At 41.4% G+C, this 234,937-nt stretch overlaps 13 protein-coding genes across 21 annotated transcripts; 5 read left to right on the forward strand and 8 right to left on the reverse strand.

The window, feature by feature from the left end:
- Positions 1-486: 486 nt before the first annotated feature.
- Positions 487-49,429, reverse strand: rnf152 (ring finger protein 152). Of its 2 annotated transcripts, none has more exons than XM_061064060.1 (3): positions 48,924-49,429; positions 16,799-16,870; positions 487-5,147 (listed from the first exon to the last, which is right to left on the reverse strand). In XM_061064060.1, exon 3 carries the CDS (start codon positions 4,929-4,931, stop codon positions 4,287-4,289), a length of 645 nt encoding a protein of 214 aa, XP_060920043.1. In that variant the 5' UTR covers positions 4,932-5,147; positions 16,799-16,870; positions 48,924-49,429; the 3' UTR covers positions 487-4,286. The 2 variants fall into 2 exon arrangements, with proteins under 2 accessions (XP_060920043.1, XP_060920044.1); XM_061064061.1 differs by lacking the exon at positions 48,924-49,429 and adding an exon at positions 22,638-22,761.
- A 28,231-nt stretch (positions 49,430-77,660) lies between these two features.
- On the reverse strand, positions 77,661-82,113 carry LOC132994418 (uncharacterized). The gene is made up of 4 exons (XM_061064756.1): positions 81,646-82,113; positions 79,073-81,193; positions 78,880-78,981; positions 77,661-77,839 (listed from the first exon to the last, which is right to left on the reverse strand). Exons 1-4 carry the CDS (start codon positions 81,908-81,910, stop codon positions 77,811-77,813), a joined length of 2,517 nt encoding a protein of 838 aa, XP_060920739.1. The 5' UTR covers positions 81,911-82,113; the 3' UTR covers positions 77,661-77,810.
- A 2,104-nt stretch (positions 82,114-84,217) lies between these two features.
- buc (bucky ball) lies at positions 84,218-87,798 on the reverse strand. Its single transcript, XM_061064704.1, has 7 exons — positions 87,560-87,798; positions 87,262-87,414; positions 85,716-87,173; positions 85,516-85,617; positions 84,723-84,812; positions 84,562-84,629; positions 84,218-84,478 (listed from the first exon to the last, which is right to left on the reverse strand). Exons 1-6 carry the CDS (start codon positions 87,564-87,566, stop codon positions 84,598-84,600), a joined length of 1,842 nt encoding a protein of 613 aa, XP_060920687.1. The 5' UTR covers positions 87,567-87,798; the 3' UTR covers positions 84,218-84,478; positions 84,562-84,597.
- A 1,412-nt stretch (positions 87,799-89,210) lies between these two features.
- kbtbd2 (kelch repeat and BTB (POZ) domain containing 2) lies at positions 89,211-99,497 on the forward strand. The gene is made up of 4 exons (XM_061064873.1): positions 89,211-89,366; positions 93,567-94,100; positions 96,205-96,370; positions 96,786-99,497. The coding sequence occupies exons 2-4, from the start codon at positions 93,928-93,930 to the stop codon at positions 98,343-98,345; spliced, it is 1,899 nt and encodes a 632-aa protein (XP_060920856.1). The 5' UTR covers positions 89,211-89,366; positions 93,567-93,927; the 3' UTR covers positions 98,346-99,497.
- A 2,499-nt stretch (positions 99,498-101,996) lies between these two features.
- avl9 (AVL9 homolog (S. cerevisiase)) lies at positions 101,997-126,387 on the reverse strand. The gene is made up of 16 exons (XM_061064874.1): positions 126,143-126,387; positions 121,423-121,543; positions 117,724-117,809; positions 116,494-116,565; positions 115,812-115,901; positions 115,665-115,731; positions 115,226-115,266; positions 115,073-115,111; positions 114,900-114,969; positions 114,260-114,735; positions 113,620-113,754; positions 113,305-113,524; positions 112,566-112,683; positions 112,035-112,088; positions 104,781-104,869; positions 101,997-104,394 (listed from the first exon to the last, which is right to left on the reverse strand). The coding sequence occupies exons 1-16, from the start codon at positions 126,224-126,226 to the stop codon at positions 104,267-104,269; spliced, it is 1,890 nt and encodes a 629-aa protein (XP_060920857.1). The 5' UTR covers positions 126,227-126,387; the 3' UTR covers positions 101,997-104,266.
- A 2,108-nt stretch (positions 126,388-128,495) lies between these two features.
- On the forward strand, positions 128,496-130,960 carry lsm5 (LSM5 homolog, U6 small nuclear RNA and mRNA degradation associated). The gene is made up of 5 exons (XM_061064375.1): positions 128,496-128,646; positions 129,898-129,993; positions 130,106-130,133; positions 130,231-130,303; positions 130,745-130,960. Exons 1-5 carry the CDS (start codon positions 128,595-128,597, stop codon positions 130,775-130,777), a joined length of 282 nt encoding a protein of 93 aa, XP_060920358.1. The 5' UTR covers positions 128,496-128,594; the 3' UTR covers positions 130,778-130,960.
- Positions 130,961-131,004: 44 nt separating this feature from the next.
- psme2 (proteasome activator subunit 2) lies at positions 131,005-133,759 on the reverse strand. The gene is made up of 11 exons (XM_061064374.1): positions 133,545-133,759; positions 133,236-133,268; positions 133,056-133,118; positions 132,763-132,849; positions 132,549-132,597; positions 132,351-132,448; positions 132,134-132,202; positions 131,983-132,050; positions 131,708-131,762; positions 131,405-131,491; positions 131,005-131,317 (listed from the first exon to the last, which is right to left on the reverse strand). The coding sequence occupies exons 1-11, from the start codon at positions 133,590-133,592 to the stop codon at positions 131,237-131,239; spliced, it is 738 nt and encodes a 245-aa protein (XP_060920357.1). The 5' UTR covers positions 133,593-133,759; the 3' UTR covers positions 131,005-131,236.
- A 2,684-nt stretch (positions 133,760-136,443) lies between these two features.
- Positions 136,444-140,123, reverse strand: chmp4c (charged multivesicular body protein 4C). Its single transcript, XM_061064485.1, has 5 exons — positions 139,723-140,123; positions 138,725-138,902; positions 137,810-137,918; positions 137,537-137,663; positions 136,444-136,951 (listed from the first exon to the last, which is right to left on the reverse strand). The coding sequence occupies exons 1-5, from the start codon at positions 139,949-139,951 to the stop codon at positions 136,890-136,892; spliced, it is 705 nt and encodes a 234-aa protein (XP_060920468.1). The 5' UTR covers positions 139,952-140,123; the 3' UTR covers positions 136,444-136,889.
- Positions 140,124-140,862: 739 nt separating this feature from the next.
- zfand1 (zinc finger, AN1-type domain 1) lies at positions 140,863-144,656 on the forward strand. The gene is made up of 8 exons (XM_061064671.1): positions 140,863-141,015; positions 141,807-141,849; positions 142,236-142,275; positions 142,373-142,500; positions 142,828-142,919; positions 143,046-143,164; positions 143,273-143,428; positions 144,407-144,656. The coding sequence occupies exons 1-8, from the start codon at positions 140,961-140,963 to the stop codon at positions 144,581-144,583; spliced, it is 810 nt and encodes a 269-aa protein (XP_060920654.1). The 5' UTR covers positions 140,863-140,960; the 3' UTR covers positions 144,584-144,656.
- A 772-nt stretch (positions 144,657-145,428) lies between these two features.
- maf1b (MAF1 homolog, negative regulator of RNA polymerase III b) lies at positions 145,429-151,571 on the forward strand. The gene is made up of 8 exons (XM_061064878.1): positions 145,429-145,999; positions 146,620-146,708; positions 149,104-149,235; positions 149,377-149,539; positions 149,645-149,766; positions 149,862-149,981; positions 150,184-150,276; positions 150,393-151,571. Exons 2-8 carry the CDS (start codon positions 146,626-146,628, stop codon positions 150,415-150,417), a joined length of 738 nt encoding a protein of 245 aa, XP_060920861.1. The 5' UTR covers positions 145,429-145,999; positions 146,620-146,625; the 3' UTR covers positions 150,418-151,571.
- Positions 151,572-152,155: 584 nt separating this feature from the next.
- Positions 152,156-159,568, reverse strand: arl8 (ADP-ribosylation factor-like 8). The gene is made up of 6 exons (XM_061064880.1): positions 159,181-159,568; positions 157,189-157,249; positions 156,941-157,088; positions 155,621-155,704; positions 155,318-155,469; positions 152,156-154,628 (listed from the first exon to the last, which is right to left on the reverse strand). Exons 1-6 carry the CDS (start codon positions 159,224-159,226, stop codon positions 154,580-154,582), a joined length of 540 nt encoding a protein of 179 aa, XP_060920863.1. The 5' UTR covers positions 159,227-159,568; the 3' UTR covers positions 152,156-154,579.
- Positions 159,569-160,381: 813 nt separating this feature from the next.
- On the forward strand, positions 160,382-166,288 carry nsun6 (NOP2/Sun RNA methyltransferase 6). Its single transcript, XM_061064669.1, has 12 exons — positions 160,382-160,444; positions 161,325-161,408; positions 161,561-161,716; positions 161,821-161,915; positions 162,923-163,029; positions 163,214-163,367; positions 163,491-163,572; positions 163,722-163,841; positions 164,521-164,665; positions 164,753-164,898; positions 165,651-165,776; positions 165,878-166,288. The coding sequence occupies exons 1-12, from the start codon at positions 160,406-160,408 to the stop codon at positions 166,055-166,057; spliced, it is 1,434 nt and encodes a 477-aa protein (XP_060920652.1). The 5' UTR covers positions 160,382-160,405; the 3' UTR covers positions 166,058-166,288.
- Positions 166,289-167,308: 1,020 nt separating this feature from the next.
- On the reverse strand, positions 167,309-230,365 carry cacnb2a (calcium channel, voltage-dependent, beta 2a). Of its 8 annotated transcripts, none has more exons than XM_061064148.1 (14): positions 229,886-230,365; positions 226,990-227,082; positions 188,618-188,737; positions 181,809-181,931; positions 181,561-181,697; positions 181,395-181,471; positions 180,424-180,557; positions 177,619-177,699; positions 177,478-177,536; positions 176,249-176,358; positions 174,572-174,723; positions 173,256-173,351; positions 172,586-172,774; positions 167,309-171,371 (listed from the first exon to the last, which is right to left on the reverse strand). In XM_061064148.1, the coding sequence occupies exons 1-14, from the start codon at positions 229,913-229,915 to the stop codon at positions 170,619-170,621; spliced, it is 2,154 nt and encodes a 717-aa protein (XP_060920131.1). In that variant the 5' UTR covers positions 229,916-230,365; the 3' UTR covers positions 167,309-170,618. The 8 variants fall into 8 exon arrangements, with proteins under 8 accessions (XP_060920131.1, XP_060920138.1, XP_060920133.1 ...); XM_061064155.1 differs by lacking the exon at positions 180,424-180,557 and adding an exon at positions 180,210-180,229 and having other exon boundaries at positions 229,886-230,364; XM_061064150.1 differs by lacking the exons at positions 226,990-227,082; positions 229,886-230,365 and adding an exon at positions 219,173-219,665.
- Between the last annotated feature and the right edge of the window lie 4,572 nt (positions 230,366-234,937).

The raw sequence follows: 234,937 nt of genomic DNA on the forward strand, positions 1-234,937 counted from the left end.
CCATACTGCACTCGAGTTCTGCGGTCGTTAAAGTAAAGGAGCCATCATTAAGAGCAGATAGAGCCGGCTGGTTGAGGCTGTGCAGTCCATGATGAGTGTGCTGGTCATCATTAGCAGCTGCCTGGAAGAAATAGAGGTGTTTTGCTGCAGAGAGGCCCAGCTGCAACCATTCCCCCGGGGAGCGTTAATTACATCCTGCACACTTTATCAATAAATATTTGAGGCGAAAAGAAGTTCCTGAGGGTAAACAGAGAGAGCCTGCTCTTCACCAAGTTCACTCACCCATGCAATATGTGACTTTGATGAATAGGGCTACAGGAAATACGCTTTTTTTTACGCTTCTCTTTGGTGAGGACTTTTTCTAATACCACCAGTGGAAGTGGAGGCTTATTTCTCCACAAGACAACATTAATATTTAAGCTGAAAAGCATTCATTAACAACCCAATGAAACGATTGTAATTCTAAAATAAAGGCTTCATGAGTCCTTGTTTGAATAAAGAAGGTTTGCTTTATTTTTTGCACCAAAAAGAACAGCTGCTGCTTGTGTCGTCAGCTGCCGTCGACCAGACACAAACAGGAAACTACAACAGGAACTTCACGGTATTTTTTTTTTTTACAAACACACAGGCACAGAAATGACAAGCCTCCTCTCTAAACTTCTACAGTCATCGCTGTGTGAAAAATGTTTAACAGGGCAGTTTTTGATTCGAAATTAAAAAAAAGAAAAAAATCTTTACAAAGGACAAGAAGGAGATTCAGATGTATGTAATTCTCTTGAGTCACAGGAAAATGTAATGTAGCTGAAAAGATGAACAGGAACAGACCTTTACACTGAAGACCAGGTGTTAGGAATATCTAATCCTTTTTGACCTTTTAGTGGAGAATATTTCATTTTGCAGGGAAACATATGAAAAGCAAAGAAAAACCAATAAGGCTGGTACACCTTTGAACATCCTTGGTTTTAGGCATGACAGTGTTTGTGCCTCCAAATAATGATGGGAATTCACCACCAGATCAATAATCCAATAGATCAACATTCAACAGACACTATACGGGTGGGTAAACGACTAAAAACCCTTAATTACATCATGTGTGGGTAATCACACTAAGAGCATGTTAGAACTGTTAAAGCTGTTTTTTTTTCTGCAAAACATCTCCAATTTTAAATATATCAGCTAGGATTTCCTCGTACTGTCCTATTTGATTTCTACAAAATCCCTGAAACAAAAGAAAGTTCACTTTTCTTACAACATGGCTTTCGCAGTGTTTGGGTTACATCCTTGCCATACACATGAGAGGTGAGTCGGTGGTGTGGACTGGAGAAGAAGGACTTAGGAGACACATTGGTGACGCTTCCTATTGGGGAGATCCACAGCTCATTGGACGCTTGTGTCAGAAATACTGCAACCAAATCTGTCGGTGTCTATTTATGGTTAAAAAAAAAAAACGGGTTAAAACAAGCTTGTTGAGTCACCAGTTTGATTCCACTGTCTACTGCTGAGTTTAAGCGTTTCATGGTGAGGGAGATACATCCACAAAACACATTTTAGACAACAAAGAAAGTTCCACTACATTCTTGATTTCTGATTTTTATAGTTTAGTTCTTTTAAACCAAGTGTAAAGTATATTCATGTTATAAGATTGTTGTCATCATAATGTACAAAGATGAAGTTTCATGTCCTTTTAAAGAAATATTTTTATCTTAATGTCAAAGTGTTCTTGTCGGTTTGACCTCCCAAGAAACATTTTCAAATTCAAGTTCTGAGAAAATTTGCAAGTTTGATTTCTTTTAGAGCCCAAAGACCTTAGAGTATTCTGAGCTAAATATATTTGAGTGAAGGAGCATCTCACTTTGAAAGGGCTTTCTACACAGTCTCATAGCAACTGAAGGAGCAGCAGCGTGTCCCTCGTGGGCCATGTCTTCTCAACGTAACCCTCCTCTTTCACTGCATTTGCAAAACAAATGTTTGCCCTATTGTAGCCTGAACACTTTTACCACAGAATATTTGTCTTCAGGAAGCTTTTCGCTGCAAAAAGCCTCAATTTATTCCATTTAGCTGTCAAAAAATGTTCCTGTTTTCGGTACAGGAAGTGGTAAAATGATGCTAATACGGGATGCCAAATAAGACTTGTTTTTTGAAAAAGATTCAGTCAAAAAAAAAAAAAAACTGAAACAGACTTTTGTTTAAATGCAGCAAAATGATGCTAAATGAGGAATCAAACTAGATTGAAAAAGCATAAATTTAAACAAAATCAAAAGACAAAAGGTCACCTTTTGAACTGCCAATGGCTAATTTATCTATCACGTAGATGTATTTCATGAATTGAGGATTATTTGAAGAAATCCAATGTATTTAGAGATATTGTAAAACATTTTGGCACAGCATATTTCTCTAATAATTATTATTTGACTTTCCTTATTTTGTGTGACTGGTGTGTCATGTCCACTCTGAGTGCCCTGAAGTGTCCTGTCCTGGATAACATATTTATATATTTTAATCTCAACCAGAATGTATATATCAACAAAGCAAAACATATAAAAAAAAAAGTTATAAACAAAAGAAAAAGAAATTACAATCATTCTGTACATGACAAGACTGCTGTACAAAAGAGTTCACCCTGTTTGTGTGTCCTGTACACTCCATTGCTTTAACCACACAGTAAACAGACACATTGCTTGCCTCGACGTATAAAAAGTGGAAAAGAAAGAGCAACATCCATCTCTTAGGATCGTAGGAGATATTCAAAAAGCAGATTAATCGATATGGTCTTCATTAACTGGAACCCTGCAGCACCCGCCTGCTCCTGACCTCTTACTCACACACGTAAAACACACACCGTCGAACTGTCCAAAGCCACCCGGTTTTCTAAATGAATGACGTTATTAAGGTTAGGGGGGGGTTCATGGGTGGGCTGGTGAGGGCCTGATTAAAGCTGGAGGTGTGTTATGAGAGGATGACGATGGTGGTCAGCAGGGCAGGGTGAACACAAGACAGTTAACAAACTTTGCAACTGTGTGACAACAAAACTGCACATATTTTCCAAAATGACTACCATTTCTTTTCAATTTCAATTTGTCATCCAGTTCTTAATACTAAATAGTATCTTTTAGCAAATTTCCTGTCCTTAAGTTAGCTTTTAGACAGTTAGCATCGTACAAGAAGGCTCAGCAAAAACTCTTTCCATCTTCAAAGATAGCAACGGTGATAACTTTCAGATAGCAGTCGAGCTCGGTTTGTTTTTTATACTTTTAGTGATAAATCATTTAATAAAGAAATTGTCATTCCAAGTGACTTTAGCAAGTTCTAAGAACACAAAAATATTTTGAATATAAAATAATATACAACAGAAGAAAAAAAAAAAAAACAAATGCTCAAATTTGGCGAGGTTGAAAACAAAAAGTTCTGTCATGCTGGATTTATGACACATTTCTCTAACTTTTTCAGGTCTCATTCTGAAGTTTCAATTGTCATTTAGCTCTAATGTATCTATTTTTGGCTTGTAGCCTACACTGCTGGCATGAAAGAACAATACAATCCACAGTTAAACCTTTTTTTTTTTTTTTTTTTCAAACTATCTCTTCATCACACGAATCCATTATAATAAAAATGTATTCTGAAAAAGAACAGGTTGTGTGCAGGAGAAAAAAAAAATCAACAAAAAGCTGTGCTGATTTTAAGTTTCCCAGATGATTCAAACAGAGCCAGACGTGGATCCTGCACACTTAATTCCTGCAGCATCAGAGAACAGAGAGCAGCCAAGTCCAAACTCTTTGTACTGCTGCACCAGCTGGAGACGCTGCACTCGGAACAGACACTCAGCTAAACAACACTATGATAACAGATGTACTTCTACCAATCACAGACGAAACAGGCAATCCAAAAGGCTGTGAGTGTGACTGAGTGTCACGTCGGACCTTTGCCAAAAACACATCAGCTGGCTAAAAAAAACTTTTTCAGGAGTCACTTCCAAAGTGTTCTTTAAAGAAAATGGAAGGACACAAAGAGGAAGGGAGTTTCAGGGAAAGTGACGGTTCAAATTGTTATTTCCATTTTTACTTCAGCCTTCAAAATGTAAAAAAAATGGGGGCACAACGGCAGACCATTTGAGGATCTCCACCCTGCCCTCTTCTTTATCCGTTTCTCACTATGATGCTCTGTTGTTTCCTTGGATGCCCGTCATGTGTCCCCTCTCCTCAGCAGAGTCCAGCTCTGAGAAGAGGCAGGGCTATTCATGGGGGGTCCAGGGGAGTCCGCGGGAGTCTGTTTAGCCTCCTCCCTAACCCTCAGCCGCAGGAAATGACGGTGAAGCGTTTGGAGATGCAGGACATGTTATGCAGCACGATGCCCAGGAGGAAGAGCAGCACGCACGCCACAAGTATAACCGTGCACACACCGGACCACGTGGAGCCTTTCCCTCCTGCTCCCACCGGGTGACTAACTCGCCGCTCGCTCTCACCTCCCTCAAGCCCCATCCCCATGCTCTCCAGACTGATACCCAAGCCCAGAGGCTGCTGCTCGGGGACCGTCACCACTGTCACCCCCTTCTGCTGGCTGCCAGGCAGGAATCGACATCCCAGCTCCCCGGGGAGGCCCAGCGCCCGCTCTTTGGCGATGGGCAGCGGCAGCATGTAGCAGCCGTTACTGGGGAGTCGGATGAAGACGGGTGTGTGCTCGGACGCGTGAGGGATGGCGATGACAGTGATGATGTCCGGGTCATCGGGGAGCTGGGAGACGGACAGGCCAGGCGGCAGCTTAGTGACGCCACGGCACCAGGGACAACGGATCTCTTTCTGGCTGCTGCGCATCTGGGTCAAACACACCGAGCAGCACGTGTGTCTGCAATCCAAGAGCTTTGGCCGCCGACGGGGACTGTAGTAGTTAAAGCAGATCTGGCACTCCAGGATTGAATCTTGGGAAAGAGTCTCCATTTTTATTTAATTTTTTTTAAAGATCGGTAGGTGGTCCTTTATTAGACCTAATTATAAGCAAACAGCGATTTTTATCTGAAGGGACCAAGTCAAACAGACTTTTTAGAAAGGTTGCGCGACTCCAGATGAAGCTACAAATGGGCCAATTCATCGGCAACCTTTGTCCACGACATTTCAGTGACGTCACAGCAATTTGGTGGAAACGTGGACAATCACCTGAAAGACAAGAGAAAGTACAACACTGATGAGGAAATGAAGGCAACATTAAAAAAAAAAATCACAGTTAGTAGCACATGTTGGTATTTAGTTCAAGAAATTAGGTTTGAAATGAACTCTGAAATAAGAAAGACCAACCCGAATTTTACTCTTGACTTGAAGTAAGTTTTTTTGTACTGAAACTGCAACGAAATTCTGGCACCAAATATTACCAATGGATTGTTAACAAGTGGTCTCATATTGCCTTCCAACAGCATTAACAAAACCAACTAACTATAGACACAAATATTGACCTTATTTGTCTTCAACCCCACACTGATATCCATCCGCCATTACTGTACTTCAATAGCTTTAATATCGTTTCCCCATTTAATTAAAAAATTGATCACAAATAAGCAATGTATTCAATTAATAATTAATTAATTAATTCAATTATGTATTCAATTAAAATGTAATTCCTTGTCACTTTCCTTTTCAGCAATACTTCATCATTTAACACAGTTTGTCTTTATCAATTTCAAACTGTTATGATTTCAGCAGCACAAGCTAGCAGGTGTCTAAACAAGGAACTAAGAAACGTATCATTGTAAACTGGTCCGGACGATAAGCACAACCACATGTTATCACAACAACAGAAAAAGGAATACTACATTGACACGATAAGAAAACTACCAGCAGTCTGTTGAACATGGCCCGAATTGTTGAATTTAACTTAGGTCCCGCCTCTAATTAGACAAATAACTAAACATAAATCAAGAGTTTGGGGTGGCACCTTAGGTGGCCAATCAGATTTCAAAGGGGGTTCATGCCACTTCTCAATTGACAATCATTTTCAATTTAAAATAGTCCCAACAGAAAGCTACGAATTGTTTTACAGATATGTAGCCTTTTCCTACAATAAATGGTAATCACTTTTAGGAACCAATAAGAAGAATTAAACTTATTATTTTTTTCTTTATGGGTTTCCAACTTGTTATTTGGGATACCGCTGTAATATGGAACCAAGTTGAAGTCATTGTTTTCAAGTCAACCCAATGGAATGATCCTCAGTCTTAAGGTGAAAACTCACAAAAACAAGCACACACACACAAAAAAAGAAACAGATGCTGTGTTCCTTTTTGAATAAGGATTATGATTATGGAAATGCAACACGAAATATTTACATATATTGACACAAACATTCACTTTTCAGGTCTTGGTCCCCTCCAGTGTTTCAAAAATATTCTGCAAAAATAGAAGTATACCGTACATGATTTGCATCACAGACAACTGTTTTCACCTCTGTAAGCTAAGGTTCAGGCCTGATTGAGGGCAAAAAATTAATAACTGACAACCTAATGAGAGTCATTGTTATGTATAGCTCATCGTACATTTCTGCTGCCTGAAGTCAGGGTGAGTTCATAAGACCCTTGGCCTCTGTGTCTTTGATAAGTACCTTTAACCGTCTCCTTCGGGCCACAGGCTCCATAATAAACAATTTCTTCTTGCATAATCACTTCTACCGTGTTAATCCATGCGGAAGCGGTGATGGTTGGCTTTTACAGATGATTAAACCCTGTCGAAATAGCACCATGGAAACAATGAATACCAAACAGGGCCCTGTTGATTTTATATTGTATTTTTTTTTAACCCAAATTGTCAAGTGTGAAAACTGCTGAGGACGAAAGACGACTAGATTTCTGCCTCTCTCTTTCTGCAATCTCGACAGAGCCAATGTCCCTCCAGGCGAGAACGTGGGAAGACAGCAAGAGTGAAGAGTGAGACAAACGGAGGAGAGAGAGAGATGCAGAGAAAAAGAGGTGATAAAAACAGGGAAAGGTGACCACTGATTGCCCTGCGACACCATACATCTCTGTCCTATATCAAAAACAAGATCTCAGGCAATTAAACTGCTCATGGTACCCTGTGGGGAAACAGATGTGGCAATGAGAGATAAGACTGTTTTCACACCAGGCAGGCTCAGAGCACTTTATTCAGTCTGAAGTCCCTTTTTCTTTGGTCCATTTGGAGGAGAGAGTAGGATCACATTCTACTCGAGGTGGTGGTAAATAACATCAACAAGACGAGGTTTAGATTTTGATAGGGCTTATCGAATTGAAATCCCACAAAGATACTTCATATGAAACCAGAATCCTCTCCTGAAAGCTTTCTATCGATTGAGCCAAAAAATATCTAAAAAGTCATTGCAGCTAAGCAAGGAAGCCAAAATGTCCTTGGCAATAGTTGCGTCCTCCAGCTCTTAATGCATTCACTGGACACTTGGAATAGTCATATTTATTCTCATATTCTCCCTCTGTCAAGTTATGGGTCTGCCCAGAGGTTTCCTAAATTAATACCTGCTTCGGCGGCTTCCAGGAGGCGTCCTGATTGGCAGTCCACGCGATTTCAAGTATTTCTTATCAGGGTTAAGAAGATCAGTTCAACACCAAACTCTCAAGCTACTCTCAAGGAGTGAATGCTCATGTCCTGGGACAACACCCTTAACCAATGTAATTTGGGATAGTCTGTAAGTAATCAACTGCCTCCCACCGATGTACATTCGGTCCATTTGAACAGAATTCATGTACAGGCTCTTATTTGCATAATGGCAAGTGAGTTTTGATCAAGTTGTCACTGGAAACACTTTGTTAACGCCAAGTGTTACCGCAGGTTGTACTTGAAGATCCCATATTATACTCATTTTCACCTTTCATGTTGTCATTCTGTGAAACCAATGGTGTAGTTTTGCATGATTTAAAGCTATAAAAACTCCTTATTTCTCTTTTACTGGCGTCAGTAAAAACCCTCATGTCCGCCTCTGCCTGAAACAGCTCGTTTCAGCTTCTGCCTCTTTAAGGCCCACCTTCCCATGTGCCCGCTTTGTTCTGATTGGTCAGCTGACTGGAAGCCTTCCGTAGGGCAGAATGCAACAGGGCTGCGGGGCAGGACTGCTCTCCAGTGCTAGGAGAAGAGAGCCTATGTAAGAGATGTCCAAAACAATTAGCCTCATGATCTGAAACTTATGTTACCTTAATGTCAGCCTGCAGGTGACTTGGGGTGTATGTAGGCTAATCCTAAAACTATTGTCCATGAACTGCCTTCACTATTTGATATAATCCTTAACATCATTTTGTCCTTTCAAATGACAATTTCCTCTCTTTTTGGGAACTCAGATATGAAATTAGTAGAATGTCTAAATAATTTTCCAGGACAGCAAAATATTTTCCAGGACGCGTGGGAACCCTGCTCCTCGCTCTGCTCCTCGCTCTGCTCCTCGCTCTGCTCCTCGCTCTGCTCCTCGCTCTGCACTCTCCTCTGCACAAGCTGACCTAGTTTCTCCATACCGTTGCCGTGTCAAAGAGTAAGAGAGCAGAGACATCCAGGCAGTTTTATGAAGAAGGGAGAAGAGAGGGATGCAAGCACAGGGAGACGAGAGCAGAGAAAGAAACCTGCCCTTGAGGGGGCGAGACAGCCCTGAGAATTACTGAATCCTTTTCCCTAAGATAAGGATTAGCTTTGATCTGACATAAATGCTTTGTGGCTCAATATTTCCATACACAGTCTCTCTCTCTCTTTCCTTCTACCTTCTTCTCTTCTGACTCAGAAGCCTTTCCTCTTTTACTTTACATCAATTCCTCGCATCTTTAAACAGCTTATTCCTTTACTCTTTCCCCCTTCGTCTTTCCTCTTAATTTCTTTGTTGTTTTCTACATGCAAAATACCAGAAAAAAAGCGACATTACAAATACAAACCACAGCAATTACCAATTCACAAGAGGCAACATTTTGTACTGCAGGGAACGTCAATCCAAACTTTTAAACAAGTTAATGCTATGTTAATTCAAAATCCCTGGTGTTAAGTTGTCTATTGAACAAATTGCTGTTATTACTCAAAATGGGCAAAGCACCCTTATATTTGAGGAAAACACTTCATCATGCCGGATACACGTGCAATGGATCTCCTTTTTTTACAGTACACCACTAATGAGATATAATGGTATGTTGTATTATGGCTCTAAATTGTAATTATCTGTTAATATTGAAGTATGTATTGATTAGTTCTTATGATTAAGTGAAAGATTAGTCCAAAATATATCAAACACTTTCAGTGCTGCTTTCCACGTTTTCTCTTCACCTCCTTGAAGACAAAGTAGTCACTCAGATTGAAGGTGATTGTTTGAGGTAAAAAAAACGGAAGCCTCGTCAAGTAGTTTCATTTTTTCTCAGAAGGTGAAAAAAAACAGCACTCGTGATTTTGAGGAACATTCTGAGATCATGAAACAACAACACGAGGAGCAACCTCTGCTGCGTCTTAACAATATGATTAATCGGTTCAACTGAGCAACAACCAGGGCAACCTGAATAAAAGCTCAGATTGTGACCCATTTTCTATCACAGCTACAGAGGAACACAACAACATTCAGCCATGAGAAGATGCAGGAGCAGATCGGAACAGTTTGACTAGAGTTGGTTGGTTTTTAAAGATTTTTCTTTTTAAGTATCAAAAACAAGAGAATCATTTGCGGTGAAGTTAAAGTTTCTATTGAGCTCTTTTTTTGTCTGTTTCAGTGAAAGCGTGCCTCTTAATAATTCTACCAGTCTTTTTGTGGAGTCATCAGGGGTTCAGGGAAGGACGTATGATTAAGTAATGATGCAGAGTGACCGAGCGGCGTCCTCCAACACACCAACATGCCCCTGGTCCACTGAGAGTTCCCAAACTGAAAACACACACATTCATTCATTCCCTCGGGAGCGCCACACACAATCGGCTGAGGAGTGAGTTCACTTGTCCTCGCAGACAGAAGTTAAAAATAACCACAGACAGAAGCACACCCATGGAGGTTTTCTGTTTTGCGCTCGGGACGCCGAGTGCTGAAAACGCTGAACTGCACTGCACTGGTTTTGTATTAAAAATGTGTGCAACAGCATAATAGGCATTATTCTATGATAACTGTTAAAGCTGAAATGCAGCTATTATTTTTGCACACGTGACAAAAAAATGGTAAGTCAGTGGATTATTAATAAGGCAGTAAAAAGCCAATATCCTGTTAACTCAACTGAATTTGATAGACATAAAGTTCACTGTCTGTCGCTGTGTGAAACCCGACATGTGCCTGTTTTTTCCCCCTTTTAAGTAATTGCTCTTCCACTACATAAGGTCACAAGGACACTCTTGTACTTGCAAAACTATAAACTTCATGCACTCTAATTTAAAGCAAAAAAAAAAAAACTACCACTAATAAACGTGAACATGTAGAGGACATTTAATTTGTGAAGTATACATCAGTTGGAGGCTTGACACTGAACACAAGCAGCCTACATGAAATCTGTGCAGAACCATTTAGAAAACCTGCCTGATTACTGGTCTCTGCATTGGTTAAACCTGCAATAATCACTGAGGTTTTATGTTGATTTTTACTGCACATTTTATCCCCTTGCATCACAAAAGTACGAGTATGTAGGACTTTTTGGATGCAGTCTTTCTCTGGAGATGACGATAAATTCTCTCATACAATTATTGGAGTGGCACTAAGTGGTCCTTGGTCCAAAGCCAATCATTCAAGTAAATTGCATTGACATTTGTTGCCAAGAATAGATATTTCTTTACAAACCACAACATATAGAAAATTAAAAAAAAAAAAAGGACAAAGAAATCAGAGGCAGGGACAAATAATGTCTGGACTTTGTGAAAATATCTACCTGTTTGTGGATGAGATGTTAAAGCGATATCAGAATATTTGTTCTCACACTGATTAATATAACTTGATAATTTTGCCAGTTTAAAAAGTATACTGATAATGGTGTCAGCCTGAAGAACCAGACAATTCATTTGTGAGCATTCAATTCTAACTTTAAAAGATGCACGAGCACATAAAGTGTTTTTCATGCTGGGGCTTTTTTAACAGCGTGTCCTTATTGCATGACGTGAGCGAGCATCAGTGAAAAATCATTTTGATTAATTGTTTCCTATTTGAGTGTCCTAACAGCACCAGAGCGACACAGCGCGAAACAGGATAACACACCGCACAATTTTTTCCCCCGACAGCCCATTTCTGTTTCCATTCCTGTCGCTTCATTAGTATTTTCTGCAAGCTTTCTGTCATCAGATGATAAAACACCAGAAACACTGAAAAGGTATACACTTATTTCCTTTATCTCACTTTTAATATAGCGAACAACTGAATCAAACAGCACACTTTAAAGTCTATCCGAGCAATTTATGGCATCATGTATGTATAAAGTCCATTATAATCCAACATTCATTCATTTCAGATGGCAGTTAAATGCCTTGTGATGTGATGAAGGGGTTGCATGTGTTGGTATTATGCTAATTTAATGTATTTTTAAAATATACAATAGATCTTATTATCCTCCCTTTATACTTGGGATGACAACATTTCATCAGTAAATGAAATTGATTTTTTATTGTGATGCATGTTTCAGACGTCAGATATTTGTAGCACCATAAATGTTCCTGCAAAAACAAACATGTCAAATCAACTGGGCTCTCCTTTAAGTCCTGCTGAGCCAGCATCTGCATATTAGACTGTGTCCTTATTTCCTCACCCACACATCAAAAATTTGGACTGCAATCAACATCTCTAGAAGTAAATCTAGCAGCTACATTTAGCATTTCTGCTGCCTGAGACTAAAGAAGAGCAGCAGCTTCTTCAGCGAGAGCCAGGCTGCTTTTTACGCACCACAGTCCTCCATCAATTAACTTAAAACCGCAGCTCATTTTTCATATTCGTTTAATGATAACTGCTCAGGCGAGAAGGGCAGAGAACGTCTGTCCTTGACTGAGGTTACAGTGCCAAGTCTGGAAACGTGTACCCATGTGCTGATCATCACTTCTTCAAACACACTATTTGGACACAGATCACAGAAAAGTGACTCGGCAAAAAGGTGAATTAGAATCAGAGGAAAGCAAAGGACTGTAACTACCTTCTATCAGTCAGAATGTAGTCGTCACAGAAAAAGAGATATCTCCAAATCTTGTGTCTTGACATGGCAGACTTTTGAGGAAACAAGAGTTAAAAAAGGTCCAAATTGGAGGAAGCTAACATATTAGCATTGTTGCACCGTTTACTTTCATCACATCTCCTCTTTGGAGTATAAACTGAGAGTTAGCCCGTCAGCTTGGCAGCTCCAGCAATACTTCAACTATTCCAACAGGTTTTTATTATAGAAGCAAGCTAGCAAAAAATTTAGGATTCATGTCTTTAATAACTGGATTGAGGGCTGCCAACTCTCACAGACATGGAGTGTGAGAATCACACAAATGACACAAATCTAAAGCCACACATGCCTTTTTGTCACGCTAACTTTTTATTTTTTTTCAAGTCAGTCTATTGCAGGGGAGCCGTCATCATCATCATCATCATCATCATCTGTTTGAACCATAAAATCCATGGATTGAACTTCCGACCGGACATGCGCATTAGAAAATCATCACGGTGCACGTGATGGTAAGTGATTGTTTATGACTAAACTTTCTGACTTAAAGATCCCATATTCTGCCCTTTTTGAGGTTCGTATATTTAATCTATGTACCTACTTTTGTACGTTCACAATAGATAAAGTCTGAAAAAAGTGTCTGTTTTCATGTACTGCTCCTCCTTGCTCCCTCTACGCTCTGAGTCCGTCAGCTACACTCTGTTGAGCCCACACTGTTAGACCCCACGTGGGCCAAGTCTGATCTGATTGGTCTGCCGATCCGCTCTGTCGTTATTGGTCAGTTGCTCAGCACGCCTCTTGGAAATTTCAACATGAGCTGCAGGGCTTGCCACAACGAGCCAATGGACTTAGATCAGTGATCTCACACTGACAATGACGTCGGACTGACAAATTTTATCGAGGGGGGCTAGAACCGAGCGTTACATGCAGCTAATGCTACAGCTAACAGGAGGAGGTAGGAGAAGCCGCGTTTCCACGGACTTTGAATTTTGAAAACACACTAAAGAGCATATAAAACCAGAAAAAGCAGAATATGGGACCTTTAAAGCTTGTGGACTCTGTTAGACTTCTACTTTTGTGTTTGATCTGAGATTTGTTTTATATTAAAGGAAATAGAAGTTCGAGGGAACAGAAAGTCTACAGTAAAATTATATTTAAGAGAATAATGTTCATTAAGGGAGGTACATTAGAATGTTATTGTGTCCACTTACATTTTTCACTGCTGGTGTATTTGTGTGTTTTTAGCTTCTGTGGATGTTTTTATAAACTAAGTGCTCTTTTGTTTCTGGTCCTAATTGAGTTTGCTTGTGTATTCACCACCACAGTGTATGACAAATGATGCATTGTGTTAGTGTGCGTGTGTGTGTGTGTGTGTGTGTGTGTGTGTGTGTGTGTGTGTGTGTGTGTGGTCTCAGCACAGATGGAGCCCCTGATAGAGGGCCTGTGCAGCCGACCACTGCAGGACACATTATGGCAATTTCCAGCCTGAAGAGCCAGCGAGCGTCAGAGCTGGCGAGGCTGTTCGATGAACTCGACCCCACAAATCCAGCCGAGCGTGACGCCAACGCCTGCACCGCTGGGACGACGCCCAAACCCGTTGAAGGAAAGGTAGGCAGAGGACAGTTGGGTTCATCCAGTACAACTCTCCAGGTAATCGGTTTCATTCTCTAAAGCCAATATTTGACTAAAGAAGACCGTTTCCTGACTTAACAATGAATTCACGAGAGGAAATGGAAAGAGAGAGAGGGGCAGCGCTGATTGAATTTCCTCTCTGGTCAGACTGTCCTCAAACACACACAAATCACACTTCACCAAAAGACCTTATTTAGCCTACACAATTGAAAAAGTTTAAGGTACTATTAGGAGTCTGCCCTGTTTTCTCAAGAGCCCAAAATTGTTTAAACCTCAGAGCTCTGTGATGGAAACGGTTCACAAGTGCCTTTATGTTCAAGTTCTCCATACCTACAGTATAGTCTGTACGACCTAAACTAAGTCGTTTTCTAAATCAATAAAAGGTGAAAACTTCTAAAAGTATTGATATTTTGTCATAAAAAATGACTTGTGTTATCATTAGTGTTAAAAAACTAGAAATTATTCTTTATTTTGATTTTATATATCCATATTTTAACAAGCAGTATGCTAAGGTGTTTTGATAATTTCATCTGCAACAGATAGCAGTTGTGATGCGTGCACTGTACACAGAGGTAATAGTCCTCAGCGCAGCGGGCGTGGGTTTGAATCCGACCTCGGCCCTTTGCGCTGCATGTCCTCCCCCACACTCTACTCCCAACATATCCTGTCTCTGTTCAGCTGTCCTCTCTAATAAAAGCAAAAAGGTCCAAAAAATAAAAGAGATACATGAAGAAAAAAACACCATAAGTCCTGTGTGCAAACGTCAAGATTAGCATCAGAGAACTATGTCTTATTATACGATTTCTTGAGATGTTGTTCTTTTTTCCAATTTTTAATGTTTCTCTATTACTGTAGGAGATTTAAATTCATAATTTGTTTGTAATTCTGGGCTCACAAAACCTGCATGCATGTGTGTGAATTATTGCACATTAGACCATAAATCCTGCACGAGGTCACACAGAGTGCAAAAACTCCCATCAGCTAAGCAAATCACCGTCCCTCCCCCCGCTCTCTGATGAAAGGCGTCTCTACACGGAGAAAATGTGCGATTTTTCAGAGCAGATGAAAGAGGTGAGCGCTGTGAGTTCTGCCGCCGGAGGAGCGATCTGCAGCCACAGATTCAAATGAAGATCCCGGAGACCTGAGATAAAGGAGGAGCATCGCGGCCCTGCTCCGAAACTTCAAACAACACTGACACTTTTAATTAAGCCAATCTGTAAAACTATGGAAATGTGGAGTATTTATAAACTACTGTAAGAGAGAACGGTGTCAACATTCTGTGTCCATTTTCAGCTCAACACATTTCAAAACAAAGATGAGAAGTGAAAGTGGTCTTTAGATGACTCACAACTTTCACTGGAGGCTGTAATGTGCTTTTTTTCCCTCTCATGCCAGAAATCATTTTGAAAGAGCGGCTCTCGCTCCTTCAAATGGAGTAAATCTGAAGACTGAAACACTTTGATTCACTTATTAAATAAGAGAGTTCACCACAGAGAGGGTGATAAAAATGTACTGCTAAGGACAGGCCTCGGGGCTCTGTTTCTGCAGAAGAGACGGCTCTGAAGAGACGTCTGAGTTTAGATGTGTTTTCTCCGATTTTCATCTGCTTTGCTGAATCTGTGCGGCTGTCTGAGTTTGTGCTTTTTTGTAGGCGGTAAATAAGACTCACTCCCAGCGAGGAGGCACCTGAGAAGACAGGTTTTAATATTGTGCGTCTTTTTTTTTGCAGCCGCTGAAGTCTATCAGCGAGCGGAGCGACGCAGCAGGTAGCAAACGCAACCCGACCCGAGTTCCCCCGACTGAAGATGAGATCATTTGCACTTCAACGAGCAGCACAGCAGGAGAGTGTGTGCGTGGATGTACATGTGCATGAGTTTGTGCGAGGGGAACACTAAGACGAGTCACAAAACAGACCCAGCTTGAGTTTTAAGAAGCTCAGCAGGTAAACATTCGGGGAAAAAAAGCAGTGAAAACCCGTCCGCTGGATGCTCAAAAACAGACGATTACACATTCATCACAATGCACTGTCCTCTGTTCAACCTTCACCTCGTCTCACGGCAACGCTTCCAGCCAACGCTTTCAAGAGTCTCTCGCTCAATTTGAAACACCGGCGAGAGATCTTGAACACTGCTAGGGGACAGACGGCGTCATATAGCGAGTGCTCGGTCACAACCTCGCTCCCAGGTTCTCCGAGGAAAAAAAGGCCGGAGGTGGAGAGAGAGAGAGAGAGAGAGAGAGTGACGAGATGAGCGGCAAGGTTCACTTTTAGAGTTGCCCTCAAACTGTTTCATGTCAGCCTGTCACCGTTAACACCTCGATGTCTTCAGCTGGCACTTTGACATCTTAATTACAGGCAATCCCAGAGAAATGACAACATCTACTTCACAAAGCAGTCTCTCCCACACACACACACACACAAACACACACCAATATGTGTGTTATTTAACAAGGAAAAGTAAGTTGTCAGGCGAAGAAAATCAGAAACAAGCCTGAGGACACAACAGATACGCCTCCCTGAAGCAATATTTGTTTGATGAAATGCCTATTTTTGAGTCTTTTCTCACTTTCTGACAACTCAATTTCTCACAAAGTCTTCATTTGTAGCAGATATTTAAATGTGAGCTTTTCTGTACGGTTTTAAAATGGTAAATGTGAGCACTCATCACAGCACTCGAGAGCCGTATACCCTGGGATAGTGCTGTTGAGAATTGCTGCTCATATACAAAATAGATCTATTTTTGTATGTATTGGGGGCACTGGTTGGCCTAGCAGTTGGTTTGTGCGCCCAATGTACAGAGGCTGTTGTTGTCATGTTGATCTAATTGTGAGAAAGCCGAAGGTAAGAAGCTGGTCCCCATTTTAGTTTGGTAGAACAGTTAGCCTTGATGGTCGGAGCGCATCAATGAGGATAGTTTATTATAGTCAGGAAAAAATTTAAATGCTAGCTAACTCAAGGAGGACCAAAACAGAAAGAAACAGTCGGCCTATCAACTAACTTATACAACAGTTAATGCAGACAATTAAAAAAAAAACAGTTTTTAAAGTTCTCTTAATTAAGAGGATTTTACACACAAAGGAACTCACCCAGACTGGAACAAACTCAGCTCAACTTGGTCTGATCGTCTTTCCAACAACGATGGGACGGCAGTATCCAGCCTGTGGAAAAGGAAACAAAGAGGCAACATGTTAACACCCACCGTAAAGTGTTCTTTACTCGCCAACAACATTTTATAGAGGCCTGGGGCAGACCAGAGGCGCTTGAACACGTTTCTCTGGAGTAACCGGAGATGTTGGGTCTGACACTTTGATGTCTTTAGGTGCACAATGTTCTCACTATTGCCCACTAAATGTGTCCAAAACAGTGACTAAAGAAAATAGCATGAACTCTTTGTCTGCAGAAATGAGTTGTTTTGCATTTAAATGAAGATGCCCTTTCCTGTCTAAAAAACGAATAAACAATCCATTGAATCCGCTTCATTCAAACCCAGAGATTACTGTTTTTATTCACATGTTTAAAATCTCCAAGGCCGCCATTTAAATAGTGTAAAGCATTACCAGAAAAGAAAACAGTTTGAAAGATGTCCCACGATGTCATGGGCTGCTTTAAAAGTTTAAACTAGGGTTAAGGCCACAAATCTACTCAGCGATTTTCTCTGATTAAAGGATGTTATATTATCACCATGGCATAGCTTAGTGGAAGCATAAAAATGGAATAAAGCAGCTTGACATTAAGAAATAATGTCTCTTGTTCACTCTTCTGTGGGCTCAAGAGAGACTGCCTCAAAAACCTGCCTATTTGCAAATCTGGAATCAGAATCGGTATTAGGAAGGAAAATTGGTAACAAAACCTCTTTAGATTGTTTAGTATAAATTAGGGCTGTCAAATCATACATTTTTAAAATCATGATTAAATTCCTGCATTTCCATAGTTAATCAAAATTAATCACATTTGTAATTTTATTTATGTGTTTGTTTATATGTTTGTACTGTCCTAAGCACTAAGAGCACTTAACGTCCTGTTTGGATACCAACATGCTTTTATTTTGAAAGAAAATAATGAACTTCAGGTATAGGGAAGAGTGAAAAAAAGGGAAATGTTTGATGTCATAAGGAGGATATGACGTTGGACTCGACGTCTGAGCTGTCTGAGAGTTTTAAAGTGAAATGAGCCATGTAGAGGTGCCGCAGTGTCGTTCTTTACATTACTTTGACTACAGTGAGATATTTACCTACAGGCTTCTGAGGGGACAAAACAGCACATGGTTAATGCAACTTAAAAAGAAATATGCATTTCTGACCTTACAGACGATCGATTAACGGGTTAACGCAGACAGACCCAGTAAAGATATCCTTGACCTTTGATTTAGCAGCACTACTGTGTTTTATACACTTGTTTAACCTTTGTATGTACATTGTACATTTATATGTATTTACTTCCTCCCTGGTGAAAGTCTTATTTCAGTGATGGGTTGTTTTCATTTTGGACTGACACACTCTCTCCTATTAGCTCTGATTGTCTCAAACCCCTCTAAACCTGATTCCAAACAGCCACTTTCCTTTTAATGCAATTAAGTTTAAGGGACGCTAATTAAACACATGATTATCAAAGGACTCGTGAAGGATTCAAGTACCGCCACCAAGCTGTTGGGTGACGAAGTGTTTCGATGCTTTTGCCAGACAATAAGAGGCTGAAAATCCTGTTCACACAACTGAGCCGTATACTGCCAAACAATAATCACATTTAAAACAAAACCTGAGAAACTTGGAGCAACAACAAGAACAAGCAGCACACTGCATCGATGACAGTAATCCACACGGTGTGTAAACACTAAACAGTCCGCCTGCAGTCATTACAGAGACACACGTAGTCAACATTTATCCTGCTTACTATCAGATCTGAGATCAGCCGCATTAGGACGATGTAAGCTCTTTTTATCTCCGCACACTGGACGAACACAAAGGATGATTAATATGATCAGCAGGAACAGTAAAAAGTCCATCTCAAGATATAAAGGATGTTTTATAGGGCTGTTAATACCAGATAGCCTCATAATTCAATTTAGTTTATTGTGCAAAAATTGGATCCAAAACGGAGTCTAAATCACCGCCCTGTGATTTTCAATCAATAGTGCTCTTAAGCAGCGAGTGTACACTCTTTCTGCTCGTCTCAGTCCAAGTTTAGTGTCCTTGGAGACTTTCTAATCATGCCGACATTAAAGCAAATTTTCATTACATTCCTAAATCCTTTAAAGAACAAACCAATTAAGACTATTTAATCCCTCTGTTTCAAGTGCAATTTAAATCCTAAAAACAAGGACGACTTTGGGAAACAGCAGCATAGATAGCAGAAATCATTAAGTAACAGCTGTAGTGTCCTTGGAAGGACAAAAAGGAGCTGGTAGGGTTGTTAAATATTCATTAAAAAGGAACGCTAAATGGAGCAAATGAAGGACTAACTTGCAGTTTTCATTATAAAGGCTGTAAAGTAGAGTAAAGTAAGCAGGAGGATTTACTGTATGTGCTGTAGACTGCAGAGCCAAGTGAGGTTCCCTGCTGCCAGGCCACCTGCTAGTACACTCCTGATTTGAGAAATGACCGTGATGTCTTCCATCGGCTATTTTCACACCCGTCCTCCTCCTCCTCCTTCTCCCCCCCCCCCCCTCCTGCTCATCTCCTTTAGTGAGACAGACAGCTCTGAGGGTGAGGACACATTTGACGCCCAGCCAAGGAGAGGAATATTTCACCCAGACGGATGTCGGTGTGGACGCCTCAGGCAGAAGAAAAAAACACAAGTGGGTCGATACTCTGATTGGCAAGTCGCTGGTAAGTCGCAGGTCAGGTCCTCTTCCTCCGATGGACCGAGACAAATCCATCAGGACTGTCCACATACTGATACCACGGCTGCTGGCGGCCTCACCTAAATTTACATTCCTACTGAGGTAACCTCACAGTCACTGTACTGACACTTGTTCAGTGGAAGCGGGGAATCCTTAAATAACATTAAGATTGAAACACATTTCAACCAAATCAGATGCATCAGTCATTCTCCAATCAGCACGAGATGGAAAACAAAAGTTAATTCTTAAATGAAACTGTTGACGTTTTGATTTAAAACGTATAACTCCATGGATTAAAGTTAGCTGGTCCAATTTATTTGTCAAACAATATAGTGTCAGAGTGACAGAGACTACAAACATAGTGAGCTATTATTGATTAATATATCGCAATACATATTATCACAATATATTATACTGTACTATGTTCTCGCAAATCGCATATTTTTCTTATATTGGGCAGAAACCCCATCAGTCATCTGTAAATTTCTTCTTTTACTAAAATTGATAAATAAGTTGATCCTTGATTTTTAAGAGAAAGGCTCCTACAGTTAGATAACAAACTTTAAATTGCTCCTATGTTTTAAGGAGAAATATAATTCTAATTGGAATGATCGTTGTAGTATACAGGAAAAAAAATCAATCCTGTTATTAATCCAACAATAAAGAACTTAAGCTTCAGACTGAGGGACTACAATCTGTTTTGATCCCATCAGAAGTCTAAGCCATCCTAATCTAATTATGTTTTCCTCGATGGTTTCCGACCAAAGACAATAAGACAAGGAGCTGTAGGTGTGAACATGTGATTATTCTCGCCATATGTTTCTGATGTTTATTAAAGAATCTGATGATTCTTCAAAGAAAAAGTAGGAACAGAATCCTTTGTGATGTTTGAAGCTGTAAATCAGCTCCGAACTTTTAATAAATACTTTGAAAAAAAAGGATCAATTCTCTTTGGATGTACCTTGGCTTGATTATTCTCACTTTTAGGACATGCTTTAATAATCTTTTCCCCCCTATCGTCCTCCACAAAATGTCTCCACGTGTTGCCAAATAAACAGGCTTTGATATTCCTACAAGCTCATCCCCAGCTGGCATGCTCACACTCTTTAAAGGCAGCGTGGCGTTGGTGCGTCTGACAGCTGAGTGGGACCCTGTGATGCTGTAACAACATGAGGGACGACAACAGAAGCGCCGACATCAAAGCCCTGCACCACTGACACACACACTAACACACACATTGACACACATGAAAAGGGACATTAGCAGCAGATTACCAAGGCCAGTTATTCATCAGTATTTACGAGAGCGAGGTTACGAGTCATATGCATACATAGTGCTGCTCTGAAATGACTCCCACTGCTCATTTGTACATGAGGAAGGGAACGAGAGCGACTCTGAGCATCCTATCGACACTCACTTAAGATAATGGGCCTGCAGGGAGGATAAAGATTGGAGGATGAATCTAGGAGCTTCTCTGAGCAGCTGAATGGGCAGACATGGCAGATAAAGGGCTTTAGAAAGGGACACTACAGTACCCGCGGTGGCAATTTGTCAGGATTAAAGCTGGATACTGTCTGTCAATGTGTGTGTGTGTGGTCACAGTGTCAGGTGTTGTTCATTACCCCAAGGTTGTCAGGGGAGCAGAGTGTTGCTCTGCGCACACCATGGGGTCATCTGAGGCTTCGCTTCATGCACAAGTTCATGGGTCAATCTGACTACACGTTTTCTTCACTTTTAGACATTTGAGGTTTGAGATTTTTGCAAAAACATTTTCCCAATTTTGCTATTTGTCTGTTTGTGACAGTCAGGGTGCATTTATAAAAAACAGAAAAAGAACTTGAATGTGGATTTCAAATGTTATGTGTCGTCTGTCTCGTAGAAAAATGGCAACCCAGGCAAGTTATACAACTGATGCAGTTCTAATAGTTGTTGTGTGTTAAATCTATGGAATACCAACTTAATACTCAGCATCTTTCTTTGACTGGCATGAGAGAAACATGAACTTAACACTCCAACAACGCAGCTCCTGTGTTGAAATGAAAGAGTAACGTGAACTGATCAAAACTTTCCCTGAGAGTTAAACTTGATTCTTTGAATTTCCAAAGCAGGAAAAATTATCTTAATTAAGTTAAGGGAATATTATGTCACTGCTCCAGTACTACTTTCAAAATTAAAGTAACTTTGGGGTTGTACTTGCAGCAGCTGAACATTCCTGATTGGCTTAGAACTTGCAGCTTTATTCTGCCATCATGTTTAAAAACTCTGAAGTTGGAAAAACTGTTCAGAATTGGTTGATTTGCTCACGATTCCCAACAAAATAACACATCATACACTTTTTCTCAAAACACTTAAACACTGCCCATGAACAAACAAGAGCAGAGAAGAAGAAAACTTAAAATACCTGCGCCTGTCTTAAGTAATTTAAGTGTTTTTCTTATTATGCAAGAAGAATATAAAAGCACTGTATTTTATGTCTGCAGCTGCATGTTGGCCATCTAGATAAGAGTAGCAATGATAGTACGTTATTTCCAATACAGAAGAGTGTAGATGTAGTCTGCAATAAGTTGGAAAAACTACCTTTATGAATCTATATCAGCACGGGAACTGGACAAAAAACAGATGGAGAATATGAACATATGGGACGTACAAAAATCCAAAACAGTGCATCCCCTGTGTTCAGTATGAAGAGGATTGAGAGGAGCTGTGGGCGGAGAAAATAGAGAAAGAAAACACCAAACAGACTCAGAGAGGTTTGCGTTATTGTCTCTGTAGCCACATGAACTGAAGGATGCCCTTCAGCCTGCACGGACTTCAATCAGACACCATCACTGACGGACCTGTGATTACCTCCCTCTCCGTCTCCAACACCTCGCTCTCCTGCAGCATCATCTGCCTCTTTGAACCTCCACACACACACACACACTCAAACACATGCTGCCTCATACAAGAGCCCTGCAGCAGAAACCCCCCCCCCCCCCCAAAAAAAAGACAAATGTCAAACATAAAACACACACACTGTACACACACACTGCGCACATGCCTGACCTTCAGCAGCATCTCCTGAGGCCAAACATGTGAAAGGCTACCTGTGTTCAAGCAGAGATCCCTGACGGCCTTCAGCACACGCTTTCAACCTCCCTCTCATGAAATTGGTTCGGCTTCACAATGCTCTCTTTCTGCGCGGATTCGGCTGGTTGAAAAAAAAGAAAGAAAAAGAAAGCAATTGGTTTCCACGAAGCCGTCAGACCTGCAGCTGACAGTGAGGGCTTTTATTGAGATGGTGGACAACATTAAAGAAACATCAGCACACACACACACACACACACACAAACACACCCATGAGATCCTCCGCCTGCAGAGGTTACAAAACAATGCCGATATTATGCAAAGAGATTGAGCTTGGTTTTAATCCAGCACTTCCACCTACACACTGTGACACAGAGCTATTGTGTCGGATGAATTCATTACAGGAGCTGTCAGAGCAAATCTCATTACAGGCCGAGCGGCAATCAACACATCGGAGTCTAACGACGGCGAGGAGGAGCCGTAAGATTCTTTTCATCTTGAGAGATTTATCGTCCTTGTATGTCTGAGCGTAACATTTAATCACTCTTGTTTCCAGCTTCTATGTAAATAAACGACGGAGTAATGACTTCCTGAGAGCGAAGTCAAACTCCCTCTGGGTTTGTTGATCTCAGCTCTGTGTTCACACTGGAGTGACGGCGCTTCCGTCGGCTTGTTTGCGTTTCCCCATATGAGGCTCAAACATGTTCCTTACATGTTTTTTTTACACATTAACTGCTTCCTCTATAATTGTAGCACTGCCACAACATTGTCATGATTTGTTTTTGTGTTTGAGTTTCCCGGTTTTATCCCAGTGTTGCTTGTTTCCCTTGTGTGTTAATGTTTCCTGGTGTTCATGGTTTCCTAGTTTTGTCTTCAGTGTTTTCATTTCTTACCCTCATGTATCTCTGTGTTCCAGTGTGTTTTGTTTGACTCTTGAGTTCTGTGTGTCTTTAGTGTTTCATGATCTTTCTGATTGTCTTCACCTGTGTCTTGTTAGTCTCACCTGTGTTTGATTACCCTTGTGTCTATTTAGTCTCTGTGTTCCTTCCCTCCTGTGTCAGTTCATTGTTGTTTCTATGTCGTTCGTTGGTATGTCTGTTTTTGCTCGTGCTCCTCTGTGGCGCCCTGTTTTTGATCCCTGTGTTTTTTTGTTGTACTTTCTGAAGTGAGTTTTCGTTTGCCTTTTTGTTAAAATAAATAGTTCGTTAATTCTGCACTTGGGTCCACACTCCCTTGTTTTCCCAAACGTGACAAACATGAGGAAAGAGAGACGGCCCCGCCCACTCAGAGACGCCGTGTCTAGGATCACAACAACTGACGGAGTCATCGTAACTGAAGGAGAACTAGCAGACATTTTCTATTATTTCCGTTTTAATAGATGTCTATTGTGATTTGCAAACCACACTTCCCATAAGACGATAAGTGGGTTATGGTTGGTGCTGTGCTGGTTTGATTGACAGCTGTCTCTGTCCATCACCTTCAACCATGATGGTTAACAGTAATCCAGCCTGGTTCAGTTGTTTGCAGGCTTTTGTTTGAGTTTCATTCGGCTGGACCTGACAAAGTTTTCTTGAATTAAAACACACTTCATCAGTATTTAGCTGCAGCCGATGCTACAGAGCTGCAGAGATCAGGATGCAATTTGAAATAGAGAGACTGACTATGAAGTAGTTCGGCTTTAAGTTAGCTAAAGAAAATCTCTTGCAGTCTTGAGTTTTTTTTTGTGTTCCCTGCTTCTTTCCATCGTATTTAAACATCACACTCTGTTCTCTGACAGCGGCACAGGTGCGCATCGTCTCCGCTGAGCTGAAATGAGCTACAGGAACACCTGGTGGAACATTTTGCACAGTAACCCTACATGTTAATGACTCGAGCAGTTGGTGAGCAAATTGACAGGATAACAAGCTCTGATGAGGCCCGAGGAGTTAATCAATGGCAGTGACATCCGAGGAGATGGCGATAAAGGACCCAGAAAAACAAAACAAAGATGCAGTCAATGGGAGGCAAAGAGCACCCGGAGCTCAGTCAATGAAGTGCACACTGCAAACTCAGCAAGAGAGCGGAACAGCCTCCAGCATTAGAGGGGTGGTGGGGGGGGGAATCCACTTTTACAGGGTCAATGTCGAGTGAAATACACCGACTCCCCTGTGGGAAAATATCTAGTACTCCTCAAATGGAAGAGGAGTTTCACAGGGAGGGAGTGAGTGTGCTACAGAGGTCATAAATCAGACGTTTGTGTCTGCATTCAGGCAGCAGAGTCAGACTCGACATGTTTCAGTCACCAGGAAAACAGACAAACTGACAGCAGGAGAGGCAAGAAAAACCTTCCAAGTGCTAAAAGACTACTACCAGCCCAGGTGAGATATGAGACACCTGAAAGAATGACATATGTCAACCTTTTAAAAAAAAAAAAGACAGACATCTTTTTACGATGCATTCCTCGACAGAACTCGTCAAAAATGGTAGCTTGTTCTTCGGCATTAAACTTCAAAATGTGACGACCTAGGTGCCGCTCCAGTGTCAGTTTGGCTCCTGGAGGGCTTACAGCCTGTCCTAACAGCATGCAACGCAAGCGTGTATTAGTGACAACACCAGCTTGACTATTGTTTCCTATTGGAGTATCCTTACTGCCCGCAAACAACTGCTTTTCTCACTCAACTCAACGTGTTAGCTTGTTTTAAAAAGTGGAGATAAACCTTACTCGGCTCACCAAGAACCGCTTATTGACGAACCTTTGAGTGTTGTGATTTGAGTCATTAGCTCGTCAATACAGCGCAGCACATCCGTTTGTCCACGTTCAATTCAAAAGCAGCGCAGGTCTCACTGTTTGGAAGGGGGAAAACTCAAATTCACAGAGCAAAGAATCAATTACGTAACGGATGCGGTGTGGACAGCGATGGTGGGTGAAATGAGAAGTGTGGCGCGAGCTGTTATCACAACACTCAAAGGCGCGTCAATAGAAAAGCTTGCGGTATGCCAAAAAAAAAAAGAAAGTTTCTCTTGGTGTTGACATAAGTCAAATCATCACATTTCAGTCATGGATATGGATAATATTAGCTCTGGGTGGAAGAAGTAAATCAAATTCAAATCAATTTAAAAAAGTGAGAAAAGCAAGGCCAGTCCCTTGTACAGCCACCTTCTTCCTTGTTCCTAAATCATGTCTACAGGAGCGACAAAGAGGAAAATAGAAACAGGATGTCAGGTTTAAAACACGCTGTGTTGCTCGAGGGACATTTCAATAGTTAACAATAGAGTCAGGCTGCTTTTGTCCCTGACGCTCACTTGTGCTGCATGCTGTTAGGACAGGCTGTCAAGCTTCCTTGAAACAATGTAGAGAGCAGCTTCAAGACGTGATGTTCGAGGAGTACCTATACCTACAGGACAACGAGGTGAAGTTACCTTTTCAAAACTGAAAAAACGTGCAAAATGACAAGTATGAGCCCGGTCTGTTGGTCGTCTATACTTTGAACAGAGACTTGTGGTGACATATTCAGTAAAGTACAGGCTTATAGTCTCGTAAATAAGCTTTCACACTGACCCTTATGTCCATCTCTCTTTTGATCAATGTTCCCCTCAAGGAGAACACTCGCTTCCGCCTGAACTCTGGCCACAACAAGGCAACTTTAATCATGCGGTCACAAATGATCAAAGGATGAGAAAAAAGGAGATTTTGACTGAAAGAATTGTTGGATATTTAAAAAATAAAATTCAGCAGGAAAGAGATAAATCATTGCTGAAGATGAAAGCTCCTATTTGACCTTGGATCAGCTGAACAAAACAAATGTCTCCATTGTGAAGCACTTTTGCAGCTTTAATTGGCTCCATATCGGCTTTGAAAATCCATTTTTTGAACATTATTTTTCCGTACAGGTCAGAAGCCAATTATGTGCTTAGAAAAAAAAAAAAAACATTGAGCTTTAATAATTCAGACAACAAAGACGGCTTCGTTCAGTGTAGAGGGTAGTTTGTAGTAGTAAATGATAATGTTCAGCAGGCTGGTAGTTAAGGAAGGGACAACACTCCATATGAGGTATAAATGATCAGAAAGTTGTGGATGATGAGGAGTGTGATGCTACTTTTTGTCTCTTTTACCTTCGATAAACCTTCAGGAAATAATTAAAGATACTGCTATTTGGATTTCTGAAAAAGTGTTCAGATAAAAATATCAATTCATACATTTATATCTTCATAAAAAAGGAGTAAACATGGTCTGTTTTTGGAGATAATATGTCAGAGATAATGTTTGGTGAGCTGGTTGTTATCGCAGAATGGAACGCTGACAGGATGAGAAAAGCAGACGTGAAGTGGAAGGTGGTCTCCATAATAATAACCAGCTCACCAAACATCATCCTGCTTATTACACGACTGCTTTGTAAGGAAATCAACTATTTGAAACAAAATGTTGACTTGCATACTATTTAACAATGATTTACTTCCTTTGCCAAAGAAATAGTCTGTTGGAATCTACAGTTAGAGCTGTGTCTGTATTAACAGTCTGTAACCTTCATATAATGAGCCAAACAAGCAGTTCTTCCTCACATTAAACTGAACATTTCCACTGATGGGGAAGTGAGAAAAGGTGAACTGGTCGTCATGAATCAGCAAGACTGAATGAGGTTTTCTGCCTCGTCACGTTGGGGACATTTTCTGCCCTTTTGCCGTCTTTCAAACACTTCCTTATCTCGTATACCATGAAACGTTCTGTGTTTCCTTGATGTGTTATCTTCACCTTTGTAGATTCCTACGTCATAGCATGCAGCTTTTTTCGGCTTATTTTATCTGCATATTTTCAGGGGTGCATATGTGGAAACGGCAAAAGACGCCAATGCGGCAGCACGCTGCAGCTGTGCATCATGACAGTTCCGGCATGAGCCGCTCTGCATACCAATATTCTCTGAATCTCATAGCGTTGCCTTTTTGAACTTGCCATTACACAAATCGAACTGTGCGGCCGGGTGCTTAGCCAAATCCTGCTGCTGCTGCACTCCCGCAGTCGCGACACACCCCGACATGCACCGGGGTGCGAGGGCCCTTCATCACCGCTTGCTTAATTAAGTTTAATTACTACTGTTTATTGTATTTTATGTCTTTGTAAAGCACTTTGTAGCTAATGTCTGTGAAAAGTGCTATATAAATAAAACTGACTTACTTACAGCTTAAGTAGAAATCATTCAGAGGAATCTTCAATACTGGAATGGTAAAACCTCCAAATGTCAAAATGTTTAAACTACAAATAGTAAACTTGGTTTTTAACTGACGGTGAGTCAGAAATTCCTTGAAACAAGCAGGACTGATCCATTAACAATTGTGACCTAACTTTCTGAGGATGGAGTGAACACTGGGTGAACAGGTCCACACGTCAGAAATTACATCCAAAAAACAGCAAATGCATCCCCCATTAATAATAACCCACATCCATCCCCTCCGTCTGCGGTCCTAGTTTGGAATTTAGTTTGATCAAATGTGCATAATAATACATGAAAAGCCTGTCTAGTCTGGAATTAAGTAAACACAGCCACAGGAGACATGAAGCACTAATTTCAAGGCTAACTGCAGACATCAGAAGATGCAATCCCATAAAAATCCTGCCTTTAAGATATTTAATAAGGCAAGTGCAGCCAAGAGGAAGTAGTCCATTCCTCTAAGAAATCAAGAAAAAGCTCTCCATGTCACTTAGAGACCTGCAGCTCGCTAAAAGAAAACGCCACCTGCTCACCGCTAACTGCTGTTCTCCACCTGTGTGTTTTTGGCCACAAAGCCAGAAATATTATTTATTTCTCAGGAAAAGTGGGGAGGGAGGGAACAGGGACGGTTTGTTTGATCCGACAGCCAGCTCGTGCTTTCACCCAGACCACCTGAGGAGTGGACAGATTATCATCGGCTGTGTGTGCTGCAGGATCGGTCCGCAACCCGCAGAGGTCAGGCCTCTGGATGCAGATAAAGCGCTTGCTTTTTTTTTTTTTTTTAATCAAACACCGTGTGGAGAAAAGCGGTCCCAAATGCTGCAGAGTGTTGCGCCAGAAATGTCGACCTAATGCTGCACACTCCGGGTTGAATTTAAACAGATAACAGCAGCTTTTTCAAAAGGGCACCTTGGAAAAAATTCGTTTTTTTAAGTGATAGTCAAACTGCTCCAAGACTTGAGAAATAGTCTGGTTATAATCCGAGACTTTATTAACACCTTTAAAAGAAATCATCTTCCAAAAAGACATCCAGTTTTTGAAACAGGTTGTCACACATTTAAATACAGAGAATTTAGGATTTAAAATACCGTTTCATCTCGCCTTCTTTAACCTGAAATAGTTGGACTCCAGAGAGAGTTAATTTTTAAGAGACACCAACGCGGAGAAATCCTGCAAGGTGACATCAGGTAAAGGCAAACACTGCACGCTGGTGTTTGCCGCCTTGAGTCTTCAAAGCAAAAGACAAAACGTTCCGGGAAGCACAAGGGGTAACACATCTGACGCTGGCAAATCCAGCTTTCTCTGGAAGGACATCTTTCTCACAGCTCTGTTAATCCAATTCATCCTTTTCCTGCGAGCGAGGATGTGTTAACAACACACGCCAGAATTTGATTTGGAGGCGATCCATGTTGACTCAGTTAGTGGAAATGAATGAGACCACCGCTGTGCTGTAATGCTGATAAACCAGCTTCATTTTTTCATTTTAAACTCACTCTGCAGCTCATGAAGTGAATACAGCGGGGGCTAATGGGGATCCAGATAAACTAAGCTAATATGAGTTTGTGCCAACATGTATTTTCTAGTATTAGCATTTTATTTACATTTTAATGTGCATTTCTTCATTATCTGTACTGTTGCACTTGTTTTCATTTCAGTTATTTCAGTATTTTTAACTGTCAATTCAACAATTTGTGCTTACAACAGCTTATCTGAACAGCAAAGCTAACATATAGTTGTCTTGATCTTTCTTTTTTTTTTTTTTTTTTACAAATTACAGTGTCTTTGAGTTCCTGAAAAGCACTTTATAAATAAAATGTAATATTATTATTTCATAACCAAGACAAAACCACATATTCTTTAGAGGTTTTAAAGTAAACTTGCATTTTATACAAACTTGAGAAAACTCTTGAGAAAACAAAAGTTAACCAATTTGTATTTCTGTTGTGTAAGCCGAATGGTTCCTGTATTAAAATGTGTAAAAACTATGTACCCAAAGCTGGTGAAAATGAAAAAAAAAATTACCGTTGAATCTAGGAATGCGTGTGTTCAGTCAACTTAACAGTAAACCGTTGTCGTCATCGCCAGTCGGCTCCTCAAATCTTGACAAATGAATATGAAAATGAAGCCATTGGGAAGTGCTAAAAACTGCAGTTCCTCAAGTGTCCACTAGAGGCTGTTTCCAAAAGCCTTGGAATCCCCATTAGGTCCCATATTAAAAAGTCAACATTTACATCAGAAATAAACGTGTTTACAGTCGGGTTCAGTCAGCTAAAAACAATGGGTGTGATTGATTTGACAGTTGTGTATGTTGTTGTTATAGTTTCAAAGCTACAGGCTTAACATAACCTCATATTTGTTTTTTTTAAATGTGTACCGCTAAGCTAACTGCCTCCTGTGGCTTCAAAGCTAACGATCAGACATAAAGCAGGATCAATAAATCTGCTAATAAAGGTAGGACATACTTTCCAAACAATCAAGTTTTACTTTGACCTTGCAGACACATTTTGGTGATATCACGTGTAACGGGAAATAAATGCGTATTCATTTCAGCAAAATGTCGTTTTGTTGTTGTTAGAGGATTAAGAAGCCATCCCAGGCGAACTTCCCCTTCGGGGTGGATTCACAGCAGCTGGTGCAGAGCGCTCAATGAAATCCAGCCTGCCGAGGGAGCTTGACAAAGATACCAATATGTGCACCTGTGGGCCCCCTGTTGCCATGACCACCAGCAGCAGCATCAGCAGCAGGCTCACTGTAGCGCCATCGTCACCAGCAGCCGGCGGGGACTCAGCGCTTCCTAAACAAATTAGCCCCGAGAAAACTGCTGAGGCCCGAACCCTTTAATTACATCAACCTGAAAACCAAATTATCGGCTGACTCTGCTGCGTGTAATAACTAATGCACATCAAACAAGCCTCCCTCTCCTCGTCATCCTCCTACTCCTGTCCCACTCTGTCACCAGTTTGGAACATTTATATCGGGGTTTTCATTCCCAGGAGAGACAGGGAGAAATGTCAAGACAAGAGAGACGTGGCTTATCCTCTCTCTCTCTGGCCTTTTTCGCTTCTCGTTCTATCGCTCCCTCCATTCTTCTCGCTCCCCGCTCCGCTCCCCACATTCATTCTCCTCCACTCTGTCTCTTTCTCTTTTTATCCTGTCATCTACATTGTGGGGAGCGTCTGCCGGCTCCTCTGAGCCTCCGCTGTGTAAGCAGAGCAGGCGAGAAGAGGAGCAGAGGTGCTGCGCGCTGAATAGAAATGCACAAATGCTGGATGGGATTTAAAATTCTGCTAACAGTGGAGCAAAATGAGATATCTCTGGCTTTGAAAAGGATTGTCTACTTTAAAACAGAATGACGGCACTTAAATGGGGATAAATCAGGGTTTTTTTAAATTAAAGATGTCTTGTTTAAATGAAAGTTCTGAAATGAGTCGCCCCTGTACAGTCAGTTAAATGAGTCACAGGCCAACAGTTTGGTGACAAAACACTGATTGACTGACGGGAAATCAACAACAGTTAAGTCATAAGTTAGACTTACTTTGGGCCAGTTGAGCCTCTGAATGAGACAGAAGTTTCAGCCCACTTGTTTTTCTTTTTTGATGTAACGTTTTAAGGGGTTTGGACTGCTGGCGAAAAGTAGACATTTAAAGATGGCACATTGGACTGAATGGAACTTGGGATGAGCATTAAAATTTTACAGCCTCAATTGTAAATTAATTACTTTAACAAAGTTCTTTGATTATGAAAATAATTATTGGTGGCAGACCTAGAATTGTCCCCCTTCTTAAAGCCACATTCAGGGAACATCTGAATCCAAAGCCAATACATGATAAACAGTTTTTTTGGAATCCAAAAGCTTTTATCATTCATTATAAAAAACATTCCTGGTTGTCCTCCTGCTTACCTTTCTGCACTAAAACATGAGGACAGCAGCCTTGTGAAGTCATATTGGTTATCTTCAAACCATTACAGCGCCGTCCAGGCACTAAGGCAATTAATTACTGAATTATACCACGCTGCTGCACAATGAATGCAATGGGCCCTCGGGGCTTTTTTCTCATTACCAGGTACACAGTGTCCTACACAGGCGAGGCAGGGGAGGCTTTTAATAACATTTAGTATTCAGATTAAACTGGTGTATGCAGCCAACGCTTCGGCTTCCAGGGTTTCGGCTCCAAAGTGGGATCAATTTACAATCCAATTAATTCAAATTGTGTGGAAACATGCTCACAAGGAGGAAAACAATCGGCTGTCCCATTAAGGCCAAGACAAACGGGGTTGGAAGCAGAACATGGGAGGAGGGGAGGGGGGGCTTGATGTGTTTGACATGCTGTTTTTGCTGATTCACTACTGATGCAACAATAAAGGGGATCTTTAAAGAAATGAAAATTGTCCCCTTTTTAAAAATATTGTGAAGACATTTTGTGTTGAAAGTGCTGCGCCATACAAATCAAAAATTTCAATTAACATTTGAAAAGACCCCAATACCACTTACATTTTGTCAGTCTATTCACGTTTGTTATTTTAGCTGCATTACTTTACACGATGCAGGATGCATGCAATGCAGGAGCAACAGAATGGCAGGCTTTATACTTATTATCCTCCAATTTCCATCAGACATGACGTGTTTTACCCAATCAGAATTTTCCACCTCTCTAGAACAAACAGACCTGTTGATTCTAATGAATAAAAACACTTTATTAAGCAGTTTCTGTGAAACACGTGCGTTCTTCAAAGCTTTTCTTTAGCAGCAAATGGTTGTCAGGAGGGGGCTGCATGCTGAGCTGAGTTCTTGACCTCTCAAAAACAAAAAGACAATGTCATTTTACTAGCAGCCAAATCATCTACAAAATTAAGTGTTCTTAATTTTGGGTGGGCTAAGGGGGCTGTGAGCTGAGCTGCTGCTAACCTTACCTCGATGCATCATTAAAATCATAAAACTAGTGGAAATTAACAGGCAATGATGTGACTTGAAACGCCAACAAAATAGTCTATTTGAAAAAATATGTTTAGCTGACAGCCGGCGCCTCTATATACCTCTGATAGATGTACAAAAAAATGAGAATCTTGTCAGCTGATCTCAGGGGTTTGTTGTTGTGCTGAACTGATAAAAATGCTGCCCTGGAGTCTTTCAGACAGAGACTTCTAATGCAGCACAAGAGGAAGCTGGCTGGCCCAGTTTGTCTTCATGTTTTGTGAGCAGATTCAGACTTAAAAACAGGTAAAGTCAAAAGCAAAAGCAGGTTGGGGGGAGGTAAAGTCAGTGAAGCGTTCCCGCACAGCAGTGAAGACACATTAGAGTCCCAGCAGAGGATTTGTGATGGATGAAGGAAATGGGATGCTGCTGCAGACTCCCTGGTGACCAGGAGGATATGAGGACGAATTTTATGTTAGTTATCTTCTGAAGAGCAGACAGAATATCATAGAAAACCTTTTTAAAGCGTGAGCATGGCATTTAAAATAACTGGCATGTTTTGAAGACGGATTCTATCGGTGTCGAAACCTGAAGCGTAGAAGAATTGAAAATCATTCCTTTCATCTTCATCCCCGTAACCCGTGGCTTGTTTTTCACACCCAGCAATGATCTGCACAACAGCTGCCAAACAGATACTTTTGGCTACGACGTCAGGCTCATTGGCAGAGCTGAACAGAGTGAGCTGTGGTGAATTCAAAGACAATATGCCTTTATATACTGTGTGGATGTACAGAGCGACAAGGAGGACTGGTTTGATCTCTGAGGTGAAGGATGTAGCAAAAAAAAAAAAGAATAATTTTAAGATAATAAGAATAATATGATTGTATTTATATGGTGCTTTTAAAAACACTCAAAGGTACTTCACAGAGTTACATTCAAATTTGAAGTTTTTCATCTGACATTGAAGATATGTCATGTCACACAGGTCACTCGGTTATACAAGATTCAAAAAAGTTGCTCAAAACTATACAGGTGGGAGAAATGCAGTTTGAAATGTTTGCATTGAAGTACTTTTAACTTGGACTGTATCCACATGAACGATGCAATATATGCAGGATTTTACTGCTAAATATTTTTTGAGTGATTCCATCAATCCTGTTCCGAAATTCAGGCCCTGTAAGTAGTTGCTCAATTTGTTGTGACATATTGGAAGTTTTCACCTGTATCTACATCTAAATACAATCCAGATGTTCACTTAAGCTGTTCAGATGTTTCCTTAGGGATTCATCAAAGTTTCATTTCAAACATAGCATAGTTTTTGCGATATTTAACTCGGGACCAAAGTGTTGCTCTGACGGACTCCGTGCTGAGCCTCCAGCATGGTTAGAAAAAAATCTAATAAATTCCCCTGTTGCTCTCCTGCCTCTCTGTAATCTGCCGTCCGCCTCTTCCTCTCCTTCTTCTCTTCCTCCTCATTGCCAAGACTCCATCAGCACACTTCCCTTTAGGGGTCGTGTCCTCGTGCAACAAGAAAATAAAAACCTCAATCACGGCATGCGTGTGTTGTGACTCCTTTACCCTACAGACACAACACAGCGTGTGGCCTCTTCCACAGTGTCCCCAAACAGACTGGTTCAAAAGGGGAGGTCACCCTGAAAAAAATAAAATAAAACTCACACAGACCTTCGCCTCTCGGGATAACAAACACACATTAACAACCCACCTCGCGGGTCCAAAATGCCTGCCAGACCCTGACAGGAAAAAAAAGAAATAGACCCCATGAACTCCTTCAACCGAGCCACCTACGCACGCCCATTTTTTTTTTTTACAAGCTTTCAAATTCAATCCCCAAGTCAAATCTGCAAGTTTAATTAGACACCGGTGGCGAGGAAGTGTTGGCATAGCCAAGAAAATATTTGCTAAACTGTCCAGCGAGGAGGAAAGGACAAAGGCTGGAAATAGATTTTTAAAAAACAATGACAAGAGATTTATGTTTTATAGCCTCTGAACAATCATTAAGTCACCTTATGCTGCTGTAATTCTTCACCTCATGATGCTTTCATAAGGAGGGTGTGTCTCAGATCGTGTCGTGTCCCTGTAATAAATAATAAACGCAGACAGAGCCAGATGTTTGAGTTGAAGAAAAGTGGGTCACTTGTGTGGCTGAAGCTCAGAGTATACGGCACGAGGAGCGGGCAGGCGGAGGATTCAGACCCGGTCAGGAAAGGGTAACAATTTGTCATGATTTAACCTTTAAACCTTCTCTGCACTTACACAAGTCTGCAAGTGTTAACATTTGGATTTTAGCTTGTTTAAGTGTCCTCAAAAACTAAGAAGCTAAGTCAATAAGCAGAAGGATCAGGTCAGAGCAGATCATAAAGATCGATTTAAAAAAAAAAAACATCTGCGTGGCTATCTAGTCCCCACAGCTGTCAGTTCCACCTGAACATGATGACTCTCGCTGGATGTCGTCTATCGTCTGTGTGGTTGAAAGGTGAAGGGGTCAGGTGCAGAGTTGGTTGTAAAATGACTCCCAGGGGTCTCATCCATCTCTGTCTATACATCAGTCACTTTGCTAAGAGGGGGGTTGTACAGTACACCTTCACAGCTCAATGACGTCACACAAGCTCATTCATCTGAAACACCACACATCCATCACCCTCCATGTCTCGCCCACATGTGTAACAACCTCCATGACCACCACCACCACACCCACCAACCGAACAAACAACCACTCCTCCAGCGTCACACTGGCAGCTGATCAGAAGTGACAGACAAACGTCAACAAACGCTGGGAAGAGAAGAAAAAAAATCCTCCTCCTCGAGCTGACATGCGATCACCATGCATGTCCAACGTGTTTACGACGGGAGGCCGTAAATCGACCATAAAACAATCCAGCTCGTCAATCATAGCTGGGTCATTTGCAGCAGGGCGCCCTCGTCACATCACTCCACCTTATCCTGAATATTAACTGTTCATAAAAAACAAAAAAAAGTTAAAGAGCCTTCTCTGATCCTTGATAAGTCAAGACAGCAAATTAGAAAGTTCATACAACATCATCGTGACCCATATTGTCCTACCTTCTTGGTTCTAATCTATGATTCATCTGCACTCTTAGCTTTCTTACACTACCCTGGTTCTCTGCATGTTTCATAAACACTACAGTTAATTATTTGCTTGCATGGGGAAAATCCTTTTATAACTAAATATTCATGCAAAGTTTGCTCCGAGGTTGTTGTTTTTTTTGCATAAATTTCCTGCAGGAGGTCAAACACAAAAACACGTCTGCATATCAGTTAATAATTACAATGATGTTAAACTTTACAACACTGGGTAATGTCATGTATTGCATGATGGCTTTTTATTAAATTTTGCAGAGTTCAACAGTGACCGAAAGCATCAACACTGAAGAAACTGAACATCAAAAGCACAGTGAAGGTACTTCGACTGGAGAGTTTCCACATTTCACCCAATCGTCAAATAGCCTTAAAAACCTCTGCAAGCTTCTTCAGAACTGAACAATGCATAATGGTCGGCAAAATGATTTTCAAAATCCTCTTCTTCAACGCAATTTTCAATTAAAAAACTGAAAGCAACACTTCAAAAAGCTGATTCGAAAATGGTACCAATTCATAGCCCAACATCTGTTTATTACTTGCAACTATCAGCCTTAGCGCAAAGTCAGACTCAACAAAACAGTGTGCGAATGTAACATCACATACAAAAAAGTTCCCCATAATTTCTGTCTGAGTGGTTTATCCATATGTTTGCAAAACAATGTTTGCATTGAAACATTTTTTTTACTCCAACAGGCAAGGTGTGTTTCAAGCCATTTTCCAAGTGTCTTCTAATATATTATATATGAACTTTTACGACATGAAGGTCAGAATCAGGGTGCACCTTTTGTTTCTACTAATGAAAATTAAAAGTTGTCAGATGAAAATCTCATTTGAACAGTCAATCGTATGACTCAGCGTGAATCTTTGCTGTGAAAAATATCAACAAAGGCTGTTTTTTTGCAGCGACACCTCCCCGTCGCAACAGCTTCAGGAATGAATAATACCTATAGATAAATGATCAGTCTTGTAGCCGATGGTCTTGTTTGCTTTTGCAGCTTATAAAGCAACTCATTTTGGTTTGTTTCATAACGAGCATAAAGCACCTCACAGGAGCTTTAATCTAAAATCTTTAAAAAAAAAAAAAAAAATCCACATCTTGAATTCTGGGCTCTCTCTTCTGTGTTTTGAGATCAACCCTGACTCCATCTGCTTTTCTCCACATGTGACCTTTTGAAGTCACTGTGACAGAGTCAGATGGATTTTCAGGTGTTGGAGTGAAATACTAAAAAACACTATAAAACCAGGAGTAGTGAGGTGTGATGGCACCTTGCAGCAGCGTTCAATGGCGCGTGTCTGACACCAGACTGCAGGTGTCTCAGAGGAGCAGAGACCTTCATCCTGAAGGCTGAAACACTTGTGGGCACAAAAAAACATCCACACCCACTGAGGTACACATTTACTACACATCAATCTTTGTCTTTTAAAATGGAGAAAGCTTCAGTTGTCTTTGTTTTCTGAGTTTACATAAAGGAAGTGCTCTAAAACCTTCCCTGCCTTGCTGATCTGAACAGTCATGTTAAAAAAATATTAAAAATGAGTCTCTTCCGTCTGTGGTGGTGTTATTCCTGCAGCTGTGTTTCCAACGGCACACAATGATGTAATCAGCGGCGCTTCATGCAGCTGGCACGTCCACAGACCACACTGATTTCAAGAGGCCTGCAGCAAGGTCTTTTTACGTAATTGCTCACTCATGCAGTGAATGCTGGAGCCTTTACTCTGTTTGTTTCACATAATTGCACATCAAGCTTTTTCCATTCATTCAAGTGTTTTTATGTACTGAAGAAACCAAATGGACTAGAAGGGAGAAGAGGAGAGAAGGAAATGCACAGGTGAGATATCTTACATGAGTTTTAATTTAAGATATATCTCAAGGCTGGGTGTTGCACATGCAAACTGAGACTATTTACAAAAACATAAAACCCAGTCATTGCTCATGTTAAGAGGTTACATCTTGCCAAACAAGAACTACTAAAGAAGCCGTTTTTAAGTGAAACATTTTCTAGTTTCAGTTTTTTAAACTTGCTTCCCTTATTGTTACATAATGAATCTACTATTCAGGTGTCACAGGGCGTCTGTCCAATGACGGTGCTTATTGCGCAGGCAGCGCCCACGACCTCCGATTGTGCGCTTCTCACCAGCACTTTCTGTTACAGGTTATAGACATTTAACTTCTCCTTCCCTCAGTAGTGACAGTACTTAATGTGCTTAATATTTTCCTTTATTCAAGGAAATATCGCCAAGAGAACATGTAAACAATACAAAATAATTCCGTCCTACATCGTCATGCAGCAGCTTTAGACTTGGAAATTGTTGCCTTGAAAAGACGAGTCATATGAGTTTCTTCTCCACCATTGTTTTTGACAAAGCTCATATCAAGTCCCGCCCCTTCTTGGTTTTGATTGGTCGGTGAGGGGGAAGTGGCACTGTTCAGCATGGCTTTCCAAAAATTAAACTGCTTTCAACTGAGACAACTATGAGCCCAGCGATAAAAAAGAGAGACTGTTGCTGTTTTGTTAGGACTTTGCATCTGAACTCTGAAGCCAATACAGAAGTAACCTAACCTGCATTCTTACCCATGGCCAGCAGGGGGCGACTGGCCTTAACAGACAAACCAGAAAACTCTTAAAACAAATCAATAAATGTATCAATGACTCAAATAATCGTTGGTTGCTAAATGTATTACGACAAAGTTGAAGAGTTTACTTTAGTCTTTAACAAACCAAGAAACCTAATCAAAAAGTGAATTCAACATTATTATGATGATTATTTTCTAACTGTTTCTCCAGCTATGATTTATCTGCACTCTTTGCTTTCTAACACTACACTTGTTCTCTGGCTGTTTTATAAATGCTTCAGTTAATTATTTGTGGTTGTTCCAGAAAGTTTCTGCATTAAAAGACTCCTTTCCCCCAAAATAACAAAAGATCCATGCAAAGTTCACGGCAAGATTGTTGTTTTTCGTGACCTTCATCCAAAATGTCTGCCGGATGGGATGGTGTTTAACAGCCTAAAGATTAGTCTTAATCTGACCTGAGAATGACGGCGGGTAAAGCTGCCAACATGGCTACTAAACTAGACCAATTGTAACAGACGCGGCTTGTTAAACTTTTCTAGACTGAAGCGGAAAATAATGGTTCAAATGACACGACATGCAGAATTCACTGATTTAATCTAGCCTATATTCTGTCAGTGTCGTGTGCAGCATCTGCAGATTCAAGTTTTCTTCTTTTAGTCGACTTAATGGATGTTGAAAGCGAGGTAAATGATTTTCCACTGACAACATCCGATGCATTAGCTGTCACCATTCGTCACCGTTTACAATTCATCCTGCGAAAAGGAAAATAACCGCATCTATCATCAGAGGAGACAACCACAAAACAACGGAACACCGCAGAGACGATGATTGATTCAAATTGGATCCTTTTCAGGAATACTGGAGCCAGAAGCCACAGGTTCATGGCTTGCCAGCCAACGAAGAGCATTAAATAATGTCGTTAAGGATGGATGGACGGTCAGGTGGGGTATAAATACGCCTGTTTGCATGCCCACAGTCCTCATTTTAGATAGAGCAGCTAAACAAATGGAGTGTCAGGCAGCAGGAAGGAAAAACACGGCGGTATCAGCTCCAAAGCCTCCTGCAGACAATCAAAATGTTGATATCAGGAAACTAAAAGCACAACTGCATTAAAAACACGTCTACTCATGTGTGCAATCCTCACCAAAGAGGCTCAATTTACTGGATAACCTTGGAGGTCCAACACTGCCAGATACTTATGTCATCTTCCGTCGATTGCCACTTTAAACCTCAATCTCTTCTCACCTCCACGGTTTCCTTTTTTTTATTTTATTATTGCAGCAAATTAAATTTAGCAGAGCAACGCCGGCGTGTGTTTCAGTCAGCCCGTACTTCAGCCTTCATCTGAGGAGGAACCCCCGCCCGACCTAAACTCATTACAGAAGGTCAACAGCGGCCCAACCCATCAGTTGTCAGGAAGATCACGTGACAAACATTATGAAGAAAAAAAGGCACAGATACAACGTGAGGAAACACAGGAAGCATGGGATAAACTATACCTAGATATGATATTTTACAATGATGTTGAAATGTATGTTGATCTGAGACTGAAATTCCGTATTTTCTTTCTGCAGCTCAATGGCGTCCAATCACTGAATTCTATCGACTCCCAAACTTACCTACACGCTGTCATTGGCGGAGGAAACACACCCACTCTCCGGCCAGAAATATCACGAGTCATCAAAACATCAAAATCTAGCCAATAAGAGTTCAGTTCTCTTTCACCAGCAGAGTGTACATGCACAGTCTTGCCTTTATTATATATCTTTTCCACAAGTGTGTTTGATAACTGCATTTGAGGGAACAATGCAATCAATATACGTATATCTTGATATTTGTCTCTACAGATCTTAAAAAGATCGACGAAAGATATCGGCCTATATATCAGTACCATTTTTTTCTCTCTCCCTAATATCGATATCGGTCCCAAGAATCCAATATCGGTCGAGCCCACATAATGAACATGTCTAACACTAACAACAGCTGTTCTTTGTTGTCGAGAATAACAGCAAATACATCGATTTTAAGGATCCTACAACTTCAGGTCCCCCGAATGAATTTGTATTTCTTGTTTATGATCACAAATACAAAACATTCAATATTCTGGTTTTACTTAACTATTAACTACTATACACTTGTATCTAAAGGACGTCTTTTTGCTTTACATCTGCACACAATTTAGGCACAGCTGTTTCTGTAGTGAATGAGTTGGGATTGAATAGCCTGGCTCACAATAATGAAGCAGTTGCCTGAAGCCTTCGTTTTCCCAATACGCTATACAGTGACAGAATCGTACCTGATTTTACCTGACGTACCTGACCAGAGATATCCAGTTTTTATGGTATAAAACAGTGAAAAACAGCAAATCCTCACATTGAAGAATCTGGAATCAGATAACTTTTGATATTTCTTTTTGAAAAATGGCCTAAAAGAAAAACTGGTATTTAAAGTTGAACATAAATGCAAATGAAGAGTCCAAGTATTTTTTTTAATCAAATGTATTACACCAGTAATTATCAACAGTTTTTTTTTTTTTTTTTATCTTGCTTCCACATAAAGGAGCCTAGTCTTCCCATAAATGTCCCTCAGAGAACAAATAGTCTTCTCTCTGTGTTGAGACTGCGTGTTAAATACTTGCAGTAAAAATGCTGTGTGGATAAGAGCCAGCGGTCTCATGGGCCGACACTGGCACGGCGCTCTGCTGACTGTTTACCTCAGGTTGAAAATAAGTAAACAGATTGTGCTTCTCATGTTTCGAGCTACTTGTCACTTCCTGTTTGGATTTGCTCAGCGCTTGCTAAACCGTGCCACTTCCTCCTTCCAGAGCTTATCTTCACACACAACAAATGCTGCAGTTCAAACCTCAGGTCTTTTAAGTAGAAACGACACACTTCCTGTTTCGTAGAATGGGATCCAAACAGCAGCAGAGAGATGTCGAGGAGACGCTAGAAGATGTTTAAAATAAAGTGTTGCTGCTTCAGGGAACAAATGACTTAATTGCATCATTGTCCTTCTTCTTACCTTCACACCTGACAGAGAAACCAGACTCCAAACTCTTTGTGTTGAACATTAACCAAAAAGATGTTTAAAGTCTTATTTTTGTGAAGGAAAAGCTGAGAAACACCCACTGCAACCATAACTGTGGAGAGAAAATACTGTGTAACAGTAAAAAACTAAATCAATACGGTAAAACTGGTGACACAAATTACCCAAGATCCCGTAAAGGCCGCTTTGTCCCAACAGATGGGAACCAATTAGCCACCTGACTCCCAGAAAACACTTGGGCAGCCGCGTGGAGCCGAGATGCAAATGAAGCAGAGGGAAAGGTGGATGCGGACCTGCCGACGTCCTGGGAGAGCAGAAATTAATGAAGGAGACAGCGGAGGTGCAGATTTGGAAAATGGAAGAGGGAATAAAGTGGGAAATGATGTATTGAGGGCGCGCAGAGCCGGACTGAAGGTCCCCGAAGAGGTAACGGAAACGACGAGCGGAGGGCGAAAGTATCTGTTGATGGAGAGCGTCGTCTAATCCTGTAGGCGGAGAATGCTCCATCAGCCAACATCGACATCAGCTCGACATATTCAATTTGAGGCTAACACAGAATCATTGATCTAGTTAATGAACATCTTGTCATGTTTGTTTAACTGATTCACTGAGGAGACCGCACTGCAGAACATCACAACTCTCATTCACAAATCTGGGAGAAAATGGCTGCTAACCTTGCTGCACTCTCGTGTACGCTAATGCTCAAGATAGTAAAGCTGTTAACAGGGCAAAACATTTTACCAAAACTTTAAATAAAGCTCTGAGGACTCAAGTGTTTTTGACCCTCGAACAAAAGAGTTTCAAGAAGTATTTCTTACACTGACTGCACAAACTCAAATCTTAGAAAGTATTCCTGTTATTTCTAAAATATCTTATTAAGACCCACATTCACCTGACAAGTCGAGATAAACAGATTTCTTGAAATAAGATATCGATTCATTTCAAGTACTTTTTGCTAGCAGCATTGGCAGCCAGTTTTACTCATTACAATCAATTCAGGCCTTCTTTTTTCTTCTTGAAATATGTTGAAATAAGATGGCTGGTCTTATGAGATGAATATGGCTTTAATAATTAAATGTAAGAAGATTTTTCTGACAACAAATAAGACATATATACTTTGTTTTTTTGCAGTGTAGAATATTGGTTTGTGATCATTTTTGCTAGTCTGAGTTAATTGCTTAATCGTTGTCTTGAATTTGAATCCATCAAAAACAATGTATTTATCAAATCCAATGAACAACCATTAGATCAAAAGGTCCATTTATTTATAAAACTTTGGTTAGACACCTTTAAAGCCGATGTAATGTGCCTATGAGTTAGCCGATAAACATATAACATAACGGTTATTTTCCTATCGCAAGCAGCTGTGAGGTGAACCCAGATGGTGAGCACTTTGACCAGCCAAACATCAGCGTGTTAGCATCTTTATTTCACTCATGTAAATATATTTAAGTTAGCATACCGTAGCTTAAAGTACCATGCGCGGCAGCTAGTATTTCTGTAGAGTCTCGTTGGACATTTGGATATATCAGTCTCGGTATTCGAAGAGTAAAAGTATAGTTGTGAATCGTCCCTGTAATGGAAAAAGATTTCAATCAGAAGAGCTTGACAACAAATCTTTGAACTTATCTGACACCATTAAACTCACCAAATTTGGAGAACCAAGGTTTTCACTGCCACAGAATCCAAAGGATAATCCAAAAACCTGCAAGGGACTTACAAAAATAAGCTGCCTTTTTCAATTTGACACAGAATAAAGCTGTAACCTTTTTGAGAACACACTCTTGGCATCACAATTCAAATCTCTCACATCCCTTCAACGTTAGAGAGAGAGAAAAATGGGGGCTGGAATAAGATGCCAGGACAAGTTACGCTCCTGAGGACAAATTCAAAGCTTTGAACGCGTCTAAAGCTCCGTGCCTCAGCAAACTCAAAGGCAATGTTTACCTTCATTCGCTCCGACTGCTCCCACAAGGCATGAGGCAGCTGTTAGATAAAGCCGAATAAATATTGGTAAGTGTAGGTGATATAAGGCGACATAGTCCCCCGGAGATTGAGCCGCACAGGCTGCAACAGCTGAATTCAAGGCATCTGCATAACGGGGTGTTCTTAATAAGACTGCATGAAAATGAAAGCAAGGCAGGGATATTACTGTTGCTTAAAATATGCAATATTAACTTCAAAGCTCAGGTAGATTTCTATGCTCAAGGAGAGGACAAAATTAATAGCAATTTAAGATATTTTGACTCTCTCCTGGAGAAAAGTACTTTCAGTGTTGATAGTGCATCTTGGAACGGCCTTATCTATCACTGACTATCATTTCCAAACAATATGGACAAAAGTCATAAATCTTATTCCCAGAAAACGCTTATTAATGTGCTGTAAATGGCCTCTTGTTTCGGGCTTTCAAACAGATTACACGCTGTAAAAGCATTTAGAGGTCAATCACTGATGTTTGGTGATAAGGTCTGGCTGAGAGTTGGTTTTCCAGTTCATCCCAAAGTATTGGGCTGGAGGTCAGGGCTGAGTGCCAGTCAGTCAACTTCTTCCACATCAAATTGGGAATTGGGAAATCCATTTGTTTTGAGGGAGTGGAACCTTTTGAGTGTAATTTGGCTCACATGCTGAATGATCAACACTGAGGAATCCTAAACTGACAACATATAGATTGCATTGTGAGCAGTTGCTCGGCTCAAAGCACTACTGACATCCTTTCTACAAAATGGCATTGGATAGTTGTTTAAACATGAAACTTTTGTATATTTTGACCAGTTTCAATTACCAGGTTCAGGGGAACCTCCATCAATAATTCTCAAAACAGTTAAACCTTATTAAAGAACCCTTACCAAAAACTGAGCTCAAGTCATTTGCTGCAGCTCAGCTCGCAGCCCCTACTGACAGCAATGTGTTGCAGATTTGGCATTTGATTGTATAACTTTCCATGAAGTAATGACTACCTCTGCCTATTTCCCACATAAAAATGAAAGAGGTTCACAATCTGTGCAGGTCCAGCTTGTAATCACGATCCAACAAATTGAGAAATCTGGGTAAAATCCAGCTTCTCAGTGCAATCAGATATGTTTGATTACATGTCTTACAGCCAAATGATCCACCCTGGCACATTGACAGGTTTACACAATTCTGTCCAATAAATAAGCAATGTGTGAATTCATGTGGTTGCTGTTTGGAGGACTCAAACAAAAATGGAGCGGTTCAAGGCCCCTGGAGGAGACATGTGTACTTTGTTTGGAGATTTAGTTTTATGTCTTATTAATGGAGGAACAACATGTTGCCAGAGCAACTGCTCCTACTAAACCCGTATGTGCATGTGAACTATTTGTCCTCCTTCATCCTTGGTGTTGTTGCTGTTGTTCCCGCACCATGTGGAGCTGTTTGTTTCTGTTTCTACATCCAGCCAAAGACACCAACTACCCAACATGGTAAGTTGATGTCAGCCAAGGAAAATCTAGTGCTGTAAAGGCTCCAGGTGTACTTTGTGTCCCCTACTTTACCTTAAAGAGCCCATATTATGCCCTTTTTGGGGTTCGTATATTTCATCTATGTACCTACTTTTGTACGTTCACAATAGCTAAAGTCCGAAAAAAGTGTCTGTTTTCATGTACTGCTCCTCCTTGCTCCCTCTCCGCTCTGAGTCCGTCAGCTACGCTCTGCTGAGCCCCCACTGTTAGACCCCACGTGGGCCAAGTCTGCTCTGATTGGTCTGCCGATCTGCTCTATTGTTATTGGTCAGTTGCTCAGCACGCTTCTCGGAAATATATATATATATCCCGCCTCTTTTACCATATTTGGAATGCAGCCACTGGCTCCGTCCGAGGGGAGCATAAACATTAGCACCTTAGCACTACTGTGCTACCGCAGGCTACGGCATATCGTGGGCGTGCTACAGAAGTTAACGGGCGTGCATCATGAGCTGCAGGGCTTGCCACAACGAGCCAACGGACTTAGATCAGTGATCTCACACTGACAATGACGTCGGACTGACAAATTTTTATCAAGGGGGGTTAGAACCGAGCGTTACATGCGGCTAATGCTACAGCTAACAGGAGGAGGTAGGAGAAGCCGCGTTTCCGCGGACTTTGAATTTTTGCACATAGATGTGCCTAAACATGCACAGGACACTTGGAAAACACACTAAAGAGCATATAAAACCAGAAAAAGAAGAATATGGGACCTTTAATTTAAGTAAATACAAGTATGAGAGACACAACCCTGAAGCACAAAATGAATCAACATGATAAAAGTGTAAAAGAGTTTGAGTATATATTTTCTACCAGTTAGGTTGGAGGACAAAGATTGTGGAAAGTAATTGTGCTTCTAATGCTGGGAAATCCAGACTAAGGGTGCGGTCACACTGGCCATCCATACCGTGCCCAAGCACGCTTCAACCCTAAAGTCCAGGTCGTTTGGCCAGTGTGACGGCTCCGTGCCGCTCTCAGGCACGGTACACTTCCTTGGCTTTGGCACACTTCGGAGAGGTGTGCTTCGGCGCCAGCGTGGGAATGGCGCAGCGGGGGGGCCAATAGTGCTTGAGTACGGCACGGTACAGATGGCCAGTGTGACCGCGCCCTAAGTCAGCATACAACTATCTTGAGCCTACATTTCCCATGATTCAACAGACCATTATTTCTGGTTAGATCCTCCATTTATAGCTCCGAGTATAATTCCCCAAAATGTAATCATCAGAAGATGAATGTGACCTGTGCAAAGCAAATCCACCAACTGCAAAGAATTCATCAACAATAAAAACAACAGATAACTGTTCTTCCTTCATATCACCGAACGTAACCCCAGCGTGGTGCAAACATGCGCAGAGAGAGAATACATTTATTCCACCCAGAGAGAAACAATCAGATTAAGCATTTATGTGGTTATTAGGCACTAGTACTTTACTGTTGGATGGATTATCAGAGGTTTACTTCAACCCTCCCTAAACCTTGTTATTAATCCCTTCCTATCGAGCCAGTCTCTGCTGTAAGGTGGTGACATGATTGCATGTTATTCTCATTAGTTTATTAGGTGGATGTTTAGTGAGATATTAGGGCCCTTGTAAACGCACTCAGGTCTCTTAAACGTGCTTATCTTACAGACTCCATGTTGTTGTGATACATTGAGGGTGCACAATAAGATGACGGGGAAGCTCTCCTCAACGATGAGTGGATTTTACTTAGATGTAGAAAACTGATGGAGAGCCCCTTTTACAATCCCCTTTATGTGTTTTTTTTATGCTTCATTTATGTGACCCCCTCCCTGCCCAACCCTTAACCCTGCTACCAGGTGTGGTAACAGACATTGCCCCTTCCACTCAGGGAAGCTGTCTGTATAGAGATTCATTGCAAGAGTACAATTCGAGGACAACCAACAGACTTTCCAAACCGAAGAAAATAATTTTTTTGGTCTCAAATACTTAAAAGAAAAAAGAACTGAATCAACTTTGGACTCTATATCTGAAAGGAGATCAGTCATAGAAAGAGTTGCACTCAGTTTGAAAGACTTCAGCGCTGTGACAAAGCTGCACTATGAATTCAAGTTGCTTTTCATTTGCGGAAGCTTGAGAGCACAGCACAGCGGCAGCTCCAAATACAAACACGCCCAGAAATGCACATACACACAGAGCTGTGCTCCACTCACTCCGCCGATCCTGTCTCGCCACTTTAACGCCTCTGCTACCTCAGAAGACGGTACAGATCACTCGTCCCCTCCACCACATTCATATTAAAAGGTGAAACGTCACAGGTAGGTTAATATCACACCTTGAACCAGCAGTCTGAATAGGGCTCAAGGGAGGGGAAGCAGTGTGTTGAAGGTACAGCTTTGTCTTGGTTTGAGAGACTGGTGCTAAAGAGAGACATCTACTGGACATCTTCTCTGAAAGTCATAAATTATAACTTTAATTGGAACAAATCTGGAGTCAAGAATTGTTCCAGCAATGACAGAACACAGAACACATTGCATAAGAACAGAAGAACTAGAGATATATACAGATCCTGTAGCTAATTGTTTGCCCCCAGGCCTCCTGAGCCGGTTTGTCCAGCCGTGAATACAATCTTTAAATTCCTTGTTTGGTCCAAAAAACACAGAAACACCCAAAGCCATTCAGTCAACAACTACACAAAACAGAAAGAAAGATTTGTTTCTAAATGATCAAAGACTAATGGCCATGATTGCCTTGCCGTGTTGCTGTATACAAATCACAAGTCCACAGTAGATATGATGCTTTAATCTGCTGCAGTGACACTGAACAGGAAACAAAGCGGACAATGGGTGATGATAAGTTGCAATGCACACGGCACGCACAGAAATAACCAGCCAATCATCTCCTTTAAGTCATCATCAAGAAAGACTGCAGGAAGTGATTTTATAGACCGGAGAAAACCGCTCACAAAGCCATAAAAAGGTTTACCGCTCACAGAAGAAGAAATCAAGCTGATCCGAACACAGTAATCCTGCAGGCATTTAAATTAGCCAAGAATAAAAGAAGAGTTGACACATTCTGCCTGTAGGATGAAGTCCAGCAGCAAATAAAAAAAAGATGGACTACAAGGTTTGTCAAATTCATGAACGGTGGAGAAGACATTCATAAAAACCAGTGAAAGAACAAACCTTAAATGTCTAGTTCTGTGACAAATCACTGATATCCTTTTTTTTTTTTTTCAATTTTTTGCATTTCACAGCCGGCTTACAACTTTGCATATGAAAGAACACCAGCCAGAGAGTAAACAAGCCACTTTGCATAGTATTAACGCCCTTCATGTTCACTCCAAAAGGTGGTTTGAGGTAAAAGAAATCAGCTTTTGGAAGAAAAAAAAAACACATGTTAATGGAAGGAGGTGGCTGGAAATGCCCTCTGAGTGCCTCTCAAGCACAAAAAGGCACTTATTTCTGATGATGAGAATGTAGAGGCGGGCTTTTCCTGCTTTTTAACCACACTTTTATTTTACTGTAACAATGGGTGACAATGATATTAGAGCAGCAAGCAGGAACTCCCAACTGTAAGCTGTCTGGCGAGGGAGCAGGACTTAAGATAACAACACAAAGGGCGTATGATAGAGAACCAGCAAAAGGAATCGATCAGATGGATCAATTTGAAGATGTGCAGCATTGAAGAGAAATAGAAAAGACAAAGTACCGATAGGGAAGAAATAAATATAAGTTCGTTAAATCATTAAAAACGCAGATGTACATAATAAAACGCTCAAAATGTATTCTAATTCAGTTCAAAAGACCTGATTAAAGAGGTAAAAACACACCTGGACACGATGCACATGTAAAAGTGTGCAGACAATAGTCCCGTGAGAAGGGATGCTGTCCTCACCTTTCACGACAAAAACAAAGCAATCCTGCCCTCGGAAATAACTTTGTTGTGTTTCCTGCGCGCTCTGCAGATCTCCAAACCAGACTCCGTTCAATAAATCACTCGTTTTTAAGACACTGTGAGACATCCGGAGCTTACCTTTTGTTAGTTCCAGTGCAGCAGCAGCAGCAGTCCTGTCTGTGTCTGTGTCTGTGTGCTCTCCTCCGGCTCCTCCACACATTTAATCGGGTCACAGCAGAAGTGATTGCGAAATTGTTGATGCGCGCTTCGCCTTGTTTGGTGGGCGGCGTGCTCGCTGTTTTCTTCCTGCGTTTCAAACCAGCGAAAACACACAAACACACACACACACACACACAATCCTCCTCCCACTGCTCGCTCCGTCCTGACCCAGCCTCTTTCTCTCTCTATCTCCTCTCTCAAAGCGGATACGCCCTCTCACTGTAAAGAAAAATGTCATTCACACATAACAGGCTTCAGCGTGAGAATCAAACCGTGTCCCCACCACAGGCTGGGCTGGCTGATGTGATGTGATGTCTGGCCGGCTGTGAGCAGCTCGAGCAGGCAGTCGGGAGTCCTGCTGCACCGCTGCGCTCCGCTGGATTTGGTGGCTCCGGCTGCACTGTAAAAAATGTCTAACCTGAGCTGACTTTGTGGACTGTGACACAGTTTTACAGCCTGGATAGAGGCGTGTGCAGAGGGGGCACAGTCTGACCTGTTTCTCCATGCACCTATTTGTGCAACTGTGATTAGCCTCATTAGACACTTGCAGGCTTTGTGTTCTCATTCAGCCCAGCAGATTGCCTCCTGTTTTCACATGTTTTCCCTCTGGTTGACCCAATTTCTCTTGTTTCTCTCTTTCTAATTACCCACATGTCCTCCTGTGATCTAACTGTCCATCTGATTCATCTGCAAGTCACTCATTTAACCAAAATACCCCTCTTGTGACCTCTTTAGCGTCACTGAAATGCTTGTGGTTTGTAGCAATGTCCTTCTGATCAGCCTTGATCTTTTATTTAAAAAAAGGGAATTTTGGTATTTGTATGTTTGGTTTCTGGCTGAAGTACAAAGAGTCATTTAGGGGCCTTGGCTGCATGCGGTGGCAGAGGGAAAAGATGCGTAAAGAAATCTGCCTTGATGCAATCTTGGAACCATTCAGCTGTACAGAAGCCCTAAGCGGACATGCATCAGTACATTTTCTTTCTTCCTATAGAGCTCGACTCGTTTATCTCGTTATAACAGGAAAATAATTATATTTTCTCTGTGATAACGAGTTTATTTCAGCCCTTTTCTCAAGATCTCAAGAAAGTAAGTCATCACAAAAAAGGATATCAACAACTCTTTAGTTAACAAATGCATTTTTTTCTAACAGGAAATCTTCTAGCTAAAGGGAGTCTTGTCCAAAAGTGCATTATGGCTGGTCACTGGCTACACTGGAAGCCCTGAAAAGTTTGCAGTCACTCCCAGAGGCTATACGGTCAGATAATAGTGTTCCCATCTTGGGCCAGCACAAACTTTGCCCTCATCATTTTCGTTTTGACAAACTTCCTTCCTCGGTTCATTTGCCCTTAAAGTCACCTAACAAGTGCCTTTACAGTCAACAAGTTGCCCCTCTGGTCTAGTTCATCCAAGTTCCTGTCCATTAATAATAATATAAGCAGGTGAAACAGATACATCAAAGGAATGTAAACATTAGGAAATTACAAGATTACTCATAAGGTACTCATGATTTTAAGTCAAGGAACCAACATTTTTGATCAGATTATTTGGCACAAAGCATTCTCTGATGTGTTGCCACGATATGTTTTGGACCCTTTACTGATATAATATTCTATCTGGTAAGAAAAAGCAAATGCACTTATTTCCAGTGCCCAAGGTGATTTTGTGGCTTAAATGCATTTCCAATGAAGCAGAAATCTATAATCTATAAAAGAATATCAAAGAAAACATGTATCCCAGCTTCATCTTGGTAGCAAAGCATGCAGATCTAAAAGGAGCTAAATACTGACCTTTACAGATTGATATTTTGCAGTGTGTCACTGCTCAGACTGCTCTCTGAAATGTTAAAGTGTTTCCTTAGTGAGAAGTCAATTTACGACAGATTTGCCATATTTGGGCTGATTATCGCTCAACCATAATACTCTTCTTTTTTCTGTCCCGTGGTGTATAAACTCCTCCCTTTGAGACATAAAGCTCAAGGATGCAATTTAATATAACAGACTAGACCAGAGTAGATTATTGCCATGTCCTTAAATCCTCAAATGAATAAAAAAATAGCATATTTTATGACAAAGTCTGTATCACTTCTCTCCTGAGCTCTACAGAAACATACTCACGGCTCCCCTGAGAGTATTTCAGGAGCATCATAACGATCTCCTGCCAGTGAAGGAGCTCCGATTCTCTCTAAAAATGATTTCACCGCCACCAGAGCGAACATTATAATTAAATGTGGTGACCAGAGTATAATTAAAAGTAGTGGCAATTAAATTTTGCAGGAATACGGCTGCAAAGTCTCACAGTTTTGGGTTAAATTATTAATGGGAACCCTGAGGAATGCGTTTAACAAGATACTATATTTATCTATGTGTGTGTTAGTGTGTTTGAATATCTTAGAAGTTATGGAGTCCACTGACAGTATCGCTGCAGTGTTAGTGCTCTTTGATATATTTGCTTTAATTATTGAGGATAATGAATTTAAATTTGTGATGCATCAAGGCGCTGAAATGGCAACTCGCCCCTGGAGGCCGCAAATGCCTGATACCACTCCAGGCTTCTTCGGGAGAGTTTGGGAAATCTTACGAGATTGAGACGATGGAAATAGATTAGCCTCTGAAATGCTAATGTTGACTTTTGGCGTCTGAATCTTGCTTCAGTAACAGTATGTTGTATTTACAGCACTTTTTCGACGGAGAATAATACTAACCCTTGGCTAATGCTATAAATGTTGCTCCTCAATCACAAAATGATCAAGTGATCAAGATTAAGTCAGACAAGGGTACACGGAGCATCTGGTCAATTTCATAAACAAACACAATGTACAGACTCCTTATCCTCAACTTAAAGACAGGGGTGTCTCAAGGGTCAGTGCTCTGCCCCCTTCTGTTCTCCATATACAGCACTTCACTTGGTGCAATAATCAGCTCTCAGGGCTTCTCATACCACTGCTATGCTGACAATACCCAGCTCTTCCTGTCAGACAACGTTACAGTCTCAGCATGGCTTGCAGATATTTCTAAATGAATGAACTAAAGCCACCTTCAACTCAACCTTTCAGAGACTGAGCTCCTTGTCATCCCAGCTCATACCAGTCCCTCTACCACAGATCAATGTCCAGCTTGGCACAACCAAACTCATACCAACAAAGTCTGCCCGGAAACCTGAGTCTCATGATTGATGACCATTGATACGTTTTGGCTTAAATTTGGTCTTTTTCTTTGAATATTATTTGCGGAGAGTAACGCTAATCTTAAAACTATCATTTAGTTAAATATTTTCGATTTTATATTCATTACATAACACAAACAACAGATTGTGCTGTGTGTGGAAACAAATAAATGTAGAAGAAAATCACACAAAATGAGATCCATAACTCTAGTGTGTTTGTTTGAATATTGTCTGGCGGTGTGACGCCAAATTTAAGCGAATGTTCTTATTGTTTATTCTGTTCGTAGCTCACAAAAACAAATTGTGCTTCTCAGAACATTTTCTCCTCAAACAAATAAGACAGTCAGCAACTTTAATCTGCCTCAATTTCTCACCTTTTGTCTTACAAATACAATAATCCGAAGGCACAAGTTCTGCTCTCCGTCAACATCCATATCCGCGTCGTTCGCCCACATGCAGCTGAGCCGACGGCAATTAATTAAAGCAACGACATGCACGGCCTGTCAGAGCTGCCAGTCATCAGAACGCCGTGACAATGATCTGACCATCACCCGCTTAATTGGCATTCGGAGGACACTCTCTCCTCCTCACTGTAGGCTAAATAAACACACAGCCGGGCAGGATGCAACCTTCACTCCTCATTTCTCTTGATCAATAAACCTCAGACGCCACCTCTGACAGCGAGACACAGCTGCAGGAGAGTTTTTAAATTCAGCAGAAGGTATGTATTTTTAGACACAAACACGGAAATAATTAAAAACCTCTTCTAGTTTAAAAGTTTGAATTCAAAGAGTTTGAACCCCGTTTCCAGTTTGAAGGTGATTTTAACATTTTGCTTGAATATGTGGGAGAACTGGGTCCTTCTTGGATGCTACTCTTACAGCTAATGCTTTGAGCGCCCGTGACTGTGTGTGCATATGGGTGACCAAATGAAATAAGTTGGAAAAAATGGATTCGAGGACAAACAGAGTTCTCTCTGTTGCTTTACTCCAAGACGAGGAGGGGGAAAGCCTCCTTCTGTCATTGATTTGATTGGCTGCTTTGGCCAAAAATGACACCGACATGCACTTTAACATGTGCATCATTTAACTTTTATGCTCGCCCAAAAACTGCTTGAAAAATGTGTCCTGCTGCAGCAGAGAAAAGCGCACTGTGCCATAGGAAAACAACTGTTTTGCTGGCGATGCTTTCCTAGCAACGCGTCTTGGTGATCGGTTCCTTAGTGGTGTGGCTACGTTGACAGGTTGGATGTTGTAGCTGTTTGCCAGGAGGCTTAAGTCCCACCTCCGCTCCAACTGTCCGTTTCTAGACTGGTAGTTAGTGGGAGTCAGCATTTCCAATATGGCAACCGCCATCACTGGGCTTCAAAACCCCTGTCCAGAAACCAATGGGTATGACATTACTGAGACTACATCCTTGTCCTATGAAGGCTATGGGGGTCATTAAGGCCTTAACGTTAGCTAGGTCAAACTGTGTGCCAACAGTGGAGATTTATTATTAAACACAACACTTTACACTAAGCTCCTACAGAAGCGCCTTTTTTTGACGATGATGATAGTTGTAGAGGGGGGGCCATTTTTTCTGGTCACAGAAAGAGAGGAAGTGAGTAAGCATGAGTCAGCATAATGCAAAGCCCTCCTGGATGTTGATTGAATTCATTTTGGGAAATGACAAAACCAAATGTCTTTATAAGCAGACATTTTTTCAGTGGATATCCGCTTTCAGAATCTGCCCATTGACTGCTGAGCTGATCAGACTGGACAGTAAAAGGAGTCAGACACCTGTTGTGCAAATTGTATTATAAAGTTGTAGAGTTGCAGAGTTTGAAAGCTGAGTGTGTGACTGATGTGTAATGTTCTCCATTAAGCAACCTGTTGAAAAACAGGAATACCATCACCAACAGAGGCTCTGATAGTTATGAATAAAATAAAACTGATTGTACGTGTTTTGATTCTGAATCAAAGAATCCCTAAACCTTGGCTGCTCTTTCTTCATCAGCCAAAAACTTTTACTTTCCTTTTTTTTTTTTTTACATAAAATCAGGAAAGCTGACATCCAAATGATCGTCCCGAAGCCGCATAATTCTGACCAACTTTTTAATAAGTTCAGCTCTAAATCCATTCTCGCAATGAACTCGTCAAATATGGCACCTTGTTAAGAGATCCAACTTTTCTATATATATGTCATTACATTATATTACACGTGGGCACAGAAGATTACAGCCACGTGTAAATGATCTTCCAATGAACCAGGAACAGAGACGAAACACTTAAAAGACTTCTGCGTTGACTTTTTCCCCCCCTCGTACAACCCTCTTCCCTTTCCTGTTCTGAATATGAATGAATGTTGAAAACACGCTGCACTTCAATTCCTGGAAAAATTGGGTCAGCTATTGAACAGAGACTCCATGTGGGAAATAAGAGCAGGAACACTTCTGTGGAAATGTTCACGGCTCCTGTCGACTTCTTTTTGCATCACAAAGCACCCAGCACCTGGTACCACTCCAGGCTGAAAAAAACAGCATTCGGGGGGGGGGAGAGATTATGGAGAACGGGTGACGTTTTCCTCTGCAGAATTGCAAGCATCATCTCAGAGTGTGTGACTCTTCTGTAATTGTGTTCATGAGCACAAACGGCGCAAAGTGAAATTCCTCAAGTGTGCATTTTTTTTTTTTTTTTAAACAGCATTTTTTATTCTTCACCTGCAGGGATGCAACAATCTAGCCCCCGTTCCTCCCCCTCTCTCCCCATCACACAGACATTGTTTCCTGTGCTTCCATGGGAGCTTCTAATTGCCTGTTGTGCTCGCTGCTCAGCTGTCTGGGTGATGTGCCGAGACAAGCAGCATCCTCACAAAAAAAAAAAGAAAATGAACCGTCCTCCTGAGGATCTCTGAGAAAAGCTTTATCCGACTCTCACATGATTTCTCTCCCACACACGTCTGTCACCCTTCTCCTCCTCCTCCCACTCACCCAGTTGTCTCTCATAATGTAAAAGTGTATGTCAAGTGGAAGTGTAATGTATGTCGAGTGGAAAGTGAGCATGCGAAGCCTCGTTCCCAGGGCAACGGTGTGAAAAGAAAAGTTGAGCAATTTGTCGGTTGTTCTCGCTGCAGAAGTTTGTTCAAAGTTGATCTCAGAACAGAAGCTGTGAGACGTTTTTCTGTTTCCACTCAGATGAGTCGGGAAGTCAGGGAAGGAAAGACAAAAGAGAGAGTGGGAGAAGAAGCGTGTTATCATCTGTGCAGAAGGATGTCAGTGATACACTCGGAGTGGAAAAAGAAAAAGTCGGTTTTAAAAAAGAGTTTCTCACAAATCCAAGTAATTTACTACGAGCGAAAAAGAGAAATGGTTTTCATTTTTCACCCTCAAAAATGAAAACAGAGGAACTTTTACATTTTGCTGGCGATGTTTATGATTCAAGTGTGCAAAGAATGTTTTTGCTGGTGAAATAAAATCATGCAGCAGTGTAGACTATAATTTACTATATGAAAGAAGGAGGGAGGCGGTATAAGAAGTATATGTGGAGGGGTTATAATGTTGCCCAAAAAAAGGGTTAGGGTTGCAGGGGCAGGTGGCAACTCATCTTGTTTCAAAAAGTAGTGTGATTAGATGGAGGACTATGAGGAAATGACCCTTCTTCTATGTTGATTTGTTACCTTCATTAAAAAATTTTTAGTTTTTTGAACGAAGAATCATGTTGTTATTTTTGATACTTTAAGGTCGGTTTGAGGGTGAAGAAAAAATGTAAGGGCATGCACACCCATCATCCCCTCACCACTCCTCCTGGTCATACACACACATCGCTCATCCACCTGCATTATTGTATTATAGTATGTTCATATCACCTCAGTAAGTTATCAACCTGTAAAATATGTCCATATTCTGTATATTATCTGTAATCTAGTATAGCATGCTCACTGCACCTTAAGCTGTATATTATAATCTGAAGAATATACTTATATTTATAGCATTTATTTATATTTATAGCACCCCATTAATCCATCCATATATACCCAATAATTCACTTTTTTTTTTAGTCTACATCTGTAAATTTTGTAATTACTTGTACATAGCACAGATTCTTGCACTTTCTGCTTATTTGCACTTCTGGTGAGATGCCAAACCTCATTTCGTTACTCTGTACTTGTATATGTGTAATGACAATAAAGTTGAATCTCATCTCATCTCATCTCATTAGGACTTTGTTGCATAAAAGTTGATATGTCGTAAAATGGCCACCTGAAAAATCTGTATATTTAAGTTAGGTAGAGCTACGTTTGTTTGGTGGCGAAAACATAAATAGCTTAACATGGTAGGATTCTGCAGGGAACTATTTCTAAAATCCTTGCTACAGCCCGGATGTCCAGTTTTGGGAATATCTGGAAGCAGCAGAACAGAGAACACAGAAAATGCCAGGAAAATCATTTGAACAAAAAGAGATGCAGAGAGGATACAGAGGTAAAGTCAGGCAGCGTCCAGAACTCGTCCTGGTTGGTTCTCGTATTCAGCAGACTGAAATTTAGATCATCCGTTAAACGAGTGCAATCAGTGAAGCTCTCTCAGTGGCTCATCAGAGGATCTGCCCGTCCCCCCATCTGCTCCCTGCCAACTCCACTCTGCGCTGCCTCGTCCTGCAGACTGATCGGACCCCGCAGGCCTGGCACCAGGTTCACCCTCCATGATGAGGACATTTACATTTTAAGCATTTGGCTGATGCTCATATGGAGAGTGATTTACAGTCAGCAGGACCTGAGGGCAGAGGCTGACCTTGAGTGAATCACAGGCCCTCTTTGTTTTATGAGCCGAGCTGCTGCAGTGTGTTCACATTCATGTTGTGTTATTGGACATAAAGAGAGACAACATCATACGTTTTATAGGCTTTGTATCTCTGGGATGAAGTAATCAACCAGATAGTGATGCAATGAAATGTGTAATTGATGCCTGACTAATGAATAAGCATATTAGATTAGTGTATAACTGTTATTCACAAGGTTCATTGTGTGTAAAGGATAAAAGCTGCTGTCAAATGTGTTTACAGTTTCGTAAACTGGAGCAACAGTTTTCAAATTTTACTTTCACAAGTATCTAAAGCCCTTTTTACCCTGTATGCACAGTATTTACAACTACATCAACAGAACAATGTATCATCCACAAACTAACATTTTACTAACATAGAAACTGACCAAACTAGTGGCCAGAAGAGTGTAAACTGGAATTTACATGATGATGCTACAGAAAGTATCATTCTAAGCTGGAGGGGCGGCAAACAAAAACACAAATTATTCCCGTTCTGCGTAAGGTTTTTTCTACCGACATTGGCCTAGTCCCTACACTTAAAAGCCCTTCACATATTGCCTTACAGCAACGGTGCCAACAGGCCACGGACAAATCGTATCCATAATCCGCACAAGTTGCTACGCAACCTCAATGGTAGTCAGGAAAGTTCTGGATGCACAATGCATCTGTCCACTATTCAGAAGAAAGCCCTAGTCTTTCTTCTTCTGCTGAGGAGTAGAAGACGAGCAGCAAAGTGTGGGTTCATGAAATCCTCAGGGCACAGCAGGATTTGGGGGAGTTTAGGCTGGTCTGGGGGCGAAGCTGATCTCTAACGACTGCTTTCAGGTGTACTTCAGGCTAAGTAGTGTGCAATCTGACAGCCTGTTTGGGAGAGTTAAACCAAGACTTACGAGAATGAGGTGTCGTCGCTGTAATGGTAAATGGACTTGAGCTTGTATAGCACTTTTCTAGTTGTCCGACTACTCAAAGTGCTTTTACACCGCGTGTCACACCTACACATTCACACATTGATGGCAGTAGTCACTATGTAGTATCATCCATCAGAAGTAACTAATCCCATTCATACACCACGCCTTAGCAGCGGGAGCAATTCGGGGTTAAGGACACGTCGGACATGTTGCCCAGCGGGGGATCAAACCCTTGACCTTCCAGTTGAGAGACGACAACTCTACCAACTGAGCCACAGCCACCACTGTGCCCAAGTTGAAATATTCTATCTTCTGCACAGCGTGCACGGATGGTATGCAAGAGCTTGCACTCAGCTTGGCGCAACTCTGATACACTCTTGCATCTTACAACACAAACACAATGTATGGGTTCTACAGTAGCGCTGTGCCTCCCTCATCCTATCTAAAAGCCACCTTAAAGGCCCGCCTCAGGTCCACCTCTCTGCCTGTTGCTATGTATGTTGTGCAAATGTTACTTTGACACAGCATTTCCAAAATGGCAACTTTCACTGTTGGACTTCCTTTGCTTCCAGAACAGATGAGTGATGCCACTGTCCATATTTTATACATGTTTATATACATTTATATACATTTTATATATGTTGTTCACACACTGCATGCCTGACATCGTTTAGTCCGCACAGGTTCAGACTTCAGGGTGGAGATTGGGATTGGGCCATTTATTTCACTGAAAGTCTTTTGGATTACTTGAAGAGAGTCGGAACACTTTTTCTGGCATTGTTTCAGACACACAAACCTACAAGCAACCCCTCACACATGAGCCAAAAAAAAAGGAGCTCGGAAGTGATAAGAAACCTGTCGACTCATTCTTCAGCTCACCATCCGACTGCTGCTACAAATAGCTCTATTACCCAGGCATTTTTTGCCACAATGGACAAAAGGGGAAAGGGGGACTGATAGACATTTAACTGTTATACCCCCCCCTCCACCTTCAGCCTAAACCAATATCACCCAATCAAACCCCTCTTTCAATCTTCACTCAATGAGAAAGAGATAGACGTAGAGGTGACCCCCTTCTGAATGAGGCCGGCCAGGCAGTATAATTGGATACACCCTGACGTTAGATTAAGTTTTATCCCAGGTGAAATAAAAAAATGACCCCGACTGACCCTCTTCCTGGGATTTGTGCTCTGAGATGGATGTTTGTGAATGAGAGTAATCAGTTTACGGAGACTCAGAAGGGGCTCAGAAACAATCCGTTTAAACTGCAGCTCCTGTGGTTAGCTTACCACAAGAAACACAGACGCCTTCCTCTGGTTTCAGTTTTGACTCCTGTAAAGGATATTCACGGAGGAGGACAAAGCTGTTCAGTCATTTGTATGTTACCAAACTAACAGCAGGTTCAAAGGACAGTTAGACAACAGTTCAACAATTCAGTCACTTAACCTTTGATATTTAAACATAATGTTCCAGTGGGGATCTAGCAGTTACCGTTAAATATTTTAATATCCAACTCTGAACGTTCAATAAAGTATCTCAAGTGGATTTGACAGAAACCACGGGAAGCACGCAAACTGAAGTTAGACATATGACATTTTCTGTACTAACCAATAATACCATTAGCTGGGAAAAAGCTAAGCTGAGGTAATATCACAATTTTTCCAGGGGGTTGAACGCTAATGTTAGCGGATATCCAATAGAAAGTAATGGGTTCCCAAATTTTGTTGATGTTGAAAGATTGCCCGACATTGTATCCATCCATTGTATTTTAGTTGCTCAAGCAGTGAAAAGGTAAACTGTGGTCTGTTTCTTTAAATGGACTTACTTCATGCAACACAGCAGTACGCCTCAATAGCTTCATTTTTGCCTTCCTTGATCAGACAACCGAGGAAAATGTGAACCAATCTGGTTATTAAGAAATGTCCATCAATTTGTCACAAAATGAAATGTCTGACACTCAAAGCAATTGATGACTCATAAAACATTTTTCAGACATGAGTTTTCTCCTTCTGTCTTTAATAATCCCCTGAATGTTCCCTGTGTTTTTAAAATATCTCAGTAACCATGTGATAGAATAGTCCAGTTTAATATCCACGTAAGATAGTGTTTGCCGTCTCCTCTCTCGAAAAGTGCTGTATTACTTAAGTGTGCTGACTTTTAAGTAGGTAGGATGTGGCTAAAGAGAATACATGTGTGCTCTGAATTTTTTTTGATTACAGGGAATTACAGAAAAAACAACCTCACCTTTTATGGTCGTCCCTTAGCATATAAAGTCCTCCCTATAACTAGGTCCTGGTGGATTAAGTTGTTGAATTTGCACTGTAAAATTCTCTCTGATGTAGTTTAAATTGCCATGGTGGCCCAAATTTTCTTTATCTTTGAAGCCAAATTTAAATAAATGTAGGAAAAAGAGGTCAGATCAAACACGGGCGGCTGCCTCCTTAAAGCAGGCAAGGTGCGAATTACTAACTGAATCTCTTCTAAGTTGGAATATTTTCAAGATTAAAATAAAAGATGAATAAAATATTTCTCATACATTAAGAATCTGTGTCAGTCTGCAGAGTTTCCCTTAACTTGAAGTTTTGAGTTTGCCATGAGGCAGCGGGGGACCAAAGAAACAATACTTTCATGAACATTTTGGTCACTTTTTACTTTTGGCTTGGGACACATTCTGAATTTTGTTTTCACTGTATAAAAAGATTTCAAGAGCAAGAATATAAAAGACTCTAAATGTATTTGAATGATTGTAATGGAACCAAAGGAATTAGTGTTACTTACAGTACCTTAAGGTTGGAAATAACATCTTCCAATAGTCTGTGGAAAACACTTTCACATATGAAACTATTTCAACCATCCTTTAAGCGGTAACCATAGTTGTCTCTTAATCGACTTTTTAAATAATCATTTTGTGGATTTTATGCCTTTTTTCAGAGAGACAGGGAGCCACAGGTCAGCCCGCTTTGAGGACTACAGCCAATGCACATGGGGCACACAAACTAACCACTAGGCCACAGGTGCCCCTTAGTTGACTTTTTAGCATAAATGTGCAATGAGTTAGCATCTAACTTACAGTAACCTAGACTGTTAAAGAACAGAGGAAACACTATGATTGTTGTCTCTCATGTCACACCTCCTTTGATTCTTGGTTTTTAGTAAAATCACACTGGGGGGGTTTCTCCATGATTTTAAAAGATAAAATACGCGAGACAATTGGACAGTGCCTGTGTTTCTGAATTGTAATCTGTGATCAAGATTCTGCACTTTATCTGTAAATCAATTTGCACATTGTAAATTGTTGTTCTCTCTTAACTTATTGCTTGGAAACTGTCTCTTTATCACGTAATGCTGCCGCCCTCTTGGCCAGGTCACCCTTCAGATCCTGATCTCAATGGGTTATTTACCTGGTTAAATAAAGGTTAAATAAATAAAAAAATACCTGATTTCACAACATCACAGCTTTTTGAAAAGAAGCAACTGAAGTTCCAAAGATATTAGAGACACTGAACCATACCCTCTGATGCTTGCGTACATGCTGACACCAAAATGGAAAAAGGTTGAATTTATGGAAAAGTTGAAGAAATTGGCAAGGTGTGACAATTGGTTCAATTTGAATAAATGTGTTTAACTGCAACTTTGCAACTGCCTGCTTTTGGCTTCACTGTAAAAAAAAAAAAAAAAGAAGCTGTAAAGACATCTCTTTTTACAGTTCAAAATCCAACTAAAAGAGTTTTTGTGTGGTTTCCTATCCAAATGTCTTTCCATGTAACATATGCATGGAGCAATAATTCAAAGTGTAGTCTCACATGTCTCTCAGCCATTATCACTACACCTGACAAGTCAACTCAATCTTGCGTTTGGTTTGATCTCTGCATGAAACCAGTACATGCGTCTTCCACTTTGGTAAAGAGAATCCTGTGCTGACAGCTCACTAAATGAAATACCTCAGAGGACAACACCAGGAGTCTTTAAAAAGCTTTAAATCCTCACAGTGTCTGTCTCTGAGCAGCCTTCTGTATCTCACTCTGCAGACACACACTTCCTCCACGCTTCAGAACATTTCCTTCTCAGTTTCTTCTGTCTCGCTCTGTCTCGTCTTCTTCTCTCAGCCAAATATCCCTCGTCTTTCTTATCTCTCCTCCTGTCTTCTTCTTCACATTTTTTTTTAATCCCTCTGCTTCCAGATAATTCTCTCGTAATTATAATGCTTTGGTTGATCAATGATTCCACTAATGTTGTTAGCAGTGCAGCTTTGGACGCTATGTTGCAGAGTTGGTGGTGGTTGCATGTGTGCAGGCCCCTGTGTGCAGTGTATGAAATGAACCTGCCTCTGAATTTATATATTAGCATCTCTGCTGCAGCCTGGAAATGAAGCAGAAATTGAATTTTGAGGCCGACCGTTTCTTATTTCAGAAGGCTGACCTTCAATTCTAATACTAAGTGGAGATGGATGAATATATTAAAGAGTGTGTATACAGAAAAAGCCCACACACACACACACACACACACTCACTCACACCATATTCTGCAGAGGTTTTTGGTAATTTCTGTACAGCGTCCGGAGGTCTAATGACCTTCTTACGAGTCGATCTCCAGCGGGGAAATTTCATGCATTTTCAGATGAGCCAAACCATGACAGTAAATGTGTGCACTTTCACACCTGGATGGCGCCTCTGCCCATCGGCTCCATCTCCTCTGATTCCTATTCAGCTCCGCTAATCCATGATGGAGGCGCAGCAGGGGCTCCAGGAATCATCGGCTGGGTCAGATATTTCCTCTCCACGAGGGATTATCTGAGGGAACGAAGGGAGAAGGGGGGAAAAAAAACTCCATATCTTGTGTTAACAGGCCCCAAAAAAAGCAAGCAGGAGAGAAAGTTTTTCCTCACTGTCGAGGTTTATTCTTCGCAGTTAAAGGGATAAACTAATTCAAAGGGAAAGGCGTTAAATTCAGAGAGGTTACCTTGACAATCAGCTTCAGAAGCTTTTACATCAGACCAGAAGCCTCTGAGAGATAAATCACTCTGCGGTCTGAGTATCACAGATTTAATTAGGTTGTGAAATGTTTTGGACGTATCGATGCTGGCTCCATTATTCACAGCAGGAGTCTTTCAGAAAAATGAGAATGGAGGGTACAGTAGAAGTCTGGGAAGAGTTTTCTGTGAAGACCACATGGTAGAAGCTTTTCACGCCATCTGTGCTTCGGTTTCATCATCTTTAGTGGAAAAATAACACGGCTTATATCACAGGACAGGAGAGGCACAAAGAGAGCTCGCAGAAGAGAGGACATTATGTGTCTGACTGTATGAAGGGTGCAGATAAAAAAGTTAAGTTTTCACTATTTTGTAAGTCTGAGCTGCAGTTTTATTGCATAATAATTCACTATTATAGAAGGAGGTTTTTTCACAAAGGAGAGTTACCGGTTACATCCCTACAGTACTTATATTTCTTACACAAGCCAAAATAGAAGTACACAAATCTTGCTACAGATTTGCACGCATTACCAGGTTCTAAATCGAACTTTTTGGTCTTCCTGCCAATGGCCAGCAAATATATTTTTAACTGGCCACAAAACTCAGATACAATGTTCTGCTTGTGACCATGCTGAAGCTTGCCTTGTAGTGACATCCTCTATCTTTCCTTTTGTCTACTGCTTGATGTGTCAGCTTCTTCTGCCTCATATGGTGACAGTGGTACACGTTATTTACATAGTTTGGGCGAGGCTTAGCGATTTAACTGCTAAGGAGCGCTTAGATAACCGTGGCTGTCTACTGGCAGCGTCTGAGGAGACGCTGCACGACACTGTGGCAGCCGGGTTGGCTGTGTGACAATCCATAGGAAGAATGGCACTAAGCAAAGGAAGCCCACTGTCCGACCAACTGGACAGTTTGTCTGTTTGTAACCTGCATCTTTAAGGAGCAGCGTGCAACCAATCACAAATGCAAATCACACAAAACAGATAGTTTGACAAACTGGGCTTGCCAAATAAAGGAGTGACTGAGCCAATGGTTGTCAGCGAAAGAGCAATACGATTACTGACAGCAACAAGCAAGCGATGTACAGTCGTAGAAGTTTTTTTTTTACGACAGAACTATGACTTGTTCTCCATTTGGACTAAACTAAAATGTTCTCCTAAATGCTAATTTAGCCTAGTAATATAGAATCTAATGTTTTAATTGTACAGTACATTGTAAGAATCAATGTATTAAATTAAATGAATTTTAGCTGAAATAGGCTAATTAAAGTAAGTAAACTCAATATCCTAGTAGCTGACCCTTACAAATAGCATAACAGTGTACCACTGAGCTTTCATTGAGTTCATTGAATGTAGAAACAAAAACCCTCATTCATAGCTCATAATATGAACAATTATATCCACAGTATGTGAAAGATGTCATTTTAGCATCATTCATGCCTTTGATTGGTGTGTTAGCTCAGAAAAGATTTTGTACAGCAAGGCAACTTATACATAAAGAACGTTCATGGTACTCATCACTACATACAATATAACCTTGTATCATTGAATATTAATAACAAATAAGGGGATTAAAGGGTGAGTGAAAATATTGATTTCTTAACTCTACCCTTGTGTTTCACAGGATTAAACCTGCAGAAGAAGTACCTCACACACACTCACCTTTAAGGCTGAGTGTGTGTGTGTGTGTGTGTGTGTGTGTGTGTGTGTGCATGTGTGTGTGTGTGTGTGTGTGTGTGTGTGTGTGTGTGTGTGTGTGTGTGTGTGTTTTCTCCACCACCTTACATAACCAGGATTAGCTCATTTCTCCACCCTGCTTGTTATTGTTTGCTGAATCCCTCCGTCCTGTAATCCTTTTCTGCAAATGCAGGCTCGGCCTCTGACAGCCACATCTGGAACTCGCTGCTGGCAATTAGGCTTGCAGGGGAACATGACGTTCCTTCATGCCCGCGGAGGGCCCCCTGCTACATGAGTTTGCAATCACCCTCTTCCTGAATTTGGTCGTCACTAGCATTCCCCCTGTGGTGTTTGTTTGGCGAAAAAAAAACGCCCCTCTGAAAAAGTCAGACTGAAATGCCCTGAATGCAGCACTGATTACCTCAGGGTGGGTCAGCAGCACTGCCAAGCATTCAGCCCAGAGAAACAACTGTTATACAACGTGCATGCGTGCGTGCGTGCGTATGTGTGTGTGTATGTGTGTGTGTATGTGTGTGTGTATGTCCTCTGAGCTGTTAAACAAGTAAATATTGTGACGTTAATTGCATGGATGATTATTTCCACAGCCAGGAGGCTAAACTGCATTTTCAGCAGATAAAAATTACTCTCTTCCTGTGGGCAGATCATTTTCTGTCCGCTGCTAAATATTTATACTGCAAACAGGTTTATCAAGGACTGTAAAATGTGCTGATTATGACTGTATGTATATGATGAACTTGTGTGTGTGTGTGTGTGTGTGTGTGTGTGTGTGTGTGTGTGTGTGTGCATTGGTTTGTTTTTGTGACAGTCTGGTATTGAAAGACCCTTTTATCAATTCAATTATGAAGAAAACCACTTGAACAGGCAACGTCTGTTTGTATTGATTTAACCTTTGGTTAACATGTTTTTTTATGTTAACTAAAAACAGCAAGGTGAAAAAGCTAAGGAAAACATTCTTATATGTTAATTAAGAAACAAACTTGAACATTTTGGTTTCCTATTTGAATCCTGGTATCATTACTAAGAGTATTGTAATATTAAGCTTATCTAATGCAGCTGGCCAACTCCCTAACTTGACTTTATCCAACCACATAGAATCACTAAATAAGTCAAATGTTACCCCCTTGGCCGCCCTAATTTGAAATATTTACAATCAGAAATCCTGTTGTGTGGCGTAAACACAGCCGAGCACGCACCAGCGTAAAATAAGCAATCAGGAAGCGAGCTGAAAGCAGGAAGCACAACAAATACAGCCATGGTGATGACAGCAAACAGGAAGCTTAAAGTTGGACGTCAGAAATGGAGGACCGACTTGTTGATTTGTGGCAAAAACAGAAGGGTCGCCGTGTAAAACATACCACAATCGAACTGACAAGAAAGGGAGATGGGAGCAATAGCTACCACAATGCATGTACCAGGTAGCTAACAGCTAGCCACATTTAGCTTAACCATCATGTTTGTTTACTCACGAGTTTGATAGTCAAGATTCTAGTTGTTGGTGGATGAATCTGTTTGTGTGTGATGTGCTGAGTTGGTTATCTTGTTCCAAACCAAAACACTATAAGAGCAAATCTGTCATTATATGTCGTCATCTATGTTTTTTACATTTGACCATTTACAATGTCAATGCCGTGGTGGGTTAAGTGACCTGAAATGTTGAAAATACAACCAGTAGTTAGGTTTATAAGGTTTGGCTTTGTTTTTTTATAATAAATAAATAAATGTATATACAAAATACTGTCAAGTTAATCGATAAAGATTGAGAAAAGAAACAATATGATGAGTATGTTTAAACAAAAAGCAGGTTTTCAGGGATCACACGAGGCCTGACATAAGATCTTATATGTGTGTTTCTGAAAAGTGAGATGTCACTTTAGCCATGGCAGCTCGTTTACTCCTACCTACATCCCCCAGATTAGTGCCAGTCGACACACACAGACACATCACTTGAATTGATTTTGAAGTCGTTCGATTTTCCACATGTAATTCAAAGGAGGAGTGTGACTCTTTGCACACTGTTGGAGCAGCGTGATGCTGCCACACTAAACCTCTCTCCCACATCTTAGGCTGTATACAACTTTTGTGCCAAATATGTTGTGGAGTAAACAAAACTACTGCCAGGAGTCGGTTCACGTCAGGTTGGCGAACTCATCTGGAAATGCTTTGGGAGCGTGGTAACAAAAATACTTTGGTTAAGGTTAAGGAATGTTCATGGCTTTGGTTTTAGAAAAAGAAAATGTCATGTCCTGTTGACATTTACACTGAACCATAATGTTTCTCTGACCTTCACACAGGGCTTGGATTTGCCTAAACAGAACCATGAAAGACATTTCAGGGGTTTCCAAAATGTAAATTTAAAAAAAGGTAATTTGGTGGCTTTACATTTTGTGAAAAGAAAGCTGCCATTTCAATATTAGTGTAATAGAAGAGACATTTCATTTGTTGTGTCTGAGTTCAAAATTTACAATAATACATCACCTTAATTCTGATGGAACACTAAACCATGTGTGCCTTCGAGGGTGCGCTTCCAGCGGAGAAATTTCGATGATTTTCTTTTTTTTGCCTTTACAGTGGAAAGGTGTGACACATTACCTTATAAGACATTTGTTCTCAACTGGTGGGTCAGTACATTAAAGTGGATCATGGAGCCATTTTTAGTGTGCCTGGAAAACAACTGTGTCCAAAAGTCTATAAAGAGCTACTTAAACATGTTTGTTTTGTTCAGTCTCTTTGGGCTAGACTAGCTGAGAATCTCTGTTGAAAGATATACTTCCTGTTGCAAAAAGTAATGCAGTGCAATGCAGTTGTGTTTCCAGAGGAGACGTGAGCAGGGCCACTTAGCTTGACCTCCCATGACCTCCCATGACGTACCGTAAAAAGGATGCTGCAGAAGTCACAGTGTATTAGGTTAGGCATGTTTACCCCTTTATTCCAGAGATAGGACAGTGAATCGAGGAGACTACTGTGGAGAGGGAATGACTGGAAAGGAGCTGAAGATCGGAGTCGAATCAAGGCCAACAAAGATGGAAGACGAAGCGACAGAGACAGAAAACGTAATGAAGCAGCTTCTATGTTACATGTCAAACATCAACTCGCTCTTAATTCAGGCAGGCTGGGAGAAGTTAGGGTAAAAGTTGTGGCTTTTTGCATTTATACACGCAGCTTACCCTGAAAATTGTGGGAATTTTCAAGAGTTTTGTGCATTTTTAAAAAGGCTGCCATGTCTGCCACAACGTGAGTACCTGCTCTGCCGTCACATCATCAGCATCGCCCTCTGGTGTAACCCTGCTCCATTCAAATCTCCTTTTCTCAGAGCACTTTCCTTCACTTCCTGTAAAAACCTGGACCAGCCTCTCAGGGTTCACTGCCACCGGCTGCTCTACAAGTCCAGAGGCCTGTGAGGTGCACTTCGTAAACACAGGTCATTTGTCAAACGAAAGACATTAAAGTGTAAAAGCCCCAGGTATTAAGACCGCAGAGCAGGGGCTGATGTATCTAGCGTCACCTCGGCGCTGGAGAAATGCTGAGCCTGCAGCGAGGGTTGCTGAGGCTCGCTCTCTCTGCCTCGGCTGTGTGATGGACCTGTTTTACAGCTCCGCTTTCCGTGCAACTAACAAGTGGACACGTTGAACTTTGCTGCTTCTGCTTTCCCTGTAGGCTCGGCCATTACAGTACACGCCGCCTAGAGACCTTACACCATATTCATTTTCACAGTACACTGACTCAATATCCGGCAAGGCAGCGCTCCGGCTTTGTTTTTATGTCAAAGAGGACGTGCGGACAGGATTTCTCAGCGTTGTTGTTGCTCTGATGTTCTGGTTTGCGGTCGGGGGGGCTGAGAGGGCAACACTCCTCAGGCTAAGAGCTGCATGATATGGTGAATCATCCCAATGAGGGAAAAAACAAAAAACATGCACCCCTGACATTTACGTGTGGAGCTCATGTGCAGCCGAGTATCACCAGCTTTGAATCTGACCTTCTTAATAAACACTTGTTGAAAAAGAATGATTATATAAAACAAGATGTGGTTTTTAGTTTTAATAATTAATCCCTCCTGTGGTAATGACCTCCAGTGGGAAAGTTCAATTGTGACAAAATGAACTTTTCTCTAAATTTTAGGTGCTTTTCTGGTTTCTTGTACCTTTTTATTGAATTGAATTGCTCAGCAGGAAAGTAAAAGGTTTGTGTACCGCTACATTGTGTGCCAACTCTCCATGTGCAGTTTTTTGTCAGTTTAGGTTTTAAAAACAATAAGTGACAAAACCAGACTTACTTCCAACTAAAAAAAAATCAGTATACCAAGAAAATCTGCTTCCTTTGCTTTCTTGTTGCATAGCTTGGCATCCAGGAGAATCTGCCAGATCATGTGTTTTTATCTTTTTTTTCGCTTCATGGCAGGCTAGTCCAAACCCCAATACCAGGCAAATTTCCATACACAAAAAAGATAGGGGCGGGGGTCTCCTGACTCAAGACGTGATGCATCACAATATCCACAAAAGAGGAGAGAAGAACATTCTGGAGAACAGAAATTACAGTGCAGCAGTTTAATTACGTACACGAAGATCATCTCGTTCACTTGCAGACCGTCTGTGGTCGTGCGTGCATCGCATCATGACCACTCGCTCGAGGAGAATTCCTCCTGATAATATCCTGCTGCGTTCTAAAATCAGCTCGAGAGGACGTCACGCAAAATAAAAATCCAGCGAGCTGGCAGGAGAAACTCCAGATAAAGTCTGGATTAAAAATTTGGCAGGTTGTGTTCACACTTGCAACGAACCCCGGAAACTTCAGATTTTTTAAATGTCACATTTAACAATGCAATTCATACCCACTGCCACCCACTGCTGAAAGAAGCAAATACCGTAAATGCATTTTTTAAGACTTGGCAATATCTTGTATAACAAAATGATGTTAAACATTTATTATATTCATTAATGACCATAAACATATAGAGAGTATACATCAGACTGCACTATGTGATCGAAAGTTAGTGGAGATTTTGTTTGCCTGATAGTCAGCTTGTTAGCAAACTTAGAAAGATGCTGACTTGCTGCTAGCTTTTGAAGTTTGTCGTTCTTATTAAGTCGTGTTTATTAAGCTCTTGGAGAAATCTCACCACTCACCACTGGAACTGCACGTGTGTGAATAGTACGTGTAAAACAAATGTGTAGCTACTCTTGTTACATTTTTGTACCTCTATATCAAAGCTTTCTTTTGTTGTTTTGGGCGCCATCTAGTGGTTAAAATTTAGAAAAATAACACTATCGCAGTAATATCTCAGACTGTACTGTTTTTCTAATTTTGTGACTCCAGTGTGTGTCCTTCCTGTTCCTGTTGATGAAAAAAGCCACAAATAACCAGACTTTCTTTTTCCCAGTTTGTTTGAGAAGCAGCTGCCAGAGCTCTGGCCTATAGGCCGACCTTACACAACACAGTTAACGTGCAGATGTATGCCCATGGTGTTTGAATGGCACGTTCAATAAGCAGATTTAAATGTATATTTTACTGCTCACAGACTTTTGATCATACATTGTTTTTACATTTGATTAAATAACGTTTGCTGAGTAAAATGTCACCAGTGGTTATCACACACATACATTATATTCTCTACCAAAAGTACTACTACTAAAAGTACTGCCATCTAAGTGCAGTCAGTGTTGTGAAAAAGCAATAACACAGTGAAGGTCGTGTTTCACTGTAGCTGCCGCCTGATCTACATTTCCTCCAGCTGCAGCTCACTGCTGCCAATAACCACAGCGCAGCACACGGCGACCTTGCTCGGTGTTATTGCTTAATTGAGTGCGTACACCTGAGTGTGGGGCCGCCCCAGTGGGAATTAAACCCCAAAACCTGCCAATATGAGAGCCACACAGGGCCGGCTTTAAAAAAAAAAAGACCACACACTTTAAAGTAACTCGCACTTCTGTGTATGTGACAAGTTTTTCTGCACGTGCTGCACTCCTGCTGAAATCTTTGGTATTTAGATGAAAGCTATGCACCAATTTAAAAAAGAAATGTACCCAGATGTTTGTGTATTACAGGTTTCCACCATGGAAATAGCAGCAGTAATGTTAAGGTCTGTATGGAGGATTGCTATTAAATAGTACAGGAAATTCAGGGTTAAATAAGAAGGAAAACCAAATGACAGACGAAAGAAGTTCTAAGCTGCAGCTAAAGAATATTCTATCTTTGTTGCATTTATTTTACTGTCTGTATTTTACTGGAAATGCTGTCTCACCCCAACTTTCAGTGAACCTTGTGACAGGCTTAGAGCTGGAGCTGAGGCAGGTTTTAAGCCTTTTTGAACCAGGGTTGTAAACAAGTGAATGTCTGCTGTAAAAAACAGGTTTTTTTTAAATGGGTGTATTTGTGACTTCAGGTGCTCCAGCAGTCAGCCTTAAGCGGACACTGCCTGACTGTGCACTTCCGCATCGGCTTCATTTTTCAACTTGAGAGGTTGCCACTTGGTTCACGCTGGCTTTTTTATATTTTAAAGAACTTCTGAGTACAGTTAGGGAGTAAGTTTCATTGTGCTTCATCTTTCATCTGTGCAAATTCATCACTTCTGTGAGAACATTTAGGGTTATGAAACTGTGAACACCTGTGAATAAATCCTACGTCTTATCTCTTTGCTAATCTCTTCCTGTACATGTGTAAATGTCAAACATTGTACAGATAGTATACACTGTCTTCTTAAGCATTGGCGTACTTTGGAGAGAACTACAGTCTCTGGTGACCTCACAGTGCAGCGTTTGTTTCAGTGTCCGATGACGGGATGGGATAAACTGCCAAAAAGTCAGTGTGGTCCGCTGAGTGACTGATGCTGCTCCCCTACCTCTCAGTGCAGAGTGGCCAGCCGTGGCAGGACTCTAATTGGGCGTCTGGATGACAGAAGGGATCCTTCAAAGAAGCATCCATCATGTCCTTCAGGAGACGAGGAGAGCAGACGGTACCGTCAGAACACCGGCCGAGTGTTTTTCTTCAGCTGAAGGAGAGGTGAGGAGCTGGTAATGTAGAAAGACAGGTTTTACACTTAGAGCTTCAGGGATAAACTCTTTTCTGACAGGACAGGACACACACACACACACACACACACTGAGCAACAAACACAACATAAAAACATCCGTCTGGGGCTGTCATTGGGTAATCAGCTGCCTCGTCAGCCGGCCTCATCATCCAATAGTATGGCGTCAATGTACTGTAAGCCAATTATCATTCTGCTCTCTTTTTAAATATGATAAAGGGGGGAACCACTTCCTATATCAGCTTGAAGATTTGACACACGTACTGTATATCTGATGTAAATAAGGGGGTAATAAGGATTATGCAAGGCGATAAACACATTTGAAATGAACAGATCAAAGACCAAAAGGTCAACTTCAACTTGGTTTACATCAGTGATGTGAGGAAGGGGGGTTATTTAACTTTTAAAACAGAGAGGCACCAGGGGCAATTCATTATAAAATAGGAAATGTGTTTTATATAAACTGAACTCTTATGACATAAAAGCTGTGGAATTTGTCTCCTGGTTTCTGTGTTGTCATTGTAGGGCTTTCTCGAGGCCAACATCTCATCTTGTGATTCTGTGGCTGAATGTTTAATAAAAGTTATCTGGCTTCACATGCTCTCGGCTGGCCTTGAGCTAACTCACTGGTCGAATAGGAGGAGTCTGAGAAAGAAAAACACAATAAAGAGCCAGCAGCTTATTGGCATGAAATACATTTTAAAAAAGGGGAATATTTCTTCAAATAGTATGTCCCGCAAAATGGTGGTCTAACTATCCGACTCGTGGTTTACAAAGCTTGAGAGACAATACAGTAGTTCCTTAAACACATCACGTCATGACAAGACCGAATAGAAAAACATCAGATCAAATATTACCACATAAGACTTTAAGCCCTTTAAAAGGATGCGTTCAATCACAACTTTGATACTGTATATTATCAACCTTAGGGTTTATTTGAAATAACAATACAATTTATTATCATGAATGTCACTGTTGATGATGTAACAAGCTCATATAGACAAATGCTGGTAAGCATAATTAACTTAAGGAAACAAAATCAATCAATCAATCAACAACAAATGCATTTTTTAATTCCTTATTTAAGCACATTTTTGCCAAAATACAAAAAAAACATGAGGTAAAAGCATTTCTCAGTTCATTACTGGTGATACCAACAGAACAGGTTAATTGTTTGTGAGCATGGTCGGTCTGAGGTTTAACGAGTGACCGATTTAACTGGCGACTAGCAGCCGAGTGCTCTGAGGTTGTCATAGTTACAGTAACAAAACTACATTAAGAGCATTAAAATAATTCACATAATTCATCTAAATGAGAAAAGACATTTGCAAACCTTGTGCTGCGTGTGCCTTATGTTGATATGGGTGCTTTACCAACTAAATAACCGTTTTTTCAATCGTATTAATCATTTTCGAAGAGTGCCGTTTTGTACCTCATTTCATGGTGACATTACCCTTTCAAAATAAAATGCAAGTCCTTTATAATGTCAGCCGTAAATATTCACTGCAGCGTTAAGACAAGCTTAAAATATATAAACAAATACAACAAATTATTTAGGTCATTTACACTTCATTTAAACACTGAGACACTCTTAAAGCTTGTGTAACAAGAAATAACTTGTGTCAAGCTTTATGCAAGGACATAAAATAATGTTCAAAAATTAGATTTAAGAAAAAAGATGATAAAATGTAATTTCTGAAGTTTGTTCCATGATATAAATCTTCATTTTGAAACTTTATTTGTGTATTCATTATCATTTGTGCATCTCTGACAGTATTGTTGAATTTGTAAGTAGGATAGGATAGGATAGTACTTTATTGATCCCCAGAGGGGAAATTCGGGCGTTACAGCAGCACAGACAAGAAAGCTTGAAAATACAAAATACACATTAAACAGAATAAATAAAAATAAATGTAATGTAAGTAATGCTCCTATTCACAAGTGCAATAAACTCTTGCTGACATTTACAGTGTTATTTTTATATCTCATAACAGGAGCCTTTGAGGACACTTTCATAGTGATGCCAGTAATCATCTCTGAGACGCGTGCTTCATGATGAACATTTGAGAACACTTTCCATCTCTGCTGTTTTCCAGGAAAACCGCCATGACAGCTTGACAGAATCACGGCAAACAGTTAAGGAGGCAGGATGGATGCTCTTAACCTCCCACTGCTCTTAAAAGCATCTCATGCAGCTACACACTCCCACGCAGACTGCAAACACACACACACACACACACACATACAGAGGTAAACACACTGATGCTGACACAAGCTGCTGGAACACACTCAGAGATGTTGTCGAGGGAAGTGTTGAAGAGATGCTGCAATCTTTTATTCATCTGTTTATATAAACAACAAACACACAGGAGAAATTAACACATGCATTAAAATTCCTGATGTATTCAAACATGCATGCACACATGGAACCTTTTACCCTTACCATAGTCATAACATAACTGGGACATAACTGCTAGGCATTCCATCGCCCCAATATTGTCCACATTGTGCATGCAAAGGGACGATTGTTTACTTTGCATGTACAATTATTACCATTGGTTGCCATTATCAACAAGGTAACACAATTGCACAAGGCTGCACATAGAAAACACTTTAAACAGAATATATATATATCAAAAAAGGATTCAATCAAGCTAATTTAAAGGACTTTATTTACATTGTAAAACAAACAAAAAAATTATACAGGTCCGCTGCTGCCAGAAAATATACAAACAACATCATTTAGTAGCCTATACATTGATTATGTTCAGTCTGCATCAGCAATGTCCTAAATTCTGAGGATCATCTTGATCTACCCTAAAGAGGACATTTTGGTGTTTTTGCACTAGGCCTACATTATTTGCCTTCCGTCCTTTAAGGAGAACTCACCACTGCAGGATGTTTTACCATCAGAGACCCGAGGGTTTACGTCCTGCTCTGTATGATTTATATAAGCATCCTCCAGCTTTATGTGATACACAGCACATCAGACATCCTGCCACACACTTGTGCTGTAAATCCCCTCAGGAGCCAATCACACTGAGTCCCTTCACATTTACCCATAATGCAGGCGTCTTGAAGATGGAACGGCAACATGGAGAATAGTCGACCAGATATGAGCTCTGAGACCGTCCAAACCGTGCTGTCCATCTCCGCCCCGAAACTGACAGATCTGAGGGGAAATCATGTGTTGCGCTCCAGTGCTGCAACTTTTCCTCGTCCCGTCTGGCCTCCCTCAGCACACTTTGTCAGCTTCAAAGAGCCTCTCCTTCCCCTGAAAGCCAGAAATCACTTAAGAGGGTTGTTTCAAATTGCAGAAGCTTTCGACTGTCTGTGTTTCAAACAATGCACAAAAGCAGGCCTTTCTTCCCTTTGAAGACGGCTCATTGTGTGAGCTTTCTGTGCACATCTCTCCATGGAGGACCAACCGCAGAAAGCAAAGCAATCCGAGACAAAGTAAGCTTCTTCTCTTTTTTTTGGGGCCTTTTTATGAAGCTGTGAAAATCACACATACAATGCCTCCAGAAAGTAAGTCCCAGTACAGAGTAATTGAGTGATCTAATGGTACAAATAAAAGAAATGAAGTAAACGTTATCTTAACAAGGAGTAAAGTGACTTCAAAACATACAGCCAATAGATTATTCAGAAGTTAGCAGGCTATATTGTGCCTGTTGTATACTCTATGTTGTATCACCATCACATAGTGGAGATTGCTAGTGAATGCTGATAGGCTTTAAGCTGTGGTCTAAAAGTAACTTTATGGGTTATCAAGTATGTTAATTGAACTGGAGATATCCTTCAATATTTTTTTGATTCATTGTCTTTAGTTGATGATCCGTCAGAAAGCATCTCAATAGATTGTTTATATATTTATTTATTATGTGTATGTCAATTGAAGTTTGTCATTTATTTCTCCTTTTCTCTGTTTTGCTACTTCTACAACCCGTTTCCAAAAAAGTTGACTCAAAATGTGCATATCATCTTACAAAAACAATGACATTTCTCAGTTTTAACAATTCATATTTTGTCTTTATGCTATTTCAATAGAGTTCTGGTGTTTTACAAATCATCATATTCTGTTTCCAACGTTTCTTTGGAAACAGGGTTGTAAGTTAACTGTTGCTTGATGTGTTAAACATCCTAAAAAAATAAAGTCATGTATAGAAGAATAGAAAATCAAACATACACACATCGACTCTCACTACAGATACATACACTCTGCATCGTCTTATTTACCTCCCCTCTGGGCAGAAAAGCTATTATTGCTGCTCATGCTGTTACATGTTTCATTTGGAATGATGTCAGTGTGATTGGTTTCATTACCTGCTCTCAGAGGCCTGCTGAACACTGCATAAACTCTAATGGTCTCGTCCAACACACTTCATTATTAATTCAATACATTCATGTTTTTCTTCCCCCTTGGGAGCGACATTATTGGTCAATAATGAAGTATGGTCTCCTTCTTAGCTTGACAGGAAATATGACTCTAATAATGTCCTTTTTTAAATATATATTCAATAACGTGTGGGAACTGTATTTTTTCTTACAAAACAAACCAGTCAGCCATTTCAGTTTTGTGTTCGAGTGTTTTCATGTTTTAGCCGACATAATCAGAAACCCACAACTGTGACGCTGCACTCGGGCACAGCTGCACTTTTAGAGCATCAGTGTGCAAAAAATGTTCAAAATAACAATGCTCATGTTTAGCAGGTGTAAACTCTACAGCTTGGTTTTTCTTCGCCATTTGACCATCTGACAAGCAGGTTTGGTTCAGTGCTGTGGCCACTTCTGGCTTCAAAACATATTCAGTGGAATTTAACTCACGTCCAGTGAGCTGCAGCTGCTTTTACTGACATTTATAGTTTTAGTAAATAACACACTCAACTAAAAAGGTATCAGTTAAAATGGCTCAGTTAGGCCGAATCTGAATATCACCATGTTAATGCCCTTGCAGACTTGCAGACTTTAAAAGGTGGTTTGTGGGAACTACAAAGACTTCATGCAGCCATCAAGTGCAAGATCGTTGAAGCAGACTACTCAAGGTGAACCGATGTCACACTTCGAATGCATCATCATCCACAATCGCCTGAAAGACACCTCCTTCTAATTGGCAGCCTATTTAAAGCTGCAAGATTTCCAGTGCTCTCCCTCTGCTCTCTCATTGCCAGCTCTGACCAGCATCAACCTGTAGACTCGAACTGCAGGGTTTAAGATATTATATCATCACTCCTCAAATTTCTGCATTTAGAATAATCTGCGGAGGAGGGATTAGGTCGGAGCCAAAAAAAATCAAATATGTTCTGCTGCTGCAGTAAACATTTAAAACAAATACAGACAGCAGTTGTCAGACTGAACTAAAATGACTGCCGCTTAAACGTTTAAAAATGCTTTGAAATTGACATTCTGCTCAGGGGAACATATTTAATTTGATCAAAATAAACATGTTCTAGATATTTTCTTCAGAATCAGATCTTAGTTGCTGGTACTGTCAGTCACCTGAAAAACTAACATCAACTCCAAGTGATAGTTTAAAGGCCAATAAGTTATCACAAGGTCACAGGTTTGATCTCCTGAAAACAACCTGGAGATCACATGAACATTATCATAAAACACCACAATAAATCCTCTTCTAACATACCAATGTCAGTTTAAAAGGTTGTATGCAAATATTTGATTAAAGCTGCAGGTGTAATAAATTATGTGGACACCTGAGATGAAAATTGTCAGATTTGGACTTCAGATATGAGGCTGGTTTGTTAGAACAGTCAAAATAAAAGACACAGCTGTAGAGTCCAGCTGTGGAAGCAATTTGTCAGACTGCAGGAGGTTTCATTTTCATCTCTCCAGAAGTGACTTTAACACAGAAGACTTCATTTCAATTCTGTTAAAACAAAACTTGTATTCCTTTGAAAATGTATTTTACAAGTTTTCAAATTAATGATGTATTCATTAGTTGCACTTTTAACAATGTGAGTAAAATAAAGCCTTGTTCAACATTATTTCACCTGGTGTATGGTTTACTTAATATAGAAATAGCTCCATCTAGTGTGAAATACAGTTACTACACCTTACACACAACTGAAGGACAAACACAAGGGTTATAATAAATCTGTGTTTATTCTTCCCTTAATAAATAGTGAATATTGTGATTTATAATGTAATAAATAAGTGGAAAATAATTTAAATAGAGTGTACATATTTTTTAAAACACGTGTTTTTCACTTTGTTGAATTGTGCGCTTGTGCAAATCAGCATCTTGTGTCATATCTTCGAATTTCTGCAAAATAAGGAAAAGAGAACATATTTAGTGCAAGGAAGATCATTTTCAAGCCTCTCACTTTGTATTCATAATAAAATACCTTTAGTATAATCCAACACAAAAATATGATCTGAAAATCAATTACTGTTCTGGTTCAACAAATGATAATTGGTACATGGATGAGAAGTATGAGAGAATTTAAAAATAAGACCACATTCAAGGAGAATAGGAGGATTTGGAAAATATAGAACAGATTTTGACCCCACTAAAATCGTGTTTAAAATAGTTTTTCATATTTCCACATCAGGTGGAAGATGTGGTGTGATTGCATATGAAAGTGTATAAGTAATAGTTTAAATAGGCATATAAGAATATGTAATGTGGGTAATATTTACAAGATAAACTGCATGAAGCAGTTTTCTCCATTTATAGAAACATATCTGCAGAATCTGTAAATTTAAGCCCTAATGGAACTTAAGTGTCATTGAGTGCATTTTTTTATGCAACAATTAGAAGACTTTCTTGCAAGTTGCAAATTCAAGCCTTTGTCAAGGCTATTAAAGACATTTAGTGCTTCTATTTGAGAACAAATCTGCATATTGAATACTTGTTCTTCAGCATTTAGAGAGTCATCAACTTTTTTGAATTTTTGCAGACACCTCTAAAAAGTGGATTTCAGGGGGCGTAGTAGTTAGTGCGTGCGCCCCATGTACAGAGGCTACAGTTCTCAAAACAGACTCCTTTCATGCATGTTGTTCCCCAAAGGCATAAAAGGCCAAACTAAAAACCTTTAATAAGTGGATTTCAGACCAGAATTTAATTTTAATTATGAAAAAAATTCTCTGAAGTCTGTATTTCCTCCATTTATAGAAACTAACTGGCAAAGTTGCAGAACCAAGCCTTTTCAAATGCTCTTAATGTCATTAAGTATTTGTATTTGTGCAAACATTATTATTAAATTCCTGTTTTTCTACACTTTTTTTCTGTAAAAATGTACCTCGAAAGATTTTTTCATTATGATTTATGGATTAAAGTAAAAAAAAAAAAAAAAAGCAAACCTTGTGATTGTGGTTGTGATTTCTTGTGTTTATTCAAGTGTTGTGATCTGGCGTCAATCTTGGAGCAGTCAATGTTAGGCACCACTTCTTTCCATGACTTCTCTGAGGGATGTTATAAAGAAGGTTTGAGATACAAAACACATCACATTGAGGGTTAATTCTCCTGCGATCAAAGTGAAAACCATTCGCTTACCAGTGTGCCACCTGTGTGTCAGGTAAGTCTGATTCATGTTCCTCCATTTGTCCTGGGGGGAAAACGGCACGGCGCAGTTCTCATCCATTTCTCGGATGGCGTTGCCGTGGGGACAGTGTCGCAGCCTCTCCCATGAAGCAGGCTGATGCTGCAGCTCGTCACACACACAGTTCTTCTGCCTCAGCTTTGGGTACATCCCTGCAGGAACTTTGTCCGGGTTTTGCTTGGATGCGAGTGGCCTCTTCAAATTGTTCACCTTCCTGGAATCATCAACTGGCTGCCATTTTGGAGCTGTGCGACTTGAGCTGTTCTCAGAGGATTCACCTTCAGTGTCGTGGCCGTGAAGGCTGCGAACATCATGACTGGGACCTTTCCTCATCAGTGGTTTCTTTGAGTGAGATTTGCAGGCTTCACATGTTGGTAACAAGGCGTCATTCCACTGTTGGAAGGGAGTAGCTTTTCTCTTTAAGGTGCGGCCATCGAGTCCTGGACTGGAAGTTGTGCAGATTCTGTGCTTTGCAAGACATCTGGAGCAAAGTCGCTCTGTCTTGGATGCATATGGAGTAAAAGCGTTCTCGTTGAAGTTTCTACTGAGGCAGCATTCGTGATCAGAAAGGCTTCTCCGATCAACCTTGCCTCTGGGTTTGTATCTCTTTTTTGCCTTGCGAACAGTAGGTTGATCTTTGTACTCGAGATCTAGTTTTCTTCTTCTTGACGGCACATCTAAACCATGGTTGCTCAAAGGTCTGATTTGCTTCTTGGGAGTTGGCGGCATCTTGCTACAGTAGTAGATGTTATCAAAGTCAGTTAGCCAGCTGGTTGAAGGGAGGTAAGCAGGCAATGATTCAAATGAAGTGTCCTGGTGATGCCGGATGTTCGTCTCTCTTCTAACTTGGTTTCTCTCTGCCTTAGGAGAGGAATTATCCAACAGCAGCAAATAAGGAACATGAGCCACTTCCTCTTTGTGTGTCACAGGAGCTTCCTCTGCCACAGGGACTTCTGTCCGAGGGTACACATCAGCTTCAGACTCCATCACATCCCCAGGACCCTCCGAAGTTGGGACCATGTCCTCCAGATCATCCTCTGCCACAGAAGGCATCTCAATCACGGGGACGGCATCATCTGCATCCTCCTCTCTCATTGTCAGAATATTTGCTGAGGGAACTTCAGCAACCAGCGATTCATTTTCAGACTCAGTGTGGCCATTTAGGATCAGAGACTCGGGTGAGGGAATCAAAGTGTCCTCCATCGACCAAACCGTTGATTCCATCTTCCTAAGTTCATCCAGGTACTTTGAATCGAATGGCAGGTGAACGACTTTGAATTGAAAGTTGTTTGATGTTGCACTCAGATCTTTCTCTCTACCTGCGTCCTGAACTTCACCGTGAACTTCCACCTCTGATGGAAAAACAGATGGCTCCGTCTGCTTCCTGGACTCCCCCAGATTAAGGATCTTCTCATTGCTGCTAGCTGTCCCAACTAACAAGATATCAGGGCAAGCTTGGAGAGCCTTCTCAGACGTGTCTGCAGGAGCACATGGTGTATTGTCCTGCAGAACTCGACCCTGGAGGACAGAGCTTCGCTGGACCACATCTTGTGAAAAGCTATGGGATACTTCTGCAGTCTCGTGGGAGTGCAGGAGTTGTAGTCCTCCAGGCGTTGTGCAACATTCAATCCGTACTTCCTCGGTCTGAATCACAAAGCTGCCATTCGGTGGCGTTCTGTGAGAAGAAGGCACCGTGTCCTTGGGCTCAAGAGAGTGGTTCCCCGTCTTCACAGCCAATGGTGGCGTGAGCGGTTGTCTGGCATGCACACTCTCGTTGTTGTCGCTTCTACGGACTGAGAGGTTTCTGGAGGCGTCGACGTTGCTTGCATCAGGTGTGCTGGTCCTCTGGGTGGCAGACAGCGGCTCAGTTTGAACCTCAGAGCTGGTCGTTTCTCTGCTTCGACCGTTGTGTTGGTAGCGGAACCTGCGCGAGTGGTACGCCATGCTCTGGTAATACTGAGGGTTGAGGATTCTTCTGTAGTCCACCAAATGGAGGTTGGTATGTGGGACAACAAAGCTGGGAGGCTCCATGTAAGGATTTGGCTGATAGGGAGGCATAACTGGCATCCCATAACCTTAAGTAACAGAAGAGAAGTAGTCCAAAGTTTGTGAATGAATGGTTACAATTCTGAATATTGCGTCAGTCATACATCTTAGCAAACAGAGACGTTTTTTGAAGTGAAAAATACTTTACTGTGGTTTTATTTTAAGCGAGCAACACACAGTACTTGGTGAAAATGATGAAGCTACTGTGCTGGCAAAATGCATTGTTTGCTCACAATTAAGTCACTGTTAAAGAAATTCAGTGTGCAAAAAATAATTTGATCATTTTCTAATAATATATTCCTGCAAACCAACCAGCACCTGAGTATGTATAGGTTGGCTGTGCATGGGGTACCCTGTCAGTCTTTTGCATTAAACTTCTTGAAAGTGCTGATCGTAAAGTTCTGTGATTTAAAGGTCTGAAAGACTAAAATCCACTTGTTACAACAAACCCAAGAATTACACAGAGATTCTTGCTACTCACTTAAACCTGGGTATCCATAGTATGGGTTGTAGGACACAGGCATGGGCATGGGCACAGGCCACTGCAGAGTCTGCATGGGCAGGTATGGCTGTGATGGCTGAATGTAGAAGAAAGGTTTGTGGTGCTGCTGGTGCTGCTCCTCAGGACGTACTGCTGCTGAAGGCCCTGAGAGAGGACACTGGGCATGCTGAGCTCCATGTGGAGGGTTTGGACCACGAGGACCAAAACCAAAAGACTCTTGTAAGCTGGACCTGGCTGCCTCCATTTCAGACAGAGACTCGAGAAAGGCTGAATTAATTGAATTCCTTTAGTTCTTTTTTCCCCCTGCAAAGTTGTTACAAAATACCAGTTTGTTTTACTTTATTTTTTTATCTACAAAACACTTTTTGAAAAAGTGTACCTACATGCAGCTACACCGCCTTCAAGGTATGTTTCAAATTGGCAATCAGAGGTGTGGAATCATGATACAGGTAAGCTTGAAAAGTCCTGCCCTGATTGGCTCATTTTGGGTTCCAGGTGAAACCCTAACGACCTTCTCGTAAAGCCAATGAAAAATGTTTGTTTCCTGCATATTTCCTCCCACTTCAGTGCCTCAACCCTCCCGAGGATGGACAGACAATAGATCAGAGAAAGGTGGAAAAGTAGGATTTCGTGAAACGGATAGGCTTTGAATGAGGAAATCAGCCCTGACGCTTGTCCAAATCATTGGCTCAGGTTACAAAAATGTGGCAGCTCAACAAACAGCTCAATGCTTAATTTCTTGAGGTTTGTCTCATTTGCAGGCTAAAAGAAAACCCAAGCATGTCTAAACAGTAAAGATCATATCCACAGGTCTGTCTTGAGACGCAGGTTTGACCCCTGAAGAGCTAATTATGAAGTTAGATGAGAGCCTGTTTTGTTGCCTGGAGCAGAATTTATTGACTGTATTATCCATGATAAATAAACATGCTCTGTGAGACCCATGGGTCTAAATCAATGCTTCTGATTAGAGAGGTTTAGATTCTGGTCAGTTTGCTTTCAGTTTAAAATGTCAGTTTTCTGAAGTAGTCTTGAAAGCTTCGTTATATCCAGATAAGTAGGTAGTAGTTGAAAGAACAAAATATTCTTGTTTTTGCATCACTGAGTTTATATTAACAGACCACAACTCTTAGTTGGAGTAGGGATACAACTAATATTCTGTTATCATTTAATCTTATTCCTTGAGTTTTAGCTCAGTATGAGAGGGCTCTCCCTTTTGGTCTTTTTCCTTTTATGTTTCCCTCTTTTTGTGTTTTAATTGGTCCTGCATTTTCTTGTGTTGAGGTTTAAGTTAGACTGGGTCTTGGGACTATTTAATGTCAGAAAAGTGAAGAAAAAAGAAGAAGCAAGACTTGCATTTTCAGACAGCACACCAGGGGGATCCAAAAGAGGAGCCATCAAAGACTGTCAGCCATCCGCAAACTGAAAGGACTTTATGTTGCCCCCCCCTCGCCATCTCCTCCGGGTGATATATCAAAGACATGTCGAGGCCATCCTGCTAGACTGTTCCCACTGCTTCTTAAACATGTTATCTGTTTAAAGCCAAGCACACACACATCACAACCACAGCTGCCAGAATATTTGGTCTCCCCACACCCAACCTCACAGAACTCAACAGGGCCATGGCACGCAATGTGACCTCAACAGAACAAGACCTCACACATCCACCAAACGTCCAGCTCACCCCACTTCCCTCTAGGCACTGAGAAGGACTCACTTTGGGAAGAGCCTGAGTCCTGCTGTCATACCTGCCCTGGGAAAAAAGGCCTCAAAAAGACATCTGCAGGGTTTTTTCTCAGTTTATTCCACGACCCGAATATATCCAGTGTGAGAAAAATTCAAGCCTGAGCTGCAAAAATCCAATGTTGAACAAGTTATTTACTGAAATATGTCTCTGTTGAAACTAAAAATTGAATATCCAACTAATTCCAGCTTACCAACATCAACTGAAAAAACGACATGTGACGAGGGTCTGGCGGTTCTAGAAATTTTAAAGTTCCTGGATATAATGTCAAGACATCTAACCAAAAAACAGATACAACATACTGACGTTCTTGCAGGTCATCTGTAGATTGAAGGGTTTTAAGGTAATTCAAATCCCAAAGTGCGAAATTTTGATAATTCGTTTTTTTTTGGGGGGGTTTTTTACTCAAAGATAAAGGAACAAAAAGGAGTCTGGATGTATCAGTCCAATTATCAGTGATGTAATACAACTAAATCAAATGGAAAATATCAATCATCTTTTGTATCTTGCTGTGTTAGCATGTCAACAAGTCAGGGTAAGTCACTGTTCCTGTCCTATGTTGATTGATTTCATTTTGTACATGTTACCATTCCTTCCTATCAGTAATTATTGTATTATATTAAATGTAATACTCTATAATGGAATTACACTGTTAAGATTTGAACCATAATTTACAAAGAAGGATCATGCATACATCACCTAGACATGATTACAATTGATATTTTCCACATTTCTTCACCGTAAAAGGGTAAAGAATAAATCTCAGAGATTAATGTTAGGTACAGAAATAAAAATGATTCAAGACAAATCTTAAATATTGACATTTTATTGGACTGGCCCCACACAGTGGCACACCCTCGTCTTCAACACAACCTTCAGCCCATTTCTTCTCTTTGTGAAATTCATAAATCATCTATAGTGCACAGCAGAGTCACTGCAGGAACTTTATACATTTACATATATTTTTACTTTTATCTGAACATAAAGAGGCTTTCTGTGCAGTGCATTTCACCTGGTGCTCTAAATACTTCCAAACACATTATCCCGGAACAAATATGCCTTTAGGGGGACCTGAAGGGAGAGAAAACATTTTCATTAAAACTGATTTTATAACTTATTAAAAGAATGCGTTGCTGCGTGAGCATTACACTTACAGTTCAAAATACTGTTTAGAAGTCAATCCTGGGACTTCAACATCTTGGTTCTCCTCTCATTGTAGAGCCTGAAATAAAAGGATACCGAAATGAATGCATTCAATGCAGTGTGGGAGCCAAGTCCATGTAAGCAGTTCTGCAGAACAAAATCAGGACCATACCTCTCTCCCAGTGTGGAGGTGGTAGCTCATCGTCATCATTGTCCTCATCCCGTGACCTTTGGTACATCACTTTCCTCTGAGCACTCATCTCTGTCCAATAGAATAAGCACACAAATATAAATCTAAAAGGAAAATGCATTTTTTCTATATTTGAATGAGTGAAAAATAATGTAGTGTGTTAGCAACCACAAGAAAAACTAAGCTGTAAATGGTTGTACCACATTACTCTCCTGTTTCACTTACTCTGCTGATTCCCTGTCTACTGATCTAAATGCATTTGAACTTACATTCTTGGAATTCTTAATTGCTTAAGTGCAGAAGCCCTAAGCGGAAATGCCAAACACATTTTACCGTTACACAAGTGTTTTCAGGTTGTTTTTCTCTCAGGTTAACAAAGCTTGTGCTCCAGTCACATCAGGATCATTTTGTGTCGATCTAAACAACAGTGTGGTCACTGTGATCAGCCAGACAATGACATGCTGTCAGTACCCAACAGGACACATAATGAAACCGCTCTATTGTGTGCATGGAGATTGTCCCGGTTACACCATCTCAACATTATGCCTTCCTCCCACTCGCAAAGTTGCAAATATTGAACATTTCCTGATGCGTTCTCACATCGGCTCACCCTGACTTCACGAAGAAATTTTACAAGGTTGTTGGCAGGAAAAAGTCTGGATAAGGATAGGGTGAAGAATTCAGCTGTTTGCCTGCAGCACACCCCGACAATTTTAGGAAATTTTCAGGAGCTTTGTAGTTAAATATTAAAAACATACAAGTGGTTAAATGATACCTTGTCGTTGCATCAGGTTTGTTTGTCTCCTCCTGGGAATCCCGTCACCGTCTCCCTTCCTGCACTGCTCTGACGTGCTCAGGTCTACTCCGCAGAGTCTGTCTGTGAAAGAGCTCGCACATTCAAAAAACAAAATCACCTTCAACACAGCAAAGGTGAAAAAAAAAAAACATGAAGTTGACCCAAGTAAACAGACTTACCCTGGCATGTTCTGCACTGCGTCTCGCTAAAAGCTGTCTCCCCGCCCTCCCCGTCAACTGCGTCCTGCGTGCACACCTCATGGCCTTCCTCCTGGTTGATTTCATCTGATGGATCTTTGTACTGGCCTCTTTTGTACCAGGATTTTGCAGCGTGTCTCGGTGGGACAGAATGGGTCTTCCTGGGTGCTGTGTGCTTCCTCACGACCACTCTGACCGGCTGCTCACACCCTCTCCCATACCTGCCTTCCTCCTCAGAGTCTCCTGCTTCATCCCTGTACATCTTTGGGCTGTGCACTTTGCTTTTACTCACACCTTTAGCTACATTTTTGCCACAACAGGCACACATGAATCTCTTTGAACCCGGCAGCCACACTTCTTCTACGTTCTCAGCATCTGGTGGAGACCTAGTGACCACCTCTGCAAACCTCCTGCCTGCATACACGTGTTTGGGGAAGAGTTCTGCATCGTCTAAATCTGTGGAGAACATCTCGTCCCTGGAGGAGAGCTCGTCCAGAGAGGGACTGAGGACGCTCATGCGCTCATGGGTGCTGTGCATGGAGAGGTAGTTGTAGTAGTAGGGGGTGGCAGGGGAGGGAAGACTGCCAGCTGCAGCATCTCCCGACGTCAGAACACTTTCAAAAGGAAGCTTGAGGATCTGGTAGTTTGGATCTGCTTTCTTGTGTTCTGTTTTTGAGGATTTCTCACCACTTCTGGACTCTTTGGAAGCGGAAGGAGACGGCATCAATGGTTTAGAAGGCAGGTTAGCAACCACCGTAGGCTTCTTGAGCTTTTCTGCGTCACATTTCTCGCCACTCGGATCGGTCAACAAGATATCTGTCTGGATATCCGTGACCTCATCTTTCTCTAGAGGGTGGAAATGCTCGTCAGGCTGCTCAAGCTCAGGACTCTCCTCATGCACAGAGGAGCTATCAAGAGGCTCTTCCAGACCTCCGGACCAGCATCCGTGAGGACTCAGGACATCCAAGCTCCTCTGGCTGGACTCTCCGTCGTATACCGCGGTTGTGGAGTCACTAGAAGTCACAGCTGGGGACTCCAGGTGGCTCCTATTAGCTGCTGAAGGTAGTACGAGACCCTGCTCTTCACTTTTCTTCTCTTCTGCAGGAGAAAACATCCCAGAGGACTGCGAGGCAACACCCGAGTCGAGCTCCCTCTCCGCGCCCTGCAGCTCTTTGGCTCGAATTTTATCTAGGCACTCGATGAGTTTGCTGATGGCGTCGCTCGGGTCTGTTTGAGCCTCCGAACACGCCATCTCTCGACGCCCCTGAGGCTGCAGGTGATGCTGCTGGCGGGGCATGTCGTTCCAGGTTGGAGGAGCGTGGAAGCGAGGCTCATACATGCGCCTGTAATCCATCGGATAAACAGGAGCATGTGGGAAAGCGTACCCAGGATACTGCATGTACTGGTACGGGTTCATGCAGGGACGGTTAAAGTTAAAACCTTGTAAACATAAATGCAGACAGTTAGATTTCAGCCAAGAAACTCGGTCTAATTACAACAAAAATACAGAGTTTAAAACGTTTTCTACCTCCAGGCAAACCATACTGACTGTATGGATTGTTCATCTGCCATTGCTGGTAGAGGTAGTAAGGTTGAGATGGTGGCTGGACGTAGAAAAAAGGTCTAGGGTGGTGGGTTCTCTGTTGTGCACCTCCAAATGGGTGTGGTTGTTTGGCTCCATCTAAAACAGAAAAAGAGAAGCAGCATTTAAAGAAAAAAAAAAAAGGGTCAATTCGCTTGTCATATGTTTAATAAAAAATGACAAATGTGAAATGTAATTGTTCAAATTCGATCCAGGTTTAAATAGGAAGAGATGAAATATTTACCGTCCATTTTCCTTCACGTGCTCACTCAACCTATTACAAATAAAACACCGCAGAGGGATTAAAACAACCAAAGAAACATCCCCCAGCTTCGAAAAATCATAGAAGGCAAACTTTCACAGTCACTTCTTCGATAAACAAATAGAACAGAAGCAGAATTGCTTCTCTTCTCAGGTCCACATGATGCTCCACCTGCTAAGGCAAAAGCAGAAACATGTCCGCTAATCATTCATATAGGAAACACCTGTTGCTGCTGCTGCTCAGCACAATTTAGCAAGTTACGACAGTTTCCGCGTAACCACGTAAAATTCAACGTATCACCTCTCAGCTGATAAAAAGTCCCATGAAGAGAGACAACAACTGGATACAAATATAAAACAAATTTTTAATCCACATAATTTGAAAACGATTTTTTTTTTCTTTTTTTTTTTTCAGAGGACAGAAATGTTCACAATGAAATTATATTGTGGTAGTCATTTTATAAATCAGAATCAAAAGGCTTACTTATAAACGTTTACTTACAGGTTTACAAACTGTTTGTTTCAGTAATAAAGCCTATGTTGTGCTTCATGCATCATAGATCATTTTTCATAAAAAGTAATTTAACTTTTTCTTACACCTCCAGATGTTCCACCCCCTAGGGTCACCAGAGAGGTCATGTGATACAAAGTGAGAAATCATATACAATAGAAATATAAGACAGTCATAGTAATCGTAGAAACATTACAATAATAGATCTACATAGTACACTGCAAATATAGGCCTACAGAAATCCAGCAGTGATGTTCCAGTCAGGCCATACATGACTGAACATCAGGGGAAACCGTCATAGTGACATGGAGAAAGGGATATTATAGACGTGCTTTTATCATATGTAATTCGTGTCAAAAAATTTTAAAAAATATATAATGAAACATAGAATAGAATATAATTACTTTATTGATCCCAAACTGGGAAATTGTGGCATTACAGCAGCAGGTTATCCAACACACAATATGAGTAAAAAACACAATGTTAGCAATCTAAACATAATATAATATTAAATACAAAGTAAATAAGTACTAAAAGATATCAAAAATAAGAATGTGAATATATACAACCAGGATTTAACTAAGCATTACTAGTCTAAAATAGGAAGATTAAATATGGAAGATTGAATGTAAATGTGCAAAAAACAGAGTTGTAAATGGTTGTAAATTAAATATGAAAGATTAAATGTAAATGTGCAAAAACAGAGTCGTAAATGGTTGTAAATTAAATATGAAAGATTAAATGTAAACGTGGAAAAACAGAGTAGTAAATGGACAGTATTGACATAAGTTAAAGTGCATGAGTGTAGACACATTATAAGCAGAAACTATACAATATAACGGCGAGTAGACAGACAAATGAAGTGAACATATCACCGTGATATAAACCTAGAAAGGCATGTATACATCAATTTCACAGAGAATGGATAAATAAATAAATAGCTAATTACACACAGTTTGAAAGACCAAGTTAGCAGAAGAGACTGGTGCAGAAGAATCCTTATTTTGTTCAAGGGCTGTTGTGTCTCCGACTGTCCAGCAGGAGTCGCTGCTCCTCTTGCAACTACATAGCAGGCCGCTTTGTTTAGGCGCATGCGCAGTATCCTGAATTGGCCTCTAGTCTTTCAGGCGCTTATGATTCGCTGAAAGGTTGTCCGCTGCTCAGCGCTTTACACATCACTTTAATATCCAATTTCGACTTGAGGAGCTTACCTGGCAATTTCTGCTAACGAAAAAAGCCATCATGACGTTTCCCTGTGTGGAGTCTGCACACACTCACCGTAAGGAAGCTTGAATATCAGTTTTTGAAGTGTTAAACTTGAGAAGTAGCGAGCTTACCTCATTTAGCTCAGTTAGCCTAGCTGTCTGCTAGCAGAATGACCGCTCTCTAGGTTGGCTGCCGTGTATGTTTGTACCTTTCATGTGCTTTCTTTAACCGTTTTAGAGATTAACTAAAGGTAGAGGACACTTGACTTTCAACCCAAGACGGGGTAGGTGTCAGCAGGCTGGCTACCCTCGATACCCCGGAACTGTGGAGCTCAGAGAAGCTAATGTTGCTAACTTGCCGCGGGTGGCGAGTGACGCTACTTGAGCTAGCATCGATGCTAACTGATCAGATGTATTGGTTCGTTGATCAAAGACGATGATGGCCACCTTTCTGAACGTGAACTTTTAAACAAATACGCAGCATCAGTGACGATGTTAACGTGTTAAAGGTTAGCTAACATTAGCAAAATGTGTGTTTTGTAACAGGCCTGGTTGTCTGGTGTTACTTTGCCTTGTTTTGAACAGAGGACAGGGTTTGTTTTGGACTAAAGTGAAGTGGTTAACATGATAACTACTCTTCATTTATCAGCCTTTATTTACAGGAAAATGTCGTTATTTTGTAGGTTTTTGATGCTAAATATTGCAAAACTTTATCAGCTTTTATGTCGTGCGTTTTTCTTTTGTTTTGATTTATAATTTTATTGATTAAACATCAATTCGTTCAGACAGCAAAATAAAAACTGCGACAACAACACATGTTGACATTATACAACAACATGAAAAACAGTATGGGACTACACTTAAAGTCGACATATTGAGTCATTTTCATTTATTAAATCAATTTTCAAAACATTCTCATATGTCCTCAAAAAGAAGTCTGTCCCATATGTGTAAATCAGGGGTGGGCAACTGGCGGCCCGGGGGCCACATGCGGCCCCCATCAACCCTCAACGTGGCCCTCAGGTCAATTTATGTCAATTAATTGGGAACATGAAGAAAAACATGACAAAATCTGCCATGAAATCATGAAAACCAGAAATATGTCCATAATAATATTTGATCATTGGTATATGTTGAGTTAAATTGGAGAAAAAAATCGACTGTAATCGTTTTTGTATACTACAATTTGGCCCCTCTGGCAGTGAGAATTAAATGAATGTGGCCCTTGCTGTGACCAAAGTTGCCCATCCCTGGTGTAAGTTATACACATATGGCTGCTCACACGCAATGCTGAAACATTTTCCCCAAATTTGATCTATTGGATTCAGTCCATAATTGTCTTCTATGTCACTAATGGTATCAAATATTCATTCCATTCAAACAGTATCAAACGAGTGATGTGACAATGTTTCTTTTGAACCTTTTTGGTTTTTGAGTCTCCCAGTTTTACAAAATCAATCTTTTAGCAGGCAAAAAAGCTAGTCCTACTATCTTCCTTTTTTTGTTTACCTTAGCTTTGCAGGCCTATATCCTTGTAGAAAAGTTTGTGGACAAGGTTAGATTTTTGTATTTATGACTGAGATAGATTGAGCTACTTCTGTCCAAAATATCTTTGCTTCTAGTGCTAGAGCTTTCAAAGTTGATGGATGATGGTGGCCTAACATCTACCTAGTGGTGGGTGATATAGATAGATAGAATCTTTATTATCATTGTATACAAGGACACAACGAAACTTTGTTAGCAGCAATCTTCAACAGCAGCGTTTACAAAAATAGATTTGTGGTGCTATGAGAGAGAAGTATGCAAAAAGTGGCCAGAGCAATTGCTGTTCAGTGAATGAATGATAATAATAATAAATAAATAGACAGTTGTGGTGACTGAAAGAATATATACAGTTGGACAGTATGGAAAAATATATAAAAGAAATTCATGGCAGGATCATGATTTTATCACAACCCCTTTTCATACTTATTTTAAAGACTAATTTGCAAGTAACTGACCAGTTCAACCATACTTATGTTCCTGTATAATGTTTTTAAATGCACAAAAACTGTGCTAATAAATTTTGTCCATTGGAAAAAAAGTCTTTATCTTCAGCAACAACCTGCTGGTCAATACATTTAAATTGTTGAATATTTGTTAGCACCATCATCAGGAGGGGGGTTCTGGAGGTCTCCCCCAGAACATTGTTAGCACCAAAAATGTCTTTCTCTGCGTTCTGATTGATTTTCATGCACAATTTGAGCGTTTTCTGTACCACTTTAAAATTGTGATTTAGTATTTTGTCCTCTTGTGTTTTTCAATCTATTTTGGTATTCATCAGGTACATATAACATAACACATTTACTTCAAATTCTTGTGTTTCTGTTCTATTTTAGCCCAGCAGAATTCCCCAAACTGTAGCTTCAACAACTAGCCTTTGTTCATGGGCTCTCTTTTTTTCTTTTCTTTTTTTTTTACGACATTACTGGATTTACTTTAGTTTTTTATAGACTGGTAAGAATGGCATAAATAAAAGATAATCAAACATTCAATTCAGTTTGTCTTGAAATAGTCTGCACACATTAGGGGTGGGAATCACCAGAGACCTCTAGCACACATTATTGGTAAAGTAGACAACATGATAACAAATCATTACATGTAGATGCTGCATTGGTATGCTACGATGCTACGTAGCTTGTCTTGCTGACATACACACACCAGTAAGGTTCTCAAAATGTTTGATACTTGTATACTTTTCAAACGTGTTTTTGCAATTTAGACAGTGTTCAGGATTTCGCTTGCCATTTTTGGTAGTTAAAAACAAGAAATTGCTCAATGGATGGTGCCTAGGACTTCTATTTTTGTTGTCGTGATATCGGAACACGTATCGATATCAATCGATTTGTACTAGTATCATATCTAAGTTTTACATTCTGGTAATGCGACAACACTACACACGACAAGTATTCACAGAAATTGAAGATATTCTGAAGCTCATGTTGACAGCTGTCACAGGCGTGTTAACAGTAGAGGTGTTAGAGTGAGAAGCTGACACCAGATCAGAGGTTTTCTCAAATGGTTGCTGGTATCAGTATCCAAGAAGTCTCATTCAGTGTTGTATGGAGATCAAATTAAAATTCGCTGATAGTCAACTCACAGTTTGATCGTTTGGTTGCCCGGTTGATACAACTTGACCTTTATTAGATTATTGGTAGTTTTTAGTATTCTTACAATTTTCCTGATGCCATTATCTGCAGTGCTTTGTGGTTATGGTTGATGTTGCTGGTATTGGGTCCAGCTGAACGGTTAAAGCAAGCGAAGGTGTTGGAAGTCTGTGGCTAAATGGCTGTCTGTGATGGTTACCTTCCAAAAAGTCCCGAAGTCATTTAGGATGTTAGAGCTCAAGGCAGCTGATAGCATGGAAGGTTTTTGTCTGCTTGATTTGCATATTTCATCCGTAGTCCCTTTTATTATCTGACAAACATTACAGCCGGTGCTGTTATAAAGGCAGTTGGTTTATCGGATTTTCTTGACATGAACTAAAATATCTTCTGTCTTTCTAGTGACAAAAAAATTCAGTATTAACTAATTTCATATGATAAGTATTTTCTTTTTGCTATGATTAAAGAATGGTAGGATTATTTGAATTTTGTTCCTGATATTGTTAACGGTTGTATACATATGCCCGCTAAGTGTGCATGTCTATGATATTTACAGAATACTTATCTTGTTTTTACTTAACAAAAATTACAGCTCCCAAATATTGGCAACATATTGGTGCAATTTAGACAGAGATTTTATCGTTTGGAAACATGCTACTATCAAAAAGAATATTTTAATGATTTTACTCTGTTGTGGTGTTTACTTGAAGAACAAAGAAGCTTTTTACTTGATGCCAATGTGAATCAAATTAATAACATTGCTCTCTTTTTATGTTAGGTTAGTCAAAACATAATTGTACTCATTGTAAAAAAAAAAAAAGTATTTGCCCTCTTACACCAAGACAACTTTGTGTTGCTAACTGCCAACAGACATACCTCTGGGATTAATAAAGTATTTCTGATTCTGATTTTGCTTTCACTGTTTTTAGCTTAGGATGCAGGGAGTAGTATGAGATCTGCAAAGAGGCACATCATTAAAACTACTGTTTTCTCATGTGAAGGGTTTCAGGATGTTAGCTTCCCTGACATACCTGAAGAAAAGGCTATCAGGGTGTTTTAGAAAGTACAAATATTTTATTTTCTGTTGATTTTAAAACTCTTCTTTGTTTTTGTCCTGTTTTTTTTCCCCAGACAAGCACTGATGTAGCAGTGTTGCAACAGTCGCAGTGCTCTCAAGACTGATCTAAGAGGGGAACCACCCCCTTTCCTCACACAGGACCCCCTTCCTCTGGACTCCTGACTGTGACACTCTAAAGCCACACACCCCACAACGTCCTCATCTCATCTTTCAGAAGGAACAGAAGAAAATTCTCCCACATAGGAGTTAAACACCTCCACTCAGGTCAGTGGAGGTGTTGAAGAGCGGCCTCACCCACGCCCACTTTCCCCTGTGAATCTTGAAGAATATTATTATTTCTCCTGGTTGGTTTGAGTCCGGTTCTGCCGGCCGTGTGACTTTTCAAAACTGGGGCGCGATTCATGGGATGCAACCATGTCGGATCTCAGTGAGCGCAGGCCGGTCAACACGGACTACGCTGTCTCCCTGCTGGAGCAGCTCAAGTTCTTTTACGAACAGAAATTACTGACTGACGTTGTGCTACTGGTGGAGGACACAGAGTTCCCGTGTCACAAGATGGTCCTAGCCACATGTAGCTCCTATTTCAGGTGAGTGCAAAGCTGCTGTTGTCAGAGTGCTCGTCTTGTATGTTGTGGTCAAGGAGATATTTTCACTTTTCTCAGAGGCATGAGACCTGGTACACCTGTAAAGTTTGAGACCCTGAGTTTTTCAGAAATTAAGCCTTCTCAAAAGCTCCTCATTGAGATAATGATGACCATTGTATTTCTGCCCTAACCAACTAATGTATTTTGAAATCAAAGATAAGCCTGAAAAAGGGGGGCATCCAGCCTAATTCTTTCTGTCTTTGATGGTTATAGACTGCCATGATATCTTAGAAAACATAAACTGGGCAGGTTAGGGTTGTCACAGTATGAGATTTGTACAACTAAAAAATTGTTGGGAGACTCCTGCACACTGTCTGAATTTGAACTGTGTTCTTTCTATTCTGCATCTGGCACCTATTGACTTAAGTATGACTGAAAATCTGCAAATAAATAAAAAAGCTTTGTTACTTTTCAATACCATCTATCATTAAAATATCTAAAAGTAATGTAAATTTGACACTCTTAGTTCAGGTAGATAGTTATTGGTGAATTTAACAATGTTGTTTCTATCTAGGTTACTCACTATAAGATAATATCTGTATGAAGTTCAGGGCTTCAAAACCCTGAATCTTTTTGGTCATTATCTCGGACACTGCAGTGATTGCAGAGAGTAGAAACTTTTTTCAATGTGACCTATTCAATCTTAGCTTAAAAACATGTCAAACTGAAAGGTTTACTTTGAAACATCAGCTGCATATACAAAATCAGGTTATGGAGAAAAATTATGATAGCTTCCATTGATGCCTCTAGCTGTTTTTTTGCCCATTGCTACATTTCTTAAAATGTCAGGGGACTCAAACTGAACTGGTGTGCCAAAGTTCAAGATTAACAAAAAATAACTGAACCTGATTTTCACTTATCACTCGTGGGTATTTGTATTAAAAAAACTTGAGGCTGACTGCGAGCATGCTTTGTGGTATAGCTCCTCTGAGTCTCTCCTACAGTTTCACTAAATAATGCACCATACAGCGCTGGGCTTTTGTGTTTAAAGATGTTTATTCGCTTCGGTCTGATAGTGACGAGGTGTAGGTACGCCGTTGTTAGGAATGTAGGTGCTCACCTCCTACAGTTCCGATAAATAATGCAGCACAACACGAGCTACCCACTCTATACATGGAGGACAGGGATGCAGTTTCCTTGAAAGTTGGGGCTCGGGTCGCCTTCTGCGCCGTCTTAGATATACACTACACGGAATAAATGAAGCAACCCCTAACCTGCAGTCGTGCACACGGATCCCTCAAGGCCCTCCGGAGGCCTCATTTGTACGCACAACATTGCATAATGAAGTGTGTGTGCACTGCAGTGAATATGACAGAGCTGCAGCCTCGGCTCTGGGAAGAGTCCATCTGTACATGACAGGAGCTCATGCTGCATTTGAACACCCTGTCTCACCCCTCCCTCACTCCCTCCCTGACTGCACACTCACACACGCATTCCAAGAAAAGGTCCTGACAACTCGATGCCGCTCTCACACAAACCTCCCCGCGATCCTCCCCTCTGTTTCCCACGGACTTGTTATCTGGTGCGAACATGCAAAGCATTTCCCCTGCAGCTTTTCTGAGGTGTCACAGCGCTTCCTTTAAGTGCTACTCCTTTCTTCCTTCTCGCTTTCTGTCTGCTGCCTCTCCTCGCACGCCCCGCTTTGGGGGGAGAGAGAAGCAGGACGACTCATGTGTGGAGGGGAAAGTCTGGTCACGTAGGTCTTGTGAGAGAGCTGTAGAGAAAGGGGAAGAAAGAGAGGAAAAAGAGGGAGGGGGGTGCAAGAGTTTGCCTGCAGGGTTGCGTAATACGGCCTGGCAGGTTTAGCCCCTGCTGAGCAACACACAGACACACACACCCCCAAAACAGGAGGGCAGAGCTGTGCTGCAGACTGTTACCAACTAGTAGCGCTGCATTTGACTGTTTACTTTAAAATTTTAGAAATATGAGAAAATAATATTTTACTTATAGGGATGTGATCTTTACGGAGACATCAGTGAATCTTAATCAGTGTCAGATCTTGATGTGTTGACTGATGATTGTGTTGTTGTCGCCTCTCCCCCCGCAGGGCGATGTTCATGAGCGGCCTCAGTGAGAGCAAACAGACACACGTCCACCTGAGGAACGTGGACCCGGCCACCCTGCAGATCATCATCACCTACGCCTACACGGGAAACCTGGCCATCAATGACAGCACAGTGGAGCCGCTCTATGAGACGGCCTGCTTCCTACAGGTCTGTGCGGAAGACACTCATCAGTTCATCACTAAAATACAAAGTCCAGAAGATGTTTTTTTAAAATATGTTGTATTATATTATTTAGAAGAGTATCATTCTTCTCGTTATAGATTCATTGTTCAAAATAATATGATATACTAGAGGTATACTGATCCACCGCCAAAAATAGTCACAAGCAAATTGATTGTAAGTGGAATAAACTGGGCAAAAAAAAGCACAAGTATCAAACATGTTAATTCCTTCTTCTAAAATCTGAGAAGTTAAAAATGAATTTCTTTATGTCTTTATAAAAGAAAATGATATGTTTGGAGTGTGGTACGGTGCGCCTATGAGGACAAAATAGCACATGATTAATCCTTTAAAAGAAGCAAGATGTTTTTTCCTGACTGTCTTTCGTCTTGTGTCTCATCAGGTGGAAGATGTGTTGCTGCAGTGCAGAGACTATCTGGTGAAGAAGATTAACGCTGAGAACTGCGTCCGCATGCTGAGCATCGGTGACCTGTTCAGTTGTAGCGAGCTCAAGCAGAGCGCCAAGCGGATGGTGGAGCACAAATTCCCGGTAGTGTACAGGCAGGAGGCATTCCTGCAGCTCTCCCACGAGCTGCTCATCGACGTCCTGAGCAGTGACAACCTCAACGTGGAGAAGGAGGAGACGGTGCGCGAGGCGGCCATGCTGTGGTTGGAGTACAACATGGAGGCTCGCTCGCAGCACCTGTCCTCGGTGCTCAGTCAGATCCGCATCGACGCGCTGTCTGAGGTGACGCAGCGTGCCTGGTTTCAAGGTCTGCCTCCAAACGACAAGTCTGTGGTGGTGCAGGGTCTCTACAAGTCCATGCCCAAGTTCTTCAAACCTCGGTTAGGCATGACCAAAGAAGAAATGCTCATCTTCATGGAGGCCATGTCGGAAACACAGGGCGATGGATATGTCATGGCTGGCTTACTGCCCACTACTGTAGTCTGTTACAGCCCGCAGGCAGAGAAAGTGTACAAGCTCAGCAACCCCCCTGGAGACCTGCAGAAGGTGGGGACCCTCGTTACACCTGACAACGATGTCTTTATCGCTGGAGGTCAGATCCCCCTCAAAAACTCTATCACTAACCACGGTAAGAGTGGAAAGTTACAGGCCGTGTTCCGCTCAGTCGATAGCTTCTTCTGGTTCGATGCCCAGCAGAATGCCTGGGTGCCCAAAACCCCCATGCTGTGCGCCCGAATCAAGCCCTCGCTGGTCTACTGCGAGGGCTACATCTATGCAATCGGGGGCGATAACGTCGGAGGAGAGCTGAACAAACGAACAGTAGAGCGTTACGACTGCGAGAAGGACGAGTGGAGCATGATGAGCCCGCTGCCCTTCGCCTGGAACTGGAGCACATCAGTAGTGGCACACGACTGCATCTACGTGATGACCCACGACCTGATGTACTGTTACTTCCCCCGCGCTGACACCTGGGTGGAGATGGCTATGCGTAAGACCAGCCGCTGCTTTGCCTCTGCTGCCGCCTTCGGTGACCTCATCTTCTACATCGGTGGCCTCCACGTGGTCAGCAACTCTGGCATCCGCCTCCCTACCAGCACCATCGACGGATCATCTGTCACTGTGGAGATTTATGATGTGAACAAGAACGAGTGGCGCCTTGCCGCCAACATCCCCGCTAAACGTTACTCGGACCCATGTGTACGGGCGGTGGTCCTGCTGAACTCGCTCTGTATTTTCATGCGTGAAACCCACATGAACGAGCGCGCAAAGTACGCCATCTACCAGTACGACCTGGAGCTGGACCGCTGGTACCTGCGGCAGCCGGTGTCGGAGCGCGTGCTCTGGGATCTGGGTAAAGACTTTCGCTGTGCGGTGGGGAAGCTGTACCCATCCTGCCTAGAAGAATCCCCGTGGAAACCGCCGACCTACCTCTTCTCGCCAGACGGAGCAGAGGAGTTTGAGGTGAACGGGGAGCTGGTGACCCTCCCTCATGTATAGCTCTTACCCCCCCTCCCCTACCTCACAGACTGAAGCCAACGCTGAGGGATGAACACGAAGGGGGGGCAGCTCACATCTCTAAAGGGTCTGATGTGTTCTGTGTTATGGAGGGTCTCTGGCATTCGCTGCAGCTGATGAACAATGCAGCAAAAAAAACAAGCTTGGAGAGGAAAAGATGCGCCTCAAAAATACTAGTAATCTAAAAAAATTCTGTTTTTGGTTCTTTTTTTTTTCTTATTATTTTGTCAATTGTGACATCTGTTAGATATTATTACAAGTCTGTCATACTGTTTCTACAATGTGATAATCTAAACGTCAACAGACTTTTGTGATGATGATAATGATGAGGGTGATGATGCACTTAACTGGGAAACCTTCTAGGAATGACAATAGCAACTGTACCAAAATCCCCCCCCCCCCCCCCCCTCTCCCTCCCATCATGGCTTCCCTCTCTTCCCACTCCCACCTTCTCCTCTTTTCTTTCTCTTCTCACCACTGATGAAGGAAAATGCTGTTAAAAATATATCGTCAGAGTATCAAAAGTACTGACAGGAGGCTCTGGAAAAGTTCAGCTTGCTCTTTTTGTAGGGACAGCAGAATAGTCGCTCAGCTTTGAGTCACAGCAGTAAAAGTGGATCCAAATCATGTCATAGAATAGAAATAATATAAGCAAAGCATAAGAATAATCTGGAGAAACCTTTAAAAGTCCATGCTCCATTCTTTGAATATCACTAAATAAATGACTTCTTTGGTAGAGCTTCAGTAATGTGTTTGTGTAGGGTTACACACCATCATGACATCCTTAGATTAGCTTGAATCATCTATCTGTCAGTCCAGTATCAAAATAATCTGGAGAAACCTCTTGAACATCTGCTGCATTTTAAAACCTCACTAAATTAGAGACTTTTTGGAGGAGCTTTTGCACTGCTATCAGGTGTGGAGCGTTGTTTGAACTATATCTTTACAACACTTTTTACTCACATGTCATTTACATTCAAAATCGATTAATGCTGCAGGGGTTTGAGAGGTTTTGATGAATCAACACATCTTTTTGCGTGTGTTTTACGAACTGTAAAGATGGAATAGTAGCATTTAAATTGTTAAAAAAAAAGGGGCACTATGAACTTCAAACATGTTATTCTTGTTTTTCCAATCTGAGAATTTCATGATTTTCTCCATTATAAAAGCTGATCTGATATCGTTTTAGTCTTTGACTGTTTGACAACAAGCAACCCCAACGACCACACATCTTTAACTTTATTATCCATTTTATACCGTGTTCAGACCGGTTTTGTTGCTGTGGTTTACGGACTAAAATCTCTTAATGCGCAAACATCCAACTTTTTAGTGCTCACAGGTGTGTTTGATACTCTAAAGATATACTTTTAGCATATTGTTCCTCTTAAAAAAAACAAAAAACTGGATCCATCTTTTTTCTCCAAAAGACCCTGCAGATGAGCGGAAGCGGGGGCTGTGGTTTTTTTCAGGACTGGTTTGAGGGCTGACGGGGAAACAAGAGAGACGAGGGGGGGGGGAGGGTTTAAAAAAAAAAGAGGGTGACTGCAGGTCCGGTCACCCCTCCTCCCTCACCCCTCACCCCTGGGCCCTCCACCATGACTCCTCCACAGCCTCCACAGCTCGTCTGTCAGTCTGTTTGCACACAGGTCTTCCACACAGCCGGCAGTCTACACCTCACTCCATCGTCTCATGATCACGACTCCTTTATTATCCACCAAACACACACAGCTCCACTCTGAGTACAAACACAAGGTTATCAGGCTCATGCATTTTTTTATTTCCAAGCTGCTGAAATATATATATATAAAAATATATATTTTTCATAACTGTGTTAGTGTGGGGAAAATAACCAGGTCTATTTTGTATTAGTGTCTTTTTTTAATTTAATATCAGACATTACTGTAGTGTGATTGTTGGTAGATTTCCATTTTCCTATCAGATTTGATTTTTCTCGAGTGAACATTGAGGAATCTTGCTGCTGATTGGTTGCAGGAGGAGAGGGCTGGCCCAAGGCTGTTGTCAAGGAAATCGTACCGGCAACCGCTAGCAGTAGTGGATCGGGGGAGGGGAGGGGAGGGGAGGGGAGGGGAGAGGGGGGGATGGGGTCTTCCTCCTACCTTAAAAACATGAGCACAGGTGCTTCATGACAAACCTTACTAGCATGTTTGGCTGCATCATATTCCTTTGGCACTGTATTTTGAATGAACGTTAATTTATTAAAAAAAACATACCAAAAACGTTCCTGAAACTGACTCCCTGGTCCTCTTCTTTAGTCTAGTTTGTACTGCTGCCCGACTTAAAAAGAAAATATCTATTGGGTATAAAGAACTTAATTGAAGGTATAGCACCACAGAACCTTTTTAAGAACCAAAATGTGTGTAGACTGAAGTATGAAAAGTTATGTTTTTTTCATTGGTTTTCTTGTTTAAGCAGATTTCCTTTTTAAGCAAACAACAGCATGTGTTTGATTTTTCTTCTGTTTCATACAAACAATAGTTTTAGCAGCAAAATAATGTCAGCTTTCAATATATTGATAATCACTGAGAACATTTGAAATAGTACCAAACGTTTATCTGTTTGAAAAATACTTCCCAGCAAGGTTTGACAAAAATAATGCACGCCATTTTCACTGCTAGCAAAGCACGGCAAAAATGGTGAGAGGACGTCCGGGTAAACATACGGCTGAAAATGAATCCAAACAAGATGTCACAAATACAGTATCACTTTTAAATTGTTTCCTTTTCAAAAGTGGCTTGTTCGGTTTTTGTTGTCCCACGCTGAAGTTGTTATTCTGTATTGATTGTAGACACAGTTTGAGATAAATTCTAAAAATATAGGAATTTGTTAGCAATGAGAGTGACTGACTGTGTGTGTAGGGTGTTGGGTGTGAAAGCCAAAGGGAAAAGTTTGTGAACCACTGAATTAACTAAAGGAGACAAAAGTCTTAAATGTTTCCTAATAAAGTGTTTTGGCTCATTCAGAAACTACAATATAATTGTGTTTCCAAAACTAAAGTCGAAGGAGGAGACTCACACTGGTAATTAAACATTACAAAAACACGTCATGTGCTGTGATCTCCTCAGATTATTGTCTCAGTTGTTTACAGTGGTATGACCCAACAGCAATAAGCAAAGTCTACATTTAACCACTGAGGAAACAGCCTGGACTACTGACAACATGTCAGCTTTATAATTCCCAGAGTATTTCCTATCTTAAAGTACTGTTTTTTTCTCTTCCACATCAGTATGCGTTGAACAAGATGGGGTCCTGACCACTCATAAAAAGTCAATGAAGGAAACGTTAGGATCAGCTAAACGGTAAATCAAAAGAAATTTAAATCAGTGCATGAATTTGTGATGAAAGCGATCTTTGCTCTCTCTCCATCCAGGGTCGGTGGCGGTTGGGTGTGAATTCCTGCAGGATGAGGTCACTGGGTTCATGTGTCGCTGTGATGCCGCCGAATTGTTGTCGAACAGCACACGGGTGCGTTTTTGTCTGGGCCTCGCGCTCACACCACAACAACAAGCTCATCAACAACTTTGTTTGGCTGACCTACATTTGTACCCAACAGTAACCCGGAGAGGATAAAAGAAAAGTTCCCCTATTATAACCTCACAAAGAAGGAGTCTGCAGTGTGTTTTTAATTCCTTTTTAATACAGCAATATAATATAGTATCACTTTCTTCTCAAATACGTTAAAAGCATCTGTCAAGAAAATATTGTGTGAATTTTCAATTCACCATACATTCAAATCTTTTAAATAGAAAATGAAAAAAACATCATCAGAGGATTAAAAAAAACAAAAACAGAACAGCTTTTAACAGCTGATATCTTTATCAAACTTAATCCAGAAATCAACAGAAAATTCCAGAAATGAGTCGATGGCGAAAGAAAGATGAAAACATGACAACAAAAAGAAAACGTGAAAAGTTTGAAAGAGAAAGATGACACTCGTTACAGCTGTAAATCTGGACTGGACAGAGCATGCTCACTGGACCACTTTCATTCAACTCTTGTCGAATGTTTGTATCATGGAGGGAAAAACATCCTGTAAACACCTCAAAACTGACACGTATACAAGATAGAGATCCACAGAAAGAGAATAGAAGAAGAGCTGCTTTGTGCAAAAACACACAGTGGTCCACAGATCAGGACTTGTTCCAGTGTTGTCATGACGATACATGGATATCAATGAGAGTACACGACAAATAAATAAGAGATCTGACTTTAAACTAGCTTCAGATTTACTAAATATAGGTCTCCCAATATATATATATATATAGATATATATATATATGTTTCTGACAGTACAAAAAGGCCTGGGTGAGAGATAATGACACCCTGATAACACACAGCAGGGTGCAGGTTTCCTTCACAGATTAAGGGGAGGGTCATCACGTTTATCAATGCACACAATCAGGCATCAGGTACACGAGGATTCAAGTATGAACATTGTGGTTGTAACAGTAACAGCATTCAGGTGGAGGGATTATGATGCCGTTCTCAGCATTTACCTGTACGGCACTCAAATGTGAAACGTTCTGTTTGTCCACAGGGGGCGCCAATATATAGTAAACCTGTATATATATACACAATATTTAAATGATCTAACAAAATAAGATTGTTTTGTCGGCTTTAGCTCAGTGACTGTCAAAATGAAGCAAATAACAGTAAATTATCATTATTATTATTAATCTTCCTACAGACTCATTTAAGTTGCTTGGATTGTTTTATGTATTTTTTCTAGGACGATCAAACGGTACATTTTTAAAAAACCTGATTTATCGCTGACTTTTAATAGTTAATCACAATTAATCACATTCTTAATCCCATGTTAGGAATTCCATTATTTTGCATTTCTTTTAAAATTCATGCTTTTATTTTGTATATTTTTGTATATGAACTGTCTTAAGCTAAGAGTAAATAAAGACTTTCGGGCAGATTAAGTACGACATTAATTTAAAAACAAACAAAAAAGTCTTTACAGATTAAGAAGTCATGAAATCTGCTAAAAGGAGCGGTAAAAAAGTGAAATGTTTGATGTCAAAAGGTGGATATTACTTTGGACTTGTGAACCATTCAGGTCCAGGAGCTATTAAAGTAAAATGAGCCATTCAAAGGCACAGTTGGGTCGTTATTTTCCATCACTGTGAGAGCAGGAAGACGCTAACTATGGTGTGCCGAAAGGGACAAAAAGGCAAGTGATTAATGTTATAAAAAAAAAGAATGCATTACTGTAATGTTCAGGTCTCAGCCACATCATGATTAAGGCGCTAACACTGACGACCCTTTTTTTTTTCTTTTTTTTTTATATAGGAAGGTACTTTCATGCAGTTACATCTCACAGAGCAAGTAATGCTGTTACCATGACGACCACAATGTAAGCACAGAGGTATCACTGAACATGAGACAAATTTAAAATTAAACCATTCAAATCTTCAGAGGTATCAGCTCATGCTTCTTTGTGAAATCCTGTGACAGACTGATTAAAATTTGTAATATCTCAGTAAAATAATTTTATCCACAAACTCTGGAAATATGCAGCAAAGAGTGAACACCGCAAACCCAACGACAGCATCTTGTAGTGTCTAACAAGAAAGCGTCCAGATCAAACAGACAGTCACACACGCTGCAGCCTGCCAATATTTCCGTGTTTTGATCCTTATCGTCGGCAGTTTCTGCCTCACAGTGGATGGGGACTGTACAGTTAGCGTAACGCCTCCTGTCCTGAGTGTCTTACCAGGTTTGATTTTTAGACTCCTTGATTCTGAAGATGACTCATTTTCTGCTCACATCCTTCATAAGAGCAGCTCTCGCTCCGCTGAGCCTCAGGCCTCACATCAGCCGGAGGATCAGAGGACGAGGACAAAGTCAGAGAGAAGTGGAGTGGAGAGGTTTTGGTTTCAGGGTTTTGCCTCAACGGCGGTCTCTGGATAGGCCGGCGGAGTCACAGCTGCAGGCGGAGCCAGCGTGGAGAACCAGGAGGACATGGCAGACTTGGCACTGGTCAAAGCTCCGCCCACTGACTGACCTGGGAGGAGATTCAAAGGCAGTGAGACTTCACTTAAAAAGCAGGTAAATCATGATTTCTAAACTCTGTCCTGAAAAAACTCAACAAGCTCTCAATCCCTTTCGGTCGGATTGCACTCGGCATTTTTAACCATTTTTCTTTCCAATTAAGAAATGTAGAAAGTTTGTGTGGTACTGTGTCTGTAGGTAATGTGACAACATTGTGAAAACAAGTTGATAGATCAATCCACAGGAAGAAAGGAACTCAGGGGTTGATCTATTTGGAGTAAAGTGAACAATCAGCTCTCTTCTGTATCAGGCTCTAACCTGAATTATAAGATTGTCAGATTGCTAAAGACTGAGTGTCATATTTGCTTAAACTTCTGCAAATTTTCCGAGTTGTCTCACCAACTACTTTCCCCGTCTGCACCACGCTGCGGCTAGTTGTCATCATGGCGTTCCCGATCTTCTTGCCTCTCTCGCTGTTCTGCACGGAGCTGCAGCAAAAAAATGATGGAAAGGAAAAACAAAAACAAACAAAGAAGGTTAGCACATGTGTTCCCCTCACCTCTATGTTTCTGGTGTGACATTGAAGAAATCCTTCCTCCTTTCTAGGAAACAAACTACACAAAAGGTAGCCCTGCTAAATTTTGCGCCGACCTGTTAGGGGGATTATGTAACAGCAGAAGGCTGAGCAGCGGCCACAGGTGGAGTGTCTGATGATCGGAGCTGACCTGAGAGCGGAAACAAGCCGGCTACGTTTCACAACAAGTGTTCGGGGCTAAATGCGGCCCCGTCCGGCTTTATCCGAACGACAGCCTGGTGCGAGTCCAACCCGCAACCTTTCACATGGATCCCCGCTGACCTGACATTCAGCAGGAATCTGTCTCCTGCACCGTGTGGGGCGAACAGCGGCGGTATTAAAAAGACGATGTGGATATATGTCTGCAGCTGACACTCTGTGCATTCACACCCTCTAATGAGCCAATTATTCCCTCTGGAAATAAACCCTGTCACTAAGAATCTGACTACACTGCAGCCGCACAAAGGAGGGGGTTACCTTTGTTTACCACACGCACGGTCTGAGTGTATTTAAACAGTAATCATGAGAAATATCTCAATCTCAGATCAAAATCCAACGCTGTTAAAAAAACATAATTGTATGTGATAACTTTACTCTGACTATATTGGGTCCCAACATTTTTTTCTTTCAGCCCCCTGATTCTACCTAGAAAACACGGAGCCCTCCCAGGACCCACACAGAGAAAGTCATATACTGCTGTTACAAATGAACATAAATTGTAATGAATTCTATGATAACCTGAAATTCAAGTATGGCGTTTTCGGGGGCTGCAGGAACTCTTATAGTTCTAGGAACTGTTGGAACCCTCCCACTTTTTTTTTTATTGATCCTGCACTGCAGGAACTCTGAAATACTTAAGTTCCTAAAAGAGGAAATAAAACACGATCCTGACTCGTCAAAGTGGAATATAAAAATCTTTGTAGGTATTTCCTGCCAGCTTGCTACATTGGGGATCCACCACACAGTGAAGCAGTTCCCTGACAATATGAAGATACTGCCTAAAATTCTGCTAAATGAATTACAGAATATCAGAAGCAAATCTTCTGGGACTGAGGTTTTCCTGCAGGAGAAGGCCATATCTCAACTTTGTGCTGCCTTTGAAAAAAAGCTTCCTGTCCTCTCGTAGTAACAGAGAGCAGTGTTTCCCCTGAGCTGCCGTGCACACTGTCAGCTCAGAGACGAGCCCGGCGGACACCACACACTCTCCATCTCGCCGGGTGACCCAAATAAACAGCTCCTTACGCTGCTCGGTGTTTCTACGCCAACAATACAGACAGACCCTCCAACAGCGAGCGTCTGCCTGCAGCCGTGCAGCGCGTCACATGAATCCGGTTTTCTGAGACCCTCTCTGCCACCGGCCGCTCTTTGTCCTGCACTGATGACAACATGAAAGGGGGTCGGCTGTGTTCGCCCCCCCCAGTGCTTCCATAATACACATGCAACACAGCACATTCACAAGGAAGTCATGCGTAGTTTTGATTTTTTTTTTTTTTTCCAGAGGAGTATAAATAGAGGGGAGGGACGGAGAGTGATGAGCAGGATGGACTCAGCTTTCCTCTTTTTACTCTCTCATTCAGCAGCAGAGCAGTCAGCGTCTGTCCCACTAACCCCGGTTTCCCCTCTGCGGTTCAGCAGCAGAGCGGCTGAAAACAGCTCTGTGTTTACAGGGTAACTGAGTTTTCTTTGGTCTCAGACTGACGAAAGAAAGTAAGGCAACGCTGCAGGGTCCGAAAAGTTTCTTCATCTTCTCTTTTATCAAGTAGTCTTTCAACAGATCTTATATTTCACATTTTTAAGTGTTTAGTTGTTATCGACATGTTATCGTGTGTGTGCAGTTTATGTCTTACAGTAAAGAACTTTGTGTTTGTGAAGTGTTATAGAAATAGGAATATGAGGTTTAATAATCCTAAATATGCTAAAATGCTCAGGGATTAGAGGAAGGGAAAAAAAATGTTTGAAATTGTTCTTTTTTTTCCTTCCTTACATCAGCCTTTTATCATTTGTATTTTCTATCTCAGAAATAAAAGTGAAACATGATCTTTTTTAAAAACTGGGGAAATGAATGTGACATTTTATCAGCTCTCTTAACATATGAATGCCTGTAAAGATGGCTGAAATATTTAAGTGCATTTTACCTATAACATGTCGCTAGCTGTCACCTGTTAGAGATATTCCAGAATAAAGAAAAATCTGGAGAAGAAGCAAGAAATGTAAAAGTATTAAAAAAAAATGCATGTAGAGGGGGTCTCTGTGAATCCTTCTCTAGGAATATTTTTTTTGTTTTTGTCGTATGGGGTCGCTGTGGCTCAGTGGTAGAGTGGGTTGTCTCTAAACCAGAAGGTTGGGGGTTCGATCCCCAGCTCCTGCAGCCACATGTCCCGCTGCTTCGATGGCATGGTGTGATAGAATGGATTAGTTCACACTGATGAACCCGGATCAGGGTTCTCTCTCTTTCTCAGAGATCATTTTCCAGGACTTTTCCAGGACATTTTCAGCGATGAAGGAGCTGGTAAGACAGTCCGTGATCGTGCCACACCTATATTAACTGTAGTCTTTAACAAGGCTAATCACACCCACTGTGAGGTACCACTTCAAAGGTTAAACATTTAATATCATGTTAAGGTCCATTTTTTACCCTTAACAACACAGTTTTGCATTTGAAGAGACAATGCTAGCAAAGTAAAAGGTTTCGGCCCGTGTTTGACTCACACACTTGGGAACCTATTTATTGTACAAATGAACCTTTTTTTTTTTCACGTGACGCAGTTCTCTTTCCCGATCTGCAGATTATAAATATTGCCAATTGGCATTTATCGAACGTATGAAATAGTTGTAATTCACTCTCACTTTTGTCGGGCACAAAGTCATAGCAGAACACGGCCCAAGTAAGAAAGACCAACAAGAGAGAGAGATTCAGTGCAAGCTAGCACGCCATCAATAACGTTAACTAACTACTGTTAATGTGCTGACCTCAAACTGAGGAGAAAAGTCTACCTGATAGTTTTCACCACATTTTACTCTCATGGTGTTTTTTTTTTTCTTTTAGTGAAGGATCTTTTCGCTCCATCCTCTCAACTAAATTGTAAATAAATATCGGCTTTTGACACGAGGGGGGGGGGAGCCATTACATTATCTATAGACTTCCATTCAATCTGCGTTGTGGATTAATGTAACTAATAGATACTTTTATTAACGTGTGGCGGTGAAAATGTCCAACCCTGTAGGAGAGTGTTGGAATAATATTCCAGGACAACACGTGATTTTCCAGGACATTTGACTTTTTCTGTCATTTTCCAGGTGTTTTCTAGGTTTTCCAGGACGAGTGGGAACCCTGACTATACTCGCTCAAGTCCATTTACTGTATTGTATGAAAATTTGTTTTTTTTGGAGCATTTTGAGATATTTTTTTTTTTTTAAATAGACTTTTTAATAATAGTTTGTTCCCGAAAAATAAGTGACAGTAAAGGACACATTTCTGATTAAGAAGCCTAAAAGTAGCTTTACCACAAACTCAATACTTTTACTTTTATAGATTCTTTCAGAGGCTTTTATACCAAGTTAACAGGTATAAAAGCAACTGGAAGGCAGCCCCTCCCCCCCAAGGTAAATAATAACTTCCATGTCAGATTATTGTAATGATTTTTTGTTGATTAGAGTAATTGCTTGTCTGTCCGTGTGAACATCTAACATGGGAACATCTCGACTTCCTGCGAGGCTGAAATCTTCTGACGGTCAGTAAACACTCTTCTCTGATGTTCAAGGTTGAAATGAAGACTGAGCTGTTTATCTGCCACTATGCCCTCACGCCTCCGCTCAGCGAACACGTGTAGGAAAACCCCACACACACACACACACACACACACACACACACACACACACACACACACACACACACACACACACACACACACACACACACACACACACACACACACACACACACACACACACACACACACACACACACACACACACACACACACACACACACACACACACACACACACACACACACACACACACACACACACACACACACACACACACACACACACACACACACACACACACACACACACACACACACACACACACACACACACACACACACACACACACACACACACACACACACACACACACACACACAGTTCAGCACAGTGTCTGAATCCCCTCCTGTTTAAGAGCCTGTGACACAAAGCTGAGGCAGGAAATGAGACGCGTTTATTCCTGAGAAGCTCCGATGGCAGAGAGCCAAACTTCCTGCCTGCACCCAAGTCCCCCCCCAAGCCCCCCCCCCCCCCCTCCCCACCACCAACTTACAAACACTGCACACACGTACACACACGACACACCATGCCGGTTATATCCAGAGTTTTATAGCGCAGAGAGGCGAGTGGAGAGCCAGCCCCGCCCCTCTAACCCCCTGCTGCTCCATGAACTTTGTGAACTGAACGAGTCTCATGAAGCACAAATATGGAGTCTCAATCATCTGAGATCTGAAGAGTCAGAACTGGATCACAAACTGTTTGTGTCAGCGAGTTTGTGGTTTATTCACTGCAAGTTTGCATGCTTCGCCAAACACATCTTCAAGTCTGCTCAAAGAACCAATCTGATAAGTATTTCCACTTTAGAATTCAAATGTACTTAGTCAGATTTCTCAGAAATCCAAAGAAGTTCCCTTTTCTACTCAGTTGAACTAGATTATTTTCGGAGTTTTGCAAAGGGAGCCCGAAGCAGACAAGCAGTCATATGTCACAAATTTCATTTTCCATCAATAAAGAGTCCACGTCCGTTGTTTCCTTCAAGATCTAATCTGATTTTTCTCATTAACTTGACAAATCCTGTTTTCACATTGACATGTCAGAGATCGTATTCACAGTATAAAGAAAAGTAGAACAAAAGGGTACAGGGTTGCTGCACACTTTTAAAATTCAATTTAAGATTTTTTTAAACCCAAAGAAAAAAATATATATATATAATTGTCACTGTGCAGAGCGTCTGAGCTTTTATGTGGGATTCAACAGCTTTGATTCCTAAATTCCTAAGCTTTTTTTACAATTCTTGCAAGTTGCTTCATAATCATTATTTGCCTCTGCCAACTTTTCTTGGATTTGCATTTTCCCTCTTATTCTCCTTCATGTTTAAATTTGTAGTTTGTGAATGGGTGCTTTATATTCTGACATAGCTGACGTAAATTGTCATGTGAACAAAAAAAAAAAAAAAAAAATTCACACATCACTAGCTAGACAGGGCAGATCTGATGAAGTATTCAGACATGTCAAAGTGCCATCTCAAATGTAAGACCTCCCCCCCCCCCCCGATATAAAATAAGACTTTTTATGACCTCATATTAAAAATTCTAATTTTAGACTTTAATGATCCAAGGGGAACTTTTGAGTATAAAGCTGTTTCACTAGATCACACTAGTCGTGTACTGGTCCCATGGTGTGAACTTCATTATCCCGGACCAGAGGCTCACTGTGCATTTTTCTGAATATCTCCTGCTGCGTTCTCACATCACCCTGACTTCTGGCTGAAATTTAAGTGAGGGGGCTGGAAGGAAATATAAAACTGTTGCAACATTTACAAAGTAACTGATCTGCAGCTGGTTCATGTTCATTTTGTAAACTGTAAACAGAATTGTTGGGTTGAATTTCAAACCAGATCTTAGGCATTAGTGCAGAAATAGTTTGTTGTAAACATGTCTAAAGATATCGTGTTTAAAAAAAGTTTTGTTTTTTTCTTGTTCAGATATCCATCCTTATATTTTATCCGTTGATTTCCCCCCCCCCCCCCCTTGTGATCGCCATGTTGCAGCTGATGAGGTACACCGACCCCAGCTGACACTTCCTCCACAGTTTGTTTCTCTGTGTGTTTGTTTACGCAGGATTTGCGAAAAAGTTCACAGCGGTCGTGTCACCAAACACCTGGAGGTAAAGCGAGATCTCCGAGTATCACAGCCAAGCAGATCAGCTGCGTCCTCACTGTAAAGCTAAGTTAGGGACGGGGACACACTCTGCTCTAAGTGTGTGTTTTATGTGTGTGTGTGTGTGTGTGTGTGTGTTGGGGGCATTTATCAGACGTGTAACAGTAAACGCGGAACTCCAGCTGTGGACGGAGTCGCCTTTCATCCACACTTCCCTGAATGAAAGCAGATCTGAGGCCGAAGAAGTCTCCAGCTCCGTTTTTGAGAATGAAAGTCGCTTATAATTAATGACTTCAGCCAATATGAGACCCTCGCTGCCCCCTCAAACATCCTCCAACTTTAACATGAGAGCACAGAGCTGCCGTATATATATCCGCCAGCAAGCACAGCGGGAGGTCAAACCCGGCCTGATGCTCGCTGTGGCACACACTAGTCGTGAAGTATTCACAGCTTGAAGTGCAACGAGGAAGACAACTTTTAGAAATCATCGTAAGGTCTTTATACCAAGACAGCAGCAGTACGGTGTCAACACTTCATGCTCTTTGTCGCTATTTTAAGTGATCTTTGTATAAATTTAACTTTAATTATTTGTTGATTTTATGTGTTCATCTTTGCAAACTTCCACGAAGGCTTCAGAGAAAAAACATTTTACCTTTACTACTGTAGGCGTTCAAAGATCATGCCGAAAGGTTAACAGGTTAAGGCTTTCTTTACGTCTACTATTCAGATATGAACGTGCAATTCATCAGGTGATATGGAGCCTCCCGCATCAATTCTTACCTCCAATATAAAAGTTTTAAAGTTGTTTCTGACAGTTTCTTTTAAAGGAACATGGCACAGAAATTAAGAAAACTCGGTTCAGCTCCTGAATCGGTCAGAGTCGTCTTTTTACCACAAGAGGGCAGCAGCATGCATGAAACGGTGAGCAAATCACCTGAGGAAAAATAAAAAGGAAACCTAGCTCTGCCGCACACTCTGGTCCTCTCTTCCCGTTTGTCATCCACGTTCTACATTTCGTTTCTCAGTTTCTGTGTCTTACAGTTGCAGACATGTGCATTCATTAGTACAGTCAGTGGATATTAAAGCCACATGGTGATTTTTTACAGCTGGAGATGATGCAGACACAGCAGAGGAACGAGAGGATACTCACTGTGAGAGTCGAAGCTTCACGTCGGCCACACTGTACTGACCCTGGAACGGATGTCTGCAACAGAGAGGAGAAGAAATCAACTACAAGTAAGACATTTATTGAAGATTTGTTTTTGGCCGTTTGCCTTTATTTGACAGGACAGTGGATAGAGTAGGATATCAAGGAGAGAGCGAGAGAGAGAGAGAGAGAGTGAGGAATGACATGCAAGGAAGGAGTCCCGGGTCTGTTTCCAATCCGGGTCGCCCACATGGAGGACTAAAGTCTCCGTACATGGGGCACCACATAACCGCTAGGCCATCTGGCTAGCCTAACGGTTATGTTGCACACCCGATGTAAAGAGGCTTTAGTCCTCGTAGCAGCACCCATGGGTTCAAATCCGACCTCTGCCCTTTGCTGCATGTCACCCCCTACTCTCTCTTCCAGAAGTTTCCTGTCTCTCTTCAGCTGTATGACCCCGTAAAAGGCAGAAATTACCAAAAAAAGCCCCAATTACTTTTCACTTGGGGGTCAGCACCCCTCTTGTTCACCTACCCCGGTGTGATGGCAGCCATGGCGGGGTGCTTGTTGCTGTACCACACTCTGTAGTTGTGAGAGATCTTCCAGACTGAGACGAAAGGCGCTCCGTAGTCCGCCAGCAGTCTCTCGTTATCTGGAGAAACAGTAACCAATCACCAATCAAACGTTAAGAGTAAAGAGTTAAACAACATTCCTGCTAACAACATGATTAGGAAAATGAATATTCAACCTTGACTCCTGTATTCATGCAGATGTGTTTATTATCATTTATTTTGTCATCTTATTTTTTTCTATTATCAAAAACTTTTACTTTGAGTATATTTTACATTTAATTTCTAGATTTTAATTTGAAATAAATGAATATATTTGTATTATTTCATTTAAATAATTGTAAAGAATGATCAAACGATACATGCATTTCATAAATAATAATCAATAATAATTTAAATAAAATGTGTTTTTATAATTTAATCCGAATACATTTAACAGCTCATACATTGCCATTATTTTACATTTAAAGCATTTTACTTTACATGTATTTAAAGGAGCAATACAGTATGTAAGTCTGACACCTAGTGTTTCAAATGGGTACTGCAGTCCAAATTCAAAACATTGGAGAGAGCTGCCGTACAGTAAGTTTGTACATGGATAAACAAAGCAGCAGTATAAATATCAGCGGTTGTGTTTGAATGTTTGCTCCTGCAGTAAATGAAGACATGAATGACTCACCGAAACAAAAATGCGACTAACTCACCTTCCTGAAGTGCAGAGGAGAGTAAAGAGTGGAGGTAGAGGGTGAACTGCGCTCTGATCCACTCGTCTCCGCCCTCCCAGCCCGTCCCGTCCAGGAAAACGTCATCTCTGTTCTCCGTCACATGTTTGACCAGGTAGTCGGCAAACCGCAGGTCTGCTGTCGTCAGGCTCAGGATCTTTCTGAGCTCGGGGTCCTGGATCTGGATGCTACCTTCTTCAACCTGGAAAACAAACCACATGCGAGGTTTAAATTTAGACTTCAAGGTTATTTTAAGCATGAATATCCACATTTTGCATTTATGAATTATAGATTTACATCAATGACAGCATCACTCAGGTGCCTCTGCTGGCGGAAGAGGATGTTTGTCGCCCCGGCAACGAAGCCGCGCACCGTCACATCTGACAGGAGGTGATGCTGCTGCAGGGCCATGTAGGGGAGACACAGGTAACCCTGGAAACAAAAGACAAAGGTCACCTGTGCATATGACTGTCATAAAGGTTTTATCTCCGTCTCAGACACACTGTCCGCTCTGTCCGCTCTGATCGGTTTCGGAGGCAAACACACACACAGACGCAAACAGCTGCTTCAAAGCTGAACTAACATCCTGCTGGAACTCAAATCAAACACAGATTATTGTTAGATGTAAAAAAAAAAAGATGTAATAACTGCATGCACGCAAACTATATGCTTTTTTGTTGATATTGTAACTAACTACACATAGCATTGATGTGAAGGCAAATATTCTCATCATAGCATTCTTTTTACGTCATGTAGAGCCCATAATTTTAAATCCTCACAGTGAAGGTGTATTGCTGAAATTAGATTCTACCATTAAAGTTTTCTTTAAAAACTCAAACTTGTTCCTGAATCTTTCTGAGTATTCAAACATGATCCGGTGGTTTTAATTTATTTTTTAGCACCACCAAAGACTTTTGCCTTGGGTTAGGATTTTTACCTTCGTGAAGATGGGGAGTGGCAGGCCGTACTGGTCCTCCTCTAGACCGGACACCAGACCCTGGACGACCGCTCCCTGACTGCTGGCGGACTGCGGCTGCACGGTGATGGGCGTCCCCGGCTTCGAGTCGAAGGCGTCTTTGAGCTCAGACCCCGCCTCCTTCCCGTCGGCTGCGTCTTTCAGGGGGCTCTCCTCCAACACGCTCGGGTCCAGGGTCTCCCAGTCGCTCTCTGAGGACTCGGGGGAGGAGCGTGACGGGGGCTTGAGGAGGTGGTTGTCCCCCTCTGTGCTGTTCCCAGAGGACAGAGACTCTGCAGCGGGCTGGACCGGCTCCTCCCCCTCCAGCGTGATGTCAGTGACTGACACGGAGACGAACTCCTCGGCTCCTGAGACGCTCTCCACCAGACTCAGGTCCTCGGACACGCTGCTCTTTGGCCTGTAGTGAGACGAGTCCACCAGGCCGTGCTCGATCATACCTGAATCAAACAAACCAGATAAAGGGAAGATATCAGAAGCTTTAGAACTTCTTTCTCACGGTTTTTAGTCTTAATTAAAAAAAAAAAGCCCCCCCCCCTTTACTCTAACAAGTGTTACCTAACAGTACGTTTATGATAGAGTCTTTTATTTTGGCGGTACTGACCTGGAAACAGCGATAAAATGGTCATCAGTGCTCCTACTAGTCTGTTGACCGGCGACACATAGAACAGGACCTGCAGACAAAAAAAAATGGAAATGAAAAACAAACACTCAGGAGTCTTTTTCCTGTAAATTGTGAGATGCTGGAAAGGAGAAAAGACTTGTTTCCAGTTTTACCTTCTTCTCCAGCAGAATGAGCTTGAAAAGGATGAGAACCTGTGAAGGTAAAATAACGAGAACGACTATAACTTTTAATTAAAACTTTACATTAACAAGCACACAGATCTAAACCGTAACATTATCCTTCAGTCTGTGATTTTTTTTTTTTACCTTGTGTCTGAAGTGTAGTATTAAATCTCTTGGTGATAACCCTGAGCAAAGAAAAGAAACGGAGCATTAACAAATTAAGAATTTATCCTCAGTCAAGACCCAATAACCACAAAGTGTTCTGTGATTAGGAACTTTGCATCAGAGGACCAAGAAACTGTTCAAAATGAGAGTTTCTGGGTTGCTTTTTAACATGTTTACGTCTACTGAAACATATGAGATGAATAAGAGAAGGTGGGATATTTGGATGCGTTCATATTCAACTCTTTTTGTCTTTCTTCACAGAGTTTCTTTGCGGTAAATTGCAGAAGACTGCATTCAAAAAAACCCAGAAATGAACCAGAAGTGCAACATGACTCCTGAGGAAACCAGCTGTAACACTTAACTATTCTTTATTTCAGAAATGAATACAGAAAAGTGTTTGAGACTAAGTTCAACCCACCGAGATAAACCTGTGAGCCCTCCAGGGCGGAGCCCCTCAGGGAGCCGTTCATGTGCTCGTACAGTTCCTGCGGGAGGAGGAAGCAAGAGGTGAGCGGAGGTGATAAGAGCAAGGTTAAACATTAACAGACAGGTTTCACACTCCCACCTTTAAAATCGAGATCTGTGAGAAGTCTTTCTCCTCAAAGTAGGCGTGTGTGATGAGCTGCAGCTTAGCCTGAAGCAGACCGTAGAGAGGCTGGAAAAGACAAAGTGTCAGCATCAGATCATATGTGAGTGTCTGACTCATTTACAGATGTGACATTTTCTAAATCCTTTACAAGCCAGTTTCACTCAGTTATGACTTTTTACTGTTATCACTTTTTTATTAGTTTATTATGTCTCATTCTGTGTCTTTATAAATCATTATTTCAGAGGCTGACGTCCCTTTGTGAATCTTCCCACCATTAAAATGTTGCCTGCAACTCATGTAAATCTCTGTGCATAGAGATAAAAGATAAGTCTCCTCCTATGACTCCTCGTGTTGAATCTTTTATCACTTCAGAGAAGAGGACACGAACACTTTAAGCCTCACAGGATTTATTCTTAAACATTAAAGGAAAAGATAAAGAGCAGTTACAGAACGCTCTTCATTTGAAGCCGTTTCCCCTCAGAAAGTTAGATAGACATATTTTCTGTTTCCCTGCACTCTCACATGATCATGGAACGGTAACGCTGATATTTCACGGTCCAGCGACTGACCCTTGAATTCTAAACCACCGGCCCGAAGCACTGAAATCAAGATTTGTTTTGTTCTGATGAGATTAAAACATCTTCATGGTCTGACTCACCACTCGACTGAGGACGCACACGCTCTTCTGAACCGTCTCTCTGGTGACGTCAGCCTGTCGGACCTTCAGGGCCTGAGGGTGAATTCAAATCATAAAATATATAAATAAATTGAAGACCAAAATGCAAAAAGAGTGAGGTCAGCGTGTGAATAATCGCCCTGAAACAGACCTCATGAGGAGAAGACACTGATGTCATGAGGGACTAAATTAGACCAGGGGACGATGTCTTTCTACTTCCTCTGCTTCTAATCCAATCAGGAACATAAGGAGCAGGAGGCGGAGGAGAAAAATAAGCAGGAGGAGGAGAAAAATAAGCAGGAGGAGGAGGAGAAAAATAAGCAGGAGGAGGAGGAGAAAAATAAGCAGGAGGAGGAGGAGGAGGAGGAAAATAAGCAGGAGGAGGAGGAGGAGGAGAAAAATTAGCAGGAGGAGGAGGAGAAAAATAAGCAGGAGGAGGAGGAGAAAAATAAGCAGGAGGAGGAGGAGGAGGAGGAGGAAAATAAGCAGGAGGAGGAGGAGAAAAATTAGCAGGAGGAGGAGAAAAGTTAGCAGGAGGAGGAGGAGGAGGAGAAAAATAAGCAGGAGGAGGAGAAAAATTAGCAGGAGGAGGAGGAGAAAAATAAGCAGGAGGAGAAAAATTAGCAGGAGGAGGAGGAGGAGGAGGAAAATAAGCAGGAGGAGGAGGAGAAAAATTTGCAGGAGGAGGAAAAAAAGTAAGCAGGAGGAGGAGAAAAATTAGCAGGAGAAGAAGCAGAAGAGGGAGCAGGAGTAGGAGAAAAAGAATTAGGAGGAGGAAGAGGAGGAGGAGGAGAAGAAAAAGGAGGGGGGAAGAGGAGGAGAAAAGGGAGGAGGAGGAGGAGGAGGAAGAGAAGAAGAAGTGTGCTTGTAGTGAAAGGTATGTGGGCACCTGAAGATGATCCCCTTCAGATGTGGGACGTGTGATTCTAAATAAACGAGTATAATCTGCTGATACGACAGTGAAGTTACTAATCAAACCAAACACATTCAACTCTAAATACTATGAGCATGTGCCTCATAGTTCAATACCATGAGGTGTGACATCAGCATATAATCTTTATTGTCTCTTTCCCCATTGGATAGTACAAAGAAATCTAGATTTTCAGAATAAAGATGATCTGTTCTTCCAGGTTTGGATGAGAATGAATGTGGTCAGAATAGCAGATTAATCCAAACTTAAGCTCAAATAAGGGACAAAATTAAACGTCTAACCTTTGCTTCTATTTGTCGATAACAGGACACTCCGTAGACACACTTCATGTCTCCACTGAGCGGTGGAAGGTGGAAATACACCGTATCTGCAAAAACAACAAGATGAGTCACATACATGTAAAGAATCATACTTTCTTTTTCATGCAATGTCTGCATCTCTCAGCCAGAGGAGCACACAAGTGGGACACAGAAGGGACATTTTAACTATCCAACAGCCATTCAGATCAGATGCATCAAATTTAACGGTTAGCTTGTGCAGGTTGTGCACCGCATCAACACTGCAGGCTGATCTTCAGCCGCTGCATCACTGCATGCACCTGACAGTGTGAAGTAAAAGGTTCAGAGACAGAATGATTACATAACAGAGAAGGTACAAACGAGAGAGAAATAACCTAAAGACAGAACAGCAAAGTGATTATTCTCCGGCACAGAGAGGCTTCAAAGCTGCTAAACTGGTTAAACTGGATGAAATGTACAAACTCCTCAAACCTGTTTATTTCATAACATGACTCTTTCACTCATTTCATCCTCAAACCAGATCGTCTGCATGTTTAGCCCAAAAATACAAACGCATTTTCTACATTTTTGCAAACATTGAAGTATTACATTGAGTTATTTGAGTATTTTCTTGTCATGTTAATTTATCAGGGTTCCCATTCTTTTCTGGAGTTCATTTACCAGGACTTTTCCAGGACTTTTTCCAGTGACGATTTAGCTGGTATGACATGAACGCTTCGTGTGCTTACACCTATATGTTGTTTCCTGTGAAGGTCAGAAGATGTGCAATCTATGGCTATGATCCTGAACTTTTACATGCTTATGAATAATTATCGTAGAATAATGCAAATACACCTGCAGATGTATCGCACTTCATTTTAATATAAGACTTTTACAATAATGGTTTGGGCATTTAAAAAGTAATGCTTCCTCTTATTTTCTCGAAATCCATTCTTGTTTGGCTGCTACACCCAAACTGCTCCTCTTAAAATCAATACAAACTAGTTTGATCTTATACAATATTTTATATTTATTTCCTTCTGTTTTGATCATTTGTCTTTACCAGAGTGTGAATTGACTGTGAATAATCAGTGCAGATACAGAAAATGGCTATTTAGGCGTTTGCCAATACCAATTTCTTTTGAATGACTTCTTTTTGTAATAACCCACACTGCCTTCAATGGAGAGATAGGACAGTGGATAAAGTTGGAAATCAGGGAGAGAGAGTAGGGTATGACGTGCGGGAAAGGAGTCACAGGTGGGATTTGAACCTGGGATGCCCGCTTGGAGAACCATAGCCTCCGTACATGGGCGCACGGACTACCACAGCGCCACCAGCGCCCCAGTTTCTCTCATGTTTGATCATGAAAACAGATCAGAGTTTGTCCAACAGGTGACTTCCTCTGCCCAATAAAACTGATGATAAACTGATGATAAACTGATGATACTCTGTGTTCCTCCCTGCCCCTGTGCTGCAGCAACGTCTGAATTCCTCATCTAAGATCAATAGGATAGGATAGTACTTTATTGATCCCCAGAGGGGAAATTCGGGCGTTACAGCAGCACAGACAAGAAAGCTCGAAAATACAAAATACACATTAAACAGAATAAATAAAAAATAAAAAATAAATAAAAATAAAAATAAAAATAAAAAACAAGGGGTATATACAAGTACAAAATGAATGATGAAGTTAGCAGGGGGGAATTGAGAATTGAGACAGTATTTACAGAGATACAGTTGGCTCTTATCTGATGCTGCAGTGTCTTCATTTCCTTAGAGCATTGCATTGTGGGACAACACCCACACACAGTACACTCAACACTTTTGTCCCTTTTTCCTCTGTGAACACTTTTTTAACCTGTTTAGAATTATTATGAAGTAAACCAGTTAAAGTGACAGAAGTTGTGGTTCCAAAAAGACAACATTATGGGTCCAGGGTCCAGGAAAAAACACACACTATGCTTTTATTGTGAAATACGTAGGAAGTTTGAACCCATCTAAAGCACATCAATGTCAAGAAAATCTGACTGCTGTTGTCTTTTGTCTCCAAAGAATCGGTCAAAACCAAGCTGTGTGCTCTCCTATGATGACTCTGTTAATCTTTAGCTCTACTCCTACAGCAGAGTTAACTCTACTGTATTCCTCTGTAACAGACACAGAGTCATATCAATGTGGCTGCTGTTTTGACGATCTGCAGTGCAGAGGGAGTGGCTCACATCCCTGTTTTTTTTTTTAATCAGCTAAAAGTCGGCCACACACACTGGAGCAGCAGAGACAAAGGACACCAAAGATAAAGAAACGACGTCAGGGATGGGTTCAAATCTTCACAGATATTTCTACCTCTGGAAATGCAAAATGCGCATAAAAGCGGTCTGCAAGAGGGAGCTGAAGTTTTAAAGTTTAAGATTCAAGTGACAATTTATTCTTCTTGGATGAACATTCTGCTCTTGGATTGAACACGGTCACTCCTCAGTCAGACAAACAGGAGCAGACTGTGACTGTAAATTCACAGAGATGACAGCGGTAGTTTGAGTAGAACAGTCTGGAAGTGAACTTTGGCTCAGTTTCGGACTGTTTGTTTTCCCAGGACGGTCTGAACAGCCGCGGTGAACCACACTGCCACATGACTACAGCCACAACACACGGGACGGTCTGACAGGAAGCTCAGTGTCACTGCAGAGACCAGCAGAGTCCTGCTCTCTCTTCCTACAGACTGGATTCTGTTTCTCTGATCAAACATGACACCGGCCGTGTGCTGAACAAACACAGCACAGTGTAACAGAAGGCCAACACCAACGGTTTATTGTCTGAAGCTAATAAAAAAAAAAAACATCCACAAAGACTTTCTTTTTTAAATTGGAAAACACACATTTTGAATAAGAAATGTCTACTTCCTCACTTTTTAAATTCTCACTTTTGCCATTTCCAAACTAATTTATTCAACTGAAAAGAAAAAAGTCCTGCTTTATATGCGATTCTTTGATCCAGCAGATGTCGCCCTTGAGCACCAGCATGAAACCAAAACAACTCGCGCTGCATTGTTGTGTTAGCATGCTAATGCTAGCGATCTTTATCATGCTCGTATCTTCACACTGCATGTAAATTTACCTGAAATGAACGTGATCTAGAAACACAGTTAAGCAGTGAGTACAGTGTGTTATTCTGCTTTTCTCTAGTTCCTCAATTAAACAACTTTTATACACGAGGGGAGGAGTCAGCAGCCGTCCCGGCGATGTAAACAAACTGAAGATAGGACTCTGAAAACTCTGAAAACATCACAGACAGTGGGACTCGGGTGTTACACTCATTGTAGACAGTCATGACTCAGAGTTATTTTCAGAGGATATACTTGATTTATATTATATTTAAGTGTTAAAAATCACATAGAAAGCCTTTAAGTATCACCAATTTATTAGAAAAAAAAAATCACGTTTCAGTTCTTTCTGTAATGTGTTCCTCTAACTCTACGTTTTCCACAACTCAGAGAAAGTGTGATGGGAGGAGATAATCAACACAGTTACGCTGCACGCAAATCAAAAAGTTTGACAGCAGAGTTTTGTTTGATGAGGGCCCAAAAGCCTCTAGAATCACCCCGCTGATTTAAACGTCTAAAACAGGGAGAATGTATTCCTCCAATGTTATATAGCCTGAATATACACAAACAATATCTACATCCTTCAAAGTATTCAGGTGTGACGTACCTTCCTGGTAGTTGTGCGCTCCGTCAGGCAGAGCCAGGAAAGGGAGGTACTTCCACTCCTCGGGCAGGAGGTTGCTGTCGTGACCTTCATCGGGCAACAAAGGTGGGTACGAGAACTCCACCTGAGACAGGAGAGAGAGGAGACATGAGCACTTTTACCCTTTAGTTCCTGCTCTCAATCTTACAAGGGTTATTCCTCGACATCCTTCTTTCCTTCCGACCTTTTACATTCTTTATCATCTTTATATTCCATCTTTCTCTCCATGCTTCTGCTACTATTTATTTATTTATTTATTCATGTATTCCTTCTGTCACTGCTTCCTTTATTATTATCTTCTCTTTTTTTTTTAGCTTAAGCTAAAGCTTTAGTTAAAGTTGTTTGCAACATGCTTCTCATGAATCAAGCTTTTTATTTCCCACTAAATCTGCAACATGTGCTCTGGAGCTGATAGCTGAATTGAGTTTTATCTGACTAAATGTTGAGATAGTAAATGTGCACATGCTGAGTGGGAGAGCAGTTTTCTTTTCTTATTTGATGTGATAAAGTCAGACCTCTGCGATGTGTTTGCTGCCAGGGCTCATACAGCGATAATGATAAAACTGCGATTTATCGAGCAGGGGCCGATGATGTCATGCTGAAAAATGAAAACGTTCCCGGTCAGGGGCTTTCCGGGGACGAACGGCATGATGAACTACAATAACATTACTTCAACAATCAATCTAATGATGGAAGACTTTTGCACACACAAATAAACACAGAAAAATTATCTCTTTTCTTTACCGTCTCTTTTTATAAAAAAACACTGTCACCCACAATCTCATTCCTCCGAGGGGGACAAACAGAACATGCAGAAAGCTTCAGAAACTTTAACTCTCCTCTCCCAGACTTGAAGTTACACAACCTGCCCTGCACGAGTATGAAGCTTTAAGTCTGTTCACACTTCTCTTTTTTCTTTTCGAGATGATGAGCTCTATTTTAAGCTCATCTTTGACCTCGTTCTGTTTCCCCTGATCTCAAAAAGAAGCTGCCATTGTAGCCCAGCCTGTAACAAGATTAACCTAAAACCTGCTGGACCTGAACACCACGAATACACACCAATATTCACAAACACACAAACACACACACACAATACACAATGATTCACTCTTTCGGGCTAAACTCGAGCAGGATCACTCCCTCGGGGCAAGGTGCTCCTCCTGACTCTGCAGAAATGATGCTCCAAATACAAACACGCCCTTTTCTCCTTAACAAGCTTCCTGCCAGAGAAACAGATGGATGGCAGGTGAATAAGAGAAGTGTGTGTGTGTGTGTGTGTGTGTGTGTGTGTGTGTGTGGGGGGGGGAGGTCGAGTGGATGAAAGAAAAGATGAATTAAATAGCCAGGAACCCAATCTGATACCCAGCAGGAGATCTCTGACCCCGATCAGATAACCTCCTCCTGCAGCAGAGGCAACTGACCCATCAGCTGCAACAGAGAGCTCAGTCCGCTCTGTCTCTTATTTTTACACCAAAACATGCTCGTTGTTCTTCAGTCCCCTTCACGAAACAGCTGCTGACTTGAGCACAACAGGCCGAGAAAAGACAGTCCCTCATTCTTTCAGCGGCAGAGACAGATGGAGAGCAGCAGCAGCAACAACAAGTAGGAGGAGTGTTTGTGTTTTTATAGCTGCCGGCTCGGCTCGTCTCGGCTCGGCCTGTAAATTTAATGAAGTTTGAAGAAGAAGAGGAGGATGGGGGGGGGGTCATAATTAGAAGATGCATTAGGGGCAGTACAACAGAATGCCTCACAACACTTTCACTAAGTAGCAGGTGTTAAACACGGCTTTTATCATGCAGCAGGTAGAAGGCAGACATGACAGAGGACGGTTTACAAAAACAGGTTTACAGGGACTCTACCAGCAACATGTTTCTGACAGATTCAGTTAAACGGAAAGAAAACTGAAGCTTCTGATTGTTATTTTAACTGTAAAGATTCCTGCATATATCATCGTGATATGGCAGACTTGAGCTTTTATACCAAATACTGACTTTAAACGTCTGCAGCACTTTTTCTTTCTATTTCTTCTAGACAGTGGAACTGTCTCCTATATCATGTTAAATGTTCTCCTTTAACTTGTTTCAGTATAACTCCAAACACTCCCTTTTGCAATTTCAGTCATTTGCATTTCATGTGTTCCTTATTTTCATTCTTCTTCTTTTTCAGATTCTCACTTTATTACATATTAGTGGCCTGTTGATTTTCTTTGTTATTTCATTTTTAAATCTGCCTTCTTACGGACTTTGTAGTGAATAAGACTGTCAAAAATGTTTGATGCTTTGATACCATGTGTTTTCAAAATGACGTAATCTGGTTTATTTGGTGGGCCATAGAATTGAAAAAAGTCCAGAAGCTTTAGAAAAACTTCACATCTTCTATGAAGTTGTTTAAAAGGCCACTGATGCTCCATGAGGATGTGGTGCACGCAGGCAAAAGGTAAGAAAATCATGGCTTCTGCTGCCTCTCCTGTGCTGGTAACAAACCATAGGCCCACCCAGGTGCATGCTGGTCCTCTTCCTGCCTTCTTACCTAAATAACCTCAGGTGCCCACAGTGTGACCCACACACCAAAATACAAGAACTTTCTTTTCTTTTAACGGAAAGTGCTGTGTGGTATTAGTTATTCTTGTTCTTAAATAGATATAATCTTGTGGTTTTTTTCTGTACTTCTGGTCTAACGTCTAAAAAAAAAACTTTGCCAAAAAATGAAGAATCAGTCATTGTTTCAACGCGTAGACCAATTACATCACGCAAAGTCCGGTTTGTTTTGGGATGTCATGAGCCAAAAATGTTGGGAAACACTGAGAATAAAATCTACTCAAAGCTTTCAGGAAACCAACCTGAGATTGAGATCTGTGTCGCAAACAGAGATCAAAAGTCTGCACAGATCACACCGAGACGAACGGGGCACACATAGCAGAGCCACAACTATAATACAAATAAATCCATCTGTACACTGTTTTTATAAATCTATGGATTAATAAATTACACTTTGAGTCTAAAACATTTAGAAAACAGCAAAATATGCAAAAGAAAACCCCCAGATACTCAATTCTTATGATTGATTTAAAGTAAAGTATGATGGATGTTTATTTTAAATCCCTTAAATAATCAATGATTAATGGCTGCAAATAAAAACCACAGTGTAGATCATTTAGATATCACAGTTTCCTGTTTAGATCATTTAGAGAACACAGTTTCCCGTTAAGTTTGTAACAGTCTTCATGGTAATAATCATTACTGTGTGTAAATATTGACTTTTCTTGCTTTGAAAAGCTGCAGTTTAAACCATCAGGAGAAAGAAAGGTTAGGTTTAAGCTGTCGGGAAGTTTCATTCACATCAATCTCCCTTTGGCTAATCTGAGAACAAATAATAAACACAAACACGACTTCTTCAAAACTCACAGCATCAGACAAATAACAAGTGGATTTTACTAAGAATGTAATCTGTCTTTGATTTTCCTTACAGAAAAAAAAATAGTGAGATTTATCGTACATCTTCGTTCAGCTAAAAAACATAGAAATGTAATTTTTGGTGCATACCGTCCATATTATTATATTACTGTTTCCTGACAGGTATCTGAGTTGTAACAACTTTTAAAGACACCCAGCCCTTATTGTCACATCGCTATGTGGTGTAAATATTGAAGTTAAACAATACTATTCATTGAAAACATTAGTTTGGCTGAAAACAATTAATAAACATATATAAAAAAACATACTTCTTAAAATTACCTTCTTATTGCTGTTTTCTTTTTATTTGCTTTTAGCTCTTTTAGTTTCTTACATCTTTTTAAATCTTTGCTCCTCTTGGTCTCAGTTCGTGTTGTTGGGTTCTTGTATTTCCTGGGTTCTTATGATGGTTCTTGTGTTACCTGGGTTCTTATGATGGTTCTTGTGTTTGCTGGGTTCTTATGATGGTTCTTGTGATGGTTCTTGTGATGGTTCTTGTGATGGTTCTTATGATGGTTCTTGTGATGGTTCTTGTGATGGTTCTTGTGATGGTCGGGTTATATATGTCTGTTGGGTATCGTACACTTTGGGTTCTTTTCTGTTGAATTGTATTTAATTATTTTTAGTATTTTGCATTTGTTATGTTCTTGCTGTTGTTTTTGTTCTTCTGTGTTTGGTTTAGTTTGTCAAAGCACTTTGTAAACCTGTGTTTTTAAAAAGGTGCTGTATAAATAAAGTTATTACTAAAATTAACAACACCAGTATCCTCGCATTCTTGACACCCAGGTAGTAAATAAGCCAACTCTATTTGACAGGTTGATCTATAACAGGTAGAGTGTTTGTGCAAAAGATAAACACTGAATCCAGGAACTGCAGGAGCAAGCTGCAGCCTGTTTAAAAACACACAGTGTCGCTGCCAGTGGATGAACTGAAGGGGAACGATGCCCAAGTCAGCAGCAGAACACATGTTATGTAACCGTATGAGCCCCGAGCCAACAGCTGATCTTAACTACAACCTCTCCTCACTGCACCAGGACAATTATTCTCCTCCTGCAGGGTTCATGTGAGCACTGTACGAGAGGAAATAAACCCCATATGCTCTGGGTTCAAATCCGTCTACATAAACAGACACATTATATAAACAATAAAGCGGAGTTCTACCTTATTTTCTGTTATCAAGGGAGCGTTAGCAATCAGTTAGCCTCATTAGGACCAAGCAGGGGTTCACATACCTGACAGCCCTTTTTATGGTGAAATCCAACCACCACTATATGCAGCACCGGACCCTTCACTTCGTCTCTGCCGTGAGACTCCATTCCCGTCTCACTGGTGAGGGAGGTTTTAACTCGGGGATGTAATAGAAACACAACAAACAGAGCCGACTTCAACCCCCTGAATCGATGCCGTCCGCAGTGGACAGACAGCCAGGCAGGAGCACAACACAACCACAGCGCGGAGACGCTTTTCTCTTCCGCTTCGTCTCACTGCGTCACAAAGCGAGAGCTGTCACTGCTGCGCACTTCCGCGTACGACTTTTCTATAGTTGATTATTTGGCCTCGCAGGACCATAACTCGTTTAAAATGAATGGCTTTGACCGTAAATCTTAAAATTGTGTTACCATTAATTGTCTTGATAACTTTTGTGACTTGACACATTAAGTTACCATCACTGCTTCTTCGTGTCCTTTGTAATGTTTATTTATTGAATTACTTATTTTGTGTTTTTGGTATTTGTTGTTTGTGGTCAGGTAGATATATGTGATTCATCTTTATATAGTTGTGTGCCCCAATAATAATTCTACAAAAAATGTATATATTCTGATTTAGACCATTTTTGGATGTTAGACCGTTGCGTCTTGGTTGGTGGTAAAATAAATTTTCCCTTGCAAATTTTTAAAAAAAAACTTCTTTATTTTATTTTTATTTTTTTTCAAAGTCAAAGTCAACTTTATTGTCAATTTCAAAATATGTCAGACATACAGTGGAATCGAAATTGCGTTTGTCTCCGTCCCACGGTGCAATACAACCAAAATAAGATAAAATAGATAAGGTAAAATAGATAAAATAAAATAAGGTAAAATAGATAAAATAACATAAGGTAAAATAGATAAAATAAAACAAGGTAAAATAGATAAAATAAAGTAAAATAGATAAAATAACATAAGGTAAAATAGATCAAATAAGGTAAAATAGATAAAATAAAATAAGGTAAAATAGATAAAATAAAATAAGGTAAAATAAAATAAAATAAAATAAAGTAAAATAGATAAAATAAAATAAGGTAAAATAGATAAAATAACATAAGGTAAAATAGATCAAATAAAACAAGGTAAAATAGATAAAATAACATAAGGTAAAATAGATAAAATAAAACAAGGTAAAATAGATAAAATAACATAAGGTAAAATAGATAAAATAAAACAAGGTAAAATAGATAAAATAAAATAAGGTAAAATAGATAAAATAAAATAAGGTAAAATAGATCAAATAAAACAAGGTAAAATAGATCAAATAACATAAGGTAAAATAGATCAAATAAGGTAAAATAGATCAAATAAAATAAGGTAAAATAGATCAAATAAAATAAGGTAAAATAGATAAAATAACATAAGGTAAAATAGATCAAATAAGGTAAAATAGATAAAATAAAATAAAGTAAAATAGATAAAATAAAATAAAGTAAAATAGATAAAATAAAATAAGGTAAAATAGATCAAATAAAATAAAGTAAAATAGATAAAATAACATAAGGTAAAATAGATAAAATAAAATAAGGTAAAATAACATAAAATAAAATAAAGTAAAATAGATAAAATAAAATAAGGTAAAATAGATAAAATAACATAAGGTAAAATAGATAAATTAAATAAGATAAAATAGATAAAATAACATAAGGTAAAATAGATAAAATAAAACAAGGTAAAATAGATAAAATAACATAAGATAAAATAGATAAAATAACATAAGGTAAAATAGATAAAATAAAACAAGGTAAAATAGATAAAATAACATAAGGTAAAATAGATAAAATAAAACAAGGTAAAATAAGATAAATAATATTTACAGTAATAAATTCTACACAAGGTACACTGGTGTCAGACCCCGGCCAGACCATAGACTGTTTAAAGAAGTTTCTTTTACAGTCTATGCGTTAGACTAATTTATAAGACTATGTTATATTTAATACGATTAACCAATTTCAATATTCCTCTTCGAGCTTCGTGCAACAACAGAAAGGAACAAAAATACCCTCCTAAAGTACGTGTACAAACACTATTATTTTTACAGTCTATGGTACAAACGGTACAAGCTCGCATAAAAGGTAAGACTGTAGCGGTGAATGATCTTGACCTAAACAATGGTCTCTTCATCAAAGAGTGACGTAATGTACTCACAAGACCAAAAACAAGCGCCACCTTGTGAAACATGGATTGAATAACAGTTTATCTTCGAGGCTTTTTTTCAGGTGCTGTTATGTTTTTCCAATTGTGCATTCTATCAAGTTGTTTAATTTGAGTGTGTTTGCTGAATTATATTTTAGTTAAATGTCAAAACTGCGGAGAGTTGAACTGATCCCTGGCAACCGCAGACAGTTGCTTGATTGATAAACATGTGTTCGATTGCTTTAGCCTGGCTACGGACGTTGTTCTTTCGATTGCTTCTGGCTGGAGTGGAAACCATTGAATGAAGATGGCGGCTACTCCAGCAACAAACCCCTCGCAGTTGCTGCCACTTGGTTTGTAAATTATCGATAATGTTGGAGTTTCTGTTTTAAATACCGTCTTGTACAACGGTGTAAACTAAAAGTGAGTTAGTTAGGGTCTATGACGGGAGTTTAGATATAAGTGATGTTGTGTCTGCATCATACTTTCAGGTGCACACACACGCACGCACACACACACGCACACACACATGCTCGTTGTTGTAAAAACACTTTACAGCAAAATACATTTAAAGACTATTTATCCAATGCCAGATAAATGTATGTATGTTCTTTGCCGTTTATTATGGTATTACTTAAAACTAGAAAATAATGTAAAAAGTAATTAGGAGTACAACGAATTATCGATTAATCGGTTTTCCCGGTTAGTCAATCGTTCTGTTTTTCATTAATACGTCGGAGAATATTTATTTTATTTTATTTTATTTATTTATTCTTTATTTCGAACGATTAAAAATAGATGAAAATGAATAAACGAATGGAAAAAAAATTAAAAATCTGTATAAAAAAATAAATAAAATAAAAAAGCCAATTTCAATGTCATTTTGACATATTCTACAATGTTTTGACTTGTTGAACTAACAGTCCAAAATCCCACAAATAAAGTCTCAGGGTTGTCATGATATCAGATGTTAACATTTGAATTAATACTTTACTACAAATCAAATACTTGTTTTAATACCACGCACACAAAAAACAGTTCTTGTACAACCTCTGTTATTGTCTTGTGTCACTTGTGCCTTTGTATTTGTATTTTATTTGTAATTTGTCTTTCTCTCTTACCTGCCTAGGGACAACATATGGAAACTAGCACTTCTGCTATAATCTGACATTTCTACAGCTGTAATTGTTACAGCTGTTCATTAATATGCACTGTCCCGAACAAATAAATAAGAATAATAATAAAAATACAATCACCTTGCCAACTTTTTGGTACTGATGCATCTGTCTTATGAAAAAAATATTCAACAAAATCCTCATATTTACGTTGTCAGAAAAGCTTTTGATCATAATTTACTTAGATTTAAAATAGGGATGCATCAGTTTAACATCAGCATCATCCGTTATCGAGCCTGTTGACAGACATCGGCACATCTGTAAAAAATGTGGCATGAGTTTTTATTTAATTGAGCAGAAGAAGTCATGAAACATCATTATTTGTATAAGCGAACAGCTAAATTGTGTTTTAAACATCATTATCAGTCCTTATTTTCAGTCGGTGCATCTCTAACCTGATGTAATTGCTCTATGTTTTGCACTTTTCAGAGCTTGTGGATAAATGTATCGGCTCCCGAATTCACATCGTCATGAAAACCGACAAAGAAATCGTCGGCACCTTGTTGGGGTTCGATGACTTCGTCAGTATCCTTTTAAAGTTACAACCAAACCATCTTCTTGTGTTTAACTCACTGCTTGAATTTATAGTTTGCTCTGACTTGTGTCCCAAGTTTTCACCCTTAACTCAGTGTTTCAGATATGGTCCTGGAAGATGTGACAGAATTGTAAGTGCTCCTCTTGTTTTGCATGAAGTACAGAAACATTTGAACCCAGTGTTGAACCTGTGTGAGGAATAAACTCACTCTTATATTTGTGCTTTAGTGAAATCACACCAGAGGGCAGGAGGATAACCAAACTGGACCAGATTCTCCTCAATGGCAATAACATCACCATGGTATGTGAATATTCTCCAAGTCTGGTGCCATTAAACTCACTTAATGGAGACCTCAGCAATAATTCACTGGACTCCTTCAAACAGGCAAGAGTCCAAAGAAAGTACTGGAGCGCACAAATTCCACACGGCAAAATAATGAAGGTCCAAAGAAGTAAAGTCTGCTTCGTCCTCCTCAGTCAGTTTGACTTGTGTGCTCCAGTACTCTTTGGATTATGCCTGTATGGAGGAGTCTGTTGAATTGTTTTTGAAGTCTTGGGTCCTCCATCTGTGGAGTGTTTCCTTCTACTCAATCCTCCTCAAGCCGACCACTCGAGGACTCATTTTCTACTAGAAAAGTGGTTTAATTGCTTTGGCGCGTTTGAGCAGTACCATGAACATTGCATTGTATTCAATGTAACTGTGAGACCATAACGTAACACATTTTCACTTTGTTTTGTGCAGCTCATACCTGGAGGAGAAGGCCCTGAAGTATGAGAGTCATCGCTCAAAGAGGAAACATTCTTATGTTGTGTATACAAACCTCCTTAGTTGCGCTCCTTAGTTGATGTAATTTGTTGTTTTGGGGTCATTCCTTCTTGTTTTTGAAGGAGATGTTTTTTTTTATCATGTTAACCAATTAAAAGTTTGAGATAAGTGAGAATTGCACTTCACAATTAAGCATTGTTTTGTTTGTTTTTTACAAATAAATGAGAATCAAACCATTTGGAGAAAAACAAGCTTTGTTTATTTTTATCTTAGTGCAAAAACATAAGTGCCATCTTAACACAGCAGAGTTAAACGTTCATCCATTTGTTTTTCTGGGAGTTTATGGAGACTAATGAAAATTAGAAACTGTTTCAGATGAACATGAATATTACTGAACAGAGAGATGATTAGTACTGAAACCACTCAGAGAGAGAAACCGGTGAGTGTGGAATCTGCCCCTCCTGATCTTCAGTACATGGAGGGCTTCTCCTCTCCTTTGGGATTGGTCACCTTGTCGAGATTCTTGTTGATGATGTCGTAAAGCTCGGCCTGAAGAGAAGAGGTAGAAAAAGAGAGGTTTGAATCGAAGGATGACAACAGCGCGGTACTAATATATCGTAGACGCGCGTGACTTACGTAGAAGCCACGAATGTCCATAACGATCACTCTGATCTCACAGAAGATGTCCTTGTCCTTCTCATGGACGAGCGAGCGGTAGTCCATCTGGAATCAGAGAAAGATCTGTTGAAGGCACTTCAAATACATTAATTTAAGCTCTAATGATGAGGCTATTCTGAATTTCTCAAAGTCCTACAACATGAAAAATGCACATCTCAGTTTCTGACTTCCATCATGATGTTTGTGGACTACAGATCCTGTGTGAAACGACAGTCTGAACGGGGATGTTTTTGGGTCTTTATAGGATTTGTTGACACTCACCACATGAGTCTCTTTGGAAGCTTTTGCCACAGCATCTCCCCTCTCTGTAAAGTACCTGGAAAGTTCATCAGAAATGTTTCTTTTCTCAGAAGAAGTCAAACAAAACGAAAAAAAACAAAGCTTTCTGAAGTTTCCTAACTTTCACAACAGTCTTATAATCATAAAAAAACACTTTAAATTGTGATGTAAAAAACAGAGGACAAACTAGAGACAATCTTGTTGCACTTGGGAGGGAAACATTGCTCCATTTGTTCCAACATTAATCGCCAACCTACTTGTTGATGTTCGTCTGAAAACCGTCAACTTTGGTCCTCACAGCTGTGATTCTCTCCAGGATTTTCTCCTGTGGTGAAAACGACACAGTTTGTCACGAGGATCACAGAATTGGACTGAATCGTACCTCGGATGCACAGACGCGTGAAGTACCTGGATGGCCACCCCGAAGTCATTCCCGTCTTCTATTTTGGGAATGAGGTGATTAATCCAGCTTGAGACCTGAAACGAGAAGAGAAGAAGCCAGTTGAAATCGCTTAATCTAGTCGTGCAGGTCAATAATTCCACGTTATTTCCACTGTATTCGAGACGAGACGGTTTCATTTGAGAAACCGTGAGAACGTGTCCCGACAGTGAGTGATTCACTTACAACAATGATGGTCTCTCTTAGAGCAACAATCTCTGGTTTCACCCGCTCCAGAAGTGACAGAATCTTCTCATTCCCTTTAATGAAGCCACATTTTGGAGCTGCACAACAAAGAGCGGCATTTATCATGAGTACACAATGCTACGTGCTGCCTGTCATCATTCACGACAGCTGCAGACAAACACATTAAACAGGTTTGACCTTTCTTCTTTTTCTTGTCATCGTCTTCATTCGTATCCGTCTCCATTTCCTGCGAGCAAAGATGAATACGTTCACAATGGGGGTAACAAGTTTAAGAGGCTACAGAATAACTTGAGTTGTGTTTACTGGTTTGTTTGTTTCACTTTAGGTCAAATTACTGCTAAGACTAATGGGATGGTCAAAGAGAGATAGGAGGGCGAAGAGGGGGTCTCACCTCGTCGTCCTGAGAGGGAGGGTCCGGTATGGGGATGTCCAGGGGAGCCTGGAGAGAAGTCATGTCTGTGATACTGAACGCGTCATCCTGAAGAATGAAGGGTCGACATCACAGGTTAGAAATCACGACAGCCAGGTAAACCACATGACTATAAATCTGTTTACCTTAAACCCCTGATCACGTAACGACTGGAATTGGGAAGTTGTTACGGATTTTTACAAGTAGGCTATAAATCCCTGTTATGATTATTAGGCTAAAATGTTCTCATGTGTTACAATAGAGAAGTTGCTGACCCGTAGCAGAGCATCCATCAGTATGACCTTCTGGGGGATGTAGCTGGAGAACAGATTCTCTGCCTGGAAAAAATATGAAAAAACACAAAAAGTTCTTTAAAACTTAAAAACGTTTTTACAGTAAATGTGTCAGTATGGATACTAAAAGGAAAGAGTTGAATAACTGTTGCTCAAACAAACCTCTTGATACAACGACTGGCGGAACTTTTCCACCTGTAAAATGTTTGTAAAAAGAGTAAAAAAAAAAAAAAAGATGTAAATATTTGAAATGCTGACTCATGTTAGAAAAGTCTGTTGCGTTCACTTTCGTTACCCTCCCACAAGGGGACTTTCTGCTTCTAACGAGTTAATGTCACTGACTATTTCAAACACATTCACACTCTTACAAACTCTCTGCAGTAATGACATGTTATATCAAGTCTTTGAACACGTATCTTACGCGAGCCGTGAAAACAGAGCTTTGGTTCTTTGTTCTCAGATTCAACTTACCTTACCCGCAGCCGAGCTGCTTATTTTCAGGCTTGACGTCTTCGGCATGTCTAAACGAAACTTTGACGTTAAGCACGAATAAAGACGTTTAACTTTTCAAATAACAGAAGTTTGCACAGGCAAGACAGAGCAACGATCCCTGTTCAACAATATCCCTCGAGGTTAGGAAGGATTTTTATTTCCTCATTCAGTTTACTTTCGATTTTAATGTCGGATGACGCAGAACAGCTGCTCCTCCCACTGAGTGACCTGCCTCCTCCCCTAGAAGGAGGCTGTATCAAGCCTTTACTTTTTGGTCTAGGTGCCAGACCATAGACCAGGGGTGGGCAACTGGCGGCCCGGGGGCCACATGCGGCCCCCATCGACCCTCAACGTGGCCCTCAGGTCAATTCTGACACGTCAATTAATTGGGAACATGAAGAAAACATGACAAAATCTGCCATGAAATCATGAAAACCAGAAAAATGTCCATAATAATATTTTATCACTTGTATATGTTGAGTTAAATTTCAGACATAATTGACTGTAATCATTTTTGTATCCTACAATTTGGCCCTCTGGCAGTGAGAATTAAATGAACGTGGCCCTTGCTGTGACCAAAGTTGCCCATCCCTGCCATAGACTGTAAAAATATATAGACAGGCATACATCCTACGACGGAGGATTAGGGCCACGTTAAAAATGGGGTTTTTTTGGGGTTTTTTTTAATTTCAAGATTAAACTCGTTAATTTTGTGAGAATAAAGTCGTACATTTACGAGATTAAACTTGTAAATTAACGAGTTTGAGACCAGCCTGCGCAAAATGATGAAAGTAGAACTCTTTAAAGCATTTTCCTCTGCAGACAACTTCCTCCAAGTCAGTGTTGTTCTTTCTTCGGACACAGTTTCTTGCATACGGAAGACGATTAGGGCCACTGAAAAAAACAGCATCACCACCTCATGACTCATATCAATAATGCTACACACAGTGTGTGTTTTTTTAAGAACAATAACTCTTTCCACTTTCCACATTACTGTGTAATTTTCGATTATTGTATTTTTTTATTTAACTGATGTAAAAATGTTGATTTAACTAACTAATAGTTTTAACTTCTATTTTTATTTTTAATAATTATATTCCCATCCCCTGTTTTCTTGAGCTGCTGTAATGCACAAATTTCCCCCACGGGGGATCAATAAAGTTTATCTTTATCTTTATCTTTATCTTATCTTTAAAGTCAGAATTCTGACTTTTTTCTCAGAATTCTGAGATTAAAGTCTAATACTGAGATTAAAGTCAGAATTACAAACAAAAAAAGTTGAACCAATTTTTTTTTCAGTGGCCCTAATCCTCTTCCATAATTACAAGAGTGGTCACTTGTAAAGTGAAGTAAAGTAAAGTATTTACTCCTGAGTTAATTCAACTCGGTAGTGTAAATGTCGTTAGCTCCTGATTGCTAGCGCTAGTTTAAAGTGCTAATCTGCTAGCTCTCGTGTGCTCTGGAGATCTCATAGTGTTTTAATTACATACTTGTTGCAGGAAGAAAGAAATCCTGTGGTCTTACTGGGCGATAACATATTTTGTGTCTGTGCTCAGTTCACTCACATTTCACAACAAATCAAACAAACTCGTGTTATGTTTTTGTTTTGTTATTTTTGGATAATTAATTTCAGACCCAGCACACACTCCAGAGTGCCCTAGTGTTTCATCATTATCATACATCACACCAACTTGGCTCTGCCGGCTAAAAATGTTGTTTCTCAGTATTACAAACATTTCACTGCTATATCTATTTTCTCTGTCTTTTGTAAATCTGCAGACACTGAGGACGGAATAACAAAGGATTCAAACGTCAGCATCCTCCTGGTGATAGAAGATGAGGTCGTCCTGGAGGATCAGATCATTCAGCATGGCATGAAGGATTATTTTTCATATGGTAGCTATGCTCAAGGGTCTGCTGTATGCAATGAACATTGACTACCAAGAGGAAGTGCAGTATACATTCAAAGTCATACAGAAGAACCTAATGAATATCGGTGTTGACCTCTGCCCCCCTGCAAGGGTCCATGGACTGAGAAAAAGACTTCTCCGTAAATCTGTGTAGGCACTACACTTAGGTAGGGAGTTTTCTGAAAGCTGCCAAGAAATATCTGGAAATTGTCTCACAGATCTTTTCTGAAGTGTTTTACCATAGTAAGATCACCTCATTAAATGTGTAAATTATTGATTTAGTTTATTGCATCTGAAAATGCTGAGAAAAGTGACTGATAAATGGTAAATGCAGCAAAAGAAAGAGAACTGTTTTTTGCACATTCTTTGGTGGAAATGTTTTTAGCAACAAGCCAGCACAGTATTTGAGGTAAAAAAAAAAAAAAGTAAATGTTTAGATGTGCTGTTTTATCTGATCTGCTATTAAAGGTTGAAGAACTAAAGTTCGTTGGTTTCTCTGATAAAAACGAATAACCTGCAGAGATGATACCTTTTTTTCAATTGTTATTTAAACGGAAGTTGAAAGTTTCCACAGAAGCCAAGAGAATCACTAAAAATGTTTAAACTAAACTGATTTAAATTGACTAAAATAGAAATATATATTCAATTTAAATTGATGAATTCATTTAACTTTGATGGATTTAACTTTTGATTAAATATTTTACATTTTTGATTTCAAGTCAAGAGAAAATGAAAGACCATTTTGCCTTGACTAGATAATTTCACAGGAACTGAACAACCCTGTATACACCGTTGTTGTTGTTGTTGAATGCACATCTTTTTGCACATTTATCTTTTTACTTTTTTAACACTATTACAGTTTGCATGGTGGGTCAAAGAGAAACGATCTTTCTGTCCAGTTCGTTTGGCAAAAAATAACAATAAAGATGACTTTGACATACCAAAAACAACACGTGAAAATGACAATATATTTAGGAGGCTCTTTTTATTGTTGAACATAGAGAAAGCAGTATATTTACAGCCTTAATGGAAAATTATAACTTTATTTACAGCTGCATGAAATACAGTAATGCTTTGTAGGCCGTGTATTAAAAACATCAAAGTCACATCCTTGTTATGTCTCAAAAAGGTTTATGAAAGTAGTGCTTTCTGTACAGGCTAATTAAACATGATTACTCTTCAAAAAGGAACACAAGAGACGTGGGGATAATATTGAAAATACATGCTTGATTGCTTCTCTTCAAAGTCTTTCCGAAGTAGTTGCATTACAAGGAGCAAAATAAGGTATTTTTAAAATATATATATTTCTTCATTTTCCCTAGAAAACCTTCAAAGTCAATAAAAAGCTGAAACGGAACAGAAAGATCTCTGTGTGTGTGTGACTCTCTTTAAAAGACAGGCTGCCTTTTTGTTGTTAAGTTGCCCACGATGCCAGCATACGCATGTCGTCTTCATCTTCAACCCTCTTCTTGGTTGCTGTAAAAAAAAAGGAAAAACAGAAAGAAACACTTCATTAATGCTTCTGTTCTACTGGAGCTTCTCTGGGTGATAGTGCAGCAACAATACATTTTCTCATTGTTACAGTTTCTGCTCCATCTGTCTGGGAACTTCCATACATTTGGTTTCCCGTGCTTTGTTTGCTTCCCTGATTTCCTGAGCGTGGCTGTTCATTGGGTGCTTTAAAAAAAAAATGTATTCTTATTTTGTGTTTGTTTTTCCAAATCCTTTTAAACTACCACATATAAAAAAAATCAGTCTGTAGGGACTTGGGTTAGGAACCGGAGGGTAGCTGGTCCCCATGCAAAGTTGGTGTGGTCGGGTCACTTCCCAAGAACTGCTGAGGTTTCCTTGAGCAAGGCACAGAATCCCTAACATCCCTGTGACATCTCTTCACTGATGCATGTAAATGGTAAATGTACTTGAGCTTGTATATTTCTTTTCTAGTCCTCTGACTACTCAAAGCGCTTTTACACCGCAGGTCACACCTACACATTCACACTTAAAAAGCTAAAAAAGTTATTTCCCCTCTTAAATATCAAACCCTTGCGGTGTTGAACTTACTCGCACGTTGACTGGGTCGCGCTGAGGGTAGTTTGATGCTCGGCACGCTGGGTAACCCGCCCATACTCTTCATGTTGTCTTCAAGTTCCTGTTGCTCCAGCTCCTCCAGCTCGGCCATCAGCTCGTCCTGAAACACAAAGAGTACACACGGTTAAGTGTTGCTTATATTCAGCCTCAGTAGAGCAGTCAGACACAGAGAATACAAAGCTAAAAGGCAGAGAGAGAGAGAGAGAGAGAGAGAGAGAGAGAGAGAGAGTTCATGAAGGTATGGACCTCATCAAATGTCTCCCCGAAAGGTCCCGAGATGGCGTTGCTGATCTCCTGTGCCACGTCCTGTTGCTCGGTGATGTCCTGCATCAGGTCATCGATCTTGTCAACGTCCCTGAAAAGAAAATCCAGAGGGGAAGACAAGTTTGGATTAAACACCAGAAAGAACTCAATGATGACACTGAAGTTTCTTTACAAAAAAAACCACTCACTAACTGTGTCTTGTTTTAGTTTTTAGATGCTACTTAAAGGAGAATTACAGCAACAAAATTCTGAATTACTACTCAGATGCACAGATTCACTCAAAATAAAATAGATTCTGTAAGTTTTTGTTTTTAGCCAATGCAACTCTGAAACGGCTGCCTGAAGAGGAGAACGCATTTCTTTCTGCTGCACGCATGGAAAACTCTGACAGCTGGATTTGAGTGGTGCTGGTGATTTTAGATGCATGTTTGATGATTCCAGTGAGTGCATTTTTCAGTGAGGAAGATGCACTCTTTATCATAATTAATAGTGTCTGTATTATCTGTGATGAGCTCTAACCTTGAGGCTACCGGTGCCCCCCCCGAACAGTCTTTGTAAATCGATGACATGGATCGGCGGCGTCAGTCCGATAACCGATATGCAAATCATGTCAATATCGACCCTGAGAATAATTTTAGATCAGATCTGTACCATCCCGACTGAATATGTCCCATTAAAGAAAGAAAACAAAAGGGTATAAAGTTTGCAATTAGAAGTGATAAGAGATGATCACAGACAGTTTTTTTTGCCTTTCAAACTTTAAATGTTGACAATCCTGCCAGGACTCTGAGGGGAAAGGTATCGACAACGCTACATACTGAGAATTTTCAAGTACGATCATGTACATTTAACGAATGCTTCACGTGTTCCCAGTGCACATTAAAGCCGTCTCCTTACAGGTTTTCATGGACCTTCTTCATGGCCTTGGCAGCATAGCCCATGTTCTTCAGGACCTCGGTGTTGGTGTGCGAGTTCTCCAACGCTTCCCTCTGAAACTCAATGGTGGAGAGCGTGCCATCGATCTGCGTGAGCTGCTGCTCCAGACGCTTCTTCCTCTTCAGGGCCTGCAGGGCAGCTGACACAGAAAAAACATTGAAGGAGCATGTGACACCCCCCCCCCCCTCTCAAACATCTTGCTGCTATTTATCATACAGAGTCACTTTAATCACTTGTCACTTTATCTTGTCATTCTCTGTAAATACTGTCTCAATTCTCAATTCCCCCTGCTAATTTCATTCATTCATTTTTTTTATTTTTATTTTATTTTATTTATTTATTCTGTTTAATGTGTATTTTGTATTTTCGAGCTTTCTTGTCTGTGCTGCTGTAACGCCCGAGTTTCCCCTCTGGGGATCAATAAAGTATTATCCTATCCTATCTCCTGAACCTGTCGCGATGTGGCCCAGAACGACTAGTGTTGGGTGTGAACAAACCAAAAGACACAAAGAGGATCCTCCCTTTAAAGAGCCGTTGTTTATTTATAGTCTTGTGTGATTCAAGGAGCAACGCAGCAAAGTTTCTAATGTCTCAGGAGAGAAGAGAAACTCTCAGACTTCTCTGCATTAGACTGTATATAAAGAGTGTCAGCTCACTTGTTGTTACAAACCTGTTATACTTGATGAATGAGCAATTACACTTAAAACATCATCACCAGTTTAAAAACAATCACAGGCAGGCCTAATGATCTCACAGGAAAGTATGTGAGGCTGTTATTTTAGGGGCCCTATGAGGACTTCCACTGGCTGCACCCCTTTCTTTCATAATTTTTAAAAGGGTAAAAAAATAATCTATGACAAATAACTTGTGAATTAATTCAACTTTAAGTTATGGAGCACAGGATTCAAATATAGGCCACCAAGGGGGAAACAGGTGCACAGATATTCCCCAATCATTACCTCGCTTGTTTTTGGTTCCATTTTTCTTCGCGATCGTGATTTCTTCCTCGATCCTCTTCTCCAGGTAGTCCTGTTTCTTCGTCAGCATTTCCTCCGTCTCTCGGAGTTTGTGGATGGCCTCTTGGGGCGAAGGTCCTCCTCCTCCCCTTGAGCGGTGGTGTTTGGACTTCGACGAGCTGGAAGAACTCGAGCTGGAGCTCCCCTTGAATAATTTTGAAATTTTGCTCATCTTTAGCAGCTTTTGGTGTAAACCGCGTAGGTAACTTATACAGGTGTACGCAGGAGCTCTTCTACCTGTGGGGACTAGCTCACAGGTATTCAACAAGACGGGTGTGTGACAAGCAGAATTTCCTGTTCGACGGCTTTCTGCTTTCAATTCAAACCAGCCAGTGAACGCACCTTTCACCACACCTGCGTGACGTAGAGACACCTGACTCCCTCCGTCTCCTACAAGTTAGATACTAAACTTTTTTTGATTTAGACTTAGACTTTCTTTATTGTCATTCAAACTTGTACTTTACAGTGCAGATAAGAACGACATTTCGTTGCATTTGGCTCGTTGTAGTGCAGGATAAAAAACAGCATCAAGTATTTACATAGGTGAATAAGGTGCAGATATAAATAGATATAAAAAGAAAAGCTATGGGTAAAATGACTATACAGATAAATATATTGCACATTTGTGATGTATGTTATATTGTATTTTACAGTCCAGTGAGGTAGTCCTGTGTGGGGGTTTGAGGGGGAATGGAGGGATTTTTTTTTATTATTTATGTGGTTTGTTCATTGCGTGCAAAATAAAGTTAAATAATCTATATATTTAATTTAAAATGGTAAATCCGAACACTAATTTCGTCTGCAAGTTTTTTTTTTGTTTTTTTTTTACATTAATGCGTCATTAGAAAAAAAATAAATAACGAAACTTGTTCTTCTTCAGTTCTTTGCCGGATAACAAACAAATTAGGCTACAAGTGCATACCGCCCCCTACTGGACAAGAGTGTGTAACACGTCATTTGCCTGTATACACACTCGTGTTGTTTACTTTTAATTCTGTGAAGTCTTTACAAACTGTGATGAAGTCCTATAAGTAAATCTTCTCTGACTGTGTTTACTGAGTGCATACTTTCCAAGATAGTCGGCTTGGTGGAAGAAAAACAAAATCCCAGTCGTGTGACGTCACATCCGGGGTCAGACATCTGCTGCTCTGTAAAAAGAGTTAGCACACTGACAAAACCAAATGGCAGAATTACAGATTGGGAAACATTGTCAGATCGACTCCTGCAACCAGACAGGTCTGTTTCATTTCCATCTGATGTGCGACAAGCAGAGATATTAAAGTTTGACAGTTTTAATGACGTAACTTTGTACAGAGCACTCTTTAGCAGCTGGCTATCGTTAGCACAATTTCACTGTCAGCTACTTTAAAGCGTCCTCACTGAGTTTTCAAAAAGCAGAGTGCTAACTTACTTTTTTTAGATTACGTCCAAAACCATTTTACACCCACCGTATTTAATAAAAGGTATTTTTTTCATTTCTTTATACGGCTCATGACCATATTACACACACACAATAACAAAACAAAGCCCAGCATTATCAAAATACATCAGACTTTACTTAAAACAACAACAACAACAATAATACATTTATTTATACAGCACCTTTGACAACAAATGTTTTCTAGATTTACAGCTACAATGTAAACAGATTTACATTCTTCAAAAGGCACATGATTTTACATTACAGTTACCTTTTAGCTTCTCTGATTGTAACAACAACATCATTATTAATAATGATAATAATAATAATAATAATAATAATAATAATAATAACTTTATTTATATAGCACCTTTAAAAACAAATGTTTACAAAGTGCTTTGACAGAAAAAGCAAATACACAACAGTCAGGACTGAGTGAATATGCATCATTGTATACACCTGCAGTAACTTTAGATTGACTTATAAGTACTGTTATTAATTGTCAGACTTGAACACATTTGGTTTGTACGCAGACGGATTAGTCCGTGTTTTCTGATTGTTGGTCGGTTCAGCTCTACTCTTAACTCTGAATTTGTTTCTCTTTTAGATTTCCTCCCATTTGTTTGTGATCTCTGCAGCGGCGTTTACTGGTAGGAGTTCCTTTTATTTTGAAGGAAAGTGTGGATATGTTCAGATCTGTCACTTTGGATAATAAAGTAGAGTTACTAAACTGTACAGAATCTCATTAAACATAGAAAGAAGATTACAGTACATATTATTTTCAGAATTCAATGATAAATATTAAAAACAATCTCCCACTCATTTTAAAAAGAAGATATTTGCAGGTGTACAGTTAGCCCAGGCTGCACAGTGCTGAAGTGGTTCGCACTGTTGCCTCACAGTGAGAAGGTTGCTGGTTTGAATCCCCGTCTGACAGGAGCCTCTCTCTGTAGAGTTTCAATGTATTAGTGTGTCACACATTTCACAAATGTTTCATTGTTGATAAAGGAGACGACATTCTCTCTGTCTTTCGCAGCCTTGAGCACAGAAGCAGAGATGCTCATTCGTGTTCACAGGTACATTTCCCTGATGTCCTTTCTCATAAGATGACCAGTCTGTCCCGTTACTTACGTGCTCTGGCTGACTTATTGTCTCCTCTGACTTTTTTTTTAGGAGCCAGCGAAAAGGGAACCCAGGACTGAGGGCGGCACAAAAAGTTATCCCTGCTCATTCCAAGACTGCAAGGGGAAAGAATTGTTGCCAGTTATATGTCCGCACTGCGAAAAACATTTCTGTTTAGCGTAAGTTTAGAGTTTTTGATCTTTCCTTTAAGATTTATTTTTGGGATATTTCTGCCTTTATTAGATACACGGGACAGTGGATGAGTCAGAGAGAGATCGGAGAAAGACATGCAGAAAAGGAGCGCCTGCTGCGAGGACTACAGCCTCTGTACACGGAGTGCACAAACTAACCACTAGACCACCAGTGCCCCATTGTTTTATGTCTTTCATTAACCTTTTTATTCAGCAACATAACTTAATTTAAACTCTCATGTATAGTCTCTGTTAGAGCTTTTAATAATGAAACAGGTGAACTGTAAGGATGGTTATTTTGTTCTTGCTTCACAGCCATCGTCACCAAGATGATCACAAGTGTGAGAAGTTAGAGGTCCAAAAGCCTCGAATGGCAGCCACAAAGGAGCTGGTGCAAAAGATTGTGGGTTAGTTTCAGTGTAGCTCAAAGGTTACCTGGTACTTCTGTTATTCCTTATTTGTCCACACGGGATCAGTGTTCATGCTCGTTCAGTGCTCTCCTCTTTGTCATTACTCGTTTGTTACTACTCAAGAGTCTAAGGATGGATCCAAAAAAAAAGGACGCAAGGGAGCAAAGAACAGCGCAACTGCAGCTAAGGTCGCCCTGATGAAACTAAAGCTGCATGCTGCAGGAGACAAGGGACTGCCACAGGTAAAGTCCCAGCATTCTTGATTTTCTTTAAGAAGGTCACACATGAAATTCACTGTTTATCATTGTGTCCAGCTAACCTCTTCCTCTCATTTTGTGCATCCCTTACAGACAGAAAGAACCTATTTCCAGGTGTATCTTCCTAAAGAATCCACAGACTCCAGCCGACCCATGTTCTTCTGTTCCAAATGGAGCGTGGGCAAAGTGGTGGATTATGCAGCTTCACTCGCTAACCTTAAGAACAACAATAACGTCCTCACGGCTAAGGTAAGAAATCCACTTCATGATCTCCTTCCATCACCTCTCAGTTGGCTGTGTTGGTGCTTGAGATAACTTTTGTTGTCTTTGTCGTAACCTCCCTTTGCATGCTCTGCTGCGACAACACCCTCTGTACTGTTTTGCGTTACGTCCTGTCTAGTGTTTCTTGTTTCTTGTGTTTGTGCACTGTAGTACTTTGATTTTGTGTTTTGTTTGTTCTGTTGTTTTTCTCTGTGCTGTCATTATTTGTTGATTGCTGTTCAACTTGTACCATGCTGTGACGAAGAATTTCCAATTTGGGACAAAAAGAAGTCTACGTCTAAATGAGGATTCAAATGTGGCCGTTGTTAATTATTTAATTTGGTTCAGAGCCATGCAAAATTCCTTAAAGGATATTTATTATTATGTCAGCCCGGGACACCTATTGAGTAGCGTTGTGAGATGTGTAGCTTGAAAACCTCCTTATTTATCTGATCCTGGCGTCAGTAAAATCCCTCATTTCAGCCTCTGCCTGAAACGCTTCATTTCAGCCGCTGTCTCTTTAAGGGGCCCCCCCCCCCCCCCCCCCCCCCCCCCCCCCCGCTTGTGCCCACTCTCCTCTGATTGGCCAGCTCTGTTTGCAGTCACAGGAATTTTGAATGAGCTTCCAGGTGGCTGTGTACTCAGAGAAGCTGTCGGGGTGGACGTCAGGTTCTGGCCAAGTCTTGCGAAGTTCCCAGAACGTCTTGTTCTGAGCAGCAGGAAACCACGTCAGGGGATTACACTCACAACTGTGTATCATATGTTTACAAAAATGGACATCCAACATTTTAACATAATATATGTATTTAAATATGGATCAGCAGATTAGACCTTTTTTAATAACCTTGTTCATCATTTGTGTTGTGATGAGGTTTCCACAGAATGTAAATAAATCTGCAACAGTAAACACAAAAATTGGAATTCTTGAATTAGCCTTAACAGTGTCTCTCTTGACTGCGCCTGCAGAAGCTGCGGTTGTGTCACCCTCAGACGGGTGAAGCTATCCGGATGGATGACACCCTACTCTTGCTGCTGGCTCACCCAGACGCTCCCCTGTACAACGGGGGAAACGTGATCCTTGAGTACCTGGACAATGATAGCACAGGCCTGGAGGATGTTTCTGACTATATCGCACAGACCTGACCACTCACTTTTGTACCAATGATTTCAAAATGCTGTGTGTATTTTTGTCAATAAAATGTCTTTATGAATTATATGTCAGATTGTTACATATTCTTTATATCATGCAGGATTCTGTTTTTATGACAAATATCTTGATATGTTTCTTTTGACATTTTTGTTGCTGCTGTGCCTGAAATTGCAACTTAATAAATTATGGCATGTACAACATTTTGGAAAATGACCCCGGCGGGACTTGAGCCCACAATCCTCAGCTCCAGATGCTGATTGTGCCACATGGGCTGATTTCCATAATAACATTTCTCTTTTAATTTTACAACAGTGAGCAGTCAGGTGATGGTACAGAGTAATAAAGCTGACCCTAATTTCAGAGGCTCATATTTAGAAATAGTATTATGATGTTTTGATGAAGGCAATTCAGGTCAATCCAACGTGATATTATTTTAGTCACAAGACTGGTAAACACAGTGCAAAGACAAAGTTCTTTCTAAAAAAGATCCACAATAAGGGAAACTGGCTATGTTAACAACGTGTTTTATGCAACTCCAGACCACAAACATTTGCATTTATACGTCATTATAAATCTTTGTAGAGTGCTTTTATATCGCTGTTCCGATGTTTGGACCTTCAGAGGTGGTAAAAGGGAATAAATATCCTGTAACAACAGTTTCGTTTTGAGAACCAGTCGAGATATTTGACAGCGTCAGCCTGGGGATTGACAGAGCGAGTATTAACCAATCACATCAGTTGTCAACAAGACTGACATTCCAACGAGCCAATCACGAGAGGCGCTCTGGAGAGAGTGGGCGTGCGCTGCTTCTCGGGGTATATAAAGGAAAAAGGGGCTGGGTTTCTTCACACAGTAGATTCCGTTGTTTTGATGAGAATAGATGTCCCGCTGAAAGAAATCGACTATTTACAGGAAAAAGCGTGAACCGTTTTCGGGAAATTTCACTGTTAGGTAGCTCGTTAGCTGCTACTTGATCGAGTCGCTTGTGGAAAAAAGCGACTTGATTATTCTACACGAAGCTGTTTGTAAAAAATCAGGTCGAAAGGGATGCCGCTGCAGACAGACTCCGACGGACGCCAACAGTCTTTGGATTTAATCTCATCGCATTTGATCGGGAAGAGCAGTTTTTCTATAAATTTAAAAGGCCTCAGTATAACCCATTCTCGACCGAGTACTTGCTGGAGATGCTTATGTCCGAGTGCGAACTAAAAGCCCGACAGGAGCGGTTATAACAATCAAACTAGCAATCAGGCTAGTTAGCCCACCGTTAGCTGGTCAACAACAAAGCGGGGGTCGTTAATCTTTTAGCTTCACAGAGTGACCAGTTAGGTTACAAAAACCGAGTGTAAAGTCGACGACTTGGCCTTTTAAAACCCCTTTCTTCCTGCCTGTGGTGAAAACATCGCTCGGTGAGTGAATTGTGTAATTTTCTATCGATGTACTGAACCAGGAAGACGATTTGTCAACTTGGATTCTTTCAGGGTGGGGGAGGGGCTACACGGATATTATGTTGTGACCTATAACTGTAACCCCGCACTACTAATCCTGTTTAAAGCCTTTTATTTATTTGACCTGTTTTATCAGATAATATCGACACATTCACAGTACACAGATATGATTTGTTTTACCTTTAAATGTGTGATTTATTTACCTTCTGGGAAAAGCAGACAAGTCAGTTACATTTTACCCACATTGAGCTTTTACAAACATGTCGCATTAAATTTATAAAAAATATAAATGCCATTATACAATATTTATCTTTTTAAATAGAAGTCAAATACCCCAGTGTCAACACACATAAAACAAAAATGTGGGAACCGAAAGAAATAACACGCATAAAGTAAATTCACATGTATGTATGTATATATTAATTAACAATAAGTAAGTTTTACCTGCTTTTTGTAAAATAACAATAAGTAAGGTCTTTTACCTGCTTTTTGTAAAGTGTCTCGAGATAACACTTGTTATGAGTTGACACTATACAAATAAGAATTGATTGATTAACTTTGTTTTCTTCTTTTTGTCACAGACAGAAATGAAACTGTTGGAAAACTCCAGTTTTGAAGCCATCAGCTCCCGGCTGTGCGTTGAAACAGGAGAGTCTCGTATCCTTGGCAGGTAAGGGGGCTACAGTAACCTCTGCTTGTGTTTCAGCTGGAACACTTGAGTAGCAAGAAGATGAACTTTTATTTGTCCCACACAAAGTGAGAGAAATTTGTCTTGGGCTCTTCACCCGGGCTGCAGCCGTGAAAACACAACATTCAACATCATTCACATTAAACATAAAATCAATTAACATTATTCAATTATGTCCGGGGGAAAAATGAGAATACAAATAACATCAGACTAGTTTTACAGTCCAGACTAGTACCTATCCTTTCTTATTTGCCACTATTTCAAAGTTTTAAAGACGCAGGGATAAATACATTTTTAAAACCTGCTCACTCAGTATACAACAGGGAAACTCTGAACCTCTCACCTTCGGGCAGCGGCTCGTAGCCAACTTGTCTAGGACATTTTGGTATTACTTAAAAGGAACAAAGAGTGTCTTTAATATCAGGGAACAAGTTGCAGGCTTTTTTGTTTGTGTGTTTTTGCATAGATACATAAAAACACAACCTCAGCCAGGGTGTGCACACAGGTGTGTTTATTGAGTCTACTTCAGTAGTGCAGGCTTAGTTGCTCAACAGGAACTTGGAACAGAAAACACGATAACTATGTTTGGAAAGCGACATTCTTGGATCTTATACTGTATTATTTAAGTTGTTGCTAGTTCTGCTTTATTTCCTTGTTAATTGTTTAGCACCAATACACCAAGTCAAATTCCTTAATAAAGGCAATAAAACCCGATTCTGATTGTGGTGAGCACGAACAGTAAGTGCTTGACTTTAGTTTCCCTCTTGTCTGATATGATATCGTCAAAGAAGGACACAGTGTGTTTGGTTCAGAGATCACCGACACAGTTCATAAGTGGGACTAGTAGAGCAGATGAGGACGTGCATGTTGTGCAACATTGTGATAACCCAGCACTAAACTGAAAGTTAATATCTAACTGGTTGTGCATGTTTTTGAGTTAAGATTGTCTTTAACTTTTCCAGTGTGTTTGGAGTTACGTAAGGCCTTCAGCTTCAGTGACGGAGTAGTTACATAAAAAAGGCCCAGTGGGTTGTGTTTGAGTTATGCCGAGTCTGAGAGCGGGGTTTTCAGTGTGGGTGTTGAAACTGAGCTTCTGTGCTGGTTGTGACCTAAAGCGACACACAGCGAGGTGTCCTCTCACACTGCTCTGTGGCTATTTTGGACACAGTGATACAGTGTTATTGGCACATACTGTAAGTACATGCACAGATAAACACATAACAGCAATGCTGCATGAGAGCTGAGTGCTGCTGAAGCTGCCGACGCGGCTGGTGTTTAGGCTGCTTAGAGGATTAGTGAGGCAGCTCATCATAGCAGCAGGACCTGCAGGCTGCTGGCTATTTGAGTAGAAATGTACCCACAGGGCCGGTTTCCCACAGATGAACTTATGATTTAACATAAAAAAAAAGCCATTAAAAAGATGTTTCATATGTTTGTTCTTTGACTTGAAAAAATGTCACACAGTGCTACTCAAAGGGCTTTAAGCTCAAAGATATAATTCTGTTCTGGGTAAAGGTCATTCTCATGGTGTGAAAATCTACTCTGTGACGTACATAAATTGCTGATTCAGGTCTATATGCGTAAGCATGTAAGCTGGCCTTGATAAGAGTTGTGTACAGAGCTTGTTGCTGTTGCAGCTTTTCAAAAATAATCTTTGAGTGTTTATAATCTTCCCCTGGCTCCAGTGTCAGTGTTTTGGCGGCAGATCAGCTGTGTTGTGGATGGAAAACCGGGGCAGATATTTCCATCGCAGGGTCCACCACGGCCATAGAATGTGCCTATAATTAGGCTGGCAGGGCCGGTGTAAGGTCTCGGCAGCACTCCAGTCTATCTTGAGTTGCACAACCTTTTTGCTCTTGCATAACTCTCGGGTGGGAGGGGCAAAATAAACAACTGCACACCCGTCTGCTCTGCTTTCGTATCTGTGACTGTGGCGTCTGACCCAGAGACATGAAGGAGCAGGAAGTTTTGGCACAGAGTTGTTCAGAGTCGTGTGGTTAAGACATTTTGCAGCTGTGTTTTTGATGTTTGTGATACTTTTAGGATCTATTACTTTCATTTCTGGATATCATAAAGCTGCTTAGTGCACACAGCCAAGAAAGATACTTAAAGTTTTGTTTACTTGGTGTCTTATATGCTGTAACTTCTATTTATGTCATTGGTGGAAGAAAGTGTGACATTGCTTCATAGACTTATGTATTTAAAGTTCTCTTAAGTGCTCCCAGTGTGTTTGTATAATTGTGTGTTGAAGCCTAATGGACTAGTACAGCGCTCTTTAGAGATTAGGTAACACATTTTCACTCGTCTCAAACAGCACACCTGTTTCTTTGACTTCATATTCAAGGTTATGATGCATAATAATTTGATTTTTCTGCAGGATTGAGAGCTACTCCTGCAAGATGGCAGGGGACGACAAACATATGTTCAAGCAGTTCTGCCAGGAGGGGGAGCCGCACGTCCTGGAGGCCCTCTCCCCCCCTCAGTCCACCAGCGCCACCAGCCCTTCACAGTGAGTACTGCAGTCCACAGTGGAAGAGAGCCGGTTTTGGTTTAAGGTCTAAGGAAGATCTTATGATTTGGTTCCTTTCTTTATATGAAAGTATACTGAGGAATGGCCTTTTAATTTCCCTCTCTGTGTTATTCTGTTCAGGCTGGGGAAGAGCATCGAGGATGCAGAGAACCCTCTGAGCGACAAGTGTTGCAGGAAGACTCTTTTCTACCTCATCACCACGCTCAACGAGTCCTTCAGACCCGACTATGACTTCAGCGCGGCGCGGGCCCACGAGTTCAGCCGAGAGCCCAGCGCCAACTGGGTAAGCATGCTGTTCTGTAGCTCACCTCAAAGGCAACGCAGGTGTTCGTCTTGACTTAGAAAATAAAAATCGCAGTGTTGTTGAATGTGACTGTTCTCTCTGCAGGTGGCTAACGCAGTGAACGGCAGCTTGTTCTCAGCCGTGGGAGAGGAGTTCAACTCGCTCGGGCCAGAGCTGTGGAACGCCATGGACCAGGAGATCAACCTGCAGGGCTGTGACATTTACAGGTAGCTTTGCTCGTGATTTATGAGCTCAAAACAAAAAACACCTTACCACGCGTTATCCAAACATAATCCTGACATGGTTTGATATTTGCTTCCAGCTACAACCCTGATCTGGACTCGGACCCTTTTGGTGAAGAGGGGAGCCTCTGGTCCTTCAACTACTTCTTCTACAACAAAAAACTCAAGAGGATTGTATTCTTCACATGTCGCTCAGTCAGGTCAGCAGCTGCAGCACAGTCCCTGTTTAGTTTTGCCCAGTTACACCTTCTAGAGTTCTAGACTAGGGGATACATAGTAACATTTGATGACTGAACGTATTACTCTGAAACATTCACCAGCAGTTATGCACCAGTTTAGAAAAGTCAGAAAAAGACAATAAATGCATCCACCTGATCCGGTTTCACTCTGTCCCACCTGCAGCGTCTTAAGTGGCTACGGCCGTGATTGTCTCGACAATGAGCTGGACATGGAGCTGGACAGCGAGGAGGAAATGGACGGCTTCGCTGAGGATAGGTGAGGCCGGTGATCATTGAGTAGTTCGTCATAGCTCGCACCATTTAAGTCATTAGAGGTGCACGGGAGGTGTTTTGCTGACGCTGTCATGTTTATCGTTTCTTTTCCTCTCTCAGGTTCCCCAGAGCTCTGTGCGTGTGAGTCCCTCGCCTCAGTCAAAGAACATCGAGGCTGTCTCTTCATCCCTTTTTTTTTTTTCCACCTCATATACCCTCTTGGCTTTTTTTTTGTGACATGTTGCTGCCTCATCCAAAGCCATTTTCACTCATCATTAATCTTGTGCATGTTTGAAGGCCTCTCCTCTGCTGGCAGTGAACTGAACCGCGAGTCGGTGGACATTTTGTTAAGACCCAGCGGTAACATTTAAGCTCCTTTTACTCTCCAGTTTGCTTTTTTTAACCCAAAACTCAAAAGCCCGAACAAGCACAGATGAATACAAACACACACGGGCTTCTCTGCATCTGCCACATTTCCAAAGAGACCCCTTCATGGACACTTGAGAAGAAGAAGAAGGTCTTATTGTGGACGAGCAGGCACCAAAAAAAAAAACTGCGAGCGAGTAGAGTTTCTTTCATGTGATGTCAACCAGGAGGAGTTCGGATAACACCAGCATAAACGCAAACTCACACAGACTTAAGATTTGACGCTGAGCTGGAGGAAGGCTGACTCACTGAACAGCAGAGAACTCATCTGTCACTCATCGTTTGCTAGATTTTGTGTGTTGTGTGTGACATTGGCGTTACTGTGAGTTTTTTAGCACTGAGTTTGAAATCTTAAAAACGCTGCATTTATAACTGAAACTTCTATTATTGAATCTTATTACTGCGAGGAGCTCGTCTGTACTTTAGACAGTAGGGCATTGCCGAGGAGACGGTCGTTGGCACCCGGGGTTGCAGCTTAGAAAACATATCAGCGTTCAACAGATATCCTGTTCAGTGTCATCTGTTGTCCAGCTCCATGATTTGATTTTTTTTTTTTATACCTTGTCTAAATTGTTTTTCCACTGCTTAATTCAACCTTGGTCCATTTCTAAATGTCGAGTCTTGCCAGTGATTCTTCTTTGCTTAATATTCCCATGCAAAGGCATCATTACAGTGAATGTATAGTCCAACTTAGAGAAAAAACCCCAATACAGTGAAATGCTACATTTGACATGATTTTTTTAGACAAGCGAGAAGCTCCTCTTTTACGTTCCTTAAAGTTTCTAAGAGTTTTGTGACTTTTCTTGGCTGTTCTGTGCTTTGATGATCCGGCCGATATATCGCAGCTGTGAATAAACCGTTGTTTGAGTCAGACCCGGTGTGCTTCTTACTAGAGATGCACCGAAGGCTACACACATCAGAAGTCAAACCTGGCACTGCATTTTACATTGACAGCGCAAAAAAATCTATTAAAAATTACAATAATTCCAAGGAAATGTATGTGAACTTTGTGCTGGGCTTCACATACAAACAGGAAGCAGCAACTACTGTAAGCTTTTCAAATTAAATGTTTTAAACTGAAGTGTAAGAATTGTACTTTTGATCAGACAAGAGCTGTTCCATCTCGTCTGAACGTCGTCATGGAGACGATTTGAGGGCACTTACAACAGTTCAGTCGGAGCATCTTAGAAAGCGAAACTGTGCGAGCTGAGAATGTTTACGGTGCCCAATGATCTGTGGATCGGCCCCGTCAGTCCGATATCAGATACATAAATTGTGCCAATATCAGACCCGGTAACCGATGTTAGACCGGATCTTCCCCAGCTCTAATGCAGATTTTAATAAAATACAACATTCCCTTCACAGTGCTGTCGATATCTAGTTATAACTCATAGAAGGAAATAAACACTTTGCTTGTGAGCAAATTTGCATTACACAAAAAAAGATGAAACTCCTGCTCAAAATTGAAAACCAACTTTTATTGAAAACAAGTGAAATACAGTCCATGACCCCGACTGATAACCACCCCACAGAGAGTACATGTTCTACTTCCCTTGCTCTGTCAGATCAAGGTAAAAGCTGTAAACCTTAACCCTGCAGGGTCCGGGGCAGAACCCTGTAAGTGTAAAAATACTTTACCCCACCTTATTCAAGAGACCCAGAGGCACACTCCCTGACCACGATGGGACGCCATTTTTAAACCGATGAAACTCATGCACCGCCTCCTTTTTTTTGGCCACTGATTTGAGCTTGAAAATGGTAAACATGGTTTCAAAGTGACACGTGCATAGATCTGTTAACAAGGGATTCTTATAGCGGGTCAAAACAAGGGGCACACTGTCAACGCCATCGCCCAGACACTCGGGACAGCACGGGTAATAAGGCGGAGGAGGGTCAAGTATTCGAGCTGCGGGATGGCGGAAATGTTCAGATCATCTTAATGCTACGGAAAAATCGAGTTCTGATGGTCGTCAAGTTACACCTTCCTGTACACGTGTGGCACCTGTTCTGATCCCTTTTGTAAAATGGTCCAGGACAAAAGAATTAACCAAACATGAGGACTCTCTCTCACACACACACACACACACAAACACACCCAGAGAATCAATGATCATCGTGAATCCAAAATCGATCCAGATGCTAACTCGCCATGATCCCTGCTTTACATAAAAGCCAATAAAACTAAATAAAAGCAGTGTTTTAATTTAAAATACTGTTATTAAAACTGAGCGTGTTACCTGTATCAGAAATTGTTTTCAGCCGTTTAATACTTTGAATTAGAGAAGAGCTGGCTGTATGGAAGCCCGAAGCAGACATGCATGTATACATTAATGTTCCCGTCATATGGAAGTTTTCACTTCGTTCCGCTGAGATCTCGAATTATATATGTTATTATCTCGGGGTAAAAATCTTAGTTTTGCTTTAAAACCGACTCATTGTCATTTTGTTGGGATAACAAATATTCTTCTTGCTATAAACAATAAGAATAAGACGGTCTCTGTGAAAGGCGAGACTACAGCATGCCAAGCTGTCACTGCCCACACCAACGAGGCAAGTTAACCTTATTTTATACGTTTGATTTTTTGCCTCTGTAACTCTGACGGAAACGTTATGAGCCGAGATCTCAAGGAAACAACCGGGGAATCAGAGTATCGTAAAATCTGGTTTAAGACGCACTTATAATACCTATTTTTTAATCTACGCCTTAAACATCAGTGTGACCACGACCAGATTGGCTGCACGACTTTTGAACATCTATTTTCTCTCATTATGTCATAAGCATGAATTTAAATTAAAGGGTGGTATATTGATTCGTAAATAAAACTGAAAGAGTCCTTCATTAAAGTTAACGCGTGACCAGTGGCGGTGAGCAGTACGACTCGCGGGGCGGTGGGTCTGTAACTTTCACCGGGAGCTGAGAGCTCAACTACCGTACTGTAGCTAGTAGGAGTGCAGACTTTACAGAGGGAAAACCTGACTGATTTCAAGAGCTTCAGAGCTGCAAAGAAACGGACTTAGAAAATAGAAATCATCACGCAGGAAGAAAGTTTAGACAATTTTTCTCCCTCTAAAATCAGACTGCGTCATATATATCGAGCGACTTATATTCCCGATTTTACGGTAAATCAAATGTATGAATGCAGGTCTGCTTAGGGCTCCAGTGGGTTTGTCTTGAGTTTAGTCGGTTACCATGCCAACACTTGGATTCTGCACCGCTTGGCTTGATTACACACTGGTCCAGGCTCAAGGTTCATTTGTGAAACCCTTCAAATGTGAGAACAACAATGTAGCTTATGAAACTGAGATCATGTGTAACAGAAATCGATGGCTGTGCTACCAAAAAAAAAAAAACCCAAAACAAAACAAACATGAGAACTTTGTTTATATAACAAAAAAAAAAAACACTATGTAGTGCTACCTTTCCCAGCAAACTGCTTTGACAATACTGCTTGTAATCCCTTTGCCCTGTGGGTTTGTACCTGAACACACATTTACAGAGAAACAACAATGGTATTAGAGCTGCACAGTACTTCTCAAAGCTGGGCACCAACATGGTGTTTATGGCAATCTCGTGATATGATATGGTGTAACATGATATGTACGTAGTGTAAATAAGTGGTGTCCACTTGGACATGTATCCTCCTCCTTTACTTTAAAAACAACTTCTCACTCCACAACCAGGTCAGTTCACTCGTTCTGGAGAGGAAATCGCAGCACCACAGGAACAATGAGCCCCCTTCCTGTGTTGTCTGCAGGGGTCCAAGTCCATTTAAATTCATCATTAAAAAAATAAAAAAAGAACATGAACCTGTAAAGGAGATGCTTTAGTGCCACCCGGCGGGTGGTGCAGGTAGTCAGGCCGTTCACGGCTGAGGGAGGGGCTATCTGAGTCCGGCCCTCGAGGTCATCCACTCCAGGCCTTGGCACAAACTGTAAGAACAAGGATGAGAAAATGAACAGCTGTTCAGATGCACTGCTGAAGTGTGTTTTAATGAATTATATTGTTGTGATGATGTAGAAAAACATGGCAGACACATCCAGGAGCTACAGGAAAAGCTTAAAAGCACACAAGTGATGTCCTGATGAAGGTTAATGAGGCTGTCTTTCTGTTTGTACCAGGAAAACATCTGAGGCTACTCAGGGCAAACAGCGCCATCTGGTGGTGTGCTAAAGCTACAGACAAAGAAGACTGCTGCAGCTTAGACGTCCAGTTTGTTCACAGCTTAATGTGGTGATGATATTTATCAAACTACAACTTCAACAATCATCATATCTTTCTTTATTTCCCTCTTTGTATCACCAATGCATTACTGGAAAAACTCAAAACTTCTCAAACACAAGCTCAACTTAAGAAACTATACTACATTTAGCATATGTTAAAGTCTCAATATTTTAAATAAATATTGTCAAAGCTTTTCCAGATTTGCTATCTTTGTTTTTATCTTTTAATCGGTCTCCTATAGAGGTCATTTATAAACATCTACACACTGTTTGGCCGAGATCACAAGATCATTAAATGAAGATTTAATTGTTTGATTGATCAAACTCCAGCTGAGCATGTCACTGTAAACCCAGGTGTCTGTAAACCATTTTAGAAATCATCTCCAGGTGTCACTCACCCCTCTCCTGTAAGTGCACAGCAGGACTGGATGTGCCAGGGGTGGTCTTTGATGGAGCTCAGGGTGAGGTATTTGGAGATCTCGGCTGCAGACATACAGTCCTTCATATCCTGCTTATTGGCGAATATCAACACAGCTGCTTTCCGCAGGTCCTGAGAGGGGAAACGCACAGAAACAATGAAGCCATAACCTCGCTGCCGTCCCCCCTTTTGATGCACGAGCTCCGAACAATGAAGCACGGTGCAGAGGGCAGACTTGGGTTAAAATAACAGAGTCAGTCCTCTATACAAATCTGCGTTTTACCTCATGAGCCAGCATCCTGTAGAGCTCCTCTTTAGAGACGACGAGCCGCTCTCTGTCGGTGCTGTCCACCACCAGAATGATGAACTGTAGCAGAGGAGGCAAAAATCACACTCACTGAGTAACCCGCTTTTCAAAAGGCATTTACAGCAATGAAACGCAGCCCAGCAGGGGGGGGGGGCTGGCATTTCCGGGCCGAGGTCCTCCTCACAATGAGCGCTGGAGACCTCTATGCTAATAACTCCTCTGTGAACGAGGGAGAGTGACCCCGCATGACAAAAGGACCAAAGGAACGTTAATTTTGGAGAGATGTGAGAGACGCCACTTAAGCCTAACGACCCGAAGCTGCAGCACACGTTATCCAACATGACTGTGACCCCGAACACAGAATCTATACTTCAATGAGAGGGGAGTTACTATAGTAACTGTGGGGTTACTATGACAACTGTAGGGCTTCACGTAACTCCAATCTAAACCCCTGTGTTAAATGTTGCATGAATTGTGTGTTTAGAAAATGATGACTCAAAAGAAGCTGGTCATGTGATATCCAGTTCAAGAACAAACTAAAGCTGCTCCACACCTGCACAGCACTCCTGTACTTATCAAGACACTACCGGGATCAGCTGCAGGGTTAGAAAGAATATGTCTGCGTACGTTGAAATAGAGATTAAACGGACTTTAGCCTGCCAACTCCCCAGAACGCAGTCTGGACAATATCTGACTGAGCTGATATTTGAACAGAGCAGGTAATGCACCTGAGTGTGTGCTGCTCAGAGTGAGTCTGCTCTTTAACCTTTTGCAGCGACTAGCAGATTCATTTTCTCCTCATCGAATGATTGTTGGATCTCCATGAGAAGAACAATATAACCACCTCAGTCTGAGCTGTCTTTTTTTAAATAAGTCCAACAATCTGACAAAGAAATGTGAATGAATTCGGACAGCTAAAAACAGGAATATCAAGTATATTCTATATGTTGTGTTGAATCCAAATAATCGAGCATGTACTATGTCCATGAGTGAAATATATAGATTGTCTGGCAGATGTTTTTTTCTTTAGTGCACTGTCTTTAGCCTCCCCCTCACATCTGCCTCGATTCTCCCCCCCTCTCCTCCCCACAAACACAGCAGAGGCTGACCCCCGCTTTGCTTTTCAGACGGGCCCCTTTGTGAAAAGGCTGACCTCTGGCTCGGGACGCCCCTGCTGCCGTCTGTGCTCTCTGAACAAACACACCAGCTGCTCGAGAGGAGAACCCGCTGGCTGCTGGACACGACTTCTGTTCCCCTCCGACGATAAGACAAAAAAGTGTTGCCTGTATTTCTCACCTCTGTGTTGGAGTAATAGGTGTTCCAGGAGGACCTGAGGGACTCCTGCCCTCCGATGTCCCACATCAGAAAGTGGGTGTTCTTCACCACTATTTCTTCTACATTGCTGCCAATGGTGGGTGACGTGTGGACCACCTCATTCATCAGACTTTAAGGGGAAAAAAAACACAGAATCACAAAGTCAGTTTTTTTTAAATAACATGAAGCTTAAAAAAAGGCTTTACTGTAAATATGAAAATAAAACTTACAACTGGTAGAGGATTGTGGTTTTCCCTGCATTATCAAGTCCAACAATGATCACCTTGTGCTCTGAAAAAAAAAAAACACAAACATTGATTACAGAACATAAACGATGAGTCACAAGACGTGCAGGAAAAACAGACGGTAAAGAACTAGTGACGATGAAGGCCGCCTGTGGCGTCGCCTCACGTCCTGGACAAAAAGTTGCACTTGATGACACCACAAAGACTACAGTCGACGGCCAACCACCACGTACAGTATGTTTTGGGACACGTGTGAGAGGAAATAATGGCACTAAATGGGCGAAAGCATGGGTACTACAGCGGCAGACTCAAGGGGCTTTCTGAACCAGCTGGAGTTAAATGAAACCTCTGAACAGCCAATCAGAGAGATTCCTCGCACCAACCGCCAGTTCAAGATCGAAATGACTGAAAAAAAGGCAGACAGGGGTCGACGGCCAACTAGGGCAATGTTTGGTTTAGACCTTGGTGCATCAGTTCCTTAAGACTCAAACACCAACTGTTAAAACAGCGAGTGGCCACGAGTGCCATAAAGTATGATTCAGTCTATAGGAAGCATTCCTTTCATTCGATGCCGCCTATTCAAAATGATAAAACTCCTTTCTTCAATTTTCCAGATTTTACGACCAGTCAGCACAGTTTGCAACACTAAAGGCTTCGACGCCCGACAGCCAGGCGACGGTTAGGACTAAATGCAGACTCTGAGTTGACATGGATGTGCCAAAACATCCCACTCTAGTGGTTTGACTTTTCCACCCCTCCTGAGGCCTCTGGCTGCAAAGGAGGAAGGAAGTCTGGTCAGAAAGGGCTCGGAGATCCGACAGTCTCTATACACTATAACGGGGTTTTCTGGAGGACACTGGGTGTCTATTACTTCCTGAAAGAGAAGCTGCCCTGTGAGGATGCTGGGTAAAACTAACAGATCACCAACTTGAGGTATACGATGCAACGGAAATCTCCTTCTATATAAGAAATAAGACCTTACACTATAGCGATAAGTGCTTTATTGCCATGTGTTAGATTTAAGTGATGATCTAAACTGGAAATTTACAGAAAAGTGTGAGTTCACACAGGCTTCAAGAAAGATTCCTTTGTCCCCACAGACAAAGTGTTCAACTCTTTAGAGTACATTAAAACTCGGTGCGTGAAGGCTTAATTACTTGTAGCTACATGTCTTCAAAGAGATTAAAAAGCAATAAAAGAAAGATAAACTGTGAAGTACAGATGACACAAATGGCAGTGTGAGGGATTCTGCTCTGACAAGCGATGCTCCAGGTGAGATTATTAGGACACTGTGGAGACTGCTGCTGGTAATTAGATTCTACTCGGGTTGCAAACAATTCAACAGTGTGCTTACTTGTGATCTCTCTAAAGTGAATGAAATGTTACACTGAAAAACAGTTTAATACAGAAGCGTCAACATCTGCAATCCATGGAGACATACACACTGATCTGTTTTCATGCTCAAACATGAGTAACACTGAAGACTAACACTGAAGAGAAGCAGTGGAAAAACATCTGTATCTGCAATCGGCAAAATGTGTATTTTAAACACAAGTATCGGCCCTGGTTTTCACAATCGCTGCATGCCTAACTGTTCAAAGAAGTGGCAAACAAATACAAATAAAAACCTGAAAGTTGCATACCTGAATTCAATGCAAAGGTTAGATTATCTGCTGCCTCTGTTGATTGTTCCCTCTCTGATCCTGGATGGTCATATTTACATGCAAACAGCTCTCTGGAGAGAGTGAAGTTATGTAATGTTATGTGTCCTACGCTCCTGCAGGCTTACTGAGACTTGAGGTAATTCTGCTGGCTGGCTGACTGATAAACAGATTAAGTAGAGTGGTTAATAAGTAAAAGACACGGGGGTGTAGTTTATATTGTTGTTTTTGCAAGCCAAACAAAGAGTTCAGCTGGTGCAGGCTGCTCACTTTGTGCTAACTGTTATTAATATTATAGTTAGCGGGAGGTAGTTACCTTGGTTACAGAAGAAGCTCCACAGTTTGGCGAAAATGAGCCCCATTGTTTATGTTACTAAACAATGACCGTCCGTCTCTCCGTCGTTGGTAGAGTGGGCAGCACCTCCGAGCTTCCACTCCCGAGTCCACACACCGTTCAATCCGTGACTGGCCGCGGCTAGCTAACATTAGCTGGATGATCTCTCGTCCGCGAAACACCTCACCGACCTTTTCAACGCCGACTCCATGCGCCCCGGTTAAATGTGATAAAACAAATCTCACAACAAGCATAGACGTCGGGCTCCGTCGATGTCAACCTCCAGAAAACAGCACAAACACAAGGTGAGAAGAAGTGCAGCGATGTGTTGCTGCTGCTCGTCGTGCAGCTTCTTTCTGCCCGTTAGCCGCGGCTGGTTTGTGGTGTACTGAACAAAACAGCAACCCCAGCTATTCAGTTATCTTCCGGTTGCGCGGTGACGTCACGCGATGTAAACGTCGGTGGAGGTGGAGGCTTGTGAAAAGGCAACAGGCGTAAATCTACACGGAGTAAACTATAATACAAAAGATGAGATAATCCTTTATTTATCCCACAGTGGGGAAATTTACATTGTTACAGCAGCAAAAAGCAAAGATTGCAGACAAAAGGTGAACACAGTACAATTTAAATAAAATAAAAATTAAGAATGTACAAAAAAAATACAAAAAAATAGATAGATGGTTATAAGTTATACAGCGTTTACATGTTGTGTGCTTCTGACCATGTCTAAAGTACTTATACAGATTTTAATTTGGAAATAACTTACAAGGAATTTTTATTTGGCAATTTTTTTTTCGTTGAAAACACGGAACATTTTGTTTTTAACGAACTTTAAAGTGAACAGTTCGGGTATGGGGCGCCGCGAACACGACAAATAACAGCAACATTTAACCCTAAAACATCCCTAGAAATTGGTGTGAATTTTTAAAAGTCGCTTTTTAATCACATTTAGAGAAATATTTGCGAACTTTGTCATGTTTATTTTTTCTGAATATACATGTAAGACAACTATAACTGTTAAATATTATATATACATGTTAAATGTTATATATACATTTTTACAAATAAATTCTCTGACTCTAATTATTTAGAAACGTAGCTAAAAGTGTTGGAAAAAGTTGTAGCAGTGTGTTTACCAGCAGAGCTCTTCCATATATGGTCAACAGGCTGCGTTCAGGAAGCTGTCACGTGACAAAGCTAGTGACGTATGCGGAAGTATGAGCCCCGGCATGCACAGGCACTGAACGTGAGTATCCCACAAAATAAATAAAAAATGCTATAAATCGCTGTAATGCTTCAACTCAACAATGACAGCTGGTTAGTTATGAATGTAAGAGACAGCGGTGTTGAACAGGAATCACTGAGACCATTCAAACAAAACCTCGTTACACCAGACAGAATAATGAACTGTATACAAAATTAGGATATCAATAAGAAAAATTAAATAAACTACTAATTTGATCTTGTTTTGTAAAACAGCATGCACACCTGTATATGAGCATTATTCTGTCTTTCTTGCACAGATGTTGTTCATCTTTATTTTTTGTGTCAAACTGCCTTTTCTCATTATTTTTGATCCACAAACTATTTCAACACTAAATGCAGCAGTATACAGTATATATTTCATTGCACTATGACTGTGAACTGTTTTACTGTTTTCTTTTCTTCTGGGATGAATCAGTGCAAAGTATTGTGGCATTTCTTTTTTTTTTTTTTAAAGATGTATTTTTGGGCTTTTAATGGAGCGATACGTAGGGCAGTGGATCGGGTTGGAAATCAGGAAGAGAGAGTAGGGAATGACATGCGGGAAAGGAGCCACAGGCTGGATTTGAACCTGGGCCGCCCGCTTGGAGGACTACAGCCTCCATACATGGGGTGCGCGCACTAACCACTGCGCCACCAGCGCCCCGTATTGTGGCATTTCTAAAATGAATCTGCAAAATGTACAGAAAACTCAACAAGACGATGAACACAAGACTCTTACAATGACGATCATACAATGACATAACTATAACATTTACTGACGAGCCTTGAATGAATCATGACTACGTGGAAACTGGTCCATTTGACCTCTGTTCATCAATCAGGATTTACTTGATGTTCTCTTTTTGACTTTCTTTGCACAGACTGAAGAGATGTCAATTTTCCCGAGAATTTCTCTGAAGCCTGAAGTGACCGATTATCTCAAGGATGTCTTCTTAAACAAGGAGGTACTGGAGTTAATTATATGAGTTTCTTTTTGAGCAATCATAACACATAAATACACCCCATGAAGTGACAGCTCATTAGCTTCAGTCTCACACTCTCTGCATGTCTCACAGTCTTCTTTCTTCTTTCGTCTTCTTGTTTCTGTTGCGTTCAGGTTTTGTCTTCAGTTGGCCATCAGGAGGCAGAGAGTCGTTTCCAAAGGCTGCTCACCTGCCTGTCTCACCCTCCTTCGTGTACGTGTGTTCGAGTCAGCACTCATGTCGCTCCCCTGGACGAGATCAGACACAAGCTGGAAGAAGAGCTGAGGAAGGTGAATTTTCTCCTCGTGCGTTTGAGGTTTTGTTGATAGTGGTGTCGTAATGGTGGGACGGGTCCTAATCCCTCAGTGTGATGTTGTTGTTGGAGCAGCAGCAGCAGATGTGCAGCTCGTCAGCAGAGGAGGTCTCTGTTCAGATTCTTCCTCATCCGTGTATTCCAGATGTGCTGCTCCTTCCTGTCGATGGCCCGAGGTATGTGAGGAATGCTGGAGCCGTGTCGAGTCGAATCTCAATCTGCTCCTCAGAGTAGTGTGGTAGTCAAGACCACACTAACCCAGACCAAGACATACCCGAGACCAGAGCGCTCCGAGACCAAGACAAGACCAAGACATTTAGGGATCGAGATCGAGACCGAGACAAGACCAAGACATTTAGGGATCGAGATCGAGACCGAGACAAGACCAAGACATTTAGGGATCGAGATCGAGACCAAGACATTTAGGGATCGAGACCAAGACATTTAGGGATCGAGATCGAGACCAAGACAAGACCAAGACATTTAGGGATCGAGATCGAGACCAAGACAAGACCAAGACCATATATATCACTGAAACAAATCATCATCTTGTGTGCAGGGGGGCGTGTCATTCACCTAGACCATAACACCGGGAAGGTTGCAGTATCCGGGGGATAAAAATCATAATTAATGAACTGAAGTTATTTGTTCTTATAGAAGGAGACTTGATTTTTGAAAATCTGGAGTACGAGACAAGACAGAGTAAAAAAATGTTTTCAATTCCGAGACGAGACCGACACCTAGAAATCGGTCTTGAGTCCAGTCTTGAAACCAAGACTGATTTTGAGTTCTACAACACTACCTTGGAGTACACACTTATATCAGTTCAACCACTGGGCGAACGTGTATGCGACTTCATGGGATGATGTCAGAACAAACACAGACATTCACGTTTTCATTCACAAGTACCTGCTGAGTTTTTACCCCAAAGAGCTAAACAACTGAAAAACAAATCAGTAATAACACTTTTTATTATCTCTTTTGTTGGTGCTTTGAGAGATACATGTTTTTATTCTTGCATTAAAAATGTTCAAGTAAACGTAAATACAACCTAAGGCACATGCTGACAAACTAGAAAATAAAGGAAAAGCTTAAAAAGGTTGCATAAATCGTCCACTATTGCCAAAACATGCTTTAGCCTGAGGACATCCTGAGTTTGATTCGTCTCTCGTTTTTTTCCCAGACCTGTGGAGAAGCTCAGCTCGGAGCTGGTGGTTGGTGCTCAGTGTGGCAGTGCTGTGCTGAGAGGCGCTCATGTTTTCGCCCCGGGTATCCTCGCCAGCCCAAAGTGTAAGGCTCGACAAGAGACTTCATTTCAGTCAGACAACTCACGTGTGTCTTAGTTTCAAAGATTCATCACAGCTGAACACAGTTTGTGTTTGGCCGGAGATCTTGCAGCTTAAATAGATCGCCAGTAGGCTAGCTCACAGGCATAATCTGTGGAGGTACCTGACGTGTGATTGTTTGTTTTCAGACATGAAGGCTGGAGATGTGGTGTCCGTCTACTCTGACGTGGAGGGAAAGTGCACCCGAGGAGCCACCAGCTTTCAGGGAAAGAAAGTGTTTGTGGGGAACGGAGTCGCTCAAAAGGGTCGCTCGAGCATCTTCTGCACGGACGAACCTGCCAAGTGCGTTGTGTTTTTATACATTTCGGACTAAGCTGGTACTTATTTCGAGACGGTGTGGGAAACAGCTGTGTTTACACCACTCAACAGTCTTCATCCGTTTGTTTGTTGTTTTTTTTTTTTTAGAGGAATAGGTGTTCAGATGGTGGAACCACTTTACCAGAGTCCTTCCTTTGACAACGTCCTACCCGGCCTGGTATTCCTACAGGTATATTGTTACTCTTCATATCTTTTTATATGAGATTCATGGATTGGGTTGCATACACTAAGTCCTGCACAACAGAGGAATTTACTCCGACATTTCGCACTTTTGTTTTGAGTTGTTTTTGAAAACTGAAGTGGTTTGTTGTTGTGCAGAACCTTCCCTCTGTAGTTGTGGGACACGTGCTCAATCCTCGCCCCGGAGAGCGGATCTTGGATATGTGTGCTGCACCTGGAGGGAAGACCTGCCACATCGCTGCTCTCATGGGAGATCAGGTACAGACTGAGTGAACAGCAGCAGATGGTGTTAGCTAATCTGAATAGAGTTGGCATGGAGGCTAGAAAGCAGTGAGAAGCACGATCTTCTCACTCTCTTTGTCTATTTGGTCCAACAAGATCTTCATCACTGAGCACAACAACCTAAAGGAGAAATATGTAGCTCTGACACCTAGTGTTTAAAATGGGTACTGCAGTCCATGTTCAAAACATTGTAGAGAGCCGTCTCCCCCGCCCCCTCCTCTCTAGAGTCCATGCTCATGCAGGTTGTCATGTGGTGGCCACTGAAGCTTCAGTGTTTATCCAGCTCTGCATCAGTCTGTAAACCTTTCTGTGTTCTAACCTCTCTCCATTTTTCAAAAGCATCTCCAATATTGATCCTAGTTTGAGCACGTTTCTGCTCGTGGAGCTTATTAGAAACATGCAGAGGCTTTTTAGGTCGGGTACAATCACTTCTATCTGAACCAGTTCTCTTGCCCGCTTCCATCGCTGCAACACCTGTTGGTTTGACCTGATAACTGGTCTCATATCTGGCAAACCGAGGGGGCGTCCAAAAGTGTTCCAGTGAGAAACCGTGAAGTTCCCATTCATGGATAATTTTCTATTTTCTATATATATGTATATAAAAATTTTGTGCTCTTTTAAGCAATGTGCTTCTGTCTCTTTCGACGTCACACAGGGTGAGGTCGTTGCCTTGGACAGGATCCGAAATAAGATTGAGAGAATTCATCAAAACGCCAAAACGTTGCGTTTGCGTTCCATCAAAGCGTATTGCTTTGACAGCGCTAAAGCTGTAAGCAGCGACGCAGCTCAGGACGCTGAAGGTACATTCACAACTCATGATTTTTAAACATTTCTCACTGAATAACTACAGGACTTTGCATGGATAACAATCCTATGTTTGGATTAAGGACCTCCATTCCCTCCTGAGAGTTTTGACCGGGTTTTGCTGGATGCTCCCTGCAGCGGGCTCGGACAGAGGCCCAACATGGCGTGCACCTGGAGCCTGAAGGAGATCTGCTCCTACCAGCCTCTGCAGCGCAAGTTATTCCACGCCGTAAGTTTCAGCACATGAAGAGAAAAGATCCATACCTCCTTATCGAAATGTTACATTCATTCTACTCATTGTGACCAGTAGATGGCGGCATTGGAAAGCTCTTATACAGCTGTGCCCTACAGCTTCACATCAGAATATTTATTTTCTCCATGTATCCTCTAACCCTCTGATGCTTTGATGGTGATAGTTTTGAAACAAATGTTCATATTTTTTAAAATCAGATTTAACACTATGTTGTTGTCTTTTGGGGGAAAGTAATTTTTAAAACATGGAGGTAGTTTCAGTGACATCATCCATTAGTTGCTGAAGAGGAGGTTTAAAGCCACACTAGGGTGGTCGCCATATTGGCTATCTCCCCCTAACTTTTGATCAGAAACGGGCAAAGAGGTAGAGCTGAGACAGCCACATTTAGAGAAATGACATGTAGTGACCAAAACGTTTAGTTTTTTTTGTAAAAGGCTGTAAACATGATTACTTCTGCAGTACAAATTGGCCTTTCAATATGAAACCTAACGAGGATTCCTTGGTTTTTGGAGCCAGCCTCAAGTGGACACTTGAGGAAAAGCAGCTCGCATGGCGGTATCAGTCCTCCAAGTGGGCGGCCCAGGGTCGAATCCGACCTGTGGCTCCTTTCCAACATGTCATTCCCCACTCTCTCTCTCTCTCTCTCTCTCTCTCTCCCTGATTTCCAACTTCATCCACGGTCCTATATCTCCAATAAAGGCCCATATTTGTTCTTTATGTATTTGCAGGCAGTGCGGTTGTTGAAGAGAGGCGGGGTTCTTGTGTACAGCACCTGCACGGTGACTCTAGCTGAGAACGAGGAGCAGGTAGCCTGGGCCCTCCAGACCTTTCCCTGTCTCACTCTGCAGCCGCAGGTACAAAAATAAAACTCCTCAGCCACGCGGATGGACTCAGAAATATGGAGTGCCCTGCAGTTAACATCACCAAATCCCACTATCTTTTTTTTTTTCCTCAGGAGCCTCACCTCGGTGCAGAGGGCATGCTGGGAGCCGGCCTGTCACCTGAGCAGCTGCGCCTCCTCCAGAGGTTCAGTCCAGAGCTGAGCTGGGATCAGACGGAAACAGCAGCTCCCCTTCCCTGCAGAGCTGACAGAGACACCATCGGCTTCTTTATTGCAAAGTTCCTAAAAAACTGACCTGGCGGGCACGTTTTTGTCTTACGGCAGCGCCAGGCCTCACACGGGACCTCAGCCAGGAACAATGGTGTTTATATTACGCCGCTGTGTGTGCTTTGACGGGGCAGTGTTGACAAAGACACTCACTGTTTACAGCGTCTGCCTCTTAACAGCTGCTCTCTGAAACTGCAGGCCATATAGGGATAAGCTTTATAAACACCCGGGGCTTGAGAGAGGGGAAAGAGACAGAGAGAGAGAGGGGGGGGGGGGGGGGGGGGGGGCACGTGGGGGCACGTGGGGACGGAGACTGAATGAGTATTGGCAAATGCAGCAGTGCTAGCGTCGCCATAACAACAGTGACGACACAGCTGCCATGGTGACAGCGGATTGGCTGGATCTCAGCGCTCAGATCAGGAAGTAGCATGCAGAAAGAGGTCATGAGAGGTATTAACAATTTAGTGTCTTTTATAGTAGTGGTGGAGACAACTGGGAGCTCTAATTAGTGCCTGAGCTTCTTGTAAGGGAGAAAAGATGCCGTGTGTAGTTTGAGCGCCTGCACCAGAGGGAAAATGCATTGACAATTTCTGTACAAAAGTCAATTAAAAATATTTTATTCCTCCTTTTTTCCTTTGTATATGTACATTATTCTAAAACGGGATCAAAGCGATGGTGCAAAGTTATAAATCACAACACTCATCACTAATTTATTCTGTGCAAAAATGCAGAGAATAAAACATTTTAAATCAGTTTGTATTCGTGACTGCGGTGCTCAAACATCTGGCCGCTTCTCGTGGTGTGCAGCATTTTGAGGACCTTCACAGTGACCTCCGCTTATCCTCTCTTCCTGGGAATATCATTATACCATTGTCAGTCTATCCACACATCTGCCTGGAAAAGCCAGCCAGACTGCATCTGGTCATTTGACTTTACGTAAGGGGAGCCTTGATAGTGATTAAAATGTCTGCTCTGTGTGCTGCAGGATGTTCTCTTTTAACATCAAAATTGGGATCAAATGAGCTGCCTCTCCGGGGGTGGCTTGTTTGTGTATTTTTGGAGGCGTGTGTGCGAGGAGAGGCTTCTTCCTATTTTAGATGCATCCCCTCAGTATTGTCACTCATGTCGGTGTTGTCATGACAACTAAGGAGGCAGACCGGTGAGTCTACCTCAATTTTTCAGTGGAGTTGACTATTTATAGACGCCGCTTCCCTCCTTTTGGCTGGGGCTTCTGACAGAGCAAACATCACATTTTATCTCCCCTCCCTGCGCCATTGCTTTGTTGCCGCCAACTTTATTCTTCATATTTATGCATTATGCACGTACACATGTACACTGATAAAAAATCTGTTATGCTACCAATGTAGCATAGAAATTGAGAAGTTCTTACAATTACAATTGTCAGGCAAAAAAAAACCAAACAAACAATTGGAAAGGACAGGGTTTGTGGTTTTTGTAAACAGAGGGGCTCAGTTCAGATTTAAATATCATAAATACAACATTATTGATCCCATTGAGCAGGTGTTGAATGCTCTTACATGATCCAACACTTGTGTGAAATGAAGCCTACTCAAGTGAATGAGGAAATGGCACGGGACAGAACACATAACCAACTTTAGTCGCATTTCCACCCAAAGTACCCAGAACCTTTAGCCCCAGGAACTTCTTTTCAAGGACCAAGAACATACTTCAAGCTGATTGGTCGCTTTCTCACTGCAGTCTTAGCAGGCTAAGGCACTGTGTCCACGTAGTGTTTTTTTTCCAGGCAGTAAAGTGCTGGCTGTGCTCTCAGGAGCACTTGCATGACTGCTGAGATAAAAGCGCTGCACATCCGTCCTGTCTCTATGACAACAGTATGTCGAAAACAGCCGCTGCATGACTGACACTGCTCCGTTTCTTTATACTCTCTGGTTGTTTTATTTTGATGTGTTTTTTTTTACCCGATCAGACACGGAGCAAAGAGGATGCGGGTACAAGACCCGATCCGTAGGAGGCAGAAATACGGGGAATATCATTTATTTTAAAAAGAGCACCGATGACGTTCGCTGAAAGATTTTCAACTCGAAGCGTTCGGAGCGGCCACACAAAACAGACAGAGCGCCGCCTGCTGCTGCAAACGTGCTACCCTGTTTGAATTTTTTTTTTTAAAAGACACTGGCGCTCAGAAAATAAACGCTATGTGGACACAAGACCTCCATAAACTAAATAGGATAGTGCTTTTTAAACATGTGCAACTATACAACAACCATGATGACATGTTCACAAAAATCCCAACTATCTCTTCAACTTTCTTTCCTCTGCATCCACATTTCAATGTTAAAGCAAAATCTTGTTCTTGGCAGCCGATTATTTTTTTTTAATGGTAGCTGAAAACAAATGCTGCAGGTTCAGATTCAATCAAAAATGTTCCCGCACGTTCCTGTTCTTTTCAAAACAATTCGGGGAGTTTAAATTAAGTTCCCAGTAATTGAAGTTCGACCCTGGAGCGTTAATGTATAGAGCTCGCTCTAAAGTCCCTGTGGTGGAAACGCGGCTATGGTCAGGTGATCATTTGGATGTTTTAAAGTTGGTTTTGAGGAACGTACCAGAGGTCTCCTGAAGTAAACATTCTTTGAAGTATAAGCTGGAAGAAAAGTGTGAATTAACAACAATCATTAGAAAAGTGGTCAGACTCAATAAAAGACAAAACCTGGATGAAGTTTTTTTTTTTTTTGGAAAGAGCTACAATAAGTTTCAATGTTGTATCAAATAGCTTTCATTTGAAACCCATGTGGATCACTAAGTTCAGAATAAAGTGAGTATCAATGTTATAAAATGTTTCTGGGCCATTAAAAAGACGACAGTTCTGCTTGTAAGAGAGGGAGTCATTTTGGAAGTTAAGTGTCTTATAGAGACTAAGGTGCATCTCAAAGGAAGCTCAAATATGATGAAACCAAACGGCGACCATGGACACAGAATAAAAAAAATAATAAAATAAAATTATGAATTTAGTTAGATCAGTTGGTCTGAAACTTTGGAGAAAACGCTTACTAGCTTTGTTGATTTGACAAAATTGATACCACAGCATGTGATTTAAGCGTAAGCAAGCGGTTAGATTTAGAGAGCTAAACTTCAACATTTCTGTCAAACAAAAAGTCAATTTAGAGTTTATGTAACGACTTACCGTACTTAGAAAGTGTTCGGCTAATTGGCGAGCTTAAGATTTGCTGGTAAGTGGATTTGTTTGACAGTCGAGTCACACAAGCCGTTTCCCGTTTAAACTACCGTTAGCTAACCTGCTGCTAGCTGTAGCTTATATATCAACCTTAAAAACATGAGTGGAATGATCTCCTCGTCTCGACTTTGATGCCAGTTTATAAAGTTCACCAAACTGAAGCAGTCTCAGTAAAAGAATTCAGTGATGTTAATCCTACATTAATGAAGATAATGCTAAAAGCTAAAACTGTTTTTTTATGTTTCAATGTCCTCAATCAGCTAATGGCTTTTCGTTAGCAGTTAGCACTCCACTACATTGTAGCGGTAGCGGGGGTGCTAAAGTTATTGATACTGATTGATAACGTCACAAGACATAAATTCCTAGCTTACAGTAGCGTAAGCCTGCCAACTGTAGCGGGAAGCAGCTAACCGTTAACTTGCTGCTTAACCATTATATAAACTTAGAATTGATTGAATGCTAACGACAGCGCTATTAGCCATCAGTGATGTTAGCTAAGTATTGGTTGAATGCTGTCATATTAGTGACTGAGCTGTGAGTAATTAAGAACCTGTGTCGAAAGACGACGCTTTTTGCTAACGACCTCCATTTCAGAGCGCTTCTCACCAGCGCTCTTTGTCGCTAGGTTACGAAAACTAACTTCTGTCATGTGTGTTTAATATTCACAGTAATTCAAGGAAACATCACTAAGAAAACATGAAAACGATGTCAAGGAGTCATGTCCTGGCATTAGCAGCGACGGGGATTCGAACCAGGAACCTCCTCGCTGTGAGGCAACAGCGCTAACCCTGGTTACATTCATACCCTTTGTAGTGAAAGATCAGCTTGGTGAATTTATAAACTGGCAACTTGGTGTCATTCTCAGCGAGGAAGGGATTGTGCACATTTCCCTAATAGCCAACTACACGTTTAGAAAATAGACCTGCATATACGGCATCGAACCAACTTGGTTAGTAATGCAGTCAACCCCAGCAGTAGTCTGAAGGAACAAATTATTCAAGTGGTTGCAAGCAAATAATAATAATAATAATAATAATAATAAAAATGCTAATCACAGAAAGCACAGCTCAGTACAGAAAAAAATCTGCTTCTTTGTCATGCTTTATCAAACACAGGTTTAAAATATGCATATTTAAGAATATTCATGCATATCCACACATAAACAACGTCTATGCATAGATACACACATACATATATTTATATTTGTATCTATGTAATCAAAATCTTGCCATTGAAAAAGATGCAACAGCATTTACAAAGGAGGTGTACATAAATAGGATGCCGTGGTTCCAGGGTGTAGCAGCACGATGGGAGAACAGAACGCTCTTTAAGAGGAGGAGAGTCCAAAATGAGATTCAGGAGGAGTTTGGTCTGTCACTGATGTATGTAGGAGTCTCTGGCCCACTCCCCTGTGTCGCCCCTCTTTTTGGGCGCAACCTCCCCCTCTCGGTCCCTGTCTCTGTCCCGGTCATAGTAGTGATGGTGGTGGTCGCGTGTCGGCCGGTGGTGATGGGAGCGCTGCTTGTTCCGTTCGTTATGGTCCTGCTCGCGCTCCTTGGAGCGGTGGTGTCCCGTGCTGTGGCCAGCCTCTTCCGCGCCACCGCGGTGATGGTGGTGGTGGTGATGGTGGTTGTGGTCCCGGTGGGGCAGTGGCTCGTAGCGCTGTTGCTGCTGGGGGTGCCCCTCCCCTAGATCCTCATCCTCCTCTTCCTCCTCTTCCTCCTCTTCCTCCTCCTCTTCCTGGTGGAGGAGCTGAGTGCGTGGCTCGTTATAGGCAGAGTCCTTGCTCTCTCGGCTTTCTCGGCTCTCTCTGCTCTCAGGGGTCTCAGAGTCCAAAGTCTCCTGTCGGGAGAGACCCCGCGCTCGACTGCTGTGGTGGTGGTGGTGGTGGTGGTGGTTGTGTTCAGTCCTAGTGGAAGACGAACGGTGGTGGATGTGCGGGGCTCTCCTGGAGGTGTCTGTCCTCAGAGGCCTCTCCTCCTCGTTTTCCTCCCCGTCACCCTCGGCGTCGGCGTCAGCCTGGTCCTGGCTCTGGTGGTGGTGGTGGTGATGGTGGTGCTGGTGGTCCTCTCTGGACCCCTTCCTCTCCTCTATTGCTCTGTCTCCTCTCTGCTCAATACTGCCGCCCTGAAGCCAGTAAAACATGCAAGTCAGTGAGCTGTCAGAAAGAAAGAGAATTCACCGCAAAAGCAACACACACACACACACACATGCATATCTCACGTCAACCTGGTTGTTTCTGGTCTGCACACACAACACACATGAACACACACTGCTTAAAAACATCTTCAACCATCCACTTAAGGCTTCTTTTCAGATGAGTTGAAGGTATTTTCAGTCCCCAGAATCAAAGCGGCTTCTTGCAGATTTCTCTCTCAAAAACTCACCAAACTAACAATCACCTCATGCTCACTCATCCTCCTCCTCCTCCTCCTCAATATCAGGATACTCCCCAGTTTCACTCTTACATTTCCCATTGAGATGGCAGTGAATGGAGAGAGGGTAGAAGTGAAGGGGTTAAACATCATTCACACACACGTATGTGACATTCTACTTGTTTGTGTGTTGTTACCGGCAGTATTAAGTCACACCATAAAAATGCATTCTGTCCATGAGTAACTACACATTTGATGGTCAAGATATCAAAAACAGCATTCAAATTCCAGCGTCTTCCTGGGGCGTTTAGCTCGCTGCACATTATTTCATCGTGGTAAAAACAGCCTAGTCTTCTATTCTGTAGAGTTTCTGCACGATAGATGCACGCAAGACGTCCTGTACACTGACAGTCTGAAAGCTCTGACTTGTTAACATGCAACAGCCAGCAAGTCTGAAACTGAAGTATCTGTATCCCAAAAACTCAAAGATGTCCTTCTCTTTATTCAGAAAAAGGTGCAAATGTTGTCATGAACGCTGATAATTTCTGCGAGTGACCACAAACACACTGAGGACGCTGATTATTTTACTCGACAGCAGCTGGTTTTGAAATGCATCCAGGTTACAAACACCAGCACTGAGGCTCATTTTAATAGACAGGGGTGGTTTTTCCTGCAAATTCAAACATAATCTTTGTTTTCAATATATGCAAACGGCAGCACAGCAAACAGATGGTAGTTGATTTGCAGCTTAATCAGGAATTGTGCTTTTGTTTTGAGAACTGTACACAGGTTTAGCTCTGATATGCAATCTTGCCAAAACATTATTAACTACAGCTTCTTTTTCTTGTCTTCTAGCACCTCCTCTCTCACTTCCCGTCCTGCTTCATACCCCTGCACTGCTCTACTTGAGACCCCCCCCCCCCCCCCCTTCCTCTTCATGGCTCAGAGTTTTCGCAGCACTTGTACCTGCACGCCTGATGCCGGGGCTGCACTGGAGGGCAGAGCGGCTGTGGGCAGCTTGGTTAGCACGAGGTTCGGGGGGCTGTTGCTGCTGCTGGAGGGGTGAGTGCTTTTCCAGTAGGCCTCCAGGTAATCCGCCATGTGCTCACATGCGTCCTCCAGCTGGTTCTCATCCAGGATGATGTCGAACATCTCCTGCAGGTGGATTAGAGGACGCAGACAACGATGAGGAAATTAAAGGGAATCCAGCAAACAAAGAAAGCGACATGATGCTGTAGCATGCATTCATAACAAAAACTGATTCTAGGTCTTTTTTTTAGAATCCTAAATATAACACAACCGATCAAACTATATAACACAATGTAAGAGCAATGCTGGAATTAACTATCTTTCACTGTGACTCCCTAAAGACACGGACTGCTATTTGAATTTAATTAAGCCTGCACTTTCACGCGCCTTGAGTGCTTACTTTACTCTCTGAAATAATTACAGAGCAGTGTGCAGAACGCAGACAAAGACCAGGCGTGAGTTTTCATAGAACATCTGACTTCAGACATGCATGAAACATAAACATGGAGCCAGTACTAATACCATCCCCAGACGGACATAACTCTGTGTTGGACTGAAACACGGGGTTCAAATGAGAGAGATAATCAGGTCGACTGTGCAGACTTACAGGAGGGCACTGAGCCAGTTTGTCTGCGGCCACCATCTGGACGTTGAGGTGTTTGGCCTGAGACTTGCCTCTGGACTTGATGAGCCTCTGCAGCACCTGCGGGTATATTAAGGACAAAGGGCTAATGAGGTCATGGTCGCCTTATCGGAAAAATGAAGACCCTCTGTCTATAGAGTATAAAATGAAATAAGAGCTGAAGCTTCTTTCAAAGTCAGGCCATCAAAGATTCAAAATACATTTAGTCAATACGTTTAATAAGTTTACATTTAGCTTCTTGTGCATTTCTTTAGTCTTTCTGATTCATGCTTTTTAATCCTTCTTCTGCTGCTACTCAGATATACGTCTTTGATCTCAATCAGCGGCAGACGTCTTTCTGACTCTGCACGTTTCTTTAAATCATTATCAAACCTGAAATCAGCAGGGATAATCAGATGCTGACTCAAGTGACATCACTTGTGGCCAATGATCAGATTTAGAGGCGCAATACAATTTACTGACTCATCATGTATCAGTGAGAGGGGTCATGTGACGTCGTACGTAACAAGAGTGAGACCAAAAATCAAACGCAATATTTGACTGATTTGACGATGTTTAGGTTTGGATGATGGTAAGTGGTAAATAGACTTGAGCTTGTTTAGCGCTTTCTTAGGGTTCTGACTACCATTTGCTTCAATACTTCATGAGTCCTCACGGTGGTGCCCTCTGACATGTATCAGGGTCTCTTTAAGGACACTTTGCATCCTTCAGTTCATGACATATTCTGAGGTATCCATCATATGATATATCAGTTATCACAGAATAGATAGAAACTTTATTGATCCTGAGGGAAATGTAAAGCATCCAGAAGCAGCTTACAAGACACCGGGGGGGAAGAGGTGGCCTAGTGGTTAGTGCGTGTGCCCCATGTACGGGGGATTTAGTCCTCCAAGCAGGCGGCCCTGTCTTGACTCCGACTTGTGGCTCCTTTCCCACATGTCTACCTGATTTCTGACACTGTCCTATCTCTAAATAAAGGAATAAAGAGCCCAAAAATACACCTTAAAAAATATGCCACTTGATTTAAAGTATTCGTCTCGTGCATCCTTAGCTTTGTCTTCTCCAATGTTCTGCTACTCAAAATACCAGTTTGCTTATTGTTCACTGTTCGCTGTTTTTAGATTCACAGCTCGGGAGCAGCTCAGTTACACACGATAGTCATCATCGTCATAAACCATTTGACTGAAACATAAATGGAAGCAGAGGAGTCATCACCATGATACGCGCGTTTATGACCTCACATTGACTGTCAGACGGTCGTTTCTGTAAACCTCACTCACCTTTGGGGAGGTGATCTTGACGTAGACGATGATGGGGGCGAGGGACGTCTTCCCCAGCTGTGACGGGTGGTTGATGGTGTCCGCGTCCAGAACGACCAGCTGCAACGTCCGAGCCAGTTCAAAAATCCGCTCGATCTCACTCTGGACTTCAGCTGGAGAAGAAGAAGAAGCACATTGGGTTAATAGAGAGGTTTGATTTTATTTAGAAACACAACAAGAGTCTGAAGCCTGAATACAGCTAGCCCTGCTCTGTGTAAACGTAATCAATATCTCATCTCTAATCTGCATCCTGACTTTGGGGACCAGAGTAAGAGACTAATATCTCTGAGAGGAACGATGAAATATGACGTCTTATCATCTAACAAAAACTGTCTGTAACGTCTCACATGATCTCACTCCAACAGATGACGACAAGACTGCAAAAAACTGTCCTGGAAATATGACGGCAAGACTCCATTAAAAAAAAAAAAAATAGCCAAGTTTCACGACTCCCCGTCATGACAAAAGCAAAAGTAAACCGTTAACGTGAAAACAGTCCGACCAAAACGAGTCACAGATCCGACATTTATTTTTTTAAAGATTTGTTTTTTAGGCTTTTTGTGCCTTAATTGGAGAGATAGGAGAGTGGATAGAGTCAGAAATCAGGTAGAGAGAGAGAGAGAGAGAGTGGAGAACGACATGCGGGAAAGGAGCCACATGTAGGATTCAAACCCGGACCGCCAGCGTGGAGGATTATAGCCGTCATACATTTGGCGTGCGCTCTAACCACTGCGCCGACAGTGCCCCGACAGATCCGTCATTTCTGGCAGAATTTTTAATTGTATCATTAAACATGGAAGGCTTCACTTACATTGAGCGGATGTCTCTTTTTGATTTAAGATCAATCAATGAAATATCCCATTAAGGTGGAAACAAGTGATGAAATCTCGCTCTCCTGTCGGTTTTTCTTTAGAAAGATGAAGATTTCAGACTCCACAGAGCATAGAACGGCTTGTCAGGCAGGACGGATATATTTAAGATAACGTGTCCCATATAGACTCCAAGTAGCTCTTACTTTAATTAAAAATCTTCGAAAGTTTCAAGGTGGGTTTTTTTTTTTTTTAGCTCTTAACGTGTCTCCTTCCTAATGCATCTTTAAAAAGTCAGCAGTGGAGGAGGAGGAGCTGTTGCCTTAAAGCTTTCCTTTGAGTTCTTTTCTGGGACTCTGGCAGCACATTGTTAAAAAACACAGAGGTCACATCGTTGAGTTGTAGTCTGCTGATGAAATATTGATATGAAATACACTTTTTGCCTCCAGTACAAGCTTCTCTCGGGACTTTCTTACTCTGCTGCAGGCACAGACTGATTCTTAAGATGATACAAAGCTAAAATTAGCCGTGTCACCTCCGTTTGACTCAGGATTCTTATCACATCTAAACCCCAATCAACCCCTCGTCCAATCAGAGCGGTGCTTGAACTTGTTATCAAGCTCTTTATTTCTCTCTCTCTATCTTTCATTCCTCCCTAAAGGAACTGGTCAAGGCCGCTCTTGGCCGGCAGGAGTTATCATTAACCATTTTTTAAAGGTTACCGTAATCGTTTCCTTCCTTTTCTACACAAGCTGCCCTCCTTGAAAACATTATAAATCAAAACACCAGATGTTCCCAGGCACTGCAGTGATTTGCAGTCCAAACATACCCAAGTTGGAGCGTGTGTTTGAGCGCTCGATGATGGCGTGCTTGCTGGGATTGTTCAAGACCGAGCGTTTGGCAAGAGAAATGTCCGCCGTGACACGAGTGATGGATATTCTGAAACGAGAGATAAGGAAAATACAGGGTTATGGAACGGACTCTGACTCGATTTGTTGCTGTTTACCGAGACCAAAACAAAAGGAGAAGAGAACTGCTGTGAAACTCAAACAAGAGTTTTTAAAACAAAACGAATGTGAAGATTTGTTCAAATTAACCCTTTTACTTTGCTCTTTTCGATACTGAGGAAGCCTGATTTCAATGTTGATGTTTTGATTTGTTGAGTTTTTATTAGAGCCAGACCGATTTATCAGCCAGCCGATAATATTAGCATATCCAGTGACTATCGGTATCGGCTACTTTTATCGCGGATATGCACCGATATCATTGTATTACACTAGCACTTATATTAGATAGCTCTGTCTTCTCATTGGTCGACCTGTTCATCTGTTGTATTGTTGTGACTGACATGTGAATGTAGTCGTCTGAATGCTGCTGTGACTGTGTTTGTTTCTTGGCTTATTTCACTGACTCGTTAGGCTGTGAAACTGGGATTAATAAAGTTGTCTGAATCTGAATCTCTTTCACCAGCAGAGGGCGCTACATGGATTACAACAAGCATCATCACTCTTGGAGCAGTTGTTCTCAACTGGTCCAACCTGAGGCCCCACCACCAACTCATTCATGAATAATCGCAACCTGGATTTCAGATATTTTTCAACCAATCAGATTTCGGTCGGGCCCTAAGCTTCAAGTCAGTAAAAGATGCTTTATTATGAGCATTTGGCACGAGTGTAACACTGTTTTAAGATTACGGTAAAAAAGGCTTTCACAAGATTCAGAGCAGCTGCTGGTGGTCTGATCAGATCTCAGAGCTGTGTAGCTTCTCTCTCTGCTTCAGACGGGCGGATGGCCTCAAACATTGAGTAAGGAGAATCCTGCTCTGCTCCAGGACCCATTATGGCCTATTAAGGACATGGAGAGGGCCCTTTTTTTTTTTTTTTTTTTTTAAAGCAGCAGCAGCGCACATCTCCAGGCCAAACAAACTTGTTACACACTCCCTCGGCTAACCTCTGGGGACAAATAAATACCGGCATGTCGAGTCAGAGAGGAAGGAAGAATGAGGAAGGAAGTGGGATGAGAGCTTGTGTTCGCAAAAAGGTCACACACACAACTCACCTTCCCTCGAATCTGTGTTTCAGAAAGTCGAACAGTGCTTTTTGCATCATGTCTGTGACCTGTGAACGGGACATTTAAGGCACACATTAACAGCTGATAACTTCCCTTGAATATTCTGTTTGAAGATTTGTTGTCTCCTACCTCGTAGCCCTTCAGTGATGGTCCAACGAGAACCACGGGCCGCATGGAAGGCACAACGTCGTACGGAGGAATGTGTTCCGTCTTCACAGAGAAGAAAAGCAGTTTCATTAATTTATGGAGACAAAGTCCACAAACACCACCACAAGTCTCTTGAGGGGTTAAAAAAACAATGAACATTACTTTTTTTTTTGTGTTTTTTAAAGCACTGGAACATCGTGAACCATGAAACGAGACGTCTCAGCCGGCCAAAAGAAAAACAGCCCCGCTCTGATTTGACTGAAAGTAGATTACAGTAAACTGCAAACATTTATGATGGAGTTTATCTTTAGAGTAAAAAAAAGCCTCTCGTGTCATGGCTCTGATGTAACCGATAAAAAAGGGAAAACTAAGGAACAGGAAAGGTTAGTAAGAGGGAGAACACGATTGATTGATTTATAGAAGAAAGGCACAGAAAAGAAAATCAAATCACGACACTGTTAGAAAAACTTGCTGCTGCTTGTCAAGTGGGAGCTCAGTTTGTGTCACGGCCTCAGATATAGGTCTGCACGATATGACAAAAACATGTGATGTGCGATTACACTGTGCAGGATAGCGGTAACTGCGATAAATTAAGAAAAATAGAAAGTGCATATTATCAGCTTTAAATCCTAGTTTCTGTCCGTCTGCTGCTCTTTGGCGTTTCACAGAACTCCTTTGTTTGCAACAAGTCCCTTCTAAATCCAAAGCAGATAAATAAAAAGCCCCCCCTCCTCCTCCTTCACTAATTTGGCACTAATTAGTTAGTGACAGTAACCGATAGTTAGCTACAGATTAATCTGACTGCATCACAACGGTTTGAAAGTATGAACAATAAACAAAGGCCTCCCTACATTTAGTCAAATGTAAAAATGCTGAGTGAGAAAGCATCGCTTCATTTTAAGTATTTTTTATTTGTTGCAATAAATTCAGACTTTTGCGATGCGCGATTAATTGCCATTGCGATTGTGACATTTTACACATAATAGGGCATAAATCAAGTATCTCCTCTGTAAAGGTCTCTCTGAGTCATGACTGTCTACAATGTCACTGTATTTACTTTACGGCTTTTTCTGAAACGGCAACAAATCAATCGAGGTTTCACCCGATGCTGCTGATGAGTTTGAGGTTGTGTGGAAATGTGATCATGCTGAAGTACTATCATGTTTTTAAAGCATTAACTGTGCACTGCGGAGATGGTTGATGATATACATCCTTACAGCATGGTAAGCATGGTTTTAAAACGCTCTCCTCGTTATTCTTTACATTAAAACCGTTCTCTTGTTCTGGTTTTCTTTATCGGTGTTGCACCCTACTTCATGGTTCCAGTCCATCACCCTCTCTTCCTCCTCTCTCCACTTCCAAACGTTTTCTTTCCGTCTAACATTTGCTGCCGTCATCAGGCTTCCCCTGGGACGATGTGGGAACTCATTCAGAGTGCTGCTGACTAACACGAGGGTATTAACCGACAAAGTGGCTCCGCACAAATACTTCCTGGAGCTTTTTACTCAGGCTTACAGGTTTAGAAACTGAAACTTTCTGTTGCATCATTGTGATTAAAAAAATGATGAACAAGCATCTTAAACATCTACTTCTTCTACTACTTCTTCTAACTGGTCCTTAAAGAGACAGTAGCTGAAATTATGCTTTCAGGCAGAGGCTGAAATTATGGATTTTTACTGACGCCAGTATCAGATAAATAAGGAGGTTTTTGAGCTACACATCTCACAACGCTACCCAATAGGTGTCCCAGACTGACATTAATGGTGGAAGTGAGGATAATCTCCTTTAAATTGTCCAAATTTAGTTTTAGGTGATAATGAACCTAGACCTTAGAGCAGCATTTATCTCTGCTGTCACTGATCAATAAAGAGTTCTTGTTTTAATCATAATTTGTTTTAATTATGTGAAATACAAATCATTAAGTACTACCAATTGTCAGGCCTGTGATAAATGTATCTCTGTTAAATATTGTGTGTGTTTTTGTTTACTGCACACAACGACCTTTCTCCCAGGATGCTGCTGTGCTAACGTTTGCGTAACCTCGCCCGCTGAATCGACGTCATTAATCTGGTGTTGTTGTCGGCTCTTTCACAAAAAAGAAACGAGTAATGAGTGCTTTTAAATTTCAGTATTTACTAAGTAATGCCAACACTGTTTATTAGTAAATTTAAGAGTTCCAGGTGAGTCGATATTAAAGTCTTAAGAAAAAAACGAACCAGCTCTTTCCCTCATTTTCAGTCTTGTTGAAAAGCGATCTCCTCTTTTTTAGTTTCAGCAGGAGAGCGAACAGATACGTTTCCTAAAATGTAGAACTTGCCAGATTCAGATGTTGTCCAGGTGATCAAAAAGGCGTTCACACTGAGCTCTCACTCAGTCAGGATGACAAGTTTCATTTCACACACATTGGACACAAACACAACACAGAGGCTTGCAGGAGCAGTGATCAGGGCGAGAGGTCAGCACGGAGCTGAATCTCTGCAGAGGAATCACATGGAGGGTTTGTGCACTTCAGACCAGAGAGGTCATCCTGCAAAAAACCCTGCTGAGCGGGCGCACTACACGCCACGACTTACCGACTTCTGCTTCTGCTTAGCTGTGGTGAGACGGAAGAGGAGAAAGAGAGATGTTAAAAAGAGGCTTGCATGCTAATGAAAGGGAGGGACGAGGACGGTAGTGTGGACAGATAGGAGGGACACTGAGTGAGACCGAGCAGCCACAGGTGTTTAGTCTGAGCCGTGCGAACAGACAGAGAGGAAGAAGACAGGGACGGGTAAGTCCAGAGTTTACCTTCTTAAAGAAAGGCATTCGTTTTTCTTTTGCTAGGGGTGACATGACAGTGTTTGGACTGGCTTTAGGGGAGCGTAGGTTGACTGGAAGCTCATTGTCCTCAGGGTCTAAGTCAGTGGCGTCTATGTCAATGGCTATGCACAGACAAACAAGGGCACCATCACAAACAGGTGAAGACAGGAGGTCACAGGTAACAGAGCACATTTTACACTGACAGGGGCACAGAATGAATACTAATACACAGAGAGAAATATGAAACATTAAAAGGGGCAATCTAAAAATATGAATGACAGGAAAACAAACTTTTCTGTGGATAAATATGAAATAATTAAAATATGAATAATACATCTTATTTTCAGTTTGAATTCTGTTGTTCAAAGTTTGTTTGAAGGTCACATATTATGTAAAATCCTCTTCTCCATGTTCCTCTAACACTAATATGTGTCCCTAGTCTGTCTACAAACCCCCCAATGATGAGAAAAGTCTCCGTCTTTTGTCTGCTCCACTTTTCAGAAAATCTGGGCTCAGACAGGCCGTTTGGAGATTGTCCCTTCATGACATCACAAAGGGCAGTAGCCCCTCCCCCAGGGTGGGTGACCCTCCCACAGCTAGGTGTTTGTTCTGCCCTCTGAGTCTGCCTTCTCACCGTAAACACTAGGACATGGAGCGAGAAAGCCTGAGACACCCAAACCCTTCCAGAGAGGGGGCGTGGTCAGACACAGCTCATTTACATTTAAAGGTACAGACACAGAAACAGCCTGTTCTGAGCAGGGCTGAAATAGAGGGGTTTATAGTCATGATCAAATACAGGATCAGAGTGGATTTAGAACAAGAAACTTCACAGACATGTTTTGAGGAGCTCTGAGACTTATTTAAACTGGTTAAAAAGGAGGAGAATATGTGACCTTTAAAAGATCGAAGAATCAATGAAATGTTAAGCTGGAGTGTGAAAGTTTTTATGAGCTTCTTACCAGAGGACGGAGGAGTAGATTTCCGAGAGTTAGGAACCACTTCACCTAAACTAGAAGACGAGTTTGCTCCCAATTTACTAAGAAGAGAAAAGCATCAGACATGTGAGATCAAAACTCTTAAGAAGCCTACAGATGTTTTACTCAGAGAACTTGAGAGGCTTTTCACCTGGAGTGGAATTTGCCCTGTTTGACTCTCTGCTCCTGGAGGATGCGAGTGTTTTCTATCTTCACTGGACTAGGAATGAAACCGATTTCACAGCCTTCCTTCACCAGGCGTCCTATCCACCAGTCGTTGTTGAATTTCTACACAGAGTGACCACAGATTCATGAATCCACCATCCTCGTCCTGGTCATCATCTTTATTTCCACCCCCTTCCCCCCCCCATATCATCGGCTCTAGAAAGGACGACTCACCTCTTTGACATGGAGGAAGTCTTTAGCCTCAAAGGAGATGGCCATGCCTGGCACGGGAACGTCATCGTCATGATTCGGGCTGTAATTGACATTTGTGCGAACAGCAAATGCAACTGGTTTGGTCTGGGGGAGAGGAACGAGAAGAGGGAGATAAAATGTCAGATCACGCAAACGATATGAAATGACATTTGAATAGCACATGTTTCCAGATTAATAAATAATCCAGAAGACATCAAAATAAATCCTTGAAACGGTTAAATCTTGTTGTTTTCTTGCAGCGTTGCTGTGCTGTCTTTCTTGTCGTTGAACAAGGTGTAAACGTGGTAAATGCTCTCCCCATAAATGTCTCTGCCGCTGCTCTGTCTGTGTGCTACAGGCTAAAGCTTCACAACTCAGAGTGTTGCTACATAATGAGTGTCAGAAGCTACACCACCTTGACACTCACTAGAAAAACAGGACTCTTCTCGTCTCTTAGTAACTTATGAGGAGCACAAACAGCAATTGTGTAAAAAGGCTCATAAATCAATCGCACAGTCTTTACAATAGCTGAATCAATACGAGCCCTCCGATCGCATCACTGCTGACCTTCCTCTTTGGCACAAACACTTCATCGAGATAATGGCTACAGCTAATGAAATGTTTCCCATTCTCCTGCTCGCAACAATACGACCACCACACACTTATACGAGAACAATCTTCTCCATTTGCAGACAGAGATATTGACTGCAAAAAGCAAAAGCACATCTCCTCTGCCCATAATGACGCGTTACGTTTTGTTCCAAAGGGATTTGAATACGATTAAAAAAGAGGTCATGTCATGTAAAAAATGTAATGGGAGAACCATGTGCTCACAGACAAAACCCTCCAAATCGAGATCTTCTGCAGGAATAGAATATACCCACGTAAGACAAACATCCCTTTAGGAATTACATAAAAGCTTTTGGACATAATCTCGGAGCCAGCCTCAACAGTTGGCAACATGGTCATGCCCTCAACCAGATTACATTCGCTCTGCCTTTGACTGTGGAACAAGCGTGACAGGAGTCAAGTGAAAAGCCCAAACCGAATGCACGGGGAGGTGGCTTAGAGTAATCATCCAGCTTAGACTGACACGCCAAATATTTACCTGCAGATGAAAGAGAGCAAGATGAGGAGGAAGGGGTGTGTAATTTTTCTGCTCAGAGCCAAATTGAGCCCTCGAGATCCGAGCTTTGATGCTGTCACTTTATTTGGCTCTTGTACAGACTCTGATGAATGCTTTTAAAGTACTCTCAAATATTCCTGGTCGCATCAGTCGTCTGAAAAGCGGAATTTTTCCAACTAAGTATTCAGGCAATTGCACAAACGATAAAGATAAAGTAAGACAGATATATTAAGTATATTTTGGAGGAAATATTTGCTGTATAAATATTTTTGGACGAGCAGACTAACATATTTTTATGGTTCCTGCATTGGCCATGAATTTATTTTCTTAACTTTAAAGATCACATATTATGCTGGATACACTTCTCCATGTTCCTCTAACACTAATATGTGTCTCTAGTCAGTCTACAAACCCCCCAATGATGAGAAAAGTCCATCCTCTCTGTCTTTTGTCTGCTCCACTTTTCAGAAAATCTGGGCTCAAACAGGCTGTTTGGAGATTGTCCCTTCATGACATCACAAAGGGCAGTAACCCCTCCCCCAGGTGGGTGACACTCCCACAGCTAAGTGTTTGTTCTGCCCTCTGAGTCTGCCTTCTCACCGTAAACAATAGAGGATGGAGCGAGAAAGTCTGAGACACCCAAGCCCTTCCAGAGAGGGGGCGTGGTCAGACACAGCTCATTTACATATTTAAAGGTACAGACACATTCATTCATTATGTTTTTTTTCTTCCCCCAAGTATCAAAAATCTCAGTTACTGCAGGTTTAAAAAGTCGATAACAGATTAGATCACCGTTGTAGATTAAAATAACATTTGTAAAGCAGCACTTTGCCCTTCGTCCTCAACCTTTAACAACCAAACAAGAGAGTGGGAGTGATTGGATTTTCTTGGACCTGATTGGTACTTGAGCTCTTTCAAACAGGAAGTAATGCTCAGTGAGGGGTTTCAGAGATGAGGGGGGCATGCTGCCTCATTACAGCTTCCACTGTCCACTCATGAAATACAACAGGTGTGAAGTAAATATGATGAAATATGAGGGATTATGGAAATAATACATTAGTGAAATCCTCTTGGAATAATTTTTTCCCCTGCAGAGAGCAATGTAAATATTCCATATAGTGATGGTGCACTGTGAGTGTGTGTGTGTGTGCTTGTGACATCTCCATTGAGATCAGCCAATCCCATATGTGCAGTGTGTGGACTCGTAGAGGACAAAGCGTCCTTGGCGTTTGCATGCATTGAGTCACATGCCTGCATGAAGGTATAAGGTCCATTAGTACGTATGGTGCACTTTCTTGCATCGCTCATGGACTGCTGCCCGTTCCTCCCTCCCAGCTGCTCTACTTGCCTTTATCCATCATGGCAGCCTGGCAGGTGAAGCTTTCTACAAGCTTAATGACATTTTCCAGACCTGTAGGCAATCATGCACACATGCTTGTCCTACATGCCACCTTGTATCACAGGTGACGGCAGGAAAGAACATAATGGTGCTTAAGACAGCTGTACAGTATCGCTACATCTCCTGACTGTATGATTTGTTCTTATGTAACAAAGGCCTTCATTATGGATGCCATATTGACTGCAGTGAGAAGGACAGAGGCGGGGGGGGGGGGGGGTTAGAGACCTGCTTGAAGCATTGGGAGGAGGGGAAGATAAGGGGGGGCGGGGTGAGAGGCACAGAAGGATAGAGGGCAAGATGCAGCCCGATAAAAAGAAGTTAAGGGCAGGAATAAGAGGAGACACATATATGGAGAAAACAGAAAGAGGTAAGATAACCCGCTACAGAGAAGCCCTATCAGTAACTGGGAACACTGGGAGGTGGACAACAGCCAACAAATACCACATGTTGCACATCACAATATCTCAACAGCTCATGAATATTTCAGACGAGAAAACCTCAAAGTCTTCTGTGTGCTGTACTAACACTAGCTGAGTAAACACCTGCAGATCTGCCATGTGGCATGCTGCAGCCTCGCCTTAAGCAAAGCACACAATATCGCTCGCTATAAATCAAGATTCTCACATTGTTTCACCTTGAATCGATTTGAAATGAATTCCCCTTGGCTGCGTGAATTGGCCTCAGGCTGTACCGAGAGCCTGGAAAATTAATAATTGTATATAGTATGAAGGGAGCCATGACCTTCATTGAATTAAAGCTATAATTATCTAAGGATGATTTAGTTAACTGGAGGTATGAAGGCTGTTTATTTCTATGATTAAGTCAAAGCAGTGTGCAGTTATTGTGTGTGATTGGACTGGAGAAAAAATAAATAATTAGATTATGTTTCATAATTTAAAAAATGATTTATTTATTGTCTTGAAACGTGGGGTGGGAAGTGCAGGGCAACACACGATATGACACAGGATACATGACACTGTAAACCTGTTTTTCACATCTGCACTCCTGAAAATATCTAGATCATTTCAAGAGGACTTCTCCTGAAATTCTCCTGACCTGGCTGTTGACACATGCACCTCAAAGCAAGAGGGGGGGACGGGGGGGGTCTCCTGAGGTAAGACTCCAAGCGGGCGGCCCAGGTTCAAATCTGACCTGTTGCTCCTTTCCTGCATGTCATTCTCCTCTCTCTCCCTGATTTCCGACACTATCCACTGTCCTATCTCTCAAATAAAGGCACAAAAGACCAAGAATAAATCTTAAAAAAATAAAAAAATAAATAAAATAATAATATGTCTTTCTATCAATGCTATGTGTAGTTCAACAGAATCACAATAACAACAACAAAGTGGAGAAGAACGTACTGACGAACATAACACACAGTGTGGCAGTTTAATCAAGTGCATGGAGATCGTAGCCGTCGACATGCAGCAGTCACAGGATATAAACGCCACCACCCCACCCCACTCATGGTGAATTCCCCTGATTATATCCTGCTGTGCTCTCACATATGAAAATATCAGGAGTTTTTTTTTTTTTTTTTAGGAATTTCCAGCAAGTGTCATTAGAGAGGAGTCGTGTTTATTTTAGTGATTCTATATCTCAAACGACTATAAAATAACATTTTGTGTACTGACTGATATCAGTGGTAAGTAAGAAGAAGTCGTGAATAACTGCTCTTACAGGCTCACAGTCACAGAGTCTGTACTTCCCCTGACCCTCTCTCTCTCTCTCTCTCTCTCTCTCTCTCTCTCTCTCTCTCTCTCTCTCTCTCTCTCTCTCTCTCTCTCTCTCTCTCTCTCTCTCTCTCTCTCTCTCTCTCTCTCTCTCTCTCTCTGGTGGCCGGACCACTGAGAAGCTATTTTTACTGGTCATTTGTCATTTAAAATGCCAACAGGGGAGATCCATGCCAGGTTATCTCTAAAGCCAACTTATCTATTTAATTAGTGATCGAGCGAGGGGGGGCCCTGGAAAAATAACAACATAGATCTGCTGGAATGATCCATCATTGCCAGCAAGGAGCAACCCCGAGCCACAGCGCAGGAGGAAAATGTCTGGTCTTATATATATGGTCGGCCTAAAGCTTAGCGCTTATAGCTAATGAGCGCTAGCTGTAAAAGACACTAAACACCCAGTGAAAGACCATAAACCCACTCTTCAGACACTTGCTGGACTAAATATCCGAGGAATTAAACACAAGCCGGGAGACGACAGATTGTGCACAGAAATTATTGCAAAGATGAAAGCCGTGAATCTTAAACAATGAATCTCGTGATTCTGAGGAAGCGAGCTCTGATTGCACTTCCTGTCCAGTAAGTGAAGGAAAGCCTGCCGTCCGTGTGTGTTTGTTTATACTGTGCTAATTGAGGCCCTGAGCAGAGCGGAGTGAAGCGGGGGGGGGGGGCTCTGCTCTGATAAACAGCAGCTCTAAACCCTCTGAGGCCCCTAACCTCTCACATCACAAGTCCCCTGAAAAGCTTTTTGTTCATCTCAGGAAACCAGCGGAAATCAGATCTAATATTCGACCTCTCTGACAGTCACCTGCTCAGTCCTGCAGCAATGTCCGCTCATCACCCATATCCACCGTTATCATTATAATTATTGTGATTTCCTCGCAGACATTTGGTCGAAATGAAAGTCAGAAAGTCATGCTGCAACTTTGACCGATCTGTTCTTCAAAGTCATCGGACCTAGAGACCATTTCTCTCTCTAGAGAGATGGCGACCTTCACAGAAAACTGACAGAGGACCCCTTTTTTTTTTCTTCTTCTTTTTTTTAAGATTTATTTTTGGGTGTTTGTGCTTTTATTTGAGAGATAGGACAAAGGATAAAGTCAGCAAACAGGGAGAGAGAGAGAGAGAGAGAGAGAGAGAGAGAGAGAGAGAGTGGGGAACAACATGCGGGAAAGAAGCCCCAGGTCGGATTCGAGCCCGGGCCGCCCGCTCGGAGGACTACAGCCTCCATTCATGAGGTGCGCGCACTAACCACTGCGCCACCAGCGCCCCGAGGACCCCTTTTTTATACCAGATTTTAAATATGGTCCTGCTAACATTCATGCCAGTATTAAAAAAAGAAAAGAAAACATGTCAGTCTAAAACGAGACCAAAAAGGAAGCAGACACAACAACAAACCAAACAGTGTCAAGTTTATAAAACCGTCTGAGAGATGTTTGACATTATTCATCCAAGAATAAACAACTAGACTTGTCTGTGCAAGCAAACTTCTATTCATGCAGGGACCCTTATTGACATCCCACATTCTCCTGCCCCTAATGCCAACAAGTACAACTAAATGCCTAACCCGCTTCTTCTGAGCGAGATCTAAAATCTTTATGCAAGTTTAACCTTCAAACACAGTCTTTATTGCTGCGCTTACATTGATCCAAATTGTCCCCTTCTTACGAGTCAGTGCAATGGCAATGTTTCGCTGCTGATGACGTTACACCATAGCCCAGTGGTTCCCAACCTGGGGTCCGGGCCCCTCTTTACATGGGGCGTGCAAAATAACCACGTTTTGATTGACAGCCCTGTTGACAAATGTGGTGCCAAATGTGCAGAGCTGTGTGCAGCCGATCAGCAGAGTAGAGGGGGAGCGGAGAGGAAACGCAACACACACAAAAATTATTTTTTAATCTTTTATAAACATCTCCATGAACTTGAGAGGTTAGTGGAAGGGATTTGGCGTCAACAACTAGACTATTGTGCAACTCTAGCTCCATGTGACATCAGTGCAGAATGTCAGCGCCCTCTGCAGGTGTATATTTTTTTTTAAGGTTTATTTTAAGCCGTTTTAAGCCTCCCTTCAAGAGACAGGACAGTTGACAGAGCCAGAAAAATGTTGGAGAGAGAGAGTGGGGAATGAGATACAGGACAGGAACCACAGGGCCCGCCCGCTTGGAGCACTGTAGCCTGCATACATGGGGTGCACACACTCAACCACTAGGCCACCGTCGCCCCACGAGCAAGTGTACTTTTGCTTCATTTTTGTACAAAGGGAAGAGGTGGACATGCATCTTCCATCTTTATGTACAATCAATTATTCCTGATGCTGAATGAAACAGCTGAAACAGCTAAAGAAAAGCCTCCACTCAACGTCTTAAAGTTAGAGCTCACATAAACACCTGGTCCCTCTTCTCATCCTTCTCCTCTTCTCTGTCCCCCTTTTCAAAATAATCTCCACCTGGGACCCCTTGGCAGTAACTTTCAGTAGGTAAAAAGTGAACTGTGTGACCTGAGCTGACCTTGGTGCTGCTGGGTTCTGGGTACCAACCTTTGCCTTGTCGAGTTGTGCCTGAGCCTGTCGCTCTGCCTCTCTGCGCACTGCCTCCTTATCCTCCTCGAGGGACACATCGGAGTCTGATGGACGGCTGGTGTAGGAGTCGGCCGAACCCTGTAGAGATACAAACACAAACATTTCAGCCACATATAAAAAAAAACAACAACACTCAAATTCTTCTAATTGTTTAACCTGTTTAAAACGGACAGGTCGGCTCCCTCAGCATCTTCAGGACTCAATTTGCTTTGCACTGCCCTCGCGCTTCAAAGAAACGTTGAGCGTCTGATGTGCAACTAACAAATGTGCAGACAGGCCCACACAGACTGAAGTGTTGAGCTCTGATCATCAAAGGAACCTCGGCTGATTTCATGAAATAATGAAAACGGAGGCTTTGTTCAGTTAAATGTTATCCTACTATCTCTGGAACATCGTGCGGAAATCACAAGAGCTGACTGGATCTGCAGCAAATTATGGACACTTCCGATTTATTCTGTTGAAAGATGCCAAAGGGCACAAAATGCAATAAAACATCATCACAGGCAGCTTTTCTTCCGCGCTTAGGTCTCTGTCGGCTGCTCGCCTGTAGAGCTGTTGTGATTCTTCTGCAGGAAATGTAAAGAAAGCCAGGTCTCAGTATGGATCTATTTGATATGTGGCTACTAACAAACAAGCAGACTCACACAAATAACATCAACTACAGTGTGGGTCACTATTCGAGCTTTCCCTGAAGATATTTCTGCAGTTTGAGTACACATGATGGAGTATAGCTTGCAGGCGTTGATTGTTTTGATCCACACAAAGTAAGAATATGCTTCTTTATGGGTGCAAGACTTCCGTTTCTTTGCTGTTTAAAGAGCTTCAGAGATTACTAAAGCAGATAACCAAGCAAAACAAGATCACACTATTTTGTGTCAAACTGGCTTATTTTAAAGGTCCAATATGTAAGATATCTACTGACCTTACTATATGATCAGACATTAAGGAAACACGCTGTGTTGAAGTGCTTCTCTGACAAAAATGCAGCAGCCAGTATGTCCTCCTTCTAACTTTAGATTCTGCTCCTGAATGCTCTGGATTTGTTTGGACCAGAGAAGGTAGGCGGTTTTAAGGCACCCCCACACGGCCGTTTTGGACGCCCCTCGGTTTGCCAGATATGAGACCAGTTATCAGGTCAAACCAACAGGTGTTGCAGCGATGGAAGCGGGCAAGAGAAGTGGTTCAGATAGAAGTGATTGTACCCGACCTAAAAAGCCTCTGCATGTTTCTAATAAGCTCCACGAGCAGAAACGTGCTCAAACTAGGCTCAATATGGGAGATGCTTTACATTTTCACATAGATTGCTAAAAATAAATCCAGCCCCACATTCTCAGTTTCGGTTAAGAATCAATCAGGGACTAAAAAAAGGATTTTGAGGAAAACACGGTGTGAGCTTATCCTTACCTGCACGCTACTACGGCACCCACACAAGGTCTTTCATTCATCTCACTGCACCATTACACTCTGAGCTGTCTGAGTTAAAAATAGCCTCCCTCACTCTGAGCCTGATCAGAATTACCCACCTCACATACATACAAATCAGGATCTCCCATCTCTCCACATTACCTGACTCACACACAAGACGACACGAGTGGACACAATACAAGGTTATTCAGAGAAATGTCCTCCGTCACACATGATCAATTACGTCTGCGTCTCTCATTGTCCTGCTTTTGTACCTGATATGAATAACTCATTACCTGAAAGCAAGCCCATTAAATATCCATGGCTGCTTTTGCTGTCATCACAATTATGATCATATTAATCTCCCGGATGCTTTTAAAACATCAACAAGCGTGCAAGACCGCGAGTCAAACGCGGCTCAAGTTTCAGCTTGAATATGCAGCATTTCCACATTCTGACATGATCTAAAATGTTCTAAATCGGCGTCTTATTGCACGTCAGGATCTCTTTACGAGCTGTAGTGGCCTCACAAAGTGCAGGTGAACACACCTGGCTTGGTACGATAATGCTGTCAGGTCACATCTAACGACGGGGTGTGATCATGAATGGAGTCCCAGTGGGTCAGAGGGAGGTGATATGGAGCTCTGCCCACAGTCTGACAGCCATAACTGATAACACACACCCAGATTCGCATCACCACCAGACAATGTAGACTGACCCAAACACTGAGGACTGATGGATTAACCAGAGACACACAATCTTGCTGCACAACATGCACACTTTTTTTTTTTTTTTTTTTTTGCATTGTGAACATACTGCATATGTGCTTACACAGGCATCAGAGCTCTTGACGCGACCTCCCTTGGCTCGTTTCAGCAAGCGGATCCAGGTGGCCTTCATCAGCCACACTGGTCATTCAGTGTCCTGAGCCACTGCCCCCCCCTGCTGCTGCTGCTGCTGCTGCTGCTACAACTCCACCTGACTGCACTGCCGTGGTCACCTTCCCACCAGCGCTACTCCGGCTACAGGTACTTTCAACACCGTGGCAACATCCGCAGCCGGTTGCCGTTACACCTGGGCTGGAAATGCTACTCTCATGTCTGGGTAAATAATAAGCGTTGGAGTGAGCGCTCCTTGTTTTGCTGCAGCTCCAGTTAGCGCTGCTGCTATCTATAGAGCCACAGCTCCTCCTGCTGCTGCTGCTGCTGAAGATGGGGAATCCACAGGAGCTCGCTGCCCCGCGCATAATCTCAGCAGCCCTCTCCCCCTCTTGCTCCTGTCTCCTTATAAGCCGGAGAGCTCAGACCGCTGCTGTTGCAGGTGCTGAGGCTGACTCCCAGTACAAGTCAGGTGGCACTGATACTCCTCTTTAAGCTCCATCCTTGTTTCTCCTCCTTCTCTGTGCTCCTCCAAAAAGCTTTAGATAACAGCACTTTTATCTGCACAGGAGTCCCGCTGTGGCTGCCGGTTAACGTCGCTCCTCGCGATGCTAATGAAGCCGCTGCGTTCAGGTGCTGCTGCACGCTCGCTCTGGTCTCACTCTCTGCGTCTCAGCCTGTCAGCGTTTGTCCTGCAGGCTCCTCCACTGATTCTGCTGCTCTATCTCTGTCTCTACCCACCCCTCCTTCTCCTCCTCCCTTCACTCCCCTCCTTTTTTTTCCCTCCTCCGTTACCCCTCACAGTCTTTCCATCTGCTAGTGTAGTGTCTCTGCTGTGATCAGTACTGGGCAGTGCATGTGTTATGGATACTGTTTGTGTTTGGACTGTGCATGTTGTTGTGTTAAATTTATCCGGATATCAGCTGCTTATAGCGATCTAAACAAATGTCACATCCACATTTTCTGGGCGATTCAGTAATTTATCATTTAATTCTGCTTATTTTGATCCTGCAACTTATCACTAGTCCCCTTATTGATTCACTCAATGCTTCCTTTTATGTGCTGCTGTGAAAAACAATTAGCATCATAATTAGAGAAACTTAAGAAACAACACAAGAAAAATTGAAAATGATCCAACAACGTTCTGCAGAAAAGCTGGATGTTTGTTTCTCAATATTTAGAAACGGTTACTGGTTGCACATGTAGAATAGAATCTAAAATAGAAGTTCATTTTTTTTTTGGAGATAATTGTTGTTGCCCCCCAGCTGGCAAAATTTCTTCTCATCCAAAACCACAGACTAGTTTTGACTGCCTCGTCTGATATCTCCTTTTCCTTCCCACATTTCCAGTTCTCCCAGCAATGGGACAGTTGATCGCGCTATGAACCCCTTACATCCCACCTCTACAGGACACACCCTAACCTTTTAATACTCGCTGCTGCCAAATATGCATACCTAACTTGTTCCTTTCATGAGCATCGGTTCAATGTCTCAGCTGTTGGTAGGACAAAACAAGATCTCTAAATACACCATTTCAGATTCCAGTTATTAATACTTTTCTTTTCAGCTGTTTGGAACATTTATGTGATAAAACAAAAGATTATCAGAGAACATAGCAAGCAGGAAATGGAGACGATAGTTACTGGCAGCCTTAATAGTGAGAAAGGAGACAAAAAAAACTGTAGCTATTTTAAAAAGTCGTCTCTTCTTCTTCTCTCTGGATCAGCGTTATAGATTGGGAGGTGAAAGCCGCTCTAAATCCTCTCCCGTCAGATCAGCTTCATTTCATTACAAGTGAGCAGAGCCTCACAAAGCCACACAGGACAAATGAAGAGAATTACAGCGTTAATTAAAATGTTTCCAGCTCTAATAAAAGGCACAGTCGAAATGAATCCCTGCAGTAGTATAATTCAAAATGTTCCCTCCTTTTTTTTCTTTTCTTTTTTCTTTACATCGCTAACGCATCACGGTCCTCCACCTGACCCGTCACGAGGTTGTGTGAGGTCAGAGGAGTCAGGCGGGTGTTCGGCCTGTGGGAGCAGCATTTGAAGCGGGCTTGCTGGTTTAGGGCCAGCAGTGAGTCCCCGAGGAGCTCTCAGTGTAGATCAAAGGATGACATGCTAATCAGTGGAGCTCTTCATAACCAATCAATGACACGCCTTCGTCTGCTCAAGACACATGCACGCAGAAAATCACACTTTTACATGAAAGGTAAACTGTGAGGGGGGGGGGGGTAATATGATTTTAGCTCATTATGACTAATTAGCTTAGCGAGGAAGCGATTACTTGCGGTAGATCGTGTTTTGAACAGAAATCGATGGGAGCAGTGAAAAAAGATCCAGTCCATCGAAACTTCAACCTGGTTTACCAATCCACAACTCAGCCTGCTTCCAAAGGAGTCAGGGTCGCATATGTTGCAATAAAGAATCGACTTTAGCCTCAAGAGGGCACAGATGCTCCCAACGAGGACTTGTGGAGCTGTGAAGAGCTGCAGTCTAACAGCAGCACTGACAAAGACTCGCAAAGACACATCGAGCCTCCGGCGGGCTGACTCTGCCGACCTCTAGACCGGCTGTCACACCGATACTGACAGCAGTGTGTCACCCGCACACAGGCCACTAATAATAATCTAACAGCAGCATGATATACTACTTTGATCCACCAGGAGAGGCGGGGGGGGGGGGGGGGGGGGGGGGGGAATCACAGCTCTACAAGGAATCTGTCGTCTTACTCAAGTTTTGATTCAGAAAAAGTTGCATATCGTATCCCTCTGCTTGACAGAGTGTTGATTTAAGAGGATTCATCAACACATCGCCATTTGAGGACGGTGTTTTCAGACGTACATTTAGCGTGAGAAATGATCGTCCACCTCTTTGGTCCTGCCTGAAAATGTCTCAACAACAATGGCATGGACAAATATAAGCCCACCTCCTTCTTTAAATCAAACAGTTTCACCCTTTAAAAAGTCTCTCTCTTTGGTAAAACGCTGAGCTGAATTCACTTTAATCATTCTTATTTTTTCTGAATTTGAAAAACAATGCTTTTCTGCAGGAAGTGGTTGAAACTATGTCATGTTGTCTTCGTTTACAAGCATAAAATGCAGACTGACTGGCTGCTGTCACTTTTCCTGATGTGAGAAAAAGCCGTGTGATCTATAAATATCATTAAAAAATGCCTGGGGTAATCAGTATCAATATGAATTCAATCCTGACCCTGTACTGAAATGATTTTATTTTTCAAGCCCTGAACGACATGTTGGACATGATAAACATGTTTGATAATGTTTGTTGAACATGTTTGAAAAATCTTAAGCTGTTTTTCACATTGCAGGACTTCTCCAGACCTGTCTGTTGACACATGCACCTCTTGTCAGACAGGAGGGGGGGGGGGGGGGGGGGGGGGTCACCTGAGGTAGGATATGAATTGAAAAAGAATGACGCAGAAGTTGTGAAGCAACAGAGTCCGCTATGAGAATATTTGCTTTTATATCAATGTTGTAGTAGTTCAACAGAAGCTCACTCGGCCTTGCTGCGGAAAAAATACTAGGGAGTGGCAGGAGAAACTTCGGGTGAAGTCCATTAAAAAATGTGTCTGTTTGATTCACACACACGGCTCCTCCCTCAAATATCAGTAGTTATCCAGTAAGTGTGAAAGTACTTATAATCTTAGAATTGTTCATGCCATAAAAGCATGCTGACATCAACAATATACTCAGTACAGCTTCAAGGAGACATCAGTAGAGTAGAGAAATGTTAAACACTGATTATTATTAATGCAGTCTTTGATGTAACATCCTGTATTTCCATGGCAACGATAAACATGTTGTGTCTATTTAGGATTTCTCTGGCTTTGATCACTGTTGGAAATGTTGGAGGTAAAACTGCAATTAACACAGTTCCTCTATATGACCTACAAAATCAAACAAGACCATCATTAAGGAGATTGAAAATTGCTGTGTGGTTATATTTTAATGCCTTTTACTGCTGCCATAGGGTCAGTGTCTGACACGTTTACATGCAGAGCGCCTGTGTTTTCAAATTGGCTTGCAAACGTTCACAGTGAGTGGTACTGTGTGTTGGAATGTGAAAAGAGGGTAACAGGCCAAAGTTCAGTAAAGAGATGAGACGTGTCCTTTGCCTTTCCACACAACCAGCACAGTGATTCATGCACTGGTTCTGAAAATGGGCTTTGGTCCTGCAGAACTGCCCTACAAATATCCTATAAAAATGTGAGTGCACTTTAACCGTCGCCGGCAGAGCAGACAAACAGAGCTGTGTGTTCGAGCTGGCTGCAGAGACAGAGAGATAAAGAGGGGGAAATTGAGAGGGCAATGGTGCCGTGGTTTCTACCGCTCTCTCTCATTGATTCATTTGGACAGAGGTCCTTGCTGTGAGACCAGCAGTGACCTCTACATGCAGCGGTGGCATGGCGATCATTACATTACAACATCGCAAATCACTGTGGCTATTACCACAGTGAAACAGGGGGGCTGTGAGTCAACCACTGCGGCCTGCTACATCTGACAGAATCACTTACGGACGATGAATCGTCTACATCAGCGGCTGCCATTTTCATTTTTAGCTTCTATAGGGGTCGATCTCCATATGAACCTGCTGTATATATAGAGTTGAAGTCATGCAGGAAATAAAGGTTGTGCATGTGGGCTAAGAAGCACTCTTACAGTAGAGGAGTCCATGCCAACTTTAGCCTTCTTTCCATTAAATTCTTAGATATAGTAAGACTTCTGCTTCTCTAGACACTCACTCATAGCCTCTTTCCTTCCAGTCCCACACTGGCCTCCTGCTCCACCACCTCTCTGCTTCATGCATCTCCCATCATTTGCATTTTCAAGAGAACTATCCTGGCTTTGTATACTGACTGATAAGATGCGTCTTACCACGAACATCAACCTTGTTTTGTCTGAATTGACTACAATCATTTCAAACTTTTTTCAGTGACTGCATTTCCCTTTAGACGCACATTAATATTCATAACTCATAATGATAATTCATTATTTTGGCTACTCCCCCTTCCAGAGAGGGGGCGTGGTCAGACACAGCTCATTTACATTTAAAGGTACAGACACAGAAACAGCCTGTTCTGAGCAGGGCTGAAATAGAGAGGTTTATAGGCCTGATCAAATACAGGATCAGAGTGGATTTAGAACAAGAAACGTCACACACATGTTTTGGGGAGCTCTGAGACTTATTGAAACTGGTTAAAGAGGAGGAAAATATGTGACCTTTAAATTAATCAAATGTAGAAATGTTGAAACCTCAAATTTGCATTGTTACATATCTACACTGAAAACATTTTTGTTGGATGAATTTGTAACTGTAAATTAAGCAGCTCTTGGAACAGCTCAGATTGGGTGTCAGTGAGGATTTAATGGGGCCGCGTGGTCAGACTAGGCCGTACACCTCACATTATGCATCATGATTATAGAATGAAGATTTCCGCTCGAGCCAAGTCATGTTCGGTCATGGCTCATGGACTGTAGCTGACTACAGCAGGCTGACAAAGGGCTGAGCGAGTGTGCTCGCAGTTTCAGACTTGGAGTGACTCATTCTTGGCTGGAACTGGAGCCTCTTTATTCTCCCAGCCATCTGTCCATCACTGCCACTTCACTCAGAGCAACACAAAGTCAATTAAATCATTGGTGTACAACCAGCACCTCCTCCGTCATAAAGGGACAGTGAGAGCAGACATGACAGCCAAGAGTGCGAGATGTGTGATGCTACGAGGGATGGTCCACAACACGGAGCAGAGGAATGAAAACCAAGTTGGCAAGAGAGTGAAAAAACAAACAGACTGCGTGTACGTTTGTAAAAGAAGAAGAAAGTGCAGAGGAGGGGGAGGAGTAATGATCCCTCTGCCATGGTAATGGGGGGTTGGATGCATGGACGTCAAGGTGACACTGACAGGCCAATGAAAAAAGTGTTGACCCAGCATTCCCAGTGCCAATGCATTGGATAAGTGCATCATCCCATCGAGGTGATGAAATCACTGGCTGTCAGTCACATGATCCCACAGCATCCAGATATGATGAAACAGGGAGCACAAGGAGCTCGTGGAGCTTCAAACTAGGATCAATATTGGAGATGCTTTTGAAAAATGGAGAGAGGTTAGAACGCAGAAAGGTTTCCAGACAGATACAGAGCTGGCTAAACACTGAAGCTTCAGTGTCCACCACATGGCAACCTGTGTGAGCATCCACTCTAGAGAGGAGGGGGCGGAGGGAGACAGCTCTCTGCAATGTTTAGAATTTGGACTGCAGTACCCGTTTTAAACACTAGGTGTCAGAGTTACATACTGCTCCTTTAAGTCACAGACAAAATAATTGGAACAAATGTTAAATGTTGCTCTTGTTGATCTTTCTAAATGCAATGCCCAAGTTTCTCTAACATCATATTCTAAGCACATTGTTGTGGCATGCTGGTGGTGCAGCAGCAATGTCAAGACATCCCAAAAGTTAGCTGGATTCAGACTCTTAGGAACATCCTTGTCTGTGTCGACAGAGCTGGAAAGCTGATGTCCATCACAGATTTTAGATTCTGCAAGATATATTTGTATCTTTTATCCAAAAATGTCTATTTGAGCTAACTTGTCCTCAAACTACATACTGGTTCAACTTTTTCAGGCACTGGCCTAACAGAATCTCTACCACATTATAGCAAGACAAATGCTGACGGGCCCCTAACAACTGTGAATGATGTGCTAATCCTTCCCCCTTCCGTATGTTTTCACCAGCAACCAGCAGCGATAGTCCCCTGAGAGGCATTGCTCTTATTAACGGTGAATCCCCCTCACAGCAAGATCTACTTTATATCTAGCGGCTCCTTTTGCTCTTAGGTCCCTCAGTGGAAAACACAGCACCATAATAGGATGACGGCAGATCAAGGGGGATACAGTAAGAGAGGCCGGGGGCTGCTCTGTGATGTTATTTCATGCTTGCGTCATCAATATTCTGGCAGCTTCCTGGTGTATGAAGCAGGCTGCGGATGATTGATGAGAAACGGGCTAGAAGAGCAGAGGAGGCTCCTGGACGTCTTCAGTGGAGCAAAACCCACCGATGGGCTCAAGTAAAATGAATTCAGCTTTACTTATTTTATTTCTTACACACAGATAGGTTATGCACCCTGGACCAATTCCTGGCTAAATTACTGATTCATGCAATATTGATCTAGGTGACACAGAGGGACTTCCCAAATATCAGAAACACAATTTCTCTTAATAATGCACGATTCTTTTTAAACGTAAGATCGGATATCCAATGCTTGGACTTCTGTGCTCGTAATTCCGTCACAGTTTTAAAAAAGTACCAGTGAGCTAGAAGTTACATAAATGAAATGTGTTATGAAAAGACCTTTGTATAATCAAACAGTAGCCTCTGTATGTGTGTGTGCACATGATAAATTGTGTTTTTAACACTTAAATGTGCTTGTATATGAGCTTACTACTTCTTCTGATACGCTGCACTCTGGTACTTAGTTCTGCTTAGTCCACTTGAATTTCTATTTTATTCTATATTTTATATATATTTCTGTATTTCCTACTTCATACTGTGTTAGAGAGCAACTGAAACGACCAAACACCCCACCAGGATTAATAAAGTATTTCATATTCTGATTCTGAAAAGATTGAGCAGCTAATCCGGCTCTCTTACTGTATAAAGTTTCTTATGTACCAATTTATGAAATCTGCCTGACACTCCTGGTTTCTCGCCTACTGACTAAAATAAACATTTGCAGGTTCAGACAACTGTTGTTTACGTGTTTTCTGTGTTCAATGCTGAATTTAGACATTTCATAGGATGATTGCATTTGTTTTAAATTTTCCAAAGTAAAGACATGACGATGATGTTTGGATTTTCACTCCAAAAAAACACAACAAAAAAAGGTTTAAAAAAAAGAGCTTGACACTAAAATGGACTTGACATCTACTCGTTTACTTGCTTACTTAGGTGCTTTAAAGCTGCAGAGGTTGTCTCTGGGTCATTTGGAAAACAGACAGAACTTTAGCTCAAGGTCACAGCCAGGTTTTATTTTCCAAACCGGTCTCTGTACATAAAGCAGCAAGCTTCAGCCCGGCTGCTTACTCTGTTTCCCTCTCTGGCTCTTAACTACATTCCCTGATCCTCACTTTATGCTGGTAGTGGTCATGCAGCAATGCTTTTCTCTGCGCGATAATCACAAAGTGCGTTTAAAAAAAAAAAGAGTGTCACCTACTTTCAGGCAAAGCAACGGGGGAGAAATATAGGAAGTGTGTGTTTACGCCCCTTTTAAATCTGCACTAATAACCTCCATTCTCCTGCAGCCCGAGCCCTTCCTCTTTGTTCAAAGGGGGGAGAGAAGAAGAAGAAGAGTGAGAGCTGCTGCTGCTGCCGTGTTTGTCTAAGGAAAGTAAGAAAGGAGAGTTTTTGAGAAGCAGAAGGTGTGTTTACTCAAACTTACCAGATCTGACTCCTCACTGCCCGAGTGATACATTTCTTCCCTACCCGTCTCTGCTGTTCAGACCGGCTGGGAGAAAATCTCCTCAGCTGCTTCCCATCTCCTCTCAGAGAACAAGAACTCCTACCAGCTCGGCTGCTTTGCTCCTCTTCCTGACTCCAGAGGGGGAGCAACTTAAGTAGAGAAAGTTGTTAAACCGGAGCGGAGGAGTCGGTCGCTCTTTAGCCCTTCTTTGGCCTACTTTAGTCCCTGAGAGGCAGAGAAAAGACGAGCGTCTTTCCCACGCTGGGAGAACACTCCTTCAGAGCGCCGCGACCGTCCTCCAGCCCCCAAAAAAACAAGCCCCCCCTCACCCCTCTCCCCTCCCACATATATACACACACTCTGTGTAACACACACAGCCAGTTAGGAAGTAAGATCTCTGGCCAACAGGGCCGACCTGGAAATTCCAGAAAGCACCAAAAGCAGCTGCAGACGCTTTTTCATGTCTGTGTGCGAGTGTGTGATCTGGGGAGTTTACATGTGTTCCACTTTGCCTTGAAGAGAGCGGGGCGAAAGGATCTGAACTCACTGTACAGTCTCAAACACATGTTGCTGAGACCAAGAACGTCAGGAAGTAATTATGTTCACTACATCGACAAAATGCCATATTTGCTTTCATCATCAAGGCGACCGAAGCCATTGAAACTTTCCGTTCAGTCATTTCATAGCAAACAATTCTGTTTGTTTGCCATCCTTTTACAAAAATATACAGCAGGTAGTAACTTTGCAAAGTAGGAGCACATCAAAATAAGAGCACTCTTCCTTCAATAAAGGACATTTAAAAGTTTTATTCAAGTGACAGATTTCTCCCACCATGCAGAGCTCCAGCGTGATACAGCTGGTACTCATGTAATAAACTTTAGTGGTTACTGTACTGATCAGACATGAGACTCTCTGAAGCTGGGATGTGTGCTTGTAATCACACGGCTACAACGTCAGAGCTCATGTAGGCTGAGAAATTCAAATATTCTGTCAGAGCGGTAAAACATGAGTCAAAACATTAGCCGGAAGCTGCCAAAGCTGAGTCATGAGTTCACAAAATGAAACCATAACTCATTACAATGTTCCTGTTATAAAACAGCAGCGAAGGGAGGAATGCAGCTAAATCACCGGAGAAAAAATACCAACTGAGGCGCTGAGATGAAAACAGAATAGTTATTTCTTTTTATGTCCAACCTGTAACATCGTACATCTCTGAAAGAACAAGCCCGTAGCTTTATTTGACATTGTGGCAAAGCCCAGATTTGTATTTTTCACTGGGGAGAAAATGTTTTCTGGGCGACCCAGCATAAATCCTGGATTATATCGTGTTTGATCAGGGTTAACCCCTTTTTGAGGATTATCATCCAGGGCGTGTGCTCTGCACGTGGCAAACTGTGGGATGGTTATCCTCATGTCACCAGGACACAATGGTTTCAAGTCCTGATTAATCACTAAAACAGAATCAGCTTAAAAAAACACACAGTTGTTGTAACACAGAACCAATAGTTTGAAATGGGTCCTTTTTGTAGAAAAATGCTTATTTTGTTAATTGCAGCAATATATTTAAATAAAAGTGATAAACTTAAAGCCAGTTAGCCACCTTGAGACGGATTAGATGACGTCATGTTGTCTGGTTTTCTCCAGTGCAGTATCTCCTGCCGTACCTTCTCAAGCTCACTAAGGGTTCATTCACACCTGAGCCGTTTGGTCCGTTTGAAACAAACTCTGGTGCGCGTTGTCTGATAGTTTTAGTTTTTGGTTTTTGGTGATGTGAATGCTGAAACGAACTCTGGTGCGGACCAAAGAACTGAACTCTGGTCCGCTTTAAAACAGGGGCCATTGGCTCGCTTCAAAGTGCACCAGAGTTGGGTTCGACGTAGGTGAGAACGCATTCTGGACCGAACAAGGAAAGTGAACCTAAATGCAGTGCATTATGGGTTGAATTTGGCCGCCTGTAAACGAGTGTGGCTAACATTAGCATTGCTAACAAGAGCAGCCTTCAGTCCTCCTTGCGGGTTAACGTTCCGGTCGATATGACATCTTAACCTGACATAGCCTCAACAAACTTTATCTCCATTTTAAAGATCAAAACACTAACAAAATGTGCAGCGCTACAGGTTGTTTTCCTTCCTCTGTCCTGTTGTTTACTTTAGGGTCGTAGTGCAGAATTAAGCCGGAGGGATGTAGCCACTTAACGGAGCTACAGCGCCAACTAGTGGCAGGTGGATACGCTACACAACATTTGATAGGCTTTGTTGCACTCGACAAAGTGCAGTGTGTAAGAAAACCGAACCAAATGAAATATAAAACACTTTTGCAACTTCACCCCTGAATGGCACCGAGTCCACCGGACTTCATACTGTATGTGAAAGCGACTTAACCAACATGATAGATTGAATTTGTTTCATCTGTGCATGATACAAAGTGTGCAAAATGATTATGTTTTTATTCGTTGTGACGACAAAACCCAAGGGAATCACTGCACCAAGGCAGGAGATAGTTTTGACATTTGTACGGAATAAACTCAAAGGAGAAATAACTGAAGCTTCGCTGTGCTGCATGAGGTCAAGGTAAATGAAGGTGAAAAGCAGAGACTTAATTAAATCCAGCTCTGGAGGCGAAAAACCTCCGCATGCTGAGCGTGATGACAGTTGATCGGGAAGTGTGATGTGGCGTCTGTGATTGCTCACTAAAAATGACTTTTACATAGCTGCATCACGCTGCCAGATAATAAAAGCAAAGACGAGAACCCAGTGACACCCTGATAATGATCAGGACACACGTTAAAGGGTCACTTTAAAATCTGGTTTAATATAAACAACGTTTCAATGACTGTATGTATATTGATCCAGTGTGGCTGCAGCTCTCTCTGCCATAGTTTTATGTCTTGTTAAGTTTACTATTTAATGTATGTAATGTAGCTATAAGCCTCTTCACACTTTCCCTGCATACATTATGTCAAATTAACAAAAGCACATCAACCTTGCCTCTGAATTAGTTGCTCTATTTTGTGTTTTTACTACAAAGTAATGATACAAGAGGATTCTTCACTGCCCAAAGCAATTATCAGGCCGGTCTGAATGGGCTCTCTGACTGGGATTTGACGGATCAATGTCTTCTTGTTCTGCAGCTCTGGGAAATGAGTGCCAGCATTGCCTTTGGCTAATCGATCGGTATACATGCAGCCCATGACGTCAGCAGGCGTTCACTCTGACAGGCGCACAAAGGCCAACAAGGATAGCTTTCAAAACCAGCATACGGTAATTGCACCATGAAGGAAGGGATCGATACAACATCCCATTGTGTTTCACACAGAAAAGAAATGACGTTGCCCGACAGTTCTTTCCTTCCATGAGCAGTAACTAAAGAGTAGGGATACACGATATATATATCTGATCAGATCATTTATCAGCTGATATTGGGAATAATTTATAATTTTGTATTATTCCAATAATGACATTTTAAGCGATAAAATAAGCCGATAGTAACAGTGCTCAATTACTTATTAACACGCCTACACAATCCCAGGGGTTTGCGAGCCGCCTTTGAACAGAGAGAAGAAGAACAACAAGCAGTGCAGCCGCAGCGAGAGTTTACATGGTGCGAAACATCCACCATGTCACAGCAGAATAACTCGACCTCGATTTGAAAAACATTTGCAAAAGAGTTCAGAGGGGAGGAAAAAAGTCGACAAGTTTTAAAGGTCACATATCCTCCTCCTCTTCAAACAGTGTAAATAAGTCTCAGAGCTCCCCAAAACATGTGTGTGAAGTTTCTTGTTCTAAATCCACTCTGATCATGTATTTGATCATGCCTATAAACCCCTCGATTTCAGCCCTGCTCAGAACAGGCTGTTTCTGTGTCTGTAGCTTTAAATATGTAAATGAGCTGTGTCTGACCACGCCCCCTCTCTGGAAAGGCTTTTGTCGGCTTGGGCTTTCTCGCTCTATGTCCTATTGTTTACGGTGAGAAGGCAGACTCAGAGGGCAGAACAAACACTTTGGGCGCTGTGGGAGGGTCACCCACCTGGGGGAGGGGCTACTGCCCTTTGTGATGTCATGAAGGGAAAATCTCCAAACGGCCTGTTTGAGCACACATTTTCTGAAAAGTGGAGCAGGCAGAAGACGGAGAGGATGGACTTTTCTCATCATTGGGGGGTTTGTAGACGGACTAGAGGCACATATTAGTGTTACAGAAACATGTGACCTTTAACACACGGAATCTTATAAGTCACATGAAGAGTCGTCATCACTATGAAGATGTATAAGCTTCACATACACACATCGCCTTCCTCTGTCCTGCTGGCTAAATTATTTACTCAATCATTTAATTAGTTACAGCCTCTGACCCCTAACCCCAGCTCAACAGCGGAACAACTTTGCCCAATCAATCTGCCTTGGTGTGTTTTACACAGAGGGCAAGACATAACGGATTCATAACGGTCCCGTCTTTAACAGGCTGTGAAAAAGGGGCTGGGGTCACATGGCATTCCTTCTGACCCGAAGCATCTTGTCAAAGACACAAACAATATCCAACAGTATCAACAGTGTTTTTATTTCCTGTCAAAGCTATTATATCAGGCCACGATTCACACAGATTTGGTTATGGACGTTTAGTAAGCTTTAAAAGATCACTAATGGGCTAACATACACCACAATTAGATCATTGAGTTTCTGTCAGAAAGTCCCTTCCAGTGGCATTTTGCCTTGCCAAGAATGCCATTACACAAATTCAACTCTCCTTAGAGGACTTCAAGAGCTTGATGAAAGACTTGGATAAATCTCTCTGTTACCCTGGAAGAAAATACTCGCCATCCCCTCCTTCCCTTAAGCCTTTTTCTGTTATTAAAATATAACAGTTATATCTAATTTAACAAGTATAGCAATGTGGTTATTGATTCTGCAAAGGACCCTTTACAATCCTCCTTTTCAGACTTAAGATCATCCAACACTACAATCAGACTGTGAGTGATTTAAACGCCTGAATGAAAAATGTACATTTCAGGATTGTCACTTGTAATGTTTACATATTTTTGAGCATCCAGGGACTACTACTCAACATTTTAGCTTCACCTGCCATGCTAACAATCTGTTTTTAATTAGGACTGTCAGCTAAAACAAATTACTTGACTAATTAAGTTCTGAAATTATCGCAGTCATTTTTCTTCATTGCATTAATCTCTTGCTATTTTGTCCCTTAAGGCTCACCGTAGATAGTCGTCTTAGCCAGGCAAGGTTTTTTGAGACATGTCTAACTAGACCTTTAAAGACTTTTTGCATTTGGCTTTTTTTGTTACCTGGGAGAAGCAACATGTTTATAATTTAAACATGAAGATATCCTGATGCAAAATGTCAGAATCCAATCCTGGGTCAGATGAGACTGTGATTTACGTTTGAAATAAATAAACACCAGGGTCTGCCAGACACCATGTGTCTGAGGTTACCTCACTGCAACACAGAGCAGGCCACACAAGCCCCCGCCTGGACCATCAGTTATTACAGACAACATGAGAAAGGAAAGGAGGGAACATTAGGAAGCTGGTGGGAAGAGTGAGTAAGACAAAGAGATGGATATAGAGGAAGACACAGCTGTTCTCTTTAGCACTCCACAAAAGGGCATCTGACCAGCATGTGCAGTAAACCTGAGAGTACCCTGAACCTGTGCACACATCATACACATGATGAGGCTAAACTTTATAGAGATCAAAGGACAAGTAAAGCTTACCCTTCCCAAGATGTGTTTAGTCAGTGGAGACAAAGAAAACTTGTCGAGCATGCCCAGAGGAATGAGGATCATGTCGGAGCTGCTGGACAGCGAGTGCAAGCAAAGACTTGATGAGTCCTGAAACGCTGACATGTACAACAGAGGACGGCGGTTGGCGGCAGCAGTGCGAGTGTGAGGTGCAGAGTGGCTTCACGCTCGCTGAACACATCAACGCATCAGCTGCCCCACATGGAGTCATAGGAAAAACTCTTCAGCTGGCAAATTGGGACCGTTGTGACCAATACAGTCACGCACAAGTCAGGCGAACACAGGCGGGGGGTGAAAGACTCGCTCACTGTATGCAAACATGAATTCACACTCACAGAGGAGAGTACCTCCCACCACCTTATGGTGACACACTGATATGATGAACGAGAGCTTGGATCAAGAGACCCAGACAAACGCATTGTGAACACGATGGGATCTTAACTTATTTATATTAATAGACCAATATCTGGTCAGTAAGCGATGGGGGTTTGGTTTTGTGTGACACACATGGCCATAAATAAAGAAATTAGAACATTTCAAAGCAGTTTCCATTGTCATCAATTACATACATACATCCTGCATTGTCCCTATTGCACATGTGCACATTGAAAATCTGAAAACGGGGAGTCCACTAGCCTGACTCTGTCCAAAGCATAACAAAAGCCACTAACAAGCACAGCTAAAGAATTAAGAAAAATGTCTGATGCACAGACAAGGATCAGATTTTCAAAACAAAGAAAACACTCAGCAATAAGCAAACAAAGGAATAACATCAGACTTATCCTTTAAGGATTTATTTACTTGCAATTAGTCCATTTAAAAATTTAAAAAACACACAAACTAAGATTCTTAAGTGTATCGCTTCCTGACAGTCATTACCACATCTTACAAAGCAGACAGCTTTGATAACATTTTAGAGAAGTAAGATAGTCCCTAATGTCTAATGAGTAGAAAATAAAGCAGAAAAGTTGATGAAATGATGTCTTTATATGACAAATGGAAAAAGAATCACCAACAAATCCAGATTTCTTTTAGTCAGATTTTCATTCTTTGAGCCTCTGAACACATCGTGATGCATTCACCTCACTTACAGCAGACAGTAGCCACCTTCCTGCTGCTCTGCTCCCGCTGAGGAGGCTTCTGATTTGAACGCAGTCCAACTGTTTAAGCAGTTGCGTTGCCACATGCTCCTATGTGTACTCTCCATGTTCGCACTGAGGGAGGGCATGATCCATTCTCTGCACACAAAAAACACGCCCACAGGGGTGATCGCTTGTGTCCACTTCATCCCCTGACTCACTTTGTGATGATTGCTTCTCCCAGTAAGGAGATTTAAATCTGGTCCGGCCTTTCAACCATCAGAGGATTTAGAAGTAGAAGAAATGACTGACGTGAAGCAGCATGGTCAGAAACTGTTGAAACCGGTTTCAGCACACAAGCTAACATATCGTCTGTGTGAAAGTGAGGTTGAAAATGAGATGGTCATGTGACCTGCAGGAATATATTTATTGTAATAAACAGTTAGCCTAATTCAAAGTCGCTTTGCAGCTCTTGTAACAATGCACAATATAAACTCCTGATAAAATAACAAAGGCAGCTAAGAAGAAGACTGCAACCATCAGAAACAATCCAATATATATATTACCTTATACCCGGTTACTAGCAAGCCATCTGCAGTGGTTTGAATGCCACATTCACAAACAGCATGCTTGTGTTGTCATGTTTTCATCATCCTCATTATTCTATGTTTGGTTTCTTACAGTTCTGCAGGAGTTCCAGTCTTTGTTTTTGTAAGAGCAAACGATTGCAGCTGCTCTATACTTGCAAAAGAAAATAAGAAAAAACTAAATATAACCTCACCAGTTTGGAAACATTTCGGGCTTTCAGCTTTTTTTCAGTCATTTTAGCTTATTTTAAGAGCACCAAAATCAGGAAAGAGAAACATAAACAAATAACAAATAAATAAACTAAGGGCTCATTCAGCATACCACACTGTTGCACCAATCACCTAAGGGTTTACTCCACCACTCAGACAGCTAGTGCTACAATAAATGACATAAAAGCTGTAAAAACTACGTTCTACAGCTTTTGGTGAGTGCCACTGACAGGGTACCTTTAATGCCTCCAAAATACTTAAATTATAAAAATGTGGGGGGGGGGGGGGGGGGGGGGGGGGGGAGATATTTTTTGTCAGAAGCAAACATATTGTAGATTGCTTAATGTCAGGGGATCACAAGTCAAAGCTTTGCAGACAGTGCCCTACATTGTGTAAAATGCCAAAGATTAAATGATGCTCTGATCTAAATCATTCTTCAGAGATAGGATTAAGTCGCTATTTCACCCGACCCATTGTCACCACTCAGCACGAGAAAGATGACCCTGCAGATTGTCTTTCACCTACGGGCGAGCGCTCTGAGCATCAAAAAAGGCAGAAACTGTCCCGCAAGGATAAATGATTAAAAACCACGCTCACATTAAAAGGCCAACAGAACAGACCTCACACATACAGGGTATCGACTGGGACACCCTCGCTGTCGTCACAAGCGAAACTGCACACAGCGAAGACTCCACACGCACAGAGAAAAAAAAAAAAAGCACTCCGAGGCATTTGAAGAGTTATTAGTCCAAGCTCTGGTAGAGAAGTAAGCCTCTCATTTACACCAAAACAAGACAGGTAGTGTGTTGTTGTTGTTTTGTTTACCTTTGGCTTCTTAGACATGCTCGTTCTCCCGCAATGCCCGGAACACCTGTGTCGCCTCTCCGCTCCACAGCGACTGTAATGAATTATGCAAATCCCTCTTCTTTTCTTTCTTTTTTTTTTTTTTGTTCAGAGTACCATGACCCAGGGGTGCAAGCAGCTGACGCCTGGCATGCAAAAAGCCAACCTCTCGCTGCCTCAGTCAAAAAGGAAAAAAAACCCTGTAGTGGCTAAAAGTTCCTCCAAAATACAGCCATGTTGCCATGTAGATAATACAAGCTGTGGTCATCTTCAGGAGCTCCTGCAACAGCAAGTGTCATGCCTCATGAGGAGTGAAGAGTCTCTCTAGCAGATCACACACACACACTGACGTGGGCACAGGCAGACACACACACACGCAGTGGAGTGTTTAAGCTCTGTGGTGTCATGGTTAGCGCTGAAGTGTTTTTCTTCAGCTGGCCGAGCATTAAGCTTTAATTTGATAGCGTGACATCTGTTGCATGTTCAGCCTCGCTATATGACACTGTTACTAAACACACACTACAGCTAAACACACAAACATATACTTTCAAAGTCCACAAATATGATACTTGGCGTTGTACCAGTCAGTTTTAGTGTTATTGAAGAGCCTTTGTAATGCTGATCGGCAGAAGCAGAGCTGACCGCTGTAGTACAACATGTGACCTCTCGCAGCTGTACATGCGTGGCGCCCACAGACAGTCAGGCAGTAACAGCACCATCTGGAGTCCTAATCCGCATGCCACTGCCCATCCCTGTTAATACAAAGGCATTGGTCCTCAAATTCATTAGGCTTATTGGTTAGATACCTGGGATCAGAACTCAGCAGGGGCCTTTCAATGCAGGACACAAATCTGCATTTTCTGCAGACTGATCGCTGCAAAGCTATCAGCAGCATAATCACCTATAATTAACTTGATTGGAGGTCTGAATGAATTACCAAAAAAAAAATGGTGCATGTGACGACCTCTGCACTACTGGATATGAGGATGGCCAGACTAATACAACAATCCCCAAGCATCCTATGATGCTCAGACTGTCATGAATGCAGCATCGATATTCAAATCAAAAAGGGATAATTTCTAATAATTTTGTCAACCCTTTACGTGTTGGCTTAAATTCTAGATATTATCCTAAAAAACTATCTTTTTGCAACAGTTGATGTGTATCGCTTATAAAAATCAAAACGGATGCGTTATAAAAAAAAAACCTCATCCCCCTTACAGTGTGTGACAATCAAGACATGAATCAGACCAATATCTTTTTTTGAACCAGGCTGTAAACATGTTCATTTCTGCTGTAAAAACAGGCTTTTTTAATGGGGTGTGTATGTGACTTCCTGTGCTTCTGCAACCAGCCTCTAGTTGACACTCGAGGAGCAGCGGGATTATGCACTTCAGCATCCGCTTCGATTTTCAACACCCTATGTTGCAGTTTAAAATGCACACAGGATGGATGCAACTGAATTCCTGACATTACTTGTGTGTGCTGTTTTTTATTTGCTTTATCATTTATTTCTGCAAAAATACTTGTTGTTGTTCACACAACTGCTAGAGGTTTTTTTTAAACGGTGAATAAATAGGGAGTGGCAGAGTACGGGGTATTATAGACTAACAAGTCAATCAAAAGGGGACATTATGTGTTTCTTTTGATATAAATGTCGTTCTGGAGCGGACTGCTGATATTTCAGGAATAAGTACGTAAGCCTTTGTAAACACAAGTTGTCCCAAGAAGTGTCTTATTTTACCTTTACATTTTTATTTCTGTTTCAATTGAAGGACTTTGGAGTCTATACGTATCTTTTTTCTACCAGTGGATTTTTATATTATTGAAATAAATAAAGTAGCATTCAAATGTAAATAAAAACTGGATTTGTTCTGCTGATTCCTGTGAGATTTTTGTTTTGATTAGGAGTGAGAGCCAGCACAGTCACTTTTTTTTTTTTATCAAGCACGGAGGTACTTTAAGACACTCAGCTTCCCATGCAGCTTTCTGTGTGCAGGACCGACCAGGTTCACAGTGAGGACACAGAGCTGGGCTGCAGAAAAGCAGCAGCGTGACATATGTGCCATATGGGTGGGTTGAGAGAAAGTGGAGCAGTGTTTCCCTCCGGAGGAAAGCACATAAGTACTATTTGTGCATACATGCACATGTAGACTATATCAGACCAAAAAAAAAAAAAAAGGAAGAAAGTCATCCCAGTGTCCGACGGGAATGCTTGTTTAGGAAGAGCACAACATATGGTGTGTATGAGAATCCATCACACCATGACTGTGTCTCTTAGTCCTCACGTACAGTAACCAGAGTTTATAAGATTACATAACAAAGAGGTCCAGCTGAGTGGCTGGAGGTCACACGACTACAGAGTCTCAGAGAATAACTAAGTTCTGTAGTAAACCATCACTCCATCACATCATTTCGTCCCCGCAACAGCCACAGCCACAACCCCCCCCCCCCCCCCCCCAAGTAGCTGATTTCATCCTCCCAAAGCCACTCTCACTCTAATCTCCCCTGATCCGTCTACACTGGCAAAGACTCAGATATCAAACTCACACACGTTGGAAAACCTGCAGCACAGTTATATATAAAAATACTGGTTTTCCTCCCGTTATGGACCTGGTGGTAAAGATGAACATTTTCCTTGCAGTGTGTCACTTTTGTCTGATCAGCAACTTCTTATCAAATCAGCGGAGTTGGCAGACTGATGACCAGATTTCATAAAGTGGGCATGTAGTAGCTTGTACTTATATAATGCCTAAATCTCTAAGCCTCTCGTTGTAGTAGCCACTGGGCACAGGAGCATCAAAAACAAATGGGAATATACTGTAATAGTCGCTACATAATCCATTAAAGCAGAAAATCTTAACAATTCGGATGCAACAATGTTACACGGCTTCTCGTTGTTTTTGAGAGCACAGCGTAGACAGAAAGAGGAAGCAGTTCCAAAATAGAGGAGAAAACTCTGCCAACACGCCTCACTTACCCAGGAGACATTTTTATTCTTGGAGTGTTTGATCATGGCAACGAGAGCGGGCCGGTAACATGCAGAGAGGAGCCCCCCACCTCAGCAGATTTCAGCTGCACAGCCTGTCGTGTGGGCAGGTCTACGCAGGGTCAGGGGTGATGACCGGGGCATGTCGCGCTCAGCCATAGGTCGTCATCTGCTCTGCAAACCTGTGAGCCCAAATCTCCTGCTCTGACTGACTCCAGCATCTGTCAGCGGGATCACGCAGATGAGGACAATGACAAGAGTTTTTTCTTCACGTGGCAAAAAAAAAGAAAAAAGAAAGAAAGAAAAAGAAAAGTGAAGATCGCATAAGAATCACCTGGGAAAGTCACAGTGTCTTCCTCCTGACGGCACACAGTGACCTGATGGACTGATTATGTATTCACGCTGAGTATGAATATGAAACATCCCAGAAGGTTTAACCCCGCCCTGCTGAGCCTCGGTGTGCGCCCAATCGCGGAGCAGATCTTTGTGGCCAGCTCCCGAGGGTGAGCTTACAAAAGCATTAGGATGAACATGGTGATTCTCCGGGGGGGGGGGGGGGGGGGGGGGGGGGGGGGGGAAGGACAGGACAACAAAACGGGATGTGGCAGAGAGAAACTTTAAAGTAATTGACCTTCTGTAGGTTTCCTCCAACCACTCATTATCCTCCCCTCTTTTCTGCCTCATCTCTTCTCTTTTCCTTTCCACCAACTTACTCTCACTTCCCCTCCTCTTTTCTTTTCCCTTCCTCACTCTACCTCCATCTCAGGGGTGCATTTCCTCCTCCCCCAGCTGGTACCTGTTGTCATGGCGCCTCTTTGCCAAGAGATAAGTAGAAGATGCTCAGCAAGAATACCAGTCTCTATTCCCAATCAGAATTGCTCTCTGATGAAACATTTTATCTCCTCTCTCTTTAAACAATTTAGCGCTTCATTATTATTTCTTCTTCTGTGATACTCAACATATTCACCTCTCTTTTATCTTTCCCTCTCTGACTCCATGACTCCTCACACTCTGCTGTCTGTTTCAACATGTCCATCCAGTTTATTTGTCAAAGATCAGGGAAGAATTTTGAGGATGCTCATGCTGATTTGAATTGAACGAAACAACAGTGAAGGTGCAAATCTCCAGGTTAGAGGTTATAGGTGGCAAAAGGGATTACAGACTGTAACTTAAACAATCAGTGGTGTCACCTGGAATAGAAACAACATATAAAAACACATATCAGACATTCTCTTTTCAACATTGCTCTGTATTCTCCGTCTCATATATAATTGATTATCGTTTTTTGCTGCTAAAGTTAAACCACTAATTTCATCCTCTTATTTTGAAAATATTAATCCACCGTTCAATTTGTCTTTGCAACCATTTCATAACAAAATAAAAACACAGATTTTTTTAACTTTGGATCCACGAGTTCAGGGACTTAAAGAAAGCCTTCATTCAGCTCCTGATCAGTCTTTAACGTCTGACACTCTAATTAATTGTCTCTCATATCCATATGGGTCGGCAGCCCTCCTCTGGTGCACGACGTTGTCTGCATCCCTGTGCTGTTAATTGGCCTCAAAGAACATCTGCTCCTGTTATAAGTGATGCTCTGTTTGGCCGGAATGCCCTCGCTGTCTGAGGTGCATGAGCCCGCAGCCCCGTCATCTGTCCAATGATATTATGATCGTCTATCTTTGTCCGTGAATTCTGTACTGATTAGCAGCAAAGACACTCAGTAGAGATAAATTAAGGTGTATTAGAGGGACAGTGACAAATAACGCTGGGTGAAGTACTTTACAAGGAGTTATAGCGAGGGGTTATGGTATTGAATGGAACTGTAAACCTGTGTTTTTAAAAGGCGCTATATAAATAAAGTTATTATTATTATTCTTCTTAAAGTGATCCTGAAACTAACCCTAATGGCTCATACACAACAAATAAATACAACAGCGGCGAGTCTAACACAGACGTATTTGCTCCTTAAGCCATGTGTTGTAGTAAAACGTTACTCTAATAAATGGAATCACTGAAGAGACGTGCCAGAAACTGCAAACCCCACAAAAATGGATGACGGCACCCCGGCCCTCAAAGCAGCTGCTTTCCACTGATAGCAGCGAAACAGCCAATATAACGTGCAGGAGGAGCGAGATGAAGCTCAAATGAACATCCACCCGAGGGAGCAAATGTGTTCATATGTGGGGATTCAATGTAAATCTGCAGACTCGTCTAGATTCTTAATGTCTTTGGGTACACCAACAATAGCCAAACGGTTGCTTTATATTGCTTTAAGAAAAGAGACAGGCTTATGCAGACATTTTTAAACATCACATTTTTGCTTTCATCGATTGATTGCCCTATAAATGAATAATTGAAAGTTTTAGCCGTTAACCTGCTACCGTATTTGCCCTATAAGTTGCCCCCTACCCCCAAGTTTAACCATCAAGGAACTTTTAGTGGCAAAAACTGACTAAAGTCTAAAGGCCTTTGCACACCAACAGGGACGCCGTCTGAGGGCCAGTGACTGATAGGGGCCCTAAACAAAACTGTAACAGTAGTTAATCTCTTTTTCAATATTCACAAATTTGTTTGTGGGGCCCAAAATCCCTGGAGGCGCCCCTGCAAACAAAGTCTGTTTTTCTTCTGACTGAAATCGCCTCATGTTTAAAAAGGAAATACGATCACATGTCGTGTAAATCATGTTTGCACACTGGCTGGGAAACTTTTGTCCGTCATAATATTTTTCAGAACTGGCTTGATTTTCTGCATTTTTTTTTCATATCCATCCGTGTATGTCTGCAGTGTCCCTACCTCATACTACCAGCCGCTGTTCCGGATCAAGTCCTGCTTGGACTTTAGTGGTCATCTTATTAATGTGTGGTTCCAGTTAAGCTAGCAGAGTATCAAACTGGACCACTGACATCCTGAAAATACAACTGGAAATGATGGGGATAATTCTGCAGCTACTTTATCACCAGGTGAAACTCTCCTCACTCTTGTCTTGTTTTCAGGAGTGGATGGAGCCAGTGTTCTCTATTTCGATTTTTCAAGAAGTGAAAGAACCACAAATTCATCTTCACAGCTTGACGACTTCAGAATTTTCGCAAATAACAGAAAAAAAATTGCATAGGACTCAGTGTGCAAGGACTCTGTGCGTAAAAGTTTTTATCGGATTACTGACAGGCTTTAAAGGTCTCCAGCTGTGTATGTTGTGTTTATGTGGTTTGCATCCAAACCACTCTAGAACCGTACCCCCCCATTAGGGATTATCAAGCAGACAAACCAGCAGACAGCCCCTCTCAGTAGTGACTAAGTGATTCACCATCGTGACATTACATCATGGAAAAAACACCTCGACATTATCCTACATTTTCTTGAGAAGTAGCTGCATCTCTATGACCTCACCATTTCCAGACAAGTGAGGGTTTAAAACTCGGACTGAAGTAGCCCAGTCGTAACTGAACCGGGGTCAGTGTTCACAAAAGCAGCACATGATTTCATTGACATCAGTGTTTCCAGACAGACGTGCAGCATTATTCTACACGGGACATACAGATATATCACACTTTCCAGCCCCAAAGTGAGCAGATGGATTATATAAAGGAAGTAAAAAAAAATCCACCTAAATCTAAGACATTCCTCCGGGCCTCTGTGGCCAATTAGCTACTCAGTTTCTAGACATTTCAATAATCTCTGGAAAAGTGAAAGAACGCTCTGCTGCTGCCAAGGAGACCCTGCTTCAGTCTGCTCTGTGCTGGCCCGACACTCCTCCCTGGGCAGGTATCCCAATGCCTGGAAAACTGGGAATTCCAGGTCACACTTTTCACCATGGGAAATTATCTCACCTCTCACACACAAAAGCTCAGTATTTTCAGGGAATGATTAAAATCCTTTGTGTAATCCTCCAGTGAATGCTATTACTCATTTTTTTCAATTGTGAAGTGATCCCATTAGATCCAAGTTTTTACTTGACTCACACAGACTGGATTAGCACAACATTTCATATTTGTGTTCCTTAGAGGGTCAATCCCAATGATTTTGATGATCCCATTCCGCCAAAACTTATTTTATAACCATTAACCTCCATTTAACACTGTTTACAGACATTTCTTCATTCTCAAGAGCAAATGTAAACATGCTAAACAAGCCAAGCCAAGATGCTTGGCATTGCCCAGACCAAAGGAATAGAAGTAGGCGGGCACTGCAAGGGGCAGTCGCAGATAAGGAAGAAGAAGATGAGAAAGAAAAAGAGGAAAAAAAGACTGAGAAGCAGATAAACTATTTTTCGATGGGCACCGGACTTCAACTTTACCAACGTAACCCACCCAAACAACATTAGACACTCAAGAGAAACAGCTGTCAGAATTGTAGTAGAAACCATAAAGGGTGGGTGGGTGGGTGGATGGATGGATGGATGAATCAATGGATGGATGGATGGACGGAGTGGATGGATCAATGGATTGATGTATTGGAAGGATGGATGGATGGATGGATGGATGAATCAATGGATGGATGGATGGACGGAGTGGATGGATCAATGGATGGATCAATGGACGGATGGATGTATGGATGTATGGATCAATGGATGGATGGATGGATGGATGGATGAATGGTTGGATGGATGGATGGATGTATGGATCAATGGATGTATGGATGTATGGATCAATGGATGGATGGATGGATGGATGGATGGATGGACGGAGTGGATGGATCAATGGATGGATGGATGGATGGATGGATGGATGGACGGAGTGGATGGATCAATGGATGGATGGATTGATGTATTGGAAGGATGGATGGATGGAATGCTGGATCAATGGATGGATGTATGTATGGATCAATGGTTGGCTGGATGGATGGATGTATGGATCAATGGATGTATGGATGGATGGATGGATGAATATTGTGAGTGATGGTGTGCAGTAATTGGTTGCAATACAAGGGGCAACAGCTAAGATCTTGCCTAGGGCACCAGGTGGGTTAGGGCCGGCTCTGCCTGAGTTTTAAAATCCCTTTTTTTGGTAAAGGTAGGAGGCTGTACAATACAAAAGGCAAATGCTGCACAGGAGTGTGTAATGGCTTTTAGTCTTGCCAAAAAAAACAGAGATGAAGAAATATGCTGGGCACATTTCAGCTCACTGATTATAAAACTACATATTGAAAAGCCATCTGCAAAACATTACTGATCATAGGAAGTTTGCTGAGCTGCATTGCATGCCCTATTTACATGATAAACTCACTTTGTCATGTAAATAGGGCATGCCTTCTGATTTCAGTAGTGATTCAGTAAATAGTACTGTCTACCTCTGCTGCACCACGGCAAGAAGGAAAACCAAGAAGAAGAAAAAAGTGGGGAATGGAGTACGGACTGCTGTCTTCAATTAGCCGAGTTTCCGTGAGGAGTGTCTGGGACTGGCCACTCAGTCCGTCACACAGGGTCTCATCCGGCTGGGTCTCGCTGATCCACATTCCATCCAGAGCAAAATTGTGTTCTGCCCCATTTCAGACGTAAACTGGTAGTCTAGTGCTCCATATTGGAAACACGTGAGAGCAGCAGTGTCAAAGAAAGAGAATGCTAGTCACAGCAGCTGGGGTCCTCTCAAGGTCAGCACTGACTACATTTACTGGACTGACTTCTTAATACGGTTTAAATCTGAGATTTTGGCAATCTTACATAAATTTTGACACCGAAACTACTCAACCAAGTAGTGCGAACACCTACACATAGCGCTTAGATTGTACAGTGTGGAGTATCAACAGCTGGTCCTACATTAATCTACTCATCATTGAAGCGTACTCAGTTGTACAGTATATGTTGATTCAGCCTATAGCAGCCCATGTCAGACAAAACCTGATTGTGCAACGGGACCACCAATTTTTTTCCTTCACTACAACATCTGGGATGGAGTCTGTTTCCCAGTTCAGAAGCTGGACCCTTCAACGTCTACATTTCTAGACATTATGCGTCATAACGGGCCCACAAGTCTTGGTTTCTTTTCAAAGGCTCCTCCAAAGAAAATCACTGCTCTCTTGGCTGAGTTGTGAGGACACAACTGTTGTATCACTTGCAGGGCTCAGTTTCCTAAATCCACAGTGTACTCTTCTGTTGTTTGGTTGAGCTAAGCTTTGATGGATCCTGGTTCAACTTTTAGTGTAAACTTTATGTAGATGTTGGGCTTAACTGGTATTTGTGGCCAAATGCTGATAGTTTGCTCAGCAATGCATACATTAGATCTTATATAAGTTATTGAATATTTAAGTCAACTCACAAAAAGATAAAAGTCAACTATGAGTGTGATTGATTCTTTTTACAACTGTTGAGGTAAAAATGGCAAACATTGGCGCTGGTTTAGCTCGGTTGTTGTTGCACTGGTTGCAGGTTCAACTCCTAAGCTGGGTCTCTTTATATTTTGTTTGAAACACACATTTCCAGTTCATGCCTTTTTTCGCATTAAACTGCTGAATTGGGATAAATCAATACAATAAAGTACAATATATTTACTAATACTAGTGAAGCAGCATAAAGACAGTATCAGGCTGACTGGCTCAGAAAAGACTGTTACAAACAGTGTAGAGAATATATGATTACATATTTGCAGAAGAGTGAAAAATAAAGTCGGTGATCATATTCAGTGAAAAATAAAAAGTTAAAACAGCTGTCAGAAATGCTTTTTTGGCGACTGAAATGATACATCTTGTTCTGTACTTTCACAGTGTTAATGAATAAGTAGGATTCTCAGACTGAGAGAAAACATCCTGCTGACTTTCAATAATCAATGATATCGCTCACTCTGAATATTTTCTGTGGAGATCGTATTCAAACACACTTCAGGTCTGCATGCAGTAAAATATTTATCTGACACTGATCCACAAGCTGTGATGACAAGCATAAAAATACAAGTACTGACATTAATTTCAGTCTGTTTGTTGACGATATAGATATAGACGTATCATAGTGTGTTTAAGCTTGTGAACAAATGTGAAGAAACAAGTGAATTTAAGTGTATTTAAAGGAATTGCCCCCCAATGAAAAATACATTAATTCAGGTTCTGATGTCCTTGGATCAACGGGCTGCATGAGCAGAAGTTTATTATTTTATTATAGTATTTTTTTTATTTTTTAGTATTTAAGATTTATGATATAGCTGCACTAAATACAAGTTTTGCACAGCGGTGACAACGACTCTTATATTAAACATTCAAGCTGCAAGATAATGTCATTTAAGTGGACTGTTCTGCAATGAGATATCTCTGTTTGAGGCTTCTGCAGAACATTTTGTCCAATGAGTTTGGTCTAAAAACGTTTGGTGATGACATCAATCATTTTTTACTCTCTATGAAACCTCCTTTCTGAGCTTTGAGTGTGTTTAATCACTTTCGTTCTGCGTTGAAATAGTGGGTTTTTTATTTGTGTGTAAAAGTGTAACAAGGCCATCTAGTGGTAAAACGTCATCAGTGTGGGCGATGCTTATCTGCAGTACTACAGGATTACTTGTAGAAGGGACAAAACATTCTTATTTTCTGTGCTGCTCAACCTGCTCATATGTGGAATAGACATTTTTTTTTAACCATCTTGTGAGCTTCATGCCTCTAAAACTCCAGAAACTCACCACAGCTGGGTGGCGATATGAAATATGCAAAGGACAGTGCAGTTAAAAATGCATGTATCATTTCCCATCTCAAGTCCTCCTACCTTTAGCAGAAGCACACACACATTTTCCTCTCACTGCATTTCATCATAGACTCACTGTGGCCTCACTTTACTCAGCTTTTCATTCCAGACACCGAAACACAGCAGATGCATGACACAAACCAGCTAAGCCAAATAAAGTGAAACTGTCATGAGAGCATGTGCCTGCAGTCAGTGTGAGCCCTCTGCATTCGAAAACATTACAGCCTAGGCTCGCTGTCCAAAACCTGGAATGAATATGAAATTAAAGATTTATCATATCTGTCGGCATGCGAGAACAGAGCTCTGCAGAAAAATGCCAGGACAGTGCAAGTGAAATATTTCTGCTTAATCCTGCAGAAAGATCTAGCAGGATTTAACATTAAGGTAGAAAGCCGGCAGGTGTCCACTGACCATCCAGCCTGGAGGCAACAATGAGATCTGAAGTTGTTTATGTATGGATGGAACACATTCCTAAATAAAATGTGGATTATTCAAACAGTCTTGCCATCATGAAACAATCATAACAAAGCACCTTAAGCACATTAATCTGCACATTCTGGCTACTGCCGGCTCCTCTTAATCTCTCACGCACACACTCTCCTTTAACCCCCACGCTATAAATCATCATCAAAGCCTTAAACTCACATATGGAAGCTGTGCTTTCCGGCGATGGCCCAGCCCACAGCACGGCATGAAGGGTACCAGGGCGGGGAGGAGCAGACCGCCGTCTCACAGACTCCCTGTCAGGCGGCAGCATTCGCTCAGCCTCGGTCCATGCCTGCACACGTGGCCCACAGGGGGGGTGGAGGGTGCAGACCACCAAGAGACGCAGTGTGGAGATGACAGAGCTTATCCTTGATGGAGAAGTGAGCAGAGGGAGCAGAGGTTCTACACCAGACCCCTATGTGTCCCCCTTCCCCCCACGTGTGAGCCAAATCCCCTCCAATTTAGAAAGATTCCCAAACTCAGATTCGCTGTCCTCTCCTCCTCCTCCTCATCTTCTAACTGTCTTCATACTGTTGTAGCAGAGCGTCCACAAGCTGACAGCGAGGTGCACGTCCAAGTCGACTGTTTACCCCACCTCTAAAATCTGTATCAGCTCCAGCAGGTCCTCTGGGCTGCCAAATCCTCTGCAGTGCTGCTGTGTGCTGTGGCAGGCTGGCAGACTGGTTCAGCTGCTGGTGGATTTACGCACACTTATCATCACACACAAGTTTTCCTCTCAGCATGGGAAGGAGGAGGAGTTCTCAGTGTCCTTTATTGACCGCTGTCCCTTGCTTCTTAATGGACGCTGCCGCCTCTATACTCTCTGCCTCTCCACCCCTTTTATCTTAAGGTTCATCTGCTTTAAAAGCTTGACACACAGGTTTTTTTTTTCTTTGCAGTTTTCCTCCCCTTTCATCTCAGATTTTATCACCTCTTTATTCTAGTCCAACATTTTTTCCTTTAAGTCCAGTTTCAGTCATCATCTGCATTGCTTTATCCTTCAGAACAGAGGCTGAGACAGCTACTGGTTGCTGAAGAGACTGCACCATGCGTTCTTGTGACAGAGAGTGTGTTTCATGTGCCGCACATCTCTGCTTGTGAGGCAGAGTGGATGCTGCTTGCACGGTTCGGTCATGATGTGATTGTTTCTTCCTGTCACACGGCTCCTCCACAACTCCTGGCTGTCCTCGCTGCTTCCAGGTGATTGAGCCCAGTGTGACAGGCTTTGGGAATGCTGTGTCAGCCAGAAGCCAATAGCCTCTTTATCTATGTATCAGCATTCAGTGAAAGACACAGAGGAAGCTGCAGAGTTAATATTCATATACACAGCATGGCAGTGCTTTTTAATCTAATGTGAAAACAAGGGCATTTGAGCAAGAGCACACAGCATGAAGGACTGAATTTTAATGATTTAACAATGACTTTGATTATTATACCTTGCTAACAATAATGCTATTTGCTTTATAACTCTGGTAATATCAGTGCATCGCCGCGATAAAATAAGCCGATATCGATAGACACTTCTTAATATGCTAATATCGGCCGATATTATCGGCTGGCGGATTAATCGGTCAGGCTCTAGTGATAAGTTGCTGTAATGTTGCAAAAAACTGTGTTGGAGCTGTGTTTACATGGACGGGACGAGTTAACCAAAGTGTGCTAACATTAGCCTGCTTTGGTTTCATGCTGGTGCTCAAGGGTGACATCTACTGGATCAAAAAATTACACACTCTTCCTTTAAACTCGATTTGAATAACATGAATATGAATGCATTGGTGGTGCTTTCTAGTAAAACTGTTTTGAAATAATGAATTATTTGACGTAGTCCTTTTCTTGATCAGGGTCTTTTACTCTGCATCAACGCCCTCATAGTTGTGGCCTTCTCCATACTTGCTGCATTGTCAGTGTCATGAACTATGTGCTTGTTTATCTTTATATTGCACAGAGCCTGCTTTGATGCTGGAGAATCCAAAACTTGTTCCATAAAGGAAAGGGCAGCTTGTCTCATTTGATACAACACACACTCTATGAGTGTTTCTCATCTGTATGAATGTGCCAAACAATGGCTGTATTTGTCACGAGGAAAATAAGACAAACCCATATGTCTCTTACAAATATTCATATCAGGGCTGTCAAACGATTACATTTTTCAATCGTGCAATTAATCGCATTTTTATTCACATTTTAAATGGCATTTTTTTGCTTTTAAAAATATAAATTGTTAGGCTTTTATTTTGAAATGTTGTCCTTTCTTAAACTGAGAGTACTTTACTTGCTGTTTGAATTCAACCCTGCTTTTATTTTGAAATACAATACAGCCTTTTCCCCCACAGACCTTTTATTTCCTGTTTAGTTGATTTTCCTGATGAAGGTTTCATTGAAATGATTTTCACATTACAGTCAGATGTACTCAGCACTTCCTAAATAAGAAGGGAGTTCAGGTTTTTTTAATTTATTTTTTATTATTAATTATTTTTGGATTTGTGTTCATGTTACTTCATGTCACAAAAATGTTAAGTGTCTGCTTAGCTACCACCTTTATCTCCTGCAGGAAAAACGACCTCTCCAATATCACACATTTTTGGTACTTCCAACCATATTGCAGTTTAAATATAAAGTCTACAGATGACGTAATTGTTTTGGTAAATGCATGCAGACCCTGTGCAGACGGCATGTACCCTGTTATAAAGCCTTGTGCTCTTCCGTGATGGTATCAGTATCTATATATCTCCCACTCGGTGTGACAGACGCTCAGCCCGACGTAAATCTGGCACCCCTCTTTCATCAACAGTGAAGCTTCTTTAGTTCACTGCCCATGATTCACCGGCTGACATATGTCTGCTGTGATGGAAAGGCGTCATTAGAAAAAGGAGAGAGGTGCAGTTAACAGTTAGAAGGGGATCTCATCTATCAGGGGATATTATCCAAACCTGTCCCCACATCTGAGAAGTTATCATCACACACCTGCTGCTGACACCAGGTCAAATACAGGAGGGCATGTCTACTGACTAAATGAGCGTCTGTTTTATTATTATGCTTCCTGCAAACTACTACTCCATATCCAAATGCATTAAATTAACAGAGAAAGCCAATCTATTATTGTCCTTTTGTACGACATCGCTACTCAGGGGACACTCTCAATCAATCACAAGACAACAAGAGCGCGCTTCAAAAGGAGGAACAAATTAAACTGCATCCATCTTTCTGATTAAAATTTAAAAAAGGTGCAGAACCACAAGCCAACCGAAGCCAAGTCATCTTCCTTTGAAATTGCACAGATCTTCCTCTTCCTAAACTTCAACATAAAGGAAGTTTAACACGGTAAAATGTGACATATTTGATTTGGAAATACAGGGGAAAAAACGTGAGAAATCATGTAAGATGCATACATATTGATACAATTTTAAAAGACCAATATCTTAGGTGGACATTGTGTGGATGCCACAAGAGAGATATTTGCTGTGGAAAAGTGTTTAATTGGACCAGCAACCCCAATCCCAGTTATTCAGATTACATGGTCACTAATGCATACGGTCAAATTGCTAATTAGTTGCAATTGCAAAGTTACTAATTTAGATTTCAGATTTTGCAAGTGTGGAAAAATTCTAGTGGCAAATCACAGTGAATGCCATTTTTCCCCCTGAATATGTGTTTCTATGATCTTTCACTTTTCTCTGATGCCACTAGATGGCGATGTGGTGTTTCTATGACGGCTGATAATGCAGCAGTTTGAACATTTGAACATTGCACGATTGAAGCCCATGGACCATTGCTACAGTTTGATGCCAGAAAACACATATGGCTCTACAGAAATATCTACTGTAGGAAAACTATGACATGTGTGCCTCAAAGTTCAGACAGAGGTCTGCAGCGATAATACTACACACTCCACCTCTCCAAGACTTCCAGTGGCAGCTTCTCCATATGTCCACAATAGGGCACTGGTGACATTAAAAAGTCATGTGAGCCAGATCTGATAAGTGGACGCAATAATACGCTCTCTGTGTGACCCCTTCTGTCCACTTAGACCAGAACAAAGTATCTTGATGATGATGATGAAAAGACCAGCAATCAGGAGAGAGTGAAAAGCGGGGTTTCCTGCACTCACAACGCCCTCTTAAGACAGCCTTTCATCACCAAATCCTGTTGTCCAGCCGGGACACAGGGAGTGCCGAAACGCAACAGCGTGCCGTGTAAAAGCTGCTGACATCATGATAAGCTGTTATATATCGAGAAGGAGGTGAAAGAGACAGAGGGAGGTGGGCGGCACAGAGCCTGGTGCAACCATTTACATAAACATAACAAGTGTGGGAAGCAGTAGGAGGTCAATAATGATATAACACTGTGAGTTACAGTATGCAAATATGTACAGAACTGTACACCAGATCCTCCATGTGACTGCGCATTGTTTCTCATGCATTTAAAGTGTCGGCCAAACTTTCCTCCTCTGAGCCCGTTAAATCTTTAATATCCAGAGTTTAGGAATTGATTTGATTCCGTCATGTCATTGCCTGCCTCTTCTTCTTCTTTTGTTTTTGATTCATGCTTGTTTTGTTTTTTATTTCGCTTTGTTCAAACACCTCTCTATTTTTGGAAGCGTTCATTAAAGAGGTTTTCATTAGGCCACCTCAAATATAAAAATCTCTACCAGAGCCGGAGGGCACACGCTACATCCTCATCTGGAGCCTCTTAGGCATGACACAAAAACAGGGTGATCAGATCTTAATTGTTGGAGATATTTTGGAACAGCCTGACAGGAGGAATGAAGCTTTAAAGTCTGTTTTTTCTTAAAATTCACGTCTTTTGTAGCCTCGTCTTTGAGCCGTTGTTTCGCTTGTGTTTAATCCTGTTGTATGATCTGAGCTTTCTCTCTCTCTCTTTAAACTACTTTGTTAATTCTGTTTTTAGAAATGTGCTATATAAAGAAAGTTTATTATTATTCAGGGTCAGGGGGTGCTGGATTGTTTCCCAGGATGCATTAGGCTGCCTCTTGAAACACAAAGCCAGTCTTCAGATGGTCAACACTCACATTTAACCCAACCAGGCTCCATGTGGTTTAACATTTTTTGAAGGCTGTCAGCATTCACTTGTTAATCGGTATAATTTAAGGTCTGAAATGAATGCTTTTTTTTAATCATGATTAATCACATACTATTTTGTCCCTTTAGGCTCTCCGTAGATAGTCGTCCTCATTGTCTCTCTGTAGTCACAGTGATGTAAAAGAAGGACACCGCTGCATCTTTGAATGTCTCATTTCTCTTTAACAAACTCTCAGACAGCTCAGCTGACGAGTCCAAAGTAATATCCTACTTATGACATCACACATTGACCTTTGTTACTCGAGCTGGGTATTGTCCACAACCTCACAATTCAATACGATTTAAATTCTTTGGATCAAAACGCTTCGACCAGATAACTCACAATACCTTCTGATATTTGTTAAATAATTATTTGTTTGTATTTGTTTAAAACAAACCGACTCAAAAATGTATTTTATCGTTTCATTATTCTTTAATAAACAAAGAATAAAACATTAAAGTACAGTATGCAGAAGTACGGCGGCACCCACAGTGCCCCCACTGGAGTGGGGTGTCATTACAACGGAAATAATCGATCTCAGGATTTCCCTGAATCAATATTGAATTGGTAAAAAAATAATTGCAATGATTTGATGAATCGTAGCCCTATTTTTTAAAATTCCTTTGAGCTGTTTGACTTCAGTTAGTGATCCCTAACTACTTCCTGTTTCCATGGTTACCTTACCTTATGTCCTAACCTTCCATCTATCAGAATGGCCTTACTGTATTTCAAAATAAAAGCATTGCAGTTGAATTCAAACAGCAAGTAAAGTAGTCTCAGCTTAAGACGGAACCAAAATTCAAAATACATTTTGCTGCTTTAGAGGGAAGTTAATTAAAGCCAAGAAGTTCTGGGAAAAGTCAGGATGAAAGGTCAAAACAACGACAATAAGTCACACAATCCTTTTTGCTTACGCAGCTGAACTGAGCCATCTCCACATAAATAAAATAAACCATCCACCTGATGATGGAAGTCTGTTGACGAATCGGTGACAGCTCTGCCCCTCGTCCTCCTCAATGGAGAACCAAGCTCCAGTTCAACAGTGACCTTCACTCCCACGGCTGAGCGCTCTGGTCTGACCCGGACCTCCATCCTTCCTAGCCTCCTCCATACTCCCCTGAGCATCAGACCACGACCGCAGGGAACGTCTCTCATCCTTTCTCTCTGAACCTACTCACTGTCTGCCCTCTGGCCTCCTTCTGTAGCAGCATGAGTAATTCTGTTTTTGAGAAGCTGTTTATATACCTTTACTGGAAATTCATTTTTATGATGCCTGAGGCTGTGGTGGATCGATCACAGGGACCTTGTCCAACCTTAGCTGTTCATAAGACGCCTACAGCCAGGACTGCGTGGCATAACGGGTCAGACAGGAGGGGGAGCTAAACAAAATATGCCAACCATCATTTCAAATCTCTATTCATGCAAACATTCTTCAGGAGACCACAACTTTGACTGTCGACTGTGAGAGAAATTATACAACAAAGACGAATGAGAACATGATTAAAGCAACACAACAGATTGACGAATAGGCAGGGAGATAACCACATGAAGGTTACTTTCATACTTTGCCTGGATGGTTTCAGTTTAAAGACTACATCCTCATTCTTCACTGAATAGTGAAAACAATCACAGACGGTATGATTGAGCATGAGTCGAGGAAAAGAAGGTCAGACAGAAACTGCTGTAATGATAAAACAAGAGAAAAACAGTATTTACATTATTATCCAAACAAAAGGAGAAGTTACTGGAAGGTCTGTGGCCCTCTTGCGGCAAATATCTAAAAGAGGATATTTCTGCTCGGCATGCGAAGACCTCGCCGACCCTGAGACACATTACTCCTCCACACTCCCCACATCCCTCCTCTGTCTCTTGCTTTAATGGCCTCTCGTTTCAGTAGGATGTGGTGTTACATTGCAAATAGATGCAAAATCTCAGGCTGATCGAGTTTATTTGTGATGACTCTGTCTGGAGGGGAACTCCTTACTAGGGGACAGGACTGTGGGAATGGGCACGAGCTCCCTGGGGTGGCAGTAAAATCAAGACATTTCTCACTAAGCTGCTCCCATTGTGCGGCTACACTGATGAAAGTTGCTCATTCAGGCTGTTCTGAAAGTGGCCTTGAGACAAAGCAGACAGCAGGCCAAGAGGTGCCGTCACGCTCAGATTTTATCCAGCTTCCCGTCCCTCTGCCACTGCCTTGCCAAAGACCAAATGATGTGTACCTCCTCCAAAAAAGGCAGAAACATTTAGGCAGGGGCCGCATCCTTAACCCGGCTCATCCTGTCCCTTCCAGGTCTGCTCAACAAAGACCAGACACGCTGAGTTTGTACCTGGCAGGGTCTGCTTTATAACAGGGCACTGGGTTGTTGCTCTAAGGATGCAGCTCAGAAGAGACGCCGCCACTGAACATACTCTACCCAGCGGTGTTTACCGAGAGCTTTCATCGCAATGCACATCTCACCACTGATGTATGATGATGACTGAGGCTGGGCGCTTATGCCAGTTTGCATTTACAGTCAGGAATGTGTACACACAGAGCAGATGCATTCCTGAATGAAGCAACTGTAGTCAGGACATTCATAACCGTGATAATCATCGAGCCATAAATACATCCAATACATCTTGTCAAAAACACAACAATGTCCTGAGGCAGTTGAGACCTACAGTGTTTATTTTCTCCACAGAGCATTGCCCAAGATAGTATGGAGTTGGGGGCGATAAAAAGGTACAATACAGCGCAGTATAGCGTCTGATATACTAAACCAGCTCTCTTATCTTCAGTAAGAGAGCCGCAGCTAAGGCTCGAGACTTCTTAAAGGGCTTTCACACTTGCAGAAAACTCCTGAAAAACTACAGGAGGAGCTGCATGTGTGAATTCAACAAACTTTGGTTCTTACCTGGCGAACAAGGCTGTTGGTTGTGGTGTCGGAGGAGGTGCTGCCATCTGATCCTTTAAATCGACCTTTTCTTCTTGCTCCTTTGCCGTGAGACTGAAGACATCAAAGAAAGAAGCTGTTAAAGAGGTCTCTCCCCGTCCCCCGACTAGAAACCATATGTCATAACTGTTTTCCCACCTCACTGTTGTTCCTTCTGTCTATGAGGATCAATGAGAAATCTTTTTTTTTTTTTTTTACAGCAATCCAGTGTAAATGGGCCAATTATCTATATCACTTATAAGAGGCTTCAGCGGTCTGTTTGTCTTGCGATCAAACCGTTTGTGTCTGAGATGTTAAAAGGGTCCATCACAGTTTCCTTACAGTCTAATTTGAAATCTGAACTTGTCGGGAAGATAGTCTCAAATATATTTAATTTACAACAATATGAAATGGAAAAACAGCAGCAAGCCTCTTGACAAACCGTTACACCGCACTCGCCTGTCAGTCAGGTCAGCTACGCGCCTTATTATGAAAAACCTTGTATCCTTTATAAAATCAAACCGGATGAGTTGTTGCAAAAATTCATCCCCCGCACAGTGTGTGCCGATCGAGACATGAGCTAATCAGACCTATTTGGTTTTTTTGAACCAGGCTGTAAACATGTTAATCTCTGCTGTAAAAACAAGCTTTTTAAAATGGGTGTGTATGTGACTTCCTGTGCTTCTGCAGCCAGCCTCTAGTGGACACTCGACGAACTGCAAGAGTTTGCACTATGTAACCGCTTGGTTTCAACAGGCATTTTATAAATGGCATCTTGTAGTGTGTGAAAATAATTAATAAAGAAAATAATGGTTTGGCCCCTTTAGCATTATATCAGTTATTTAGTTAAGGTACTTTCTACTGATGAACTGATCAATCCATTTAATTTCTATTTCAGCTGATTCAATGTTTGTCTTTCTTATCTCCTGCTGAGCAAAAACACTATTTCTTGCTGACGACGTTCAGCCTCATTGATCTTAACATAAGAATCCAGAGTAACCAGGAGGACCAGAAGCTGTTTATGTGGACATGAAGTATTGCTTTAACACTCGACTAAAACAGTGAACTCCCCCATTTAGTAAAAGCAGCTAAGAGCCTCACTTTTCTTTCAATTAGTTAAGAGCAGCTTTCACTGTTTCATCAGAAGTGAGCCATTATGACAGGTGTCATAAAAACAGTGTAATTACGTGGGTGGTCTCGAATATACGAGCTGATATGATGAGAGACTGGAGAAGTAATGCAACCAGCTCAAATGCTCAAACAGTATGTGTTGCTAGTGGCAACCAAAAAAAAACAGAAATTCATTTTTAAAAAATCGGCCTTTTTATTCCAAGCCGTTCCCCTGGGACATTGTTAATCGTGCATATGAAAAGGCAGAGAGAGAGAGAGAGCTATTCTGTCTGTTTTTTTAAGACGTGGTCATGATGAATAGCTTGAGCTGCCCAGGGAGAGTATGGAGGAGCGGAGAGGACAAACAGAACAAGTAGAATATATGTTGAAGAGATGCACATTGTTGCATAATGCCAAATCCATTTAAGTCATCTACAGAAAGCCTTTCTGGCAATACTGCACTGAGAGATTGGTTTTTATAACCAAACCAGAGGAAGTACTTAACACATGTACACAGAAACTATTATTACAAGTAGGCCTGCCCAAATCTACTCAGCGCACTTCTTCTCTTATTTTCCACGGACAAAACTAACACATAGGCTACTGTACATAGTTACTGCACGTTTTCTCATTTGAAATAACAGATTTGTCAAAGAATTATTGGATTAAATTATTAAAAAGATGCACTTATCCCTGCTCCAATGCTTCTTTAAGTTCCTGGCTCCCAATGTAAAGGTGATCGTGCTTTCACAGTGAACGCTCCCTAACTATCCAACTATAGAAATATTAGATCAAGTTATTAAAAAGATGCACCTATCCCTGCTTCAATGTTAAAAACCTCTCTTTGGGGCGTGTATTAGCTCAGAAATATATTTTTAAAGCAGGACCTGTAGCTATAGGCTACTTTAATATGATTGGATCAGTAATTTTACTAAGTGTAAGTAAGGCTGCTTACATCAACAAGTTAGCCTACTGAAATCGTGTCTTGTTGAGTTCTTAAAAGTCTTGTAAAAAGGTGTAAGACAAAAAAAATCTCACATGTTAGGGCTGAGAATTGACTTTCAGTTTCAATTAGCCAACAATTTTGGCTTCCCGCCTTCATGAAAACAAGATAATTAAACTATTAGCCTAGCCTACTGGCAATGTTGCTGGTTTTGTCATATGTGGTAAATATTTAAAGTATATGTTGTTAGCCTATTCTTTGGCCACAGGGGCCGCCCCAATACCTCAAAAACATAGTTAATTTATTTATGAATTAGGACTAATTGTTTTAAGCCTACAAATTCAATTTTTTCACTTATTTGTTTTCATTTAGCCATTTTTCCCAAGTATTCACTGTTCAGAGTGTCAGAAATGTTTTAGTTCAATTAATTCTAGTCATAATAGTAATCCTTATTAGATACTAATCATGATCTCATTATTAATAAAAAAAATAATTGTGATTTTTGCAATAATTGAGCAGCCCTATCACCTGTTGATACTTTGCTAATATTTCAGATATCAGGCTACAGTTGTGTGTTTAGTTGGCACTTTTAAATAAAACGTCGAACATAGTAGTTTACCTGACAAAAAAAGAGTCTCTCACCTTCTTATTCAAGGACCAGGTAATAACTTCCGGCTGAAATCGACCGTTAAAATTCAAAAACAGCTATCAGCTTCCGGCCGGCGCCAGGAAGCCAGACAGGTTGTGCGCAGGTGAGCTCAAACCGATCTGTTTTCTGACTGTTTAATGACAAATATTCGCGATAATTTACTTAAATTAACTCACCTGTAACATGGGGTGTTCCAGCGAGTCCATGTGTTTGTCCAGTGGTGTTGCTGCAGTTGTTGAAGAAGTATTTCTGACGACTTTTAAACCATTTGATTATAGTAAATATTAGACAAAAGCTCCCTGCTCAGGCAGACGCACCAATTGTGTCCGAGATAAAAGCTAAACGTCATTTTAGTTTGTTTTTTTTATTTAGTTTTTTTGCACCGAGTCGCTGGTAAAGACGAATAAACAGAATAAACTGCAGTTTGGTAAGCTGGACCGGCAATCTTCAAGTTTGAGACAGGAGAGACTTTAAAAGGAGGAGCTTGAGCGGAAGAGGTTCGTGGAGCAGTTTTCCCTGCAGTTCAGATGATGATGTTGATTTGAATTCTCGGATATTATAGCCTTCAGCATCACAGTGCTCTTCCTACCCACACTGGCTGTGAGAGAGCTCTCCTGCTCCATGCATGCGCCCTCATCCAACGCCAACACCTCTCTGCCTTCCCACTGCACAAAAAGATGAAGAGGACTCACAGCATCCAAGCTGAAAATCTGAAAACACCATGTATGGCTTTAACGCCTTTTACTGTAGAGAGACAGAAATGGTTGAAATAATAACCCCTAACCCCTAAACCAAGATGAGCTTACTCCAAGTCTATAGAATAGAATATAATAGAATTACTTTATTGATCCCAAACTGGGAAATTGTGGCGTTACAGCAGCAGGTTATCCAAACACACAATATGAGTAAAAAACACAATGTTCGCAAATCTAAACATAATATAATATTAAATACAAAGTAAATAAGTACTAAAAATATCAAAACTAAGAATGGGAATATATACAACCAGGATTTAACTAAGCATTACTAGTCTTAAATAGGAAGATTAAATATGGAAGATTAAATGTAAATGTGCAAAAACAGAGTCGTAAATGGTTATAAATTAAATATGAAAGATTAAATGTAAATGTGCAAAAACAGAGTAGTAAATGGACAGTATTGACATAAGTTAAAGTGCATGAGTGTAGACATATAATAAGCAGAAACTATACAATATAACGGCGAGTAGACAGCCAAATGAAGTGAACATGAGTGCAGGGATAATTTGTAAATTTAACATGTGCAGAACAGATTACAGTATGGAGAGACAGATATTATCATGATGACAGTTCTCTGCTCGCATGAGGTGAGCTGTTGTACAGAGTTGTGGCCTTCCGTAAGAAAGATTTCTTGTATCTGTCCTTGTGACAGCGGCGTTGTATCAGGTTGTCTACTTTACTGATGAACATTTTGTACAATTCCCAGAAGTATGTAAGCAATAGGTGTAACTAGGTGTAGGATAGATAATATTGATAAGATATCTTTATTATTAACTGTACAAGTACAACAAAATATTGTTGGAGCCAATGTGTAGATGCCTAATAGAGGAGTTAATTTATCCTAAAAAAAAACAGTAATTGGCTGCATTCTTATAATATTTGAACATGAGAAGCACATGCGTGAGTTAGAATAATCTCTAATTAAGTCGTTTTTCTTCAATATTTAAAGTACTATCTCCTGATTTCTACGCGTATAATACAGTTTAAATGAAGTGAAATCTCAGTAAAAAAGTCTTCAGTTTTAACTTCAGTAGGGTGGAGGATATGTGACAATTATTTTGACGGTGTTGCTTGTACTTTTACTTAAATTAAAGATCTGAATATCTCCAATATTGTAGGAGAACAAACATGTTAAATCAACCTAATAGTTACTGTTACTTTGAAAACTAAAGCTTCACCTGTTCCTGCTCAGGTGAGCTCTGCACAGAGGTTAAGGAAACTGTTGGGACCTAAATCTATGCAGTGCTTCTCTGTCAGTTTTTCAGTCTAATATTTTGGCTTTTAGTAACTGTCCATTTTAAATGAACAAACTGCACAACCTTCTTCACAGCAGCATATCCATTGAAGTCATTCTGTGTACTGCAGCTGAGGCAAACGCTTTCCCAAGGCAGCTCCAAAGTCATGTTATTCATTATTGCCCCCTAGTGGTTGCATGTGCACTCACACTTTAAAATGCTGCTGCTTCATTGAACACATTAGAGCCAGTTAACTAGGCATGGTCGGTATACAAACCAGGCTTTAAAAACATCTGCATAATGTCCTTTTTGTCACTGGAAGGAGCTCTCCATGTCTGGAAGAAAATCAGCCTTGTTGATGTCAGTAAGGTCATCAGAGTAAATGGTTTAAACTGCATTAAGTGTAGAAGGTGTGCTTTTACCCAGTGGTATGGGAATGGTTGGATATACTATTTTATTTAAGTTTAGCCCGCGAGATGGAAAACTCTGATTGCCTTATACTGTGCTTCATTGATTGTGTGTATACTACAAGGTGGCAAAAATAAAACAGTCAGATAACTCACTTCTGTATGGTTTAAAATATTTATTGCAGCAGCAAATAGTTTGTGTTTGACATCTAGGATACGACCTCATCACTGCTCACAGATTTATTTTATATGCTGAAATTTGAGGAATGATGAAACCCCCCCCCCCCCCCCCCCCCCTCTCTCTCTCCTCAGAGCCACAGGTGGATGCTGGGGCTGAGCGAGAGTGCAGAACTGGTTCAGGTCAAAGCTGGCAATGAAAGAGAGGAGGTAGGGAGCAGAAATCTTGCAGCTTAAACCGACCGCTAATTGGAAGAAGGTGTTGTCAGGTGATCGTTGAGCATGATGCACGTCAAGTGTGAAATCAGTGTGGCTCGAGTTAACTGCCTGAACATGCTCGCAGGTGTTGCCTCATCGCCTTCAAATGAACGGAGAACAAACAATAAATATATTTTTTATTGGTTTGCCTGCTGTCCTATCCATTTAGATTGAAATAATCAAATGTTTGGTGGTAGCAAAATTGATGCCAAATAGAAAGAATCCATAACTCCAATAATTTTCATTCTGTTTTTTTATTTTAAAGGAATAATATTCATATATTTATGTTCAAATATAGACATTAAGAGTACAAAGGTATCGTAAAAACAGCCTCTGAAATTCTGACTGAAGTACAGTTTGTAAATATTTGTACTTAAATACTTGAGCTTCTTTACACTACTATAGTGACCCCTTTGAAGTAGATGCTTCATGTCAGAAATGTCTTTTTGAACTATAAAATTAACATGTTCTGATTGGCCGAACAAGATCCCCTTAATGTGAAAACAACAACAGGTGCAATGGATTGTTTTCATTCAGATCCTTTCAAACCCAGTGGAAAACATTTTTATATTTCCTGCTTTGTCTCTCTCTCTCTCTCTGTGTCTTAGCTTTCCGCTCCTCTGTGTGTATTCTGCCGCCCTGATGACCCCGCAGCTGAACTCCTCTTCTGGATGGCAGGTCTCTGATGAATAAGTAAGGATACTCAGCGTTACGCCAGCATTGCCCAGATAAAGAATGCCCTTCCTTCCTCCATCCTGGCAGCAGTTGCCTTGAAAAGACAAACGCATGCCAACAAAATGCCTCTTTAGTGCAAAGAGCAGATTTACACATGACCCAGTAGGTCTGAAGCTTTCCTGGAAATACAGAAGGGGTTGGCCAAAGTAACAGCAGCGAAAACGCTCGAATAAGAGAAAAATGCCATGGACTTCCTGCTATTGTCTGAACGTTTCTCAGGAAGTCACAATAACAGGTGTCAGCCTTTTTCTGATGGGATAGCCCAGTAATCTCATGACACTGTCAACACAACTGACTTTGCACTTTTATAGTCAGTGCAGCGAGACACTTTCAATAATAAATATGCCATGTGTGTCAAGTTACTCATTCTTCATATCAGATTTCAGATTCTGCAGAAATCTGTGGATGCTGATTGAGGTCGTAAATGGTAAATTGACTTCAGCTTGTATATTTATTTTCTAGTCTTCTGAATACTCAAAGCGCTTTTACACCGCAGGTCACACATTCACACACTGACCGTAGAGGTTATGTAAAGTGACCATCAGAAGTTACTCATCCCAATTATACGCATAAGCAACTGGATCAATTCGGGGTTAAATGTCTTGCCCAAGGACACACCCGACATGTTGCTGCAGGAGCTGGGGATCGAACCCCTGACCTTCCAGTATAGAAACTACCAACTCAGCCACAGCTGCCAATAAAATGTCTATACCTTTTTCAATACTTGTTTTTAAAACCACATAATATCCATTATTTTAAAGAATGAAAGCTTTGAAAATTACCAAAGCTTTACAAAAAAAAAAACTTAACATCTTTGATCATATTTTGAACCTAAGCTACCACAAGCGAAAGAGAGCGAGCAGTTTTTCTAAATTGCACGCATACATTTGAAACGTTTCAGTACCAAAACGTTGCCATTGTATTTGAGTCAACCTCCCAGCCTCCAGGACATTTTTCAACAAACCATAATCAGACAGGCACAACAAATAATCTGAGACCCATCTCATGTTCTCCACCCTGAGTACCAGCTCTTCCCCTCAGGCCGACGATACAGGGTAGCCTTAGGCAGGAACTACCGTTTTAAAAATTCCTTTGTCCCCACATCCATTAAAGCCCTCAACACCACCTGAGCTTTAAGGTGTTGTGTCTTTCAAAACTGTCATCTTAGCTTTGCAGCCGAATCGATTCTGTAACATCTGCAAGCAAGCTGATTAAAAATGGCAGAAAATCATTAATACTTCTAACAACACAAATCCAATTTCATCAACAACTAAGTTGATTTACTGTGTTTTTGTTATCTCATTGTACCGATGTACTCCTCATATTCTCGTCTTTCTCCACCTCCTATTGCAGGCCCACTCTGGCCGCTGAAGAGCATGTGTGCTGTGTGGGCCGGAGTTTCTGTCTTGTACAGCGAGCATTAGTCATCCAGGTTGGTGGATGGAGAACAAGTAACTCAGGTGGGTGGAAGTGCCCTCATATTGGATCACACAGAGACCCTAAAAACAAAGAACAATGCCTCGGAGATGAGAAGCCCGAAGACAGCAACATTTCAACAAACAGGGCTTTTAAATAGATGTATTTTAGGAGCAGCTTATTCCTCACAAAGAGGCATTTTTCTTTTCTTTGCACCTCGAATAAGAGTTTGCCAATACACC

This window comes from Labrus mixtus, chromosome 19, assembly GCF_963584025.1.
Source record: "Labrus mixtus chromosome 19, fLabMix1.1, whole genome shotgun sequence".
Taxonomy (NCBI): Eukaryota; Metazoa; Chordata; class Actinopteri; order Labriformes; family Labridae; genus Labrus; species Labrus mixtus.

Excerpts from the sequence above, each read along its gene's own strand:
- arl8 (XM_061064880.1), bottom strand. The coding sequence starts at position 159,226 with ATGGGGCTCATTTTCGCCAAACTGTGGAGCTTCTTCTGTAACCAAG. Across the intron at positions 157,089-157,188 it reads ACCACAATCCTCTACCAGTT|TCTGATGAATGAGGTGGTCC; the intron begins GTAAGTTTTATT and ends TTCCCCTTAAAG. Across the intron at positions 155,705-156,940 it reads CCTATTACTCCAACACAGAG|TTCATCATTCTGGTGGTGGA; the intron begins GTGAGAAATACA and ends CCTCTGCTACAG.
- kbtbd2 (XM_061064873.1), top strand. The coding sequence starts at position 93,928 with ATGTCGGATCTCAGTGAGCGCAGGCCGGTCAACACGGACTACGCTGTC. Across the intron at positions 94,101-96,204 it reads ACATGTAGCTCCTATTTCAG|GGCGATGTTCATGAGCGGCC; the intron begins GTGAGTGCAAAG and ends CTCCCCCCGCAG. Across the intron at positions 96,371-96,785 it reads AGACGGCCTGCTTCCTACAG|GTGGAAGATGTGTTGCTGCA; the intron begins GTCTGTGCGGAA and ends GTGTCTCATCAG.
- chmp4c (XM_061064485.1), bottom strand. The coding sequence starts at position 139,951 with ATGAGCAAAATTTCAAAATTATTCAAGGGGAGCTCCAGCTCGAGTTCT. Across the intron at positions 138,903-139,722 it reads TGGAACCAAAAACAAGCGAG|CTGCCCTGCAGGCCCTGAAG; the intron begins GTAATGATTGGG and ends TTTCTGTGTCAG. Across the intron at positions 137,664-137,809 it reads TCGGGGAGACATTTGATGAG|GACGAGCTGATGGCCGAGCT; the intron begins GTCCATACCTTC and ends TTTGTGTTTCAG.
- rnf152 (XM_061064060.1), bottom strand. The coding sequence starts at position 4,931 with ATGGAGACTCTTTCCCAAGATTCAATCCTGGAGTGCCAGATCTGCTTT.
- buc (XM_061064704.1), bottom strand. Across the intron at positions 87,174-87,261 it reads TCAGTATGGTTTGCCTGGAG|GTTTTAACTTTAACCGTCCC; the intron begins GTAGAAAACGTT and ends TATGTTTACAAG. Across the intron at positions 84,813-85,515 it reads AAACCTGATGCAACGACAAG|AGATGAGTGCTCAGAGGAAA; the intron begins GTATCATTTAAC and ends TCTATTGGACAG.
- lsm5 (XM_061064375.1), top strand. The coding sequence starts at position 128,595 with ATGAAGATGGCGGCTACTCCAGCAACAAACCCCTCGCAGTTGCTGCCA. Across the intron at positions 129,994-130,105 it reads GGGGTTCGATGACTTCGTCA|ATATGGTCCTGGAAGATGTG; the intron begins GTATCCTTTTAA and ends TCAGTGTTTCAG. Across the intron at positions 130,304-130,744 it reads ATGGCAATAACATCACCATG|CTCATACCTGGAGGAGAAGG; the intron begins GTATGTGAATAT and ends TGTTTTGTGCAG.
- maf1b (XM_061064878.1), top strand. The coding sequence starts at position 146,626 with ATGAAACTGTTGGAAAACTCCAGTTTTGAAGCCATCAGCTCCCGGCTG. Across the intron at positions 149,540-149,644 it reads GAGAGCCCAGCGCCAACTGG|GTGGCTAACGCAGTGAACGG; the intron begins GTAAGCATGCTG and ends TTCTCTCTGCAG. Across the intron at positions 149,767-149,861 it reads CAGGGCTGTGACATTTACAG|CTACAACCCTGATCTGGACT; the intron begins GTAGCTTTGCTC and ends ATTTGCTTCCAG.
- avl9 (XM_061064874.1), bottom strand. The coding sequence starts at position 126,226 with ATGGAGTCTCACGGCAGAGACGAAGTGAAGGGTCCGGTGCTGCATATA. Across the intron at positions 117,810-121,422 it reads AGCGCACAACTACCAGGAAG|ATACGGTGTATTTCCACCTT; the intron begins GTACGTCACACC and ends TTGTTTTTGCAG. Across the intron at positions 115,267-115,664 it reads GGGCTCACAGGTTTATCTCG|GGTTATCACCAAGAGATTTA; the intron begins GTGGGTTGAACT and ends TTCTTTGCTCAG.
- cacnb2a (XM_061064148.1), bottom strand. The coding sequence starts at position 229,915 with ATGGACTCGCTGGAACACCCCATGTTACAG. Across the intron at positions 176,359-177,477 it reads AAACACAGATTCGAGGGAAG|AATATCCATCACTCGTGTCA; the intron begins GTGAGTTGTGTG and ends CTCTCGTTTCAG. Across the intron at positions 173,352-174,571 it reads TCAAGATCACCTCCCCAAAG|GTGCTGCAGAGGCTCATCAA; the intron begins GTGAGTGAGGTT and ends ATATACCCGCAG.
- psme2 (XM_061064374.1), bottom strand. The coding sequence starts at position 133,592 with ATGCCGAAGACGTCAAGCCTGAAAATAAGCAGCTCGGCTGCGGGTAAG. Across the intron at positions 132,598-132,762 it reads CTCCCTCTCAGGACGACGAG|GAAATGGAGACGGATACGAA; the intron begins GTGAGACCCCCT and ends CTTTGCTCGCAG. Across the intron at positions 131,763-131,982 it reads TTTCAGACGAACATCAACAA|GTACTTTACAGAGAGGGGAG; the intron begins GTAGGTTGGCGA and ends TGAACTTTCCAG.
- zfand1 (XM_061064671.1), top strand. The coding sequence starts at position 140,961 with ATGGCAGAATTACAGATTGGGAAACATTGTCAGATCGACTCCTGCAAC. Across the intron at positions 141,850-142,235 it reads CTCTGCAGCGGCGTTTACTG|CCTTGAGCACAGAAGCAGAG; the intron begins GTAGGAGTTCCT and ends TGTCTTTCGCAG. Across the intron at positions 143,429-144,406 it reads ATAACGTCCTCACGGCTAAG|AAGCTGCGGTTGTGTCACCC; the intron begins GTAAGAAATCCA and ends CTGCGCCTGCAG.
- LOC132994418 (XM_061064756.1), bottom strand. The coding sequence starts at position 81,910 with ATGGAGGCAGCCAGGTCCAGCTTACAAGAGTCTTTTGGTTTTGGTCCT. Across the intron at positions 81,194-81,645 it reads CTATGGATACCCAGGTTTAA|GTTATGGGATGCCAGTTATG; the intron begins GTGAGTAGCAAG and ends CTGTTACTTAAG. Across the intron at positions 78,982-79,072 it reads GACACACAGGTGGCACACTG|AGAAGTCATGGAAAGAAGTG; the intron begins GTAAGCGAATGG and ends AACATCCCTCAG.
- nsun6 (XM_061064669.1), top strand. The coding sequence starts at position 160,406 with ATGCGGAAGTATGAGCCCCGGCATGCACAGGCACTGAAC. Across the intron at positions 161,409-161,560 it reads ATGTCTTCTTAAACAAGGAG|GTTTTGTCTTCAGTTGGCCA; the intron begins GTACTGGAGTTA and ends TGTTGCGTTCAG. Across the intron at positions 163,368-163,490 it reads TGCACGGACGAACCTGCCAA|AGGAATAGGTGTTCAGATGG; the intron begins GTGCGTTGTGTT and ends TTTTTTTTTTAG.